Here is a 223302-nt window from a genome sequence, read left to right on the forward strand (position 1 = left end):
ACAAACTGTGGCATATCATATGATGAAATACCTTGTAGCTGTTAAAAAATGCTGACACAGGAAGATGCCTTGCAATGTATGGTTAAGTTAAAGAATCAGTAGGCTTCCCTGGTGGCTCAGATGGTAAAGCATCTGTCTGCAATGCAGGAGACCCGGGTTCGATACCTGGGTTGGGAAGATCCCCTGGAGAAGGAAATGGCAGCCCACTTCAGCACTCTTGCCTGGAAAATCCCATGGATGGAGGAGTCTGGTAGCCTACAGTCCATGGGGTCACAAAGAGTCAGACACAACTAAGTGGCTTCACTTTAAAGAAGCACCACACTGTAGTCTTATTTTCAGTTCTGTTCAGCCTCTCAGTCATGTCCAACTCTTTGCACCCCCATGGACTGCAGTACACCAGGCTTCCCTGTTCATCACCAATTCCCAGAGCTTGCTCAAACTCATGTCCATTGAGTCAGTGATGCCATCCAACCATCTCATCCTCTTCCATCCTCTTCTCGTCCTGCCTTCAATCTTTCCCAGCATCAGGGTCTTTTCAAATGAGTCAGTTCTTCGCATCAGGTGGCCAAAGTTTCAGCTTCAGCATCAGTCCTTCCAGTGAATATTCAGGACTGATTTCCTTGAAGATTGACTAGTTTGGATCTCCTTGCAGTCCAAGGGACTCTCAAGAGTCTTCTCCAATAGCACAGTTCAAAAGCATCAATTCTTTGGCATTCAACTTTCTTTATAGTCCAACTCTCACATCCATACATGACTACTGGAAAAACCATAGCTTTGACTAGATAGACCTTTGTTGGCAAAGTAATGTCTCTGCTTTTTAATATGCTGTCTAGGTTGGTCATAGCTTTTCTTCCAAGGAGCAAGTGTCTTTTAATTTCATGGCTGCAGTCACCATCTGTGGTGATTTTGGAGCCCCCAAAAATAAAGTCTGCCACTGTTTCCATTGTCTCCCCATCTATTTACCATGAAGTGATGGGACTGGATGCCATGATCTTAGTTATTTGAATGTTGAGTTTTAAGCCAACTTTTTCACTCTCCTCTTTCACTTGCCAAGAGGCTCTTTAGTTCTTCTTTTTTAGTAGCCTTGCTTGCCACAAGTAAAGACATTCGATTTCAAGCAGGCAATTCAGAGAAAGTGTTTTCCAATGATCTTGAAACTACAGTAGAGGAATCCCAGGAAACTATTTGTTCCATATTGAAACAAAGCATGTGGTAAGGAAAGGGCATGGTAGATAGAACAGAGCAAACTTCTACTTGGCAGAACTGTAGTTTGAGTAGGGCTTAAGCCAGTAAGATGGGATGTCCTTCCAATCAAAACACAGGAGAGCTATGTGTTCTGTATAATTCCATTTTAAAAAAACTTCGTATTTTAAAGTGTAACACAAACATGAAAAATTACATTTAAAATAAATGAAATGGTTTATAGTCAATTTAGTTATAATAAATTCCATGCTTTCCATAAATGGAATCCTATACCCTATATTCATCTGAGTCTGATTTCTTTTCCTCAAAACAGTTAATGTTTTTAAGAATCATCTGTGTTGCATGTAGCTGTGCTGTGCTTAGGTGCTCAGTCGTGACTAACTCTGTGCGATCCTATGGACTGTAGCCCACCAGGCTCCTCTGTCAATGGGAATTCTCCAGGCAAAAATACTGGAGTGGGTTGCCGTGCCCTTCTCCAGAGGATCGTCCCAACCCAGGGATTGAAGCCAGGTCTCTCACATTGCAGGCAGATTCTTTACCATCTGAGCCACCAGGGAAGTCCTTGTAGCAGTGGTTCCTATAAGTTTGAGTGGCACAGAACAAGTATCCTGATGGCCAGATAGTGCCATTTTTCTAGGGCAGTATTCTTTCAAATTTTTAGTCTCATGAAACCTATGACTTAAAGTGTGGATTATATTAGTGGTCTGGAGCCAGACTATACCAGTTTGTGAGAGCTGACACTACATTCTAGTCATGTTGGTTACTTGAAATTGGTCATGGTAGGAATATTTACACCACAGAACTGGCCAACCCAATGAATTATATTATATATTAATATTTATTAATTTATAAGTAACAGCAAACTTTTGATCTATTGGAGTATGCTGTTTAGTTTAAAGGAGAAAATCAGTCTTACAGAGATATATAGTTAGAAGAGAGAGAAGAATTTAGCTTTTGAAATTAATTGTTTGGTTTGCCTTTTTTTTTCTTGGCCATGTCTTGCAGTGTGTGGGATCCCACTTTGAGACCAGGGATGGAACCCATGTCTCCTGCAATGGACATGCACAGTCTTAACCACTGGATCACTAGGGGAGTCCCCACATGGCAGTTTTCAAAGTTTAATTGCACTGTGGAGTCTGAATGAAGTCTACTACTCAATGAACTCTTTGAGCTCTACTATATTAAAATCCACTGGTTGATCTTGTGCTTTGGATAGATCTTTAACCTACTTGTAATTTTGTAACATCATGGTGGTCTTTTGGAAAATATTATTTTATAGAGCTGTGCAGATAGATCTTCCAAATGTTAACATGTTTCATTATACAATATTCCCAAAAATCACATTTGCTAATATCCCTACTGATATCATCAGAAAACACACAGTAGGAAGTTGACAAAGTCACATTGGTAGACACAAGTTGTCCCAAAATTTTAGGTTGAGCTTGAAAGCTCAAAGTTTTGTTTTTGGCAGTAACTACTGCCTATTGCTTTCTTTGAAGTGAGAGCCTTTCATCATTCATTTTTAAAAACACATTTAGCAAATGTTCCAACTCTAATAACCATGGTTTTGTCTACCAATTGTTCTTCCAAGTAAAAGTTTCATTAAAAAAAGAAAGCCCTAGGAATTCCCTGGCTGTCCAACGGTTAGGACTCTGTGCTTCCACTGAAAGGGGCTCAGGTTGATCACTGGTCAAGGAACTAAAATCCCACAAGGTACAAGAAAAAGCCCAACTCACTTTGCTCACAACTCAAACAATTGCAAACACAGCATTCTTTCTCAAGAGAACCATTGAACATGGACATGCCACAGCAGTGCTTTCTCACACGTGTCCTTCCTATTTCCTCACACAGCATGTAAAAAAGATGTATGCTCAAATGTTGAGATTTAATAAAATTAATAATTTCTACTTCTTCATCAAGGACACTTCATGTGAAACTAGTGATTTTTTTTTTAGCTGCAAGTGTGTGCTGGTGAAGAATATAACTGATAATGGCACTGCTTTGATTCATGCACAGGCTCTTGCAGTTTTACCAAACGTCACCTTTGTACTGTCAATGCAAATGCCGAGAACATGGAAAAAGGCAAATAGTACCTTAATATTATTAAGAAGACATGTTCAGTCACTCAGTCGTATCTGACTCTTTGAGACCCCATGGACTATAGCTCCCCAGGCTTCTCTGTCCGTGGAATTTCCCAGGCAACAGGCAAGAATACTGAAGTGGGTTACCCTTTCCTTCTCCAGGGGATCTTCCCAACCCAAGGATTGAACTCGAGTCTCTTGTGTCTCCTGCATCGGCAGGCAGATTCTTTAACACTATGCCACCTGGAATAGTACTTACATTGAAGATCTCCTGAAAGGAGCCTGGGGATCCCCAGCAGTCCATAGACCATGCCTTGAAGACCTCTGCTCTTGGATATATACATAGGAGCGGGGTTTCTGGGTCATAGGGTATGCATGTCTTAACTTTGCTAGACAATGCCAAATTAATAATATTTTCCAAAGCATTACATCAATTTATTATGCATCCCCTCAACAGTGTATGTCTTTGTTTCCATTACTCCACATTTTCTAGAATTTTTAATCATCCCAAACAGAAATTATGTACCCATTAAGCAATAGTGGTTAATTATTGCTCCCCATTCCATCATCTCTCAGGCTCTGGTAACCTCTTTTCTACTTTCTCATCTCTGTGAATTTGACTGCTCCATGTACCTCATAACTTATTTCACTTAACTTAATGTTTTCTAGATCCATCCATGTTGTAGCATGTGTCAGAATTCCATTCCTTTTTTTTTTTTTTTTTGGATGCAAAACTCTATGACTTTATTTAGTTAAAAATGACACACAAAGAGACAGAAATTAAGTAGTCAAACTGCATGAAATAACCAATCTTTGAAACAAGGTCGTTCCCACTACAGAGTCCTCAGTGCTGGGTTTTTATGGCTGAATAATAATATTCTATTTTGCGTGTGTGTGTGTGTGTATACATATCAAACTTTCTTGATCTGTTGATGGACATTTGGACTGTTTCCACCTTTCAGCTATGTGAATAATGCAGCTGTGAAAATTGGTTTACAGATAGCTGTTTGACCTACACTCTATTGAGTTTTCACCTAAGAATGGACTCAGCCCCAGAAAACCATTTTACACAGCAACCACACCATTTTTACTTTCCCACCAGCAATGCACAGGGTTCTTGTTTCTCCATTTCTTTGCCAACATTTGTTATTTTTTCTTTTTGCTTTGTTTCTTTTCTTTCTTCTTTTTTGATTTTTGTGATAACCTATCCTAATATGTGTGAGGTGGTACCTCATTGTAGTTTCAATTTGTATTTTCCCAATATCTGCCTCAGTGCAGGAGAAGTGGGTTCAAACCCTGGGTTGGGAAAATCCCCTGGAGAAAGAAATGGACAGTATTTTTGCCTGGAGAATTCCATGGACAGAGGAATTTTGTGGGCTACAGTCCACGGGGTCTCAGAGAGTTGGACATGACTGAATGACTAACACACACAAAGGGTATTGATCATCTTTTCTGTGCTTACTGCCCATTTGTATATCTTCTTTGGAGAAATGTCTTTTGCCCATTTTTAAATTGTGTGTGTGTTGGGAGGGCAGTGTTTCTGGATGTGTGTGGGAGTGAGTTGTAGGAGTTCTTTAAATTCTGATATTAATCTCTTACCAGATATAAGTTTTACAAATATTTTCTCTCATTCTGTGAATTCTTTTCACTCTCTTGCTATCTCCTGTTCCTATGTATTTTTTATTTTATGTTACTTAAATGAATTATTTTTATTTCATTTTCTGATTATTGTCTATATATTAAAATACAATTAATTTTTAACAACAATAACTTTATAGCCATCAACTTTGTTAATTATCTTATGAATTCTAGTACTTTCCCTGTAGATTCTTGGAGAGTCTGCATGCAGGAATATAGCATCTGCAAGTAATAATTATTTTGTTTCTTCTTTTCCAATTCTAAATGGTTTTATACTTGTCTTTTACATTGGCTAGGACCACCAGTACAATGTTAATTAGAAATGACAGGAGCAACTCTTGTCCTATTCCTAGTAAGGAAAAAAGTTTAATGTTTACTATTAAGGATGATGTTTTTGTAAATGCCATTTATTGAGTTCAAGAAGTGTCCTTCTATTCTAAATTTGCTGAGATAGCTCTCATAAATAATATTTAATATTTTGCATCTATTAAGATAATCACAGTTTCTTTCATTGAATCCATTAATGTGATAAATATTGATTAATTCTGCAATGTTAAAGTATCTTGCATTTCTAGTATAAACTGTCATATATATGATCATAATATAGTATCTTTTTTCTAATATTTCTGGATTCTTCTTGCCAAATGTTTTTTAGAAATGTTTTGTTTCTATATCCATGAGTAAGACTTCGTAGCCTGAATGTTCATTTGTGCAATTTTTTTGAGATTTTATTATTATGATTAAGTTAACCTCACAGAAAGAATATGCCTACTTTTTATATTCTCTAGGACAATTTACATAAGATTAATGTGTTTAATCCCTGAATATTAAGTAAGTCAAGGCATCTGGGCCAGGAGATTTTTGTTTTGTTTATCTTTGTTTTAAGGCTTTTCATTGTAGACTTAATGTTTGTTATTAGTTACACAGCTAATCTCATTTTTCTCTTTCCTTTTGTGTCAGTTTGGCAAGTTGTGTTTTTATAGGAATTTACACATTGCATCTAAATTTTCAAATTTGAGTTTGTACGTTGTTTATAGCGTCCCCTTGTTATTTTAAATATCTCTAGGATCTGCGATGGAGTCCCTTTTTTATTTCTAGAATTTACTCTTGTATATTTTTTTCTGTATTGGTCTCATTAGATAATGATCAATTTTATTAGTCTTTTCAGAGAGCTAAAATGTGGCATTGTTGATCAGCCCTTTTGCATCAGTATTTTAGAGATTTTGCCCAAAATATACATATAAAGATAAGTATATTGGCAAGTATAAAATACTTTTATAGTCTTTTTAATTGGAATATAATGCTTTTCAATTGGAGGCAGAAGGAGAAGGGGATGACAGAGAATGAGATGGCTGGATGGCATCACCAACTCGATGGACATGAGTTTGGGTGAACTCCAGGAGTTGGTGATGGACAGGGAGGCCTGGCGTGCTGCAGTTCATGGGGTCACAAAGAGTCAGACACGACTGAGTGACTGAACTGAACTGATTGTGTTAGTTTCTTCTGTACAACAACGTGAATCAGCCATATGCATGCATATATTGCCTCTCTCTTGAGACTCCCTCCCAACCCCTATCCCAGCATCTAGGTCATCAAACAGCACCAAGCTGGGCTCCCTGTTTCCCACTAGCTATCTAGTTTACCCATGGTAGTGCATATCTGTCAAGGTTGCTCTTTCAGTTCATCCCACCCTCTCCTTCCCACCCTGCCCGTGTCCACAAGTCCGTTCTCTAAGTCTGTATCTCGATTCCTGCCCTGCAAACAGGTTCATCAGTACCATTTTTCTAGATTCCATATATATGCATTAATATATGATATTTACTCATTCAATTATTTTAGGAAATTCTCAGCTATTACATGTTCAAATATTGCTTCTGCTTCCTTTCTTTCCGGAACACCAGCTGCATATTTGCCACAACTTTCTCACTGAATCCTCAAAGTCTCTGGCCCCCCTTCCGTATTTTCTATCCTTTTGTTTTTTGTACTTCTGAATAGTTTCTTCTGATCTATATCCCAGCCCACACATCCTCTCTCAAGGATGTGTGCCTAATGGGAAATTAAACCCACCCACTGATTTGTTGCATTTTTTCAGTTTTAAACTTTACTTGATTAATAATATAGCTATATATGCTACTTTTTACAATTCCAGGGTTTAACTTCTGAATTACACATTATTCCTTGTTGCCTCAAATGTTCAAATCTGTAGGTTTATAAATCTACAGATTTATTTATTTTAGACTTATAGATTGTAGTTATGTATTGTGTTAGTCATTAAGTCATGTATGACTCTTTGTGACACCATGGACTATATAGCCTGCCCAGCTCCTCTGTTCTAGGGACTTCTCCAGGCAAGAGTCCTGGATTGGGTTGCCATTATATAAAGATTTATATAGATTAATTTATAATTATATATATATAGATTTTACTTGGACATAATAAGCAGAGCTATTTCATAGTCTGTGGCTTCCTTTCTTTTTACCTGTTGTTTCTGTGGGTTTCTATTGCTAGTTTCTCTCGTCTCATAGGCCTGGTATCTGAAAAACTAAATGTGAAAATGGTATGAGGTCTAGGATGATACTATCTTCCTCCAGAGATGATTTCCATTTGCTTTTCCAATCACCCGTGCCTATTAGGAATGGGATTACTTTAATCCAGCATAGGTTCAGATACTTTTGGTGTCTGCTCAGTGCCACACAGGAGGAGCTAGAGCAGACTCTGCAAGCCACAGGAGAAGGGTCTTATTTCAGAGTAGGTGGCACCCTTCTATGGTGAGACCTCACAGGTGGATAATGAATTGACTTCTCCCAGTCCAGTACATCCTAGAAACACTTCTTAAAGATGGGCAATCAGCTTTGGGTTATTGCACAAGGAATGGGATTGGGGATGGGGGGAAGGGGTTGCTGAGTACTCATACAAACTTGGCTTCCACTTCAAGTCCCACCTCTTACCAGCTGTTTCCTTTTGACCAAGTTTCTGGGTCAAGCCAGCTTTGGTGTCCTAATCTGTAAACTGGGAGTAATTTCATGGCTGCAGTCACCATCCACACTGATTTTGGAGCCCAAGAAAATAAAGTCTGTCACTGTTTCCACCTTTTCCCCATCTATTTGCCATGAAGTGATGGGACCAGATGCCATCATCTTATTTTTTTAAATGTTGAGTTTTAAGCCAACTTTTTCCTCTCCTCTTTTTCCCTCATTAAAAGGCTCTTTAGTTCCTCCTCAGAGAAGGGGGTGACAGAGGATGAGATGGTCAGATGGCATCACTGACTCAATGGACATTAGTTTGAGCAATGTCTGGGAGACAGTGAAGGACAGGGAAGCCTGGAGTGCTGCAGTCCATGGGGTCACAAAGAGTCGGACACGACTTAGCGACTGAACAGCAAAAACAAAATTGGGAGTCAATATCCTATACTTCATAAAATAAGATTAAGAGAATACAATGAAATGTCACCTACAAAACACTTCATAAAATACCTGTCACATATAAGAGGTCAATAAATGCTCAATCTTCTCTTTCCTTTGTGCCTAAACCAAGCCTGTTTTAGCAATAAAATCCATTCCTTTCCCTATATTAGAGGAGTGAATTTGGGAAATTAGGACAAATATCCCAAAGGGAACAATTATATATTCTTTCTGAATAGAGAATTCCTGAGCACAAAAACAGCTTGTTATCCCCACCAGGGGATAAGTTATGAGTCTGGTAACCAGCACGTCTGTAACTGTGTACTGAACAGCAAATACCTAACCACAACTTACATTGATTCATCCTGCTTTACACAAACCCCCAGATGTGCTCCACATGATTATCCTCATTTCAAAGCAAGAAAACTGAGGGCTTAGGAGGTTAAATAAATGTTGGGCCTCCAACTGGTTCTAGACTACATGTCTTCCATCACTCTGCCTCTTTGCAGAAGCTGCAGTAACAAACCCAGAGTGCAACATGTCTCTTCAACTTAAAATTAAAACTGCTCTATCCTTTGGTGACGACAAAGCAGGGAGTTGTTTCACAATAATGAGGTCAGACCCACACTTATGGGTTTTTCCCTGCAATAAGAAGTGCTTTGAAACTAAGCCCCAGGCACTGCCTTATCAGAATCAACCTTGTACAGCCATTTGCAAGAAACCAGCTGCAATGTTGGAGCAGGGGTGATCTAGCCAATAGCAAGACTTGGCAACCTGGGAAAGAGGAGCCATTCTGCTGATTCTGGTGTCCTTTACTTTGCTAAATGAAGATAAGCATGTTAGAGGTCACACACCAGTAACATTGCAGCCTGCCGCAACTCCTCAGCTGATTCTTGGAGAAGTTCATTTGAGTTAAGGACATTTCCCTTTAAAATATAGACCTACCAGCCAACTATGTCCCACACAACCAGGTGTCAAGCAGTTTTCAATTTTCTTTCAAAATCAAATTTCTTTCTGCTTTTGGGATTGGTGGTTACAGTCCAACTACTTCCCTCCCAGCTGAGATCTGCTGCGGGAATGGGGGGAATGGGACAGACATCTTTATTATTAATTTTTGACTGTGCTGGATCTTCATTGCTATGTGTGGGCTTTCTCTAGTTGTGGCAAGTAGGGGATACTCTTTGTTGCAGTGCCCAGGCTTAGCTGCCCCACGGCACGTGGGATCTTCCCAGACCAAGGATCAAACCCATGTCCCCTGCATTGATAAGCAAACTTCCAACCACTGGACCACCAGGGAAGCCCAGATAGGCATCTTTACAGTATCTATTAATGTGGAAAATTGTGTCAGGCCAAGGATAGATTCAATCCTTCTTGAATCTATCACAGAGAATCACACATACAGAAGCAGGCACATGCAGATACGTTCACTACAAATTTGTAGGGAATGGCTAAGAACTGTAATAGAACCATCCCATGGAGTACCATGCAGTAGCTAAAGAGAGCAAGAGGAATCTATATGGTTTGTGAGGCTAGATTTCTAAGATACATTGTTGAGTGAAAAAAAAAAAACTCAAGTGGTACAAAAGGTACAGAATAATTTCTGTTATATACAATATACAGCAAAGCCATCCCACGAAATAATACTCTGTATTTCTGTAGGTACCTATCTGTACATGTGAAAGCCTAGAAACAGGTTTCAAAGGGTTGGAAAACCAACCCTGCTCTCCCCAAAGAAGGTAACAGCAGATACATCCAGATCAAAAGGACTAGAGTTGAGGGAGGGTAGTCAAAGAGACTTTAGCTTTATCTCTAAAAGGAGATATTTTTATAAAAGGGAATTCCCTGGTAGTCCAGTGGTTGAGATTCTGTGCTTTCACTGTGGAGGAGGCAGGTTCCATCCCTGGTCTGGGAAGTAAGGTTCTGCAAGTAACACAGAGCAGCCAAAATAAATAAATAAAAAGAGACTATATTTGCATATCACTTGCTGCTGCTGTTCAGTCGTGTCTAACTTTTTGCAACCCCATGGACTGCAGCATGCTAGGCCTCCCTATTCCTCACCATCTCCCGGAGTTTGCCCAAGTTCATGTCCATTGCATTTGTGATACCAGCCAGCCATCTCATCCTCTGACACCCTCTTCTCCTTCTGCCCTCAATCTTTCCCAGCATCAGGGGATTTTCCAATGAGTCGGTTGTTCACATTAGGTGACCAAAATATGGGTGCTTCAGCTTCAGAATTATCCTTTCAGTGAGTATTCAGGGTTGATTTCCTTTATGATTGACTGGTTTGATCTCCTTGCAGTCCAAGGGACTCTCAAGAGTCTTCTTTAGCACCACAACACTTACATAAAGAGCCTCTCAATGAAAGTGAAAGAGGAGAGTGAAAAACGGCCTTAAAACTCAACATTCAAAAAACTAAGATTATGGCATCCAGTCCCATCACTTCATGGCAAATAGATGGGGAAACAATGGAAACAGTGACAGACTTTATTTTCTTGGACTCCAAAGTCACTGCAGATGGTAACTGCAGCCTTGAAATTAAAAGTTGCTTGCTCCTTGAAAGTAAAACTATGATAAACCTAGACAGTGTATTAAAAAGCAGAGACATTACTTTGCCAGAAAAGATCTATATAGTCAAAGCTATGGTTTTTCCATAGCTTTGGGCTTCCCTGGTGGCTCAGATGGTAAAGAGTCTGCCTACTGTGGGAGACCTGGGTTTGATCCCTGGGCCAGGAAGATCCCCTGGAGAAGGAAATGGCAACCCACTCCAGTATTCTTGCCTGGAAAATCCCATGGACAGAGAAGCCTGGCAGGCTACAGTCCATGGAATTGCAAAGAGTCAGACATGACTGAGCGACTTCACTTTCTTTCTATGGTTTTTCCAGTAGTCATGTATGGATGTGAGAGTTGGACCATAAAGAAGGCTGAATGCTGAAGAATTAATGCTTTTGAACTGTGGTGTTAGAGAAGATTCTTGAGAGTCCCTTGGACTGCAAGGAGATCAAACCAGTCAATACTAAAGGAAATCAACCCTGAATATTCATTTGAAGAACTGATGCTGAAGCTGAAGCTCCAGTACTTTGGCCACCTGATGCAAAGAACTAACTCATCAGAAAAGACCCTGATGCTGGGAAAGATTGAAGGCATGAGGAGAAAGGGACGACAGATGCCGGGGTCCAGCCCTGGTGGATCCAGGGTAATTTGAAGCAGGGATGGAGTCAGTGTCCTAGGAATTAATTGCTTAATTAAAGATATGGAGGGAGATTAGAAAGAAATAGTGTAGTAGGAAAATACTAGTGGAGAAAAAGATGCCAAATAACTTGGTTTACGTGGAATACCAATAAAACTCCAAGACAAGGAGTTTGCAACATCTACGTAGGCCACCGGCTTCCACTTGAATAGCGGAGGGTGCCCCGCCCTGGGCTCCCTCTCACGTGGATCTTAGAAGCCAGGGCAAGTAAGTAGACATGGTGAGCATCCACGCTCCAGATGGGAATTCAGCCAGAAGGGGAAAGAAAAAACAATACAGGGAAATCAGTCTTTCCAGAAACTGATCCATTTTCTTTATTTTCAGGTTTGCTTATATACTTTTTGTTATACATAGGGATGAATACAGAGTCACGCGGGGTCAGCAGACCTGACCCTTGTCAATATCAGGTGCTTCATATAAATGTATACAAAGGTCTTAGGGGTTTTACATCATCTAATGGCCATGAGGCCTGCTGACATTTTATGGCCCTTTCTGATAACGGTCAGTCAACCAGAAAACTTATTTTTTCCAGGGGTGATTTTTTCTTAAACTAGGCACCACCCTCTGAAGGCACCAGATAAAGTTGCATTCCAATAGGGTGAGGGTGTAGTGGGTTACAATTAAGAAAGGAATTTACTTAGCCTAAGGTTTAACATGATTAATCTTAAAGGTTAATACTTATTTCTCCTATATGCTAGTTATATTCATTATAAGGGCAGGGAATATGGAGATTTAGCAGCAAATATTGGCTCAACAAACGAAAAACCCTTCACCAATATAATTTCTAATCAACCCACTATACTATACTAATAATTTTCTAACTTCTCAAAAGAATCTGTATTTAGAAAGTTTACAGCATCTCGTGCCTCTCACGGTTGGGAGGCTGTAAACAATCACATGTGGCCGGACGAACCTGCTCAGGCAGGCTAGAGAAACTTCAGAGGAGTTTGTAAGTTGAAACACTCTTGTCACGCCCAGGAATTTTTATTAACTTGGAGCTGTAAGTTAAATCCTTCTCTGAGAGGGGTGGTGGGGGACAGCCCCCCGTAAAGTCAGAGGTGTAGATGAGAGCATAAAACAGTAAAGTAGGCAGACTCTGGTTTTGGGGGCAGATGCTCGGGAACAGGGGTTTTCCTGAGGCTTGATCCAGCCTTTGCATATGCCAAAGCTTCCTTCCTCATGACCTTTGCCACGGGTGGAGTTCCTCACGCTGGCTCCCGGCAGACAGAGGATGAGATAGTTGGATGGCATCACTGATTCGATGGATATGAGTTTGAGCAAGCTTTGAGAGACGGTGAAGGACAGGGAAGCCTGGCGTGCTGCAGTGCATGAGGTCACAAAGAGTCAGACACAACTGAGCGACTGAACAAGAATGGAAGGGAAAATATTGTGACTGAGAGTGTGGTTAGCTGTAATACTGACCACAAGTATCTGTCACTCTTATTCTCCTCTGTCCTGTCAACATCAAGCTTAGTTGACAGGACATAGGTTTTGCTCTGACCAATGAAAGGTGAGCAAGAAACAGTGAGCATCCCTTCTAAGCAGAAGCTTGGGGAGCCAATGTGTGAGTCAACATGCTCTTTTTCCCTCTGCCATGAGACCAGAGATATCTCAAATAGAGGCTGCTCCATCAGCCTGGATCTGGGGGTAGATGAATGTGGAGCCATGCTGCCACTGACCTTTGCTAAGGTGCTTCAGTCGTGTCCAACCCTTTGCAACCCTATGGACTGTAGCCAACCAGGCTCCTCTGTCCGTGGGATTCTGTAGGCAAGAATACTGGAGTGGGTTGCCTTCCTTCAGGGGATCTTCTCGACCCAAGGATCAAACCCATATCTCTTACATCTCCTGCACTGGCAGGCAGGTTCTTTACCACAGAGCCACGTGGGAAGTCGCTGATATTCGAGGGTTGTTGTAATATGTAATTCAGCAAAAAATAGACCTTTGCTTCATAAGATATTGAGACTGTGGTGCCATTTGTCACTTCAGTGGAGCCTGACCTGTACTAGCCTATATATCACTAGCGAGCCCAGAGATAGCAGGAGAGAGCAGGCAGGTACTCCAGTGCAGAGGGTACAGGGGTAGAGGGAGACAGGGTTTAGAGCCAGACAGGCAGGGAGGTCCTTGGTGGAGGTGAGAAGTATCCTGAGGAAGACACCTTTTTTTTTTTTCTTTTTACTTTGCCCTAAGATCTTGTCTTCAACTGCCTTCTGACAAAATAAAACAATTTTGGTTACAACACATTATCTTTTATCTGATGGCACTTGCCGTGGGCAAACTGGCAGATCTTTGCAGGGAAATCCTGGGAACTTACTGAAAAAACACTCCCGGAGTGTCTGGGCTTAAAGTGGCTCCATCTTCCCTGAGCCGAGTTAGCAGGGCATGCCAGCTGTCCATTCCCAAATGGGGCTATGGTTACCTATTCCAAAGCCATTGTGACTTAGAGAAAGCTAAAGTCAAGAAAGCAAAAAAAAAATTTTTTTTTAAGCTGATGGCAAAAAGACTTGACACTATCAATCTGCCTCATATCAGAGGGTAGCTAACACCCCGCTGGATGGGAAGTGACTCACATAAGGTCATGTAACTCAGTCATGTCTCTCATTTTAATTCTGAATGATAGGGAAGAAATGAGCTAATGTGCTACAGGGCTCGGCAGAAAGGGTTTGCTGTTTGACCAGAGCTGCTATGCTCTGTGTCCCACCAATTACAAGGCCTTGGGTAAACTACTGAATCAGCTCACCTTGAGCCTGACTAGAAAGGGTCAGGAAATGAGTGTTGTTAATATCTCTGGGCCTCAGTTTCCTTATGTGTAAAATGGGCTTAAGAGTACACACTTTGTAGAATTCACATGTACACATAGTGAAGGGTGGGGTGGGGCAGGACAGCATAGCTGGTGTATTAAGAGTGAAGATGATGGCTTGCCGAATGAGGGGGCACCAGCCCTTCACACAGAGTCAACAGGGAGCTCCCCCCACATCCAAACTCTCTCTTTGAAGAAGTGAACACCTAGGGGTCATTTCAATTGAAAGTACAACTTAAATACACTCACATGAAGGAGGTAAAGTCACAATATTTATTATTTACAGACCCCAGAAAAGGATGGGGGGGGTTGTGCAATGAGCAGGGGCAGGGAGGGCAATCCTCTGTTCCAGGTCATGAGTGAGCAGGAGATGAAGAACAGGACCGCAAGCAAGCACCTCTTCCTTCTAAGGTGTTGGGGTGACGGTAACTAACTTTTCACAGGATCAACTCTAAACTGGTTATTCTAAAACATGACCAGGGAAAAGCAGGAACTTGTGGTGGGAATCCTAAGCATGGGTCTTTATCATAATGTCCAGACTCTGGATGTAAGCAGAGCTGTCATACCATGAAATGCCTAGGCAGCAACCCAGCATAGCTGTTTTTCATCATAGTGAGGTGGCAAATTTAAACAGCCCTGTATGCAGCCTAGCATGCAGAGGACTTTCAGTGAACATTCATTCCTACCCCTTTTCCATTCCCTGAGCCTCAGGAACAGGTTGCAGGAAAGACAGCCATGAAGCATAAAGGAGAGAGGAGTATCATGTCCCCAGATCAAACCAACCATTGTGGGTGAAAGGGCTTCATCTCTCCCACAGCCTGCAGAAGGAAGCAGGCTCAGAAATAAGCCCACCCAGCATTCTTCCATACCCTAGTGGAAGTGGGTGAAAGGGTAGCTCACTATCTTCACTGGACACCATCTTTCTGTGGCTCACTCACTCCTCACCATCCTACCATTGAAGAGCTGACCACCCAAATTTCCAGAAGGTCAGCTCACTCCCCTCCACCTATTTCCAGAGCTGGGGGTGAACCAAGGCCACAATACAGGCCCAAGCCCACCAATCAGTTCAGAGACCTGTCTCCAAGGGGACAATTCACTAAAAGCTATGTGCTGTTAGTGATTCCTAACTCTCCAACAAAGCTGGTCTTCCTGCTGTGAATGGACCAAGAAGTCATCCAGTGGGATTCCTCTCTGCCCCACATGTCAGCTTGAACATTCACCTAAATGCAACTTAAGGGAAAACATGGGGCCCTTTGTGCAGTAGACTTTGTGCAGGTCCTTTGGTTTTTGACCTATAAAAGCCACTGGCCAGTCAGGAGCAGAGCCTCCTGAGGACCAGGTGGGGCCAGCCTGAGAGCTTGGGCTATCCCTTTCAAAGGAATTTTTATTCCTAAGTGGCAAGTGGTCAACTTGCCCAGTGGTCCTTGACATCTCTTGCCACTTCCAAGGACCTTGACTCAGGCTTCAGTTGGTCTACAGTAGAGTAAGTGTTGACGTGAGGGAGAACTCGTCTATTCCCCATGCCCATCCAAGCACCAGATGGAGTTGACCCCACCCTCCACTCCAAGGAGGGCATGGGAGTTGGGCCTGGTCAGTCATAACCTTCCATGTTCTTGGTTTTAGCAACTGGATGCACCACTCAGAAAACCAACAGAGCCATCAAATTGCAGTGTGATTTCTGCTGGGACTGCTGAGAATTAAGTAAGTTCATTATAATGAACTTGACTATGGGAAAAGACAAGTCAAATCTAGAGAGGGGAAGGTGAAGTTCATAAGCATAGACTATAGTAAAGAGAACGTAGCTGGTGATACTGTTTGAGTTCCTGGATCAAACCATGACTGATTTATCCTTGCAGTTTGTAGTTACATTAGCCAATACGTTCTCTTTGATTTAGGCCAGTTTGAGCCAGTTCTGTGCCTTAAAGTAGTGACAGTTCTCACTAACATATCTTCAGTTCTTTGGATCCTCCTTTGATTTCCACTGTGGACATGGTTGAGTTCGATCAGATTTCATCTTCATAAGTCTCTGGCTTGGGACTTAGCTTCCCTCTGGACTCTGCTCCTTGAGCACATATGTTGGAGACTGCGACACAAAGACACACACACAAGAGACAGACACAACTCCAGCCAGAGGAAAAAGAACTGCGCAAGCAAGCAAGCTTGCGGTTTACTTTTATATAGCCCCCCTGGGCAGAATTCCAGACTGTATGACTAAGCCTTCTCAGTATAGTGCATGTGCATAAATGTTATCGTACAGCAAAAGGGAGTGAAATTCCTGCTTACTGCAGAGTCTGTCCAGAGCCCTTTCTTCCTCCTTATCACAAGAAGGGAATGTTCCCTCGTTTGCAAGGGACCATTAAACTTAAGGCTGTGTCCAGTCTCCTTGGCAAAAAATATCTTGTTTGCAAGCACGTTCAGCCTAGGCAGAGAGTCCCATTTGCAGGCACATCTCCGCTTTCCCCATTGTGGCCACATTAACCCTTCATCTCCCCCTTTTTTATTTTTTCAAGATATTCATGCAAGGTATGATTAGCTCTTTCAATGATAGCTTGCCCTTGACTATTGTAAGGAATACCAAAAGTATGAGTTATATGATATTGGGATAAAAAGTGAGCTAATTTTGCGGATTGGTAGGCAGGTGCATTATCAGTTTTCAATTCAATTGGTAATCCCATAACTGCAAAACAAGATAACAAATGAGTAATAACAGCGTCAGCTTTTTCAGAATGTAATGCAGTGGCCCATTGAAAATGTGTGCAGGTATCTATAGTATGATGCACATATTTTTGTTGTGCAAAAGAAGAAATGTAAATTACATCCATTTGCCATATCTGATTTGCTTGTTGTCCTCTTACGTTGACACCTGGTGAGGTAAACGGTAAAGCAAAGGGTGCACATATGGAACAAGAACGAACAATATTTTGCTTGTTTTCGAGTAATAGCATGAGATTTCTGTAACCCTTTGGAATTGGTATGCTGTAAGAGATGTTCTTGCTTTGCTGCTTCTATAGGATAAAGTAAGGCATCAATTGTAGCATTTCCGAATGATAAGGGTCCAGGAAGGGCGGAATGTGCACGAATGTGAGTAAAGAAAATTAATTCTGAACGCTGCAAGAGCAATTGTTGTACTTGGTAAAACAATTTATCAATAGCTGTTTTAAGGGTCAGTGGAAGGGAGACATGGGGAAGCTGTAGGCAAGAGAGAACAGCATATCGAGAATCTGAAACAATGTTAATAGGAATTTGGGGAAAATCTTGCAAAACTAAATAGATAGCCCACAACTCAGCGGGCTGTACAGAAGAAAATGAGTGGGAGAGAAACTTAGAACTTTCCGGGGTCCAATATCCAGCAGTATTTTTATTTGCATCTGTAAAAATAGTGGGTCCCTTAACTGGAATATCTGAAATTGGGGATTGAGATATCATAGAGTTAGTCCGGAGAAAATCAATCAATTTAGATGACGGATAGTGATTAGAAAACGAACCAGGAAATGAGGCAAGAGAAATTTGCCAGTTTTCATTAAATTGTAAACATTGAGATATTTGAGCAGTTGTTAATTGAGTAACAATCTGGTGTGGTTCATATCCTGACAATTGTAAAATACGATGGCGACCTTTCTGTATAAGGAAGGCTAATTTATCCATATATATAGTTAATTTTTTTGGAAAAGCTGTTAGGTAAGAAAACCCATTCTATTAATCCTTTTTCTTGAGCAATTATACCAGATGGAGAATAAGGGGTATGAAATATTATAAACGAAATAGGTTGAGATGCATGTAAGTAAGTCAAAAAAACGTCATTTAGTCGTTGCTCAACAAATTGAAGTTCCTGTAAAGCCAATGGGGTTAAAGTTCGGGGGCTATCCAGAGCTGTATCTCCTTCTAAAGTAGAAAACAAATGTCATAATTGATAAGTAGGAATCCCAAGTACCAGGCGTAGCCAATTGATATCTCCCAATAACTTTTGAAAATCATTTAAGGTTTTGAGGTGGTCTCTTCTGATTTGCAACTTTTGGGGCCTTATTCTATGTTGTTCCAATACTGTCCCTAAATATGAAATAGGAAAATCTTTTTTAATATTTTCTGGGGCTATTTGCAAATTGTATAGTCTTAAAGCCTCCTGTACTTTTAGAAAGAATTCATCACGTTCAGCAATACTAGGAGCTGCTAATAGGAGATCATCCATATAATGATATAGAATATAATTGGGGTATTCTTGATGGAGGGATTGTAAAGAGCGAGCTATGAATTCTTGACATAAAGTAGCACTATTTGTCATTCCCTGTGGTAAGACTGTCCATTGATAACGCTTAACAGGCTGAGCATGATTAAGAACAGGAACTGTAAAAGCAAATTTATCTCTACCTTGCAATTGTAGGGGAATGGCAAGAAAAAAAAGTCTTTAAGATCTAGCACCATTAAGGACCAATTCTGAGGAATAAGAGCTGGAGAGGGGAGTCCCAATTGCAATGCTCCCATAGGTTCAATACATTTATTAACTTCTCGTAAATCAGTTAACATTCTCCATTTTCCAGATTTCTTTTTTATAATAAAAACAGGAGAATTCCAGGGGGAGGTAGAGGGCTCTATATGACCAAGTTGGAGTTGTTCTTGTACTAATTGTTCTAACACCTCGAGCTTCATTTGTGGTAATGGCCACTGCTCAACCCATTTTGGAGTATTAGTTAACCATTTTAATGGGAGTGCTCGAGGAATTTGAGCAGTGGCTACTAGTTTTCCGGTGGAATAGTTACAAAAGCACCCAAAGGAGAGAGAAGATCTCTTCCCCAAATATTAATAGGTATGTTTACAATATAAAAGGTAACAGACACTGATCTTCCATTATGGAATTGGCATTGCAAGGGATGGGTACTCTTCCAGACATCTGCAGTGGAGCCCAGTCCCATCAGCATTAGAGGGCTTTTTTCTTTTTTCCAATCTTGGGGCCATTGTTGAGAAGAAATGACTGAAACATCCGCCCCTGTGTCTACTAGTCCCTCAAAGTTTTTTCCTTGTATAATCAAGGAGAGAACAGGGCGAGAATCTTTGATAAGCATTTCCCAAAATATATGTCACCCAGTACTTCCAAATCCTCCTGTTCGTTCATTAGGAAGAGCCAAAAAGGGATGATAAGGTAGGAGAAGTATTTGAGCAATATGTTCCCCAGCTAACAATGAAAGCGTGGTAGAAGTAGAAACCATAATCAAAATTTCCCCAACATAGTCGGAGTCTATTACCCCAGGAATTATGGTTAGACCTCTCAAAGCCGCACTGCTACGGCCTAATATTAAGCCAAAGGTGCCTTTAGGCAGTGGTCTGAATACATTTGTTTTTAATTTGTAAATGCCTCCTCCTGGTGACAAAAGAACATTCTCAGCTAGTGGCAAATCAGCAGCAGCACTCCCTGAAGTAGCAGACCGTAAGTCTGAAATCATCATTTGAGGTCCTTTTAATGAGGCATTGACTGGTAACTGTCATTGGGAGGGAACAGGATTGGGGTAGGCGGGACAGCAGGAGGACAGGGAGGAAAAGTCCCCGGTATTGTTCCTGGGCCTCACGGACTTAGGTCCACAGGATAGTTTCCCGGTATCGGGTTGCCCATTTTGTCTGTTTTAGATTTGCACTCATTAGTCCAATGAAGCCCCTTCCTGCATCGACAGCAAGGTCCAGGAGGAGTTTTATTCCTTCCAGCAAAAGATCTGTCTTTAGGAATTGCACCTTGATCAGCTTTTAATTTCTGACATTCTCTTTTCATATGACCCGGTTTTCCACAATGGAAGCAGTTACCTCCCTTTTGTGGTTTCATTGCTTTGGCCAAGGCTGTAGCAAAGACATTAGCCTGATGCTCAGTGCCTCCTACTCCCGAGCAGGCTCTGATATATTCAGCTATAGATGCACCCTGTCCCTTTAATGGTCCCAGTATACACTTGCATTCAGGATTTGCATTTTCAAATGCTAAAGTTTGTAATAATATCTCTGAAATCTCATCCCTCCCCACAGCCCATTCCACAGCTACCCTCAATCTTGCTAGAAAATCAGTATATGGCTCATTGGGGCCTTGCATTGTTTTAACAAAGGAGGATTAGGCATGGCCAGTAGGCACCACATGGCGCCATGCTTGCAAAAAGACCTGGTGGACTTGTTGTAAGTCCTGATCAGAGTACTGAGCCTGTTCTCTTAAAGCCCGATAATGGCCCTCTCCCATTAATTTGTCCTCGAGAGGACCAGGGGGATTCTCTCCTTCATTAATCCAAGCCTGCTTTCTAGCTTCTTCTTCCCACCAGCTACAAAGTTGCAACCATTGAGAACCCTCCAAGACAGCTTGGGCAATAGATTTCCAATCTAATGGAATGATTAGTTTGCCTTTTCCCAATGATTCCAGCATAGCCAAAACAAAGGGAAATTGAGGACCGTATTGTGCTACTGCAGCTTTAAGATCTTTAAAAAATTTATATTCCAATGGAGTGTATTGAATATTTATCACATTGTCATCTTGCTGCCTCTGGATGGGAAATAATTGTGGGGGATCGATAAAACCACTAGGGGGAGCAGGCAAGTCATCATCATGAAGCATAGACAAAGGAAAGGAGAACCGACAATGTTCCCTGCCCACATCGGGCCGACCAACCGCAGTGGGGAAAAGAGAAGCATAAGGAGGAGCAGAAGGCACAGATTTCCTGTCCTCCTTACGGGAGCTCCACCATTCCTGGAATAGATGGGTCGTTTCTTTAATCTCTTTGCCCTCCTCTGACAAAACTGAAGAAGCCTCTGAATCTGATTCTGAACTAACGGATGTTTCACCATTTCCAGAAGGAGGCTCACCTGTATCCTTACCTTCAGGCAATGCAGAAACCCCACCAACGTTTGGCACATCCTCATAAATTGCCTCTCCCTTCATTGAAGCATTAGATTTAGTTTCATTATCAGTAGATAGCAAAGTCAAAGCCTGTGTTATAGCATTACATAAAGTCCATAACTTCAAAGGGATCACATTACCCTTCTGATGTTGCTTTCTCAATTCTTTTTGAATTATTTTCCATTCCTTCAAATTTAACTGTAACTTAGTTTGATATTGAAACCAATGACAATATTGCTCCACCAAGTGAAAGACCTCACTCAATCGACGAGTCAAGACCTTAACGCCTATGGAGTGGAGAAGTCCTTTGACCAACTCCATGTATTGTGTCCATAATGATGATGAGGAATTCCCCATGATTTTCCAAAAGTTCCCCTGCTAGGGTGAGGAATTCCCCATGATTTTCCCGAAAGTTCCCCTGCTATGGATTTAAATTCCCCCGGGGTTACTCACCCTTTCGGTTTCACTCGAGCCCCACGTTGGGCACCAGATGTTGGAGATTGTGAGTGAAATGACACAAAGACAAGACACACACACAAGAGACAGACACAACTCTGGCTGGAGGAAAAAGAACTGCGCAAGCAAGCAAGCTTGCGGTTTACTTTTATATAGCCCCCCTGGGCAGAATTCCAGACTGTATGACTAAGCCTTCTCAGTATAGTGCATGTGCATAAATGTTATTGTACAGCAAAAGGGAGTGAAATTCCTGCTTACTGCAGAGTCTGTCCAGAGCCCTTTCTTCCTCCTTATCACAGGAAGGGAATGTTCCCTTATTTGCAAGGGACCATTAAACTCAAGGCTGTGTCCAGTCTCCTTGGCAGAACATCTTGTTTGCAAGCACATTCAGCCCAGGCAGAGAGGCCCGTTTGCAGGCACATCTCTGCTTTTCCTATTGTGGCCGCATTAACCCTTCAACATATAATATTGCTTATGAGCCCTTGGCTGAAAGCCTGACTTTGACTCCAAGAGCTCCAGTCTGTTTTTATCTACCACTAAGCGTCAACCACCAAGGAAAACCTACTCAATCCATCTTCACTCTTCCAGTCCAGGCAGTTGAGACTGAGCTCAGAGACAGAGAAAGGGCAGGGAAAATGTCACCATGTACCCAGAGGAGGAAGATGAAACCAGTTTCTGCCCCACCACCCAGTACTAGGACATCAGGACCCCTGCCCTCTGAGCCAGATTGGAAGAGGCCCATGAGATTGCACATGATGCTCCCAGCTTATTCCAAGGCCCAGACAAGTAGACACTCCTATTGCCCACAGCCTGGATCAGCCTGGGCAGCCTGAACTCTCCCTCAAGGAGGCCATGAATGGTCTTTACTTGTTCATTCCCTTTTGCAAATGGTCACTTAAGAATGTCAGCTCGATTTTTCCCTGACAGTGATCATGGATCATGGACAGAGAGCCCACCCTTTCCCTAAACCTGTTTGTTCTGCTGTTCTCCTTTTAGACATCAGAGACATGCATTCTAGGATTCCAGAACCTGATGTAAGATGACATGGTAACCTCCACACTCTCCCCAGCCCTACCCAGCATCACCTACATGAACAACAGGGACCCTCGATGAGAACCAGATGATGGCAGAATCCATACTTTTGCAACTGCAGTAGGAAGGAAAAATGGTCACAGCCCCTTTATGAAATGAGCCACAGCATCCAGAATCCTCGAGGAGCAGGGGAAGTAAAAGAAGCTCATGTCAATGGTGGTCAACACTCCGTGAAAACCATCCTCCATGTGGTGCCAAGTTACTCTAACCCCCAGGTCCTCCAACCTCTTCTTGTACAACAGCGAATCGTCCCGAAGTACATCATACTCACAGCTCACGATGCAAGCTTCAGGGAGCCGAGACACTACTTCATTGTCTGCAATCAAGGGTGAGTTCATCACATCTAGAATGATTTTTGTCTCCAGATAGGCAGCCTCATTCAGGGGCTCACGGGACACAGGCAGGTAACCTCTCTTCTTAAACTTGTCTGGGATGTTTTCTGCACCCAACCACTTCCTGTACTTTTCCCAGACTTCCGCAGGCAAGTGGGTGCCTTTCAATACAGCACTTCTCCAGGAGGGGCTGATGTCCAGGTAACCACACCAACAATAGAAGATCAAATTCTGGCTGAGCAGTGGAATGTTTTTGTTCTGCTGATAGGAAGGGGACTGGAAATCCAGGCTCTGGAGAGTGGAATAGATGAGGATCTGAGCACGAATCTTGGGGAGATCAGAACGGTCCACAAACTTTTGACAAAGGACTGTTGCCACGGCCCCGCCCACACTGTCACCACAGACTATGACCCGGGCTGGATCCACTCCATACGTATTCAAGGACTTCAAGAAGTGGATTGTACCCACCATGCAGTCTGTTACTATCACTGGAAACTTATGCTTAGGCATCATGCGGTATCTGAAAAGGAATCAAGGAATACGGTTTACATTCACCACTCCTACAGGGCCCAAAACACCTGTGTCTAACATCCTTCTGCCCATATTTCTTCTATAAAGTTCTTTTTCTGAGGCTTGAGAAGGTGAAGTCAAGTAGAAGGCTTAAATGAGATGACAGACAAAGCCTTCAATGCCCAGGAACGTAGGCTCAGAAATGCCTGAGGACTGACTTCTGTCAATTTTACTTACTTCACTGGCTATATCTCCACCAAGATGTTGGCAGTGGATATCTCTTCCTGGCATGTGCATTTAAATGAAACTGCAGGAACAGCTTCACATCAGAAGGAACCACCCAGGCCCTGGGTGATGATGTGTCAGGCAGCAGGCAGGAGACCCAGGGAGAGTCTCTTCAGGTGTCTCTGTGCCCTGTTGAGGTTCCAGGTTGTGTGGTGACTCGCCCAGATCAGTTAGGAGAGAGTGGTGTTTTCAGTTTTTCTGCTTCCTTCAGTGGGTCTCACCAGGGTGGACCTCCCTCTCTGGAGCACTTGGAAATGATGTGGCAGTGTCTGAGATTGTCCTGGTTACAGTGCAGGGCATTGTGTGCATTTGGTGGTGGGAGGTACTCAGTGTGTAGAAGGTACAGGGCTGTTCTGCTTCACGTACAGTATTCCACCCAGACATGCACTGGTAATGAAGCTCTGCCCTGGATGTATTTTGCAAAGACCACCCAGATGTACTTTGCAAATACCACCCCCTATCCAGTTTCCAGATGATGTAATGCTCTAAATACATCCTCCCTTGTGGCTCAGCTGGTAAAGAATCTGCCTGCAATGCAGGAGACCTGGGTTTGAGCCCTGGGTTGGGAAGATCCCCTGGAGAAGGGAAAGCTACCCACCCCAGTATTCTGGCCTGGAGAATTCCACGGACTGTATAGTCCATGGAGTCGCACAGGGTTGGACACAACTAAGAGACTTTCACGTTCACTTTCAAGGGCCACCCTCAGGAGGAATGCCCCATCTCTGCCTCTCCCTGCTTCTCCCTTCCTCTCTCTCTTCCCTGCCCTCCTGCTCACCATCATCTCACATCCCATCCTGTGCTCCTGGCATCCCTCAACACCGGCCTGCCACAGACTCCGGGCTCCCTCCCCTTTATTGCCTCTGGGGCTCCTGGAATCCCAGCATCTCCGCATCCTTGCCTTACTCACCCAACTGCTAGAACCACCGCATCACTCTTCTTGCACAAATTACAGCATATGCCATGGTGTGTTTCTAAAAAATAAAAGGTTTGAAACATTTAAGCTGGGGAGGTTAGCAGGCTCCTCACCTGCCCCTTCTTAAGGACAACTTCAGAGGTCAAAGGGCTGGGTTGATTCTAACAAGGTTTCACAGATTCTCCTCCAGCTGTAGTCAGCCTTCCTCTCTACTTTATCACTCTCCTCTGTCAAGCTATCTCAACAGCTTTCTCTAAGACTCACCCCCACCCTACACCTGCAACCCTATTGAATCTACAGTGCATTCACAGCATCTGAGAAGATATCTGACCATGGAGTACAGTAGTTCAGTAGGTGAGCTATGGATTCAGACCTGAGTTCAGATCCCAAGTTTTCCTCCTTTTAGCTTGACCTAAAGTTGTACTGGGTGGGTCCCTTCACCTCCCTGAAGCTTCATTTCCTCTTCTATAAAATGGATATAATGACAGTGATAGGGTTGTTGGGGACTTAGATGAGATGCTTTTCAATATATATTAGGTGCAGACAAATATGTTTGATTCCACTTACACGAGTTACGTAGAATATAGAATAGTCAAATTCATAGTCAGAAAGTACAGTGGTAGATGCCAGGGTCCAGTGGGGTGTTGGGAAGAGAAATGAGGGCTGTGTTTAATGGAGACAGAGATTCAGTTTAGGAAGGTAAAAAATTCAGGAAAGAGATGATGATGAGAGTTGTACAACAATGTGGATGTATTTAGTGCATCTGAACTGTACCAATAAATATGTTTCATATTATGTGGCTTTTACCACAATTTAAAAAAATTTACAAAAAAGATTATGCATCTACACAGATTCTACAGTATCTGCCATGTAAATATTAATAATGTCAACAAATAAATATTGCCTTATCATCATTGATTATGCAAACCAAAACAAAACCACAGTTGTATTAAATCCCTTATTCTCAAAGTCTACAGCAAAGGGACCCTGGCATTCCACAGATCAAGAAGTACTATGTAAAGGTGGTTTTTCTAATTTCTCCACAATGGAAAAAATTAAGACATATAACACTGACCCAATTTTGCGCTCATTTCCCCCCCTCCCGAATTTTCCTTTATTCTTTAGTCCTCCTGTCTGTCTGTACCAGAAATTTGTCTCAAGCAACACCTACTGTGAAACACACTTGTGTTTTCATTGTTTTTAATCCTTATTTACAACTAAATAGAGGTGGTGGTCACACATTTGAGTGTACTAAATACCACCGAACTGTACACTTTAAAATGGTGAATTTTATGTTGTATGAATTGTGTGTGTGTGTGTGTGTGTATATATGTGTATATATATATATATATATATATATATATATATATATATAGAGAGAGAGAGAGAGAGAGAGAGAGAGAGAGAGAGAGAGAGTGAAGTCACTCAGTCATGTCTGACTCTTTGTGACCCCATGGACTTTAGCCTACCAGGCTCCTCTGTCCGTGGAATTTTCCAGCAAGAGTACTGGCATTGCCATTTCCTTCTCCAGGGGACGTTCCCAACCCAGGGATCAAACCCGGGTTTCCCGCATTGCAGGCAGACGCTTTACCATCTGAGCCACCAGAGAAATCCTTAATATATATGTATGGTATATATACATATGTATATAATCTGGGCCTCGGTAACTGTCCTGGTATCCCCTGGTCATAATAGCAGCTTTGAGACCCCAGGAAGATGATAGGAGTGCCACCTCCTGCTGAAAGGTGGGTCCACCTGGCTGTGCTCTGGGACATCATACTCCAGGCAAGGGATCTAAGGAAAGGACTCTTACTCAGGCTCCCTAAGATGCCCCCGCCACCATGGAAGAACACAATGCCAGGCCTGAGACCGCTTGTGGATGCCTTGGGCTGGTACAGCTTCACGGGGATTGTCCCAAACCGGAGGTCCTTGACCACCACATCCGGATGCTTCCTTAGTGGTGGCAGATCGTGAACGAAACGGACAAACTGGGGCATAGAGCAGATTCTCAGTTTCTCAAAAATCATCCCCTGTTGGTGAGAGAAAAGGAAATGGTATGAGAAGTGTTTCAGAGTATGCTGTGTCAGGGGTCTACCACCGCAGTACCCTCTGCAGAGTGGTGGCAGGCTGGACCACAAGCCTGCAAGTCCCCCACTGTGCCTCCATCACCTGCAGAAAATCCATCCTCACCGAGACCCTCACTGCTCCAGTACCAACACCTCTCAATTCTCTCTCTTCAGACATCTAGCTCCACAAACAAGGCTCTGGTCACCCCTCAAGGGCCTCTGGAAAGGCTCCCACCTCAGTCTGCACGTGTGGTCTCTTCCCAGGGAGGCCTTTCTGGACCATCCTAAGCATCTGCTGCTATTTTAAAGAGTGATAATTAAGCCAAAGATATTAAGAAGAGGTGGCAAGAATACACGGAAGAACTATACAAGAAAGATCTTCACGACCCAGATAATCACGATGGTGTGATCACTCACCTAGAGCCAGACTTCCTGGAATGTGAAGTCAAGTGGGCCTTAGAAAGCATCACAACAAACAAAGCTAGTGGAGGTGATGGAATTCCAGTTGAGCTGTTTCAAATCCTGAAAGATGATGCTATGAAAGTGCTGCACTCAATATGCCAGCAAATTTGGAAAACTCAGCAGTGGCCACAGGACGGGAAAAGGTCAGTTTTCATTCCAATCCCAAAGAAAAGCAAGGCCAAAGAATGCTCAAACTACCGCACAATTGCACTCATCTCACACGCTAGTAAAGTAATGCTCAAAATTCTCCAAGCCAGGCTTCAGCAATACGTGAACCGTGAACTTGCAGATGTTCAAGCTGGTTATAGAAAAGGCAGAGGAACCAGAGATCAAATTGCCAACATCCGCTGGATCATGGAAAAAGCAAGAGAGTTCCAGAAAAACATCTATTTCTGCTTTATTGACTATGCCAAAGCCTTTGACTGTGTGGATCACAATAAACTGTGGAAAATTCTGAGACATGGGAATACCAGACCACCTGACCTGCCTCTTGAGAAACCTGTATGCAGATCAGGAAGCAACAATTAGAACTGGACATGGAACAACAGATTGGTTCCAAATAGGAAAAGGAGTACATCAAGGCTGTATATTGTCACCCTGTTTATTTAACTTATATGCAGAGTACATCATGAGAAATGCTGGGCTGGAGGAAGCACAGGTTGGAATCAAGATTGCCAGGAGAAATATCAATAACCTCAGATATGCAGATGACACCACCCTTATGGCAGAAAGTGAAGAGGAACGAAAAAGCCTCTTGATGAAAGTGAAAGTGGAGAGTGAAAAGGTTGGCTTAAAGCTCAACATTCAGAAAACGAAGATCATGACATCTGGTCCCATCACTTCATGCAAAATAGATGGGGAAACAGTGGAAACAGTTTCAGATTTTATTTTGGGGGGCTCCAAACTCACTGCAGATGGTGACTGCAGCCATGAAATTAAAAGACACTTACTCCTTGGAAGAAAAGTTATGACCAACCTAAATAGCATATTCAAAAGCAGAGACATTACTTTGCCAACAAAGGTCCATCTAGTCAAGGCTATGGTTTTTCCAGTGGTCATTTATGGATGTGAGAGTTGGACTGTGAAGAAAGCTGAGCACCGAAGAATTGATGCTTTTGAACTGTGGTGTTGGAGAAGACTCTTGAGAGTCCCTTGGACTGCAAGGAGATCCAACCAGTCCATTTGGAAGGAGATCAGCCCTGGGATTTCTTTGGCGGGAATGATGCTGAAGCTGAAACTCCAGTACTTTTGGCCACCTCATGCGAAGAGTTGACTCATTGGAAAAGACTCTGATGCCTGGAGGGATTGGGGGCAGGAGGAGAATGGGACGACAGAGGATGAGATGGCTGGATGGCATCACTGACTCGATGGACGTGAGTCTGAGTGAACTCCGGGAGTTGGCGATGGACAGGGAGGCCTGGCGTGCTGCGATTCATGGGGTCACAAAGAGTCGGACACGACTGAGCGACTGAACTGGACTGAATTGCATAGTGGTTGTTTTTTTAAAGGGATGGTGGGGCAGAGGGAGGTCTTATTTTTTAGAGATACCTAGAGAAATATTTTTAGATAAAAAGAATATGATATCTAGGATCTACTTATGAGGAGATGGGAATGAGGGGAAACATAGGGGCACAGATGAAGTAAGATTGGTTGGGAATCAATAATCATGAATAATATGAGTTGAATGTCTGAGGCTTCTTTATACTATTCTATCTCCTTGGGTTATGTCTGTAAGTTTGCATGATAAAAAATATAAACAAGTAATGTGGGCTCTCCCCCAAGCACTCTCTTTCTAGTGGTTTCTCATCCTTTCTGTACCAAGAGCACTTGGGCTTTTAGCAAAGTTTGTGGCCTTTTCACAGAATACATTTGAATATATAAAATAAAATACATAGGATTATTATATTTTACTGAAATATAGTTATCAAAATATTAGAGTAAATGTATGCTATAATAATATACCTTCAGTACTTCCTTATTAGCATACTAAATAGAAGATCTAGTGGCTGGTCTAATACTATCATAATTTCAAAAGAACAAGGTACACATGTGATTGTTTGCAATCTGCTGTGCCTGTAATAGGCTCTGAGAATATCTGTGATTCCTCTTGCTGACAAAGTTGAGGGTTCTGCTGTCCCAGTGGTGATTTGTTCCCTTCATGCATGATGGAAGGAAATACCACATTTGTAGAGGTTAAGTGAAAATGGGGCAATTTCCACCCCATCCAAACTCATGGACTCTTTGTATTCTGTTACCCTTGAGGGTTCTAGGAGCTCCAGGTTACTCTACTATAGCCCTACTGTTTTACTCTCCTCACAGCACCTGCCACTTCGTCATTTGGTTTATTTGTAGCAAGTTTGCTTATTTATTGCTGACTCCCCACCCAGCACTGCCATGAGTGTTCAGACTGCCTGCAAGTCATCTCTGTCTGGGGCTTTATTTCTCTCACCTATCACTAATCCTCAGAGCTGGAAAGGGAAAATGACACGTAGCAGTTACACAACTTTGTAGAAAAAAAATCAAAAAATAGCAATAAGGCTAATATTTATGGACAGTTTACTCTGTACTGGGCACATAAAGTCCACTCTGAGTAGATTAATTCATTACATACCCACCAAGTGCTATGAAGCTGGATCTATTACTTTCCCTGATCCTGTAGATGAGGAACTTGAGTCACTGTATTTGGAAACCCAAAGTGTAGACTATGAGAGTCAAGGCCAGGAAAACCACAGGACTGAACCATCCCATCTTGTACAAGCTGACCCTGCTGCTACTGCTAAGTCGCTTTAGTCGTATCCGACTCTGCGACCCCAGAGACAGCAGCCCACCAGGCTCCCTCGTCCCCCTCCAGGGAAGAACACTGGAGTGGGTTGCCATTTCCGTGGGTTGCCATTTCCTTCTCCAATGCATGAAAGCGAAAAGTGAAAGTAAAGTCTCTCAGTCGTGTCCGACTCCTAGGGACTCCATGGACTGCAGCCTACCAGGCTCCTCCGCCCATGGGATTTGCCAGGCAAGAGTACTGGAGTGGAGTGCCATTGCTTTCTCCATATAGGTAAGAAAATTGGCCCCCGAGTTCTCCTCCATCAAGGTTACATTGAGAATAAGTGTTTGCCATCACTTTTCATTACTTCATCACTGAAGTAAGAGACTAAAATGTATCTTCTCTATTCAGTCCCCATCAGCCCTATGGAAAATCACAGCAAATCCTAATTGGCAATATTTACACAATCCTCACCATGATATAATTACAAGTATTTGATTAAATTATACAAGCCAGCAACAATGAGCAGAATCTGACTATGTTACAGAAAGAGTTTTCCATCTCTCAAAAGCAACAAAATATTTTTCTAAAAAGTCACATTCTGGAGTTGCACTCATCTCTACTCATTTACTCATCTGCTACATCTCTTTATTTTGTGGTTGGCTGGTTCTAGGCAGCAGGTAGCCAACATGGGCCCCAAATTCAGAACAATTATCCCTGTCTTCACCACTCCACAGAATGGTGGATGCCATGGAGAAAATAAGACAGGAGGTAGGGTGGAATTTCTCTGTTATCTGAGGAAGTGAATCATTTTTGGAATGTTGTGGCTCTTAGCCTAGGCCAGCTTGAAAAACATCAGGAAGAGGTTAAGAACCATGTTATCCAATAGAAAATCTTCAGGTATGGGTAATATGCCGTCAGCCTCCACAGCCATGATGTGACTGTCAATTTAACTGAAAGCTACTGGTATGTCATTTTTCTAGTTAGTTAGTGTTGGTTGCTCAGTCATATCTGACTCTTTGCGACCCTGTGAACTGTAGCCCGCCAGGCTCTTCTGTCCATGGGATTCTCCAGGCAAGAATATTTGAATGGGTAGCCATTGCCTTCTCCAGGGGAGCTTCCCAACCCAAGGATTGAACCCAGGTCTCCTGCACTGGCAGGCAGATTCTTTACTATCTAAATCACCAGGGCAGCCCTGTGTTTTCCTAATCTGCTCTTAATTCTCTGGAAAGAAAATGAAGTTGCTCAGTTATGCCCAACTCTCTGCAACCCCATGGACTGCAAAGGCCTGTCAGGCTCCTCCTTCCATGGGATTTTCCAGGCAAGAGCACTGAAGTGGGTTGCCGTTTCCTTCTCCAGGGGATCTTGCTGACCCAGGGATATTATTCTCTGGAGGAGGGGACAAACAAAACTTACCCATGTTATCAAAAGCTGGAAGATGCAGTTGAAGACCCACAGTCTCACTGGATGGCTGATGGCAGCAGGGATGTCTGTGGTGAGGAAGTGGTTGCCGGCGACCCATAGTCCGACACCCACGGAGGCCACGCAAGCTGTAGCAAGGAGCAGGAGAAGGAACAAGATCAACATCCTGCTGTTTCTACCATGGGAGAGGCCAAGAGGAGACTGTGCTCAGGACAGGACCATTTGACACAGCTGGGAGATGGCAGATGTGCTCCACTTATACACCACCACCTGCACTCTCCACCTTCCCATATCTTGCAAGCATTGGTCCAGCCAGGTGAGTCACAAACTCAGGTGAGGGCCTGGTTCTAGGACAGGGCTCATACAGAGGAGAATGTGGCTTGTGCAACCTGACCCAGCTGGAAAGGAGAGCTCAAAAGTCCAAGCTTGCATCTAGCACTGCTACTAGAAATGGCCTTGGCTAAATGACTGCAAGGAGATCAAACCAGTCAGTTCTAAAGGAAATCAGCTCTGAAGATTCATTGGAAGAACTGATGCTGAAGCTGAAGATCCAACACTTTGGCCACCTGATATGAAGAGCCAACTCATTGGAAAAGACCCTGATGCTTGGGAAGACTGAAGGCAAAAAGAGAAGAGGGCAGCAGAGGATGAGACAGTTGGATGGCATCACTGACTCAATGGACATGAGTTCGAGCAAACTCTGAGAGATAGTGAAGAACAGCACAGCCTAACATGCTGCAGTCCATAAGGCTGCAAAGAGTCAGACACAGCTTAGAGGCTGAACAATAAGAAAGTGACTGTCGACATCACACACACTGTTCCTTCCACCAACACTCTGACCTCATCGCCACCTCCTAATTCCACTCTGGTTGCACTTACTAATCCTCAACCTGCCAGAGGCCCCAGGGCCTTGGCACTTACTATTCCCTGTGCAACATTCTTCCCTGAAACTTCAGCTGGCCTCAATCGCTCCCCTACTGTGAGTCTCTGCTCAAATGTCACCTTCTGAGTGAGGCCAAACCTGGCCACCTTATTTAACATTGTAAGTCCCCACCAGTATTCCTATACCCACCCTGGCCCACCTGCATACTCTGTTGCTATGGCCTTTATCATTGTCTGGGATACCACGTGCTTCACTTGTTCATGTATTACCTTGAATGTAACCTCTGTGAGGACAGGAATTTTTGTTTTGTTCCTTGCTTTCTCCTCAACAGCTAGATCAGGGTTTGGTACTTAGTGAGTGCTCAGCAATGTCTACTGGATGAAAGAATAAACAAGCTTTGTCCTTTTCATCATAAAGCAGAGAAGAAAAAAAAAAAAACTGACCCTGTTTCTAGACTGGGTCAGAGATTGATATCAGGGTTCAGAATCTTCCCTAACAACACAGTCCCTCATCCTCTGTAATAATGATAATGTCTGCCATTTCTCCCACCTCCCCCACCCTCATGTCAGGGCAGTGGTTTTTAAACAAGGGGACTTTATCCCACCCCCCTGGGCACATCTGGTCATGTCTAGAGACATTTTTGGGTTTTGCCACTCCATGGGGTGGGGACTGGCACTGGCATCTTGCAAGTGGACCCCAGAGATGTTGGGGTCAGTACACAGATGTTGTACAGTGCACAGAATGGTCCCCAGAACAAGGAATTTTCTGGTCCAATGTATCAATAATACTGAGGTTGAAAAACCCCGAGTCAGGAAGACTTGGATTTGTATCCTGCTGAATGCCAGCATTCGGATCATCAGCAAGTTATACTCTCTGATTCCCCATTTCCAAATCTGTAAAATGGGAAGGATAATAATAGTACCCCCAAGGAGTTGTTGGGTGAAACAAAGGCACTGTGTCTGTAAGCACCTAGCCTGAGCCTGGGTGTTTTGTTATTCAGTTGCTAAGTCATGTCCCACTCTTTGTGATCACAAGAACTGCAGCACTCCAGGCTTCCCTGTCCTTCACTATTTCCCAAGGGTTTGCTCAAATTCATGTCCACTAAGTCAGTGATGTCATCCAACCGTCTCATTCTCTGTCATCCCCTTCTCCTTGGTGTGGTAACACTCAATACATTTCAGAGAGCAAGGCTGAGACAAGGTCTATAACAAAAGACAAAATAGGGTATTATATAATGATAAAGGGATCAATACAAAAAGAGGAATATTATTCATTAACAAATGTGCACCTAATATAGCCAATAATTAAGCAAATATTTATAGACATAAAGGAAGAAACCGATAGTAATATTATAAGATTAGGGAACTTTAATAGCCAACTTACATCATTGGACAGATCACCCAGACAGAAGATCAATAAGGAAGCAGTGAGACATAAAGTGAAGTTGAAATGAATGTCTACAGGACATTCCAACCAAAAACAGAACACACATTCTTTTCAAGTGCATATAGAACATTTTCTAGAACGGATCACATACTAGGGGGAAAAAACCAAGACTCAACAAATTTAAGATGATAGAAATTATGTTAAGTATTTTTCTGAACACAATAGTAGAAAACTGGAAATCAAATACAGGAAGAAAATGGGGAAATTGCAAACATGTAGAGAATAAACCATATGCTACTAAAAAATGTGATCTTAGAGAAAATGCTTTAATTTTTCACTGTTGAGCACGATGTTAGCTTTGTTATAAATAGGCTTTATTATGTTGAGGTATGTTCCAAATACACCAACTTTGTAGAGAGGTTTTTACCATTAATGGAGGATGAATTTTATCAAATGTTTTTTCCTATATCTATTGACATGATCATGTGATTTTTATTAATGTTGTCTGGCGTGTCACACTGACTGATATGCAAGTACTGAACCATCTTCATATCCTTGGAATAAATCCTATTTGATCCTAATGCATAATTCTTTCAGTGCATTGTTAAATTTGATTTGCTAACGTTTTATTGAGCAGTTTGCATCTATGCTTGTCAGGGATATTGGCCTATAAATTTTTGTGTGTGTATCTTTGGTTTTGGTATTTGGGTAACCAACCTAGATAGCATATTGAAAAGTAGAGACATTACTTTGCCAGCAAAGGTCCGCCTAGTCAAGGCTATGGTTTTTCCAGTGGTCATGTATGGATGTGGGAGTTGGACTGTGAAGAAGGCTGAGCGCTGAAGAATTGATGCTTTTGAACTGTGGTGTTGAAGAAGATTCTTGAGAGTCCCTTGGACTGCAAGGAGATCCAGCCAGCCCATTCAGAAGGAGATCAGCCCTGGGATTTCTTTGGAGGGAATGATGCTGAGGCTGAAACTCCAGTACTTTGACCACCTCATGCGAAGAGTTGACTCATTGGAAAAGACTCTGATGCTGGGAGGGATTGGGGGCAGGAGGAGAAGGGGACGGCAGAGGATGAGATGGCTAGATGGCATCACTGACTCGATGGACATGAGTCTGAGTAAACTCTGGGAGTTGGTGATGGACAGGGAGGCCTGGCGTGCTGTGATTCATGGGGTCGCAAAGAGTCGGACACGACTGAGCGACTGAACTGAACTGAACTGAACTGAATGCTGGTTTCATAGAATGAGTTTTGAAGCATTCACTCCCTTGATGTTAACTCTTTAAATATTGGTAAAGTTCACCCATGAAGCTTTCTGGTCTTTGACTTTAGCTTATTGATAGTTTCTAAATTACTCATTGTTTCATTATTATTAACTGGTCTACTCAGATTTTTCTGGTTTTTCCTGATTCAGTCTTGGAAGACGATATGTTTCTTCTAAATAGCCCAATTTGTTGTCATATAATTGTTCTCAGTATTTTCTTATGATTGTTTGCATTTCTGTGATATTGGTTGTAACTTCTCCTCTCACTTCTAATTTTATTCATTTTCGTCCTCTCTCTTTTGTTCTGGTGCATCACCATTTCTTTTCTCTTGTTTCTATCTTTCTCCAAGCACTTCTCAACATCTGACATACTGCATATTTCTACATATTCACTTGCTATATCTCATCCATGAAATTAAAAGACACTTGTTCCTTGGAAGAAAAGTTATGACCAATCTAGATAGCATATTAAAAAGCAGAGACATTACTTTGCCAACAAAGGTCTGTCTAGTTAAAGCTATGGTTTTTCCAGTAGTCATGTATGGATGTGAGAGCTGGACTATAAAGAAAGCTGAGCACTGAAGAACTGATGCTTTTGAACTGTGGTTTTGGAGAAGACTCTTGAGAGTCCCTTGGACAGCAAGGAGATCCAACCAGTCCACCCTAAAGGAAATCAGTCCTAAATAGTCATTGGAAGGACTGATGCTGAAGCTGAAACTCTAATACTTTGGCCACCTGATGCAAAGAGCTGACTCATTTGAAAAGACCCTGATGCTGGGAAAGATTGAAGGCTGGAGAAGAAGGGGATGTCAGAGGATGAGATTTTTGGATGGCATCACCAACTCAATGGACATGAGTTGGAATAAACTCTTGGGAGTTGGCGATGGACAGGGAGGCCTGGCGTGCTGCAGTCCATGGGGTCACAAAGAGTCGGACAAGACTAAGCGACTGAATTGAACTGACGTCTCATCAGAATTATCCAGTGACTTCCCTCCTCACCCTTAAGAAAAGCCAAACTAATTACAGTGGCTGATAAAACTACCACAAACGGTTTCTGTTACCCCACTGACCACTTTCCACCCTATTTATCTCCTCAGTCACTCTGCCAGTCACACTGGGCTCCTTGTTGCTCCTTGAAGGCATCAGGCTGCTTCATGCCATACAGCCTTTGTACTTGCTCTTCCCTCTGTTCATTAGGTTCATCTCACAGATATCTGCATGGCTAACACTCTCATTTCTTTCAGAACTTATGATCAGACAGGTCTTCCTTAACTATCCGATTTGTAATTCCATCAATTCCCCTCTGCAGCAGAACTCCTCATTCTCTTTTTACTGCCTAGCAAATATCACCTTTTATCATACCATGCATTTATTTATCTCATTTACTCCATGAATACTGTAAGTTTCATGAAAACAGGGGTTCTTGACTCACTTAAAATCATGTAAAGTGTCTCAATAAACAGTGGTTGAATGAATGAACAGAAGACTGAAAAATAGGAAACGCAAAGGCAAAGATGTAACGGATTTTAAGAAAATATTAAAATTCTAATTTGGCCTGGTTCCTTCTGAGATGCCTGATTGCATTGCTACAGTATTGTGGATACAGTGGTGTGGCATTTCCTGCCTTAGATGCTAACTCAATGCTGACTTTGCTAAAGGGAAGGAACCATTACATTTTTGCATGGTGGTAACGACTAACTTTCCCTCTACCAGATAATGTTGTTTTGAGCCTTCACCGCCACCAAAGGATCACTTCCAGATTTCTCAGCTGGGCTTTTCCCGACAATCCATGGGATTCTACTCCTACAGAGTTATGCATTTTCTGATTGCTGTTCATTGTCACATAACAGGGATTTGGAGGCAGAGGAAAGGGAAGTCAAAGTTTCAGTTAATGACCTCTGTTGCTTTGGAGTGTAGGAGGCAAAATTATCTGTTGAGAGAGGGTTCAGCTAGGATAGAGATGATGAAATATGAACCATCACTGATGAGTCTGGGAAAGATGACTGATAACAGAAGAGAGAGTGGTTGAGCAGGATAAATGTGTTTGGGAAAAACACAGTATTTAAGATGCTTGAAGCAGGTTTTAGAAAAATGCATCATTTGTGGTTTAAAATTTAAATGATTAACAAAATACATTTAAAATTTCAGCCTTACCAATACCTTTAAAAATGTATATATAGTACATATATAGGACTTCCCTGGTGGCTCAGATGGTAAAATGTCAGTCTACAATGCGGGAGACCCGGGTTCAATCCCTGGGTCGGGAAGGTCCCCTGGAGAAGGAAATGGCAATCCACTCCAGTACTATTGCCTGGAAAATCCCATGGAATATTACTCAGTCATAGAAAGGAATGAATTTGAGTCAATTCTAGTGAGGTGGATGAACCTAGAGCCTATCATACAGAGTGAAGTAAGTTAGAATTAGAAAAACAAATATAGTATGTTAATATATATATATATATATATGTATATGGAATCTAGAAAAATGATATTGATGAACCTATTTGCAAGGAAGGAATGGAAACACAGTTGTAGAGAATGGACTAGTGGACACAGTGGGGGAGGGAGAGAGTGGGATGAATGGAGAAAGGAGCATCAGCACACATACACTATCGTGTGTAAAATGGACAGCTGGTGAGAAGTTGCTGTATAACAAAGGGAGCCCAATCTGGTGCTCTGTGATGGCCAAGAGGGGTAGGATCGGGGGAAGGGAATGGAGGCTCAAGAGAGAGATGATATATGTATAATTATGGCTAATGCATGTTGTTGGATGGCAGAAACCAACAGAACATTGTAAAAATTTAAAAACAAAAAGTACATGTTAAATATTAATATATATTTTTTCATACCAAAATACTTTAATGGGATATCCAATCCTTGCAAAGATAAGGAAGCAAGAATATGTACATAAAGCTGTTAACCTTTCAGAATGCAATTCAGCTATATGTATCACAAAACTTAAAAATGCTTTATACCTTGAATATTAGTAGTAACTATTAGGTTGGTGCAAAAGTACTTGCAATTTTGCAGTGTTGAAATTTGCCATTTGCTATTGGAATATATTCTTAAATAAATGTTGTTATGTTATACATCTTTTTAATGCACACTTCTTATTTTATATTCTTTTGTTAATGACTTATTACTTGCTATTTATTTTAAATTTATTTGAGACTATAGAAAAGATGTTAGATAAAAAGCAAATTCCAGTGATTTTTTTTATTTGAGTTCAAAATGGGTTATAGCAGCAGAGACAACTCGCAACATGAACAATGCACTTGGCCCACGAACTGCTAATGAACACATAATGTAGCAGTGGTTCAAACAGTTTTGCAAAGGAGACAAGGGCCTTGAAGAAGAGGAGCATAGCGACCAGTCATTGGAAATTGAAAACAACCAATTGAAAGGATCACTGAAGCTGATCCTCTTAGAACTACAGGAGAAGCTACTGAAAAACTCAATGTCAACCATTCCATGGTCATTCAGCATTTGAAGCAAATTGAAAAGGTGATAAAGCTCGATAACTGGGTGCCTCATGATCTGACCGAAAGTCAAAAAAGCTGTCATTTTGAAGTGTCATCTTATCTTATTCTATGCAATAACAGCAAACCATTTCTTGATCAAATTGTGACGTGTGATGAAACTTGGATTTTCTATGACAACTGGCGATGACCAAGATCAGTGATTGCACCAAGAAGAAGCTCCAAGGCATTTGCCAAAGCCAAACTTACACCAAAAAAAGATCATGGCCATTGCTTCATGGTCTGCTGCCCATCTTATCCACTACAGCTTTCAGAATCCAAGTGAAACCATTGCATCTGAGAAGTATGCTCAGCAAATCAATGAGATGAACCAAAAACTGCAATGCCTGCATCTGGCATTGGTCAACAGAAAGGGCCCAATTCTCCATGACAACACCCAACTGCACATCACATAACAAATGCTTCAGAAGTTAAACAAATTGAGCTACAAAGCTTTGCCTCATCTGTCATATTCAGTCAACCTATTGTCAACTGACTACCACTTCTTCAAGCATCTTGACAACTTCTTGCAGTGAAAATACTTTACAACCAGCAGGATGCAGAAAATGTTTTTCAGGAGTTTGTTGAATCCTGAAGCATGGATTTTCATGCTACAGGAATATATAAACTTATTTCATGTTGGCAAAAATCTGTTGATTATAATGGTTCCTATTTTGATTAATAAAGATGTGTGTGAGTCTTTATTTGTTATAATGATTTAAAATTCATGGTTCAAAGCTGTAATTACTTTTTCATCAACCTAATAAATATGCTCTGGGTCCTTTGGCCCAGTAATTACACATATTCAAAAATATGCTAAGGAAATATCGCAAAATACCAAAGAAAATTGCCTTATATATCAAGACAATTGCTGTAGCACTTCTATAGCATTAAAATATTGGAAAACAACATAAGTATACAGCAACAAATAAATAATTAAAAGGATAGGAACTATGATGCGCACATTTAAGATTATATCTAAAAGAACCAGAAAAATGATTATACTGTAATATGAAAGAATAAAGGTAGAGTGAAAACAAACTATTCTAAAACACAATCATAACTTACTAAAAGGAAACAATACAACATTAAATACAGTTGTATATTAGAGAAGAGGTGAGAAGATTCTTTCCTCTTCATATGACAACTAGAGAACAAACTTCAGGGTTATAACAAATTTAATGTAATCTGGGCAATCTGTTCAGTTCAATAAGCAAATATTGAGACCTAATAAATGCTAGGCAGTACTCTAGGTTCTATTGTGTATAAATGGCAGTTTGTGGTACTACTGAAGAATTTCAAAAGGAAAACATGTGTTTCAAACATGAGAATTTGAGTCTTGACAAGAAAGGAAGGAAAAAAGGAGAGATAGAGGCAGAGAGGGAAGGAAAAGGGAAAGGTAGAACGTAGAAGTATTTTATTGAGCTATCCCAGAGTTACAATATAGTTCTGCACTTCCTCAAAAATGCCATCATCCAAAGAAGCCAAGAATGTACAGTGGAGGAAAGACAGTCTCTTCAATAAATAGTTTTAAGAAAACTGGACAGCCACAGGCAAAAAAGAAAAAAAGAAAGAAACTAGATCACTACTTCACACTATAAACAGAAATCAACTCAAAATGGATTAAAGGCTTGAATGTAAGAACCAAAACTACAAAACTCCTAGAAGAACATATAGGCTGCATGCTCTTTGATGTCAGTCTTAGCAATATCTTTCTAAATATGTCTCCTCAAGCAAGGGAAACAAAAACAAAATTAAACAAATGGGGCTGCACTAAACTAAAAAGCTTCTGCACAACAAAATGAGAAGACAACCTACCAAACAGAAGAAGATATTCACAAACTATATATCTAATAAGGGATTAATATCCAAAATACATAAAGAAATCATGGCATACACACCAAGGAAACCAGAATTGAAAGAGACACATGTACCCCAATGTTCATCGCAGCACTGTTTATAATAGCCAGGACATGGAAACAACCTAGATGTCCATCAGCAGATGAATGGATAAGAAAGCTGTGGTACATATACACAATGGAGTATTACTCAGCCATTAAAAAGAATGCATTTGAATCAGTTCTGATGAGATGGATGAAACTGGAGCCGATTATACAAAGTAAGCCAGAAAGAAAAACACCAATACAGTATACTAACACATATACATGGAATTTAGAAAGATGGCAATGATGACCCTGTATGCAAGACAGCAAAAAAGACACAGATGTGTATAGCGGACTTTTGGACTCTGAGGGAGAGGGAGAGGGTGGGATGATTTGGGAGAATGACATTGAAACATGTATACTATCATGTAAGAATCGAATCACCAGTCTATGTCCGATGCAGGATACAGCATGCTTGGGGCTGGTGCACGGGGAAGACCCAGAGGGATGTTGTGGGGAGGGAGGTGGGAGGGGGGTTCATGTTTGGGATCGCATGTACACCCATGGTGGATTCATGTCAATGTATGGCAAAACCAATATGGTATTATAAAGTAAAATAAAGTAAAAATAAAAAGTTAAAAAAAAAAGAAATCATACAACTCAACAACGAAAGAGCAAACATTATCCAAAGGGTTGAGGACCTGAACAGGCATTTTTCCAAAGAAGACATACAGTTGACCAACAAGCGCATGAAAAGACATTTAACATCACTAGCTATCAGAGAAATACAAATCAAAATCACAGTGAGATACCAACTGACCCATATTAGAGTGGCTATTATCAAAAAGACAAGCTATAACAAGTCTTGGTGATGATGTGGATAAGGGAACCCTTGTACACTGTTGATAGGAATGTAAATTGATCCAGCCACTATGGGGAAAAGTGTGGAGGTTCCTCAAAAAATTAAGAACAGAACTACCATATGATCCAGTTACCCCCCAAACAAGGTATTTATCCAAGAATATGAAAACACCAGGTGGCACTAATGGTAAAGAAACTGCTTGCCAATGCAAGAGACATAATGGACACAGGTGCAATTTCTGGGTTGGGAAGAGTCCCCTGAAAGAAGGCATGGCAACCCACTCCAGTATTCTTACCTGAAGAATCTCATAGACCAAAGGGTCTGGTGGGCTATGCTCCATAGGATTGCAAAGAGTCAGACACAACTGAAGCAACTTAGCATGTAGCATGAAAACACCAGTTTGAAAAGATACATGAATGCACCCTTATGTTCATTACATTATGTATGATTGCTGAGATATGAAAATAACTGAAGTTCCCATCGATGAATGAACAGATGAAGAAGCATATGTGTATCTACTCAATCATTTAGTTGTATCCTACTCTTTGTGACCCAATGGACTATAGCCCGCCAGTCCTCTGTTCATGGAATTTTCCAGGCAAGAATACTGGAGTGGGTTACCATTTCCTACTCCTGGGGATCTTTCCAACCCAGGAATCGAACCCATGTCTCCTGCATTGCAGGCATTGGCAGACGGATTCTTCATCACTAGCGTCACCAGAGAAAAACTGCAAGATATCATTGTTTTTATGGCTGAGTAGTACTTCATTGTGTGTGTGTGTGTGTGTGTGTGTGTGTGTGTGTGTGTGTATGCATGCATGAAGTCATATATATAAACACACACACAACGGAATACTGCTGCTGCTGCTGCTGCTAAGTCACTTCAGTCATGTCCGACTCTGTGCGACCCCATAGATGGCAGCCCGCCAGGCTTCCCCATCCCTGGGATTCTCCAGGCAAGAATACTGGAATGGGTTGCCATATCCTTCTCCAATGCATGAAAGTGAAAAGTGAAAGTGAAGTTGCTCAGTCGTGTCTGACTCTTAGTGACCCCATGGACTGCAGCCTACCAGGCTCCACTGTCCATGGGATTTTTCAGGCAAGAGTACTAGAGTGGGGTGCCATTGCTTTCTCCGAACAATGGAATACTACTCAGCCATAAAAACAATGAAAGCTTACCATTTGCAACAACATGAAGGGACCTTGAGAGCATTACGCTAAGTGAAATAAATCTGATGCACAAAGACATATGTCACTCATATGTATAATATTATATAAAAATAATAAAAGTAAATGAACAAACCAAACCAAACAAAAAGAAATGCATAAATATAGAGATTAGAGTAGTGGTTACCAGAGGTAAAGGGAGGATATGGAGGGTGAAATGGTAAAGAGGTCAACTATATGGTGATAGATGAAAATTATACTGCATACAGAAGTAGAAATATAATAGTGCTATACTGTATACAGAGGCAGAAATATTAATGTTGAATATACAAAACATATAATGTTACATAAATCAGTATTACCTGAATTAAAAATATCTAATTTTTAAAATAATTTTTAAAATGCCATCATCACCTGCAGTCCTGAAATCATTTCCCAAATAAATGTCATCCATGATATACTAGTTCTAGACACCATTTCTCCAATGATATTTGTTTCAAATTTACAGATAGGTTTCCATTCACATGATTGTTTACGGATAGGGAAGTAACACTAGCACTCAAAAATAAAATCAGAAAAATAAAAACATAAAAAATAAATAGACCCAATTTGGAGAAAAACATGGAAATCCTCAAAAATCAACCCACCTTATTGATCAAAAATGTTCATAATTATTCAAAACTAACTCAATATACTCAAAAACAATGATTAACACATTTATATTGATATTTATAGTTACATAATTTTCATTTTATGTCAGTTATTATTAACACTAAATAATTGCTGTTGTTGTTGTTCAGTCTCTAAGTCATGTCCAACCCTTTACGACCCCATGGACTGTAGCACACCAGGCTTGCACATGCTTTACTATCTCCTGGAGTTTGCTCAAACTCATGTCCATTAAATCAGTGATGCCATCCAACCATCTCATTCTCTGTTCATTTTCTGTTGCCCTCTTCTCCTGCCCTCAATCTTTCTCAGCATCAGGGTCTTTTCCAATGGGTGAGCTCTTCACCTCAGGTGACCAAACTATTGGGGCTTCAGCTTCAGCATCAGTCCTTCCAATGGACAGTCAGGGTGGATTTTCTTTTAGTATTGCTAGTTTGATCTCCCTGCTGTCCAAGGGACTCTCAAGAGTCTTCTCCTGCACTACAATTCAAAAGGATCAGTTCTTCAGCACACAGCCTTCTTTATGGTCCAACTCACACATCTGTACATGACTACTGGAAAATAATAGCTTTGACTATACAAACCTTTGCTGGCAAAGTGATGTCTTTTTATTTTTAATACATTGTCTAGGTTTGTAGGAATCAGCAAACTAAAATGGACTGGAATGGGTGAATTTAACTCAGATGACCATTATATCTACCACTGTGGGCAGGAATCCCTCAGAAGAAATGGAGTAGCCATCATGGTCAACAAAAGAGTCTGAAATGCAGTACTTGGACGCAATCTCAAAAACGGCAGAATGATCTCTGTTCATCTCCAAGGTAAACCATTCAATATCACAGTAATCCAAGTCTATGCCCCAACCAGTAACGCTGAAGAAGCTGAAGTTGAATGGTTCTATGAAGACCTACAAGACCTTTTAGAACTAACACCTAAAAAAGATGTCCTTTTCATTATAGGGGACTAGAATGCAAAAGTAGGAAGTCAAGAAACACCTGGAGTAACACGCAAATTTGGCCTTGGAATGCGGAATGAAGCAGGGCAAAGACTAATAGAGTTTTGCCAAGAAAATGCACTGGTCATAGCAAACACCCTCTTCCAACAACACAAGAGAAGACTCTATACATGGACATCACCAGATGGTCAACACCGAAATCAGATTGATTATATTCTCTGCAGCCAAAGATGGAGAAGCTCTATACAGTCAACAAAAACAAGACCAGGAGCTGACTGTGGCTCAGATCATGAACTCCTTATTCCCAAATTCAGACTTAAATTGAAGAAGTAGGGAAACCACTAGACCATTCAGCTATGACCTAAATCAAATCCCTTATGATTATACAGTGGAAGTGAGGAATAGATTTAAGGGCCTAGATCTGATACAGTGTCTGATGAACTATGGAATGAGGTTCGTGACACTGTACAGGAGACAGGGATCAAGACCATCCCCATGGAAAAGAAATGCAAAAAAGCAAAATGGCTCTCTGGGGAGGCCTTACAAATAGCTGTGAAAAGAAGAGAGGTGAAAAGCAAGGGAGAAAAGGAAAGATATAAGCATCTGAATGCAGAGTTCCAAAGAATAGCAAGAAGAGATAAGAAAGCCTTCTTCAGCGATCAATGCAAAGAAATAGAGGAAAACAACAGATTGGGAAAGACTAGAGATCTCTTCAAGAAAATTAGAGATACCAAGGGAACATTTCATGCAAAGATGGGCTCGATAAAGGACAGAAATGGTATGGACCTAACAGAAGCAGAAGATATTAAGAAGAGGTGGCAAGAATACACAGAAGAACTGTACAAAAAAGATCTTCACGACCCAGATAATCATGATGGGTGTGATCACTAATCTAGAGCCAGACATCTTGGAATGTGAAGTCAAGTGGGCCTTAGAAAGCATCACTACAAACAAAGCTAGTGGAGGTGATGGAATTCTAGTTGAGCTATTTCAAATCCTGAAAGATGATGCTGTGAAAGTGCTACACTCAATATGCCAGCAAATTTGGAAAACTCAGCAGTGGCCACAGGACTGGAAAAGGTCCGTTTTCATTCCAATCCCAAAGAATGCTCAAACTACTGCACAATTGCACTCATCTCACATGCTAGTAAAGTAATGCTCAAAATTCTCCAAGCCAGGCTTCAGCAATATGTGAACTGTGAACTTCCAGATATTCAAGCTGGTTTTAGAAAAGGCAGAGGAACCAGAGATCAAATTGCCAACATCTGCTGGATCATGGAAAAAGCAAGAGAGTGCCAGAAAAACATCTATTTTTCCTTTATTGACTATGCCAAAGCCTTTGACTGTGTGGATCACAATAAACTGTGGAAAATTCTGAAAGAGATGGGAATACAGACCACCTGACCTGCCTCTTGAGAAATCTGTATGCAGGTCAGGAAGCAACAGTTAGAACTGGACATGGAACAACAGACTGGTTCCAAATAGGAAAAGGAGTACGTCAAGGCTGTATATTGTCACCCTGCTTGTTTAACTTCTATGCAGAGTACATCATGAGAAACACTGGACTGAAAGAAACACAAGCTGGAATCAAGATTGCCAGGAGAAATATCAATAACCTCAGATATGCAGATGACACCACCCTTCTGGCAGAAAGTGAACAGGAACGAAAAAGCCTCTTGATGAAAATGAAAGTGGAGAGTGAAAATGTTGGCTTAAAGCTCAACATTCAGAAAATGAAGATCATGGCATCCGGTCCCATCACTTCATGGCAAATAGATGGGGAAACAGTGGAAAAAGTGTCAGACTTTATTTTGGAGGGCTCCAAAATCACTGCAGATGGTGACTGAAGCCATGAAATTAAAAGACACTTACTCCTTGGAATGAAAGTTATGACCAACCTAGATAGTATATTCAAAAGCAGAGATATTACTTTGCTGACTAAGGTTCGTCTAGTCAAGGCTATGGTTTTTCCAGTGGTCATGTATGGATGTGAAAGTTGGACTGTGAAGAAGGCTGAGCACCGAAGAATTGATGCGTTTGAACTGTGGTGTTGGAGAAGACTCTTGAGAGTCCCTTGGACTGCAAGGAGATACAACCAGTCCATTCTGAAGGAGATCAGCCCTGGGATTTCTTTGGAGGGAATGATGCTAAAGCTGAAACTCCAGTACTTTGGCCGCCTCATGCAAAGAGTTGACTCATTGGAAAAGACTCTGATTCTGGGAGGGATTGGGAGCAGGAGGAGAAGGGGACGACAGAGCAGATGGCTGGATGGCATCACGGACTCAATGTACATGAGTCTGAGTGAACTCCGGGAGTTGGTGATGGACAGGGAGGCCTGGTGTGCTGTGATTCATGGGGTGGCAAAGAGTTGGACATGACTTAGCAACTGAAGTGAACTGAACTGAACTGAGGTTTGTCATCGCTTTTCTTTCAAAAAGCATCTTTTAATTTCATGGCTGCAGTCACCATCTGAATGATTTTGGAGCCCCCCAAAATAAAATCTGTCATTGTTTCTTCTTTTTCCCCTCCCTTTTGTATGAAATGATGGGACTGGATGCCATGATCTTAAGTTTTTGAATGCTGGATTTTAAACCAGATTTTCCCCTCTCCTCTTTCATCCTCATTAAGAGGTTCTTTAGTTCCGCTTCACTTTCTGTCATTAGAGTGGTATCATCTGCGTAGCTGAGGTTGTTGATATTTCTCCCAGAAATCTTGATTCCAGCTTGTGATTCATCCAGACTAGCATTTCCTATGATGTACTCTGCATATAAGGTAAATAAGCAGGGTGACAGTATATAGCCAGATATACTCTTTTACCAATTTTGAACCAGTCCATTATTCCATGTCTGGGTCTAACTGTTGCTTTTTGACCTACATACAAGTTTGCAGATGTGGCAATTTGATCTCCGGTTCCTCTACCTTTTCTAAATCCAGCTTGTACATGTGAAAGTTCTCATTTCACGTACTATTGAAGCCTAGGTTGAAGGATTTTGAGCATTACCTTACTAGCATATGAAATGAGCACAACTGTCCAACAGTTTGAACATTCTTTGGCATTTCCCTTCTTTGGGAGTGAAAATGGACCTTTTCCAGTCCTGTGGCCACTGCTGAGCTTTTCAAACTTGCTGGCTTATTGAGTGCAGCACTTTAGCAGCATCCTCTTTTAGGATTTGAAATAGCTCAGCTGGAATTCCATCACCTCCACTAGCTTTGTTTGTAGTGATGCTTCCTAAGTCCCACTTGACCTTGCACTCCAGGATGTCTGGCTCTAGGTGAGTGATCACACCATCATGGTTATCTGGGTCATTAAGACCTTTTTTGTATAGTTCTTCTGGGTATTCTTGCCACCTCTTCTTAATCTCTTCTGCTTCTGTTAGGTCCTTGTTTTTTCTGTCCATTATTGTGCTCATCATTCCATGAAACGTTCCCTTGGTATCTCCAATTTTTTGAAGAGATCTCTAGTCTTTCCCATTCTATTGTTCTCCTCTATTTCTCCGCACTGTTCACTTAAGAAGGATCTCTTGTTTCTCCCTGCTGTTCTTTGAATTCTGCATAACAGTTGGGTATATCTTTCCCTTTCTCTTTTGCTTTTCACTTCTCTCATCTTCTCAGCTATTTGTAAGGCCTCCTCAGACAATCACTTTGCCTTCTTACGTTTCTTTTTCTTTGGGATGGTTTAGGTCATCACCTCCTATACAGTATTATGAACCTCTGTCCATAGTTCTTCAGGCACTCTTGTCTATCAGAGCTAATCCCTTGAATCTATTTGTCACTTCCACTGTAAGGGAGATGGTGATGGACAGGGAGGCCTGGCGTGCTGTGATTCATGGGGTCACAAAGAGTCGGACACGACTGAGCGACCGAACTGAACTGAACTGTACCTGAATAGTCTAATGGTTTTCCCTACTTTCTTCAATTTAATTCTGAATTTTACAATAAGGAGCTCATGATCTGAGCCACAGTCAGCTCCAGGTCTTATTTTTGCTGACTGTATAGAGCTTCTCCATCTTCAGCTGCAAAGAACATAATCAATCTGATTTCAGGGTTGACTATCTGAGGATATCCATAGGTAAAATTGTCTCTTGTGTTGTTGGAAGATGGTGTTTGGTATGACCAGTGTATTCTCTTGGCAAAACTCTGTCAACCTTTACCCTGCTTCATTTTGCACTCCAAGGCCAAACTCGCCTGTTTCTCCAGGTATCTCTTGACTTCCTACTTTTGCATTCCAACCTCCTATGATGAAAAGGACATCATTTTTTGGTTTTAGTTCTAGAAGGTCTTGTAGGTCTTCATAGAATCATTCAACTTCAGCAAAATTAATTAATAATAATATATTATTAATGTATTAAATACTAATTTAATCTTAAGCTTTCATATTATTTTTTATTTTATATTCACAACATGAGGCTGATATTATTACTGCATTTTAGAAATTAGGAAGTTGAGGTTCAAAGAGGCTACATAATTTAAATAAGGCCAAATGTCCAGAAAATGTTAAAACATTTTAAACGTATAGAAAAGTGAGATCTTGGCAACTCTCTAGCCATGCTCTGTGCTTCAGCACAGTGCCTTCCCAGACTGAACCTCCTAGAACAGCTTCAGTAGCAGCACAAAGTAAGCCCTCATTTAATATTACTGATTATTATTAATCAGGCTTCTCTAGTGGCTCAATGGTAAAGAATCCACCTGCCAGTACAGGAAACACAACTTTGATCCTTGGGTTGGGAAGATCCCCTGCAGAAGGAAATGGCAGACTGCTCCAGTATTCTTGCCTGGGAAATCCCATGGAAGAGAGCCTGGTAGGCTACAGTCCATGGGGTCACAAAAGAGTTAGACATGACTTAGTGACTAAACAACAGCAAACATTAATTGCCATATAATTCAAAAATGATGAACTTAAAGTCTGATATCTAAGCAAAGCTGAATTACATTTCAAAGGAAGAGCAATACATCCTGAAAAAATAAATGTATTTTAATTTAATTAAAATCTCAAGTTTATTTTACCCTTACTTAGCCAACTTTAGTTCCTTACCTTTAGACACCAGTTTAAAAGCAACACAGGACCTTTTCTCTTTTCAAAAAACAGAAAATAAGATTATCTATAGTCTCAGAAAGTTTGTGCCTTTCAGATACATATTTCAGTACTTCTGGTTTTCTGATCTAGTCTCAGTAACAATTACTGGAAACTTCTATCTTTGAAGACAGTATTGTATTTCGGTTTTCTTGGAAAAGACCACTGGATACACACTGTTATCACAATGAGGCAGCCCCAAGAGGAAGTGAACAAGGTTTATTAGGACCTTCCTCTTCATCATAAAAGGTTTGAAAGGTTTGGAAACCCTAATGGTCAAAAATAAAACCAGCCACTTAAGACACCTAAACTTTGCTTTCAAAGCAGTGAAATGAAAGGTCATCAAAATAAAATGAAGAATCAAATTCTGAAAACAGCAAAATGCTTAAATAGCATTCTTCTGTCAAAACTTTAATGAGGATTTTATTCCTCAACTCAGAACTGACATCTCCACCAGGGTGGGGTCAAGTAACTATCTTTTAAAATCAATCATCCTGAAGGAGCTTTCTTACCCTGACCTCAGAAATGTATAAAAGAAAGAGTTCTAAGTTTAAAGTCAGCTATAAGTGCTATTTGTTTTCCTGACATTTGACCAGCTGTGTAAAAGAGAGAAAAGAACAGGTTCCTTCCTGATTCTCAGAGATATAGTGACTCTCAGATGTGGTAACATAGATGGAACTGTTTTGTAAAGAACAAAACCCAAGATAAGAGGGTCTTAAATGCTTTTCTCCCCAGGGTACATTTGCCAATGTCTGGAGACATTTTTGATTGTCACAACAGGGGGCGCAGGTGCTACTTGGCATCTAGCAGGTCAAGACCAAATATATTGTTAAACATCTGACAGTGTACATCTCACATCAAAGAATTATCCAGCCCAGTACATATATACGGGCTTCCTTTTATATACATGGGCGGATTCAGCTGGTAAAGAATCTGCCTGCAATGCGGGAGACCTGGGTTCAATCCCTGGGTTGGGAAGTTCCCCTGGAGAAGGGAAAGGCTTCCCACTCCAGTATTCTGGCCTAGAGAATTCCATGGGGTTGCAAAGAGTCAGACATGACTGAGTGAGATAGTTGGATGGCATCAACGATGAGATGGAGTTAAGAGTAGGCTCTGGGAGTTGGTGATAGACAGGGAAGCTTGGCATGCTGCAGTCCATGGGGTAGCAAAGAGTTGGACATGACTGAGCAACTGAAATACCTGACTGTACATATATACAAAGGAATACTACTCAGCCATAAAAAGGAAAAAAACTGGGTCACTTGTAGAGATGTGTATGGACCTAGAAACTGTCATATAGAGTCAAGTCAGTCAGAAAGAGAAAAACAAATATATGTTAACACATACATGTGGAATCTAGAAAAAGTGGTAAAGATGATCTTATTTGCAAAGCAGAAATAGAGACACAGATATAGAGAACAAACATGAACACCAAGCAGGGAAAAGGTGGGAGGATGACTTGGAAGATTGGGACTGACATACTTACACTTCTGATACTATGTATAAAATAGATCAGTAATGAGAACATACTGCATAGTTCAGGGAACTCAGTGCTCTCTGGTGACCTAAATGGGAAAGAAATCCAAAAAAGAGAATATATGTATGTGTATAACTGACTCACCTTGCTGTACAGTAGAAACTAACCCAACATTGTAAAGCATATATACTCCAATAAAAATTAATAATAATAAAAAAGAATTATCCAGCCCCAATGTTGGTAGTCACAAGATGGATGATATCTGCTCCAGACAAATGTCAGCTATCCAGAGCTTCCACAACCAATGCCTCAGACCCAGGAAATCTTCTAGGTGTGCCGTATGACTGTGACCCTGAAACAAAGCTTCTCATATCCAGATTTTCTCACTCAGCAAGAGCGAACAAGCAAAGCAGTCTTCCCTTTCTGTCCTAGGGCAGAGCCCCAGGGTGAGAACATGCAGAGGGCTGAAGGAAAGTCTGAGAAAACTTTTTCAGTCTCAAGGTTCCCAATACTCACCTTTCCTAGCTGCTTTCCTGGGAAGGCAAGTGGTCATGCTCTCCAACTGGATGGAACATACAGTTCTAAACAGTAAATACCCACCTGCTTGCCATTAAGAAGAATACAGTTATATAATAGATCTATGTGTCTCTTACTTAATGAGTAAGCTGTCACCATCTAGAAGTGTAGAATCTAGTGGATGAGATGACACAAATAACCAATGAAGCATCTGAGGCAATTTTGTCTTTTCAAATTTACATGTGGTATCATGGAGTTAGTAGGATATAGACGTGGATCAGAAGGAACAGAAAGGTCTTCAGGGTGGCAAGAGTAGCTGTGATAGATAATTTTATGTGTCAACTTAATTGGGCCACAGGGTGGCCAAGACAGCTGTATAAACATTTTTGGGTGTTTCTATGAGGGTGTGATTTGAGTGAGACTAACATGTGAAATGGTAGACTGAGTAAAGCAGACTGCCCTCCACAATGCAGGTGGGCCCCATTCAATCAGTTGAAGACCTAAATAGAACAAAAAGGTTTACCCTTCCATGAATAGAGGGAATTCCCTCTGCCTGATCACCATTTAAAATAGTGAGTGTGGCTTTTCAAAAACAGGTTAGATGATGTAATGAGGGAGGAGGTTTGTTTTCAGAAGTCTATAGCCCTCAGTGGAATTCCGTGGTAACTCAGCTGATAAAGAATCTGCCTGGAATGCAGGAGATCCCGTTAGATTCCTGGGGCAGAAAGATCCACTGGAGAAAGGATAGGCTACCCACTCCTATATTCTTGGGCTTCCCCAATAGCTCAGCTGGTAGAGAATCTGCCTACAATGTGGGAGACCTGGATTCGATCCCTGGGTGGGAAAGATCCCCTGAAGAAAGGAAAGGCTACCCACTCCAGTATTCTGGCCTGGAGAATTCCATGGACTATACAGTCCATTGGGTCTCAAAGAGTCGGACACAACTGAACAACTTTCACATAGCCCTCAGCAGATCCCCAGAGCATGGAAGAAATATAGAGTTCAAGAAATCTATATTTTTCAGAGAAAAAATGAGCAAGCAGACACAGGAGAAAGCTTTTGTTTCTCTGGAGGTCTCTTTCCCCAGTCTAGCCTGAGAGTGGCATAGGCAGCTATGAGAGGGGAAGGGAGAAAGAGACAAAATAGATGGATTGACCTTCTTCCTCTTCCCTCTCCCTTTTTATCCATCCCCCAGCTTTGCTAGCAGAGAGCTATCATGTCTATTAGGGCTGCAGGGCCTGGAAAACAGGAGAAATACCCTTCCGTCTTAGCCATATGTGGCAAATAGGGCCCACAGCACTGGAAAATCAAGCATGGGCCAATGCCTATGAAAGAAGACACAAACTGAAAAACAGTCAGTAGAGCTTTATATCTATTCATCAGAAAGACATTTAACACCTATGTATACACACGCCCTTTGCCAGAACATGAGAAAAATCTTGTCACCCAGTGGCCTGGCTGAGACAATTTCCTGCCTAAGTGGGATGAGCTAATGAGAACTCTGGATGTCAAGTCAGGAGACTGATGATTAATCTCAACATGGCCACTTATTAGTGTGTACACCTGAACAACTTATTTTGCTTTCTAGGCCTCAGTTTTGCCATTTGCAGAATCGAAGCATTATGGTACTTTTGCAGAACTGTTATGAGATATAAATATGTGTCAGTGCCATGGAACAAATACTAAACAAATCTCAGGTATATAGTATCCTATAAATGTTATTTTACTTCCTTCTCTTTTGGTATGGGCTCCAATTGGTCCTCCATGGCACCAATTGAATATGAAACTGAATATGAAATTTTTTTCATATTCCATTGTAGATGTGTTCTAACCATTTCCTGTCCCTGAATTCCTGTCCTGAATCCCAGGTCCTGGATCTCGTAGATGTCTCCTCACCTCTTCTGGAAGTCTTAATGGCTCTAGGCTTACCTCTAAAATTCCTGATCCTCCCCTTTCCTGATTACTTGTATTCCTATTCTGCTTATCTAGAGTATTATCATATCACACTCATGGGCATTCTAATCCAACTTTCTGTTCTGAAAAGTAACTCTCATTGTTGACGTTATGGGAGTCTAAAAATTGAAGAAAGTAGGGAAAATCGCTAGACCATTCAGGTATGACCTAAATCAAATCCCTTATGATTATACAGTGGAAGTGACAAATAGATTTAAGGGCCTAGATCTGATAGATAGAGTGCTTGATGAACTATGGAATGAGGTTCGTGACACTGTACACTGTACAGGGATCAAGACCATCCCCATGGAAAAGAAATGCAAAAAGCAAAATGGCTCTCTAGGGAGGCCTTACAAATAGCTGTGAAAAGGAGAGAGGTGAAAAGCAAGGGAGAAAAGGAAAGATATAAGCATCTGAATGCAGAGTTCCAAAGAATAGCAAGAATACATAAGAAAGCCTTCTTCAGCGATCAATGCAAAGAAATAGAGGAAAACAACAGAATGGGAAAGCTAGAGATCTCTTCAAGAAAATTAGAGATACCAAGGGAACATTTCATGCAAAGATGGGCTCGATAAAGGACAGATATAATCTGGACCTAACAGAAGCAGAAGATATTAAGAAGAGGTGGCAAGAATACACAGAAGAACTGTACAAAAAAAGATCTTCACGACCCACATAATCATGATGATGTGATCACTCATCTAGAGCCAGACATCCTGGAATGTGAAGTCAAGTGGGCCTTAGAAAGAATCACAATGAACAAAGCTAGTGGAGGTGATGGAATTCCAGTTGAGCTATTTCAAATCCTGAAAGATGATGCTGTGAAAGTGCTGCACTCAATATGCCAGCACATTTGGAAAACTCAGCAGTGGCCACAGGGCTGGAAAAGGTCAGTTTTCATTCCAATCCCAAAGAAAGGCAACGCCAAAGAATGCTCAAACTACCGCACAATTGCACTCATCTCACATGCTAGTAAAGTAATGCTCAAAATCCTCCAAGCCAGTCTTCAGCAATACGTGAACTGTGAACTCCCTGATGTTCAAGCTGGTTTTAGAAAAGGCAGAGGAACCAGAGATCAAATTGCCAACATCCGCTGGATCGTGGAAAAAGCAAGAGAGTTCCAGAAAAACATCTATTTCTGCTTTATTGACTATGCCAAAGCCTTTGACTGTGTGGATCACAATAAACTGTGCAAAATTCTGAGAGAGATGGGAATACCGGACCACCTAACCTGCCTCTTGAGAAATCTGTATGCAGGTCAGGAAGCAGCAGTTAGAACTGGACATGGAACAACAGACTGGTTCCAAATAGGAAAAGGTATACGTCAAGGCTGTATATTGTCATCCTGCTTATTTAACTTATATGCAGAGTACATCATGAGAAGTGCTGGGCTGGAAGAAACACAAGCTGGAATCAAGATTGCAGGAGAAATATCAATAACCTCAGATATGCAGATGACACCATCCTTATGGCAGAAAGTGAAGAGGAGCTAAAAAGCCTCTTGATGAAAGTGAAAGAGGAGAGTGAAAAAGTTGGCTTAAAGCTCAACATTCAGAAAACGAAGATCATGACATCTGGTCCCATCACTTCATGTGAAATAGATGGGGAAACAGTGGAAACAGTGTCAGACTTTATTTTTTGGGGCTCCAAAATCACTGCAGATGGTGACTGCAGCCATGAAATTAAAAGACGCTTACTCCTTGGAAGGAAAGTTATGACCAACCTAGATAGCATATTCAAAAGCAGAGACATTACTTTGCCGACTAAGGTCCATCTAGTCAAGGCGATGGTTTTTCCAGTGGTCATGTATGGATGTGAGAGTTGGACTGTGAAGAAGGCTGAGCGCTGAAGAATTGATGCTTTTGAACTGTGGTGTTGGAGAAGACTCTTGAGAGTCCCTTGGACTGCAAGGAGATACAACCAGTCCATTCTGAAGGAGATCAACCCTGGGATTTCTTTGGAAGGAATGATGCTAAAGCATCAAGTACTCCAGTACTTTGGCCACCTCATGCCAAGAGTTGACTCATTGGAAAAGACTCTGATGCTGGAAGGGATTGGGGGCAGTAGGAGAAAGGGATGATCGAGGATGAGATGGCTGGATGGCATCACGGACTTGATGGACATAAGTCTGAGCGAACTCCAGATGGTGATGAACAGGTAGGCCTGGTGTGCGGTGATTCATGGTGTTGCGAAGACTCGGACACGACTGAGCAACTGAACTGAACTGAATGAAGGTAGGAACTAGGACATTTGATCTTCAGCAGTCTTTCCTAATTCCAAAGGGAAGGGACCTGAGTGATGCTCTGAGTGTGGATGTTCTTCCCGAGGCTTTGCGTGGTAATAGGCACAGCTCACACAAGGAATCCTTGGTAAATCACAGTCTCAGTGTTAATCTCTCTAGGACTAGAAAATAACCCCAAGACCTGCCTTTTGCAAGTCCCAGGGTCCCTATGCTCCTTCTTTATATACTTATCAGATGTTTGGTCATTTCATAAATGCTAATGATTAGCTGGTCTTATGGGATTCTCCCACCTTTAGCAGCTCCTATAATTTGAGAACAACAAGGATTCCTATAGGAATTTCTATAGGTAAATCACAATACATTATTATTAATTGCTTGTCAGTTTCTAACAGTAGGAATTGGGGTTCAATTCATTCATTCATCTTCCTAACAAAACAATAGCACAAATAATGCATTGTGCAAAAATGAACATCAAACACCTGACATACTACGTATTTCCCAAACACTTTGTTCTGCTCAACCACTTAGTTTTCTCTCCTCAGCCATGTTTCCCAATCTCTTCAGTGACAGTTTATATTTTATCATCTCTACCCTACTTCCACCCTTTCACAGCAGATGGTTTTGCCTCCTACACACCAAGAGGCCATTAACTGAAAACTCCAACTTCCCTTTCCTCCACATCCTTATGTCTGTAATGTGACAGTGAACAGCAGTCAGGAAATTCATAGTTCTGCAGAAGTAGAGTCCCACGGGTTGGTAATATGGAAAAGCCCTGGTGGTGGTGAAGGTTCAAAACAACATTATCTGGAAGAGAAAGTTAGTCATTACCACCCCTTAAAGTGAAATATTTCCTTCCCTTTAGTAAAGTCAGCACTGAGCTAGTGTCTAAGGAAGGAGATGCCTCATTGCTGTATCCACAATACTGTAGCAATGCAAACAGTGATTTCAGAAGTCACCAAGCCAAATTAGTTTTAGCATTTTCTTAAAATCCCTTACATCTTTGCCTTTGCATTTCCAGCCTTTCATTCATTCATTTGACCACTATTTGTTGAGACTTTTTACATGATTTTAAGAGAATAAAAAATCCCCATTCTCAAGAAACTTACAGTTTTCACGGAATAAAAGAGTTAAATAAATAAATGCATGGTATGATAAAAGGTGATATTTGCTAGACAGTAAAAGGGGAATAGGGAGGGGATGTAAAAAGGTGGGGAGGGGAGTTTATGGGATTACAATAGATAGTTAAGGAAGACCTGTTTGATCATGAGAATAAGTCCTGAAGGAAATGAGGGTGTTAGCCATGCAGATATCTATGAAAACAATATGAACAGAGGGAAAAGCAACTGCAAAGGCCCTATGGCAGAAAGCAGTCTGATGACTTCAAGAAACAAGGAGCCCAGTGTGACTGAGGCAGAGTGACTGAGGAGATACATAGAAAAAAACAGGTCATCAGGGTAACAGAAGCCATTCATTATAGTTTTTTCAGGCACTGTGATTAGGTTCCACTTTTCTTAAGGATAAGGAGGGAAGTCACTGGATAATTCTGATAAAAGACATGGCAGATGAATATGTAGAAATACGCAGTATGCCAGATGTTAAGAACTGCTATGGAGAAAAATAGAAACAAGGGAAAAGAAATGGTGTGGTGCATCAGAAAAAGAGAGAGAGAGAGAGAGAGAGAGAGAGAGAGAGAGAGAGAGAGAGACCTAAATGAATAAAATTAGAAATAAGAGAAGTTGACATGGGCCTACAAATCCAATATATTTTGGTTTTGTCTCCTCAGACAAGTGAAACAAAAGCAAAATTAAACAAAAAGGAGTATATCAAACTAAAAAGCATCTATACAATGAAGAGAACCATCAACAAAACAAAAATGTAACTACTGAATGGGAGAAGATATTTTAAAATTATATATAGGGAGTTAATATCCAAAATTTAAAAAGAACTCATACAACTCAATATCAAAACAACTTGATTTTAAAATAGGCAGAGTACCTGAATAGGCATTTCTCCAAAGAAGACCTACGGATGACCAACAAGAACATGAAAAGATTTTCAACAGATTCTCCAGGCAAGAACACTGGAGTGGGTTGCCTTTTCCTTCTCCAATGCATGAAAGTGAAAAGTGAAAGTGAAATCGCTCAGTCGCATCCAACTCTTTGCGACACCATGGACTGCAGCCTACCAAGCTCCTCCATCCACGGGACTCTCCAGGCAAGAGTACTGGAGTGGGGTGCCATTGCCTTCTCCGTCACTAACCATTAGAGAAATGCAAATGAAAACTATAATAATATCACCTCATCTCTGTCAGAATGCCTATCATAAAAAAGATAGGAAATAACAAGTGTTGGCAAGGTTGTGGAGAAAAGGGAATCCTTGTGCACTGTTGGGAATGTAGATTGGTGCAGCTAACTCTGGAAAACAATATGAAGATTCCTCAAAAAATTAAGAATAGAACTATCATACAATCTAACAATTCCACTCCTGGGTGTTTATCAGAGAAAATGAAAACACTAATTTGTATGCACCTCACTGTTCATTGTAGCACTATTTACAATAGCCAAGATATGGAAGCAATCTGTGTCCATTGACAGATGAATGGATAAAGAAGATGTGGTGTACATATACAATGAAATATTAATCAGCCATAAAAAGAACAAAATCTTGCCACTTGTGATAACATGGATGGACCTAGATGGTATAAGGTTAAGTGAAATAAGTCAGACAAAGAAAGACAAACAGTGTATTTTTCTTTAATTAAATAGAATATAAAAAGCAAAACAAATGAAGAAATGTAACAAAACAAAATCAGGCTCACAGATACAGAGAACAAATTATTGGTTGCCAAAAGGGAGGCTAGAAGGGTGATGAACAAAATAGATGAAGGGGATTAAAAGGTACAAACCATCAATTATAAAATAAGTCACAGGGATGCAATGTACAGCACAGGGACTATAGTCAGTAATATTATAACTTTGTATTGTTCCTAACCTATAAAATATAGAATTGCTATCTTGTACACCTAAAACTGGGGCTTCCCCAGTGGCTCAGTGGTAAAGAATCTGCCAGCAAGGCAGAGACGTGGTAGACGCGGGTTCAAACCCTGGGTCAGGAAGATTCCTTGGAGGAGGGCATGGCAACCCCCTCCAGTATTCTTGCATGGAGAATCCCATGGACAAAGAAACCTGGCTGGCTATAGTCCACAGGGTCGCAAAGAGTTGGACACAACTGAAGTGACTGAGCATGCATGCACAAACACCTACAACTAATATGATATTGCAAGCAAACTATACATCAATTTTTAATTGAAAAAAATAATAAATGGTTATACAACAGGGGAGAAACAAGGAACCCTGTTGTTATTTTGCCCTTTTCCATCTTCTTTGCCTTTCTAACTCAACTGATTCTTTGAAGATCAACTCAAATAACATCTCCTCCAAGAAGCTGTCACTGAATCTCCCTCCCAAATTAGGTAAAAGTTATCCTTTTCTGTGATCTCATAGCACCATAAACAATCTTTTCTTACAGCACTTATCACACTGTATTTTGATACTCTGTTTACTGTGTTTTGAACAAATGCTATCAAAATGTTTGCTGGAGAAATGAAAGGATGGATGGATAAATAGAATAAAAGAGAGAGTGAACTTACGTACAGAAAACAGTTGTTGAGGAGATATGGAATAGAAGTAGTGACAATGAAAATAGAAATAGCTAGGTGTTATAGGCATTTTAAACATAAAATGACATTTCTGGGACTTCCCTGGTGGTGTAGTAGATAAGAATCCACCTGCCAATGCAGGGGACACCACTTCAGTCCCTGCTCTGGGAGGATTTCTTATGCCGTGGAGCAATTAAGCCCATGCACCGCAACTTCTGAGCCCCTGCTCTAGAGCCCACAAGCCACAACTCTTGAGCCCATGAGCCACAACTACTGAAGCCCACACACTCTAGGGCATGTAAGTGGCAACTACTGAGCCTGTGTGCTACAACTACTGAAGCCCCCACACCCTGGAGCCACACACTTCAACTATTGAGCCTGCATGCTACAACTACTGAAGCCTACGTGCCTAGAGCCTGTAGTCCATAATAAGAGAAGCCACATGATGAGAAGCCCATGTACTGCAAAGACGAGTAGCCCCCACTCATCACAACTAGAGAAAGCCAGCACACAGCAACAAAGACTCAGTGCAATCAAAAATAAATAAATAAATAATTTTTAAAATTAAATTACATATCTGATAAATATACGAATATTAAAGTAGCCAAAGAGAAAAAGTCCCTTCAATGATTTCATGGGTTCTAGTAAATGAAAGGCTTAAGAAAAATAGGAATTCTTGTTTTTGTATCCATTCAGCCAGGCTTTGTATTTTGGTTGGGGCATTCAACCCATTTACACTTCAGGTAATTATTGATAAGTGTGATCCGGTTGCCATTTACTTTGTTGTTTTGGGTTAAAGTTTATAAACCTTTTCTGTGTTTCCTGTCTAGAGAAGATCCTTTAGCATTTGCTGAAAAGCTGGTTTGGTGGTGATGAATTCTCTCAGCTTTTGCTTGTCTGTAAAGCTTTTGATTTATCCTTCATATTTGAAAGAGATCCTTGCTTGGTATAGTAATCTGGGTTGTAGGTTTTTCTCTTTTGTCACTTTAAGTATGTCCTGACATTCCCTTCTGGCCTGAAGAGAATCTATTGAAAGATCAGCTGTTATCCTTATGGGAATCTCCTTGTGTATTATTTGTTGCTTTTCCCTTGCTTCTTTTAATATTTGTTCTTTGTGTTTGATCTTCATTAATTTGATTAATATGTGTCTTAGGGTGTTTTGCCTTGGGTTTATCCTGTTTGGGACTCTCTGGGTTTCTCAGACTTGGGTGGCTATTTTCTTCCCCATTTTAGGGAAGTTTTCAACTATTATCTCCTTAAGTATTTTCTCATGACCTTTTTTTGTCTTCTTCTGGGACTCCTATGATTCAATGTTGGGGCATTTAACATTGTCCAAGAGGCCTCTGAGGTTGTCCTCATTTCTTTTCATTCTTTTTTCTTTTTTCCTCTCTGCTTCATTTATTTCCACCATTCTATCTTCCACCTCATTTATCCTATCTTCTGCCTCAGTTATTTTACTGTTGGTTCCCTCCAGAGTGATTTTGAATTCAGTTATTGCATTATTCATTATTGATTGACTCTTTTTTATTTCTTTTAGGTCCTTGTTAAACATTTCTTACATCTTCTCAGTCCTTTTCTCTATTCTATTTATCTGTAACTCCATTTTGTTTTCAAGATTTTGGATCTTTACTGTCATTCTGAATTCATTTTCAGGTAGACTCCCTATCTTCTCCTCTTTGGTTTGGTTTGGTGGGTATTTGTCATGTTCCTTTACCTTCTGAATATTTCTCTGCCTTTTCGTTTTGTTTAGATTGCTAAAACCCCTATATATGCTGTCTACAAGAGACCCACCTCAAAATAAGGGACACATACAGACTGAAATTGAAGGGCTGGAAAAGATATTTCATGCAAATGGAGACCAAAAGAAAGCAGGAGTAGCAATACTCATATCAGATAAAATACACTTCAAAATAAAGGCCATGAAAAGAGACAAAGAAGGACACTACATAATGATCAAAGGATCAATTCAAGAAGAAGATATAATGATTATGAATATATATGCGCCCAACATAGGAGCACCACAATATGTAAGGCAAATGCTAACAAGTATGAAAGGGGAAATGAACAGTAATGCAATATTAGTGGGAAACTTTAATACACCACTCACACCTATGGATAGATCACTAAACAGAAAATTAGCAAGGAAACACAAACTTTAAATGATGCAATGGACCAGTTAGACCTAATTGATATCTATAGGACATTTCACCCCTAAAACAATGAATATCACCTTTTTCTCAAGTGCACATGAAACATTCTCCATGATAGATCACATCCTGGGCCATAAATCTAGTCTTGGTAAATTCAAAAAAAATGAAATCATTTTAAGCATCTTTTCTGATCACAATGCAGTAAGATTAGATGTCAACTACAGGAAAAGAACTATTAAAAATACAAACATATGGAGGTGAAACAACACACTTCTGAATAACCAACAAATCACAGAAGAAATCAAAAAACAAATTAAAATATGCATAGAAATGAATGAAAATGAAAACACAACCCAAAACCTATGGGATTCAGTAAAAGCACTGCTAAGGGGAAGGTACATAGCAATACAAGCTTACCTCAAGAAACAAGAGAAAAATCATATAAATAACCTAACTTTATACCTAAAACAACTAGAAAAAGAATAAATGAAGAACCCCAGGGTTAGTAGAAAGAAAGAATCATAAAAATTAGGGCAGAAATAAATGAAAGAGAAACAAAGGAGACTATAGCAAAAATAAAAAAAAACAAAAAGCTGGTTCTTTGAGAAGATAAATAAAATAGACAAACCATTAGCCAGACCCATCAAGAAACAAAGGGAGATGAATCAAATCAACAGAATTAAAAATGAAAAATTGAGAAATCACAACAGACAACACAGTAATACGAAGGATCATAAGAGACTACTATCAGTAACTATGCCAATAAAATGGAAAACTTGGAAGAAATGGACAAATTCTTAGAAAAGTATAACCTTCCAAAACTGAAGCAGGAATAGAAAATCTGAACAGATCCATCACAAGCATGGAAATTGAAACTGTAATCAAAAATTTTCCAACAAACAAAAGCCCAGGACCAGATGGCTTCACAGCTGAATTCTACCAAAAATTTAGAGAAGAGCTAACAGCTGTCCCACTCAAACTCTTCCAGAAAATTGCAGAGGAAGGTAAACTTCCAAACTCATTCTATGAGGCCACCATCACCCTAATACCAAAACCTGACAAAGATGCCACAAAAAAGAAAACTACAGGCCAATATCACTGGTGAACATAGATACAAAAGTTCTCAACAAAATTCTAGCAAACAGACTCCAACAACATATTAAAAAGATCATATATCATGACCAAGTGGGCTTTATCCCAGTGATACAAGGATTCTTCAATATTCTTAAGTCAATCAATGTGATATGCCACATTAACAAATTGAAAAATAAAAGCCATATGATTATCTCAATAGACGCAGACAAAGCCTTTGACAAAATTCAACATCCATTTATGATAAAAAATAAAAAACCTCCAGAAAGCAGGAATAGAAGGAACAATCCTCAACATAATAACAGCTATATATGACAAACCCACAGCAAACATTATCCTCAGTGGTGAAAAACTGAAAGCATTTCCCCTGAAGTCAGGAACAAGACAAGGGTTCCCACTCTCACCACTACTATTCAACATAGTTTTGGAAGTTTTGGCCACAGCAATCAGAGCAGAAAAAGAAATAAAAGGAATCCAGATTGGAAAAGAAGAAGTAAAACTCTCACTGTTTGCAGATGACATTACCCTCTACATAGAAAACCCTAAAGACTCCACCAGAAAATTACTAGAGCTAATCAATGAATATAGTAAAGTTGCAGGATATAAAATTGACAGAAATCCCTTGCATTCCTATACACTGACAATGAGAAAACAGAAAGAGAAATTAAGGAAACAATTCCATTCACCATTGCAATGAAAAGAATAAAATACTTAGGAATAAATCTACCTAAAGAAACAAAAGACCTATATATAGAAAACTATAAAACACTGATGAAAGAAATAAAAGATGACACAAATAGATGGAGAAATATACCATGTTCATGGATCAGAAGGATCAATACAGTGAAAATCAGTACACTACCCAAAGTAATCTATATACTCAATGCAATCCCTATCAAGCCACCAATAGTATTTTTCAGGGATCTATAACAAATCATTTCACAATTTGTATAGAAATACAAAAAACCTCGAATAGTCAAAGCAATCTTGAGAAAAGAGGAATGGAACTGGAGGAATCAACCTACCTAACTTCAGACTTTACTACAAAGCTACAGTCATCAAGACAGATGGTACTGGCACAAAGACAGAAATATAGAACAATGGAACAAAATAGAAAGCCTAGAGATAAATCCATGCACCTATGGACATCTTATCTTTGACAATGGAGGCAAGAATATACAATGGAGAAAAGAAATCTAACAAGTGGTGCTGGGAAAACTGGTCAACCACTTACAAAAGTATGAAACTAGAACACTTTCTAACACCACACACAAAAATAAACTCAAAATGGATTAAAGATCTAAACATAAGGCCAGAAACTATAAAACTCCTAGAGGAAACCATAGGCAAAACTCTCTGACATAAATCACAGCAGGATCCCCTATGATCCTGCTCCTAGAGTAATGGAAATAAAAGGAAAAATAAACAAATGGGACATGATTAAACTTAAAAGCTTTTGCACAACGAAGGAAACTATAAGCAAGGTGAAAAGACAGCCTTCAGAATGGGAGAAAATAATAGCAAATGAAGCAACTGACAAAGAATTAATCTCCAAAATATACAAGCAGCTAATGCACCTCAATTCCAGAAAAATAAGTGACCCAATCAAAAAATGGGCCAAAGAACTAAACAGAAATTTCTCCAAAGAAGACATACAGATGACTAACAAACACATGAAAAGATGCTTAACAAGAGAAATGCAAATCAAAACCACAATGAGGTACCATCTCACACCAGTCAGAATGGCTGCTATCAAAAAGTCTACAAACAATAAATGCTGGAAAGGAAGCGGAGAAAAGGGAACACTCTTACACTGTTGGTAGGAATGCAAACTAGTACAACCACTATGGAGAGCAATGTGGAGATTCCTTAAAAATAGAACTAACATATGACCCAGCAATCCCACTGCTGGGGATACACACCAAGGAAACCAGAATTGAAAGAGACACGTTTACCCCATTGTTCATCGCAGTACTGTTTACAATACCCGACATGGAAGCAACCTAGATGTCCATTGGCAGATGAATGGATAAGAAATCTGCGGTATATATACACAATGAACTACTACTCAGCTATAGAAAAGAGTGCATTTGAATCAGTTCTTGAGGTGGATGGAACTGGAGCCTATTAAACAGAGTGAAGTAAGTCAGAAAGAAAAACACCAATACAGTATAATAATGCATATATATGGAATATATAAAGATGGTAACAATGACCTTATATGCAAGACAAATAAAGAGACACAGATGTAAAGAACAGACTTTGGGACTCTTGTGGGAGAAGACGAGGAGATTTGAGAGAATATCATTGAAACATGTATATTACCATATGTGATATAGATTGCCAGTCCAGGTTCAATGCATGAAACAGGTCACTCAGGGCTGGTGCACTGGGACAACCCTGAGGGATGGGATGGGGAGGGAGATAGGAGGGGGTTTCAGGATGGGGGGGGGGGGACACATGTACACCCATGACTGATTCATGTGAATGTATGGCAAAAACCACTACAATATTGTAAAGTAATTAGCCTCCAATTAAATAAATTATTTTACACAATAAAGAAAAGAAAAATAGGAATTCTTAATGAGGAGCTTCTTTGGAAAAGTTATTATAATCACCAAGTCTAATTCATTCATCCATTTTAGCAGCCTTTTATTGAACTTTTTCTAAATTTCACTCCCTGTGATAATGATTGCCAATGATTCAGTGAAAACGTGTCAGTGATTGTGATGAAGTCCTAAATGAACACTGAGAGTTTGTATAAAACTTTCAAATTTTATTTTAGTTTTTGTGAGTAGGCTAAATATGCAAATTAACTTGGTACCTACTCTCTTCCCTCCGATTTTCTCATAACACATTTGGTTTCTAAATGTTAAGCCCATGAGCCACAACTACCGAAGCCCACACACTCTAGGGCACATAAGCTGCAACTACTGAGCCTGTGTGCTGGAACTACTGAAGCCCCCACACCCTGGAGCTGCACACCACAACTACTGAGCTGGCATGCTACAATTACTGAAGTCCTTGTGCCTGGAGCCTGTACTCTATAACTGTGATAAGGACTGATAAGAAAAAGACTAGATAATCAAGATCTCTGCCCTCTAAGATATATAGGTATAAGACTACACAAAGACTATAAGATGTATAGGTATCAGTTCAGTTCAGTTGCTCAGTCATGTCTGACTCTTTGTGATCCCATGAATCACAGCACACCAGGCCTCCCTGTCCATCACCAACTCCCAGAGTTTACCCAAACTCATGACCATAGAGTCAGTGATGCCATCCAGCCATCTCATCCTCTGTCATCCCTTTCTCCTCCTGCCACCCCCTGCCCCAATCCACCAGCATCAGGGTCTTTTCCAATGAGTCAACTCTTCACATGATGTGGTCAAAGTATTGGAGTTTCAGCTTCAGCATCAGGCCTTCCAATGAACACCCAGGACTGATCTCTTTTAAGATGGCCTGGTTGTATCTCCTTGAGAGTCCAAAGGACTCTCAAGAGTCTTCTCCAACACCACAGTTCAAAAGCATCAATTCTTCAGCGCTCACCTTCTTCACAGTCCAACTCTCACATCCATAAATGACCACTGGAAAAACCATAGCCTTGACTAGATGGACCTTTGTTGGCAAAGTAATGTCTCTGCTTTTCAACATGCTATCTAGGTTGGTCATAACTTTCCTTCCAAGGAGTAAGCGTCTTTTAATTTCATGGCTGCAGTCACCATCTGCAGTGATTTTGGAGCCCCCCAAAATAAAGTCTGACACTGTTTCCATTGTTTCCCATAGTCACACATATATATGAGACTATCATTTCCCCACTGTATTCTTTTCTCCTTTGTCATAAATTAATTGACATGTATATCTGAATTTATGTCTGTCTGACATGTTTATCTGTCTGGGATTTCTAACAATGATCTTTGTGCTTGTTTTTATATAAATACAATGCTGTTTGGATTGTCACAGTTTTGTAATACAGTTTGAAATTAGGAATCCTGTTGTCCCCTGTTTTGTTCTTCTTTCACATGTTTTCTTTGGCTATTTGGGGTTTTCTGTGGTTCCATACAAATTTTAGGATTGTTAATTCTATTTTTGTGAAAAATATTATTGGATATTTTATAGGGATTGAATTTAATCTATAGTACCTCAGATAGTTTAACAATATTACTTTTCTAACCCATAGCACGAAATATCTTTCATTTGTCTTTTCTTTGATTCCTTTTGTCAATATATTATACTTTTCTCTATACAGATCTTTTGATCTATTCCTAAATTTTTAAATTTTTGGCTGCATTTGTAAATGAAATTGATTTCTTAATTTCTCTGATAGTTCATTTTACTGAATAGAAATGCAACAGACTTTTGTAAATTGATTTTACATTCTGCAATTTTAGTGAATTTGTTATTAGTTCTGATAATTTTTTGGTGAAGTCCCTAGGGTTTTCTATCTATAATATGTCATTTGCCAATGTTGAGTGTTTTATTTCTTCTTTTCTGATTGATGTCTTCTTTTTTTTTTTTTTTGGCCTAATTGCCCTTCCTAGGACTACCAATACTATGTTGAATAAAAGCAGTGAAAGTCAACATCCTTGTCTTGTTCCCAAGCTTAAAAGAACTATGGACCTTTCATATATGGCTTTATTATGTTGAGATATGTTCCCTCTACACCCACATTTGAAAGTTTTATCATAACTGGATGCTGATTTTGTCAAATATTTTTTCTACATCTTGAGATGATCATATTTTATCCTTTATTTTGCTAATGTGGTTTATCATATTGATTGATTCACAGCTGGTGAGTTATCCTTGCATACCTGGAATAAATTCCATTTGATCATGCTATATGATCCTTTTAATGTATTATTGAATTTTACTTGCTAAATATTTTGTTGAGGATTTAGCATTTATGTTCATCAGAGATACTGAGCTATAATTTTGTCTTCTGGTGATATTTTTGGCTGGTTTTGGTAACCAGGTAATCCTTGTCTTGTAAAATGTTTGAAAGTATTCTATCCTCTTCAATTTTTCAGAAGAGTTTGAGAATTGATATTAATTCTTTAAATGTTTGGTAGAGTTCAACACTGAAGTCATCTGTTGTTGTTGTTCAGTGGCTAAGTTTTTTCCAATTATTTTAATCCCATGGACCATAGCATTCCAGGCTCCTCTGTCCTCCACTAACTTCTGGAGTTTGCTCAGGTTCATGTCCATTGAGTCAGTGATGCTATCTAACATTTTATCCTCTGCTACCCCTTTTCTCCTTTTGCCTTCAATCTTTCCCATCACCAGGGTCTTTTTCAATGAGTTGGCTCTTCATATCAGGTGGCCAAATTATTGAAGCTTCAGCTTTAGCAACCGTTCTTCCAATGAATATTCAGGGTTGATTTCCTTTAGGATTGACTGGTTTGATCTTCTTGCAGTCCAAAGGATCCTAGACCTGGAGCTGACTGTGGATCAGATCATGAGTTCCTTATTTCAAAACTCAGGCTTAAGTTGAAGAAAGTAGGAAAAACCACTAGGCCATTCAGGTATGACCTAAATTAAACTCTTTATGATTCTACAGTGGAGGTAACCAATAGATTCAAAGGATTAGCTCTGGTAGACAGAGTGCCTGAAGATCTATGGGCAAAGTTCATAACATTGTATAAGAGACAGTGACCAAAACCATACCAAAGAAAAAGAAATGTAAGAATGCAAAGTGGTTGTCTGAGGAAGCTTTACAAATAGCTAAGGAAAGAAGAGAGAAGAAAGGCCAGGGAGAATGGGAAAGATATACTCAACTGAATGCAGAGTTCCAGCGAATAGCAAGGATAGATAAGAAGGCCTTCTTAAATGAACAATGCAAAGAAATAGAGGAAAACAATAGACTAGAAAAGACTAGAGATCTCTTCAAGAAAACTGGAGATATCAAGGGAACATTCATGCAAGGATGGGCATGATAAAAGACAGAAAATGATAAGGACCTAACATAAGCAGAAGAGATTAAGAAGAGGTGGCAAGAATACACAGAAGAACTATACAAAAAAGGTCTCAATGACACAGATAACAACAATGGTGTGGTCACTCACCTAGAGCTGGGGATCCTAGAGTGTGAAGGCATCTAGTCTTTTCTTTGTCAGGAGGCTCATGATTACTGAGTCCATTTCCTTATTCATTATTAGTCTGTTCAAATTTTCTATTTCTTCATGATTCAATCTTGGAAAACTGTATGTTTCTAGGAATTTATCCATTTCTTCTAGGTTGTCTAATTTATTGGCACATAATTGGTCATAGTAGTCTCACAATTTTTTGTATTTCCATAGTACCTATTGGAACATCTCCTCTTTCATTTCTGATTTTGAGTCCTCTCTTTTTTTGGTGACAGTTTATATATTTTGTTTTCTTAGCTAAAGGTTTGTATATTTTGGGTATTTTTTTAAAACTGTTCTTCATTTCATTGTTCTTTTCTAGTCCCTGTTTCATTTATTAGGGATTCCCAGGTGGCTCAGAAGGTAAAGCGTCTGAACCAGGTTCCGTCCCTGGGTCAGGAAGATCCCCTGGAGAAGGAAATGGCAACCCACTCAAGTACTCTTGCCTAGAAAATTCCATGGATGGAGGAGCCTGGGGGGCTACAGTCCATGGGGTCACAAAGAGTTGGACATGACTGAGCAACTTCACTTTGATCGTTACAATTTCCTTCCTTCTACCAACTTTAGGGTTCATTTCTTCTTTCTCTAGTTCCTTGAGGTGTAAAATTTGTTTATTTGAGATCATTCATATTTCTTAATAAAAAGTTTATCACTCTGAATTTCCCTTTAGAATTGCTTTTGCTGCATTCCATAATTTTTGGTATGTTGTGTTTCCATTTTTTCAAGGTACTTTTTAATTTCTCTTTTGATTTCTTCTTTGACTCATTAGTTGTTCAGTAGTATGTTGTTTAATCTCTACATATCTGCGAATTTTCCTTGTTTCTTCTTGTAATTATTTTCTGGTTTCATACTATTGTGGTTGGAAAAGATACTTATATGATTCAATCACCTTAAATCTAGTAAAGCTTGTTTTATAGCTTAACATATGATCTATCCTGGAATACATTCCATGTGTGCTTAAGAATGTGTATTCTGTTGCTTTTGAACAGAATGTTCTGCATAGGTCTGTTAAGTCTAATATTTTCTATATAGAAAATATTAGAAATTTTTCTATATGTTTTTTAAGGTCCATGTTCCCTTACTGGTTTTCTGTTGACAGTAATCAGAACAGCATGGTACTGGCATAAAAGCAGATACACCGAAATGATGGAACTGAATAGAGACCCCAAATATAAACTCACCCATATATAGCCAACTAACACAACAATGGAACCAAGAATATACAATGGGGAAAGGATAATCTCTTCAATAAATGTATTGCTCAAATAAACAAAAAAACTCTTTGGTAACTTTAGTAATTTCAAAATATTAAAGGAGTCCTCAAACTAAAAAGTTTGGGAATCACTAATATATACATATAAATAAGTCTCTTCCCCTTACCTATTTATTCCTCCAGTCACCAGTTTCCCTGACCAGAGGCAACCCCTCTTGACAGTTTCCTATGTGTTACATGCATATATAAGTAAATGTATCATGTATTTTTTCTTTTTATAAATGGCAGTTTATTATGCACACTGACCGAGAATTCTGAAATAAGGAAAAGTAGTTACCATCATTTCATCACACTTTTCAACTCTTCCTTCTCCATGTCCTTGGAAACACATTGTGTGTTTACTCTTCCAGAAATTACTGAGTCTTTCAAAGACACACACACTTCTCTTTGGATGCCCATCTGCCAATGACAGTGTGAGAAAAATGTATATCATATCGATGATTATAAGAAAATTTCCAATTTTAATACTTTTAATATCACCTTATCTTTGAGCTAATAAGACAGTTCTAAATAATTAGAACACTAAGTCATTTTCTTTTGTTCAGGGGTGTAGTAACAATGCCAGCATAACCAGAATGTAACCCAAAGAGAGGTATGAAATCTAGCCAAAGAAAATATCCTTCTTTAACTATCTCTGGTACGTTCTTGATTATTTCTAACTTAAAGTTTCTATTCTTTCTTTAATGTGCATATAATCTGAAATTTAACCCTTCCATTGAGATTTTTTTATTATAGTTGATTTACAATATTGTGTTAATTCCTGCTGCCCAGCAAAGTGATTGAGTTATATAAATACATACATCCATTTTTACATTTTTTTCCATTATGGTTTATCACAGGATATTGAATATAGCTCCTTGTGCTATTACAAGGGAACTCCCATAAGTCTATCAGCTGATTTCTTTCCAATGAGTTTACTATCAATTACTCGATATTGTTCAGAAAACTCTATTTGATTTTTTTCAAATAGCTAATCTCTTCTGTTTGTAAGGCCCTGTTTCTATTTTATATTTTTATTCTCTCATTGGTTTATTTACTCAATTGGACATAATTATTTTAGAAATTTGAATAATTCTGATATCTGAAGTTCCTGGGAATTAACTCCTGTGATTTGTCTTGCAGGACATGGATTGAGGGTACGTCCTTCCAGACAAATTTAACGTTTGCTTCTATCAGGTGTCAAAGGATTCACTTTTATGGTAATTTATTGGTTTGGTTTTTACTAAAGTATGTGGAAAATAGAAATTTGAACCCCTAAACCATGTAAGAATAATTCTGTATGCACCATTCATCATGAAACACTTTTTTTCAGTTGGTACTGGACTAAAAATGTTACTTTCTAGTCCACGCTGTTCACTGTTGCTGCTGCTGCAGGTATCTGCTTTGTGCACAAAGATCTCAACATTATCTCTAGGAGACACAAGGCCATGTCTCCTGATCTTGTAAGGCCATTGAAAACTAAGCACATGGCTTACTGAGACCTACAAACCCATTCTAGTTTTCATTTTACTCTTGAGTTTTTGCCCTGGGAATTGCCCTCTTTTCTTGCAAATTCTTGTAACTATACATTGAAAAGAATGCCTGCTATAGTTTGTCCAGCATTTCTAGATTTTTTTGCATTGGAAAAGGTACCAGATAGTCTAGCCCACCATACTGCTAGAAACAGCAGTCTTCATCATACTTTACTATCAAGGTTAGGTCACCTAAAGACAAAACCAAATTTATCCTCCAAATTATTTCTCTTCTCAAATATAAATCACCATATTTCTCCAACTTTGTAAGACAATGGAAAGGCAGAATCCCTTGTCAAAGTTATTATTATCAACCTAATTTCCACATTCCTTTCTTATGAAAAACTGTAAATTGCAGAATTAGTCATGTTTTCCTCTTCCCTTGACTACTAGAGAGTACATAATCACAGCCAATGTTAAAAATCTATATTCAACATTTCTCTTCTCAGCCTTCCAGGCAGTCTCACCATCTTCTTGTTTTAGCCTTCCCTTGTGCAACACCTGGTCTTATGGGCCTCTTTTTCTCCCTCCTTGTTTACATATCCCCAGCCTCAGCCTCAAATCAGCTTTTCTCTATCCCTCATTTTCTCTCTCTCTTTCTCCTGCTTCCTCCCTCCCTTCTCTCCTCCCTCCAGTCCACTCCAGATTAGGTCTCTCTCTGGTTCCTTTTCTCAATGAACATATAAAAATTCATCTAGATGTTCAACATATCTAAGGCTTTCCCATTTTTCCATCTTCCTTAGAAAGCAAAAAAAAAAAAAAAAAAATTTCCTATACCATTTCAGCTCTATATCCTGAGAATTACTTCTCATCCTCTTAAATCTCTTAGGGGACTTTAGGAAAAGATTAAATCTACTATGACCTTGTTCATTCTTGAACTTGAACTGGTAGTTCATCTCCTTCCCTTCCCACCAGACTAGAAAGCCAAGTTTTATCTCCCTCTCCCTACAATTCTGACAGCTTCTCCTCCTTGTTCTACCTCAATCTAACCCATCCCATCCCGGTGACCCAGCTGGAATGTCTAAACCAACCCCTAAGTGAAGTGAGGATGATTATCAATTACCATAAAAGATATATAGTAATCAGCGGCCTGATGCTCAGAGATGCCTAACTCTGACATACAGATCATGGGGTTTCCAAGGTTAAAATTTAGAGTTTTGAGTGAATTTTATTACAAAGATAGGAATAAAAATATGAACTTTACAAACAAATACTTTATATAAGCCAGAATACTCTAGTATCAAAACCTTTCAATTTCATGATTTTGCCCAAGTGGGCTGCAAGCCATTTACCTGAAAAATACCCCCAAATATTTGGGGAATGTTGGCCGCAAATGCTGAGCTAACATTAACTCCTTATAACCAGTAACACAACTCTATAGTATACCAGTCTGAGCAGGTGCTTATGCAAATCAGGTGATAAGGAGTTCTAACCTAATGTCAACTCACAGTACCAGAACTTTCAAAGTTTACATAGAGGTTTAATGGGGTTCAGCCACATACACAGTTCAGACAGATGGCCTTAACAAGACCTTACATTTTTAAAGCTTCATCTTTGAAATGGCCCTATGAGATGGTGTGGGTAGAACATATTGGGGTGGCCAAAAAGTTTGTTCAGATTTTTCTGTAAAATGTTACAAAAACCTAAACAAGCTTTTTGGCCAACCCAACATATTCCAAGTACAGGACAGGAAGTAAGGTGCTTTCAATTGTCGAAGTCTAGCTCTTGGGTCAACCAGCAGTGATGTCCTCCACTTATACAAAGATCTTTGTTTTGTTCACTGATGTATCCCAAATACCTAGAACAGAAAGAGGCAAACTCTTCTGTAAAGTTTCAGATGGCAGACATCTTGTGGACTATACAACTATTCAACTTGGCCTTCATAATTAGAAACCAGCTACAGATAATACACAAGCAAACAGGTGTGGCTGGGTCCAATAAAGCTTTATTTATGGCTATTAAAACCTGAATTGAATATAGTCTTCACCTATCACGGAATATCCTTTTTCATTTTATTTTTTCAACCACTTAAATATGTACAACAACAACAAAAAAAATTCTTGGTTCCCAGGCTCTACAAAAACAGGCAGTAGATAGGATTTGGCCATGGGTCAGTTTGAAAACCACTGACCTAGAATATTGTAAGGGTGCTAATGGAAGCTTTTATGCCAAAGTACTCAAGGGTACTTGAAAGTGCTACATTATTTTAAGTATATTAGGCATTACTTATACAATCATGTTTATGTTGTTACTGTGTTTTCCAAGTGCAGAGGAAAATTTAACTTACTTTATACACTGTGAACTATGATATATTTAAATTAGTAAGACTAGAATAAGGATGTCCTCAATAAAATAGTAGATGGTAAACTCTCCGAACCCTTCCAGTGTTGTAGGTCAGTGGTTTTCAAACTAGCCCAAATTTATCCAGCCTACTGCCTGTTTTTATATGTCATGTGAACTAAGAGTGCTTTTTACATATTTAAGTAGTTTAAAAAATTAAAAGAAGAATATTCTGTGGTAGGTGAAGACTACATTAAATTCAAGTTTCAATAGTATATGGTAAACAATTCTGGCTCCAAACATCTCATCTGTCTCTAATTATACCTAACCAAGAAGACCAAGTTCCCAGCCTGAGCCTTGGATTTGATTTTATTACTGTTTAAAAAGCAGGTACTATCCAGAAGTCCAGTGGTTAGGAGTCAGTACTTTCACTGCCTATGGGCCCAGAGTTCAATCCCTGGTTGGGGAACTAAGAGCCCACAAGCCACAGAGCATGGTCAAAGAAAAAATAAAGTTAAAAATAGCAACTAACAGGATTAGGAACTAAGCCAGTTATGATGACATGTGCATTTCTTATCGACTCATACTGAAAAAAAAAAAAGAGTTAGTTAATCTCAGTGGCATAGAAAAGGCTGCATGGAGCAAAGATATGCACTATTGGACCTGGAGGATTATGTTAACATATTTTTAACCTGTGGGCCCCATTAAATAGAGAACTCTGCTAAGGAGGTGGGGCCAGTTCCATTCCCACACTGGCTGGTTAGTTCAGGGATTATAGACACATTCTGCTCTCCTAAGACTAAAGCAAATATTTCTCAGTTCCAGCCCGGCACACATAAAAGAAACAGGACCTTGGTATATAGTAGGTACTCAGGAAATATTTAAATGAATGGATGAATATATGGATAACTTTGAACTATTAGAGTAAAAAAAAATCATTCTAGTAAAGAGGCCATTAACAAATATTATTTACTCTGTTCTTGTCTTTTCTGTTACGGGAAACATAAGAAATATAAGCTCCACTGATTGGCCACTTACTCATTCACTAATATCACAACCATATTACTAAATATATATGTTACAGAAACTCTTCGAGGAGCTGGGCCTACAAAGCTAAGACACCAGAGGGGTGCACACTAACTCTCATGGGTTCTATGTACTTTTGTCTTCATGGGTCCCTTCCTCCAATAAAACAATATTAAAAGTTTTACCTTGTGTTAATATAAACACAAACATACTTGGACTGGATTCATTATTATACTCATGTGTGCAATGTGTGCTAAGTCACTTCAGTCCTGTCCAACTCTGTGACCCTATGGAATGTAGCCTATCAGGCTCCTCTGTCCCTGGGATTCTCCAGGCAAGAATACTGGAATGGGTTGCCATGCCCTTCTCCAGAGCATCTTCCTGACCCAGGGATTGAACCTACATTTCTTATGTCTCCTGTACTGGCAGGTGGGTTCTTTAAGACTAGATCCACCTGGGAAGACCATTATACTCATGGTTATTATTATTTTCATTATTTCTTCTGAATTTAAATTAAATTAAGACTGCAACAATGTGGTGGGCCCCCAAAAGTATGGTGGGCCCTGGGTATTGTGTCCACTATGCCTTATAAAAGGGTCAGCCCCACAACAGTCTCTGTCTTCCTGCCATCTCTCCTGAATAATTCAGTCTAAACATTAATTGAAGGGGCTGAGCAAGATAAGTGGGTGGGATTCCAGAGTATGGGAGTCCTGCAGGGTAATTTTGGAGAGCTTCCAAGGTGGTGGGGGGCGCCTGTGATGAGGGGGTAAGGAAGGCAGCTGTGTGGAGGGACAGTGACAGCAGTAGGAGGTATTAGGATCTGTGCAGAGTGAGGAGGAAATCTAGCTGTGAGTCAGGATCACTATACTGATGGCAGGATAGCAGAGCAGGAGCGCAGGAGGAGAAAGACGTCACTGCTCAGTGCAGGCTGCCAAAGCCTGAGTGGAGTAGGGCAGATGTCTATGCAAGGGTGCTAGGTGGTGGCAGTGGCCCATTAAGAAGCCACTGGGGTTCAGGAGGGACTCTGGGAAGGCTAGGGGAGCAGAAGAAACTGCCTGGAGTGGAGCCAAGCAGGATGAGGAGGACATTAGCACAGTCCAATGTGGGATGTCAGAGTCTCGGCAGGGTGGAACAAGGGAAGCACTGCCAAACTGGGGACAATGAGATAACAGATTTGTTAAATACTGATGATAACAGATTAGAACACAATAAATAAAACAGGAATCCATGAGGCCACACCGATATAAATGAATGAATGTTAACTGATTGATTTATAAGGAAAAGAGAAAGGCTTTCCTCATAGCAGAATGCCAATTGATAAATGTAGAATGAATAAGCTAAATAAGAAAATCACTATCTGGCAATCAACTTAATAATATTGATTCAGACAAGAATAACCAATGGATGCTAAAACTGACGGGTGAACATTTGATGCAGAATGGAATATTCAAATAGTCTTAAAGTACCTCCCACAAAATACTAACTATAAAGGGGGAAAGAATCCTTCAACAATAAGGAAGGCTGATCAAAGCAAATGTCACCATTAAGAAAACAAACTGGAATTGTGCACCACCTATTGGAGGCATCACTGCTGTGATATTCCTGCCAAAAATAACAATAATTTTAAAGCCTGACTGAGGAGGCGGTCCTTATGGCAGAGGAATAGGATGGGAGACCACTTTCTCCCCCACAAATTCACTGAAAGAACATTTGAAAGCTGAACAAATTCCACAAAACAACTTCTGAATGCTGGCAGAGGACATCAGGCACCCAGAAAAGCAGCCCATTGTCTTTTTTTTTTTTTTTTTTTACTTTATTTTACTTTACAATACTGTAATGGTTTTGCCGTACATTGACATGGATCCACCACGGGTGTATACAAGCTCCCAATCCTGAATCCCCCTCCTACCTCCCACCCCATATCATCTCTCTGGATCATCCCCATGCACCAGCCCCAAGCATCCTGTATCCTGTATCGAACATAGACTGGCACTTCGTTTCTTACATGATAGTATACATGTTTCAATGCCATTCTCCCAAATCATCCCACCCTCTCCCTCTCCCTCTGAGTCCAAAAGTCTGTTCTATACATCTGTGTCTCTTTTGCTCTCTCGCATACAGGGTCATCATTACCATCTTTCTAAATTCCGTATATATGTGTCACTATACTGTATTGGTGTTTTTCTTTCTGGCTTACTTCACTCTATATAATCGGCTCCAGTTTCATCGACCTCACTAGAACTGATTCAAATGTATTCTTTTTAATGGCTGAGTAATACTCCATTGTATACATGTACCACAGCTTTCTTATCCATTCATCTGCTGATAGACATCTAGGTTGCTTCCATGTCCTGGCTATTATAAACAGTGCTGCGATGAACATTGGGGTACATGTGTCTCTTTCAATTCTGGTTTCCTCGGTGTGTATGCCCAGTGGGGGGATTGGTGGGTCATAAGGCAGCTCTATTTGCAATTTTTTAAGAAATCTCCACACTGTTTTCCATAGTGGCTGTACTAGTTTGCATTCCCACCAACAGTGTAAGAGGGTTCCCTTTTCTCCACATCCTCTCCAGCATTTATTGCTTGTAGACTTTTGGATCACAGCCATTCTGACTGGTGTGAAATGGTACCTCATTGTGGTTTTGATTTGCATTTCTCTGATAATGAGTGATGTTGAGCATCTTTTCATGTGTTTGTTAGCCATCTGTATGTCTTCTTTGGAGAAATGCCTGTTTAGTTCTTTGGCCCATTTTTTGATTGGGTCTTTTATTTTTCTGGAGTTGAGCTGCATAAGTTGCTTGTATATTTTTGAGATTAGTCGTTTGTCAGTTGCTTCATTTGCTATTGTTTTCTCCCATTCTGAAGGCAGTCTTTTCACCTTACTTATAGTTTCCTTTGTTGTGCAGAAGCTATTAATTAGATCCCATTTGTTTATTTTTGCTTTTATTTCCAGTATTCTGGGAGGTGGATCATAGAGGATCCTGCTGTGATTTATGTGGGAGAGTGTTTTGCCTATGTTCTCCTCTAGGAGTTTTATAATTTCTGGTCTTATGTTTAGATCTTTAATCCATTTTGAGTTTATTTTTGTGTGTGGTGTTAGAAAGTGATCTAGTTTCATTCTTTTACAAGTGGTTGACCAGTTTTCCCAGCACCACTTGTTAAAGAGATTGTCTTTAATCCATTGTATATTCTTGCCTCTATTGTCAAAGATAAGGTGGCCATAGGTGTGTGGATTTATCTCTGGGCTTTCTATTTTGTTCCATTGATCTATATTTCTGTCTTTGTGCCAGTACCTTACTGTCTTAATGACTGTCAGCCCATTGTCTTTGAAAGGAGAACAAAGGACTGAGCAGAGCTAGCCAGCTGCGGACCGGCCCATCCCCCACCGGAGACAGGCAGGCGAGGGCAGCCAGAGCCAGAAGGGGGCACTCACGGCCCCAGAGAGGCACCATCTACCAAAGTGCAAGCAGGCTTCATTGCTAACCAAGACTCCGTGGGATTGCGGATGGTCGACATCCGCTGGGAGGGTCACAGCCAGAGATCAGCTCCCCAGAGGAGACACACGGCAGACCTGAGAAGGCGTGCCTATTGTACACCCAGAAAACTGAGCGGCTGGGATGGGGGAGGTGATAAGTCGCAGTTCCCCAAGCACCTGGTCACCTGAGCTGCTCAGACTGGGTAAGGGCACAAAACGCAGGCCCAATCGAGTCTACGCCTTCGTGAAGTACCCAAGAACCTGAACCTGAGCGGCTTTGACCTGGGAAGTGCACTCAACCCAGGAATGGCCTCAGACAGTTCCTGGCAGAGCAACCTAGAGCCTGAGCAGTATAGACTGGGAAAGCACACACTCCGTGAGCGGGGGCAAACCCAGTGTGGTCGAGACACTGGGAGCACTCCCCACAGACTCCAGTGATATTTGTTTGCAGTGTTCCTCCCTCCCCACAGCACTTCTGAACAAGTGAGCCTAAAAAATGTGACCACCATCGCCCCCTTGTATCAGGATGGAAATTAGACACTGAAAGTGAAGTGAAAGTGAAGTCACTCAGTCGTGTCTGACCCTTAGCAGTCCACCAGGCTCCTCCGTCCAGGAGGCCAGCAAACAAAAATTAAAATAAACAGAGGGAACCACTTTGGAAGTGACAGTTGAAATAGATTAAAACCCTGCAGTTAGCACCGACTACATAGGAATGGGCCTATAGGTCTTAAGAAGTAGAAGCCAGATCAATGAACTATCTGAAAATGAACTGAGGCCACACTGTCCACAACACCACCAGAGAAAGTCCTAGATACATTTTTACTATTATAATTTTTTAAATTTTTAAAAAAATTTTAAGTCCCTATTACTCCTTTAATTTTCATTTTTATAACTATTACTTTGCAAAAAAAGACCCTATTTTTAAAGCAAACTTCACATATATATTTTTTTTAATAATTTTTGTGACTTTGTTTTTTTCTTTAATATTATATTTTTGAGAATCTAACCTATACTCTAGATTTTTGATCTTTGCTTTTTGGTATTTGTTATCAATTTTGTACATTTAAGAACCCAATTTTCAGTACCCATTTTTACTTGGGAGCGAGATTACTGGCTGGATTGCTCTCTCCCCCTTTGGACTCTCCCTTTTCTCCACCAGGTCACCTCTATCTCCTCCCTCCCCCTTCTCTTCTCTACCCAACTCTGTGAATCTCTTTGTGTGTACCGGGCTGTGGAGAACACTTAGGGAACTGATTACTGGCTGGATCTGTCTCGCTCCTTTTGATTCCCCCTTTTATCCTCCTAGCCATCTCTCTCTCCTTCCTCCCTCTTCTCTTCTCTGTGTAACTCCGTGAACATCTCTGAGGGGTACAGACTGTGGAGAGCACATAGGGAATTGATTACTGGCTAGCTTGCTCTCTCCTCTTTTAATTCCCCCTCTTCTCCTCCTGGTCACCTCTATCTCCCTCCTCCCTCTTCTCTTCTCCATGTAACCCTGTGTACCTCTCCAGGTGTCCCTCACTGTGGAGAAACTTTGCATTATTAACCTAGATGTTTTATCATCAGTGCTGTATAGATGGAGAAGTCTTGAGGTTACTGAAAACCAGAGGCAGGAGGCTTAAGTCCAAATCCTGAGAACACCAAAGAACTCCTGACTCCAGGGAACATTAATTGATAGGAACTCATCAAATGCCTCCATACTTACACTGAAACCAAGCACCACCCAAGGGCCAACAAGCTCCAGAGAAAGACATACCACACAAATTCTCCAGCAACACAGGAACATAGCCCTGAGCTTCAATATACAGGCTGCCCAAAGTCACACCAAACCCACTGACATCTCAAAACTCATTACTGGACACTTCAGTGCACTCCAGAGAGAAGAAATCCAGCTCCACCCATCAGAACACCAACACAAGCTTCCCTAACCAGGAAACTTTGACAAGCTACACACATGTCCAACCCCACCCACAGCGAGGAACCTCCATAATAAAGAGGAACCACAAACTGCCGGAATACAGAAAGGTCACGCAAAACACAGCAATATAAACAAGATGAAAAGGCAGAGAAAGACCCAGCAGGAAAAGGAACAGGAGAAAGGCCCACCAAACCAAACCAAAAAGGAAGAGATAGGGAATCTACCTGATAAAGAATTCCGAATAATGACAGTGAAAATGATTCAAAATCTTGAAAACAAAATGGAGTTACAGATAAATGGCCCAGAGACAAAGATCGAAAAGATGCAAGAAATGTTTAACAAGGACCTAGAAGAAATAAAGAAGAGTCAGTATATAATGAATAATGCAATAAATGAGATCAGAAACACTCTGGAGGGAAGTAACAGTAGAATAACAGAGGTAGAAGATAGGATTAGTGAGGTAGAAGATAGAATGGTAGAAATAAATGAATTAGAGAGGAAAAAAGAAAAATGAATTAAAAGAAATGAGGACAATCTCAGAGACCTCTGGGACAATGTTAAATGCCCCAACAATAGAATCATAGGAGTCCCAGAAGAAGACAAAAAGAAAGGCCAGGAGAAAATACTTGAGATAATAGTTGAAAACTTCCCTAAAATGGGGAAGGAAATAGTCACCCAAGTCCAAGAAACCCAGAGAGTCCCAAACAGGGTAAACCCAAGGTGAAACACCCCAAGACACATATTAATAAAATTAACAAAGATCAAGCACAAAGAACAAATATTAAAAGCGGCAAGGGAAAAACAACAAATAACACACAAGGGGATTCCCATAAGGATAACAGCTGATCTTTCAATAGAAACTCTTCAGGCCAGGAGGGAATGGCAAGACATACTTAAAGTGATGAAACAAAATAACCTACAGCCCAGATTACTGTACCCAGCAAGGATCTCATTTAAGTATGAAGGAGAAATCAAAAGCTTTACAGACAAGCAAAAGCTGAGAGAAATCAGCACCATCAAACCAGCTCTCCAACAAATGCTAAAGGATCTTCTCTAGACAGGAAACACAGAAAGGATGTATAAACTCGAACCCAAAACAATAAAGCAAATGGCAATGGGATCATAATTATCAATAATTACCTTAAATGTAAATGGGTTGAATGTCCCAACCAAAAGACAAAGACTGGCTGAATGGATACAAAAACAAGACCCCTATATATGTTGTCTACAAGAGACCCACCTCAAAACAAGGGACACATATAGACTGAAATTGAAGGGCTGGAAAAAGATATTCCACACAAATAGAGACCAAAAGAAAGCAGGACTAGCAATACTCACACCAGATAAAATAGACTTTAACACAAAGGCTGTGAAAAGAGACAAGGACACTACATAATGATCAAAGGATCAATCCAAGAAGAAGATATAACAATCATAAACATATATGCACCCAACATAGGAGCACCGCAATATGTAACACAAATGCTAACAAGTATGAAAGTGGAAATCATAATAACACAAAATAGTGGGAGATTTTAACAACCTACTCATACCTATGGATAGATCAACTAACCAGAAAATTAACAAGGAAACACAAACTTGAAATGATACAATAGACCAGTTAGACCTAATTGATATCTACAGGACATTTCACCCCGAAACAATGAATTTCACCTTTTTCTCAAGTGCATGTGGAACCTTCTCCAGGATAGATCACATCCTGGGCCATAAATATATCCTTGGTAAATTCAAAAAAATTGAAATAATTCCAAGCATCTTTTCTGACCACAATGCAGTAAGATTAGATGTCAATTACGGAGAAAAACTATTAAAAATTCCAACATATGGAGGCTGAACAACATGCTGCTGAATAACCAATAAATCACAGAAGAAATCAAAATAGGCACAGAAATGAATGAAAATGAAAACACAACAACCCAAAACCTATGAGACACTGTGCTGCTGCTGCTGCTGCTGCTGCTGCTGCTGCTGCTGCTGCTGCTGCTAAGTCGCTTCAGTCGTGTCCAACTCTGTGTGACCCCATAAACAGCAGCCCACCAGGCTCCACCATCCCTGGGACTCTCCAGGCAAGAACACTGGAGCTAAGGGGAAGGTTCATAACAATACAGGCTTACCTCAAGAACAAGAAAAAAGTCAAATAAATAACCTAACTCTACACCTAAAGCAATAGAAAAGGAAGAAATGAAGAACCCCAGGGTTAGTAGAAGGAAAGAAATCTTAAAAATTAGGGCAGAAATAAATGCAAAAGAAACAAAAGAGACCATAGCAAAAATCAACAAAGCCAAAAGCTGGTTCTTTGAGAGGATAAATAAAATTGACAAACCATTAGCCAGACTCATCAAGAAACAAAGGGAGAAAAGTCAAATCAAGACAATTAGAAATGAAAATGGAGAGATCACAACAGACAACACAGAAATACAAAGATCATAAGGAGACTACTATCAGCAATTATATGCCAATAAAATGGACAACTTGGAAGAAATGGACAAATTCTTAGAAAAGTACAACTTTTCAAAACTGAACCAGGAAGAAATGGAAAATCTTAACAGACCCATCACAAGCATGGAAATCGAAACTGTAATCAGAAATCTTCCAACAAACAAAATCCAGGACCAGATGGCTTCACAGCTGAATTCTACCAAAAATTTAGAGAAAAGCTAACACTTATCTTACTCAAACTGTTCCAGAAAATTGCAGAGGAAGGTAAACTTCCAAACTCATTCTATGAGGCCACCATCACCCTAATACCAAAACCTGACAAAGATGCCACAAAAAAAGAAAACTACAGGCCAATATCACTGATGAACATAGATGCAAAAATCCTTAACAAAATTCTAGCAAACAAAATCCAACAACATAGTAAAAAGATCATACATCATGACCAAGTGGGCTTTATTCCAGTGATACAAGGATTCTTCAATATTCTTAAGTCAATCAATGTGATACACCACATTAACAAATTGAAAGATAAAAACCATATGATTATCTCAATAGATGCAGACAAAGCCTTTGACAAAATTCAACATCCATTTATGATAAAAAATAAAAAACCTCCAGAAAGCAGGAATAGAAGGAACAATCCTCAACATAATAACAGCTATATATGACAAACCCACAGCAAACATTATCCTCAGTGGTGAAAAACTGAAAGCATTTCCCCTGAAGTCAGGAACAAGACAAGGGTTCCCACTCTCACCACTACTATTCAACACAGTTTTGGAAGTTTTGGCCACAGCAATCAGAGCAGAAAAAGAAATAAAAGGAATCCAGATTGGAAAAGAAGAAGTAAAACTCTCACTGTTTGCAGATGACATGATCCTCTACATAGAAAACCCTAAAGACTCCACCAGAAAATTACTAGAGCTAATCAATGAATATAGTAAAGTTGCAGGATATAAAATCAACACACAGAAATCCCTTGCATTCCTATACACTAATAATGAGAAAGTAGAAAAAGAAATTAAGGAAACAATTCCATTCACCATTGCAACGAAAAGAATAAAATACTTAGGAATATATCTACTTAAAGAAACAAAAGATCTATATATAGAAAACTATAAAACACTGATGAAAGAAATAAAAGATGACACAAATAGATGGAGAAATATACCATGTTCATGGATTGGAAGAATCAATATAGTGAAAATCAGTATACTACCCAAAGCAATCTATAGATTCAAGGCTATCCCTATCAAGCTACCAACAGTATTTTTCACAGAACTAGATCAAATAATTTCACAGTTTGTATGGAAATACAAAAAACCTTGAATAGTCAAAGCAATCTTGAGAAAAGAAGAGTGGAACTGGAGGTAACAACCTGCCTGATTTCTGTCTCTACTACAAAGCCACAGTCATCAAGACAGTATGGTACTGGCACAAAGGCAGAAATATAGATCAATGGAACAAAATAGAAAGCCCAGAGATAAATCCATGCACCTATGGTCACCTTATCTTCAACAAAGGAGGCAAGAATATACAATGGAGAAAAGACAATCTCTTTAACAAGTGGTGCTGGGAAAACTGGTCAACCACTTGTAAAAAAAAAAAATGAAACTAGAATACTTTCTAACACCATACACAAAAATAAACTCAAAATGGGTTAAAGATCTAAACGTAAGGCCAGAAACTACAAAAATCCTAGAGGAAGACATAGGCAAAACACTCTCTGACATAAATCACAGCAGGATCCTCTATGATCCACCTCCCAGAATATTGGAAATAAAAGCAAAAATAAACAAATGGGACCTGATTAAACTTAAAGCTTTTGCACAACAAAGGAAACTATAAGCAAGGTGAAAAGACAGCCTTCAGAATGGGAGAATGCTGGGAGCCAGCACGGGAGATCCCACCCATGACAAGGTCATGCAGAAGAGTCCTGATGAGCAAGGCCTCAGGACTCGATGGACCCCCTGGACCTGCTTGAGCATCTACCCCCAAACCAGAATCTGTCTGTCTTACTATTTTGTCTTTCACCAGCTCTTCTGACATTAGCAAGGGGCCGTCTCTGACCAAAAGAGTTAACTTAGGGCTCTAGTTGATAAATCTCCTGGGCATGAAAGGAGTGTTTCAAACCCTCTGTTAGCATTCTAGCTTACATGAAAGCTTTATCCAGATTCTTGCAACATTGTTGAGCCTATGCAATGCTTGCTGCCAAGTTCTCACATCCCTTATCCATTGTGTTTCTGGGAGTGCATATAGTCAGGATGTAGAAAATACAAGTAATAGCCTTAGCATTAGCAACATTAGACTTTGAGTTGATAAGTTCTTTCTTTGCTGTAACCTGCTGAATCTTTGCTCCATAAGAATGTAACTCCGTCCTTTAAGGGTGACGCAGGCTAAGAATTTAAGAAGAAACACTTTAAGGAAAAATAATTGTTCTGGTATTCTGGCTGACCAACCTTTATCAAAAGGAGGTCACGGAATATCAACAGGCCTCTGGAATAAAAGATGATGTACAGAAAATAAGACTTTTGCAGGAAGGAACCTGATATCGATGAAAGTTATTACTGATGGAATGTTGAGTTGACTCTGCATTTTTCACCTTGCTGTATGTATAACTCAGGGTATAAAAGCCCCGAGAAGAATAAAGTAAATGGGCCTCGCTCGAAGAAGCTTGGTAACCCCGTGTCTCTTTCTTTATCTCTTTATCTATCTTTCTTTATTCGCTGACGTCATCCATCCTGAGGATATCCCTGGACTCTGCTGAGGCTGGACCTCGGCAGGAGAAAATAATAGCAAACAAAGCAATTGACAAAGAATTAATCTCCAAAATATACAAGCATCTCATGCAGCTCAATTCCAGAAAAATAAATGACCCAATCAAAAAATGGGCCAAAGAACTAAACAGACATTTCTCCAAAGAAGACATACAGATGGCTAACAAACACATGAAAAGATGCTCAACATCACTCATTATCAGAGAAATGCAAATCAAAACCACAATGAGGTACCATTTCATGCCAGTCAGAATGGTTGCTATCCAAAAGTCTACAAGCAGTAAATGCTGGAGAGGATGTGGAGAAAAGGGAACCCTCTTACACTGTTGGTGAGAATGCAAATTAGTACAGCCACTATGGAGAACAGTATGGAGATCCCTTAAAAAACTGGAAATAGAACTGCCATATGACCCAGCAATCCCACTGCTGGGGATACACACTGAGGAAACCAGAACTGAAAGAGACACGTGTACCCCAATGTTCACTGCAGCACCGTTTATAATAGCCAGGACATGGAAGTAACCTAGATGTCCATCAGCAGATGAATGGATAAGAAAGCTGTGGTACATATATACAATGGAATATTACTCAGCATTAAAAAGAATACATTTGAATCAGTTCTAATGAGATGGATGAAACTGGAGCCTATTATACACAGTGAAGTAAGCTAGAAACAAAAACACCAATACAGTATACGAACGCATATATATGGAATTTAGAAAGATGGTAATGATAACCCTGTATCAGTTCAGTTCAGTTGCTCAGTCGTGTCCAACTCTTTGCGATCCCATGAATCACAGCATGCCAGGCCTCCCTGTCCATCACCAACTCCCGGAGTTCACTCAAACTCATGTCCATCGAGTCAGTGATGTCTTCCAGCCATCTCATCCTCTGTCGTCCCCTTCTCCTCCTGCCCCCAATCCCTCCCAGCATTAGAGTCTTTTCCAGTGAGTCAACTCTTTGCATGAGGTGGCCAGAGTATTGGAGTTTCAGCTTCAACATCAGCCCTTCCAATGAACACCCAGGACTGATCTCTTTTAATATGGACTGGTTGGATCTCCTTGCAGTCCAAGGGACTCTCAAGAGTCTTCTCCAACACCATAGTTCAAAAGCATCAATTCTTCAGTGCTCAGCCTTCTTCACAGTCCAAGTCTCACACTCATACATGACTACTGGAAAAACCATAGCCTTGTTTAGACGGACCTTTGTTGGCAAAGTAATATCACTGCTTTTCAATATGCTATCTAGGTCATAACGTTCCTCCCAAGGAGAAAGCATCTTTTAATTTCATGGCTGCAATTGCCATCTGCAGTGATTTTGGATCCCCCCAAAATAAAGTCTGACACTGTTTCCACTGTTTCCCCATCTATTTCCCATGAAGTGATGGGACCCTGTATGTGAGACAGTAAAAGAGACACAGATGTATGGAACTGTGTTTTGGACTCTGTGGGAGAGGGCGAGGGTGGGACGATTTGGGAGAATGGCATTGAAACATGTATATTATCATATGTGAAATGGATGGGCAGTCCAGGTTTGATGCATGATACAGGGCGCTCAGGGCTGGTGCACTGGGATGACCCAGAGGGATGGGATGGGGAGGACGGCGGGAGGGGGGTTCAGGATGGGGAACACATGTACACCCGTGGTGGATTCATGTCAATGTATGGCAAAACCAATACAATATTGTAAAGTAAAAAATAAATAAAATAAAATTGTTAGCCTCAAAACAAATAAATAAAATTAAGCCTGACTGAAATCTAATAATGACCTCAGACAAATTCAAACTTAGATACATTCAACAAAAATAACTGCCCTGCAATTTAATAAACTATGAGGGCTCTGACAGTCGAGGAAAGCTTGAGAAAGTCCCCTATTTGAAGAAGGCTAGACATGACAACTAATTGCAATACACAATCCTGGACTTGTGGATGAAATTTGAGGGTATCTGCAGATTATATTGCATTGATTATATCCATGTTATTTTCCTGATTTTGATGGCTGTATTATCATTAGGTAGTAGGATGTCCCTGTGAGCTATACACTAAAATATGGAGTGGGGGCATGGAGTGACAGGATATTAATGCCAGAAATTTCCTCTTCAGTTGTTCAGGAAACAAGGTTATTTACTATTCTTGAAATTTTAGTTTGAAATTATTTCAAACTAAGAAGACAAAATTAAAACCAAGGACTACAGAATTTGTTACTTAACTATTGTGTATTCCTTGAAAAACATTGCTTTTATTGACATAATATTTTTTAAATCAAGTATTTTTTCTGATGTAAAAATATGGCTCCCACATGCAAACCTAATCTGCAGTATGAGGAGCTAGGACACTGGTTACCCTGGTGAGAGAATAATGGGGAATAGTGACTAGGAAAGAGTGGTGAGAAGTTTCTGCAGTTCAAGTGTTGTTTCCTAAGCTCAGTGCTAGGAATCCTTTATGTATTTCCTCACCCTGCACACATAAGATTTGTGCTCTTTTCTGTATGCAGGGTATACTTCAATAAAATTTAAATGTAAATTTAAAAGACATAATCTTTAACTTTTAAAAATCCACAATCCACTATATACTCTAGATGATGTCAATCTCTCAGAATTGCATATCTAACACTCACAAATCAACAGTGAACCATAAAACTAACCTAAGAAGCTCTAAATTGGTGAGTAAACAGAAATTCAAGAGAGAAAGTTGCTGGGGGCCCTAGTAGTCAAAAAATACACTCACTAGCTGTTCATGACATCTTCTCATACAAAAGCGGAAGATGGAAATCAAGATCCAATTTCACTACTCCTTGTTACTGCTTTCCTCCAACAATGTGAGGCAGCATTCAAAATGTTTACGGTAAAGTGACTGGTTCAATGGGGAGACCCTCATATTGTTTAACAGTTAAGAGCCTATCCGAGTGAGCCCACGTGGTGCTTACACCTAAACAATGATGTCGGCAGGACTCTGAAGGACGTGAATAAAAATAAAAGCAGGAGCCCATCTACTCCTGCATGATGGATGCAGTAAGGATAAACTTCCAACACACACTCCAATCTAAGTATAGCAGCCCTTTCCTCCTCACTGAGGGTGAGGCGTTTTCCCCTAGAAATTCCAACTCCCTCAATCAGGAAAATAGCGCAACTGTGCAAGCATGTGGATCCTGCTACCTGGATCAGGGCTTTTACTCCACACAATGGTTCTGCCTCCTCTTAGTACTTGTCAGATTTCAACCTGGGGACCTTGTTAAAAATGCAGGTTTCGAATGGGATTGCAGGCGATTCAGCTTCCTAACATGGTTGTGCCAGTGCTGCTGATCAGCAGCCTCCTCTGGTCAGCCAGGTGATGGGAGACCAGCCCTCATTTATTTCATCAACCTGCTTCCCCTTTGTGGAGAAGGGTTCAGCTGGTAAAACTTTAAGTGCACCAAGGAATCCATGGAGCTTCTCTACAATTATGCAAATACTCATAACATATTATAATGAAGTCTTCAAGAAGGGTGAGAGTAGATAGTGTCTCCTCCCACTGCTGTAAAAATACTCCATCCTTGGTTGGTCAAATCTGCAGATGCAGAATCCACAGACTCAGACAGTCAACTGCAAGTGGTGTGAGCATCCAAGGATGAAATGCCCTGTGGATACAAAGGGATGACTCAACTTTGCCCTTCTTGGCTATAGGAATCCCATTGTTCTGCATTAGACTTCAGCTCTGGAACCTGTAGGTTATGTGATTTAGGACAAAATACTTCACATCTTTGTACCTCTTTCCTCATCTGTAAATCAAAATAATAATGTATACTTTGTTCTGTGTGTATTAAGTAAAACTTAGTCTGAGCACTCTTATATAACTAAGCAATGTTAATAGATAGTCAGGGCATAAAAAGAAGCCACAATCATGGAGAGAAAAGGTGAAACAGATACACAAGCAAAATAATAATGATGATAAATTAAAATCATGGTGAATATTAATATGATTTGCTGAGTGGCCAACCCTGTACTTCAGCTTCACATGCTAGCACGTCACGTCATCTCACTCACTCCATAACACCACTGTGAGACAGGCGTTATTGTTATCGCTCACTTTATAGACAGAAAAACTAAGCCCGAGGCTATTTGTGTGCAAGGAAATTCAATTTTTAAGTGGTAAAACAGAGCCAGGATTGAAACCCAGATCTGTCAGATCCCAAACTCCAAAAATAGCAAAATGAGTTTCCGAATCATTTGTTTATCATAATCATCTGGAGGGCTTGTTAAAATCATAAACTCCTAGGCCCAAGCCAAGACCCACAAGTGTGATTCTTACACCTGCCACCAGTCCAGCCTAACTGAATTTAGGAACCACTGCCTTCCTCTAATAATGTGGGGGAACATTCAAAAGATGTTTGTTGTGAAGGGATGTGGTCAGTATAAAGACCCTAATGATGCTTTAACAGTTATGAGCACCTCTAAGTGAGCCCTTGTACAAGTTGGTTCTTATATTCAATTTAGGGAAACTTGGACACAGGAGCAGAGAAGATCAGAAGAGGCCTCCTGGAGTCACTAGTTCACCATGTTGCTGGCCTCCAGTTCATCCACAAATTCAAAGGCATCCAAATGTCCATTACTTCCTCCCTGCTTCCCACTTGGTGCTCCTTGGAACTGAGCCTTGGCTGAGGACTTGCTTGAAGCTGAGTGATCCTGCTATACTGTATCAAAGAAGAGTTAAATAAATCTTTTTAGACATCAATTGCCCTGCCACATTCTCTCAGCTCATTTGTTGATTTCAGCCACAACCACAGTGGACAGTTCCTAGGAGACTCAGACTGGCCTAGTTCTGACCCTCTCCCACCTCAATACCAGCCCTGCAAGTCTTTCTTCCTCCATTTCTGACTCATCCTCACCTCCACACAACCTCAAATTCAACAGAAAGAAGGAACCATTTATCTTTATGTCCCTCAAAAGTTGGACCATAAAGAAGGCTGAGTGCTGAAAAATTGATGCTTTTGAATCGTGGTGCTGGAGAAGACTCTTGAGAGTCCCTTAGGCTGAAAGAGATCAAAACCAGTGATCAAATCAACCCTGAATATTCATTAGAAGGACTGCTTCCGAAGCTGAAGTTCCTATACTTTGGCCACCTGATGCAAAGAGTCGACTCATTGGAAAACACCCTGATGATGGGAAAGAATGAAGGCAAGAGGACAAGGGGGAGACAGAGGATGAGATGGTTGGACAATATCACTGACTCAATGGACATGAGCTTGAGCAAATTCTGGGAGATAGTGAAGGACAGGGAAGCCTGGCATGCTGCAGTCTATGGGGTTGCAAAGAGTCAGACTTAGCAACTAAACAACAATCCTCAAACATTGCTAATTCATGATTCCAGAGTGAGCAAACATTAACTGTAGAAAAGATTAGTGAATTGAACTTATGTTTCTAAAAAGACATCATTAAAGAAGTTAAAACGTTAACCATGGGCTAGGTGAATGTATCTGCAATATATGCATCAAACAAATATTTGTATCTGGACTCATATCCAAAATATATAATTGCTGGAAATCAATCATAAATAAAAGACCAACAACTCATTGTTTTTTAGATATGGGCAAAAGCTTAAATAGCCAATTGACAAAAAAGGATATCCAAAAGCCAATGAGTATATGAAAGTGTTCGTCACTATTCAGTTCAGTTCAGTCGCTCAGTCATGTCCAACTCTTTGCATGCCAGGCCTCCCTGTCCATCACCAGCTCCCAGAGTCTACCCAAATCCATGTCCATCAAGTCAGTGATGCCATCCAACCATCTCATCCTCTGTCATCCCCTTCTCCTCCTGCCCTCAATCTTTCCCAGCATCAGGGTCTTTTCAAATGAGTTAGCTCTTCATATCAGGTGGCCATGAACACCCAGGACTGATCTCCTTTAGAATGGACTGGTTGGATCTCTTTGCAGTCCAAGGGACTCTCAAGAGTCTTCTCCAACATCATAGTTCAAAAGCATCAATTCTTTGGCACTCAGCTTTCTTTATAGTCCAAATCTCACATTCATACATGACTACTGGAAAAACTATTGCCTTGACTAGACAGACCTTTGTTGGCAAAGTAATACCTCTGCTTTTTAATATGCTCTCTAGGTTGGTCATAACTTTCCTTCCAAGGAGTAAGCGTCTTTTAATTTCATGGCTGCAATCACCATCTGCAGTGATTTTGGAGCCCAGAAAAATAAAGCCATCCATTGTTTCCCCATCTATTTCCCATTAAGCGATGGGACCAGATGCCATGGTCTTAGTTTTCTGAATGTTGAGCTTTAAGCCAACTTTTTCACTCTCCTCTTTCACTTTCATCAAGAGGCTTTTAGCTCCTCTTCACTTTCTGCCATAAGGGTGGTGTCATCTGCATATCTGAGGTTACTGATATTTCTCCCAGCAAGCTTGATTCCAGCTTGTGCTTCTTCCAGCCCAGCATTTCTCATGATGTACTCTGCATATAAGTTAAATAAGCAGGGTGAATACAGCCTTTTCCTATTTGGAACCAGTCTGTTGTTCCATGTCCAGTTCTAACTATTTCTTCCTGACCTGTATACAGGTTTCTCAAGAGGCAGGTCAGGTGGTCTGGTATTCCCATCTCTTTCAGAATTTTCCACAGTTTATTGTGATACACAATAAGTCAAAGGCTTTGGCATAGTCAATAAAGCAGATGTAGATATTTTTCTGGAACTCTCTTGCTTTTCACTATTAGTCATCACGAAAATACAAATTAAAACTGCAATGGATAACATGATACCCATTCAAAACAGCTATAATTTATAAGGCTGAAAATAATAAGTATAGGTAAGTATGTAGAGCAACTATAAACCTCATATGCTCTGGTAGATGTATAAGTTGGTACAATCAGTTTGGAAAACTATTTGGTAATACCTACTAAAGATATGCATTTTTTCTATGACCCAGAAATTCTACTCTTGATACATACTCAAAGAAATGAATGCTTATATCCACTAAGATATATACAGTAAAGTACAGAGAAACATCTTTTAATAGACCCAAACCAGAAACAACCCAAATGTCCACCAGTGGTAGAATGGATAAATAAACTGAGGTATGATTCATCTAATGGAATACCACACAGGTGTGAAAAAGAATGAAAAAATATTCTGTGTTAAAAAAAAAAAAAAAGGAAAAACAACGATGAATTTCACAGATGTAATCATGATTAAAGAAGCCAGACACCAGAGATCATATACCCTATGATTTCATGTAAATAGAGTTCACAAAAGGTAAATCTTCTATCTGTCGTAAGGTAAGTCAGAATAGTGATCATCTGGATGGCATATAGACAGAGAGTGGCTATAAGGGAGCATTCTGGGCTACTGGAAACAGTCTACAACTCCATCTTGGTGATGGTTCCATGGATGTATAAATGTATAAAATTCATTGAGCTGTACACTGAAGATTGACACACTCACAGCATGTACCTATAGTTCAATTATTAAAGAAGTGCCAGGCTGAGATCACATACCCATCCCTGGATCAATCGCTGTGGCCATGGAGCACAATAATGGGCTTGGGCCTGGGTCATATGGTTCAACCCTCAGGCTGCAGATGGACTCCACCCAGACAAAGAATGGACAGACAAGAAAATCTGGAGGTGTTTCTGGAAGATAAGGAAATGGATGTTCTGAAGGAGACAGGCAACTAATTTCCAATTGGTCAGGATGAAGGTGGCCCTCACCATGAGCAAGTAGACTGGGAAAACCCAGTCTTCAGAGAGAGAGAGAGAGAGAGAAATAGTACGGGGAGACACACCTAGAGTAACCTGGCTCTCGACTTTCTAATTCCTGGTTCTCGGCCCTACGAGTGAAGCCACTCTCCCTATTTTGGGGGTCTGTAACATTCTCCTGTATCTGTGGGGAACTTCTCATTCTTTTTGGCCATCTGGCACATTGAACCTTCTGTTATTGTTTGGGGAAATTCCCTACATTATGAATCTTGGTAGAAGGCAGAGCCACTTACCACTGGCAATGATGAAAATGCCAAATGCTCACATTCCCAGCCTTCCTTGAAGCTAGAATGCAGTTGAGTGATACAGGCCAAAGGAGAGCACTGCTCCTGAACTGCAGAGGCACATCCATTCCGGAAGACGGTCCAGCAGCGCTCATGCAGTCCAGTCCAGGGCTCAGGGTGTTGGAGGAATGAGTGGCAGTGGCCCGTGCCCACTAGTATAAGCCTGTGGTCCTCACACTGCTCTACCTTTGCCTGGTGAGGCCTCACACCTAGGTCTCCAGCCTTCCTGAAAATCTTATACGTGATTCAGCATCCTTTCAATAGTTCTTTTGTGGCCTTGATCAACCAGAATTACTGTGTGCTGCTTAAAACCAGGAACCCTAATTGATAACAGTTAGTTCCCCAAAATTCCCCTTTTACTCTATACTAGTTTCGGAAGGTTCTATTACTTACAATGTGGAGAAAACAAGCCTGAATCCACAAAAGTGATTCTACCATATGAATTATCCAGGCCACTAGGAAGATGTTTGGTGGCAAACAGGCCCTTTACCAGCCCACAAATCACATGACAAGAGGGAAGGGATGGAGCTAATAGATGCAGATGACTGTTAGGGCTTCCTCTTGTATTATGCTCAGTTCTTGTAACAGACCCAAGAGATGGTACTGTATCCTGACTGCCATAATATATCAGATACTGGATGGTTGAGATGACAGGAATTTATTTTCTCACCATCCCACAGGCAAGAAGTCCAAGATCAAGGTGCTGGACAACTCAGCTTCTAGTGAAGTCTCTCTTCCTGGCTTGTAGCCAGCCACCTTCCCACTGTGTCTGCATAAGCTTTTTCTCTGTTGCATGCATGGAGAGAGAGAGACAGAGACAGAGACACACAGAGAAGCAGAGAACAGAGGTCTCTGGTATCTCTTCTTCTTGTAAGAACCTCAGTCCTGTTGGATTATGATAAGTCAACCCTATGACCTCATTTAACCTTATTACCTCCTTAGAGGCCCTATTTCCAAACAAAGTCACACTGGTGCTGAGGGTTCCAATATATGAATTTTGGGAGACACAATTCAGTCTATTACAGGTATTGTCCCAACACTGAAGAAGAGAAACATGAGGTTAAAACCCTTGTCCAAGGTCTGAAAGAAGCCTTTGCACCTCCCAGCCTCACTTGTGGTGGTGGTGGTTTAGTCACTAAGTCGTGACTGTTAAGATCCCATAGACCATAGCCTGCCAGGCTCTTCTGTCCATGGTATTCTCCAGGCATGAATACTGGAATGGGTTGACATTTCCTTCTCCAGGAGATCTTCCCAACTCAGGAATCGAACCCAGGTCTCCTGCGTTGCAAGCAGATTCTTTACTGACTGAGCTACCATGAAGCTCATTTATGGCTTATGGTAGAAAGTATCATGAAGAAGGCAATAGCAGCCCACTCCAGTACTTTTGCCTGGAAAATCCCATGGATGGAGGAGCCTGGAAGGCTGCAGTCCATGGGGTCGCTAAGAGTCGGACACGACTGAGCGACTTCACTTTCACTTTTCACTTTCATGCATTGGAGAAGGCAATGGCAACCCACTCCAGTGTTCTTGCCTGGAGAATCCCAGGGACAGGGGAGCCTGGTGGGCTGCCGTCTCTGGGGTCGCAGAGAGTCGGACACAACTGAAGCAACTTAGCAGCAGCAGCAGCAGAAAGTATCAAATCCTAGAAACACAGGCTTGCAAAGCACCAGATGAAGAGTATGTGGTTGACACAGAGTGGTAAGAAATGAACAAACATGGGATGACATCAGTGTGCCTGTCCAATCTTCAGCCCTGAAGTCAGCCCTGAATAGCCCAAATTCACCCACTGGCGCCTCTCCAAGCTCCAGCTGTATCCATGGCTGGCACAGTTTTTCCCTGAATCTCATCATTCTGGGAACAATGTTCGGGGCTTTACTCTCACACTACTTTGTGAATGCTGACAAAAACTGTCTTTGACAGAACAGTCAGGTTCCTTCAGAGCCACTGTACCAAGCCTCCTTCAGCCTGCTGAGTCCAATTTTAGCAAAGAATCCACTAAGCCAGTCAATCAAGAATCAGCTCACCTTTTATATCCAATAAAGATTGAAGGCAGAGGAAGAGGGTGACAGAGGATGGGATGGTTGGATAGCACCACCAATGTAATGGATATGAACTTGGGCAAACTCCAGGAGATGGTGAGGGACAAAGAGGCCTGGCATGCTGCAGTCCATGTGTCTCAAAGAGTTGGACATGACTAAGCGACTGAACAACAAAAACTAGTTCTTCTACCTTTGGCATTTAATCAAGTTTCTCAATAATTTTCCATCTATTCCCATACCTGCCCTTTGGCTATAAGTCCCCATTGTTACATTAAAAAGTTGAATTCAATCTCTCTCACTATTGCAGTAAACTTAAAGTCTTCCTTGCCATTTTAAATCTCAGGACAATTTTTCTTCAACAGTTTACTAGGGGTGAGACCTACATCTCACATTTCTCTTTACATATCTCCATGGTACTTAGCAAGTGACCCAACTGGGGGTTTGTCAAGAGGTGAGCAATGCACAGGTAGTTAAGTGACAGCAAAGTACCCCAGGGACCAGCTATAGAGAAAAATCAAAAGCACCTTGATACCTATGAAGAGCGGCAGGTAGGATCAACCTGGAACAGAAGGATGGAGGAGAACAAAGGGGAGAAAACAGGGGTGCCTGGCAGATGTCAAAATCAAAGGGAACCACCTTACACTGCCACTTTGGGCCACTCCAGATACAAAGGGCCCCAACCTTGAAGGTCCCCCAGCCCTGGGCTGGGCCTGAGAACCCCAGATCTAAGAGGCAGTGTTTGGCAGATGAACAAACACAGGATGACTGCTCTGGCCCTGGTATTGCTACTTTTAGTTGTATGACGCTGAACGACGCTGATCCTCTCCATGTGTGAAATGAGAGTAAAGGCTCCCTCACAGGTGCAAGGAGAGAAATATGTAAAAAGATTTTTTTTTTTTAGTAGTGCTTAATAACTTATTGAAAATAATGTAAATGCTTTTTACAGGTAGAGTGAAGGACCTGGGCAGAGTGCATACTTTTGTTTGTTCTCTTCTCAGTAGACTTTTTCCAAACTTTGAAAGAAGAGTGACTTGTGTAAAACTGGTGCATAGGAGAGAACAGATGTCACTGTCATGATGTGGCTGCGAGGCACATGTACCACAGCAGTCTGACGGGGGCAGGTAGAGAACAAACAAGGCTGTAGGAGTGGCCCCTTTGGGGGTTGGTGTGCTGCCCAAATCTACATCCAGCGGGTGAAGCCAACTCAGGCATCTTTTGGGTTCATCCTTATCTCCAAAAGCAGTGGGCAGTCACTGGGACGTGGTGGGTAGTGGGGAACTGGCGGCATAGTTCTTTGGGCAGACAGAGGCCAGACCATCGGGTGGGTGGCGGCAGCAGGGCTGAGGGTGGTCTGACCAGTTTGTGACAGGGGCCCAGCCTGCAGCTGGGGCTCAGGATACAGTCAGATTTGCATGAGAGGGGTTCTGGGGCAGTAGTGTGATGCAGAGCAAGGCGCCAGCCCCTGGTGGCAGGTAACTGAACCACTGTTTGTGGAACAAAAGCATTGTAAAGGGATGGGAGGGAATCTGAGGGCGGGAAGAAGAGGCCACCAAAGGGACTGTGGTGGGAGGGGGCAGTGTGCAAAAGCCTGCCCCACCCCAGGGCCCGAAGGTCTCCAGGCCTAGCAACCAACAACCTTCATTGTCATCAAAATACTGTGTCATTTCATCGAAGGCATTACGACTGCTATTTTTAAAACACAGACATTCCTGGCGGAAGGTGAGTATCCTCAGCACACAGTTTCTGAAACCTCTGTAATCATCGTAACAGTGAGACTTCAAACAGACAAGAGCAAACACTGAGGCTGTGTTATTATCTCTATTTTACAGACAGAGCAAGGTAGTTTCTTGGGTCAGCATTTGCCAAATTGTGATCCATGAGATGGTAATGATAGTTCTGAGCAATGAGGGGCAGAGGATTAAAAAAACACTTCTGTAGCCAAACATTTGAAAAATAATGCTAGAGAGTCTCATGTTCATGAGCACAGACTTAGGAGTCACAGAGACCTAGATTTGAGGCCAGGTTCTGCTGACTATTAGCCAGGGAGCTTGAGCAAATAGTAGACTTGACTGCCTCATCTGTAAAATGGAAATAATAAAACACCAACTACATAAGGTCACTGTGAAGCAAAGTTGGCACAAATAAAATCCTTAATAAATGTGAGCTCTTACTGGCTTTGCAGCAGGTTAAATACTGTTAACACCTTAAACCTGGTCCTATAGTTCTAACAAGGAGATTGATTTTGTTAAGAGAACACCTTAATAAACCACTTGGGGGAGTGGGCAGAGATGAGACTGAAGTTGTAAGACAGTAATAGCTAAGATCAAAACCTGGAAAAAAAGGTTGGAAAAAAACCAGGGTCCCATAGTGTGTGGGTCCCCAGTAAGGGGTCGACTGATTTCTCACTCAGGCTGGCATCATGGGATAGAGCTTAGGGCCACAGGGACAAGACACCTCCCCGCTCCCCACCCAGCTAGTCTTCACCTCCCTCTTTTGGGCACTACTCCTCCCCTTTACACACACACACTCACACATACACAAATCCTTCCTAGGAAGAAAGCCGCATGCTCTACTAAGTAGAGATCCTACTAATCTACTTTTCCTTCTTCCTCTTCACCCCCTGAACTTTTTCTAAAGAAGCCTGTTTCTGTAAGTTTTATTTACAATGAAAGGTAATACCTTAGTAACTAGATATAAAAACATTAAAAAATATTAAAGACTCTGCTCAGTTAGTACAAGCTCCAGACGTGTTTCCTGACCGTGCCCAAATTAGGTACCCCTCTCCTGAGCTTCCAGAACACCCCTCTATACCAACTCTACCAGCTGAAATTATCCAAGTGTTTGTCTCATTTGCCTTAACCAGGTATCAAGGTTCAGGCATGCAAGGGCCCTACCTTCCTCCTCAAGGTATTCCCAGCAGCTCATTCCACAGCTGACAGGCAATACTTTGGCACTGACAGATCTACAACTGAATCCAGACATCTTCCAAGGAGAAGGGCCCTCAACAAGAGACAGGTAGGGTCTGAAACGCTATCCACCTCCTCACTGCAGTATGGAGGCTCAGACAGTGCACCTTCCAAGGCCCAGAGCAGTGTTCTTACTTATTAACATCCTAGAAATCCCGTGGTCGCGGGCTTTTGGAGTGACGTCCAGTATGCAAATACTCAGGGCCTGGTCCTGGTGAGCAGCAGAGACGATGCCTTCTGTGAAAGTTCCACAGGCAGCAGACGGATCTTTCAGTAGTCATTTCAATGCACACAGCTGTTAAGAATCTGGCGAAGTTTTATTTGGCTGGGGGAAATGCATTTTCCACTTGTGGGCGTCTTGAAAACTTTCACACTAAAAAAGAAAAAAGAAAAAAAAAAAAAGAGTTGAGAAAGTTGTCAGTCCAAAATGGGAAGCCAGAAACTGAGGGCAGAGAGGCTAGGGCAGCAAATATAACAGAGAGAGGCCTGACCATAAACCAAAGACCCAAGTTCCCAGGCAGCCCTGCCACTTCCAGGTGTTCCAGGGGCAAGTCAGTCCCTGCTCTCAGGATCCTCCCATGTGAAGAGAGATATCAATGCCTCCCTAGGAGGTGGGGAAGATTAGTGGGTGTGAGCCTGGGCCGACTGCCAGGCAGTATTCAAAGATAGGCATTATTTCCAGCTACAGAGGTAGAAGACAGCGAGTTCGTAGAAAAGAGAGAAGGATGAATGCTGGGGAAGAGACACTGATTGAACCAGCTTCCACATCCAGCTTGCTGCATGCGTGTGTGCTAAGTCACTTCAGTCATGTCTGACTCTTTGTGATCCTATGGACTAGTAGCCCACCAGGCTCCTCTGTCCATGGGGTTCTCCAAGCAAGAATATTGGAGTGGGTTACCATGCCCTCTTCCAGGGGATCTTCCCGACCCAGGGATAGAACCCGCGTCTCTTATGTCTCCTGCATTGGCAGGTGGGTTCTTTACCACTAGCACTACCTGGGAAGTCCACAGCTCTCTACAGTGCCTGCAAAAGATCCACGGGGAAAGGAAGAGAGGACAAGAGAAAACAGCTGCGGGCCAGAGTCGGGTCAGGTGGGCCAGGACTGGACTCCCCTCACATCTCTGCTGTAACGGACTGAAGGATTTTTTAAGATTTTTTTTTTAATAGGCTTCTAACTCCACTGATAATGTTACCCTGGCCTCAATCCTCCTCTGATTTTAACCTCAATTTGTTCATGTTTAAGATGAAAAGCTGGATCCAAACACAATTCAGCTGGCCTGTCCTTTAGCAGCATCCCTATGCTTCTTTTCCCACTGGTTCTTCCCTCATGACACACCTGTGACATGTGTGTACTGGATGAGCTGCATGCAACCGAATGCAAATAAAAAGCCCTTGTTTTTCCTTGGTCCTTTCAGGCCTACTATCTGGATATGTGTTTTCCCTGCCGTTTGGATGAAAGCTGAACAATACCATGGATTTTCTAACCACTCTTAGGTGTGAAACAAAGAGGTCTTGCCTTTAAAAGACCAGCCCAAAGTAATAATAGCACCCAACTCGATGCAAAGCTTTCCTCTCCAGTTTGTCTCTTCAGTCTTGGAAACCCACGGTACAGCGCGTGGACTTCACTATTTCCCGTTTTGCCTCTTCACCTCCTCTAGTTAGCCGCTAATTCTCAACCTGAGACTTTGGCAGAGAGGGAACTGGGGGAAAAGACACAGTTGTTCACGGCTCTTTCTGTCACCACACGGTCAGGGTTCTCTGAATTCGGCAAAGTTCAAACACTTGACTTTCCTCTAGGGCTGCTCTTAGACACGTCGCAGTAAGATGATATGGCCATCAGGTGGCGGTAAAGGTCTTTTTTCCTTGTCAGAAGAGCCTGCTGCTGCTGCTGCTGCTGCTGCTGCTGTCGTGTCCGACTCTGCGACCCCATAGACGGCAGCCCACCCGGCTCTCCGGTCCCTGGGGTTCTTTAGGCAAGAATACTGGAGTGGGTTGCCATTTCCTTCTCCAATACGTGAAAGTGAAAGTGAAGTCGTGTCCGACTCCTAGCGATCCCGTGGACTGCTGCCTACCAGGCTCCTCCATCCATGGGACCTTCCGGGCAAGAGTACTGGAGTGGGTTGCCATTATGGGTTAATCTGACTACGTAATTTCCCTAAGATGCTAAATTTCCTTCAGAAAGTTAAATATGCCTTCCCTCTATTTAAAAATGAAACAAACAAACAAACAAATACATGACACTACAAACATCAATCTGACTAGCATACATATATATTTTTTAATGATGCTAATAAACATTCAAAAGTTTAGTCAGACTCCTGAAACTTTTTCTAGGCCCATCTGTAAATGTCCCTGTAAAATCTATAGTTTTAGCAAGAATGCTAATAAGTCAGTTTAACCGGAAACCCCACCCTCAACATCTGATCACCATCAGTATCTAATCAGGTTCCTCAACCTCCAGCATTTTGAGGTAATGTGATCACCCTGGCTGTCTTTAGCAAGACTCCTGTTAGTCGATTTAACCATATTCCTCTTTAACCCTGGTGTTCCTCTTAGTAATTTTCCAAGCACTGACCCCCATCTGCTTCTTGGCTATAGATACCACTTGCCCATACTGTAGTGGTCCCTGTACCTATTACAACTGAATAAAGTTGTATTCTGAATAAAACTTTGTATTCTGAATATTTAAAGTCCTGAATAAAGTCTGCCTTCGTAGGGAACAAACTTTCAAAGAGAAATCTCCGAAGTAATTAAATAAAGATATAATCTATCAATTCTCCTCCTTTCCCATTTAATACCATGTGATTCTAAATCGTGTTTCCAGATTTCACTTACAACTTACCTTCCCCTAAATTTGATTCAGAAAGTTTCACCAAGGGCTCCCTGTAAGGCATATTGCCATTTAAAGGACTTCATGGATGCTGGGGTCCCTTGCTGAGTCGTGTCTCTGCTGAGGGGGAAATATTTAAGTACCTCATTCCGAAAGCAGTGTGCTCAGAACATGAAATAAAACTAAAGATATAAGATGCACTGAGACTTTGCTGCTGTGGGCGGGAGGGTTCAGAGAAGGTTTTCATGTTGGAGCTGGACTGACAGAGTCTTGAAAGGGTTCCAGTACAAGACGGCACATAGAAGGCACCTGAACGCACCTTCTCTCATGGACACACCAAACCTGTAGACACGCATGAGGCAACTCCCTCTGAAAGAAAACCAGAAATCAGCAGAGTGACTACTACACATTGGGTGAATAACAAAATACCCACATATAAAAGGAGCTCAACATATCCGCAACTACTGCGAGTCACTGAGAACAGCTTGGACAACATCATGAAGGTTTGAGAAACAACCCACAGCTTGGACCAAGCTGAATGATAAGTTCATTCCATACACAAGACCTAGGGTAAGGCAGTTGTTTTAGCTGATGCACAGACATCAGTACAGAGAGTCAAGGAAAATGAAGAAAACAAGATTATGTACCAAATAAAAGAACAAGTCAAAACTTCAGAAACAGATCTTAATGAAATGGAGATAAGTGATTTACTGAACAGAAGTTTCAAAACAAGGGCCACTGAGGCCAAGAGAACAGTACATAAACCAGGTGAGATTTCAACAAAGAGAATATATTTAAAGGTACCAAACAAATCACAGAGCTGAAAAATACAATAATTGAACTGGAATATTCAATAGAGGGACTCAACATCAGACCACATCAGGCAGAAGAAAGGATCTCCAAACTCAAAACCCAAAACTCAAAAAGGCAGTGGCATTCATCCAAACAAGGGAGAAAAATAAGAATGAAAAAGAGTAAAGATAGCTTAATGGGACTTAGGAGATACCATGAAGAAGATCAACTATTCATCACAGAGGTCCCAGAAGTAAAGAAGGGAAAGGGAAAGAAAACATATTTAAAGAAATAATGGCTGAAACTTTCCTAACCTGGGAAAAAATAGATATCCAAACCCAGAAAGCCCAGACAATAACAAGAAAAGGTCCAAAGAGACTCACACTAAGACATGTCATAATTTTCAAAAGTTAAAAATAAGAAAATCTTAAAAGCAGCAAGAAAGAAATAACCTGTTAAGTACATGGGAACTCCCATTAGACTATAAGCATATTTTTCAGTAGAAACTTTGCAGGCCAGAAGGGAGTGCCACAATATAGTCAAAGTGATGAAAGAAAAGGTTGCTGACCAAGAATATACTACCCAGAAAACCCAGAAACAGTTCAGAATAGTTTCCAGACAAGCAAAATCTAAGTTTTCATCACCACTGGACCAGTCTTACAAGAAATGTTAAAAGGACTTCCTCAGGCTGAAGCAAGAGGTTGATAATTAGTAATAGGAAAACATGAAAGTATAACTCTAAAGTTAAATATATAGTGAAATTCAAAATAATCTAATGTTGTAAAGGTAATAGATAAATCACTTATAAATCTAGTATAAAGGTTAAAAGACACAAGTAGCAAAAATATCTATAACTATAATAATTTGATAATGGATACACAAGGTTAAAAAAGTAAATTGTTACACTGAAAACAAAGAAAAATGTGTGAGGGACAGTAAAAAGGGAGAGGTTTTAGTACATGTTCAAAAATAAACTGTTACTAGCCTAGAATAACGGAGAAGCCAATGGCAAAAAAAAATCCCATGGATGGAGGAGCTTGGAAGGCTGCAGTCCATGGGGTCGCTAAGAGTCAGACATGACTGAGTGACTTCACTTTCACTTTTCACTTTCATGCATTGGAGAAGGAAATGGCAACCCAGTCCAGTGTTCTTGCCTGGAGAATCCCAGGGATGGGGGAGCCTGGTGGGCTGCCATCTCTGGGGTTGCACAGAGTCAGACACGACTGAAGCGACTTAGCAGCAGCAGCCTAAAATAAATTGTTACAGATATGTTTTAGGTAAGCTTCATGGTACTATAAATTGAAATCTCATAGTACATACACAAAATAGAAAGAGAAAGGAATGTAGACGTATTACTATAGGAAATCATCAAATCACAAAGGAGGAGAGCAAGAGAAGAAGAAAGGAAAAAAAGGACTTATAAAGTAACCAGAAAACCACAACAAACTGGCAATTTAAGTCCATAACTATCACTAATAGCTTTAAATATAAATAAATTCTCCAATCAGAATATATAGAGTAGCTATGTGGAATGAGGGAAAGAGAGTGTTTTCCCAAAAGTTTTACTTTCATTTTAGGTCCAGAGGATTCACTAACAAAAGAAACCACACACACACACACACACACACACACACACACACACAACAAACAATTTCAATATTTAGCAGGGGATCATTTGACTTAATTTCAATATACAGTCATTAAAGGATGAGAAAAGAGAGAAACAAAAGCACATACATCACCAAATTGGGGCAACCTACATCTAGTCTTAAAGAGTTCTGGAAATACTCTCATTAACAGCAAGCTGGAGTCCCAGTTGGGAAAAGGTCCCAGATGGTTCGTCCACCCCATGGGTGAGACTTCAAATTGCAGTTTTGGGGACTCTGCTTATAATCCCAGGCTGTAAAGTGTTATTATCATCAGTTTTTGTGCAAAAATGCAGCTCTGGTTTTTCTTAACTTTTACAAAGCTGTTTGTTTCACCTTGTAAATCATAGGATTTTCTTATACCCTAGAGGGTTGGCCAGACCCTCAGGGGCTCAAAAATGCCAAGACCCACTCCCCCCTTTCTTATCTAAAGTCTGTCTGACTTGCTGTGCTTACAGGTAGGCATAGAATCCAGACAGTGTCCAGGCAGGTCAGAAGCAGGCCAAAGAACTGCCTGCCTGCTTTTGAAGCCTCAACAAGACTTCCTCCATTTTAATTTCCATAACAGAGAAAGAGAGAGACACTCCACTATATACTGCCTAAATAGATCCACCTTAGCTTTAAATATACATAAACACAATGAGAGTGAATGGTTGGGAAAAGATATTCTATGCAAATAGACACCAAAGCAAAGCAAGAATAGCATATTATAACAGACAAAACATACTTTAAGACAAAGACTAGTAAGAGACAAAGAAGGTCGTTATATAATGATAAAGGGATCAATCCAACAAGAGGATGTAACATTTGTAAATACTTATGCATCCAACATAGGAGCAACTAAATATTTAAAATAAATATTAACAAAACTAAAGGGAGAAATAGATCTCAGAGAATCCAATACACACTTTCAACAATGAGCAGATCATGCAGACTGAAATCAATATGAAAGCATGGGACTTAAAACCATATTAGACAAGGTAGACTTAACAGGCATTTACAGAAAATTCCATCCAACAGCACCAGATTACAAATTCCTCTCAACTGCATGTTAATCATTCTCTAGGAAAGATCATATGTTAGCCCACAAAACAAGTCTTAATAAATTTAAGAAGACTGAAATCAAATCAGGTAACTTTTCTAACTACAATGAAATTAAAAATCAATTACAAGAGGAAACCTGGGAAACTCACAAATATGTGGATATTACATAATATGCTATTGTTTAATAATAATGCCTACATTAGGAAACAAGAAATATCTCAAAAAAAAACCTAAATATACACCTCAAGAAACTTGAAAAAGAAGAACAAATTGAGTACAAAATTAGTATAAAGAATAAACTATTAAAGATAAGATTGGAAATAAATGAAAGAGACTAAAAAGGACAACAGAAAAAAATCAATTAAACTCAAAGGTAGGTTTTGAGAAGAGAAACGAAATTGACACAGTTTTAGTTAGACTCAACAAGAAAAAGAGAGGGCTTGCATTAAAAAAACTATAAATGGAAGAGAAGACTTTACAACTGACATTACATAGTACAAATGAGCATAAGTGACTACTATGAACAGCTATTTGCCCACAAATTAGACAAATTAGAGAAAATAGATAAATTCCTAAAAATATACAACCTGCCAAAACTTAATCAAGAAGAACTAGAAAATCTGAACAGATCAATTACTATTAAAGAGGCAAGGAGCTTGAATCAGTAATCAAAAACCTCCTACAAAAAAAAAAAAAAGAAAAGAAAAGATGGCTTCATGGTGAATTCTAACAAACATTTAAATAAGAATTAATACCAATCCTTCCCAAACTCCTTCCAAAAAAAGAAGAGGAGGAAACGCAGACTCATTTTACAAGGCCAGTATTACCTTGATCCCAAAACCAGACAAGGATACCACAAGAAAGGAAAATTATAGGCTAATATCCCCAACTAACATAGATGCAAAAATTCTCAACAAAACATTAGTAAATATAATTCAGCAGTACACCAAAAGGATCAAACACCAGGACCAAGTGGGCTTTATTCCAGAGATGCAAGGAAGGTTCAACATTCACAATCAATCAATGTGATACAACCATTAAGAAGGTGAAGGATAAAAATCATAAGATCATCTCAAATAGTACAGAAAAAGCATCTGAAAAATTCCACATCCTTCCATGATTAAAAAAAAAAAAAAACACCTCTCAACAAATGAGTATATACAACAAAAAGGCCATATATGACAAGCCATAACTAACATACTCAATGGGGAAAGCTGAAAGCTTTTTCTCTAAGATCAGGAAAAAGACAAGAATGCCTACTCTTGCCACTTTTTTAAATCTAGCACTGGAAGTTCTAGCCAGAGCAATCAGGCAAGAAAAAGGATATCCAAATTAGAAAGAATGAAGTAAAACAGTCACTATTTGCAGATGACATGATATTATATAGAGCAAATCTTAAATAAGTCAACAAAAAAATTATGAGAATAATAAATTCAGTGAAGTTTTAGGATGCAATTAAAAATATAGATTACGTTAATACAGAAAAATCAATTGTGCTTCTATACACTATTAACAAACTAAAGGGAAGAGAAACTAAGAAAATAATCCCATTAAAACTGCATAAAAAATAATAAAATAACCAAGGAAGTGAAAGATCTGTCATGAAAACTATAAGATATTGGTGAAAGAAACTAAAAACAATTACATGAAAGGTACCCTATGCTTATGGATTGGAGGAAGTAATACTATCAAAATTTCTGTGCTGACCAAAGTGATCTACAGATTCAATCCAATCTCTTCCAAAATTGCAATGATATTTTTCATAAAATTAGAAAAAGTAATCCAAAAATGTGTAAAACCTCGAACAGTGAAAGCAATCTTGCGAATGAAAAACAAAGCTGAGGCATCAGGCTTCCTGATTTCAAGCTATATTGCAAAGCTATAGTAATCAAAACAGTACGGGACTGGCATAAAAGCAGACATATAGATAAATGGGACAATAGAGACTCCAGCTAACTTACCTCCTTTAGAAAAACAATAACAATCGCCTCATTTTTCTCACACTGATATTTATGTTTCTATAATTCTTACTGTTTCTGGGAAACTGAAATTTAAATACAACAGCCAAACCCAACTTGTGCATCTGGCTTAAATTACCTAAAACATAATACAGCAATTTAGACCTAAACCTAAACATAAAGACTCTGGTGTTCCTGCACTATAGGGATACCACATGTTCAACACTTCTTTTCATTTCTGTTTTTTCTAGTCATATCTTTAAGTGCCTAATGATAACAGATTTACTAAGCTTGTGCATTACTACACAATTTGTTGTGCTATGGTGAGACTATAACAGGACAGAACATCAAAGGTTAAGGCTAACTTCTAGAGGAAAAGAATCTGTCTACAATGCAGGGGACCCTGGTTCGATTCCTGGGTCGGGAAGACCCTCTGGAGAAGGGATAGGCTATCCACTTCAGTATTCTTGGTTTTCCCTTGTGGCTCAGCAGGTAAAGAATCCGCCTGCAATGCAGGAGACCTGGGTTCGATCCCTGGGTGGGGAAGATCCCCTGGAGAAGGGAAAGGCTACCCACTCCGGTATTCTGGCCTGGGGAATTCCATATAGTCCATGGGGTCACAAAGAGTCAGACACAACTGAGCGACTTTCATTTTCTAGTGGAAACATTTGACAACAAGCAAACATTTAAAGGCATTTATACCCATAAAATGCTTACAACAGTGCCAGGCAAAGAATAAGTGCTCAGTAGATGTGAGCTAGTTTCAATACCTGGGGACAAAATTGATGGTTAGATCAGGAAGTGAGTTTATAACTAGTAAGTCATAAACAATGCAGAAATGGACAGAAGGAATGGTGGTGCCAGAGGCAAAAAAAAAAAAAAAAAGGTAAGATTGAGAAAGAATGAAGAAAATCCACTCATTCATTCAAAAGCCATTTAGCAAATGAGTGCTACATGCCAGTTTTCAAAGACTGAGGAGTTTGATAAGGGAGGCAGGTCTTTATAGTACAATGTGATAACTGCAATGAAAGAATGATGCCCAGTGCAGCAGGGAAGCACAGAAAAAGGGAACCAAAGCCAGTCAAGGAGGTCAAACAGGGGTCAGGGAAATGTCCTAGAGTGACACCACAGCTGCCTCTTACTGGGGCAGTGAGAGCTGGCCAGGCTAAAGCTGGGAAGATGGACCATTCCAGGTAAAAAAGGAACACTAAGCAGACACAGACTTAAAGCAGCCAAATGTGTACAGGGGAAGTGAGAACACTTCAGTTCCCCTCTGCCTTGGGAAACCAGTCAATTATTGAGCAACATGTAGTTACTAGAACTATATACACCCAACAAAGGTCCCCTGAAGAAAGAAGACTTCTTGCATCTTTAGCCAACCTGAGTAAGAGAGTGACTACCACAAGATGGAGATTTGGTGACATGGAGAATGTTTTGTCTGCTTCACATACTAACCACTGAAGATGTTACATGTTGTATCTTAACTGTATTATCACTTGCAACCAAAAGAGACCTAATCAATACATGGTCTTCCACATTAACCCTCATAACCATCCTAACATAGATCTAATTATCCCACCATAAAGATGAGGAAACTGATTCCCAAAGACATTAAAAGATTTTTCTCAAGATCACAGCCACTAACAGAAAGAACAGGAACTGAATTTCAATAGTATGCATAATTTTATTTCCCCTTCCATTCCACCTCTTTAATGAAAACACAGTTTTCAAGACATCGCTTGAATCCCACCTCCTTGCAAAGCTTTCTCTGGCCTCTGCTACAGCACACAGCCTTTTATAGGCCAAGCACTCAGTAACAGTTTAATGTTTGAAGATGATAATGATTGTTTAGCAAGGGCTGATCTGTGTGGGTACAATGTAACCATGGGAAAAAGAGCAACCACAGCAGCCTGGACTCAGGAAAAAAGTCTTATGTGAAGGGCTAGGCTTAGGCAATGGCACCCCACTCCAGTACTCTTGCCTGGGGGAATCCCATGGACAGAGGAGCCTGGTAGGCTGCAGTCCATGGGGTCGCTAAGAGTTGGACACGACTGACTTCACTTTCACTTTTTACTTTCATACATTGGAGAAGGAAATGGCAACCCACTCCAGTGTTCTTGCCTAGAGAATCCCAGGGACGGGGGAGCCTGGTGGGCTGCCGTCTATGGGGTCGCACAGAGTCAGACACGACTGAAGTGACTTAGCAGCAGCAGCAGCAGCAGGCTTTTACCCAGGTCTTGAAGAAACTGGAAGCTATGAATTACTAAATGCATCTGGGTTAGGAAGGGGAATATCCCACAAATGATGGAGAAGAAATAATTTGTACAAAGGCACAGAATCAGAGTAAAACAATATTACATCTATCTTTCAGGTCTCTGGCTTTAATGTTATATTTTGCCAAATCTTTGATAATTAGAGAGAAAGAAACAATTCTGATTGAATTGTTTTGTATGTGCTCCTTTTTTGGGTGCCTTCTATGGACAAGACTCTGTGAGAGGTACCAAGATGAATTATTCACAGACCTATCTTCTCCTTGCAAGGAGAGGAAGACCTATACATAAATATCTCTAATAAAATGTACAAAGCTGAAACAACCATAAACAAGATATGGACTGCTACGGTTCATTAGAAGAACCTATCACTTCCAGGTGGGGGTCTTTCTGATAGCTTCCTAGAAACAATGGTGTTGTTGCTAGCTTTGCAAGGAGGATAGGATTTGCAAAGATGAAGATGGGTTCCAGGCTGTTCCACTAGGCAGAGAAACCCACACACAAAAAGAAAGGTAGGAAAGTTCAAATCCAGCAAAGATGAGGGAGGGGTCTCATTTTACTGCAACCTTGTAGATACAAGGAGTGAAAAATTAAGTTACAACACAAGTGAAGCAATATCATGGACTGAAAAGAACATGAAACTTTGGAATACTGTGAAAAAATTACTATTCTATCATTTCCTGCTTATGTGACCTTGGGCAAATCATTTAAAATCCTGAATGCCAGTTATTCAGTTACCTCATCTGTAAAATGGGACCAGACAGGAGGATCCCCAGGCATGCAATAATATGATGTCCCTTCTATCTGATATTCTTTAAATATGGATTCAAATTTTTTTAAAGACAGGCTGAGCACTGAGTCAGGTAGAGATCCCTGCCTTTCTTCTACTGTCTCAAGCAATTTCAAAGTTCCAGGCAGTCACACAACACCTTGTAGTTAATATGAGTGTTCTCCTCTCTGAACTATGTTCGGACCCTTCAGTAGGAGTTCCTGGTGAATTCAATATGCCTTATAGGCTGTGATTTTGAACTTATGCCCTTCTGGCCCATCCCTTGGCTCAACTCTGTTCAAAGAATGGTTACAAGGATTAACGAGATTACAAAAATTGAGTGTTCTGTAAGAATAGCTATAGTTATCACTGAGAGACAAACTGAAGGAGGAAAAACTGAAACAATGGAGACTGGCTAAGAGGTAATTTAGGAGGACTATTACATAATCCAAGAAAAAAATCTGAAGGCCTGAAATGAGAGAAAGGTGGTGGGGAAAGAGAAGAAAGGATAAATTTAAAAGCTCTCGCTGAAATAGAATCCTGAGGACTTGGCAAATAACTGATGTGTGAAACAAAGTGAAGGAAGAGGTTGAAATCTGGGCTCTATGAGGACTTTAGTGTCACTAGTAGAACTAGTGAGGAGGGGAAAAAGGAGCAGATTTGGAAAGAAAATCACTGAATCTGTTGGGACACATTAAGTTAGGGGCCAGTAATAGTGTAACCAGGCAAGGAAAAAAATAAGAGAGAGTTCTTTATAGATTCTCTCCGTGACCAAACTCTGCTCAGACTCCATGTCTTTCTCTCCATTTTAGCAAGAATCCTGCTAAGTCAGGTTAGCCAGAAACCCCCAGCTTCCATATGTGATCACCCTCAATATCTAATTGGGTTCTTCATCCTCCATGTGATGTCTGATCATCCTGGTCTGCCTTCAGCAAGAATCCTGTTAGGTCAGTTTAGCCAGAACTGCCCACCTTTACCCTTGATGTTTCCTCTTACAACTTTCCATCCACTGACCCCCACTGTTCTCCTTCCCACTTGTCCTTCTGTTTTGAAATAAGCTAAGTTTATACCAAGATCTTTTTCTCCTATTGCAATAATTTTTCTAAATAAAATCCATTTTACCATTTTATGTTCATCTCTGTTTTTTTTTTTTTAACAGCAATTAAGAATACAGCCTGTTCTAGGGAGAACTAGAGGGTTGACATTTACACAGCCTTTTGTATGTTCACACCAGCAGCAGGGAGGCTTAGTCAGCATACTGTGACTAAATTATGGACTGTTTATACATTCTAGACACTTTTGGTATCTTTTCTATTAAAATCACTCTTTGTAAACCTCCTGAAAACTTTCCATTCTTTCTGACTCTCAGTTATATGGGCATTATAGCAAAACAACAGCTTCCAAAAGATGTCTATGTCCTAATCTTTGGAACCTGTTAATATATTACCTTGTGGGACAAAAAGGACTTTGTAACCCTGATTAAGTTTAAATTTTTTAAAATGATGGCTTATTCTGGATAATTCCGGTAAACCCAATGTAATTCCAAGTGATCTTATTAAAGGGGTACTAGAGAGTCAGAGAGACAGAGAGAGGTTGAAAGATGTGACTAGCCTGCTGGCTTTGAAGATAAGAAAGGGGCATGAGCCAATGAATTCAGACAGCCTCTAGAAGCTGGAAAATGCAAGGGAACTGACTCTATCCTAGATGCTCTAAAAGAAATTCAGCCACGTTAACACCTTGATTTTAGGCCAGTGAAATTCAGTTCAGACTTTTGGCCCTTGGAATTATAAAATAACAAATCTGTATTGTTTTAAGCTATTTCTGTGGTAATTTGTCACAGTAGCAATAGGAAACTAATACAATAGGTGTGGTGAATGGCCTAAGCTATTCAGTTGACTAGCACTTGAGAAATGGAAGGCTGTGGACAGATAACATTTAAGAATGTTATATGTGGTTCTCACAAGAGGAACTTTTCCCTCCTCTCCCTAGGGGACATTGCAAAAGTCTGAGATATATTTGACGGTCATGACCATAGGATGGGTATAACAGCAGACATTACATCCAAAGAGCAAAAAAAACCAGAATATACATTCCTTTCAACTGTACATGGAATATTCTCTAGGACTGATCACATACAAGGGCACAAAACAAGCCTCCACAAATTTAAGAGCATAGAACTTATTTCCAGCATCTTTCCTGACCACAACTGCATGAAACTAGAAGGCAATGGCACCCCACTCCAGTACTCTTGCCTGGAAAATCCCATGGACACAGGAGCCTGATAGGCTGCAGTCCATGGGGTTGCAAAGAGTTGGACACAACTAAGTGACTTCTTTCACTTTTCACTTTCATGCATTGGAGAAGGAAATGGCAACCCACTCCAGTGTTCTTGCCTGGAGAATCCCAGGGATGGCGGAGCCTGGTGGGCTCCCATCTCTGGGGTCGCACAGGGTCAGACAAGACTGAAGCGACTTAGCAGTAGCAGAAATCAATAACAGAAAAAGAAAAGATTTTTTTTAAAAAATTACATGGAAAGTAAACAACATGCTACTAAAAAACCAGTGGATCAACGGTGTGAAATCAAAGAGAAAATTTTAAAAATACCTTGAGACAAATGTCAGTTTAAACACCACCATGCAAAGCCTATAGGGTGCAGCAAAAGCAGCTCTTAGAAGGAAGCTCATAGCAACACAGGCTTTCTTTAAGAAACAAGAAAACTCTCAAACAATCTAATCTTCTACCTAAAAGAATTAGAAAAAGAAGAACAAACAAAATAAAAACTCAGCAGAAGAAACAAAATAATAAAAATCAGAGAGGAAATAAAATAGAGACTTAAAAAAACAATAGAAAAAAAATAATAAGGTCAAGAGCTGATTCTTTGAAAGGGTAAACAAAGTTGACAAACCTCAGGCCAGGCTCACCAAGAAGAATGGAGGAAGTAAACAAAGTAAGAAATGAAAGAGGAGCAATCACAACTGATACCACAGAAAGACAAAAAACTATAAGAGAATACTATGACCAATTATAAGCCAAAAATTGGACAACCTAGAAGATATGGACATGTTTTGCTTCTAGAAACATACAGTCCATCAAAACTGAATCACAAAGATATAGATAACTTGAAGAGACTGATCAATAGAAGTGAAATAGAATCTGTAATAAAGAGAGAAAAACTCCCTACAAACAAAAGTCCAGGACCATATGCCTTCACAGGAGAATTCTACTGAACATACAAAGAACTTATACCAATGCTTCTCAAACTCTTCCAAAAGACTAAAGAGAAGGAAACATTCTCAAATAACAGTCTACAAAGCTACTATCACTGTGAAACCAAAATCAGACAAAAATACCACCAAAAAAGAAAATTACAGACCAATATCTTTGATGAATTTAGATGCAAAAATTCACAATGAAATATTAGCAAACCAAATTCAACAATACACACGAAAAGATCATACACAATGACCAAGTGAAATTCTTCCTAAGTTCACAAGAATGGTTTAACACACACAAATCAAAAAAGGTGACACACCACATCAAAATAAAAGAAGAGGAAAACCACATGATCATCTTAATAGATGCAGAAAAAGTTTTTGACAAAATTCAACATCCATTCATGATAAAAACTCTCACAACAGTAGGTATTACCTTAACATAATAAAAGCTATTTATGACAAACCCACAGACAATATAATACTCAATGGTGAAAAGTTGAAAGCCTTCCCACTAAAATTTGGAACAAGACAAGAATGCCCACTCTGAACTCTTCTATTAAAAGTAGTATTGGAAGTCCTAGTTATACCAATCAGACAATAAAATGAAATAAAATATATCCAAATTGGAAAGGAAGAAGTAAAATTGTCATTATATGCTGGTTACATAATTTTATATATATATATATATACACATATATATGTATATATAAAACCCTAAAGACTCCACACAAAAACTACTAGAACTTTTAAATGAATTCAGCAAGGTAGCAGGATACAAGGTTAACATACAGAATCTGTTGCATTTCTCAACACTAACAATGAAATATCAGAAAGGAAATGTAAAAAAAAAAAAAAACCTTTAAAAAATATAATAGCACTCCACAAAAGAAAACATTTAGGAATAAACCTAACCAAGAAAGTGAAAGATTTACATGCTAAGAACTATAAAACATTAATAAAGGAAACTGAGGATGACTCAAAGAAATGGAAAGATATCCCATCTCCTAGAAGAATTAATTTTGCTAAAATGGCCACACTGCTCAAAGCAATCTACAGATTTAATGTGATCCCTATTAAATTATCCATGACATTTTTCACAGAACCAGAAAAAAAAATCCTAAAATTTATATGTAACCATAAAAGACCCAGAATTGCCAAAGTAATCCTAAAGAAAAAAACAAGACAAGAGGCCTAACCCTCCCAGGCTTCAGACAATACTACAAGGCTATAGTAATTAAATGGCATGGTACAAAAACCATTTGGTACAAAAACTGACACATGGATCAATGGAACAGAATACAGAGCTCAGAAGTAAACCAACATACCTTGCAAAAAGCAAGGGAGAAATGGAAAGATACACCCAACTAAACACAGAGTTCCAAAGAATAGCAAGGAGAGACAAGAAGACCTTCTTCAATGAACAATGCATAAAAATTAAGGAAAACAACAGAAGGGGAAGGACTAGAGATCTCATCAGGAAAGCTGGAAATATCAAGGGAACATTTCACCCAAAGATGGGCACAATAAAGGACAAAAACAGTAGAGAAGTAGAAACAGAAGAAATCAAGAACCAATGGAAAGAATACAAAGAACTGCACAAAAAAAGACCTTAAAAAGACCTTAAAAAGATCTTTAGATACTACAATCATGTGCTCAATCATCCAGAGCCAGACATTCTGGAGTATGAGGTCAAGCGGGCCTTAGGAAACACTGCTGTCAATAAGTGGATGTGATGGAAATCCAGTACAGCTATTCAAAACCCTAAAAGATGATGCTATCAGGGTGTTACACATAATACGTCAGCAATTTGAAAGACCCAGCAGTGGCCACAGGACTGGAAAAGGTCAATCCTCATCTGAATTACCAAGAAGAGCAGAACTAAAGAATGTTCAAACCACTGGACAATTGTACTCATCTCCCATGCTAGTAAGGTCATGCTTAAAATCTTTCAGGCTAGGCTTCAGCATTACACAAACCAAGAATTTCCAGACATCCAAGCTGGGTTTAAAAAAGGTAGAACCAGAGATCAAATTGCCAACATTCACTGGATCATAGAGAAAGCAAGGGAATTCCAGAAAAACATCTACCTCTGTTTCATCGACTACACTTTGATTGTGTGGATCATGACAAACTGTGGAAAGCTCTTAAAGAGATGGGAATACCAGACCATCTTACCTGTCTCCTGAGAAACCTGTAAGTGGGTCAAGAAGCAACAGTTAGAATCCTGTGTGGAAAACTGATTGGCTTAGGATTGAGGAAGGAGTACAACAGAGCTGCCTGTTGTCATTCTGCTTACTTAATCTATATGCTGACCACATCCTGAGAAATGCCAGGCTGGATGAGTTACAAGTTGAAATCAAGATAAGCAGGAGAAACATCAACAACCTCAGATATGCAGGTGATACCACTCTAACGGCTGAAAGCAAAAAGAACTAAAGAACCTCTTGATGAGAGTGAAGGAGAAGAGTGAAAAAGCCAGCTTAAAGCTAAATATTAAAAAACTAAAATCATGGCATCCAGCCCCATTACTTGATGGCAAATAGAAGGGGCAAAGGTGGAAGCAGGGACAGATTTCCTCTTCTTGGGCTCCAAAACCACTGCAGATGGTGAATGCAGCCATGAAATTAAAAGACAACTGCTTCTTGGCAGGAAAGCTATGACAAATCTGGACAGTGTATTAAAAAGCAGAGACATCATTCTGCCTACACAGGTCTGTATAGTCAAGGCTCTGGTCTTCCCAGTGGTCACATATGGTTGTGAAAGCTGGACCATGAGGAAGGTAGAGCACCAAAGAATTGATGCCTTCAAACTGCGGTGCTGCAGAAGACTCCTGAGAGTCCCCTGGACAGCAAGGAGATCAAAGTAGTCAATCTTAATAAAGGAAATCAACCCTGAATACTCATTGGAAGGACTGAGGCTGAAACTAAAGCTCCAGTACTTTGATCACCTGATGCAAACAGCTGACTCGCTGGAAAAGTCCCTGATGCTGGGAAGGATTGAGGACAGAAGGAGAAGAGGGTGTCAGAGGATGAGACGGCTGGGTGGCATCACTGATACAATGGACATGAACTTGGGAAAACTTTGGGAGATGGTGAGGGAAAGGGAAGACGCATGCTGCAGTCCATGAGATTGCAAAGAGTTGAATGTCAGACAACTGGGCAACTGAACAACAACCTACAGCCAATTAATCTTTGGCAAAGGAGGTAAGTATACACAATAGGAAAAAGAAAGTCTCTGCAGCGAGTGGTTTTGTGAAAGTCAGACAGCCACATTTAAATCAACCAAGTTAGAACACATCCTCACACCATGCACAAAAATAAACTCAAAATGGTTTAAAGACTTAAACATAAGACATGACACCATGAAACTCCTAGAAGAGATCATAGCAAAACAGTTATCATACCAATGTTTTCTTAGGCCAGTCCCCCAGAGCAACAGAAATAAAAACAAAAATTTAAAAATGGGATCTAATTAAACTTAGAAACTCTAGCACAGCAAAGGAAACCATAAACAAAACAAAAAGACAACCTACCAAATGGGAGAATATATTTGCAAACAATGCAACAAAGAAAGGCTTAATTTCCAAAATACACAAACAACTTATACAATTAAACAATAAAAAGAAAACCCAATCAAAAAAATAGGAAAAACACCAAAACAGACATTTCTCCAAAGAAGACATATAGATAGATGGTCAACATTGCTAATTATTAGAGAAATGCACATCAAAACTACAAGATGGTACCACCTTGCACTGGTCAGATTGACCATCATTAAAAAGTGTATAAATAATAAATGCTGGAGAGGGTGTGGAGAAAAAGGAACCCTCCTACACTGTTGGTGGGAATGTAAGTTGGTGCAGCAACTATGGAAAACAGTACGGAGGTTCCTCAGAAATCTAAAAATAGAATTATCATATGAACCAGCAATCCCCCTCCAGGGCATACATCCAGACAAAACTCTAATTCAAAAACAGACACACACCCCTATATTCATAACAGTACTATTCACAATAGCCAAGTCATGGAAACAATCTAAATGTTCCCTGACAGAATGGCTGCTATCCAAAAGTCTACAGGCAATAAATGCTGGAGAGGGTGTGGAGAAAAGGGAACCCTCTTACACTGTTGGTGGGAATGCAAACTAGTACAGCCACTATGGAGAACAGTGTGGAGATTCCTTAAAAAAACTGGAAATAGAACTGCTATATGACCCAGCAATCCCACTGCTGGGCATACACACTGAGGAAACCAGAATTGAAAGAGACATGTGTACCCCAGTGTTCAATGCAGCACTGTTTATAATAGCCAGGACATGGATGCATAAGAAAGCTGTTGTACATATATACAATGGAATATTATTCAGCCATTAAAAAGAATACATTTGAATCAGTTCTAATGAGGTGGATGAAACTGGAGCCTATTATACAGAGTGAAGTAAGCCAGAAAGAAAAACACCAATACAGTATATTAATGCATATATATGGAATTTAGAAAGAAGGTAACGATAACCCTGTATGCAAGACAGCAAAAGAGACACATATGTATTGAATAGTCTTTGGACTTTATGGGAGAAGGCAAGGGTGGGATGATTTGGGAGAATGGCATTGAAACGTAAAATATCATATGTGAAACGAATCGCCAGTCCAGGTTTAATGCATGATACAGGGTGCTCAGGGCTGGTGCGCTGGGATGACCCAGAGGGATGGGATGGGGAAGGAGGTGGGAGGGGGGTTCAGGATGGGGAACACATGTACACTCATGGCGGATTCAAGTCAATGTATGACAAAACCAATACAATATTGTAAAGTAAAAAAAATTTAAAAAGATATGCACATAAGTCCTGTAAATATTCATACTCATTGATCAAATAATTTCATTTCTGAAAATTTGTGTTTGGTATTATTTGTAAAAGTCAATTTTAAATGTGGAAAAAAAATTATTGCACAAAGATGTATCTTTTGGTATTATCAAAGGAAAAATGAGAGTAATCAATAAGAGAATATTGGTTAATTGAACCATGGTAAAGCTATTCAATGAAATATGCAGTCAATACCCAGAGAGATGTTATGGGGAGGGAGGCGGGAGGGGGGTTCATGTTTGGGAACGCATGTAAGAATTAAAGATTTTAAAATTTAAAAAAATTAAATTAAATAAAATTAAATAAATAAAATTAAAAATAAATAAATAAATAAAATATGCTTTTGTAAAAATTAAAAAAAATAAAATAAATGTCCCCTAACAGATGAGTGGATAAAGATGTGGTACAAAGACACAATGTAATACTACTCAGCCATTAAAAAGGAACAAAATAATGCTATTTGAAGAAACATGGATACAACTAGAGGTTATCACACTAAGTGAAGTTAATTCAGGAAAAGAAAGACATATATCATATGATCACTTATAAGTCAGTGAAGGACAGGGGAGCCTGGTGTGCTGCAGTCCATGGGGTCACAAAGAGTAGGACATGACACAGTGACTGAATAACAACAATAATCACTTTTAAGTGGAGTCTAAAATGTGTACAAATAAACTTATCTATGAAACAGAAAGAGACTTACAGATATAGAAAACAGACTTGTGGTTGCCAAGGGGAAGGGGGTTGAGGGAAGGATGAGTGAAAGGATGGTGTTAGCAAATGTAAACTATTATATATAGAAAGGCTAAACAACAAGGTCCTACTCTATAGCACAGGGAACTATATTCAATATCTTATGAAAAATCATAATGGAAAAGAATATTTAAAAAAGAATGTACATATATGTGTAACTGAATCACTTTGCTATACAGCAGAAATTCACACAAGTATTTAAAAAAAAAGAATTTCATGGGGGATAAAAAGAGTGATTAGTCTACTTACAAAGTCATTTTGAGAGAAAAATGAAACCTGAATCTGATCAAGTCTCTAGATCCACTATTAATTTATTAATTTACAGGAAACAAAGAATGGACGATTCTGTTATACAGCAACCAGGGATCCAATCAGTAAAATCTACAGGACAAAGTTTTTCAACAGACTGAAAGAGTAATAAAAGACAAAAGGATATGGAATGGTAGGGGGTAGCGGTGGGGGGAATCTAAGGAATAAAAGAAACTTGAGACAAAGTGACCAACTGGAATACACGGAGATGATTTGAATTCTAATTCAAACAAACTGTAAAAAATACACATATGCATTTATTAGATAATTAGAGACACAGATGTAAAGAACAGACTTTTGGACTCTGTGGGAGAGGGAGAGGGTGGGATGATTTGGGAGAATGGCATTGAAACATGTATACTATCATATAAAAAATGAATCACTAGTCTAGGTTCGACACAGGATACAGGATGCTTGGGGCTGGTGCACTGGGATGACCCAGAGAGATGATACGGGGAGGGTGGTGGGAGGGGAGTTCAGGGTTGGTAACTCATGTACATCTGTGGTGGATTCATGTCAATGTATGGCAAAACCAATACAGTATTGCAAAGTAAAAAAAAATAAAATTTAAATAAAAATAAATAAATAAGAAATTTAAATTCTGACTAGATAATATATTATATAAAAGAATTATTGCCAATTTAGGTGAGTTGTCCTGTGGCTACTTCTTTAACGGAGTCCTTATCTATTAGAACTACATGTTGAAATGTTTACAGATGAAACAGTATATCAAATTTCCTTCAAATTAATACAGGAGAGGGGCTGTGTTTGAAACTAGATTAGGCCACTAGATGATAATTGCTGAAGTTGATGAAGGGCACATGGGGGTTTATTATGCTATTCTCTCTAAAGCATGTTTAAATTTCTCCATATTTAAGCATTTTTAAAAGAATACTACAAAACTATCTGTTTCTACTTTAATTATGTCTGTTTTTCAGAATGGGAGAATGGTCTCTCCCCTTTTCCTATATTCTCTCACTGCTCCAAATTATCTGTTCACATTTGCCATGCTCAGAAATGTACTCCGGATCAAAACAGAAGAAAACATGATCAGAGTTCACTTGCCATTAGTTAGGTGCTAAATAAATTTAAAATATTCCAGTTTCAAGTGTGTGGATTCACTTGTGAAGAGAGAAACTGGGAGGGCCACTGTCCTGTGCTAGATTCCAATAGCTCTCTGTGGCTCTTATAAAACAGAGCAGATGGAGGAAATAACCCTCAAAAAGCTGAGACCCAGGACTGGGCACAGGCTGGGCTACCACCTCCACCACCTGTGGGGAAAAAGACTACAAGCCACATTCATCTCTTACTATCAGCCCTGGCACTGTGCTGGCTCTTGGGCATACTGCACATATTTGGAAGGCAGAGAAGGAGGCTGTTGATTTACCAGGTTTAGTTGTTTTGGTTTTTGTTTTTAGCATTTTATTCTGGAGGGGTGGGATTTGTGTGTGTGTGTGTCGCTGCACTGGGTTTTCCTTGTGTGTGGGCTTTCTCTGGTTGTGGAGAATAGGGTCTACTCTCTAGTTATGATGTGTGGGCTTCTCATTGCAATGGCTTCTCTTGTGGAGCATGTGCTCTCGGGCCCGGGGCTTTAGCAGTTGTGGCTCATGAGTTTACTTGCCTTGAGGTAAGTGAGATTTTCCCAGACCAGGGATCGAACCTGTGTTCCCTGCACTGGTAGGTGCATTCCTAACCAGTGGACCACCAGGGAAGCCCTGAGCAGGTTTAGTCTTTAGGTGAATATGAATAACATGCTTTATGGCGTGTCAGCAATATCCTCCATCCCTCCACAGATGTCTTTGTTTTAAAACCATCATGCCCATAAAGTGACCTCACCACCACAGATGCAGAGTTTCCTGTCTTAGCAGAGACTTTTCAGGAAGGTGCTCTAGCTAAAGCTGTCAGATGCTGTTTTGTAAAACAAAGTTTTAAATAGTTTAAATAGTTTAAATAAGTTTAAATAGTTACCCTTCAAAAGTCCACTCCAGTGCACATTATTTTTAATTTTATCACAGTTCTCAAGGTAAGATGTGGAAAGTCTCGCCCACAGCTGTTGAGCCACCCCTAAGCTCACCCCACCCCTCCTTACCTTGGGCTAGAGAGTTGCTATACAGCAGCTATGCTGTACAGTAGAGAAGTAATATTATTGCATGATATGCTTAAACACTTGGTAAAAGGGTAGATTTCCTGTTGAGGGTTCTTATCACAAACAAATAAACATATTACATAAATACATAAATAAAGGTGGGAGGAAACTCTGGGGAGGAGACGGATATATTATGGCATATATTGTAGTGATGGTCTCACAGCTATCTCCAAACTCATTAAGCTGTATACATTAAACACAGTTGACCCTTGAAGAACACAGGATTGAAGTGCCCAGATCCAGGTGTATGCAGAATTTTTTTTTCAATAATCCATACTACAGTACTACACGATCAGTGGTTGGGTGAATCTGCCAGTGTAGAACCACAGATAATGGGGAAACAAGGATACAGGGAAACCACTGATAAGGAGGGTCACCTCTATGTTGGACTTTCAGCACCCAGGAGGGTCAGTGTCCCAAGCCTTGACTTGTTCAAGAGACAATTATATGTATAGTTTGTTGTTTAACAATCCTACCTCAATAAAGAAGCATTGCTGAACTTGCTATTCAAAGGAACATGGGGTCAAAGAACACAACAGGTTTACAGGGAACCCAATATTCAGGCAGCACTGAGAAAGAACAGCCTGCTGTTTAGAATGGTGCTTATTTACACAGACAAAGATCTATCTATCAGACACAAAGTTATTTCATACTGAGGGTACAGAATTCACAACTGCTTCCTTAGCACACTCTGCTGGTTACCAAACTTTCTTCATATTTTCCCGTTTAATATAAATGACTCCTTAAAACGTCTTCCACGTTCTGTACCGAGAGCAGATGTTATGAAACTTAGCATGCTTGAGAAAATAAACATTTGATAGCCATCTGGCTTAGAGGAGACAATACCAGGGTGAAACCAGTCAGGACCCTATGGTCCTTCCCCATCCCCCATCCTCTGCCTGCCTTTTCTCTGTGGAAAAACTTTAGCCAAAGAGTAAGTTTAATCAGAGAAGCAAGAAAATGCAGAAACAAAGGAAAACAGTTCAATAAGACTAAACAATGAGAGTCGGTAAACATACTCAAGGACCTTTAGTTCCTTCTCCAGGGCTACAGATAATGTTCTGAGCCACATCCTGTGAGGGGTCTTATAGATACTGAAATCTCCACCAGGTGCGGGATGACCAGACAATGGGCACATGACATAAACTGCCACAATCCTGAGAACTGGCTTCAAGGAAACGGGCACAAACAGACCCTACAACTGAAGAGTTACTGTACCTAAAACAGTCAAGAAGATGCTGATCAGACCACCACAGGACCAATTCCAAGATGACAGTGCTGTTTCTGCATGGTAGCCTCCTCATTTCATCACAAAAGCTCGTGACCACTGACTATCACTGATGGGGAGTCACTCTTTGGACAGAAATCCCCCCTCAACCTCTTGGCATCCAAAATAAAGCAAACTTTGCTTTCCATTTGCCTTGCCTTTTATTGCCTTTTGAGTGGCGAGCAACCAGATCCTACTTTTGGTTATAAGAGGAGACACTTTTTGCAAAGAAGAGTGGAACTATCACGGGGGAAGAGATAGAATAGGCATTTCACTGTTTTCTTCTTACTGCTTGTTACAAGAATAATTAGCTTGGCATTCATATTTCCTAACAGATTCTTTTAAAGAGTGTGTGCATAGTAAGTATGATTTCACTCTTAAGATAAAGGAACTATGAAGATATTCACAGCAGGAACTAACTTCATTCTCTGTATGAACAAATAAATCATTGTGCTACTTCCCTGGTGGCTCAGATGGTAAAGAATCTGCCTGCAACGCGTAAGACCTGAGTTCAATCCCTGGGTCGGGAAGATCCTCTGGAGAAGGGAATGGCTAACCACTCCAGTATTCTTGCCTAAAGAATTCCACGGACAGAGGAGCCTTGCCAGGCTACAGTCGATCAGTCCATGGGGTCCCAAATAGTTGGACATGACTGACTGACACACACATACAACATATGCAATCCCAACATTTTAGATAATTTGTCACTTAGGTCAGATATGACTCAGGTTGTATACTTAATTTAAAAAAAAACACACACACACAAAACAAAACCCAAGACAAGAAAGTCTTCCCTTTGTGCCCTAAGAGCCCACAAACTCCCACTTTCTCAGATCTTCAGAGCTCTGCTGGGGTGAAGATAATTGGCAATCAAACCTGGACCTATGCTTAAGACTTCTGTAAAATGAAGGATCCATTTATAATGTGAATACCAGCCTCCAAAGGGATATGTTTGAATTTTCACCTCTCATCTTAGTAAGATTTCTTACATGTTATTTAGGCAATCATTATTTTTAGGTATTCCCCACCGCCATCCTCCAAAGAGCCAAAGAGCATGTTATTCTTATTGTTAAATGAATATTTATTTATAGACTTAAAGTGGATGAATTACTATAGTTGTTTCAACTTTCTTTAGAGAATACTTTTACATTCTGAATATCTCCAAATACAATCTCTTTTTAAGGAAAGATCTTTTTTTAAGTAAGGTCCTTTAAACAGTAACCTTCAAATTGGGTTTGAAATTCAGAAATACTGTCGTGCCTTCCCAGATAAGGTTTTTCAAGGTCTTTACCTTCTTAAGATGCTGGGTCATAAAGGGTGCTTTCAGCAACTGTTAGAAGTGCAACAGAAGAGAAACCTCACCCTGTCCTCTGGGCTTTGCACCCTGCTGGGGCCTCCTACCAGCACAGAGAAACACTGCCCTTCATTGGCCCTCAGCTGCAACCGCCAATTCTTCTATCTTTAGAGAACCAAACTCAGTTGAGCTTTCTCCCCAGGAAGAAGGTTGGCTGCTAAAAAGATTCTTTTTGCCAATACTTGCTTTCTGAATAAAGTATTTCACAGTTGGCAGATGGCTTTCAAATGTATTACCCTACATGCTGTCCTCCACTGACAGGAATCCGTGGTCTCGGGATGCATGGCATAAAAGGAGCATTCAGGACCATAACCTATTTTGATCTTGGATGAAGTATGGAGTTTTGATCCTGGCCAAGCACTTACTTGCAGGTGACCTGAGGACACCACCTAACCTTTGAGAACCTCTGACCCTCATGGTACAATGGGCTCTATGAAAAATAAGGAAGGTAATGCCCCACTGAGCCCAAGATAGCTAGGTCGTTATTAGAAAATTGCAGTTAGAACCAGAGTTATATAGACCGAGTTGTGTCTCCCCAAATTCATATGTTAAAGCCCTAATGCTCAGTGTGACTGTATTTGGAAATGGGGCCTCTAATGAGGTAATCACAGTTAAAGGGTAGGGACCTAATCCTATAGGACTGGTGTCCTACACAAAGAGGAAGAGACACCAGAGACTCTCTGCACACAGAGGAAAGGCCATGAGGATACAGTGAGAAGGTGGCCACCTGCAAACCAGGAAGAGAGGCTCCACAGAAACCAAGTCTGCTGACATCTTGTTCTCAGACTTCCAGGTTCCAGAATTCTGAGACGGTAATTTCTGTTGTTGCAGCTTCCCAGTTTGCAGTGATCAGTTATGGTAGTCTTAGAAAACTAATACACGAACATTTTTGATGACTTTACCTTTCCTTATATTTTCTTGCCTTGTGTCTAATTATGATATTACCTGTGCATGGTAACTGTTATTATTATGATCTAGTTGCTACTGGGGGGCTTCTCTGGTGGCTCAGATGGTAAAGAATCTGCCTGCAATGCAGGAGACCTAAGTTGGATTCGTGGGGTTGGGAAGATGCCCTGGAGAAGGGAATGGCTACTCACTCCAGTCTTCTCACCTGGAGAATCCCATGGACAGAGATAGATGCCTGGTGGGCTACAGTCAAAGGGATGGCAAAGAATCAGGCACAACTAAGAGACTAACACTTTCACTTCTTTTCTTTCAGTTGCTTTTTAGTCCCTGTTAAGCTTCATAAATTACCTTGTGGCACTTTCTCTTCTTTTTGTACAAAAGATCACTTCGGAGGCCTGGTGGAAAAATTGGTGAGTAAGCAAACATGGGTGCACTGCAACAAAATAGGATATTTTGATGTAGCCAATTTGATCACTAACCTTTCACCTTTTTTATCACCAAATGCTGAATAAGTACACGATGCCACTGAGACTCAACATGGGAATGGGTGAAAGATGGGGTGCAAGCAGAGATAGGCTGAGAGACCATGGATGCACCGGGAGGGATAGGCAGGACTCTTCAAACTACTTGCTGCTGCTGCTGCTAAGTCACTTCGGTCGTGTCTGACACTGTGCGACCCATAGACGGCAGCCCACCAGGCTCCCCCATCCCTGAGATTCTCAAGGCAAGAACACTGGAATGGGTTGCCATTTCCTTCTCCAATGCATGAAAATGAAAAGTGAAAGTGAAGTCACTCAGTCATGTCCAACTCTTAGCGACCCCATGGACTGCAGCCTACCAGGCTCCTCTGACCATGGGATTTTCCAGGCAAGACTACTAAAGAGGGATGCCATTGCCTTCTCCACTTCAAACTACTTAGTAGTTTTCAAAAGTTATAATTTAATGTTTGGGAGATTTTAGGGCCATGAAATGGAGTAGGCGTTAAAATGTGCAGGCATTCAAGGCCACAGGGACCAAATGAGGGATGACAGCAAAGAGTCGCCTCTGCAGAGATGGGCACCCATAAAGCCATCTGAGTAACTGATACACAGTGTCCACAGAGAGTGGCAAATATAGGCATAGATCACATGGTTTATTATTATTATTATTTCTAACCTGGCAGACAAAAGAAGGAAATACAGGGAAATTCTGATGATAGGTGTGCTCTTTTCTGGGAGAGCATCCAGTATTCCTATGGAAGATGGGGAAACCTAAATAAACAGAACCCTCGTCAACTAGCCTAGGTTCATCCCTAGGGTGAAGACTGGAATGCTGGACATGAATAATACTGAGGTTCCACCTGTAGGCTGGACCACCAAAGCAGAATGGGGGGTGGGGAGTGTGCTCAGTCACTTAGTCATATCTGACCCTTTGAGACCCCATGGACTGTAGCCCGCTAGGATCCTTTGTCCATGGAATTTTCCAGGGTTGTGGGAAAACACAGCAAATGAAGTCTGTGGGGACTTCTAAGACTCCAAACTTCATGGGTACTCATGGTCATCTCTGGCACTCTGATACCACAGGATAGGAAGCAAGGCTGAATCTTTAGGGTAATGACATCAAATGCCCCTATTCTGACGGGTCCAGAAAGTGACAAGAGGACAGAGCTATGCCTACTAGAGATACTAATTAAAAGACGTAACACGGGAAGCTGGAAATGGCCAAGGCAGAGCAAACACAGAAGTTCTAGAACTCACTAAATAACTGAGCTATTTATTAATATATGCTGTGGACTGAATTGTATCCCCTCAAAATCCTTGTGTTGAAGCCCTCACTCCCATTGTGGCTGCATTTGGAGTAAAGAAGTGATTAAGGTTAAATGAGATCATATGGATGGAGCCTTGTTCCGATAAACGTTCTTATTAGCGGAGACACCAGAGAGCTCACTCTCTCCACAGCACATGAGGACACAGGAAGAAGGTGGATATCTGCAAGGTCAGAAGATGGCCCTCACCAGGACTGGAATCCACTGGCACCTTGATTTTGTGCTTGGCAGCTGGTAGGTGATCTCTGGGCCCCAGGAAGGGCCCTTACTGACAAGAGTGTCTTTGTTTTCCTGGAGGACAGTCTAATGATGTGATTTATGATAGAGGCTTTGAGCCATGCTGTACCTTCGACCTCTGGAGGAATTAGAGACTAAAAGCATTAGTCTGAGCCCCTGGAGTGGATGAAAACAGAGTCAGCCCTGTGGACAATATGTGATCAAGCTCCACTAAAAACTCCAGATGCCGAAAGCGCAGGTGAGCTTTCCTGATTGGCACTGTTCTGTGAGTGTTGTCACATATCGTGAGCAGGAAGCAATGCCATCCATGACTCAGTCGGGGGAGGAAAATCAGAAGCCTCATGCTTGGACCCCTCCCAGACTCTGCCCTTACATGTTTCTCCTTCTGTTGATTTTAGTGTTTTCCTGTTTTCCTTTTACTACGATAAAATTTTAATTATAGTGCTTTCCTGAGTTCTGTAGTCATTCTAGTGAGTTACCAAACCTGAGGATGGTCATGGCTCTTTAGGCTTTTTCTTTTTTAAAGATTTTAACTTTGTCTTTTATTCTGTAGTAAATAGTTATTTACTTACTAATTTAACTTGTGGTAGTTTTAAACTATTGTGTACTCAGCTTTCTCAACCTTTCTCGTTAAAGTTTTTCTTTACTTAAAAAGGCCTTTTTCACTAGAAAATGAAATAGGTATTCATCTTTCTTTTCTTCCTCTCTTTTCTGGCTCTGGCACCAGCTGCCTCCACTGAAGCTCATGACAGTGGGGACACCAAGAACCCCAACTCATGCTCCTATATCTTTATTTTCTAGCTTTCTACAGTATCATTTCTCTTTATTAACTAATTTCATTTGGGATTTATGTTGCTATATGCTACTAAGTAAAAATCTGTTGTTACTTTTTTCCCCATACAGTTTCTCAATTGACTCAACAACAGCTTTTGAATAATCATATTTTTCTACCTTGTTACCACATGCAAAATTCCCACATATAATAGGGTTTGCATGTGGTCAATCTATTCTATTAGATCTATATGGCTATCTTTTCTTGCACCATCCTGCTTTTAGATTTCTTGGCTTCATAACAGGTATTAACATCCCACTGCAGGCATCTTTCTTATTTAATGTTCAATTTTACAATCTTCTTGGCTTACCTTCCTATTTATTCTTACACAACAAAATTTTCTGTGCCCCAAGAAAATGTTTTACTCAGAACATAAGAGAAAAATTAAAATCAGTTTGTCAATTCCCATCGACCTCCCAAAATAAAATACTAATATAATTTTTCACTGGAATTGCATTAAACTTAAAAATTTGGGGAAAATTGATATATGTATTTATAAGGCTAAGTCTTTCCAGGCAGAAATATGATATGCCCCACAATAAAAATAAATACATTAAAAAATGTTGATGTTCTTCATACAGGTCCAGCAAGTTTCTTGTTAACTTCAGGGAAATATGAAATTTTATGGCTCATAATGCACATCGCTACATTATCTCCACAAAATTTTCACAAATTATAAGACTGAAAATGCCTTCTTGCCAGTCTTAGCAGGTAACAAAAAGTATTCACTATAGATTTAATGTGCACTTCTTTGACTTTCCATGAGGTTGGATGATTCTGAACATATTTATTGATTAGTTGTATTTCTTTGTGAACTTTGCCTCTTTTATTTTTGCCTATTTTTTATATTAAGAATAATATACTTTGATTCCCCAGATGGAAGTATTTTTCCCAGTACATCATTTGCCTCTAAATTTGGTTTATTACGTTTTTGGATATATAGAATTTAAAAATTTTTCTATCTATGTAAATCTATTCTTTACAATTTCTTCATTTATACTTAGAAAGTCCTCCAATTCAAACATCATAAAATGTTTGTGTCTGTTTTCTTATAGTCATGTATATATTCTTCTCTTTAAATTTTAATTCCCAAATCTACACTGATTTTTATGTTTATGATGTAAATGGGCTTCCCTAGTGGCTCAGAGAATAAAGAATCTGCTTGCAATGCAGGAGACCCGGGTTCAGGTTCTAGGTGGGGAAGATCCCCTGGCAAAGGGAATGACAACCCACTCTACTATTCTTGCCAGGAAAATCTCAATCACAGAGGAGCCTGGAGGGCTATAGTCCATTGGGTCTCAAAGAGTCAGGTATGACTGAGCAACTAACACACACACAGGAAAAATGAAATAAAGCCTGGGTTTCATTTTGACTTTTAGGGATTAATTGATTTAAGTCTGTATATTGAACCATGGTCATTCTCTTTTTGGAAGTTATTCTGTGTCAAAGCGATTTGGTTTACTTAGTAATTTTAAGTACAGAATTTCTTGGCACACATTTCAGGGGAGTAATAAAATGTTCTCATTATGAAAGGAATTTAAGCAATTACAGCTGAAGCCTTCTCTAGTGTATCTAACAAGATACTTTTTAGCTTAAAGAATGTTGTGTATCATTCAACTGCTAGTTGCCATAGCATTAGGACTTTCCTGAGTCCTCTGAAACTTACAAAGAGCCAAAGAGGTTGTTTTACCAGCACCTTCTGTAAAAATGTGTTGCTACAATTCACTTGGAAGGTTTAATCCCCGAAGGGTACAGAGAATTAACTTACAGTCACAAGTTTGGCATTCTTAAGACCAAAGGGAAACAAAACGCTCTGAGAAATCAAATGTGTTTGGCAGATTTGGTTCAAGATTTCCAGCAATGTACTATCAACACAGCAAACCTAAGAAGCAGGAGAAACCTCTCTCGAAATCAAATACGGTACAGTACAAGGAACATTATACTGAATGTCTGAAAGCCAGGAGTCTTTGTTCCAACACCAGTGGTTTGACCTTCATAAATCATTTTAATGAGTTTAAGTTTCCTCTCTTATAAAACGCGTAGGACTACTGCAAAAACTAAATGAGAAAATTTATAGGGATGTATTATGTAAACTGTAATGCACAGGTCAAAACATTAGTAGCTATTAACTAGCCTGTAATTGAGCTTATTCTACTTTCCTAACTCAAGAGGAGAAGGTAACACCTGCCATCCCTGGCCTGTTCAGCCTGTCCTGGGGAAACACTATATGGACGCCCACTGCCTCCCATCCAGTCATGCCCCACCTCTGAACCATGCATGCTTCCTGCCCACAGCACTTCCCAGGGCAGAGTGTGCATTAGCCTAAGCCTGGGGCCAAAAAAAAAAAAAAAAAGCCTGGGGCCATCAAGAAAGCAAGCACTGTGTCTAGGAAGGAAAACGAGGAATAACATTTATTGAGCACCTACCATATGTTCAGCACTGAAAGATATGCTAGAAAAACAGAGACACATGAGGCCAGTCCTGGCACTTTTTGCTTTAATTTTCACTGTATCAGACTCATGAGGTCCATAATGATTCATTATGGACATATATCATAGGCACATATATCATAGGCCAGAGGGTGTTTGCAAGTATGAGCTACATTCTCAGCCTTGGGCAGTTACAGGACTGGGAAAGTGAGATAAATTTACATACAAGTTGGGTGGAGTCAATGGGATACTTGTAAAATGATTTAAAAGTTTAGCTAGCTTGGGACTTCCGAGGTGGCCCAGTGGTTAGGACTCTGGACTCCCAGTGCAGGGGACCTGCGTTCAATCCCTGGTCATGGAACTACATCCCACATGGGGCAGCTACGAACTGGTGCAGCCAAATAAATAAAAAAGTTTAGCTGGCTCAAAGATGTGTTTGTGCCATCTATAAGAATTAGGTTCAAAATTCTTCACGAACTCAGGACCAAGTCTGGGCTCTTCTTTTAAGAAAACTGCCTCAGTTGGGATAAAGTCAAAACATAATGGGAGGGGACTTCCCTGGTGGTCCAGTGGTTAAAAATATGCCTGCTAATGCAGGGGACATGAATTCAGTCCCTGGTCTGGGAACTAAGATCCCACATGCCACAGAGCACCAAGACCATGCACCACAACTTCTGAGCCCACGCTCTTACCATTGAAACCCCCATGCCCTAGAATTTGTGCTCCTCACAAAGAAAAGCCACTACAAGGAAAAGTCGGCACACCGCAACTAGAGAGTAGCCCCCACTTGCTACTAAAGAAAGCCCATGCCCACACAGCAATGGAGACCCTATGTACTGAATAAGCAAGTTTTTAAAAAAACACAATGGAAAGGCATTGAGAAGGGAGGGACATGATCAGATCCGTGCTTTAAAAAGAATACTCTGGTTACAATTAGGTGTCATCTCACAATGGTCAGAAAGGCAATCATGAAAAAGTCTACAAATAACATGCTGGAGAGGGTGTGGAGAAAAGGGAACCCTCCTACATTGTTGGTGGGCATGTAACTTGGTACAGTCACTATGGAGAACTGTATGGATATATCTTTAAAAACTAAAAATAGAGTTATCATATGATCCAGCAACCCCACTCCTGGGCACATATCTGGAGAAAATCGTAATTTGAAATGATACGTTTATCCAGTGTTTGTAGCAGCACCATTTACAACAGCCAAGACATGGAAGCAACCTAATGTCCAATGATAGATGAATAAATAAAAATGTGGTATATATACACAAGGGAATATTACTCAGTCATAAATCGAATGAAATGATGCCATTTACAGCAACATGGACAGACCTAGACATTACCATATTAAGTGAAGTAAGTCAAAGTCAACTATCATATGATCTCACTTATATGTGGAATCTAAAAATAATTTTACAAATGAACTTATTTATTAAAAAAAACTAGACTCACAAACATAGAGAACAAATGTGGTTAACAAAGGGGAAAGTTGAGGGGAGGGTTATGGACACATTTAAAGTTTGGGTTTGACAGATACACAGTACCATATATAAAACAGATAATAAGGATCTACTGTATGGCACAGAATCTTATAATAACCTATAATGGAAAAGAATATGAACAAGATTTATTATATATATATATATTTTAAATATTGCATATATGTCATTCCATGAAACTAAGTGGAAACAGTGTCAGACTTTATTTTGGGGTGCTCCAAAATCCCTACAGATGGTGACTGCAGCCATGAAATTAAAAGACGCTTACTCCTTGGAAGGAAAGTTATGACCAACCTAGACAGCACATTGAAAAGCAGAGACATTACTTTGCCAACAAAGGTCCATCTAGTCAAGGCGATGGTTTTTCCAGCGGTCATGTATGGATGTGAGAGTTGGACTGAAGAAAGCTGAGCGTCGAAGAATTCATGCTTTTGAACTGTGGTTTGGAGAAGATTCTTGAGAGTCCCTTGGACTGCAAAGAGATCCAACCAGTCTATTCTAAAGATCAGCCGTGGATGTTTTTTAGAAGGAATGATGCTAAAGCTGAAACTCCAATAGTTTGGCCACCTCATGTGAAGAGTTGACTCATTGGAAAAGACTCTGATGCTAGGAGGGATTGGGGGAAGGAGGAAAAGGGGACGACAGAGGATGAGATGGCTGGATGGCATCACCAACTTGATGGATGTGAGTTTGAGTGAACTCCGGGAGATGGTGATGGACAGGGAGGCCTAGTGTGGTGCAATTCATGGGGTCGCAAAGAGTCAGACACGACTGGGCAACTGAACTGAACTGAACTGAACACAACATTGTAAATCAACTATACTTCAACTGAAAAGAAAAAAAGTACTTTGGTTGCTGTATGGACAATGGAGGGGAATGCTGCAAGATGGGAGCAAGCATGCCTACACAGTGGTATGCAGCTGCTGGTTTGCTCTGGTTCAAGAAAGTGGACTGTGTTCATAATTTTCCCAAAGCCACATGTAGTGGCATCAGGTTGCTAGGCTAAAGAAAGCCATGCTGTGAATATTTACACCAAATATTCCTGCAAATACTACAAATCAGGACTTCCCTACCTGTCAGCCCTCCAGAGCCAGTTTACCAGGACTGGAGAGGCTAGAAAGCTTCTACAAGGGATTAGGCAAGAGAGGCAGTGTGATCCAGAGTGGTGACAGTGGAGGTGAAGGGAAGTGGATAGATTTGGAAAGCTATTTGCAGATGGAATCAGCAGGAGGTGCTGACAGGGTGGATATGGAATGGGCTGGTCAAGGTGAGGTGAGAGAGTGTTGTAGGGAGAAGCCAATTCTGATTCCATGTTGGAACTATTTCTTTGATTTGCTTTTTATTGCTTTTGTTATTACAATAATATATAATAGCCTGCCTCAGAGAACCCTGCCCCTCTGCCTGACTGTTAAACTAAAGTGCCTTTGTTTAGCTCACAGGAAGATAATCTGACCCTGCCCACCTGTTACAAAGAAGAGATTAACACACCCCTTCCAAAGGCTGGCCCTTCCGAGAGATGTTCAGCAAGTCTGAACACCCCTTTTTACCTTACTTCCTCACTGCCTCTCCCTCTCTATTCTGCTTTCTGACTTTTCTTCCTTATTGCTTTTCTCCCTCTGGCTCTATGAAAGAACCTGGCATCCAGAACCCACAAGATGGTTAGCTTGAGACATTAGTCTACCATCTTCTCCATCAGCAGGCTTTCCGCATAAAGTCCATTCCTTGCCTCAGCACTTTGTATCTTGGATTCATCGACCTCTCATGCAGCAGACAGGGCGAGTCTGAAGTCATTGACAAGAGAAGAATATCTCCCAGGTTTTAATGAGTAGGAAAGTGTAAGCATCAAAGACAATGTTCTGAGTGTGGCTTTGAGACAGAGAATGTCCTGGACTCAGACAATGAGGTGATTTAGAACTACACACTCTACAGTTTTCAGTCACTTGTGACCTGACCCTAGTCCACCCTCCCAACTCACCTGGGGCATTCTCCTTCTGCCTCTCTGCCCTAGACTCCAGTCCTGCCAGCCACCTCTCAGTTCTTCATTTAGAAAATTTACTTAGCCTCTGGGCCTTCCTACATTCTGCTCTCTCAGCCCACAATGTTCTTATCACAGCTCTCTGCATGGCTGGCGTGTTTCTCCCTCAGGTCCCTGCTAACAGAGGACACCTCCCTCCAACCATATCTTCTCTGTTAGTTTCCCTCTTGGCACTTGTCACAAGTTGTAATCATATACTTGTTGTCTACTTGCTTGTGTTCTGTTTTCCTCATTGGACTGTAAGTCTTCTTTAAAGCTTTTCAGGAATATTTTGGAGAAATTTCATTTCATTACCTTCTGGTAAGCTGTGGAATTTCTTCAAAAATACTGAATTAATTATTTCCCGCATTATCAGCTCACAGCCTATACCACAAGCTAAGGTTTTTTATATAGACGGGACTAAAAATGCTAAAGCTTCATTCTGGTCTCTTAAGGAATATAAAGTCTTTTCTACTAAATTTCATTCTGCTCAACAAAATGAATTATATGCTCTTATTCAAGTTATTTGCCTACATCCTTACCCCATTAATATAGTCTCTGACTTTACATATTCAGTTTTTGTATTAAAAAATATAGAAACCTCCACCATAAACTCCAATCAACCTATTATTCAACAACTCTTTTTTGTAGTACAATCTGTTGTTAGAAACTGCAATTCTCTCATTTATTTTACACATATTCGACCACATTCTTGCCTTCCCAGCCCCATGACTCATGGTAATGAGCAGGCTGATACACTGATTTCCTTTACTACTCCGGAGGAACATCATGCTCTGTTGCGTAACACTGCTGGCTCTCTACACCAGCTATAGAAAATCCCATACAGCCAGGCTAAAGAAATTATTAGTAATTGCTCTACTTGTAGGCACCTACATCTTTGACCCATCACACTAGGTATTAATCCTCACGCTTTGCAACCTAATGAACTATAGCAAATGGATGTAACTCATTGCCCTGAACTTTCTCCATTCTCTTTCTTGCATGTCTGTATCGACACTAATTCTTCTTTTATTTCGGCCACACCTCTTCGTGGTGAGGCTGCACAACACCTTATAACTCACTTATTAGCTGTACATTTTGCTGTAATGGGAACTCCGAGTTCTATAAAAGCAGACAATGGCCCTGCCTATATTTCAAGACACTTTCAACAATTTTTACCATCTTTTTCTATTAACCATATTACAGGTATTCCTTATAATCCACAGGCACAAGGCATAGTCGAACGAGCGCATCACACACTAAAGTTGCAAATAAAAAAGGGGGAATGCACAGGAACACTACTGTCTTCCTTATCTAAAGCAGACTTTACTAGACTCCAACATAAGATATTTTCTAAACCTATAACTATTGTTAATACAGCTTTATTTGTTTTAAATTTTTTAATCTTACCACTGGGAGATAGCTTAACAAGAGCAGAAAAGCATTTTGAGGAATTGAAGGACACTTCTCTTCCTCTGCCCATTTGGTACCAAGACTGGTTAAGGAAACAATGGAAATCTGGGAAACTAATCTTACAGGAAAAGGGGTATGCTTGTGTTTCCCAGATGGATCCAACAAACTCACATGGCTTCCTCTGCAGAAGATTCGACCCAAGGGGGCCCCCGGCCTTCAAACTAGAGACCAAACAACGAAAACCCCAGGAAGAAGAAATTCCAATACGGGCCATGGCGTCTCTAAAGATCTCCAGGAAGCACCGCCCTCAGCGACATCAACCTTCTGATCTCCCCACTTGGGGACAAATAAAACCCTTACTAATCAAGCTGAAAATTTGGTCTCTCAACAGGAAATACCTCGGAGTCCTGAATACATTCTCCTGGCAATGCTGTCTGCTTGCCTGTGCCTCCCCAATTCGAGCTCTAACTAATCATACTTACTGGGCTTACATATCCAACACCCCTCTACTACAGGTGGTCGAATGGATGGAGAGAGGACCAATCATTTCAACCAATGACTCTATACATATGCCTTCTCCCTGGAGCATTAAAGGGCCCTCACATCCTGAAGAAGAAGGAAAACTAATTAATATTTCTCTAGGTTATGAAGTCCTTCCTTTGTGCATGGGCCCAGCAGAATTTATGCATAAACGTTAGCCGACAAACTTGGGCTTTTGCCCTGCCTCCCAAAAAGGACTTTCGGACGTTGATTGGATTATTTACTGCCCTTTCTTTGTCTGTGAACCATGTTTATACTACTGAGACTTTAGGGAAAGAACAAAGAACATTATGCAAAGGGTTTACTTATAAGAACTTTACATATACTCCTGTTCGTTGGGACAAATGTCAAGCCAAATCAAGAAAATTAATGTTTGTGGCTAATCATACAATTGTTGATTGGGGACCCCGTGGTATGTGGTTATCTAACTGCTTAGATGATATTAACAGCATTGTGTGTGTGACTATGCTAAAGTGACATGGGAGGTCACTGACACTACAATGGAGCATTACCGTGTCAAAGGACTTCTTGGGTGGCTTGAGGGTCCCACCTCATGTCAAAGGACTTTTTGGGTAGCTTGAAGGTGGATTAGCCCCACCTCGTCCTAGGATCATCCTCGATAAACAGAGTGGGCCTAAACAAAGGGACATTTGGAATCTTGCTGCGAGCACTGAAAAACTTGGGACCTTGACTGGACATTTTACAGGGACCAGTTGTAGTCATAATTGCTATTTCTTTTGCTATAATCAACCATATTTTATACAGGCCTGTGTCCCACTTCATTTTGTTATAGACATAGAAAATTTACAATTTAATAAGACTTTATGTTCTGTAACTTGTATTAATGGCAAACTATATACTTGTCTTAACTCCTCTATTTCTTTAAGAAATGATTCCCTTTTGGTTCTTCGATCTCAACATAATTTGTGGTTACCAATAAATCTCCAACGACCCTTGGAAGAAGGTCCCATGGCTGGACTTGCTTCCAGATTACTTTTTAAACTGCTCCAATGATCTAAACAATTCATTGGATGGCTGATTCTTGGCATTTTGGGTTAATAGCTATTTGCACCACTGCTGCTGTTGCTGGCGCTGCTTTACATACCTTGATTCAAACACATGATTTTATCCAAAATTGGACTGAAGATGCTCATGATATGTGGACTACCCAGGCTCAGGTAGATGAGGATATTCAAGACGAAATACAGGAACGAAAAACAGCCATCAAATGGGTTGGAGATCAATTAATAGATTTGCAAAAACAAGTGATTCTAGAATGTGATTGGAATTCTACTAAATTTTGTGTTACTCCTGTTCATTTCAATCATAGTACCTACAACTGGGAACTAATCAAATTTCATTTACAAAACATACATGATAATGCCTCTATGAATGTACAGTTACTGCAAAAGGAAATCTTTGAAACCTTTTCTAAACATCTGCCCTCTTCCACTAATTTGGAAACTTTAGCTGAACAACTAGCTGATCAATTATCTGGGCTAGACCCAGGAGGATGGTTTCAAAGTATTACCCACAGCATCCGGTCTGGAACTATAACTTTGGTGATTGTCTTGGTAATTTTATTTGTTGTTTATCATTGACTTTCTATATGGTTGGTTAATACTAAACAAACTTAATTGGTCAGATCCTTTTTTACAAACATAATATAATAGGGGGAATTGTCAGGAAGCATTTAACAGGAGGCTTCTTGTGTGCTATTTTGGATCTGTCATGAATCCTCTGTTCCTTACTAATTCCTGAATTTTCAGGAATTAATAGGAATGGCAACTGCTCCCAGGGCTGAGGAATGCATGCATTTAATTTGTTAGTTTTTCCATACGGTGATAAGTAACTATTTATGACCCTCTTGCTTTTCATGAACTATATAGTAAAACTGATTATTTACAACCCTCTCTCTTTGATATGGATTGCCTTATGTTTCCTTGATAATTTGTAAGTCTGGACTTTTGATCTTTATCTTTGCTGAACAAAGCTACCTTGTAAGACCATATATATACCCACACTATGTTGAATCCTTCTTCCATACGAGCTTGGGTCCCCGTGTCTTTCTTTCTTTTTCTCTCTCTTTCTTTCTCTCTCTCTCAGGCTAATTCTTTGGAGCACAGAGGCTCGCTGAGCTCACTTTCTTGCCCGGGCTGGCAAGACCCTCAGGACAGGGTGCCCTGTGCCTATGTGAAGCAGTGCAAGCCCCATGTCAAGGGCTTTATTGGTTTTCTGCATGAACCAAGGAATATCAGCCTCTTTCTCTCTCTTTTACTTTCTTATTGTCGACTCTGGATAACAAGGTTCCAGTCCATTAAACAACCTCAACAAATGAGTTTTTCTATCCCTTTCCTGAGAACAAAGAAGATAAAGAGAAGACTAAGCAAGTATAAGCTTTCTTAGACCCGTAAGCATTTTGTTCCTCATCACCAACTTCTGATCAAGAACCCTTATCTTATATAAGCCCCTAGGTGTTTATTGGAAGGGCTGATGTTGAAGCTGAAATTCCAATACTTTGGCCACTTGATGCGAAGAGCTGACTCATTTGAAAAGACCCTGATCTGGGAAAGATTGGGGACAGGAGGAGAAGAGGACAGCAGAGGATGAGATGGTTGGATGGCATCATCGACTCAATGGCTGTGAGTATGGGTGAACTGTGGGAACTGGTAATGGACAGGGAGGTCTGGCATGCTGTGGTGCATGGGGTCGAAAAGAGTCGGACACGACTGAGCGACTGAACTGAACTGGACTGAGGCTCCTCAAGGTGGCGGGGTGGTGGGGGGGCAGGCACAAGTTTTGAGGCAGGAGCCTACTATGGTTCCCCTCTCCATTGGCTGAAAATTAAAGCCACCTTTCTATTTCCACCAAACGCTGTCTCCACATTTTTCATTCAGCTTCACTGGACAGAGAAAGACAAGATTTTAGCCAGCAACACACCGACTATGTGACAGATAAATGGGAGTACAGGGGAAATATAAAGCACAATCTTTGATCTAACAGAGTTAAAAACTTGCAAAACAATTTGAGACTGCTCCCACCATCAATCATCAATGCCTGCTGAGCAGATGGACTGCAGGAACTTGAGAGACACAGGAGCATGTGTAGGCTGAGAGCCAGGAAAAAGCTGTTGCAGAAGGTAACTTTGAGTTCTGCAGACCAGTCCTGACACCCCATCAGTGAAGAGGAGAGGAGTTGCGTTCACTGTGTCCTGCTGAGCTCATCTCCTTGACTTTAACTGATGAAGACATTTCAGAATAAAGACCTTCTTTTCTAATCAGACGTGCTATACATGCAAATATCTGAGATTGTTACAGCCAGCAGGATTCTTCTCACTCCAATTACTCCCTGTTCAGGTTTGCATCATCTTGTTTTTCTTTTTCCGGCTCTACCATTTTCCACCTACAGCATTCAATTCCTATTGACTCAGCACCAGATAATGCTTTTCTTCTCTGGAACCCTCTACTGTCTCCATAGTGAGACTCTGCCATTGCTGATCACAGCTGCCTTCCTTTTGATTGATCAACTGCCTGCAGCACATGCAAACAGGGATACCAGCGGCCTCCACCAACCCCATCTCCTCAAGACGGGATTCCATGCCACCTCATGCCTCATTCTCACACACCTCAGTGGCAGTTAGTGGCCATGATCCCATTATCTTTTGCAGGAATTGAGAAGGAGCCTCAGAAGAAAAGAGATGCACCCCATGCGTCATATGTGATGAGAAATTAAGGGCCACCAGTTATCACTTCAGGAGAAAGTCAGTGACCCTGAGACACAGGCTAAGTCTGCCAGGAAAGCCACTGAATGATTCTACAGACTTGCTCGTGATCAAGAGGCAAGTATGACCCCTACCCCTACCACCACCATCAAACACACAACTTGTAAATAATCAATCAAATGTACACTCCTCCAGGGTGGGAAACCCAGTTCTGTACATTCTTAATTCCACCTGCTTGACAGTGCTGCTCGTCCATGCTAGAGGAGACAGTGTTGTCTGACAGCAGAAGCTTCAATCAGAATCTAATTTTCATCCTTGTAGGTACCTGAGTCTCATTTCACTTTCTCATTCAAGTAAGAAACAAGCATTTCGTTCAAAGCCATTAATGAAACAATAAGCCAGTGAAGCCTCCTGTTGAAATGGCTCTTCTCATTTATATTTGTTTGCATTGTATGTTCTTCATATCAAGTTCTAAATAGACCAAGAACAGGGGTTTCTTAGGATTTATTTTTAAATAAACATTGTTTTCAGGTATAATCTATAGATACTGTGAGATGAGGCATTTCAAATTTCTCTTAAAATAATACAATCTGTCAAGTTTAAAACCCCTCAAACCAAAATGCAGGCTATATTCATATAATGTAATATAAATTACTAAAATCTTAAATTCTAAATAATTTTGCCACAAAGTGAAGACGTTCAAAATTCTGTGAGAAAATACCTTCATCATCAAAAATAAACAATAAAATGGAAAATAAGAATAAAAGCACCCAAAAAGGAAAGTAAAAGCTTCCTGAGCAGATGAATGGATAAAGATGTGATATATATATGTATGTGCATATACATATATATAATATATAATGTATGTGCAAATATATATATATAATATATACAATGGAAAATTACTCAGCCATAAGAAAAAAATGAGAAGTTAGAGTTTCTTTGAGCACTAACTATCCTGGTGATTCAGAGATAAAGGATCCACCTGCCAATGCAGGAGACACAGGTTTGATCCCTGGGCTGAGCACATCCCCTGGAAAAGGAAAAGGCAACTCACTCCAATATTCTTGCCTGGAAAATCCCATGGACAGATGAGTCTGGTAAGCTACAGTCCATGGGGTCACAAGAGTTGGACAAGACTTGATGACTAAACGACAAAACAACAATAAATCCTGCATTTTCCTTCACCATTAAAAAAAAATGAAATTTTGCCATTTGCAACAACATGGATGAACCTCAGAAGGCCTTATGCTTTAAGAAGTAAGTCAAACAGAAAGACAAATTTCATATGATAAAACTTACATGTGGAATCTGAAAAGTAAAACACACTGCATGAATATAAGAAAACAGAAACAGATTCATAGACACAGAGAACAAAATATTGGTTATCAGTGGGGAGAGGGAAGAAGGGAGAGGCAAGATAAGGGTAGAGGATTAAGAGCTACAAAGTACTATGTATAAAATAAATAAGGTACAATGGTACAGGACAGGGAATATAACCAATATTTTATAGTAAGTTTAAATGGACTATAATATATAAAATGTTGAATCCTAAAACTAATGTTGTACACCTGAAACCAATACAAAATCGTAAATCAACTATACTTCAATTTAAAAAAAACAACACTGAAAGCTACTTCTATTGTTGCTCACCCCTGGAGTGCTACTCAGAGTAGAGTAACACATCTCCTGTCTCTTTGTTTAAGTGAAACCAGAACAGATTAACTCTAACACCACCAGCAGGATCCTCATCCTTTATCTCACCATCTACCTTTTCTCCTACCTGCCCTTTACATATTTTCCTCTCTGCACATTTTTTTCTCATCTTTTCCCTCTTTTTTTCTTCCATTTTCTTCTCCCTTCTCTTTCCCCCATTCTCTAACTCACTCTTTCCCTGCCCTCCCTTGCACCTCCCATTCCTTGCCATTCAAAGGCTATGAAGTGAAGTCCAAACACAAATTGTTACTGTTTGCTTTCATTTTTAAAGTGGGTGTTTTGAATATTTTCCATTTTTAACTCTAAAATAAACATTTACTTTTTCCATGGATGGGTGTTTGTGCCTACAGGTGTTCACAGTGTTCCCCATGAGGATCAGTGGACCTTGAAAGAGAAAAAAGATTTATGCTCTAGAGTTATAATACATTGGGACAAGCCCTTTCAAATCTGTTTGAACTCAGTTATCTCTCTGGATGCACAGACACTTGCAGATAAAGTCCTAAGGAGGGGGCTGATGCATTCTTACCAGGTTCACACGAAGCATCCCCCAAAGGATGGCTGGAGTTTTCAATTGCTCTGGCAAACTGAGGAATGAGAAATCATGTCATTCCAGTAATATTTAACTTGGTCAGGGGTAAAATCTGAGTTGTAGCACTTGCTGATTACTATGGTGTAAATGTTCCCATCATGACCAATTTCAAGCTACTACCATGGCATCACTGAACACGGAGTTGAGAGTCAATGCGCAGTAGGCCCACTGTTAAATAGTATTTCTACCATGCAGACACACTAGATATAAATAACCTCAAGGACAGATAATACTAAATTTCGCTAAAATAATTAGAAAGTTATGGGTTTTTAGTATTTTTACCTTTGTTCACAGTACAACTTATTTCAGTTTAAGAATACAGAATTTATTTTTTAATAATGGCTATACTGGACAACTAGCTTGCAAAATTTCTGAAACTGTAACATTCTGTTCTCATAAACTGGTACAAGCCAGCTCCCACACACCTCCTTGAGGAAAGTCACCTCCTCTTATCCAGTTATACAGGAAAGGCTGGCTGCTCAGATCAAATGGGATTTTGAAAGCTGCAGTAATACTAGAATAGAAGAAGGTCTCTTTACAAATAATGAAGGAAAACTAGCACTCAAGTAAGTTATCAATATTGTTGGCAGTGGTGTAGAAAGACGCACTTCGCCAACAGAAAATCTTCTTGGTGCCTGTGATGCACTAAACACAGTCATTTGCCACCAGATAAGGCAATGGCACCCCACTCCAGTACTCTTGCCTGGAAAATCCCATGGACGGAGGAGCCTGGAATGCTGCAGTCCATGGGGTCGCTAAGAGTCAGGCACAACTGAGCGACTTTATTTTTACTTTTCACTTTAATGCATTGGAGAAGGAAATGGCAACCCACTCCAGTGTTCTTGCCTGGAGAATCCCAGGGACGGGGGAGCCTAGTGGGCTGCCGTCTATGGGGTCTCACAGAGTCAGACACGACTGAAGCGACTTAGCAGCAGCAGCAGCAGCAGCCTCCCTCAATCATCACTTTCATCAAGGTCTGCCACACTGTGCCTTTCCACCTCGTCTCCAATAACTTCTTTGCCCAGACCGACTTAAGCATTTTTCTCCAAGCACGTGTCTCCTTAGCTCCACTTGGTCTGTCTGGCTATATTTCCCTGCTGAGAAGCCCTTTGACTTCACATTTCAGGAATTAGCTTGGATGCCACCTCCAGCTTTTCAACCTCAGGATCAGGGGGCTCCCACAGCTCTGGTTAAATGAATGTACCTTAATCTGCACTCTGTCTGTATGTACTCACAACTAATTTAGAAAAGTTAGCAGCGGCCATAGGACTGGAAAAGGTCAGTTTTCATTTCAGTCTCAAAGAAAGGCAAAACCAAAGAATGTTCAAACTACTGTACAATTGTCTTCATTTCACATGCTAGCAAGGCAATGCTCAAAGTACTTCAAGCAAGGCTTCAACACTACATGAACCAAGAAATTCCAGATGTAAAAACTGGATTTAGAAAAGTCAGAGGAACCAGAGATCAAATTGCCAACATCCATTGGATCACAGAAGAAGAGCAAAGGAACTCCAGGAAAACATCTATTTCTGCTTCATTGACTACACTAAAACCTGTAACAGTGTAGATCACAACAAACTGTGGAAAATTCTTAAATAGAAGGGACTACCCGACCACATTACCTGTCTCCTGAGAAACTTCTATGCAGGTCAACAAACAACAGTAAGAACGAGATATGGAACAATGGACTGGTTCAAAATTTGGAAAGGAGTATGTCAAGGCTGTATATTGTCACCATGCTTGTATGAGCATATCATGTAAAATGCCAGGATGAAGCAAAGTTGAAATTAGCATTGCCAGGAGAAATATCAACAACCTCAGATATGCAGATGATATCACTTTAATGCAGATGAATCACTTTTAAGAGGATCTTAAAAGCCTTTTGATGAGGGTGAAAGATGAGAGTGAAAAAGCTGGCTTAAAACTCAACATTCAGAAAACTAAGATCATAACATCTGTTCCCATCACTTCATGGCAAATAGAGGGGGGGAAAGTGAAAACATAACAAATTTTATTTTCTTGAGCTCCAAAATCACTGCAGACAGTGACTGTAGCCATGAAATTAAAAGATGGGAATATAGATAAATGAAATAGAATTGAGAGTCTGGAAATAAACCCTTATATTTATGGTCAGTGGGTTAACAAAGTTACAAAACAGTTCAACAGAGAAATTATGCTATTTTTGACAAATGGTGCTGGAACATTTGGACATTTAGAAGCTAAAAATATTATGTAAGAAAGACAGACCTTGACCTCTTATCTTATACAACATCAACTCACAGACCTAAATGAAAAATCTAAAACTAATAAAATTTTAGGGACAAAAAGTAGCTTGCAGTCTCATCACAGAAAAAATATTCTCTATGTCCAGTGACAATGTTAACTAGATTTATTGTGGTGACTAGATTTAATGTTATGTGTCAATTATACCTCAGCATAAAAAAAAGAAAGAAAGCAACACGTAGCTAGCTTGCTCTTCTGTATTTAAGGAACCTTCCCCAATACACAAAAACCCTACAATTACCTCATCTGGAGCAGAAACCTCACAAAAGAGAGGATGACCATCCTCCTTAAAATCTACCCCAAACATCCCCTGTTTTCATTCGACTCATAATAAAGGTTACATTTCTGCAATGTCCTGGGGGCCTGGTAGTGGTAGCGCTTCTCTGGGTATAACTGGTGCTGAGTGCAGGTTCTCAGATTTGCCCCTTCTTCCAGAGAAGCACTACCTCCTCTTCAGAATAAGTATGGACCCAAATAGTCTATATATTATGCCTTCACTAAACACCTGCTATAAAACAGTCTGAGGTGGGACTTTTCCAGTGGTCCAGGGGATAAGACTCCAGGCTCCCAATGCAGGGGACTTGTGTTTGATCCTTGGTCAGGGAACTAGATCCCAAATGCTGCAACTACGTCAAATAAAGACAAATAAGTAAAAAAAAAAAAAAAAAGACTGCAGTATGTGTATCTCCCATCTCTGGCCTTGTTTATTTTCAGTGGTTATATAATCCTTTGACCCACAGTTTCTGGCTCAAACTAAGGACCCAAAGCTGAAGTACAAAAACAAACTCCAGCTTCGAAGGGAAGGTAGAAAGGTTTGTTCTCACAGAATCTGTCCCCATGACCACTGAAATAACCAGCTCAGATTCTTAGCTTTTATTCATTGCAATCAGTAAATATCTATTAAGTAATCACAAGAGAGTTATTGTGCAATTAAAGTTGATCATGTAGTATGCAACCATGAGAAGACACAAAGCCAGATTTCTACACAGTCCATTCTTGATGACGAGTAAGCATACACCTTTATGTTTTCACAGACTGTGTTTACAGAGCAATTCCAAACTCTTTTCACTGGGTGACATGCCTCTGTGTGACTAAAGTTTCTAGGCTCCATATGGGCAGGGTAGCTAGGCAGATAATCCCCTAAAACTCAAATTGTTTCTAAGGGAAATAGGGGTTGTACTTATGCTGGAGGAGGATAAAGATAGACTTTGAAAGAGCAGGTGGTTAGAGGTTAGCATTCATCATCATGGAACTGATCTCAGTAAGGTAAGGATCTCGTTGCTTGTGCTATCCCAAGTCCCCAACTATCCCACCAGCAGGTATTGTTGGTGACAAGGTAAACCCCGGGAGTAAAGCCCATCACTGCTATAAGAACTACTTAAACGCTCATGATTTGAGTTGTTTCTTTAAGGAAAATACACACACACACACACACACACACACACATACATTTTTTTGTCATATACTTGAATTATAATGAAAAGGGCAAAAGGGATGGGAAAGAAGAAATGTTTAGGGGAAAGAGAATGACAAAGGGATGAAAAAGTAGAGAAGAAATAAGGATGGAGAACATTACCCTATAAGTTCACTGAGGCCATATACCAATACCTTATACAGTGCCTTGCACTTAGAGAGGTGCCGGGGTCCAGCCCCGGTGGATCCAGGGAATTCAAAGCGGGGACGGCGCTGGCAAGGAAAGACTTATTTGTTTATTAATATAAGATTAGATTAGAAAGAAATAGTGTAGTAGGAAAATTAAGTGGAGAAAGAAGGCTGAATAACCTTACGGGGAAAGCCAATAAAGTTCCAGACAAGGAGCTTGCACCATCTACGTTGGGCCACTGGCGCCCACTTGAATATCGAAGGGTGCCCCGCCTTAGGCTCCCTTTCGCATGGGTCTTAGAAGCCAGGACAAGTAAGTAGACTTGGTGAGCCGCCCCGCTCCAGATGGGAATTCAGCCGAAAAAGGAGAGGGAGGGAGAGGAAGAAAAAGAGAGAGAGAGAGAGAGAGACGGGGGGAGCCAGATTCCCAAGAAACTAGGCCGAGAGACTAGTCTGAGAAACTGGTCCACCCTTTATTGTTCAGAAGGTTTTTTATAGTTTTGATAATACATGGAGATCAATGGGTAACACAAAGTTATGCAGTGTTAGCAGCCCAGACTCTTATCAAAACCAGGCTTTTCTCTCTGTATAGCTAGTTGTATACACAAGTCTTAGGTGATTTACATCATCTTCTGGCCAAAAAGGGCCAATTAACATTTTACAGGCTTTTTTCCGATAAGGGTTTGTCAACCAGAAGACTTATTTGTGTTGATCTTCCCAAAGTCTGGTGCCACTTTCAGAAAGCACTAAATAAAGTTACATTCTTACATAGCAAAGATACAGCAATTTATAACAAGTAAAAGGAGTACAGTGATTTACAACAAAAGAAAAGTAATTAACTCAAAAGTCTAGTGTTGCTAACATCAAAACTACTATATATCTTTTTCCATATCCTGTTTACATTGATTAACATCCTCCCAGGTGCCTAAAAGATAAAGAATATGGAGGCCTGACAGCAATCATTGAGTCAACAGTGAAAACCCGTCACCAATATGATTTTTAACTCTTCATAAAAGGCTCTGTATCTTTAAGATGCTTTTAAGCTTTGTGCCTCTCGTGGGTGGAGGGCTGCAAGCAATTCACAAGCTGTAAGAGGTCTGGGGGAACCTAATAGGCAAACTAGAGAGCTATCAGAGGGGTTTAACTGAAACATCCCTTTCAAATGAAGAAGACTAAAGCCCTGATTTGACTTTTTCCAGAGAATATCAGAAGAGCAGGGTACAAAGGCCAGCGGATTTTTGGTTTTGGGGGTACATGCTCAGGAAATTCCAGGGGGAGCCCCTGAAGCCTGATCACGTCCTTGCATATTGTCAGGCTTCCTTCCTCATGACCTTGTCACGGGCGGGATTCCTCACTCTGGCTCCCGGCAGAGAGGGAAATGCTTATTCAATGAATGAATGAATGAACATTCATGAAAAATGAGAGAGAAACAAGATACATGAGTATGTTAACTTATAAATAGGTTTAACTCTTTAAATGTTAAGCACATGTGCCTTTATATAAAAAGATAACACCAGTGATATTCCTTCCAAGCTCCTCCAAGCAGAAATATGTACTTCCTATTGTTTATCCTCTATTGGATATGAATCAGCCATATATCCTACCCACCTCCCTTTATCACCAGGATGTTGATCCCAGAATGCAAAAGAGCAACAGATGCCTATTAGGTCTGAACCCACAATTTGGTTTCCAGTGGAACTGTACTCTCAACTAACATGAGACGGAAATGAAGGCTGATTGCCTATTTATAAGAACTGACTTCACACCTAGTGCATATACAAAAAAAATAAACCAAAGGTATAAGATGAAATTCTGGGCTTCCAATCTACAAAAATTTCACAAAAGGTTTTATTTTTAATTGCAAAATAAGCCTATTTGCCCATAGAGACCCTTGGGAAACAGTGTCACTGACTGGATAAAATATGTAAATACTTTGCATATATAACCTTAATTGTCTGGCTTCCTGAAAAATGAAAGAATTTACTTCAGAGACATTTGAGATCAGTATCTATGGACTACATTCCTTCTCCTAGGAACACAGAGATCTTTTATTTCAACAACTACATCCAAGACATATGCTAAAGATAACACAGTGCCCAGAAAGCTCAGGAGAACCAATCTCAAACAGAAACTGCCTCTGTGAAATGCCCCATTTCTCCCACCCAATATTTACATGCCACCTAAGTATCACCCATGTGGTCTGAAAGCCATCGAAGAGACAATGCTGATAGGTCCAGAACTGAACAATAGTTACCACAGATATATTTAAGGAGAATTCTTCTATTCAATAGCCTGAAAAGTACCTCTCAAATTTAGTTTTCAAAATTTTGGTTTTAAAATACAGTGGCTGAGAATCTGGAACCTACTATTTATTGAGGTTATTTGATCCATATTCACTCTACCAAGCAAATAGTGATTCCTGGAAGAAGAGGTGAATCTGGGAACCTGGACTCAGCACCAGTTATATACAGAGAACTGCCCACTTCCAGGCCACTAGAACATGCTGAAATGTAACCCTATTTACGGGTCTAATGGCAACCCACTCCAGTACTCTTGCCTGGAAAATCCCATGGATGGAGGAGCCTGGTGGGCTGCAGTCCATGGGGTCGCAAAGAGTTGAACACGACTGAGCGATTTCACTTTCACTTTTCACTTTCACGCATTGGAGAAGGTTAATGGCAACCCACTCCAGTATTCTTGCCTGGAGAATCTCAAGGATGGGGGAACCTGGCGGGCTGCTGTTTACAGGGTTGCACAGAGTCGGACACGACTGAAGTGACTTAGCAGCAGCAGCAGCAGTAGCTCAGTTGGTAAAGAATCTGCCTACAGTGCAGGAGACCCCGGGTTTGGGGTTTGATCCCTGGGTTGGGAAAATCCCCTGAAGAAGGAAATGGCAACGCACTCCAGTATCCCTGCCTGGAAAATCTCATGGACACAGTAGCCTGGTGGGCTGCAGTCCATGGGATCGAAAAGAGTCAGACACGACTGAGCGACTAACACTAACACTTACTAACCCTATTTACGGGTCTAATGACAATAGGAGTCTTTGGGGTGGTTTTTTTAAAGCTTTTTAAAACATCTTTATTGAATTTGTTGCTTCTTTTCTTACATTTTGCTTTTTTGGCCATGAGGCATGTGGGATCTTATCGCCCCAACTAGGGATCACAGCTGTACCTCCTGCATTGAAAGAAGTCTCAACCACTGTACCACCACGGAAATCCCTTGGCTAGGTTTTAAGGAGGATGGGCATCTTCTCTTTTGTAAGCTATCTGCTCCAGGTGAGGTAACTGTAGGGTTTTCGAGGGAGAAAAAGACTCCTCAGATACAGAGGTGCAGGCAAGGGAGACTAAGAGTGACTCAAGAGTCTCAAGTTTCAAGTTCAACCAGAACTCCTCATTTCAAGTTTTGGGACCTCATTCCTTCCTTATCAATGACCTACTTTCCCATGGAACACTTTGCAAGGCTGTGAACTAAACTGATGTAATTCTGCAGTCTGCACAATCAAATTTTGCATTTGATTTTCAATAATATCATGCCTATGACTATAAGAAATAAAAGATCCTTTTAGGGTTGCTGTGGAAACTCTCTGGTTCTCAGGCCAAGAAATGAAGTTGTTTAAGTTGTTTAAGATCCTGAGATGTTCACTTTCTTTCTGTAAGCACTCCACTGTACTCAGTAATAGCCAATTTGCAGCAAGGTCCTTGCAGTGATCACTGCTTCTGTAACAGGTGCAGCAGCCACTTGGGCCCCCAAAGCATATGTGTTTCATCACCATCAACTACATGTGGCTATTTGATTGTGATGCCACCGAGTGTCATGTATAAGTAGCATCACATTTCCCCTTGGCGAGGGGCTCAGACCAACCCAACCACAGAAACAATCTTCAAAAGAGTTTCTCCTCAGACTAATCCTAATACCAATTTCTATTTCAGTCAGGGTTCAGTTAAGATGCAGAAACTGTAGCAACTCAACCAGGGAAAGCATAATATAATGAATTATTCACTTGGTGTAAAGGTGGTTAGCTACTAAAAGAGTGTAAGAGAATTTTATGGGAATAGAAATGGCAACCACAGAATACAGCTATTATTCTCAGAGCTGAGGGAAGGATAATAAGGAGGAAACTTCAAAATGTAGAGAAAAGCTGCTCCAGGCTAAGATTTGGGTCTCTAAGGAGATGGCTCAGCTACTACAGAAACACGTCACTCACCACTCGGATGAAGAGGAAACCTTCTAGACGACACTCACTAGCTGGAGCCATGGGAGCAATTCACCACCAGAAAGGATACTGCCAAGGCCAGCTGTGGCCTGATTCATTCACTGTCATGTGGAGAAAAAAATCAAGATGAGTCCTTCATTCTCCAGTTCGGAGAATCCCATCAGCACACCCTTCATCCCCAGTTGGTTAAACCCAACATCTGGCAGAGAAAAACTGTAGCTTGCAAGAGCACAGATCCAGGATCATACAGCAGGATGAGGAAAGGTAGATGTGGAGCTAAAGGAAAATGAATGCACAATTGGAACACCTGAACATAAACACTAGGAGGAAAGACGGAAGAAGGTAAGTAATTACAAGATATACTTAGAGGCAGAAGCGCTTGTACTTGATTTTGAGTCCTTTTGGAAATAAGTAAAAGAAGGGCTCAGAATGATGTTCTCCTAAGAGAGAAGGGAGAAAACTTGGGATGTTCAGTCTTGTATCAAATGAGTTTTGTTTGGTGGGGGAGGTAGGGAATTAAGAATTACATTTTGGGCATATTCCATATATCTATGACAGAGGTCAAGGCATCAAATGGCAGACAGCAATGCAAAGCTTGAGGCTGGCTGAATATAAATGGGCATCATCAGCAGGTAGATGCTATTTCAGGTCCCAGGACTAGATGACATCACTTACAGAGAAACTGTACTTGGATAAAAGGGCAACAAGTGTGCTCTGAGAATCTCGAACACTTACAGAAATCAGAGAAGGGATGAGGCGTGACTAAAGGAGACAGATTAGCCAGTGAGAGAGGAGGAAAAAAAAATCAGGAGAAGCTGGGGTTATGGAGGCAGAGTAAGAAGTGTTTACCACCAAAGCAGTCAATTCTGTCAAATACCAATTCCACTGGATTTAACAAGATGAGTTTAAATGAACAGAGGAAAAGAGTTAGGAGCAGAGAAGTGAGTTGTAGCAAGAGGAAATGGTGGGTCTAGGTAGGACTTTTAAACTGAGCTATCCAATATGGCAGCCTCTAGCCACAGGTAGTTCCTGGCACCTGAAATGTGAATAGTGAAAATTGAGATGTGCTACAGGTATAAATACTGTTCATACTGTTCATGGGGTTCTCAAGGCAAGAATACTGAAGCGGTTTGCCATTCCCTTCTCCAGTGGACCACACTGTGTCAGACCTCTCCACCATGCCCACCTGTCTTGGGTGGCCCCACAGGGCATGGCTTAGTTCACTGAGTTAGACAAAGCTGTGGTCCTAGTGTGATTAAATTGACTAGTTTTCTGTGATTATGGTTTCAGTGTGTCTGCCCTCTTGCAACACCTACCATCTTACTTGGGTTTCTCTTACCTTGGATGTGGGGTATCTCTTCACGACTGCTCCAGCAAAGCGCAGCGGCTGCTCCTTACCATGGATGAGAGGTATCTCCTCATCACGGCCCCTCCCAATCTTGAACGTGGAATAGCTCCTCTAGGCCCTCTGGTCCCCGCACAGCCACTGCTCCTTGGATGTGGGGTCGCTCCTCCCGGATGAATACTTCAGTAGTCTTGTCTTAAGAACCCCATGAACAGTATGAAAAGGCAAAATGATAGGATACTGAAAGAGGAACGCCCCAGGTTAGTAGGTGCCCAATATGCTACTGGAGATCAGTGGAGAAATAACTCCAGAAAAAATGAAGGGATGGAGCTAAAGCAAAAACAATACCCAGTTATGGATGTGACTTGTGATAGAAGCAAGGTCCAATGCTGTAAAGAGCAATATTGCATAGGAACCTGGAATGTCAGGTCCATGAATCAAGGCAAATTGAAAATAATCAAACAGGAAATGGCAAGAGTCAACATTCTAGGAATCAGCTAACTAAAATGGACAGGAATGGGTGAATTTAACTCAGATGACCATTATATCTACTACTGCGGGCAGGAATCCCTCAGAAGAAATGGAGTAACCATTATAGTCAACAAAAGAGTCCGAAATGCAGTACTTGGATGCAATCTCAAAAACGACAGAATGATCTCTGTTCGTCTCCAAGGCAAACCATTCAATATCACAGTTATCCAAGCCTATGCCCCAACCAGTAACGCTGAAGAAGCTGAAGTAGAATGGTTCTATGAAGACCTACAAGACCTTTTAGAACTAACACTCAAAAAAGATGTCCTTTTCATTATAGGGGACTGGAATGCAAAGTAGGAAGTCAAGAAACACCTGGAGTAAAAGGCAAATTTGGCCTTGGAATGTGGAATGAAGCAAGGCAAAGACTAACAGAGTTTTGCCAAGAAAATGCACTGGTCATAGCAAATACCCTCTTCCAACAACACAAGAGAAGACTCTATACATGGACAATACCAGATGGTCAATACCGAAATCAGATTGATTATATTCTTTGCAGCCAAAGATGGAGAAGCTCTATACAGTCAACAAAAACAAGACCAGGAGCTGACTGTGGCTTAGATCATGAGCTCCTTATTGCCAAATTCAGACTTAAATTGAAGAAAGTAGGGAAAGCCACTAGACCATTCAGGTATGATCTAAATCAAATGCCTTATGATTATACAGTGGAAGTGAGAAATAGATTTAAGGGCCTAGATCTGATAGATAGAGTGCCTGAGGAACAATGGAATGAGGTTCGTGACATTGTACAGGAGACAGGGATCAAGACCATCCCCATGGAAAACAAATGCAAAAAAAGCAAAATGGCTGTCTGAGGAGGCCTTACAAATAGCTGTGAAAAGAAGAGAAGCAAAAAGCAAGGGAGAAAAGGAAAGATATAAGCATTTGAATCCAGAGTTCCAAAGAATAGTGAGAAGAAATAAGAAAGCCTTCCTCAGTGATCAATGCAAAGAAATAGAGGAAAACAACAGAATGGGAAAGACTAGAGATCTCTTCAAGAAAATTAGAGACACCAAGGGAACATTTCATGCAAAGATGGGCTGAATAAAGGACAGAAATGGTATGGACTTAAGAGAAGCAGAAGAGGTGGCAAGAATATACAGAACTGTGCAAAAATGATCTTCACGACCAAGAAAATCATGGTGGTGTGATCACTCACCTAGAAGCCAGATATCCTGGAATGTGAAGTCAAGCGAGCCTCAAAAAGCATCACTGTGAACAAAGCTAGTGGAAGTAAGGCATTCCAGTTGAGCTATTTCAAATCCTGAAAGATGATGCTGTGAAAGTACTGCGCTCAATATGCCAGCACATTTGGAAAACTCAGCAGTGGCCAAAGGACTGGAAAAGGTCAGTTTTCATTCCAATCCCAAAGAAAGCCAATGCCAAAGAATGCCCAAACTACTGCACAATTACACTCATCTCACATGCTAGTAAAGTAATGCTCAAAATTCTCCAAGCCAGGCTTCAGCAATACGTGGACTGTGAACTCCCTGATGTTCAAGCTGGTTTTAGAAAAGGCAGAGGAACCAGAGATAAAATTGCCAAAATCCGCTGGATCATGGAAAAAGCAAGAGAGTTCCAGAAAAACATCTATTTCTGCTTTATTGATTATGCCAAAGCCTTTGACTGTGTGGATCACAATAAACTGTGGAAAATTCTGAGAGACGTGGCAATACCAGACCATCTGACCTGCCTCTTGAGACATCTGTATGCAGATCAGGAAGCAACAGCTAGAACTGGACATGGAACAAAAGATTGGTTCCAAATAGGAAAAGGAATACGTCAAGGCTGTATATTGTCACCCTGCTTGTTTAACTTATACGCAGAGTACATCATGAGAAACGCTGGACTGGAAGAAAGCACAAGCTGGAATCAAGATTGCCGGGAAAAATATCAATAACTTCAGATATGTAGATAACACCTCCCTTACGGCAGAAAATGAAGAGGAACGAAAAAGCCTCTTGATGAAAGTGAAAGTGGAGAGTGAAAAAGTTGGCTTGAAGCTCAACATTCAGAAAACGAAGATCATGGCATCTGGTCCCATCACTTCATGGGAAATAGATGGGGAAACAGTGGAAACAGTGTCAGACTTTATTTTGGGGGGGCTCCAAAATCACTGCACATGGTGACTGCAGCCATGAAATTAAGAGACACGTACTCCTTGGAAGAAAAGTTATGACCAACCTAGATAGCATATTGAAAAGAAGAGACATTACTTTGCCAACAAAGGTCCATCTGGTCAAGGCTATGGTTTTTCCAGTGGTCATGTATGGATGTGAGAGTTGGACTGTGAAGAAAGCTGAGCACAGAAGAATTGATGTTTTTGAACTGTGGTGTTGGAGAAGACTCTTGAGAGTCCCTTGGACTGCAAGGAGATCCAACCAGTCCATTCTGAAGGAGATCAGCCCTGGGATTTCTTTGGAGGGAATGATGCTAAAGCTGAAACTCCAGTACTTTGGCCACCTCATGCAAAGAGTTGACTCATTGGAAAGGAACCTGATGCTGGGAGGGGTTGGGGGCACAAGGAGAAGGGGACGACAAGGATGAGATGGCTCGATGGCATCACCGACTCGATGCACATGAATCTGGGTGAACTCCGGAAGTTGGTGATGGACAGGGAGGCCTGGCGTGCTGTGATTCATGGGGTCGCAAAGAGTCGGACACAACTGAGTGACTGAAATGAAACGAACTGAGAGGTATAAATAATGCACCGAATTTTTAAAACTGAGGACAAAAATAGTATAAAATATCTTGTTAATAATTTTTATATTAGCTGCATGTTAAAATGGTAAAATTTGTATATAATGTGTTAAATAAAATGTATTACAATTAGTTTTTCTTCTTTTCACTATTTTTGGTAGAATTTTAATTTTATTTATATATTTTAATTTTTGGCTGTGCTGAGTCTTCATTGCCCCGTGTGGGCTTTCTCTAGTTATAGCGAGGGGGGAGGGGCTACTTTCTAGTTGTGGTGTTCAGGCTTCTCACTGCGGTGGCTTCTTGTGTTGTGGAGCACTGGCCCTAGGTCTGAGGGCTCAGTAGTTGTGGTGCACGGGCTTAGTCGTCCTGTGGCATGTGGGATCTTCCAGGACGAGGGATCAAACCCATGTCCCCTGCATTGGCAGGCAGATTCTTATCCACTGGACCCCCAGGAATATCCATCTTTTCACTTTTTTAAGGTAGCTATCATTAAAATTTTAAATACATACATGGCTGTATTAGGGCATGTTTGCATGCTAACAGAATGAGCAGGGGAGAAGCAGAGATTGATAAATGTAGAAAGAGAAAGCAGAAGAGGGAAGTCATACATAAGCTTTAAGAGATAAGGAGAAGTGGGGAAACAACCATAGATTGATAGACAGAGGGAAAGACAGATGCACACATGCAAATATTTCTCATATCCTTTAAAAAGGAACTCTGTGCATGTGCACTCAGTCACATGCAACTCTTTACGACCCCCTGGACTGTAGGCCACCAGGCTCCTCAATCCAGAGAATTCTCCAGGCAAGAATACTGCAGCGGGTTGCCATTTATTTCCTTCTCCAGTAAACAGAGGCTATCCAATCTTCTTAAACAGCCATGAAGCATTAATAAACATTTACCAAGGTCTAGGCTGAACTCCTGGAGTTGGTGATGGACAGGGAGGCCTGGCTGATGTGATTCATGGGGTCGCAAAGAGTCGGACACGACTGAGCAACTGAACTGAACTGAACTGAAGGCTGCAAATAAAATCTTAATATGCTTCAAAAGGTACAGTTCATATTGCAAGAAAATAAGAAATTCACAAGAAAAAGGCAGCAAACTCAATCTAACCTCATGAATCACACAAAACTGTTTCCTAGATAACTCTCGGGTTAAATCAGAAGTCAAAGCTAACATATAGAATGTTTAGAAATTAAAAGAAAAACACACACTACATTTCAAAATTCGTCTGATCCCACCAAAGCCTTAATGGATGGAAACATTCAGAATTTTGAGTGCTTTTTTTAACATACTAAAGACAAACTAAATGACTTAAGCATTCAAATCAAGAAACTAATAAAAGAACATACAGAAGGAATACAAAGAAGAACTAACAAAAAGATCTTAATGACCCAGATGACCACGATGGTGTGACCACTCACCTAGAACCAGAAATCCTGGAGTGCCACCTGAAATCAAGTGCGCCTTAGGAAGCATCACCACGAACAAAGGTAGTGGAGCTGATGGAATTTCAGTGGAGCAATTTCGAATCCTAGAAGATGAAGCTGGTAAAGTGCTGCACTAAATATGCCAACAAATTTGAAAAACTCAGCAGTGGCCAAAGGACTGGAAAACGTCAGCTTTCATTCCAATCTCAAAGATAGGTGATGCCAAAGAATGTTCAAACTACTGCACAATTGCACTCATCCCACACGCTAACAAAGTAATGCTCAAAATTCTCCAAACTCGGCTTCAACAGTACATGAACTGAGAACTTCCAGATGTACGAGCTGGATTTTAAAAAGGCGGAGGAACCAGAGATCAACTTGCCAACATCCACTGGATCACAAAAAAAAAGCAAGAGAATTTCAGGAAAACATATACTTCTGCTTCATTGACTACACTAAAGCCTTTGACTGTGTGGATCACAACAAACTGTGGAAAATTCTTCAAGAGATGGGAATACCCAACCACCTTACCTGCCTACAGCAAAACCTGAATGCAGGTCAAGAAGCACCAGTTAGAACTGGACATGGAACAATGGACTGGTTCCAAATTGGGAAAGGAGTATGTCAAGACCGTATATTGTCACCTTGCTTATTTAACTTATATGCAGAGTACACCAGGGCTTCCCTGATAGTTCAGTTGGTAAAGAATATGCCTGCAATGCAAGAGACCCTAGTTTGATTCCTGGGTCAGAAAGATCCACTGGAGTAGAGATAGGCTACCCACTCCAGTATTCTTGGGCTTCCCTTGTGGCCCAGCTGGTATAGAATTCGCCTGCAATGCGGGAGACCTGGGTTTGATTCCTGGGGTTGGAAGATCCTGCGGAGAAGGGAAAGGCTACTCACTCCAGTATTCTGGTCGGGAGAATTCCATGGACTGCATACTCCAGGGGATCACAAAGAGTATATCATGAGAAATGCCAGGCTGGATGAAGCACAAGCTGGAATCAAGATTGCTGGGAGAAATATCAAGAAACTCAGATATGCAGACGACACCACCCTTATGGCAGAAAGTGAAGAGGAACTAAAGAGCCTCTTGATGGAAGTGAAAGAGGAGAGTGAAAAGCTGGCTTAAAACTCACATTCAAAAAACGAAGATCATGGCATCTGATCCCATCACTTCGTGGCAAATAGATGGGGAAACAATGGAAACAGTGACAGATTTTATTTTGTTGGGCTTCAAAATCACTGTTGATGGTGAGTGCAGCCATGAAATTAAGACACTGTTCTTGAAAGAAAAGCTATGACTAACCTAGACAGCATATTAAAAAGCAGAGACATTACTTTGCTGACAAAAGTCCATATAGTCAAAGCTGTGGGTTTTTCCAGTACACATGCATGGATTTGAAAATTGGACCATAAAGAAGGCTGAACACTGAAGAATTGATATTTTTGAACTGTGGTGTTGGAGAAGACTCCTGAGAGTCCCTTAGACAACAAGGAGATCAAACCAGTCAATCCTAAAGGAAATCAGTCCTGAATATTCATTGGGAAGACCCTCGCTGAAGTTGAAGCTTCAATACTTTGGCCAAGTAATGCAAAGAGCCAGCTCCTTTGAAAAGATTCTGATACTAGGAAAGATAGAAGGCAGAAGGAGAAGGGGACGACAGAGGACGAGACAGTTGGATGGCATCACTGATTCAATGACATGAGATTGAGCAAGCTCTGGGAAATGATAAAGGACAGGAAAGCCTGGCATGCTGCAGTCCATGGGGTCGCAAAGAGTCAGACATGACTGAGTGACTGGACAACAATAAAAGAACACCAAAATAAACCAACAGAGTTGACTCACTGGAAAAGACTCTGTTGCTTGGAGGAATTGGGGGCAGGAGGACAAGGGGGCGACAGAGGATGAGATGGCTGGATGGCATCATCGACTCGATGGACATGAGTTTTACTGAACTCCGGGAGTTGGTGATGTACAGGGACCCTGGCGTGCTGCGATTCATGGGGTGGCAAAGAGTCAGAAACAACTGAGAGACTGAACTGAACTGAAACCAACAGAGAATAGGGGAAACGAAGTAAAAGTAGGAATTAATGAACTAGAAAGCATAGGAAAACTGCATCAGCTCAGTTCAGTTCAGTCCTCAGTCGTGTCCGACTCTTTGCGACCCCAGGAATCGCAGCATGCCAGGCCTCCCTGTCCATCACCAACTCCTGGAGTTCAACCAAACTCATGTGCACCTCGTCAGTGATGCCATCCAGCCATCTCATCCTCTGCCATCCCCTTCTCCTCCCGCCCCTAATCCCTCCCAGCTCAGGGTCTTTTCCAATGAGTCAACTCTTCACATGAGGTGGCCAAAATACTGGAGTTAAAGCCTCAGCATCAGTCCTTCCAATGAACACCCAGGACTGGTCTCCTTTAGGATGGACTGGTTGGATCTCCTTGCAGTCCAAGGGACTCTCAAGAGTCTTCTCCAACACCACAGTTGGAGACCCAAAAAGTGACCCTCAAATAGCTGAGACCCAGGACTGTGCACAGGCTGGGCTACCACCTCCACCACCTGTGGGGAAAAAGACTACAAGCCACATTCATCTCTTACCATCCGCCCCTGGCGCTGTGCTGGCTCTTGGGCATACTGCACATATTTGGAAGGCAGAGAAGGAGGCGGTTGATTTACCAGGTTTAGTTGTTTTGGTTTTGTTTTTAGTATTTTATTCTGGAGGGGTGGGATTTGTGTGTGTGTGTCACTGCACTGGGTTTTCCTTGTGTGTGGGCTTTCTCTGGTTGTGGAGAATAGGGTCTACTCCCTAGTTATGATGTGTGGGCTTCTCATTGCAATGGCTTTTCATGTGGAACATGTGCTCTCGGGCCCGGGGCTTTAGCAGTTGTGGCTCATGAGTTTACTTGCCTTGAGGTAAGTGAGATTTTCCCAGACCAGGGATCGAACCTGTGTTCCCTGCATTGGTAGGTGCATTCCTAACCAGTGGACAACCAGGGAAGCCCTGAGCAGGTTTAGTCTTTAGGTGAACATGAATAACATGCTTTATGGCGTGTCAGCAATATCCTCCATTCTTCCACAGATGTCTTTGTTTTAAAACCATCACAGCCGTAAAGTGACCTCACCACCACAGATGTAGTTTCCTGTCTTAGCAGAGACTTTTCGGGAAGGTGTTGTAGCTAAAGCTGTCAGATGCTGCTTTGTAAGACAAATCCTATATTTAAATAGCTACTTTTCACAAGTCCACTTCAGTGCACCTTATTTTTAAACTTTATCACAGTTCTCAAGGTAAGATGTGGAAAGTCTCGCCCACAGCTGTTGAGTCACCCTTAAGCTCACCCCACCCCTCCTTACCTTGGGCTAGAGAGTTGCTATACAGCAGCTATGCTGTACAGTAGAGAAGTAACATTATTGCATGATATGCTTAAAAATTTGTTAAAAGGGTAGATTTCCTGTTGAGGGTTCTTATCACAAACAAATAAACATATTACATAAATACATAAATAAAGGTGGGAGGAAACTCTGGGGAGGAGATGGATGTATTATGGCATATATTGTAGTGATGGTCTCACAGCTATCTCCAAACTCATTAAGCTGTGTACATTAAACACAGTTGACCCTTGAAGAACACAGGATTGAAGTGCCCAGATCCAGGTGTATGCAGAATTTTTTTTTCAATAATCCATACTACAGTACTACATGATCAGTGGTTGGATGAATCTGCCAGTGTAGAATCACAGATAATGGGGAAACAAGGATACAGGGAAACCACTGATAAGGAGGGTCACCTCTATGTTGGACTTTCAGCACCCAGGAGGGTCAGTGTCCCAAGCCTTGACTTGTTCAAGAGACAATTATATGTATAGTTTGTTGTTTAACAATCCTACCTCAATAAAGAAACATTGCTGAACTTGCTATTCAAAGGAACATGGGGTCAAAGAACACAACAGGTTTACAGGGAACCCAATATTCAGGCAGCACTGAGAAAGAACAGCCTGCTGTTTAGAATGGTGCTTATTTACACAGACAAAGATCTGTCTATCAGACACAAAGATATTTCATACTGAGGGTACAGAATTCACAACTGCTTCCCTAGCACACTCTGCTGGTTACCAAACTTTCTTCATATTTTCCTGTTTAATACAAATGACTTCTTAAAACGTCTTCCACGTTCTGTACCGAGAGCAGATGTTATGAAACTTAGCATGCTTGAGAAAATAAACATTTGATAGCCATCTGGCTTAGAGGAGACAATACCAGGGTGAAACCAGTCAGGACCCTATGGTCCTTCCCCATCCCCCATCCTCTGCCTGCCTTTTGTCTGTGGAAAAGCTTTAGCCAAAGAGTAAGTTTAATCAGAGAAGCAAGAAAATGCAGAAACAAAGGAAAACAGTTCAACAAGACTAAACAATGAGAGTCGGTAAACATACTCAAGGACCTTTAGTTCCTTCTCCAAGGCTACAGATAATATTCTGAGCCACATCCTGTGAGGGGTCTTATAGATACTGAAACCTCCGCCAGGTGCGGGATGACCAGACAATGGGCACATGACATAAACTGCCACAATCCTGAGAACTGGCTTCAAGGAAATGGGCACAAACAGACCCTACAACTGAAGAGTTACTGTACCTAAAACAGTCAAGAAGATGCTGATAAGACCACCACAGGATCAATTCCAAGATGACAGTGCTGTTTCTGCATGGTAGCCTCCTCATTTCATCACAAAAGCTCGTGACCACTGACTATCACTGATGGGGAGTCACTCTTTGGACAGAAATCCCCCCTCAACCTCTTGGCATCCAAAATAAAGCAAACTTTGCTTTCCATTTGCCTTGCCTTTTATTGCCTTTTGAGTGGCGAGCAACCAGACCCTACTTTTGGTTATAAGAGGAGACACTTTTTGCAAAGAAGAGTGGAACTATCACGGGGGAAGAAATAGAATAGGCATTTCACTGTTTTCTTCTTGCTGCTTGATACTAGAATAATTAGCTTGGCATTCATATTTCCTAACAGATTCTTTTAAAGAGTGTGTGCATAGTAAGTTTGATTTCACTCAAGATAAAGGAACTATGAAGATATTCACAGCAGGAACTAACTTCATTCTCTGTATGAACAAATAAATCATTGTGCTACTTCCCTGGTGGCTCAGATGGTAAAGAATCTGCCTGCAACGCGTAAGACCTGAGTTCAATCCCTGGGTCGGGAAGATCCTCTGGAGAAGGGAATGGCTACCCACTCCAGTATTCTTGCCTAAAGAATTCCACGGACAGAGGAGCCTTGCCAGGCTACAGTCGATCAGTCCATGGGGTCCCAAATAGTTGGACATGACTGACTGACACACACATACAACATATGCAATCCCAACATTTTAGATAATTTGTCACTTAGGTCAGATATGACTCAGGTTGTATACTTAATTTTAAAAAACACACACACACACAAAACAAAACCCAAGACAAGAAAGTCTTCCCTTTGTGCCCTAAGAGCCCACAAACTCCCACTTTCTCAGATCTTCAGAGCTCTGCTGGGGTGAAGATAATTGGCAATCAAACCTGGACCTATGCTTAAGACTTCTGTAAATGAAGGATCCGTTTATAATGTGAATACCAGCCTCCAAAGGGATATGTTGAATTTTCACCTTTCATCTTAGTAAGATTTCTTACAATGTTATTTAGCCAATCATTATTTTTAGATATTCCCCACCGCCATCCTCCAAAGAGCCAAAGAGCATGTTATTCTTATTGTTAAATGAATATTTATTTATAGACTTAAAGTGGATGAATTACTATAGTTGTTTCAACTTTGTTTAGAGAATACTTTTACATTCTGAATATCTCCAAATACAATCTCTTTTTAAGGAAAGATCCTTTTTTAAGAAAGGTCCTTTAAGCAGTAACCTTCAAATTGGGTTTGAAATTCAGAAATATTGTGGTGCCTTCCCAGTTAAGGTTCTTCAAGGTCTTTACCAAGATGCTGGTCATACCCTGTATGCAAGGCAGCAAAAAAGACACAGATGTGTACAGTCGACTTTTGGACTCAGAGGGAGAAGGAGAGGGTGGGATGATTTGGGAGAATGGCATTGAAACATGTATACTATCATGTAAGAATCAAACTGCCAGTCTATGACGGATGCAGGATACAGCATGCTTAGGGCTGGTGCACGGGGATGACCCAGAGAGATGTTTTGGGGAGGGAGGTGGGACGGGGGTTTGTATTTGGGAACGCACGTACACCCGTGGTGGATTCATGTCAATATATGGCAAAACCAATACAGTATGTAAAGTAAAATAAAGTAAAAATAAAAATTAAAAAAAAAAAAGATGCTGGTCGTAAGGGTGCTTTCAGCATCCTGGGGCAGCAATTGTTAGAAGTGCAACAGAAGAGAAACCTCACCCTGTCCTCTGGGCTTTGCACCCTGCTGGGGCCTCCTACCAGCACAGAGAAACACTGCCCTTCATTGGCCCTCAGCTGCAACCGCCAATTCTTCTATCTTTAGAGAACCAAACTCAGTTGAGCTTTCTCCCCAGGAAGAAGGTTGGCTGCTAAAAAGATTCTTTTTGCCAATACTTGCTTTCTGAATAAAGTATTTCACAGTTGGCAGATGGCTTTCAAATGTATTACCCTACATGCTGTCCTCCACTGACAGGAATCCGTGGTCTCGGGATGCATGGCATAAAAGGAGCATTCAGGACCATAACCTATTTTGATCTTGGATGAAGTATGGAGTTTTGATCCTGGCCAAGCACTTACTTGCAGGTGACCTGAGGACACCACCTAACCTTTGAGAACCTCTGACCCTCATGGTACAATGGGCTCTATGAAAAATAAGGAAGGTAATGCCCCACTGAGCCCAAGATAGCTAGGTCGTTATTAGAAAATTGCAGTTAGAACCAGAGTTATATAGACCGAGTTGTGTCTCCCCAAATTCATATGTTAAAGCCCTAATGCTCAGTGTGACTGTATTTGGAAATGGGGCCTCTAATGAGGTAATTACAGTTAAAGGGTAGGGACCTAATCCTATAGGACTAGTGTCCTACACGAAGAGGAAGAGACACCAGAAACTCTCTGCACACAGAGGAAAGGCCACGAGGATACAGTGAGAAGGTGGCCACCTGCAAACCAGGAAGAGAGGCTCCACAGAAACCAAGTCTGCTGACATCTTGTTCTCAGACTTCCAGCTTCCAGAATTCTGAGACGGTAATTTCTGTTGTTGCAGCTTCCCAGTTTGCAGTGATCAGTTATGGTAGTCTTAGAAAACTAATACACGAACATTTTTGATGACTTTACTTTTCCTTATATTTTCTTGCCTTGTGTCTAATTATGATATTACCTGTGCATGGTAACTGTTATTATTATGATCTAGTTGCTATTGGGGGGCTTCTCTGGTGGCTCAGATGGTAAAGAATCTGCCTGCAATGCAGGAGACCTAAGTTGGATCCATGGGGTTGGGAAGATGCCCTGGAGAAGGGAATGGCTACTCACTCCAGTCTTCTCACCTGGAGAATCCCATGGACAGAGATGCCTGGTGGGCTACAGTCCAAGGGATGGCAAAGAATCAGGCACAACTAAGAGACAAACACTTTCACTTCTTTTCTTTCAGTTGCTTTTTAGTCCCTGTTAAGCTTCATAAATTACCTTGTGGCACTTTCTCTTCTTTTTGTACAAAAGATCACTTCGGAGGCCTGGTGGAAAAATTGGTGAGTAAGCAAACATGGGTGCACTGCAACAAAATAGGATATTTTGATGTAGCCAATTTGATCACTAACCTTTCACCTTTTTTTTCACCAAATGCTGAATAAGTACACGATGCCACTGAGACTCAACATGGGAATGGGTGAAAGATGGGGTGCAAGCAGAGATAGGCTGAGAGACCATGGATGCACCGGGAGGGATAGGCAGGACTCTTCAAACTACTTGCTGCTGCTGATGCTGCTGCTAAGTTACTTCAGTCATATCTGACCCTGTGGGACCCATAGATGGCAGTCCACTAGGCTCCTCCATCCCTGGGATTCTCAAGGCAAGAACCCTGGAGTGGGTTACCATTTCCTTCTCCAATGCGAGAAAGTGAAGTCGCTGAGTTGTGTCCAACTCTTAGCGACTCCATGGACTGAAGCCTACGAGGCTCCTCTGACCATGGGATTTTCCAGGCAAGACTACTAAAGAGGGATGCCATTGCCTTCTCCACTTCAAACTACTTAGTAGTTTTCAAAAGTTATAATTTAATGTTTGGGAGATTTTAGGGTCATGAAATGGAGATGTTAAAATGTGCAGGCATTCAATGCCACAGGGACCAAATGAGGGATGACAGCAAAGAGTCGCCTCTGCAGAGATGGGCACCCATAAAGCCATCTGAGTAACTGATACACAGTGTCCACAGAGAGTGGCAAATATAGGCATAGATCACATGGTTTTTTATTATTATTATTTCTAACCTAGCAGACAAAAGAAGGAAATACAGGGAAATTCTGATGATAGGTGTGCTCTTTTCTGGGAGAGCATCCAGTATTCCTATGGAAGATGGGGAAACCTAAATAAACAGAACCCTCGTCAACTAGCCTAGGTTCATCCCTAGGGTGAAGACTGGAATGCTGGACATGAATAATACTGAGGTTCCACCTGTAGGCTGGACCACCAAAGCAGGATGGGGGGTGGGGAGTGTGCTCAGTCACTTAGTCATATCTGACCCTTTGAGACCCCATGGACTGTAGCCCGCCAGGATCCTCTGTCCATGGAATTTTCCAGGATTGTAGGAAAACACAGCAAATGAAGTCTGTGGGGACTTCTAAGACTCTAAGCTTCATGGGTACTCATGGTCATCTCTGGCACTCTGATACCATAGGACAGGAAGCAAGGCTGAATCTTTAGGGTAATGACATCAAATGCCCCTATTCTGACGGGTCCAGAAAGTGACAGGAGGACAGAGCCATGCCTACTAGAGATACTAATTAAAAGATGTAACACGGGAAGCTGGAAATGGCCAAGGCAGAGCAAACACAGAAGTTCTAGAACTCACTAAATAACTGAGCTATTTATTAATATATGCTGTGGACTGAATTGTATCCCCTCAAAATTCTTGTGTTGAAGCCCTCACTCCCATTGTGGCTGTATTTGGAGTAAAGAAGTGATTAAGGTTAAATGAGATCATATGGATGGAGCCTTGTTCCGATAAACGTTCTTATTAGCGGAGACACCAGAGAGCTCACTCTCTCTGCACAGCACATGAGGACACAGGAAGAAGGTAGATATCTGCAAGGTCGGAAGATGGCCCTCACCAGGACTGGAATCCACTGGCACCTTGATTTTGTGCTTGGCAGCTGGTAGGTGATCTCTGGGCCCCAGGAAGGGCCCTTACTGACAAGAGTGTCTTTGTTTTCCTGGAGGACAGTCTAATGATGTGATTTATGATAGAGGCTTTGAGCCATGCTGTACCTTCGACCTCTGGAGGAATTAGAGACTAAAAGCATTAGTCTGAGCCCCTGGAGTGGATGAAAACAGAGTCAGCCCTGTGGACAATGTGTGATCAAGCTCCACTAAAAACTCCAGACGCCGAAAGCGCAGGTGAGCTTTCCTGATTGGCACTATTCTGTGAGTGTTGTCACATATCGTGAGCAGGAAGCAATGCCATCCATGACTCAGTCGGGGGAGGAAAATCAGAAGCCTCATGCTTGGACCCCTCCCAGACTCTGCCCTTACATGTTTCTCCTTCTGTTGATTTTAGTGTTTTCCTGTTTTCCTTTTACTACGATAAAATTTTAATTATAGTGCTTTCCTGAGTTCTGTAGTCATTCTAGTGAGTTACCAAACCTGAGGATGGTCATGGCTCTTTAGGCTTTTTCTTTTTTAAAGATTTTAACTTTGTCTTTTATTCTGTAGTAAATAGTTATTTACTTACTAATTTAACTTGTGGTAGTTTTAAACTATTGTGTACTCAGTTTTCTCAACCTTTCTCGTTAAAGTTTTTCTTTACTTAAAAAGGCCTTTTTCACTAGAAAATGAAATAGGTATTCATCTTTCTTTTCTTCCTCTCTTTTCTGGCTCTGGTACCAGCTGCCTCCGCTTCCTTGGTCCTCTCTGCATCACACTGAAGCTCATGCCAGTGGGGACACCAAGAACCCCAACTCATGCTCCTATATCTTTATTTTCTAGCTTTCTACAGTATCATTTCTCTTTATTAACTAATTTCATTTGGGATTTATGCTGCTATATGCTACTAAGTGAAAGTCTGTTGTTACTTTTTTCCCCATACGGTTTCTCAATTGACTCAACAACAGCTTTTGAATAATCATATTTTCTACCTTGTTACCACATGCAAAATTCCCACATATATTAGGGTTTGCATGTGGTCAGTCTATTCTGTTAGATCTATATGGCTATCTTTTCTTGCACCATCCTGCTTTTAGATTTCTTGGCTTCATAACAAGTATTAACATCCCACTGCAGGCATCTTTCTTATTTAATGTTCAATTTTACAATCTTCTTGGCTTACCTTCCTATTTATTCTTACACAACAAAATTTTCTGTGCCCCAAGGAAATGTTTTACTCAGAACATAAAAGAAAAATTAAAATCAGTTTGTCAATTCCCATCGACCTCCCAAAATAAAATACTAATATAATTTTTCACTGGAATTACATTAAACTTAAAAATTTGGGGAAAATTGATATATGTATTTATAAGGTTAAGTCTTTCCAGGAAGAAATATGATATGTCCCACAGTAAAAATAAATACATTAAAAAATGTTGATGTTCTTCATACAGGTCCAGCGAGTTTCTTGTTAGCTTCAGGGAAATATGAAATTTTATGGCTCTTAATGCACATCGCTACATTATCTCCACAAAATTTTCACAAAATATAAAACAGAAAATGCCCTCTTGCCAGTCTTAGCAGGTAAAAAAAAGTATTCACTATAGATTTAATGTGCACTTCTTTGACTTTCCATGAGGTTGGATGATTCTGAACATATTTATTGATTAGTTGTATTTCTTTGTGAACTTTGCCTCTTTTATTTTTTGCCTATTTTTTATATTAAGAATAATATACTTTGATTCCCCAGGTGGAAATATTTTTCCCAGTACACCTTTTGCCTCTAAATTTGGTTTCTTATGTTTTTGGATATATAGAATTTAAAAATTCTATAAGTAAGTCGCTTCTTTACAAATTCTTCATTTATACTTAGAAAGTCCTCCAATTCAAACATCATAAAATATTTGTGTCTGTTTTCTTATAGTCATGTATATATTCTTCTCTTTAAATTTTAATTCCCAAATCTACACTGATTTTTATGTTTATGATATAAATGGGCTTCCCTGGTGGCTCAGACAATAAAGAATCTGCTTGCAATGCAGGAGACCCGGGTTCAGGTTCTAGGTGGGGAAGATCCCCTGGCAAAGGGAATGACAACCCACTCTACTATTCTTGCCAGGAAAATCTCAATCACAGAGGAGCCTGGAGGGCTATAGTCCATTGGGTCTCAAAGAGTCAGGTATGACTGAGCAACTAACACACACACACAGGAAAAATGAAATAAAGCCTGGGTTTCATTTTGACTTTTAGGGATTAATTGATTTAAGTCTGTATATTGAACCATGGTCATTCTCTTTTTGGAAGTTATTCTGTGTCAAAGCGATTTGGTTTACTTAGTAATTTTAAGTACAGAATTTCTTGGCACACATTTCAGGGGAGTAATAAAATGTTCTCATTATGAAAGGAATTTAAGCAATTACAGCTGAAGCCTTCTCTAGTGTATCTAACAAGATACTTTTTAGCTTAAAGAATGTTGTGTATCATTCAACTGCTAGTTGCCATAGCATTAGGACTTTCCTGAGTCCTCTGAAACTTACAAAGAGCTAAAGAGGTTGTTTTACCAGCACCTTCTGTAAAAATGTGTTAGTCAATTCACTTGGAAGGCTCAATCCCCGAAGGGCACAGAGAATTAATTTACAGTCACAAGTTTGGCATTCTTAAGACCAAAGGGAAACAAAACCCTCTGAGAAATCAAATGTGTTTGGCAGATTTGGTTCAAGATTTCCAGCAATGTACTATCAACACAGCAAACCTAAGAAGCAGGAGAAACCTCTCTCGAAATCAAATACGGTACAGTACAAGGAACATTATACTGAATGTCTGAAAGCCAGGAGTCTTTGTTCCAACACCAGTGATTTGACCTTCATAAATCATTTTAATGAGTTTAAGATTCCTCTCTTATAAAATGCGTGACCTCATAGGACTACTGCAAAAACTAAATGAGAAAATTTATAGGGATGTATTATGTAAACTGTAATGCACAGGTCAAAACATTAGTAGCTATTAACTAGCCTGTAATTGAGCTTATTCTACTTTTCTAACTCAAGAGGAGAAGGTAAAACCTGCCATCCCTGGCCTGTTCAGCCTGTCCTGGGGAAACACTATATGGACGCCACTGCCTCCCCTCGATCATACCCCACCTCTGAACCATACATGCTTCCTGCCCACAGAACTTCCCAGGTCAGAGTGTACAGACCTTCACAACCAAGATAATCACAATGGTGTGATCACTCACCTAGAGCCAGACATCCTGGAATGTGAAGTCAAGTGGGCCTTAGAAAACATGACTACGAACAAAGCTAGTGGAGGTCATGGAATACCAGTTGAGCTATTTCAAATCCTGAAAGATGATGCTGTGAAAGTACTGCGCTCAATATGCCAGCACATTTGGAAAACTCAGCAGTGGCCACAGGACTAGAAAAGGTCAGTTTTCATTCCAATCCCAAAGAAAGCCAATGCCAAAGAATGCCCAAACTACAGCACAATTGCACTCATCTCATATGCTAGTAAAGTAATGCTCAAAATTCTCCAAGCCAGGCTTCAGCAATCCGTGAACCGTGAACTTCCAGATGTTCAAGCTCATTTTAGAAAAGGCAGAGGAACCAGAGATCAAATTGCCAATATCTGCTGGATCATGGAAAAAGCAAGAGAGTTCCAGAAAAACATCTATTTCTTCTTTATTGACTATGCCAAAGCCTTTGACTGTGTGGATCACAATAAACTGTGGAAAATTCTGAGAGAGATGGGAATGCCAGACCACATTACCTGCCTCTTGAGAAACCTACATGCAGATCAGGAAGCGACAGTTAGAACTGGACATGGAACAACAGACTGGTTCCAAATAGGAAAAGGAGTACGTCAAGGCGGTATATTGTCACCCTGCTTATTTAACTTCTATGCAGAGGACATCATGAGAAACGCTGGGCTGGAAGAAGCACAAGCTGGAATCAAGATTGCCAGGAGATATATCAAAAACCTCAGATATGCAGATGACACCACCCTTATGGCAGAAAGTGAAGAGGAATTAAAAACCTCTTGATGAAAGTGAAAGTGGAGAATGGAAAAGTTGGCTTAAAGCTCAACATTCAGAAAACGAAGATCATGGCATCTGGTCCCATCATTTCATGGGAAATAGATGGGGAAACAGTGGAAACAGTGACAGACTTTATTTTGGGGGGCTCCAAAATCACTGCAGATGGTGACTGCAGCCATGAAATTAAAAGACGCTTACTCCTTGGAAGAAAAGTTATGACCAACCTAAATAGCATATTGAAAAGCAGAGACATTACTTTGCCAACAAAGGTCTGTCTAGTCAAGGCTATTGTTTTCCAGTGGTCATGTATGGATGTGAGAGTTGGACTGTGAAGAAAGCTGAGTGCCGAAGAGTCATGCTTTTGAACTGTGGGGTTGGAGAAGACTCTTGAGAGTCCCTTGGACTGCAAGGAGATCCAACCAGTCCATTCTGAAGGAGATCAGCTCTGGGATTTCTTTGGAAGGAATGATGCTAAAGCTGAAACTCCAGTACTTTGGCCACCTCATGCAAAGAGTTGACTCATTGGAAAAGACTCTAATGCTTGGAGGGATTGGGGGCAGCAGGAGAAGGGGACGGCACAGGATGAGATGGCTGGATGGCATCACTGACTCAATGGACATGATTCTGAGTGAACTCCAGGAGTTGGTGATGGACAGGGATGCCTGGCGTGCTGCAATTCATGGGGTTGCAACAGTCGGACATGACTGAGCGTCTGAACTGAATTGAACTGAACCGGGGCCATCAAGAAAGCAAGCACTGTGTCTAGGAAGAAAAACGAGGAATAACATTTATTGAGCACCTACCATATGTTCAGCACTGAAAGATATGCTAGAAAAATAGAGACACACGAGGCCAGTCCTGGTACTTTTTGCTTTAATTTTCACTGTATCAGACTCATGAGGTCCATAATGATTCATTATGGACATATATCATAGGCACATATATCATAGGCCAGAGGGTGTTTGCAAGTATGAGCTACATTCTCAGCCTTGGGCAGTTACAGGACTGGGAAAGTGAGATAAATTTACATACAAGTTGGGTGGAGTCAACGGGATACTTGTAAAACGATTTAAAAGTTTAGCTAGCTCGGGACTTCCGAGGTGGCCCAGTGGTTAGGACTCTGGACTCCAGGGGACCTGCGTTCAATCCCTGGTCATGGAACTACATCCCACATGGGGCAACTAAGAACTGGTGCAGCCAAATAAATAAAAAACTTTAGCTAGCTCAAAGATGTGTTTGTGCCATCTATAAGAATTAGGTTCAAAATTCTTGACATGAACTCAGGACCAAGTCTGGGCTCTTCTTTTAAGAAAACTGCCTCAGTTGGGATAAAGTCAAAACATAATGGGAGGGGACTTCCCTGGTGGTCCAGTGGTTAAAAATATGCCTGCTAATGCAGGGGACATGAATTCAGTCCCTGGTCTGGGAACTAAGATCTCACATGCCACAGAGCACTAAGACCATGCACCACAACTTCTGAGCCCACGCTCTAACTACTGAAACCCCCATGCCCTAGAATTTGTGCTCCTCACAAAGAAAAGCCACTACAAGGAAAAGTCGGCACACTGCAACTAGAGAGTAGCCCCCACTTGCTACTGGAGAAAGCCCATGCCCACACAGCAATGGAGACCCTATGCACTGAATAAGCAAGTTTTTTAAAAAACACAATGGAAAGGCATTGAGAAGGGAGGGACATGATCAGATCCATGCTTTAAAAAGAATACTCTGGTTACAATTAGGTGTCATCTCACAGTGGTCAGAAAGGCAATCTTGAAAAAGTCTACAAATAACATGCTGGAGAGGGTGTGGAGAAAAAGGAACCCTCCTACATTGTTGGTGGGCATGTAACTTGGTACAGTCACTATGGAGAACTGTATGGATATTTCTTAAAAAACTAAAAATAGAGTTACCATATGATCCAGCAACCCCACTCCTGGGCACATATCTAGAGAAAATCGTAATTTGAAATGATAACATTTACTCCAGTGTTTGTAGCAGCACCATTTACAACAGCCAAGACATGGAAGCAACCTAATGTCCAATGACAGATAAATAAATAAAGACGTGGTATATATACACAAGGGAATATTACTCAGTCATAAATCGGATGAAATGATGCCATTTGCAGCAACATGGACAGACCTAGAGATTACCATATTAAGTGAAGTAAGTCAAAGTCAACTATCATATGATCTCACTTATCATATGATCTCACTTATATGTGGAATCTAAAAATAATTTTACAAATGAACTTATTTATTTAAAGAAACTAGACTCACAAACATAGAGAACAAATGTGGTTAACAAAGGGGAAAGTTGAGGCGAGGGTTAAGGACACATTTAAAGTTTGGGTTTGACAGATACACAGTACCATATATAAAACAGATAAACAATAAGGATCTACTATATGGCACAGAATCTTATACTAACCTATAATGGAAAAGAATATGAACAAGAATTTATTATATATATATATATTTTTAATAAGGCATACATGTCATTGCATGAAGCTAAGTGGAAACAGTATCAGACTTTATTTTTGGGGGCTCCAAAATCCCTGCAGATGGTGACTGCAGCCATGAAATTAAAAGATGCTTACTCCTTGGAAGGAACGTTATGACCAAACTAGATAGCATATTGAAAACCAGAGACATTACTTTGCCAACAAAGGTCCATCTAGTCAAGGTGATGGTTTTTCCAGTGGTCATGTATGGATGTGAGAGTTGGACTGTGAAGAAGGCTGAGTGCCGAAGAATTGATGCTTTTGAACTGTGGTTTGGAGAAGATTCTTGAGAGTCCCTTGGACTGCAAAGAGATCCAACCAGTCCATTCTAAGGGAGATCAGCCCTGGGTGTTTTTTGGAAGGAATGATAGTAAAGCTGAAGCTCCGGTACTTTGGCCACCTCATGCGAAGAGCTGACTCATTGGAAAAGACTCTGATGCTGGGAGGGATTGGGGGAAGGAGGAAAGGGGGACGACAGAGGATGAGATGGCTGGATGGCATCACCAACTTGATGGATGTGAGTTTGAGTGAACTACAGGAGTTGGTGATGGACAGGGAGGCCTAGTGTGGTGCAATTCATGGGGTCACAAATAGTATGACACGACTGGGCGATTGAACTGAACTGAACTGAACACAACATTGTAAATCAACTATACTTCAACTGAAAAGAAAAAAAGTACTTTGGTTGCTGTATGGACAATGGAGGGGAATGCTGCAAGATGGGAGCAAGCATGCCTACACAGTGGTATGCAGCTGCTGGTTTGCTCTGGTTCAAGAAAGTGGACTGTGTTCATAATTTTCCCAAAGCCACATGTAGTGGCATCAGGTTGCTAGGCTGAAGAAAGCCATGCTGTGAATATTTACACCAAATATTCCTGCAAATACTACAAATCAGGACTTCCCTACCTGTCAGCCCTCCAGAGCCAGTTTACCAGGACTGGAGAGGCTAGAAAGCTTCTACAAGGGATTAGGCAAGAGAGGCAGTGTGATCCAGAGTGGTGACAGTGGAGGTGAAGGGAAGTGGATGGATTTGGAAAGCTATTTGCAGATGGAATCAGCAGGAGGTGCTGACAGGGTGGATATGGAATGGGCTGGTCAAGGTGAGGTGAGAGAGTGTTGTAGGGAGAAGCCAATTCTGACTCCATGTTGGAACTATTTCTTTGATTTGCTTTTTATTGCTTTTGTTATTACAATAATATATAATAGCCTGCCTCAGAGAACCCTGCCCCTCTGCCTGACTGTTAAACTAAAGTGCCTTTGTTTAGCTCACAGGAAGATAATCTGACCCTGCCCACCTGTTACAAAGAAGAGATTAACACACCCCTTCCAAAGGCTGGCCCTTCCGAGAGATGTTCAGCAAGTCTGAACACCCCTTTTTACTTTACTTCCTCACTGCCTCTCCCTCTCTATTCTGCTTTCTGACTTTTTTCCTTATTGCTTTTCTCCCTCTGGCTCTATGAAAGAACCTGGCATCCAGAACCCACAAGATGGTTAGCTTGAGACATTAGTCTACCATCTTCTCCATCAGCAGGCTTTCCGCATAAAGTCCATTCCTTGCCTCAGCACTTTGTATCTTGGATTCATCGACCTCTCATGCAGCAAACAGAGCGAGTCTGAAGTCATTGACAAGAGAAGAATATCTCCCAGGTTTTAATGAGTAGGAAAGTGTAAGCATCAAAGACAATGTTCTGAGTGTGGCTTTGAGACAGAGAATGTCTTGGACTCAGACAATGAGGTGATTTAGAACTACACACTCTACAGTTTTCAGTCACTTGTGACCTGACCCTAGTCCACCCTCCCAACTCACCTGGGGCATTCTCCTTCTGCCTCTCTGCCCTAGACTCCAGTCCTGCCAGCCACCTCTCAGTTCTTCATTTAGAAAATTTACTTAGCCTCTGGGCCTTCCTACATTCTGCTCTCTCAGCCCACAATGTTCTTATCACAGCTCTCTGCATGGCTGGCGTGTTTCTCCCTCAGGTCCCTGCTAACAGAGGACACCTCCCTCCAACCATATCTTCTCTGTTAGTTTCCCTCTTGGCACTTGTCACAAGTTGTAATCATATACTTGTTGTCTACTTGCTTGTGTTCTGTTTCCCTCATTGGACTGTAAGTCTTCTTTAAAGCTTTTCAGGAATATTTTGGAGAAATTTCATTTCATTACCTTCTGGTAAGCTGTGGAATTTCTTCAAAAATACTGAATTAATTATTTCCCGCATTATCAGCTCACAGCCTATACCACAAGCTAAGGTTTTTTATATAGATGGGACTAAAAACGCTAAAGCTTCATTCTGGTCTCTTAAGGAATATAAAGTCTTTTCTACTAAATTTCATTCTGCTCAACAAAATGAATTATATGCTCTTATTCAAGTTATTTGCCTACATCCTTACCCCATTAATATAGTCTCTGACTTTACATATTCAGTTTTTGTATTAAAAAATATAGAAACCTCCACCATAAACTCCAATCAACCTATTATTCAACAACTCTTTTTTGTAGTACAATCTGTTGTTAGAAACTGCAATTCTCTCATTTATTTTACACATATTTGACCACATTCTTGCCTTCCCAGCCCCATGACTCATGGTAATGAGCAGGCTGATACACTGATTTCCCTTGCTACTCCGGAGGAACATCATGCTCTGTTGCATAACACTGCTGGCTCCCTACACCAGCTACGGAAAATCCCTTACAGCCAGGCTAAAGAAATTATTAGTAATTGCTCTACTTGTAGGCGCCTACATCTTCAACCCATCACACTAGGTATTAATCCTCACGCTTTGCAACCTAATGAACTATAGCAAATGGATGTAACTCACTGCCATGAACTTTCTCCATTTTCTTTCTTGCATGTCCATATTGACACTAATTCTTCTTTTATTTCGGCCACACCTCTTCGTGGTGAGGCTACACAACACCTTATAACTCACTTTTTAGCTGTACGTTTTGCTGTAATGGGAACTCCTAGTTCTATAAAAACAGACAATGGCCCTGCCTATATTTCAAGACACTTTCAGCAATTTTTACAATCTTTTTCTATTAACCATATTACAGGTATTCCTTATAATCCACAGGCACAAGGCATAGTCGAACAGGCACATCACACACTAAAGTTGCAAATAAAAAATTTTTAAAGGGGGAATACACAGGAACACTACTGTCTTCCTTATCTAAAGCAGACTTTACTAGACTCCAACATAAGATATTTTCTAAACCTATAACTATTGTTAATACAGCTTTATTTGTTTTAAATTTTTTAATCTTACCACTGGGAGATAGCTTAACAAGAGCAGAAAAGCATTTTGAGGAATTGAAGGACACTTCTCTTCCTCTGCCCATTTGGTACCAAGACTGGTTAAGGAAACAATGGAAATCTGGGAAACTAATCTTACAGAAAAAGGGGTATGCTTGTGTTTCCCAGATGGATCCAACAAACTCACATGGCTTCCTCTTCAGAAGATTCGACCCAAGGGGGCCCCCGGCCTTCAAACTAGAGACCAAACAACGAAAACCCCAGGAAGAAGAAATTCCAATACGGGCCATGGCGTCTCTAAAGATCTCCAGGAAGCACCGCCCTCAGCGACATCAACCTTATGATCTCCCCACTTGGAGACAAATAAAAACCCTTACTAATCAAGCTGAAAATTTGGTCTCTCAACAGGAAATACCTCGGAGTCCTGAATACATTCTCCTGGCAATGCTGTCTGCTTGCCTGTGCCTCCCCAATTCGAGCTCTAACTAATCATACTTACTGGGCTTACATATCCAACACCCCTCTACTACAGGTGGTCGAATGGACGGAGAGAGGACCAATCATTTCAACCAATGACTCTATACATATGCCTTCTCCCTGGAGCATTAAAGGGCCCTCACATCCTGAAGAAGAAGGAAAACTAATTAATATTTCTCTAGGTTATGAAGTCCTTCCTTTGTGCATGGGCCCAGCAGAATTTATGCATAAACGTTAGCCGACAAACTTGGGCTTTCGCCCTGCCTCCCAAAAATGACTTTCAGACGTTGATTGGATTATTTACTGCCCTTTCTTTGTCTGTGAACCATGTTTATACTACTGAGACTTTAGGGAAAGAATTAGGGAGAGAACAAAGAACATTATGCAAAGGGTTTACTTATAAGAACTTTACATATACTCCTGTTTGTTGGGATAAATGTCAAGCCAAATCAGGAAAATTAATGTTTGTGACTAATCATACAATTGTTGACTGGGGACCCCGTGGTATGTGGTTATCTAACTGCTCAGATGATATTAACAGCATTGTGTGTGTGACTATGCTACTCAAGCGACACGGGAGGTCACTGACACTAGGATGGAGCATTACCATGTCAAAGGACTTCTTGGGTGGCTTGAGGGTGGATTAGCCCCAACTCGTCCTAGGTTGTCTTCAATAAACAGAGTGGGCCTGAACAATGAGACATTTGGAAACTTGCTGCGAGCACCAAAATACTTGGGACTTGGACTGGACTTTTCACAGGGACCAGTCGTAGTCATAGTTACTATTTCATTAGCTATAATCAACCGTATTTTATACAGGCCTGTGTCCCATTTCATTTTGTTATAGACATAGGAAAATTACAATTTAATAAGACTTTATGTTCTGTAACTTGTATTAATGGCAAACTATATACTTGTCTTAACTCTTCTATTTCTTTAAGAAATGATTCCCTTTTGATTCTTCAATCTCAACGTAATTTGTGGTTACCAATAAATCTCCAACAACTCTTGGAAGAAGGTCCCATGGCTGGACTTGCTTCCAGATTACTTTTTAAACTGCTCCAATGATCTAAACAATTCGTTGGATGGCTGATTCTTGGCATTTTGGGTTAATAGCTATTTGCACCACTGCTGCTGTCGCTGGTGCTGCTTTACATACCTCGATTCAAACACATAATTTTATCCAAAATTGGACTGAAGATGCTCATAATATGTGGGCTACTCAGGCTCAGGTAGATGAGGATATTCAAGACGAAATACAGGAACGAAAAACAGCCATCAAATGGGTTGGAGATCAATTAATAGATTTGCAAAAACAAGTGATACTAAAATGTGATTGGAATTCTACTGAATTTTGTGTTACTCTTGTTCATTTCAATCATAGTACCTACAACTGGGAACAAATCAAATTTCATTTACAAAACATACATGATAATGCCTCTATGAATGTACAGTTACTGCAAAAGGAAATCTTTGAAACCTTTTCTAAACATTTGCCCTCTTCCACTAATTTGGAAACTTTAGTTGAACAACTAGCTGATCAATTATCTGGGCTAGACCCACACGGATGGTTCCAAAGTATTACCCACACCATCGGGTCTGGAACTGTAACTTTGGTGATTGTCTTGGTAACTATATTTGTTGTTTATTACTGCCTTTCTATATGGTTGTTTAATACTAAACAAACTCAATTGGCCATGACCTTTTTTACAAATATAATAGGGGAATTGTAAGGAAGCACTTAACAGGAGGCTTCAACGTCAGGCCCATGAATCAAGGCAAATTGGAAGTGGTCAAACAAAAGATGGCAAGAGTGAACGTCGACATTCTAGGAATCAGCGAACTAAAATGGACAGGAATGGGTGAATCTAACTCAGATGACCATTACATCTACTACTGCGGGCAGCAATCCCTCAGAAGAAATGGAGTAGCCATCATGGTCAACAAAAGAGTCTGAAATGCAGTACTTAGATGCAATCTCAAAAACGACAGAATGAACTCTGTTCGTCTCCAAGGCAAACCATTCAATATCACGGTAATCCAAATCTATGCCCCAACCAGTAACGCTGAAGAAGCTGAAGTTGAACGGTTCTATGAAGACCTACAAGAACTTTTAGAACTAACACCTAAAAAAGATGTCCTTTTCATTATAGGGAACTGGAATGCAAAAGTAGGAAGTCAAGAAACATCTGGAGTAATGGGAAATTTGGCCTTGGAATGTGGAATGAAGCAGGGCAAAGACTAATAAGAGTTTTGCCAAAAAAATGCACTGGTCATAGCAAACACCCTCTTCCAACAACATAAGAGAAGACTCTACACATGGATATCACCAGATGGTCAACACCGAAATCAGATTGATTATATTCTTTGCAGCCAAAGATGGAGAAGCTCTATACAGTCAACAAAAACAAAACCAGGAGCTGACTGTGGCTCAGATCATGAACTCCTTATTACCAAATTCAGACTCAAATTGAAGAAAGTAGGGAAAACCGCTAGACCATTCAGGTATGACCTAAATCAAATCCCTTATGATTATACAGTGGAAGTGAGAAATAGATTTAAGGGCCTAGATCTGATAGATAGAGTGCCTGATGAACTATGGAATGAGGTTCGTGACATTGTACAGGAGACAGAGATCAAGACCATCCCCATGGAAAAGAAATGCAAAAAAGCAAAGTGGCTGTCTGCAGAAGCCTTACAAATACCTGTGAAAAGAAGAGAGGTGAAAAGCAAAGAAAAAAGGAAAGATGTAAGCATCTGAATGCAGAGTTCCAAAGAACAGCAAGAATACATAAGAAAGCCTTCTTCAGCAATCAATGCAAAGAAATAGAGGAAAACAACAGAATGGGAAAGACTAGAGATCTCTTTAAGAAAATTAGAGATACCAAGGGAACATTTCATGCAAAGATGGGCTCGATAAAGGACAGAAATGGTATGGACCTATCAGAAGCAGAAGATATTAAGAAGAGGTGGCAAGAATACACAGAACTGTACAAAAAAAATCTTCACGACCCAGATAATCACGATGGTGTGATCACTTATCTAGAGCCAGACATCCTGAAACGTGAAGTCAAGTGCGCCATAGAAAGCATCACTACGTACAAAGCTAGTGGAGGTGATGGAATTACAGTTGAGTTATTTCAAATCCTGAAAGATGATGCTCTGAAAGTGCTGCACTCAATATGCCAGCAAATTTAGAAAACTCAGCATTGGCCACAGGACGGGAAAAGGTCAGTTTTCATTCCCAAAGGAAGCCAATGCCAAAGAATGCTCAAACTACCACACAATTGCACTCATCTCACATGCTAGTAAAGTAATGCTCAAAATTCTCCAAGCCAGGCTTCAGTAATATGTGAACCATGAACTCCCTGATGTTCAAGCTGGTTTTAGAAAAGGCAGAGGAACCAGAGATCAGATTGCCAACATCTGCTGGATCATGGAAAAAGCAAGAGAGTTCCAGAAAAACATCTATTTCTGCTTTATTGACTATGCCAAAGCCTTTGACTGTGTGGATCACAATAAACTGTGGAAAATACTGAGAGAGATGGGAATACCAGACCACCTGACCTGCCTCCTGAGAAATCTGTATGCAGGTCAGGAAGCAACAGTTAGAACTGGACATGGAACAACAGACTGGTTCCAAATAGGAAAAGGAGTACATCAAGGCTGTATATTGTCACCCTGCTTATTTAACTTATATGCAGAGTACATCATAAGAAATGCTGGACTGAAAGAAACACAAGCTGGAATCAAGATTGCTGGGAGAAATATCAAGAACCTCAGATATGCAGATGATACCACCCTTATAGCAAAAAAGTGAAGAGGAACTAAAAGGCCTCTTGATAAAAGTGAAAGAGGAGAGTGAAAAAGTTGGCTTAAGCTCAACATTCAGAAAATGAGGATCATGGCATCCAGTCCCATCATTTCATGGGAAATAGATGGGGAAACAGTGGAAACAGTGTCAGACTTTATTTTTGGGGGCTCCAAAATCACTGCAGATGTTGACTGCAGCCATGAAATTAAAAGATGCTTACTCCTTGGAAGAAAAGTTATGACCAACCTAGATAGCATATTCAAAAGCAGAGACATTACTTTGCCAACTAAGGTCCATCTAGTCAAGGCGATGGTTTTTCCAGTGGTCATGTATGGATGTGAGAGATGGACTGTGAAGAAGGCTGAGTGCCGAAGAATTGATGGTTTTGAACTGTGGTGTTGGAGAAGACTCTTGAGAGTCCCTTGGACTGCAAGGAGATCCAACCGGTCCATTCTGAAGGAGATCAGCCCTGGCATTTCTTTGGAAGGAATGATGCTAAAGCTGAAACTCCAGTACTTTGGCCATCTCATGCAAAGAGTTGACTCATTGGAAAAGACTCTGATGCTGAGAGGATTGGGGGCAGGAGGAAAAGGGGACGACAGAGGATGAGATGGCTGGATGGCATCACTGACTTGATGGATGTGAGTCTGAGTGAACTCCAGGAGTTGGTATTAGACAGGGAGGCCTGGAGTGCTGCAATTAATGGGGTCGCAAAGAGTCAGACACGACTCAGCGACTGAACTGAACTGAACTCCTGTGTGCTATTTTGGATCTGTCATGAATCCTCTGTTCCTTATTAATTCGTGAATATTCAGGAATTAAGAGGAGTGGCAAACAGCTCCTGGGGCTGAGGAATGCATTTATTTAATTTGTTAGTCTTTCCATACGATGATAAGTAACTATTTACGACCCTCTTGCTTTTTATGAACTATATGATAAAAGTGATTATTTACAACCCTCTCTCTTTGATATGGATTGCCTTATGTTTCCTTGATAATTTGTAAGTCTGGACTTTTGATCTTTATCTTTGCTGAACAAAGCTACCTTGTAAGACCATATATATACCCACACTATGTTGAATAAAACATCCTTGTTCCATACGAGCTTGGGTCCCCGTGTCTTTCTTTCTTTTTCTCTCTCTTTCTTTCTCTCTCTCTCAGGCTAATTCTTTGGAGCACAGAAGCTCGCTGAGCTCACTTTCTTGCCCGGGCTGGCAAGACCCTCAGGAGAGAGTGCCCTGTGCCTATGAGAAGCAGTGCAAGCCCCATGTCAAGGGCTTTATTGGTTTTCTGCATAAACCAAGGAATATCAGCCTCTTTCTCTCTCTCTTTTACTTTCTTATCCTCGACTCTGGACCACAAGGTTCCAGTCCATTAAAGGACCTCAACAAGTGAGTTTTTTCTATCCCTTTCCTAAGAACAAAGAAGATAAAGAGAAGACTAAGCAAGTATAAGCTTTCTTAGACCCGTAAGCATTTTGTTCCTCATCACCAACTTCTGATCAAGAACCCTTATCTTATATAAGCCCCTAGGTGTTTATTGGAAGGGCTGATGTTGAAGCTGAAATTCCAGTACTTTGGCCACCTGATGCAAAGAGCTGACTCATTTGAAAAGACCCTGATGCTGGGAAAGCTTGGGGACAGGAGGAGAAGGGGATGGCAGAGGATGAGATCGTTGGATGGCATCACCGACTCAATGGCCATGAGTTTGGGTGAACTGTGGCAGTTGGTGATGGACACGGAGGTCTGGCGTGCTGTGGTTCATGGGGTCGCAAAGAGTCAGACACGACTGAGCGACTGAACTGAACTGAGGTTCCTCAAGGTGGCGGGGTGGTGGGGGGGCAGGCACAAGTTTTGAGGCAGGAGCCTACTACGTTCCCCTCTCTGTTGGCTGATAATTAAAGCCACCTTTCTATTTCCTCCAAACTCTGTCTCCACGTTTTTCATTCAGCTTCATTGGGCAGAGAAAGACAGGATTTTAGCCAGCAACATACCGACTATGTAACAGATAAAAGGGGGTACAGGGGAAATATAAAGCATAATCTTTGATCTAACAGAGTTAAAAACTTGCAAAACAATTTGAGACTGCTCCCACCATCAATCATTAACGCCTGCTAAGCGGATGGACAGCAAAAACTTGAGAGACAGAGGAGCATGCGTAGGCTGAGAGCCAGGAAAAGCTGTTGCAGAAGGTAACTTTGAGTTCTGCAGACCAGTCCTGACACCCCACCAGTGAAGAGGAGAGGACTTGCGTTCAGTGCGTCCCTGCTGAGCTCATCTCCTTGACTTTAACTGATGAAGACATTTCAGAATAAAGACCTTCTTTTCTAAGCACCTTTTTTATCGATAGCACGTCAGAAACGTGCTATACATGCAAATATCTGAGATTGTTACAGCCTGCAGGACTCTTCTCACTCCAATTACTCCCTGTTCAGGCTTGCATCATCTTGTTTTTCTTTTTCCGGCTCTACCATTTTCCACCTACAGCATTCAATTCCTATTGACTCAGTACCAAATGACACTTTTCTTCTCTGGAATCCTCTACTGTCTCCATAGTGAGACTCTGCCATTGCTGATCACAGCTGCCTTCCTTTTGATTGATCAACTGCCTGCAGCACATGCAAACAGGGATACCAACGGCCTCCACCCACCCCATCTCCTCAAGACGGGATTCCATGCCACCCCATGCCTCATTCTCACAACCTCAGTGGCAGTTAGTGGCCACGATCCCATTATCTTTTGCAGAAATTGAGAAGGAGCCTCAGAAGAAAAGAGATGCACCCCATGCGTCATATGTGATGAGAAATTAAGGGCCACCAGTTATCACTTCAGGAGAAAGTCAGTGACCCTGAGACACAGGCTAAGTCTGCCAGAAAAGCCACTGAATGATTCTACAGACTTGTTTGTGATCAAGAGGCAAGTATGACCCTTACCCTACCACCACCATCAAACACACAACTTGTAAATAATCAGTCAAACGTACACTCCTCCAGGGTGGGAAACCCAGTTCTATACATTCTTAATTCCACCTGCTTGACAGTGCTGCTCGTCCATGCTAGAGGAGACAGTGTTGTCTGGCAGCAGAAGCTTCAATCAGAATCTAATTTTCATCCTTGTAGGTACCTGAGTCTCATTCACTTTCTCATTCAAGTAAGAAACAAGCATTTCGTTCAAAGCCATTAATGAAACAATAAGCCAGTGAAGCCTCCTTTGAAATATCTCTTCTCATTTATATTTGTTTGCACTGTATATTCTTCATACCAAGTCCTAAATAGACCAAAAACAGGGGATTTTTAGGATTTTTTTTAAAATAAACATTGTTTTCAGGTATAATCTATAGATACTGTGAGATGAGGCGTTTCAAATTTCTCTTAAAATAATACAATCTGTCACGTTTAAAACCCCTCAAACCAAAATGCAGGCTATATTTATATAATGTAACATAAATTACTAAAATCTTAAATTCTAAATAATTTTGCTACAAAGTGAAGACATTCAAAATTCTGTGAGAAAATACCTTCATTGTCAAAAATAAACAATATAATGGAAAATAAGAATAAAAGCTCCCCAAAAAAGAATAAAATTCCTCAGCAGATGAATGGGTAAAGATGTGATATATATATGTATGTGCATATATATATATATATATATATATATCCACACACACAATGGAAAATTACTCAGCCATAAGAAAAAAATGAGAAGTTAGAGTTTCTTTGATCATAACTACCCTGGTGATGTGCATATATTTATATACATATATATATATATATATATATATATACACAATGGAAAATTACTCAGCCATAAGAAAAAAATGAGAAGTTAGAGTTTCTTTGAGCACTAACTATCCTGGTGATTCAGAGATAAAGGATCCACCTGCCAATGCAGGAGACACAGGTTTGATCCCTGGGCTGAGCACATCCCCTGGAGAAGAAAATGGCAACTCACTCCAATATTCTTGCCTGGAAAATCCCATGGACAGATGAGTCTGGTAAGCTACAGTCCACGGGGTCACAAGAGTTGGACAAGACATGATGACTAAACAACAAAACAACAATAAATGCTGCATTTTCCTTCACCATAAAAAAAAATAAAAATGAAATTTTGCCATTTGCAACAACATGGATGAACCTCAGAAGGACTTATGCTTTAAGAAGTAAGTCAAACAGAAAGACAAATTTCATATGATAAAACTTACATGTGGAATCTAAAAAGTAAAACACATTGCATGAATATAAGAAAACAGAAACAGATTCATAGACACAGAGAACAAAATTTTGGTTATCAGTGGGGAGAGGGAAGAAGGGAGAGGCAAGATAAGGGTAGAGGATTAAGAGCTACAAAGTACTATGTATAAAATAAATAAGGTACAATGGTACAGGACAGGGAATATAACCAATATCTTATAGTAAGTTTAAATGGACTATAATATATAAAATGTTGAATCCTAAAACTAATGTTGTACACCTGAAACCAATACAAAATCGTAAATCAACTATACTTCAATTTAAAAAAAACAACACTGAAAGCTACTTCTATTGTTGCTCACCCCTGGAGTGCTACTCAGAGTAGAGTAACACATCTCCTGTCTCTTTGTTTAAGTGAAACCAGAACAGATTAACTCTAACACCACCAGCAGGATCCTCATCCTTTATCTCACCATCTACCTTTTCTCCTACCTGCCCTTTACATATTTTCCTCTCTGCACATTTTTTTCTCATCTTTTCCCTCTTTTTTCTTCCATTTTCTTCTCCCTTCTCTTTCCCCCATTCTCTAACTCACTCTTTCCCTGCCCTCCCTTGCACCTCCCATTCCTTGCCATTCAAAGGCTATGAAGTGAAGTCCAAACACAAATTGTTATTGTTTGCTTTCATTTTTAAAGTGGGTGTTTTGAATATTTTCCATTTTTAACTCTAAAATAAACATTTACTTTTTCCATGGATGGGTGTTTGTGCCTACAGGTGTTCACAGTGTTCCCCATGAGGATCAGTGGACCTTGAAAGAGAAAAAAGATATATGCTCTAGAGTTATAATACATTGGGACAAGCCCTTTCAAATCTGTTTGAACGCGGTTATCGCTTCTGGATGCACAGACACTTGCAGATAAAGTCCTGAGGAGGGGGCTGACGCGTTCTTACCAGGTTCACACGAAGCATCCCCCAAAGGATGGCTGGAGTTTTCAATTGCTCTGGCAAACTGAGGAATGAGAAATCATGTCATTCCAGTAATATTTAACTTGGTCAGGGGTAAAATCTGAGTTGTAGCACTTGCTGATTACTATGGTGTAAATGTTCCCATCATGACCAATTTCAAGCTACTACCATGGCATCACTGAACACGGAGTTGAGAGTCAATGCGCAGTAGGCCCACTGTTAAATAGTATTTCTACCATGCAGACACACTAGATGTAAATAACCTCAAGGACAGATAATACTAAATTTCGCTAAAATAATTAGAAAGTTATGGGTTTTCAGTATTTTTACCTTTGTTCACAGTACAACTTATTTCAGTTTAAGAATACAGAATTTATTTTTTAATAATGGCTATACTGGACAACTAGCTTGCAAAATTTCTGAAAATGTAACATTCTGTTCTCATAAACTGGTACAAGCCAGCTCCCACACACCTCCTTGAGGAAAGTCACCTCCTCTTATCCAGTTATATAAGAAAAGCTGGCTGCTCAGATCAAATGGGATTTTGAAAGCTGCAGTAATACTAGAATAGAAGAAGGTCTCTTTACAAATAATGAAGGAAAACTAGCACTCAAGTAAGTTATCAATGTTGTTGGCATTTGTGTAGAAAGACTGCACTTCGTCAACAGAAAAAATCTTCTTGGTGCCTCTGATGCACCAAACACAGCCATTTGCCACCAGCTCAGCCTCCCACAATCATCACTTTCATCAAGGTCTGCCACACTGTGCCTTTCCACCTCATCTCCAATAACTTCTCCTTTGCCCAAACCGGCTTATTTTTCTCCAAACATGTGTCTCCTTAGCTCCACTTGGTCTGTCTGGCTATATTTCCCTGCTGAGAAGCCCTTTGACTTCACATTTCAGGAACTAGCTTGGATGCCACCTCCAGCTTTTCAACCTCAGGATTAGGGGGCTCCCACAGCTCTGGTTAAATGCATGTACCTTAATCTGCACTCTGTCTGTATGTACTCACAACTAATTTAGAAAAGTTAGAAGTGGCCATAGGACTAGAAAAGGTCAGTTTTCATTTCAGTTTCAAAGAAAGCAAAACCAAAGAATGTTCAAACTACTGTACAATTGTCTTCATTTCACATGCTAGCAAGGCAATGCTCAAAATCCTTCAAGCGAGGCTTCAACAGTATATGAATCAAGAAATTCCAGATGTACAAACTGGATTTAGAAAAGTCAGAGGAACCAGAGATCAAATTGCCAACATCTGTTGGATCATAGAAGAAGAGCAAAGAAATTCCAGAGAAACACCTATTTCTGCTTCATTGACTACACTAAAGCCTTTAACTGTGTAGATCACAACAAACTGTGGAAAATTCTTAAAGAGAAGGGAATACCTGACCACATTACAGGTCTCCTAAGAAACTTCTATGCAGGTCAAGAAGCAACAGTAAGAACGAGATATGTAACAATGGACTGGTTCAAAATTTGGAAGGGAGTATGTCAAGGCTGTATATTGTCACCATGCTTGTATGAGTACATCATGTAAAATGCAAGGATGAGGCAAAGCTGAAATCAGCATTGCCACAAGAAATATCAACAACCTCAGATATGCAGATGATATCACTTTAATGCAGATGAATCACTTTTAAGAGGATCTTAAAAGCCTTTTGATGAGGGTGAAAGATTAGAGTGAAAAAGCTGGCTTAAAGCTCAACATTCAAAAGCCGAGGATCATGACATCGGTTCCCATCACTTCACAGCAAATAGAGGGGGAAAAAAGTGAAAACAGCAACAAATTTTATTTTCTTGAGCTCCAAAATCACTGCAGACAGTGACTGTAGCCATGAAATTAAAAGATGGGAATATAGATAAATGAAATAGAATTGAGAGTCTGGAAATAAACCCTTATATTTATGGTCAGTGGGTTAACAAAGTTACAAAACAGTTCAACAGAGAAATTATGCTATTTTTGACAAATGATGATGGAGCATTTGGACATTTAGAAGCTAATAATATATGTATTATACATATATATATATATATATACACCTATATATACATATGTAAGAAAGACAGACCATGACCATTACCCCCTATCTTATACAAAATCAACTCACAGACCTAAATGAAAAATCTAAAACTAATAAAATTTTAGGAACAAAAAGTAGCTTGCAGTCTCAGTAGAACAAAAAAATTCTCTATGTCCAGTGACAATGTTAACTAGATTTTTTGTGGTGACTAGATTTAATGTTATGTGTCAATTATACCTCAGCACACAAAACAAGAAAGCAACACGTAGCTAGCTTGCTCTTCTGTATTTAAGGAACCTTCCCCAATACACAAAAACCCTACAATTACCTCATCTGGAGCAGAAACCTCACAAAAGAGAGGATGACCATCCTCCTTAAAATCTACCCCAAACATCCCCTGTTTTCATTCGACTCATAATAAAGGTTACATTTCTGCAATGTCCTGGGGGCCTGGTAGTGGTAGCGCGTCTCTGGGTATAACTGGTGCTGAGTGCAGGTTCTCAGATTTGCCCCTTCTTCCAGAGAAGCACTACCTCCTCTTCAGAATAAGTATGGACCCAAATAGTCTATATATTATGCCTTCACTAAACACCTGCTATAAAACAGTCTGAGGTGGGACTTTTCCAGTGGTCCAGGGGATAAGACTCCAGGCTCCCAATGCAGGGAACTTGTGTTTGATCCTTGGTCAGGGAACTAGATCCCAAATGCTGCAACTACGTCAAATAAAGACAAATAAGTAAAAAAAAAAAAAAAAGACTGCAGTATGTGTATCTCCCATCTCTGGCCTTGTTTATTTTCAGTGGTTATATAATCCTTTGACCCACAGTTTCTGGCTCAAACTAAGGACCCAAAGCTGAAGTACAAAAACAAACTCTAGCTTGGAAGGGAAGGTAGAAAGGTTTGTTCTCACAGAATCTGTCCCCATGACCACTGAAATAACCAGCTCAGATTCTTAGTTTTTATTCATTGCAATCAGTAAATATCTATTAAGTAATCACAAGAGAGTTATTGTGCAATTAAAGTTGATCATGTAGTATGCAACCATGAGAAGACACAAAGCCAGATTTCTACACAGTCCATTCTTGATGACGAGTAAGCATACACCTTTATGTTTTCACAGACTGTGTTTACAGAGCAATTCCAAACTCTTTTCACTGGGTGACATGCCTCTGTGTGACTAAAGTTTCTAGGCTCTATATGGGCAGGGTAGCTAGGCAGATAATCCCCTAAAACTCAAATTGTTTCTAAGGGAAATAGGGGTTGTACTTATGCTGGAGGAGGATACAGATAGACTTTGAAAGAGCAGGTGGTTAGAGGTTAGCATTCATCATCATGGAACTGATCTCAGTAACGTAAGGATCTCATTGCTTGTGTTATCCCAAGTCCCCAACTATCCCACCAGCAGGTATTGTTGGTGACAAGGTAAACCCTGAGAGCAAAGCCCATCACTGCTATAAGAACTACTTAAACGCTCATGATTTGAGTTGTTTCTTTAAGCAAAATACACACACACACACACATATATACATTTTTTGGTCATACACTTGAATAATAATGAAAAGGGCAAAAGGGATGGGAAAGAAGAAATGTTTAGGGGAAAGAGAATGACAAAGGGATGAAAAAGTAGAGAAATAAGGACGGAGAACATTACCCTATAAGTTCACTGAGGCCATATACCAATACCTTGTACAGTGCCTTGCATTTGGAGAGGGAAATGCTTATTCAATGAATGAATGAATGAACATTCATGAAAAATGAGAGAGAAACAAGATACATGAATATGTTAACTTATAAATAGGTTTAACTCTTTAAATGTTAAGCACATGTGCCTTTATATAAAAAGATAACACCAGTGATATTCCTTCCAAGCTCCTCCAAGCAGAAATACGTACTTCCTATTGTTTATCCTCTGTTGGATATAAATCAGCCATATATCTTACCCACCTCCCTTTATCACCAGGATGTTGATCCCAGAATGCAAAAGAGCAACAGATGCCTATTAGGTCTGAACCCACAATTTGGTTTCCAGTGGAACTGTACTCTCAACTAACATGAGACGGAAATGAAGGCTGATTGCCTATTTATAAGAACTGACTTCACACCTAGTGCATATACAAAAAAAATAAACCAAAGGTATAAGATGAAATTCTGGGCTTCCAATCTACAAAAATTTCACAAAAGGTTTTATTGTTAATTGCAAAATAAGCCTATTTGCCCATAGAGATCCTTGGGAAACAGTGTCACTGACTGGATAAAATATGTAAATACTTTGCATATATAACCTTAATTGTCTGGCTTCCTGAAAAATGAAAGAATTTACTTCAGAGACATTTGAGATCAGTATCTATGGACTACATTCCTTCTCCTAGGAACACAGAGATCTTTTATTTCAACAACTACATCCAAGACATATGCTAAAGATAACACAGTGCCCAGAAAGCTCAGGAGAACCAATCTCAAACAGAAACTGCCTCTGTGAAATGCCCCATTTCTCCCACCCAATATTTACATGCCACCTAAGTATCACCCATGTGGTCTGAAAGCCATCGAAGAGACAATGCTGATAGGTCCAGAATTGAACAATAGTTACCACAGATATATTTAAGGAGAATTCTTCTATTCAATAGCCTGAAAAGTACCTCTCAAATTTAGTTTTCAAAATCTTGGTTTTAAAACACACTGACTGAGAATCTGGAACCTACTATTTATTGAGGTTATTTGATCCATATTCACTCTACCGAGCAAATAGTGATTCCTGGAAGAAGGAGTGAATCTGGGAACCTGCACTCAGCACCAGTTATATGCAGAGACCTGCCCACTTCCAGGCCACTAGAACATGCTGAAATGTAACCCTATTTACGGGTCTAATGACAATAGGAGTCTTTGGGGTGGGTTTTTTAAAGCTTTTTAAAACGTCTTTATTTAATTTGTTGCTTCTTTTCTTACATTTTGCTTTTTTGGCCATGAGGCATGTGGGATCTTATCGCCCCAACTAGGGATCACAGTACCTCCTGCATTGAAAGAAGTCTCAACCACTGTACCACCACGGAAATCCCTTGGCTAGGTTTTAAGGAGGATGGGCATCTTCTCTTTTGTAAGCTATCTGCTCCAGGTGAGGTAACTGTAGGGTTTTCGAGGGAGAAAAAGACTCCTGAGATACAAAGGTGCAGGCAAGGGAGACTAAGAGTGACTCAAGAGTCTCAAGTTTCAAGTTCAACCAGAACTCCTCATTTCAAGTTTTGGGACCTCATTCCTTCCTTATCAATGACCTACTTTCCCATGGAACACTTTGCAAGGCTGTGAACTAAACTGATGTAATTCTGCAGTCTGCACAATCAAATTTTGCATTTGATTTTCAATAATATCATGCCTGTGACTATAAGAAATAAAAGATCCTTTTAGGGTTGCTGTGGAAACTCTCTGGTTCTCAGGCCAAGAAATGAAGTTGTTTAAGTTGTTTAAGAGTTTAAGATCCTGAGATGTTCACTTTCTTTCTGTAAGCACTCCACTATACTCAGTAATAGCCAATTTGCAGCAAGGTCCTTGCAGTGATCACTGCTTCTGTAACAGGTGCAGCAGCCACTTGGGCCCCCAAAGCATATGTGTTTCATCACCATCAACTACATGTGGCTATTTGATTGTGATGCCACCGAGTGTCATGTATAAGTAGCATCACATTTCCCCTTGGCGAGGGGCTCAGACCAACCCAACCACAGAAACAATCTTCAAAAGAGTTTCTCCTCAGACTAATCCTAATACCAATTTCTATTTCAGTCAGGGTTCAGTTAAGATGCAGAAACTGCAGCAATTCAACCAGGGAAAGCATAATATAATGAATTATTCACTTGGTGAAAAGGTGGTTAGCTACTAAAAGAGTGTAAGAGAATTTTATGGGAATAGAAATGGCAACCACAGAATACAGCTATTATTCTCAGAGCTGAGGGAAGGATAAATAAGGAGGAAACTTCAAAATGTAGAGAAAAGCTGCTCCAGGCTAAGATTTGGGTCTCTAAGGAGATGGCTCAGCTACTACAGAAACACGTCACTCACCACTCGGATGAAGAGGAAACCTTCTAGACGACACTCACTAGCTGGAGCCATGGGAGCAATTCACCACCAGAAAGGATACTGCCAAGGCCAGCTGTGGCCTGATTCATTCACTGTCATGTGGAGAAAAAAATCAAGATGAGTCCTTCATTCTCCAGTTCGGAGAATCCCATCAGCACACCCTTCATCCCCAGTTGGTTAAACCCAACATCTGGCAGAGAAAAACTGTAGCTTGCAAGAGCACAGATCCAGGACCATACAGCAGGATGAGGAAAGGTAGATGTGGAGCTAAAGGAAAATGAATGCACAATTGGAACACCTGAACATAAACACTAGGAGGAAAGGTGGAAAGAGGTAAATAATTAGAAGACATACTTAGAGGCAGAAGCGCTTGTACTTGATTTTGAGTCCTTTTGGAAGTGAGTAAGAGGAGGGCTCAGGATGACGTTCTCCTAAGAGAGAAGGGAGAAAACTAGGGATGTTCAGTCTTGTATCAAATGAGTTTTGTTTGGTGGGGGAGGTAGGGAATTAAGAATTACATTTTGGGCATATTCCATATATCTATGACAGAGGTCAAGGCATCAAATGGCAGACAGCAATGCAAAGCTTGAGGCTGGCTGAATATAAATGGGCATCATCAGCAGGTAGATGCTATTTCAGGTCCCAGGACTAGATGACATCACTTACAGAGAAACTGTACTTGGATAAAAGGGCAACAAGTGTGCTCTGAGAAGCTCGAACACTTACAGAAATCAGAGAAGGGATGAGGTGCGACTAAAGGAGACAGATTAGCCAGTGAGAGAGGAGGAAAAAAAATCAGGAGAAGCTGGGGTTATGGAGGCAGAGTAAGAAGTGTTTACCACCAAAGCAGTCAATTCTGTCAAATACCAATTCCACTGGATTTAACAAGATGAGTTTAAATGAACAGAGGAAAAGAGTTAGGAGCAGAGAAGTGAGTTGTAGCAAGAGGAAATGGTGGGTCTAGGTAGGACTTTTAAACTGAGCTGTCCAATATAGGAGCCTCTAGTCACAGGTAGCTCCTGAGCACCGGAAATGAGATGTGCTACTGGTATAAATAATGAACCAAGTTTTTAAAACTTAGTACAAAAAAAGTATTAAATATCTTGTTAATGATTTTTATATTAGTTGCATGTTAAAATGGTAAATTTTGTATATAATGTGTTAAATAAAATATATTACAATTAGTTTTTCTTCTTTTCACTTTTTGTGGTAGAATTTTTATTTTATTTATATATTTTAATTTTTGGCTGTGCTGAGTCTTCATTGCCCCGTGTGGGCTTTCTCTAGTTATAGCGAGGGGGGAGGGGCTACTTTCTAGTTGTGGTGCTCAGGCTTCTCACTGCGGTAGCTTCTTGTGTTGTGGAGCACTGGCCCTAGGTCTGAGGGCTCAGTAGTTGTGGTGCACGGGCTTAGTCGTCCTGTGGCATGTGGGATCTTCCAGGACAAGGGATCAAACCCATGTCCCCTGCATTGGCAGGCGGATTCTTATCCACTGGACCCCCAGGAATATCCATCTTTTCACTTTTTTAAGGCAGCTATCATTAAAATTTTAAATACATACATGGCTGTATTAGGGCATGTTTGCATGCTAACAGAATGAGCAGGGGAGAAGCAGAGATTGATAAATGTAGAAAGAGAAAGCAGAAGAGGGAAGTCATACATAAGCTTTAAGAGATAAGGAGAAGTGGGGAAACAACCATAGATTGATGGACAGAGGGAAAGACAGATGCACACATGCAAATATTTCTCATATCCTTTAAAAAGGAACTCTGTGCATGTGCACTCAGTCACATCTAACTCCTTGCGACCCCCTGGACTGTAGGCCACCAGGCTCCTCCATCCAGAGAATTCTCCAGGCAAGAATACTGGAGCGGGCTGCCATTTATTTCCTTCTCCAGTAAACAGAGGCTATCCAATCTTCTTAAACAGCCATGAAGCATTAATAAACATTTACCAAGGTCTAGGCTGAACTCCTGGAGTTGGTGATGGACAGGGAGGCCTGGCTGATGCAATTCATGGGGTTGCAAAGAGTCAGACATGACTGCGCAACTGAACTGAACGGAACTGAACTGAAGGCTGCAAATAAAATCTTAATATGCTTCAAAAGGTACAGTTCATATTGCAAGAAAATAAGAAATTCACAAGGAAAAGGCAGCAAACTCAATCTAACCTCATGAAACACACAAAACTGTTTCCTAGATAACTCTCGGGTTAAAGCAGAAGTCAAAACTAAAATACGGAATGTTTAAAAATTAAAAAAAAAAAAAAACACTACATTTCAAAATTCATCTGATCCCACCAAAGCCTTAATGGATGGAAACATTCAGAATTTTTAGTCATCTTCTTAGCATACTGAAGACAAACTAAATGACTTAAGCATTCAAATCAAGAAACTAATAAACGAACACACAGAAGGAATACAAAGAAGAACTAACAAAAAGATCTTAATGACCCAGATGACCACGATGGTGTGACCACTCACCTAGAACCAGAAATCCTGGAGTGCCACCTGAAATCAAGTGCGCCTTAGGAAGCATCACCACGAACAAAGGTAGTGGAGCTGATGGAATTTCAGTGGAGCAATTTCGAATCCTAGAAGATGAAGCTGGTAAAGTGCTGCACTAAATATGCCAACAAATTTGAAAAACTCAGCAGTGGCCAAAGGACTGGAAAACGTCAGCTTTCATTCCAATCTCAAAGATAGGTGATGCCAAAGAATGTTCAAACTACTGCACAATTGCACTCATCCCACACGCTAACAAAGTAATGCTCAAAATTCTCCAAACTCGGCTTCAACAGTACATGAACTGAGAACTTCTAGATGTACGAGCTGGATTTAGAAAAGGCAGAGGAACCAGAGATCAACTTGCCAACATCCACTGGATCACAGAAAAAGCAAGAGAATTTCAGGAAAACATATACTTCTGCTTCATTGACTACACTAAAGCCTTTGACTGTGTGGATCACAACAAACTGTGGAAAATTCTTCAAGAGATGGGAATACCCAACCACCTTACCTGCCTACAGCAAAACCTGTATGTAGGTCAAGAAGCACCAGTTAGAACTGGACATGGAACAATGGACTGGTTCCAAATTGAGAAAGGAGTATGTCAAGACTGTATATTGTCACCTTGCTTATTTAACTTATATGCAGAGTACACCAGGGCTTCCCTGATAGTTCAGTTGGTAAAGAATATGCCTGCAATGCAAGAGACCCTAGTTTGATTCCTGGGTCAGAAAGATCCACTGGAGTAGAGATAGGCTACCCACTCCAGTATTCTTGGGCTTCCCTTGTGGCTCAGCTGGTAAAGAGTCCGCCTGCAATGTGGGAGACCTGGGTTTGATTCCTGGGGTTGTGAAGATCCCCTGGAGAAGGGAAAGGCTACTCACTCCAGTATTCTGATCTGGATAATTCCATGGACTGCATACTCCCCAGGCTGGATGAAGCACAAGCTGGAATCAAGATTGCTGGGAGAAATATCAATAACCTCAGATATGCAGACTACACCACCCTTATGGCAGAAAGTGAAGAGGAACTAAAGAGCCTCTTGATGAAAGTGAAAGAGGAGAGTGAAAAGCTGGCTTAAAACTCACATTCAAAAAACGAAGATCATGGCATCTGATCCCATCACTTCGTGGCAAATAGATGGGGAAACAATGGAAACAGTGACAGATTTTATTTTCTTGGGCTCCAAAATCACTGCCGATGGTGACTGCAGCTATGAAATTAAGACGCTTGTCCCTTGGAAGAAAAGCTATGACCATCCTAGACAGCATACTAAAAAGCAGAGACGTTACTTTGACAAAGGTCCATATAGTCAAAGCTATGGTTTTTCCTGTACACATGTATGGATGTGAGAACTGGACCATAAAGAAGGCTGAGTACTGAAGAATTGATGTTTTTGAACTGTGGTATTGGACTCTTGAGAGTCCCTCAGACAATAAGGAGATCAAACCAGTCGATCCTAAAGGAAATCAATCCTGAATATTCATTGGAAGGACTAATGCTGAAGTTGAATCTCCAATACTTTGGCCAACTGATGCAAAGAGCCAGCTCATTAGAAAAGACACCGATGCTGGGAAAGATCGAAGGCAGAAGGAGAAGTGGACGACAGAGGATGAGACAGTTGGATGGCATCACTGATTCAATGACATGAGTTTGAGCAAGCTCTGGGAAATGATAAAGAACAGGGAAGCCTCGCATGCTTCAGTCCATGGGGTCGCCAAGACTCAGACATGACAACAACAATAAAAGATCAAACTAAAACCAACAGAGAATAGGGGAAACTAAGTAAAAGTAGAAATTAATGAACTGGCAAGCATAGGAAAACCACATAAACCTAATAAAACTGTAATTTTGTTTTGTTGTTAAATACTACAACATAAAAACCATTAGTTAGCAGAACCAAGAAAAAAGGAAGAGGAAATAAAAATATATACAGTGAGAAAGTGAATATACCCAAAAATGGACCAAAATTATAAAATTTCCAACATATGCCAATAAATTGGAATCCCATGGATGGAGGAGATTCACTGGTGGGCTACAGTCCACGGGGTCGCAAAGAGTTGGACACGACTGAGCAAATTCACTTTCACTTTCACTTACTTTCACATGAAATAGACATATTTTAGAAAGATATAAATAACTAATATTGACTCTTTAAGAGTGAAAATTAGCCTAATAATTAGAGAACTTAAAAATGTAGCAAAAGTTCTAACTTCAAAAAAGCACTAGTTGAGACTGTTTTACCAGAGAGTCCAATATATTTTAAAGAACAGATAATTTCTGAGTTATTTAAATCATTCAGATAATAAAAACTATGACAAGCTTCCCAATTTACTTTTTTAAGAAGTTTATCCTGACTCTAAAAAGTGACTATGTGGACTTCCCTGCAGGCAGAGTGGGTAAGAATCTGCCTACCAACGAAGGGGACATGGTTCAATCCCTGCTCCAGGAAGATTTCAAATGCCTTGGAGTTACTAAGCCCACACACTAGAGCCCAAGAGCCAGAACTACTGAGCCTGTATGCTACAACTACTGAAACCCATGGGCCTGGAGCCTACGCTTAGCAACAAGAGAAGCCACCACAGTGAGAACCCCGTGCACCCTAACAAAGAATAGACCCTGCTCACCATAACTAGGGAAAGCCCTCGCATAGCAATGAAGACATGGTGCAACCAAACAAATAATAAAAAATAATAAGTAAAAACTAACAATGCTAGCAAAAATAAAATAAATCTTGGGTCATTTTCACCAAGGAATATAAATTTTAAAATCCAAAATAAAATATTAACAAATCTAACTTACCACATTATAGGATACTTTTGACAGCAACCAACAGAAACCGTGATTCAAATTATTTTTAACCACATGAGTATTTCTTGACTCAGCCAGAAGTCTCAGTTCAGTTCAGTTCAGTCGCTCAGTCGTGTCCAACTCTTTGCGACCCCATGAATCGCAGCACGCCAGGCCTCCCTGTCCATCACCATCTCCCGGAGTTCACTCAGACTCGCGTCCATCGAGTCCGTAATGCCATCCAGCCATCTCATCCTGGGTCGTCCCCTTCTCCTCCTGCCCCCAATCTCTCCCAGCATCAGAGTCTTTTCCAATGAGTCAACTCTTCTCATGAGGTGGCCAACATACTGGAGCTTCAGCTTTAGCATCATTCCTTCCAAAGAAATCCCAGGGCTGATCTCCTTCAGAATGGATTGGTTGGCTCTCCTTGCAGTCCAAGGGACCCTCAAGAGTCTTCTCCAACACCACAGTTCAAATGCATCAATTCTTCGGCACTCAGCCTTCTTCACAGTCCATCTCTCACATCCATACATGACCACAGGAAAAACCATAGCCTTAGACTAAGTTTTAGGACAGGCTGCAGTTCAATAATGTTAAGAATCCAGACTTTTTTCCATGTCTCTGCTGTGCCATTCTTGGTGTTATGTCATTGCTAGTCTTGTAGAAATATGACAGCAGTATTTCTAAGCATCCAGGCACAATTCTCAGAGGAAGATAAAAAGATGACTCCCTTTGATTTTCACTTCAGAGAAAGGACATTTTTTTTCAGAAGCTCTCCTAGCAGATGTCATGTCTCATTAGAAAGAGCTAGATCAAATGTCTATTCCTGGACCAATTCCAATAAATGACAATGTTTTGTTTTAGTCTGTAGCATCAGAATCCCCTGGAAGATTTATTTAAACACATATCACAGGGTCCCATCCCCAGTTTCTGATTCAGTAGGTCCGGCATGGAGCCTGATGATCTGTATTTCTTGTACGTCCCCACGTAATGCTGATACTGATTGTCTTGGACCAATTAGGACTATCTCTGGAGCTGAAGGTGACGTCAGCCTCCCTGAGGCATCAGGCTGCCCTGAGGATGGATAGATACTTGCTTAGAGGTGTGACATATGTAGCATTTTCAACAAAGAGCAATAAATTTGAACAGAAATGGCAGAACAGAGGACAGTGGTTTTAGGCTTCCAAGGGTGGCAAGCCAAAGGAAGGTAAATATATGTGAGGAAACTAATGGAGTTAAGTTTGCTTGCAGATTTCTCTGGTGCATCTCTGAGTTGATAAGAGTCTGTCTCCAGCAAAAGGAGAATTTACATATTGCCTTTAGGAAGAAAGGAGCAGCTTTATCTAGCTTTGATGCTTCTTAATTGCCTTCAGCTCAAATAATTTTCATGTCAAAGAAGCATATTTTGAGGCGACATTCTGATTTTCTTCCATTTCTCATTTGAAACTTTATCTTCAGGAAGTTTCATGTATTAAGGCTGAGTTTGAAGCTGCAGAAAGATTTGAGTTAGATATTGTGACGTAAGAGATCAAGTCAAAGGGTAAAAAAAAAAAAACAACATAAATTGGAAAAAGCAGAAAAGAATATATCTAATTACAATGTCCCATATCTTCTTTCAGTCTCTTATGAATAGTCAGTCCAGTTAAACAATTGTGTTTCATCTAAGGAGGCAATGTTGCAGGTTTCCACCTAAACATGGCCTCTGTGTGTGGTGCAAGCAATCAGGTATTGAATAAAAGGTATTCCTATAGAAATTTTAAAAACAAAGTTTAATGATAGGAGAAAACTTACAAACCAATTTTTTTAGTCTGGAGACCAAGCATTAGAGAATATATCTAAATATGGGGTTTCTTTCAGTAAACCCCATCTTTTCTTCAAAGTAAGGATGGCAGTGACAATTTTTGATGAATTTCCTGGAATGACTAAGTTGGTGTTGGATGTCCTGGTAAACTTTCTGAGTGACCCCAAAGCAGCAGGCATGAAGGATGTCCATACATCACATCTGTTGAAGTGATTTCTCTTAAATTTATAACCAATTCACCTAGTTTGCAGTGCTCTGGGAAAAGAGCACTTAGTGATTCCAAGTTAGAAAGTGCCAGAGTCCAGCTCCAGCAGCCAGGAAATCAGCCTGAAGGGGTGAGCGGTGTCAGCAGATGATGATGTAGCCTCGGACACATAGTACGGAACTACATGTTTATTTCAAGCTTCAGGTTCTCTTTTATACTTTGACAAAAGCATTACGTCAGCATTATTTTCAGTTTCCCCCACCCGGATTTACTGTCTCCAGAAATCACTGTTGCCCTTCAAACAGAGTTCTTGCTTCAGCGATTCTCTCAGAATCGCCTTTACTATTATCTACTTTCTCTTATGTGTCCTATACTTAACTTATGATTACATTCTAACTCATGCTACATTCCTCAGTTTATTTCTGATCTTTCTAAATCCTCTTTGCCCCTAGCATCGTAAGACCACTATCTCCTAAAAAGGCTTCTAGCTATTCTTAATTATTCCTAAACCCTAAACTCAGCAATGTTCAAGCTGGCTTTAGAAAAGGCAGAGGAACCAGAGATCAAATTGCCAACATCCGCTGGATCATGGAAAAAGCAAGAGAGTTCCAGAAAAACATCTATTTCTGCTTTATTGACTATGCCAAAGCCTTTGACTGTGTGGATCACAATAAACTGTGGAAAATTCTTCAAGACATGGGAATACCAGACCACCTGACCTGCCTCTTGAGAAATCTGTATGCAGGTCAGGAAGAAACAGTTAGAACTGGACATGGAACGACAGACTGGTTCCAAATAGGAAAAGGAGTACGTCAAGGCTGTATATTGTCACCTTGCTTATTTAACTTACATGCAGAGTACATCATGAGAAACGCTGGACTGAAAGAAACAAGCTGGAATCAGGATTGCCGGGAGAAATATCAATAACCTCAGATATGCAGATGACACCACCCTTATGGCTGAAAGTGAAGAGGAACTAAAAGCCTCTTGATGAAAGTGAAAGTGGAGAGTGAAAAGTTGGCTTAACGCTCAACATTCAGAAAACGAAGATCATGGCATCTGGTCCCATCAACAGTGTCAGACTTTATTTTGGGGGGCTCCAAAATCACTGCAGATGGTGACTGCAGCCATGAAATTAAAAGACACTTACTCCTTGGAAGAAAAGTTATGACCAACCTAAATAGCATATTCAAAAGCAGAGACATAACTTTGCCGACTAAGGTCCATCTAGTCAAGGCTATGGTTTTTCCTGTGGTCATGTATGGATGTGAGAGTTGGACTGTGAAGAAGGCTGAGCACCGAAGAATTGATGCGTTTGAACTGTGGTGTTGGAAAAGACTCTTGAAAGTCCCTTGGACTGCAAGGAGATCCAACCAGTCCATTCTGAAGGAGATCAGCTCTGGGATTTCTTTGGAAGGAATGATGCTAAAGCTGAAACTCCAGTACTTTGGCCACCTCATGTGAAGAGTTGACTCATTGGAAAAGACTCTGATGCTAGGAGGGATTGGGGGCAGAGGGGAAGGGGACAACAGAGGATGAGATAGCTGAATGGCATCACTGACTCGATGGATGTGAATCTGAGTGAACTCCGGGTGTTGGTGATGGACAGGGAAGCCTGGCGTGCTGCGATTCATGGGGTCACAAAGAGTCGGACATGACTGAGCGACTGAACTGAACTGAAACTCAGCAAACTTCTGTTGCCATAAATATTTCCCTCACAAACAGATCTCAGATAACAATCCTTCCCATGGCCTCAAGCTGAGGCCTACATGCTCATCCTGGGACATTTTTTGTAAAGATCCTTGAACAAATGTCAATGGTTACTTTATAGATTATTTTCTGGGCACTGCAGAAGGCTTTGTGCTTTCTCATGCTTCTCTCAAGCACCTTAACATTCTTTCCGGCCAACTCAACCAATGAAGGGAAAGAACAAGTCAGAATCACAAGGTCTAACTCCTTCATCCCAAGACTGTGCCTGCGAGATGAGGAGAGGGGGTTGGGGCTGTGCCTCCATTTTGTCAGTAATGCCTAACGCAGCTCCCGACAAGAAAGTTGGGGGAAAAAAAGTGAAAATAATAATTTGGAGAGTTGTAGCCAGGTGTTGAGGAAATCTGAAGAATTCAGGAACCAGTACAGTTTACAGGTAGGGACTAAAACCTCAAAGACAATGAACAGGGTTAGAATCTAATATCCAAACAGATGTGCGACTTTTTATGGCACTGATAATTTTTCTGTCTAAAGTAAGACAAATCTGTTTGGCAAAATAAGTCTAATCTCACTAGATTTAGCCTGATTTGTTATACAAGAGCAGCAACACTGACCAAGGGTCTTCCAAATATTCTTTGCTGAAACTTTTCATAAGCAATCTTAGATTGGACTTTTAAAAGCTTCTCAAGGCTAGTAAGCCAAGTCAAGGAGTCATCACAAGACTTTGCCTACAAAACACTCTCCGACATAAATCACAGCAGGATCCTCTATGATCCACCTCCCAGAATTCTGGAAATAAAAGCAAAAATAAACAAATGGGATCTAATTAAAATTAAAAGCTTCTGCACAACAAAGGAAAATATAAGCAAGGTGAAAAGACAGCCTTCTGAATGGGAGAAAATAATAGCAAATGAAGCAACTGACAAACAACTAATCTCAAAAATATACAAGCAACTTGCAGCTCAATTCCAGACCCAATCAAAAAATGGGCCAAAGAACTAAATAGACATTTCTCCGAAGAAGACATACGGATGGCTAACAAACACACGACAAGATGCTCAACATCACTCATTATTAGAGAAATGCAAATCAAAACCACAATGAGGTACCACTTCACACCAGTCAGAATGGCTGCGATCCAAAAATCTGCAAGCAATAAATGCTGGAGAGGGTGTGGAGAAAAGGGAACCCTCCTACACTGTTGGTGGGAATGCAAACTAGTACAGCCACTTTGGAGAAGAGTGTGGAGATTCCTTAAAAAATTGCAAATAGAACTACCTTATGACCCAGCAATCCCACTGCTGGGCATACACACCAAGGAAACCAGAATTGAAAGAGACACATGTACCCCAATGTTCATCGCAGCACTGTTTATAATAGCCAGGACATGGAAACAACCTAGATGTCCATCAGCAGATGAATGGATAAGAAAGCTGTGGTACATATACACAATGGAGTATTACTCAGCCATTAAAAAGAATACATTTGAATCAGTTCTAATGAGATGGATGAAACTGGAGCCGATTATACAGAGTGAAGTGAGCCAGAAAGAAAAACACCAATACTGTATACTAACACATATATATGGAATTTAGAAAGATGGCAATGACGACCCTGTATGCAAGACAGCAAAAAAGACACAGATGTGTATAATGGACTTTTGGACTCAGAGGGAGAGGGAGAGGGTGGGATGATTTGGGAGAATGGCATTGTAACATGTATACTATCATGTAAGAATCGAATCGCCAGTCTATGTCCGACGCAGGATACAGCATGCTTGGGGCTGGTGCACGGTGATGACCCAGAGAGATGTTATGGGGAGGGTGGTGGGAGGGGGGTTCATGTTTGGGAACGCATGTACACCCAGGGTGGAATCATGTCAATGTATGGCAAAACCAATACAGTATTGTAAAGTAAAATAAAGTAAAAATAAAAATTAAAAAAAAGACTTTGCTTACAACAAATATGATTTGGGTGAATTCCTCTCTTCCTAAGGTCCCCCAAATATTCTGAGGTTCCTGCCCTACCAGGTAGTGACCTCCCTCACTCACTGTGATGTGGGAATCCTATAAACAAGATACAAGCTGGATTTTCAAAGTGATCTTTTTTGGCTTTTTAAAGTCAACCTTACTTCCTTAAATCTATCTGGTCATACCTGAGTCTATGTTCTTCTCAAACATGACATTCCAGTCAAAGCCTTGGTATGAGGGAGCTTATTTTTAGGTAGGGTGATAAGTAGACCAGGGCCCTTGAGGAGGATGAAGGGCCAAACTTCTTTTCTACATTGCTTTATTTTAGTCACACAAGACATTTTTTCTTAAACTCCAAATTGTCTGACTAAGGTCCGTCTAGTCAAGGCTATGGCTTTTCCAGTAGTCATGTATGGATGTGAGAGTTGGACTGTGAAGAAGGCTGAGCACCGAAGAACTGATGCTTTTGAACTGTGGTGTTGGAGAAAATTCTTGAGAGTCCCTTGGACTGCAAGGAGATCCAACCAGTCCATTCTGAGGGAGATCAGCCCTGGGATTTCTTTGGAAGGAATGATGCTAAAGCTGAAACTCCAGTACTTTGGCCACCTCATGCGAAGAGTTGACTCATTGGAAAAGACTCTGATGCTGGGAGGGATTGGGAGCAGGAGGAGAAGGGGAAGACAGAGGATGAGATGGCTGGATGGCATCACTGACTCGATGGACATGAATCTGAGTGAACTCCAGGAGTTGGTGATGGACAGGGAGGCCTGGCATGCTGCGATTCATGGAGTCGCAAAGAGTTGCACACAACTGAGCGACTGAACTGAACTGAACTGATCGGCAAAATAGTTGTTGTCATAACAACTCAGAGTTTAAGAAAAAATATCTTCTGTGACTAAAACAAAGCAATGTAGAAAAAAAATTTTGGCCCTTCATCCTCCTCAAGGGTCCCTGGTCATAACAAACACCCTCTTCCAACAACACAAGAGAAGACTCTACACATGGACATCACCAGAGGGTCAACACCGAAATCAGATTGATTATATTCTTTGCAGCCAAAGATGGAGAAGCTCTATACAGTCAGCAAAAATAAGACTGGGAGCTGACTGTCGCTTAGATCATGAACTCCTTATTGCCAAATTCAGACTTAAATTGAAGAAAGTGGGGAACACCACTAGACCATTCAGGTATGACCTAAATCAAATCCCTTATGATTATACAGTGGAAGTGAGAAATAGATTTCAGGGACCAGAACTGATAGACAGAGTGCCTGATGAACTATGGAATGAGGTTCGTGACATTGTACAGGAGACAGGGATGAAGACCATCCTCATGGAAAAGAAATACAACAAAGCAAATGGTTGTCTGAGGAGGCCTTACAAATAGCTGTGGAAAGAAGAGAAGTGAAAAGCAAAGGAGAAAAGAAAAGATATAAGCATCTGAATGCAGAGTTCCAAAGAATAGCAAGGAGAGATAAGAAAGCTTTCCTCAGCAATCAACGCAAAGAAATAGAGGAAAACAACAGAATGGGAAAGACTAGAGATCTCTTCAAGAAAATTAGAGATACCAAGGGAACATTTCATGCAAAGATGGGCTCAATAAAGGACAGAAATGGTATGAACCTAACAGAAACAGAAGATATTAAGAAGAGGTGGCAAGAATATACAGAAGAACTGTATGGAAAAGATCCTCATGACCCAGATTATCACAATGGTGTGATCACTCACCTACAGCCAGACATTCTGGAATGTGAAGTCAAATGGGCCTTAGAAAGCATCACTACAAACAAAGCTGGTGGAAGTGATGGAATTCCAGTTGAGCTATTTCAAATCCTGAAAGATGATGCTGTGAAAGTACTGCACTCAATATGCCAGCACATTTGGAAAACTCAGCAGTGGCCACAGGACTGGAAAAGGTCAGTTTTCATTCCAATCCCAAAGGAAGCCAATGCCAAAGAATGCTCAAACTACCGCACAATTGCACTCATCTCACACACTAGTAAAGGAATGCTCAAAATTCTCCAAGCCAGGCTTCAGCAATACATGAACCCTGAACTTCCAGATGTTCAAGCTGGTTTTAGAAAAGGCAAAGGAACCAGAGATCAAATTGCCAATATCTGCTGGATCATCGAAAAACCAAGAGAGTTCCAGAAAAAAACATCTATTTCTGCTTTATTGACTATGCCAAAGCCTTTGACTGTGTGGATCACAATCAACTGTGCAAAATTCTTCAAGACATGGGGATACCAGACCACCTGACCTGCCTCTTGAGAAATCTGTATGCAGGTCAGGAAGCAACAGTTAGAACTGGACATGGAACAACAGACTGGTTCCAAATAGGAAAAGGAGTACGTCAAGGCGGTATATTGTCACCCTGCTTATTTAACTTATATGCAGAGTACATCATGAGAAACGCTAGGCTGGAAGAAGCACAAACTGGAATCAAGATTGCTGGGAGAAATATCAATAACCTCAGATATGCAGATGACACCACCCTTATGGCAGAAAGTGAAGAGGAACGAAAAAGCCTCTTGAGGAAAGTGAAAGTGGAGAGTGAAAAAGTTGGCTTAAAGCTCAACATTCAGAAAACGAAGATCATGGCATCTGGTCCCATCACTTCATGGCAAATCGGTGGGGAAACAGTGGAAACAGTGTCAGACTTTATTTTTTGGGGCTCCAAAATCACTGCAGATGGTGACTGCAGCCATGACATTAAAAGATGCTTACTCCTTGGAAGGAAAGTTATGACCAACCTAGATAACATAGTCAAAAGCAGGGACATTACTTTGCCAATAAATGTCCATCTAGTCAAGGCTATGGTTTTCCAGTGGCCATGTATGGATATGAGAGCTGGACTGTGAAAGAAAGCTGAGCACCGAAGAATTGATGCTTTTGAATTGCGGTTTTGGAGAAGACTCTTGAAAGTCCCTTGCACTGCAAGGAGATCCAACCAGTCCATCCTAAAGGAGATCAGTCCTGGGTGCTCATTGGAAGGACTGATGCTGAAGATGAAATTCCAATACCTGGAGTTGACTCACTGGAAAAGACCCTGATGCTGGGAGGGATTGGGGGCAGGAGGAGAAGGGGACGACAGAGGATGAGATGGCTGGATGGCATCACTGACTCGATGCACATGAATTTGGGTGAACTCCGGGAGTTGGTGATGGACAGGGAGGCCTGACATGCTGTGATTCATGGGGTCGCAAAGAGTCTGCCACGACTGAGCAACTGAACTGAACTGATTTTGATATTAGGTTTGCAGTTTTAAGAATCCATCAATTTCCCTACTTGAGTTCTGGAAATTTACATCCAGTTCAATGGCACGATCTTAAAAGTTATCAGAATTGCATATTTTAAAGTATTCATCAAGGTCCTTTCCACTAACCTTTGAGGACAAGCAATTTTCGATCATAGTTGCTTGCAAGTTTTCAGGAAGGCATCAGAGTAAAACAATAACTGTAAATAACAAAAGATTTTAAAATATCCACTGTTAAGGACTTAATAAGAGTCTATTAACAAGAGTCTATTTAGATACAATTGGAAAAAATGGTTATTTCTGAGATACACAACATTTTAAGATGATAACTGGAATTTAACTGATAACATTATACCAGGACATATCAGATTTCTCAGAATCTCATGTAATTTCTATAACACTTACATGAATAATATATATATTATTTATACACAAATACTGCAGATGGTGACTGCAGCCATGAAATTAAAAGATGCTTACTCCTTGGAAGGAAAGTTATGACCAACCTAGATAGTATATTCAAAAGCAGAGATATTACTTTGCCGACTAAGGTCCGCCTAGTCAAGGCTATGGTTTTTCCTGTGGTCATGTATGGATGTGAGAGTTGGACTGTGAAGAAGGCTGAGCACCGAAGAGTGATGCTTTTGAACTGTGGTGTTGGAGAAGACTCTTGAGGGTCCCTTGGACTGCAAGGAGATCCAATCAGTCCATTCTGAAGGAGATCAACCCTGGTATTTCTTTGGAAGGAATGATGCTGAAGCTGAATCTCCAGTATGTTGGACACCTCATGTGAAGAGTTGACTTATTGGAAAAGACTCTGATGCTGGGGGAGATTGGGGGCAGGAGAAGAAGAGGACGACCCAGGATAAGATGGCTGGATGGCATCACAGACTCGATGGACGTGAGTCTGAGTGAACTCCGGGAGATGGTGATGGACTGGGAGGCCTGGCATGCTGCAATTCATGGGGTCGCAAAGAGTCGCACACGACTGAGCGACTGAACTGAACTGATAACCCCCAAAAATCAAACATCACGTCTTACTTGACAACACTTGCCATGTAATTTAACATCTCAAGTAAGCCTAATTAATTTAATGTCTCTCTGTTTATAAGAAAAGAAATCTCTTGATATATTCTGGGGCTCTGTGATAAATTCCCAAAGTTAGTTTACGGTCAAAAAACTTCATTTAGAATTTGATTTTGGGAAGTTTGTCAAAAATGTCAAAGGCTTAAAATGCATGATTAAATAAAATCACAGGTGTTATCTCATTGTGGCTTTGCTTTGCATTTCCCTGATGATTAGTGATGCTGAACATTTTTACACATGCCTGTTGGCCATCTGTATTTCCTCTTTGGGAAAATGTCTATTTGGTTCTTTTTTTTTTTTTTTGATGTTGAGTTATATGATCTGTTTATATATGCTAGATATTAATCCCTTACTTATCATATCACTTGCAAATATTTTCTCTCATTCAGTAGGCTGTCTTTTCATTTTACTGATAATTTCCTTTGCTGTGCAAAAGTTTTTAAGTTTAATTAGGTCACAACTGTTTTTATTTCCTTTATTTCAGGAGATGGATCCAAAAACAGTCCTGCAATTCATGTTAAAGAGTGTTCTGCCTATGTTTTCTTCTAGGAGTTTTATAGTATTCAGTCTTACACTTAGGTCTTTAATCTACTTTGAATTTATTTTTGTATATGGTATTAGAGAATGTTCTAATTTCATTCTTTTACAGGTAGCTGTTCAGTTTTCCCAGCATCACATATTGAAGAGATTGTTTTCCCATTGTATATTCTTACTGCCTTTGTCATAGATCAATTGACCGTTAAGTGTATGAGTTTATCTCTGGGCTCTCTACCCTGTTCCATCGATATGTGTCTGTTCTTGTGCCAGTACCATACTGTTTGATCACTGTAGCTTTGTAATATAGCCTAAAGTTAGGACATGTGATTTCTCCAGCTCTGTTCTTTCTCCAGATTGTTTTGGCTATTTAGGGTTATGTTTCCACACAAAAAAATTTTAATTATTTGTTCTAGTTCTGTGAAAAATGACATTGCCACTTCTATAGGGATTGGATTGAATCTGTAGATTGCTTGAGTAGTATTATTTTAACAATATTGATTCTTCCAATCCAAGAATATGGTATATCTGTCCATCTGTTTGTGTTGTCTTCAATATCTTTCATCAGTGTCTTCTAGTTTTCAGAGTACAGATCTTTTGCCTCCTTACTTAGGTTCATTTCTATGTATTTTATCCTTTTATATGTGACAGTAAATGGGATTGTTTCCTTTTCCTCTCTCTGTACTTCATTGTTAGTGTATAGAGATGCAACTATGCAATTTTACCAAATTCATTGATTAGCTCTAATAGTTTTCTGGTGGCATCATTAGGATTTTATTATTTAATGCTGCCACTGCTGCTAAGTCACTTCAGTCATGTCTGACTCTGTACGACCCCATAGATGGCAGCCCACCAGGCTAGTCTGTCCCTGGGATACTCCAGGCAAGAATACTGGAGTGGGTTGCCATTTCCTTCTCCAATGCATGCATGAATTCTAAGTCACTTCAGTCATGTCCGACTCTGTGTGACCCCATAGACAGCAGCCCACCAGGCTCCTCTGTCTACAGGATTCTCTTGGCAAGAATACTGGAGTGGGTTGCCATTTCCTTCTCATTATTATTTACAGTTTATGTCATCTGCAAATAGAAACTGTTTTATTTCTTTCCTATTTAGATTCATTTTATTTCTTTATTAAAGTTTTATTTCTTTATATTAAAAAGATCATACACCATGATCATGTGGGATTTACCTCAGGAATACAAGGATTTTTCAAAATCCACCAATCAATCAATGTGATATACCACATTAACAAATTGAAGAATAAAAACCATATGATCATCTCAATAGACACATGAAAAGCTTTTGACAAAATTCAACATCGATTTATGATAAAAATTTTTCAGAAAGCAAGCAGACAGATCTCAATATAATAAAGGCCATACATGACAAACACAGAGCAAAGATCATACTTAATGGTGAAAAGCTGAAAACAATTCCTCTAAGATAAGGAACAAGACAATGATGTCCACTCTCATCCTTTTTATTTAACATAATCTTGAATGTCCTACTCACAATAATCAGAGAAGAAAAATAAATAAAGGAAATCCAAGTAGGAAAAGAAGAAGTAAAACCATCACTGTTTGCAGATGACATGATACCCTATACATTTCACACACAAAAATTCCAAGTGGTCACTCACAATGACACAACTTGAGTTCTGTTACTTTAACTTTATAATCATTGAGCTGTTGTTGCTTACTTCAAACCTGTTGTTTAAATGCAAGGATTATTACCTCAGGAGTTAGAGACAGAAACAGTGCTGGAAAACAGTTTGAACCACAATGAATTTATAACTGACATAAACGAGGTCTACAAATACTGGACAGTGGAGAATTCTTCAAATTAACTTCTATGTAGAAGACTTTCTTTAAAAAAAAATAAATAAAGGATAAGTAAGTTAAATGTGGGCTTCGCTGGTGGCTTAGATGGTAAAGAATCTGCCTGCAACGTGGGAGACCCAGGTTTTATCCCTGGGTTGGGAAGATCCTCTGGAGAAGGGCATGGTGACAGACTTGTCTGGAGAATTTCATGGACAGAGGAACCTGGTGAACTACAGTCCATGGGGTCACAAAGAGTTGGACACGACTGAGTGACTAAGCACAGAACACACATAAGTTAAATGTGCTAACCTAGAGCTAAGGTATATATTACATATTAATACTCACCAGTGACTGGAGCAATTGTTTACAATTTAGACCAACATTAAGATTTTTCTAAGAAGTATTTTACCACTAACATTGCTTAGAAGTGTCAGATCTTGGTGCTAATGACAAGCAGCCTGATATTATTATAATCATCATCTTTAAATTCTCAAAAAATTTATAGCTTGATTGCCTGTACTTGGGGAGGACTTCTCTCACCACATAGCTTTAGTTCACCCTGGCAGTAGGCCTCAAAGAATTTAAGTTGGGAAGCTAGGAGGCTATTAGTTAGCATCCTGTATAAAGTATCCTTTAATGACTAGGTGGGTTATCTTGCACCGTTCAGCATCAGTCATCTGCTCCTCTGCTTCTAGAGTTCCTGCCACTTGCACTCCTCTCTGGGCCATATCATGGCTTCTGCTTACTACCTTACTTAACCATCTTTCAGCTTCTACCCTTCCTGTGAACTACTTTGAACTGTTAACTTAATTGGCTGTCTTGCATTCCAGTCATCAAAAGAAGAACCAGTAACAAAATTTTGTACCAGGCTCCCACAGGCTATTACCCAATCTGCAGGTTGATTGCCTTTGAGTCAAGTACCCAGTCCTGGGCAACCACAAAAAGCCAGAGTGGCAGGGCCATGTGGTTGACATTGCTGAGGAGAAATCTGGGCAAGGCAGGCATTCAAATTGGTTTCTCTCCCCAAACACTTCTTTTTCTCTCCTTTTTCTTTCTTTCTTCTTCCCTTTCTCAGGTCTTACTACTTGTCTGCTATCTGCTTTTTCTTCTCTCCCTCTCTACTTTTCCTGTCTTCTCTCTATGATAATCTCTGAAGATATACAGAGATATGTAGACATGAAGCTTCACAACTTGATATTCACTGCTCACTCTTTAAAAATCTTAATTTGTTTTCATTATAGCATCAAGTCTCTTATGCTCAACTAAAAGCAGATAAGAAAATTGATAACTTAATTCATCATCCTTTCAGTAATTCCAAGTTGACTTTTGGTCTTTGTTCTATTATGTTTTAAAATCTAATTATTTAACCATTAATGAACCCCCCCCCAATCATTATTTGTGAAACATACTAAACAGTGTCTTTCATTGTAAACAGTAAACTTTCAGGAAGAGTGCTGTATTTGGGGAAAGAAGTGTCAGAATTTACTGCTCCAATGTCCCTCTGAGAACTATTCATCATTCTAGCATTTCATAAGCTGTTGTCTTTTCATTTTTACTCCCACATGTCCTATTTTGCTTTCTTTCCAAATTGTAGATGTCTTGTAGCAGACATGACAGGAAGCAGTAACCACATTAAACATGATAAAGAAGAGCAGTAGAGAGATTATCAGCCCCACTCACACAGCAGCTTGATAGCACTGCCCTGATCAAGAGTTTCTTGTACTCCAGCCCTCTATTTTTTTCTGAAAAGAAAATCTAATTTAACAAGAAAGCTTTATAAGAATTACTTTTAAAAACATCATCCCACCTTTCTGACATTAATTTCAAGTTTTAAGTATTTCCTCCAAAGTGAAAGTGAAAGTCACTCAGTCGTGTCCAGCTCTTTGCAAACCCATGGACTAAACAGTCCAGGGAATTCTCCAGGTCAGAATACTGGAGTGGGTAGCCTTTCCCTTCTCCAAGGTATGTTCCCAACCCAGGTCTCTTGCATTGCAGGTGGATTCTTTACCAACTGAGCCACAAGGGAAGCCCAAAGTGGGTAAGGATTTTTGCCTAGCTACTATTATAACTAGAGATACATTGCTCTTTCATTCCCAGCAGAAAATGGACAAGAAACTTTGCTGTTGTGGCTGCAGAAGGTGGCCAAATGGTTCTCCAATACTTTGTGCAATCTAGTTCCACACCCATTATGTCTAACAGGTCACAAACATTTATCAATAAAATATGGTCTAACCTTTAGGAGTTCACAATCGTAATGTACTGTTGTTCTTCCAAACGGCCATTGCCAAACCCTTTACTTTTTCCTTCCTACCTTTTAACTCTTAACAATTTGGCATCCTGCCCTCCCCCAACCCTCCATCAGCATTTACTGTTTTTATCATAACTGTATAGTATATCTGCTTTCCTTGTAAGAGGAAAGACTCTCTCTTCTGTATCACCAGGCCTAGCATAGCACATAGAATACAGTTAGCAAAGCAAGGGTTATTGCATAAACTACTATCATCCAAGTAATAGCTACCATTTCCAGAGCACTTACTATGTAAACTACTAAGATAGTTACGAAAGCAGATGCACCTGACAATTGGTATTACTGGCCAGGAAGTTGAGGGTCTTATCCCTTGGTGCACTATGGCAGAGGTTAACTACTTACAGTTTATCTACACTATCCTGGAGGCTTTCCCTGAGCAGACCATCCAGTCCAAGTAGCACCTGTTACCCTCCAGCACATGCTACTGTCTAATATATTCCTATTTAATGATGTCTCCCTTACTATAATGAAAGCTCCAAGAGAACAATCATCTTGCCTAACTTGGGCTTGGCAGGTAGAAAGTTAAATAAATGAATCTAAACTTCCATTTCTTTGGGTGGCCATGTTGACTTGCACACTGTAGATCACAAGTAGGTTTTTATATTACTACTACTACTAAGTCATTTCAGTTGTGTCCAACTCTGTGTGACCCCATAGACGGCAGCCCACCAGGCTCCCCTGTCCTTGGGATTCTCCAGGCAAGAACACTGGAGTGGGTTGCCATTTCCTTCTCCAATGCATGAAAGTGAAAAATGAAAATGAAGTCGCTCAGTCGTCTCCGACTCTTCGCGACCCCATGGACTGCAGCCCACCAGGCTCCTCCGTCCATGGGATTTTCCAGGCAAGAGTACTGGAGTGGGGTGCCATCGCCTTCTCCGGTAGGTTTTTATATTTATGCTCAAATTTCAGGATAATTGTGTTGAATATCTTATGGTCCATAATGAATTGTGGGAGTGGACCTAAAACTAAAAGTTTCGTCACATTCCCCCAAGCACGTACTGACATGGTTGCTGGAATTTTTTGCAGCAACAAGAAAACCACTTCCTCTGACGTAAAGTGTCCCCCATGCCTATGTCTTGCCACATCCTCTGATAACAGAAATCAGGATGGCCAGGCTGGCTGGGGCGGTCAGGATTCCAGACTCTCACGCTAACAGAGCCGGAGTGCAGGGGTCTCTGGACCCCTTCGGCCTGCAGTCGGCCGTGAGGAGGGGGGCAGGAGGGTCTCCGCGGATTCTGGCGGCTCCGTAGGGCGGCTGTCCGCCTAGCGGCGCCCCTTCCTATTGCCTTCCTCTTCCTTTACCTCCAAAGACCAGAACGCACCTCCAAGCCTCCAAAGGGCAACGTCATTGAGTCCCCTGTCACGTGGAAGGCGCGACAGTGTCCACAGGCTCCCGGCAGGGCAGAGGCCTGGCGGGGTGCTGGACCGGGCCCAGGACAGTCCGCCCCGAGCCCTGCCTCAGATTCCCGCCGGTTCCAGACTCTCGCCCGGGTCGCCGCCGCTGCCAGACGCCAGACGCGGCCCCGCCCACCCTGCAAACGACCTGGCCCCGCTTCCTGGCCCCGCCCATAGCTCCCGCCGCGACCCCGCCTATCTGGACTCGGCTTTGGTCCCGCCCCTGGAAGCCCTATTTATTCCGCCCCAAGCACCTACACCGCCAGAACCAGCAGGCTAGTGGCAGTCGGTGCTGCACCTCTTCTTACTCCTCGCGTCACTGCTGCCGCCATGCCCGGAGGTCTCCTCCTCGGGGACGAGGCTCCCAACTTCGAGGCAAATACTACCATCGGCCGCATCCGTTTCCACGACTATCTGGGAGACTCGTAAGTGGCCACCTCGTCGCCCTGCCCTAGCCTCGGGTTACGCCCGAATTCAGGGGAGCCTTCCCTTTTTCCTCTCTTCGGTCCTCCTCACCGCTCGGCCCCCAACTCGTCGCCCGTCTCCTCCCCGCACCGGTTCCTGCACGTGCGTCTCGTTGTCTGGCCGCTTCTTCGCGGCGGCGCTGCGGAGGGGCAGCGACCCTCCGGCCCACCCTGCACCGGCCACTTGATCGCCTCTCGCTTCTCGGCCCCCGCGTGGTTGGGCTGGCTCCCGGATGAGGAAGGGGGAGGGGGAACAAAATTGGGTTCCCGCGGATCTCAGGAACGGGAGGCCGGTATGGAGGAGAGTTTAAGTCCATTTACTTCTGTTGGGCGAACTGTGTGAGTAGCATGGTCCAGCCGAGGCCCGGAGCGGGCAGGGGCCGGGCAGCATCGGTGGTCAGTTCCCGGGACTCGTGCCCAGGGTCCTACCTCCCTCCCTTCCTCCGTTCTGCAGTTCATTCCCGGGGGAAGGTGGGTAGCCAAGGCCAGTCAAAGGGCACTGCTGCTGGCTGAAGGTTTAGGAAGGACCCAGCGTGTTATCTGAGGGTTCTGCTTGCTGCAGTGGTATTTGCAGGCTTCTCAGCACAAAAAAAATTTAAACCACCAGCTGCCAAATTGGTGGCTGAAAGACTTTTTGTCCAGAGCCTCCCCCAGCTGCTAGAATTTGATTTGATAGCCGCTTTGGGAGGAAGCCAGAACACTGCGTGCGGGTGTGTCCTTTATTCCAGAACTTGCAGCACCCTGAGGGAAGGGGTTTCTGAGGTTGTTCAGTTAGCGGTAACTATGGGTAGGTCACGGACACCGACACCTCCCACTTTGAGGCCCTTTTGTTTCACAGCGGAGTGCCTCTTACTGCCCCTCCCCCCTCTGCCTTGCTCCCAGCCGCAGGCAGTCTTGCCAAACTGGTGACCCGTGATCTAGCCTGGCAATCATACTATTATGACTAGGAGTATATTGGTGGAACGGTGGTTTTACAGCTTCTGAATCAGCAAACGTCAAGTTGATTAGATTTAATATGAAACATCCCAGCTGTGTCTAGTTATATTGTGGTTCTGGGGTTCCAGTGCCTGCACCCCCCCAACACACACACACTGTGGTCTAAGGTTTTACAATTCCTTCTTGCTTTGTGTCCCTTCTATAAACAGTGACCAGGTGTATATATCACAGAGGGTGAACTTGATGAGATGAATTAGTGATAGGCCAAACCTCTGCAGAGCACCTGGGAGAGATTCTTAGGCCTAACCAACCTCTTCGAAGTGTGGCAGTTGCTCAGTTGTGTCCTGCTTTTTGTGACCCCATGGATTTTAGCCTGCCAGGGAGAATCCATGGGATTCTCTAGGCAAGAATACTGAAGTGGGTATCCAGTCCCTCCTCCAGATCTTCCCAACCCAGGGATCAAACCCGGGTTCTCCCACATTGCAGGTGGATTCTTTACCATCTGAGCCACTGGGGATTTTTTTCCAACTACTGATTAAGGGAAAAGCTAAGTTCTTTGAAAGGACTAGGCTAGAAAAAGGATGAGAAATGGAACTCTCAGACCTTAAAAGCAGGCAAAGACTTCAGAAATACAGACCATGTCCAGTCTCATACTCAAGTATCTAGGTATTAGTATTTCTCCAAAACTCCATGGGATTTTCAGAGAATGTTTCTTCCCAGCCCCCACCCACATAAAACAAAATCTTGCCAAAGCTCTTAGCTTGTATAGATTAAAAGGTAAATATTATTATGAAGCATATTTATTGTAGCAATAGTTAAAAATGATGTCACCATTTAAGCTAACCCTACTTGTTTGGAATTTTTGTTGATCTGATTAAAAGTGATACCTTCTCAGGGAATTAGCAGTAGGAAGATGAGAGAGAAAACTGCATCTATAAACAAATAATACACAAGTCTGCCTTGGGTCAAGTACGGGAGAGTACTATTTCCTGCCTTACCCCAAAAATAAGTTTGAGCCTTTTATAACACTATAATAAATGGACTGTGGCAAATGTAATTTTTCCCAACTCCACTCTTCATGTGATTTCAGTTCAGACTGTCAATTTGTAATCACATGTGTTTTGGAGAAAAAAATTACAATTTCAAACATTACAGGTACCTACCCTTCCCCTGGACAACTGGAAACAGCCAAGGGGTTTGGGAGCTTATTTAATGAGTTTATTGAGCCCAATTACCATGTATATGTGACAGAAGCAGCTTCTTCACAGTACATCTTCACCAAACAAAACGTGGGTTTTCCTTGGGTTTTTCCAGGGGGTTAGAGTTGGGACCATCTCCCTTAAAGGAGGAAACCTTTTTGTCCTTTTTGAAAATGAAGGAAGGAAAGGGGATACTGTAATTGTATTCCTCTGAAGAGCAGCAGTAGGGAGACAGAGGGAAATGGGCCACAGTAAGACGTTCTCAGGGGTTATCCTGTTCCTCGCCAGGAGCAAACTAGAGTGTGGCTTCTGAAGGGGAGGATGTGAAGTGGCTTCAGACAAATTTTCTTAACATGATTCAGCAAAACAGTCTCTTGACTCACAGTGCAAAGAGAAGGCCTGATTTTTCTAACTAATCACCTCTTTAACAATGCAAGAGGAACTGCCCTGTTCATTTTTTTTCTCAACTTCTTCCTAAGTCTCATCTGACCCTTAAATAGATCCTTCACCATGGACTCTAAGGCCTAGATTGTACTCATAACTAGATTAATTATTTTTAAACATTTTAAATAAATCTCTTATTGCCCTTTATGTATATAAAAAAACATACCACACCCTCCCACAATCTTAAAAATATTACCTTTCTCTTCCCAGTCTTGCCACAGGGCCATCCATCCTTTTTATAAGAAGGTCTTTTCCTTTCCTGAAACCTTGGGAGCTGAGTGGCAGATATAGGTGGGAATTAGGTACACTGTCTCTGCTTTCTTCTTTGTGCTTCAGGAAATTTGGCAAACTTCAAGGAGGTCAGCGTGGCATCTAGGCTACCATGAGTAATCTACTAGTTTAAGGTCCTGCTTTAATGTTGTTAAGTCGACTAGAATGTGGAAACTGAGTGTTAGATTTTCAGTTGAAAGAATAGTTTCTGCTGCCCAGAAGGACAGTACTCCAAAGATTCTTGGTGACTTAGTTTGAAATGTGCTTAAAATTCATACAAGTTTAATCGTAGGCAATGATGATTTAGATAATACTATTTCCCTAAGAATCTGTAGTTGTAGAAATCAACATTGAAGGCTGTATTTTTTCTACCCACCTGGTCTAAAGGAAGAAGAAGAAACTGCACGTGAAGAGATATGTGAAACTCTTAAAATGCTGTTGTTTTGTCAGGGTACAAATATTGGGTGTCCTGTTTAGCAGGTTAGATCAGTAAACTAGTTTTACAAAAGTTTTTATATCTGTTCACGTAAAAGAAGCCAAGTGTCGGCTTTAACTTTACATATAAATAGAGGATAGAAGCCTATTTATTTCAGGTTACATAATGTGTTTATTATTTAAGTCAGGCATTGGTCTAGATTCAGGCATACTGGCTCATCCATTATTAGAGGCGAATGTCAGCATATCTGTGCTTAGAAAAAAATGTAGAAAGTGTAAAAGAAGGGGGAAGCTATTTTAGTAAGTATTTAGTTTGAATAGCACAGATTGTTTTAGCTGAAAAGGACTCAGGGTAGCTCTGGAATTACTAAAGTAGGCAATACCCTGACAGTCTTTTTAAATATTTACCATATTGAATTTCATATATTTGATTGAAGTGGGCATGAAACAGATTTTTCTGGAGATAATTGAAAAGCACGCCTCAACAGAAAGGTTTAAAAGTGATTGTCTTCATGCGTGCATGCTAAGTCGCTTCAGCCGTATCCCAACTGGAGTGGGTTCCCATACCCTCCTCCAGGGGATCTTCCTGACCCAGGGATGGAACCCACATCTCTTAACATCTCTTGCTTTGGCAGGCGGGTTCTTTACCACTAGCACCACCTGGGAAGCCCCAATTGTCTTCATAAGCATTCATTTTAAAAAGAAAGCCATTTCTGATCTAGGATTTGTGATTTTTCACTGTATGTAATGTTGGTGATCATCTCTTCATTCACTTGTGACCTTCTTTTCCTTATTCAGATGGGGCATTCTCTTCTCCCACCCTCGGGACTTTACCCCAGTGTGTACCACGGAGCTCGGCAGAGCAGCAAAGCTGGCACCAGAATTTGCCAAGAGAAATGTTAAGATGATTGCTCTTTCCATAGACAGTGTGGAAGACCATCTTGCATGGAGCAAGGTATTACCTGTTGGCAGAAGCTTTGAGGTTACAGATCATGTTATAAATTTTATAGAGTAGCTTGGTTTGAGGTGAAGGTGATACTTTCTTTGATACTAAATGATAGAGGGTAGGAATTAGCTTGATTTAGGATAGAATAACGTTCAGAAAACGAAGATCATGGCATCTGGTCCCATCACTTCATGGGAAATAGATGGGAAAACAGTAGAAACAGTGTCAGACTTTATTTTTTGGGGCTCCAAAATCACGGCAGATGGTGACTGCAGCCATGACATTAAAAGACGCTTACTCCTTGGAAGAAAAGTTATGACCAACCTAGATAGTATATTCAAAAGCAGAGACATTACTTTGCCGACTGAGGTCCGCCTAGTCAAGGCTATGGTTTTTCCAGTGGTCATGTATGGATGTGAGAGTTGGACTGAGAAGAAAGCTGAGCACTGAAGAATTGATGCTTTTGACCTGTGGTGTTGGAGAAGACTCTTGAGAGTCCCTTGGACTGCAAGGAGATCCAACCAGTCCATTCTGAAGGAGATCGACCCTGGGATTTCTTTGGAAGGAATGATGCTAAAGCTGAAGCTCCAGTACTTTGGCCACCTCATGAGAAGAGTTGACTCATTGGAAAAGACTCTGATGCTGGGAGGGATTGGAGGCAGGAGGAGAAGGGGATGACCCAGGATGAGATGGCTGGATGGCATCACGGACTCGATGGACATGAGTCTGAGTGAACTCCGGGAGTTGGTGATGGACAGGGAGGCCTGGCACGCTGCGATTCATGGGGTCGCAAAGAGTCGGACACGACTGAGTGACTGAACTGAACTGAACTGAACTGAAGGATAGAATAAAGCCAAAGCGTATGGTTCTTTGCTTTTCATGGGTGTAATGTAATGCCTGTCATGCAAATAGCAGGGTTGAGAGTTACTGCATAGCAATTATTGAGACTACAAGTGGCAGAAGGAAGAGTTTATAGCCAATTATATAATACTCTTTAAAGTATAGGCACACACCCAGGTTCATGTTTCCTGGTGAGCTTGTGCCTTAGAACTTTCAGAATTGTGATCACATTAAATAGGAAACAAGTCCCAACTTTACACCTGGTTATGTAGGAAACCTCAAGGTGCCTGTAGCATGAAACCATATCCATTGTTTATTTTAGTGGTGGTGACATGATAGACTGCTAGTGACAGAAGGAAGAAAGTTAAGCAAATAGAATTAAGAAACATGGTACAATTTGTTATCCATTTCAAAGTTCATGAATGCTACGTTTATCCTGTGGCGTCTCTGTGGCAAAATCCACAGAGGGTCTTAATCTGCTATGCCACCAACTCTTATTTTACTTTCAAGGCGCCACAGAATACATAGACCTTATTCCAGCATTAACTCTTTTTCCTTACTTCCTAAAACTCTACCCAGATAAACTCCTCATTCTCCAGTCAATAGTTTATGCTCAGACTTGCCTACATGTTTCATTAATATTGCTCCCTCTCTCTAGAATGCCTTCCTTTGCCTTGTGAAAATTGTGTCCATCCTTCAAGGCCCAAGTCAAAGTCATACCCCGTCCTTAAACACTTTCCTAGCTCAGCAGTCTTACACATGGGCAGGCTGGTGTACTTCAGCTTCTGCCTTTTGCATATTACCATCTTGCATTTGTTGCTACTTCTTATGGAAATCATCTAACCAAATTAGAAGTTCCCTTAGAGGCAGGAACTTTACTTATCTGTATCCCATATGTACTTACCATAATGCTTAGCCCACCTCAAGTGCAATTTCAATGCCAGATCAAATAATAAAGCTAGATTTTTTTTCTTTTCCCCCAGAACTTCCCAGGATGGAAAAGTGAATAAAGTTTTTTCACTAGGAGAGGAAGGCATAGAGAGCGGAAGCAAGTACATTGTCCTTCAATTCAGACTTGGAATGCTTTGCTTTTTATGTGGATTTCACCCTAGTGTAAATTCACCTCTGCCTTTTTACCTGTAAGAGATTTACCTTTGACTTGTTACTGAAGTGAATATTCAACTCTCTATTCTTTTTGCTCTAAGCTTTGTGTTTCTTCTCTTTCTTAATATCTTTGTTTCAGTAGCTTAATGTCTGAGTCAGGGTGCTTTTGAGTCAAGGTTCAGATCAGTACCATATCTACAGAATTATCTTTGCCTGTGACATAATTTCTGGATGTGAACTGATTGTCACTGATGGTTTTTTTTTTTTTTACAGTGTTTGGGTACCCAGAGGTACCTGGGATTGACATCTTAACTCTGTATTATTCTACTTTTAGAGAGTTTAATGCTGCTTTCTCAAAGCAATAAAAACACGCTGAATTTGAAGAGCCTTGGGCATGAAAAGGCTCTAGATTATAACCTAAGTACTATACCCTGTTATTTCTGTCAGTGAACAGTTGGGATAAGGAGTGTTCATTTATTAATTTTCTTATTAAAATTGTGTCTCCCGCATTGGAGGCAGACGCTTTAACCTCTGAGCCACCAGGGAAGCCCTTAAAATTGTGTAGAGAAATTATTATGATTATGGTCCTCTCTTCCCTGTCTTACAAAATGATGTGTGTTAACTGATTGCATTTAGAGGATATGCCTGCTTTAGAATTCCCTTTTTCTATTTCCCCTGCATTTCAGGATATCAACGCTTACAATGGTGAAGAGCCCACAGAAAAGTTACCTTTTCCCATCATTGATGATAAGAATCGGGACCTTGCCATCCAGTTGGGCATGCTGGACCCAGCAGAGAAAGACGAAAAGGGCATGCCTGTGACTGCTCGTGTGGTAAGTTGTGTACTACTAGATAATCTGACCAGGCAACATCTATCCGAGTAAATGCTTGGGGCAACTAAAGTAAATGGGTGAATATCTCCAGTTAGGAAATAAGTGTGTGCTGGCACTTTCACTTTTTATCTAAATGCTGGTACAAAGTAAAATTTTTCAGCTAACTTATTAATAAACTGCTTAATTCACAGCTTTTGAAAATCTACATAGTTATCCTAACATGTTGTCTAGAATTGTGAAATCTTCTGCTATAGTTCTCCTGACAGCCCTCTCTTTAAAGCAGTGGGTCATAAGTGAAGTGAAGTCCCTCAGTCATGTCCAACTCTTTGCAACCCCATGGACTGTAGCCTATCGGGCTCCTCCATCCTTGGGATTTTCCAGGCAAGAGTGCTGGAGTGGATTGCCATTTCCTTCTCCACAGTGGGTCATAGTCTTCTTCATAAGGCATCTCTTGTTTTGAATTCTTATTTGTTCTGTCCTTATCCACCAGAGAACAAACTTATTCCCACATCTGCAAAAATGTACAAAATTTTGAGGACCAGTGTCAACTCCCATGGGGCTTCCCAAGTGGCTCAGTGGTAAAGAATCTGCCGCCTGCCAAAGCAGGAGATGTGGGTTTGATCCCTGGGTTGGGAAGATCCCCTGGAGTAGGAAATGGCAACCCACTCCAGTATTCTTGCCTGGGAAATCCCATGAACAGAGGAGCCTGGCGGGCTACAGTCCATAGGTCACAAGAGTTGGACATAACTTAGCTAGTAAACAACACCATCAACTCCCATTAGTATTATTTTTATGATCATTTTCCATAGTTAACATAGTACCTTCCTGAGGCCTTTTCTGGATTCAGTTCACAAGTCAGTTTTTCTTACTGAGACAGCCAAAACCAAATAAAATTCCCTTCAAGTTTAGAAATATAACATAGAGAAGAAAATCATAACTATTCCAACTACCCAGTTTGTTTGGCATGTCTTTCTAGATACTTGGGGGCTTTTGTTGTTTTGTTATACCCTTGAACATTTTTAATGACTAAAGAGCCTTATAAGAAGCTTTAATATCAAAAACACTCAGAGAGTTCTTCCTGTTTATGTGTCTGTGTACTTTGCAGGTGTTTATTTTTGGTCCTGATAAGAAACTGAAACTGTCCATCCTCTACCCAGCTACCACTGGCAGGAACTTTGATGAGATTCTCAGAGTAATTATCTCTCTCCAGCTGACGGCAGAAAAGAGGGTGGCCACCCCGGTTGACTGGAAGGTAAAGATGCTAAAAGAGCAGAAACCCAACTTGCCTAGAAAGGCCTATGGCGCCATCTGAATGGCTCCCTTTAGGGTGTTATCTGGGGCTCTGTTTCTGGCATGCAAATATACTGGGAGGATTTTTCCTCCTGGCTGAGTTTAGGATTTACTGAGAGGCCATTTTTCAGTGTCTTTAACACCTTTTATACAAAATACAAACTCCCATATTTCTAACTTTTAGGTTATTTGGACAGATTAATTGGTTAGAATGATTCCTTTTCCTAAATAAAAGGATTAAAAAAAAAAAACTTGAACTCTTCCCTGATGGTAAAATATTTATAGCAGAACTTAGTTTAACCACTTAAGTCATGGGTATAAAACTATTTGGTGTATTAATGTCTTGAAACATTTCTCTTAAGCTCCGGTCTTTTAAACCCATGTAGAATTCTCTGAAACCTGTTTGTGAATTTTTAATCTCTATTATTCCAGCAATATGTAGGACATGGATAATATCACAAGAGTTTCTTAACATCGCTACATTTTTTAATCTGCTAACCTGAATACCTGGTCTTGTTATTTTCTTTCTTCTGACTGGCAAACCATTGAAATTCTGTGTCCATTCACTGAACCTATGTTTACTGAGCCCAAACAGTGGGCACTGGGATTTAGCAGTGAACAATCAGTGTAAAGTCCCTGCCCTCTCAAAACTTACATTCCAGTGGGTAAAGACCAACAGTAAAGTGTACAGTATCTTAGGTGACAGTGTATGACAGAGAGTAATCATGCAAAGGTGGGGAGAAGGGGAGCAGAGGTGGGAGGACTTGCTGTTATATTTGGCTGTCAAGGAAGGAAGGCTCTTCTCTGAAGAGAACTTTGGGGAGGACATAAAGAAAGCAAGAGGCCAAGTCATGCATCTTTAGGAGGAAAGAGCACTGCAGGCTTAAAGGAACAGCTAAGGAGTTTTCCTAAAAGTGAGCTTGGCACGTTCAAGGAACAGGAGAGCCAACATGCCTGGAAAAGCAGCAGCAGGAGGTGAAGGTAGGGACCAAGGGTGAAAGAGGAAGGCTGGGTTCAGTCACACAGGGTAGTGCAAAGGACTCATTTAGAATAAATTTTAAAATGCAGTAGCAAACCATTACTGGGCTTAAAGCAGGACTATTTCTTGTTAAGGTGGGGAAATACTTCTCCTCCCAAAAGTGTCAAAGATCGATTTGTGAAAGCAAAATTCCTCAGGGGGAGAGAGCAAAGCAGAGGAGACTTGATTATTCTCATCATGAAAGATTGAACTTCACCATTCTCAATGTCTTTTCAATAGAATGGGGACAGCGTGATGGTCCTTCCAACCATCCCTGAAGAGGAAGCCAAAAAACTTTTCCCTAAAGGAGTCTTCACCAAAGAGCTCCCGTCTGGCAAGAAATACCTCCGCTACACACCCCAGCCATAGGCTCGCCACGGAGTTGGTTCTGGAGCTGCCCACTTAGCACCATGAGCCAGAGGATGCCAGCTGTCCATCATGTTTCCCCGCAGCAGTCCATTAAAAACATTCTGGTGTGATCACAGCCAAGGTCTTTAGGTTGCTATACTACTGGCTTATTAAATGAAAACAGCACTAAAAATTCCTGGGGATCCTTTGTGCCTTCAGCAGCTTTCTCCTTTGTTCATATATCTTCACACTCTCTGCTGACTTTCTTCGAAATTTGAGACTTATCTTGGATCTCTGCAGGGTTTTATGACCAAGAGGTGGTATCAGTTTATGGTTGAAAAAGCCTGCTTTGCTCCATCATACTGTGTTGACCAAAATGTTCATTTGGCTTTTTAAAACCCGAACGAACGTTTTGGCCAAGCCAAAAAAATGACTATCAGGTTTGGTTTTTTGTTTTGTTTTTTTTTTCCTGTGCTAATCAAATCTTCTGTTACCTATTTTGGGAGGGAATAGAACTTGGGGTTCAACTTCCTCTGTACGTATCTATGTGTATAACCTAAGAACTTAGAGTAACCTGGAAGTTCTTCAGTATTCCATGTTTTGATCACAACTTAGAGAAAAAACCTTTTCCATTCAGTACTTTTCTAGTAGATAAATGAAAGATGAGCCTGGGGAGAGAATCTTCAAATATTTTGCTATCAAGAAAATTTTTCAATAAATTGTTATTGAAAGTGAGAAGCTACAGAAAAGGCTCCACTTGCCTGCCAGAGAGGTGTAGCAGAAGGCGTGAGCAACATGACAGTGCCAGGTGCCTTTTGGAGAATTTCTGGATGTCAGTTTGTTCTACGATGACATGCATGTGAAAGGGCCCACTGTGGGAAGAGGGAAGAGGATGACTGAAAATGTTTTATTATCCTTGCAGTGGAGGAGGGAGATGTTTTCTGAATTTTGCTTCTTAGGGATCAGCAAATAAATCCTTTGTCAAAAACGTGATCAGAGAATTCTGTCGTCACATTTTGAAGTACTAGTTCAGACTCATGTCCTGAGGGCAAGACGTCTCCTTGCTAGGACTGACACTGATGCCTCTCTCCAAAGACAGGTGTATAAAAGTTCATGTAATGAAAACGGAGGAGCTGCTGATGAAAATGTGATCCTGCCACATCTCCTGCCTACTTCGCACCTTCGTATTACTTACCTGGGCCCTGTGGAATCTCTCACCCCTGCAACAAAGAGCTCCTCTAACCTAATACCTTAACAGGGGTGCTGGATTTAAGTATACCAGTCTTGAGGGTGATGGGACATCTTTTGCTTTTCTGGAAAGAGTACAAAGGATTCCTAAGTCAAGAGTCTCTCAGACTGACTATACTGTCCTAGGTTTAGAAAGACAGGTCCCATACCTGGTATAATCTCTTGCATATAGCCCTCTATACTTTTATTGAGTAGAATAACGTAAAATCTGATCCCTGGTGCCGTGTTTTAGAGAAGTCATTAATTTTTCATTTCCTTAATTTTACCACATGTAAAATTTGGGTGATGCTAAGAAGGTTGAGAAGGAAGGTGAAAATTCCAAGTCATATCCTTGGGAATGCTGGTCTGAGAGAGATTTAACTGGGCTGGCATCTTGCTGTCACCTCTTCTCCAAGTCACTGTGTTTTGTATTTAAAGAACCAAGACTATCTGGTGCTCTTTAGCACATCTCTTCTGAGTAACCCCTGGCTCCTCAAATCTTGTCACCTCCCTATTAGGTTCCTCACTGCTCTCTTCCCTTGGCTATTCACCTTCAGTCCTGCCTCTCAGAGTCTGGCTTAAGTCTAAATCTCCAACATTAATTATTCACACATCTTTACTGATTGATCGGACACTGGCCATCAAGTTTATAAATTCAAAATCAAATTCATCAATTATTCCCCCAATAAATACATTGCCCCTCTTATCACTCAGGCATCCAAACCTTGTTTAGCTATATCTACCCTACCCACATAGATTATGTCCATATAAGAATGCTGAAAAACT

At 40.7% G+C, this 223302-nt stretch overlaps 2 protein-coding genes across 12 annotated transcripts; one reads left to right on the plus strand and one right to left on the minus strand.

The window, feature by feature from the left end:
* Window positions 1-21782: 21782 nt before the first annotated feature.
* Window positions 21783-211280, minus strand: AADACL3 (arylacetamide deacetylase like 3). 11 transcript variants are annotated; one of them, XM_060396611.1, is made up of 12 exons: window positions 211090-211280; window positions 195094-196570; window positions 189768-189877; window positions 150496-153706; window positions 149148-149257; window positions 140993-141050; window positions 101286-101335; window positions 98272-98509; window positions 31517-31650; window positions 26625-26841; window positions 24806-24869; window positions 21783-23623 (listed from the first exon to the last, which is right to left on the minus strand). In XM_060396611.1, exons 8-12 carry the CDS (start codon window positions 98279-98281, stop codon window positions 22849-22851), a joined length of 1200 nt encoding a protein of 399 aa, XP_060252594.1. In that variant the 5' UTR covers window positions 98282-98509; window positions 101286-101335; window positions 140993-141050; window positions 149148-149257; window positions 150496-153706; window positions 189768-189877; window positions 195094-196570; window positions 211090-211280; the 3' UTR covers window positions 21783-22848. The 11 variants fall into 11 exon arrangements, with proteins under 11 accessions (XP_060252594.1, XP_060252592.1, XP_060252591.1 ...); XM_060396609.1 differs by lacking the exons at window positions 101286-101335; window positions 140993-141050; window positions 195094-196570 and adding an exon at window positions 190140-190216; XM_060396608.1 differs by lacking the exons at window positions 101286-101335; window positions 140993-141050; window positions 195094-196570 and adding an exon at window positions 204149-204219.
* A 129-nt stretch (window positions 211281-211409) lies between these two features.
* Window positions 211410-222277, plus strand: PRDX6 (peroxiredoxin 6). The gene is given in 5 exon segments (NM_001280704.1): window positions 211410-211587; window positions 215709-215865; window positions 218487-218633; window positions 219739-219885; window positions 221182-222277. Coding segments are annotated over 5 exon segments (675 nt in total). The 5' UTR covers window positions 211410-211492; the 3' UTR covers window positions 221311-222277.
* Window positions 222278-223302: the final 1025 nt, after the last annotated feature.

This window comes from Ovis aries, chromosome 12 (assembly GCF_016772045.2).
Source record: "Ovis aries strain OAR_USU_Benz2616 breed Rambouillet chromosome 12, ARS-UI_Ramb_v3.0, whole genome shotgun sequence".
In the NCBI taxonomy this organism is placed as follows: domain Eukaryota; kingdom Metazoa; phylum Chordata; class Mammalia; order Artiodactyla; family Bovidae; genus Ovis; species Ovis aries.

Coding starts and splice junctions, on each gene's coding strand:
- AADACL3 (XM_004013803.4), bottom strand. CDS start 31,687: ATGTTGATCTTGTTCCTTCTCCTGCTCCTTGCTACAGCTTGCGTGGCC. Junction 26,842..31,516: donor TCCAGCTTTTGATAACATGG/GTAAGTTTTGTT, acceptor TCTCACCAACAG/GGGATGATTTTTGAGAAACT. Junction 24,870..26,624: donor GGGCATCTTAGGGAGCCTGA/GTAAGAGTCCTT, acceptor TTTATTTTTTAG/AAACACACCATGGCATATGC.